This window comes from Cuculus canorus, chromosome 1 (assembly GCF_017976375.1).
Source record: "Cuculus canorus isolate bCucCan1 chromosome 1, bCucCan1.pri, whole genome shotgun sequence".
In the NCBI taxonomy this organism is placed as follows: Eukaryota; Metazoa; Chordata; class Aves; order Cuculiformes; family Cuculidae; genus Cuculus; species Cuculus canorus.
The window spans coordinates 204,748,371-205,036,728 of record NC_071401.1 but is presented as its reverse complement, the minus strand read 5'-3'; the positions used below and the strand labels follow the sequence as shown (position 1 = coordinate 205,036,728).

Below are 288,358 nucleotides of genomic sequence, written 5' to 3'. Positions count from 1 at the left end.
GAAAGCAACAGAAATTTCTCCTATAGTTGCTACAAGCCCTTCTAGAGATTTAACATACCCCAGTCACCCACTCCAAGGTTTTATAAGACCCTTGGCAATTCTTTATCAATGCTTCTGCAGCATTTCGGTGACCTTTTAGAAAGATCTTGTGGTTAGGGAAATAGCCTTGGTAGCAAAACACTTGGGTTCACACCATGACTCTGCTGAAGAGACCCTGTGCCTGACCTTGGTCAATTCATTTCATCTTGGTGGCAGCACCTAAATTGTGGGAAGCTTCTCCAAATTTCCCGCTCTGCATTTTTTTCTGGTCCTGCTCTGGCTTTGTGTTCAGACTGAAGCAGATACAAGTATTCCTCAGCCTATCATGAGAAGGTAGCAGATAGCACAATCTGCAGGGAAGCTGCAGTGGTCTTCAAGATCCCGGACTGCAGATTAAGACCTCCTTGCTTCAGTTCTACCCTGTAAAGGTCTCGATCCAGCCTCCTCAGATCTATATCCATGATTAATGCAGCAAAGAAGCAATGGGCGGGCACACAAGGCAGCTGAACAGGGCTGCAGGTGCTGATGAGTCCTAAGGAACTGCATCCAGACCAAGTCTCAGCCTACACTAGCATTTGTGATGGTGCTACCTGTACCCGGGCAAGTACAGATGTATGTACACACACATACATCCCTCTATAGAGCCAGAAAGGATTTATTCCATCCCCCTCTCTGCCCACAGCCTTGGAGGAAGGGAAAGGACCTGAAAAGGTCATGTAGTCCATTACATCCCCGCAAGGCAGGATCAGTTCTCCTATGGCCCCCGCTGACAGATGTTTGTGTAACCTGCCCTTAAAGACCTCCAGTAAAGGAAGGCTCATATCCTCCCCCCCCCAGCTATCTAATTCTCCTCTCTCTGGGGTAACTCAGAGGATTTTCCCACGCTGTCCAAATTACATTGTGTTACCCCAAGCTACAGAGAACTGCTCTACTCTCAGGGAGGGCAGTTGCTGCAGCACTTTTCCCAGACTGAGCAAGTAAAACCAATTTGCTAATACCTTTGCAGTATGGAAAAATCTATTCTAGCCTGTCTTTGCTTCACATTAACACACAGGCCTTAATTCACAACCCTGTCAGCACCTACGAGAGGATATGGCTCTGCCAGGGTGTGTTTGGCAGCAGAATTTATCCCAGCTCTTGCTCTATCAAAGTTCAGAGCCCTGATCCCTGCAATCTGATTGTGAGACATGAGAATAAAATGTTATTTCTTTTCTGTCCCTACCTCAGGCTAATGTGGGATGCCCCTTATTCAGTTGCCTGACTCAGTACATTTTGCCCTACAGTGGTCTCCCTAAATATTCTGTTTCAATAAGCTTTGCTCTCAGCAAGGTTTGCTGAAAGCATTCTAATTTCTCTGCCTCTTGGTCCAACAAGGAATAGCCTTCAGGTTGGATGTTGCACAGAGGAAAACAGACAGCAGAAAGTCCAGCTTCCCAAACACCTTGAAGTTCTCTATCCTCTCTCCTTCCACCACGGCTCTGGCTTTCCTCTAAGATTAAAGAGGCTGGCAAATGGCAAGCAAATCTGCATGCCCAGACTGATGGCTGATGGAAAATCTTCTGGCCAGGGTTTGAGACAACACTTGGTTATCTTGATGCTCATCCCTATTTACAGTGTTTCCCACCTCAGGGACAGCATTGCCTCAACTCCAAATTTAAGTTTTGCCCCTGCCTATTTTAAGGAACTGCTGAGATCATTCCCAGGACATTTATTTGCCCTCTGATGTTGGAGAAGCTGTCGCATTTTGTTGTTTTTCTCTGTAATCGAGAGTGCTATGACTGCAATGTAATTCTAGGAATCCGGCAACACACTATTATTGCAGCAGCTGGGACTTTACCTCAAAAACACACACTCATGATCAAATTGAAAGACTTAGCAACAGCAATTCTTCTGTTTCTTGCAGTAGTACATTGACTTTCTTGCTGAAACAATTTTCACCTCAATATTCTCCAAATGAAACTACTCCCAGATGCCTGAGCTTAGACTACAGATTTGACTATGAAGCCAGGTTTCACACGTTCTCTCATGCGATTTTCTTCAGAGCTTGGAAATCCTATGGGGGTTTTTCTGTGTCAAGTTCACTTTATTTGATTTAGTGGGCTGAAAAGCAAAAGCCAGATCTCTCTGTGGCCCTATTTTGACCATGTTATTTAAATGTACTCTTGCATTGTCCTTAAGTACTGCTTCAGAGATACACATCTGCGACCTCGGAAAGTTGTGGTTTCCAGGGACTGCAGGCAGAATGATTTCTTGTTGCAATGCACCGAAGGGTTTAAATGCAATGTGCTCTTTTAGTTCTAAGGCACCTCTTAACTGGGGACTGATTAAAATTTGGGAACTGTTTTGTGTTATAACCATTGTTTTGCATTGACTAGTGCTCTGCCAGAACTGGCTACACCTGGGCATTTAGAGACAACAGGCATCTGAGACCAGGTTCTTTGAAATGTAGATATATTTCATTTGCAGAAGGAATTTTGAACCTTTTCTTCATCTCTCAGCCATGCGGTAAAGTTTGCATCTCAGGTACACTAGGCCGGCTTCAATGAGATCCGGTTGCTCAGAGACCTCTACAACCTGACCTTGAATGTTTCCAGGGATGGGGCATCTACCAACTCTCTGGGCAACCTGTGCCAGTGTTTCCACACCCTCGTTGTAGAAAAATTTTTCCTTATAGCTAGCCTAAATCCATGTTCTTTAGTTTAAACCATTACTCCTTATCCTGTTGCTATAAATACTACTAAAATGTTTGTCCTCGTCTTTCTGATAGGCCCTCTTTAAGTATTAAAAAGCCATAATAAGGTCTCCCCAGAGCCTTCTCTTCTCCCGGTTGAACAATCCAAACACTCTCAGTCTTTCTTCATAGCAAAGTTGTTCCATTCCCCTGATTATTTTTGTGGCCCTCCTCTGGACATGTTCCAACAGGTTTATGTCTTTCCTGTGTTGAGTACCCCAGAGCTGGATGCAGGACTCCATGTATGGTTTCGCTAGAGCAGGGTAGAGGGGCAGAATCACCTCCCTCAACCTGCTGGCCACAGTCCTTTTGACGCAGCCCAGGATATGGGGTCGGTGGGTGTAAGGAGCAAACCAAGTCGTGCTCTCAGAAAACACACAAAAAGCAAAGGAACAATTCCTTCCTTTCACTGGCTACTCCCATCTGATTTCAGGTCAGCCTGCCACCAGCACACCATCTAGGAATGTTCCACATACGTAAGTTGTCCATGTTAAATGGACAACAGACACAGGGCCTCTGAATAATTTATAACCTCCACAGTGGCCTGAAATCATCTCCTAACCTGCAGCAAATGTTTTTCTCTGCCTGGACTCATCCGTCTCATTGAACGGTATCTCTCTCACATTGTGGTGTTTACATTCTTCAAAGAACCGAAAGCCGTTATCCTATCTTCGCCTTAGTCATTGTTTGGCCAGGACATACATTTTTTTTTTCTCCTTTTATTTTCTAATCTGCCCTCTCAAGTCTCTCCCTTCAGGAGATTTGTCTCATAGGCCGCTTGGGTTGCTTTGTTTATCTTGGAACAGGAACAACTTTTTGAAATCCTAATAATGTAGATTTTTCAAAGCTAGCTGTGAAGCAAGAACTTTCACACTCAAAAAGCTCATGGGTGGCAAAGTGCCACTGGACAGCTGTTCAGCTGAAATGGGATTAACAGAGCTAAGGGGATGCCCTTGAGCCATAAAACCCTGGTCCCTTGGGTATCTCTTCTCCACACGAGGGACTGATGTGAGCTAGGCTGTCCCACTCTGATCCAAATTAACCTGCAGGATCATAGCACAGATCTTGGCAAGAAGCTCCTGTGAAAGCTGCTTGAAGAGCGCGTCACAAAGCTGCATAACAGAGGCAGTGTCTGGTCTCTAGACCCCAGGCTGCAGGACTGGCTTGAGCCTGAGAAATGTGTCTTTTCCTGGGATTACATGAAATTAGGATCTACTCAGGCGGCACACCAGCTGAAGGCATGCTATAGTCTTGCTCCTTCTCAGTCATCATCACCATAATATCCAAAAATGGCTGGAAATCATGGCTCATTGCAGCCTTCTGGATTTGCCTTATGGGCTGTTGAAGGGAAAGGCGTGCAATAACACTAGTGGAGAAGAAGGGAATCAGTTCTGCAAGTCCACCACCCCATGTGTGAGAGGCGACAGGTCCGAACAATGATTGAAGGGAATAACATGGGAAAAAGGCTCTTCTCACTTTGGGATAAGGCTAGATTAGACCCCAGGGGAGTTAATGAATTTAAACTGCTGCCAGAAAGCAATGAACCACTACAGCCTCTGGGGCTTTAACTACAGTTTTTCGATGCCTGTAATGTTATTGGTATTTTCTGTCCACGCAGACTGAAACCTCTTGATATTCATTGCAACCTCCATCAGGTTTGGAATGGATGAGAAGCTGAAACAGGAGTGAATGGTACCTGGAGGTCCCTTCTCTTACCCTGCGGATCAACGCCTTTTGGTGACGTTAGCACTGGGAAGAGGTTGTGTAATCTTGGCATGGTTGTGCCATTCAGTCAGGCCACGAAGAGCAACTATGTGCTTTCTATTTAAGCTAATTCTGGCTGAAAGACAGATTAAAAACCAACATTCCTGTAGACACTCTTTGTGTCCTAACCCTTCTGAAAATAACAGCAGGCAGAAGGGAACTACAGCCCCAAGGGAACCGCTAGGACAGGGTCATGGGATACCAGGAATCCTGCTCTTGGCTCAGCACAGGCTTTTCTTGAGACTTTGGCGAGCTCCACTGCTCTTCTCCGTTTTTCCTCACTGCCTTTTGTGTCATGACATTGGAAGTTCACAGGAGGTTTTCTCTGTGGGTGGGTGGGTGGGTACCTGCCTGTGTGTACAACACACTGAGGTCTCTCAGTACAACAGCAATACAAATTAGACTGTGTCAAATTTTTTGGAGTGGTGGTATTGTAAGAGTTTCCTCCCTCTGAGACTTCACAAAATAGCTACCTGTGAAATTAAATTAAACATTGCTTCTCCAGAGGTTTAAACAATACACTCCTTCCAGCTTGGGCTAAGAGATTCTTTTTATTATATTACTTTACAGATTAATACAGCACAGGAAATTAATGACTTTTTTTTTTTTTCCCATTTAGACTCTTTTTTATTTTCCTTGCAGATTTTAGATTTCCAATTTACAAAGAAACTTAGGGGAGACCACAGGAAATCCCACGTATGTAAGGAATGTAACCTTAAGATGTGGTTCCTGGTACCTGCTCTGCTCGGCTCCTTGGATCTGCTCTGCCTCCCCGAGCTGATAAGAGCGCTGCTGGGTCTGCCTGCCTTGCTCATTCAATTACTCTTGACTCTGTCTTTTGTCTCTGGTGGGCCCTGGACAGGCACAAATCAAAGTTGTCACATATTGCAGAGCTCTGGTTTGGCCTGGAGTGCAGAGATCTCTGAACTCCACCTTGTGGTAACCATTTGTTACGTGCAGGAAAGGTATGGGTTAGATATTCGGATGCCTCTTTTGCCTCATCCCCCAGCCTCAAACACTAATCTTCAAGGTTTTGCATCACTGCTTTGGCCGGAGCTCTTCTGGTGGTCCAGGGAGCGCTGCTGGGAGGGAAAGACTAAAGCACAATTAAGATCTGGTGATAGCAGTGATTTGAAGGACCTAAAATCTTCATGAATATCCTTTTTGTCTTCCTGATGATCAAAATTCAGGTAAAGACCCCAGAAGAGGGTGTACATGTACCCACACACACATGAATAAACACCCAAAAACATATCCCTTCAGGAATAAATAAAAATCTCTCTGTCTCACTTTGCCATAACCTTTTTTTTTGACTGGTATCAGCCAAGGCTCAAAGTCCTTTTGGGAGCAGTTTTCTCAGTGAGCTTGGTGCCTGGCTCTATTGCCCCCACGACACCGCTCTCCATGAACCCTGCATCCCAGTGAGATGCAAGAGCTGGCAGAAAGGAGCCCTGCTGCAAAGCTTGCCAGGACTGTGTTTGGCTGGCAATTGGCAGGCAGGTACCATCCTGTCCTGGAGGTCACTACGCCATTACCAATGTTTTCCATGCAGAGCTGGCTCAGGGAGGACCTTTCTGAAGTGCAGAGGGCAGCAGTTTTATATGTTGCAGCTGGCTATCTTTAGACAATTTTAATAAATCAATAGGATTAAAAACATTCCTCCCTGCACCCTCCTTGGAGGTGTTTAACCCTGTCAGACTGTGGGATGAGGAGGAGAGCCTTTGAAAACCAGCTGCATTAAAAAGGGAAACCTGGAGGAGTCTGCAGTCATCTCCTCTTGAGCAAGTCCTGTGTTAAAGGAATGATTCCAGCTTCCAAACCTTCCTTTGTGCGTAGTGCTACTTGTATGAGTCTTGAAAAAAAATACAGACTCCTAAAGCCATGCACAAAACAAAACCAGCGCATCTGTCCTGCATTAGCTCCACTGGGTGTTATCCCCATTGCATGGTATCAGAGATCTTCCTGTGATTTATGAATGGTGAGAATCACTAGATAACATGGCACATGCATTTGTCCCTTGATTATAGCATTTGGGGAAGTCTGGTTGGGAATCTGGAGAGAAACAAGGCCATGAACTTCTAATGAGCAAAGAAGCAACAACAGTCTCATCAGTGGTCTCTGCCCTTCTTTCCAAGGAAGTCTTTGCTAGATGGTCTTCCTGTTCCTATCCTTCTGCACACCTGACATGTAAGATATAACAGCCCCACAAGACCCATAGTGCCCTGCACAGCAGGTCTGGTTCTGCAAAATAACCTGCAAGGAAAAATCCTCATTAATTGTCACTGCAGTGACAGCCTGCAAGCCCCTCAAATCCAAGAATTTGCACCTAGTAGACCATGACAGAGGTCCTAAGCTTGCTCCACGTTGCTCCTCAGGGAATGCTGTCATTGAAGTGACTCTCTGTCATGACTTTCTGCCATCAGTGTATCTGCAGTCTGGATCCATCCCAGGGACCTCCACAAACCATGACTCTGACCTTGCCCACCTGCCTGTAGGCATTATCTAATCATCCTTTGAGATTGTTCCCTAAGGAAATGTCTTCCCTTCCCAGTAAAGCCTTTTCCACTGGCAGAGATGGAGTACTGGCAAACTGAGAGGTGCAGAGCTGGTTGTTGAGACTACCACCTTCCTGCTCAGGTCTTTACAGAGAAAAGCTGCTCAATTTAACACTTTCTTGGCTGTGTGGAAATTCAGACGATTACTGTCTGTTTTCAGCTTTAAAGCACAGTTTCCACTGACCAGTTTTCTAAAGCAGTCAAGTGTTTCTTCACATAAGGAAAATAATGGGCTCCATGTTTCTAAAACCAATATATTTTTTCATAATGGGAACAATTTTCAGAGGCACAGTAACTAAAAGTACAGCTAAAATCTGCCAGTTTCAAAAGGCCATGTGCACATGGGAAAGAAAGAGTACAGGAACATGAACTGGGGGCATCACTATGTCACACAACTGGAAATAGACCTCCTGGACTAGCTATTGCTGGTGGGGGACCACAACATGAAGGCAAATATGAACCCCAGCAATGAATGCCCTGAAGGACAGTGAAGCTCTAGATGAACAAGAGCACCAGAAACACAAGTATGTCCAAAAGAAAGGTGGGGTGTGTGCTATGCCATAGATGCTATATAAAGACAGATTTGTGTCCTCTTTTCCCACACGGGCTTCATCTTTGTTCTCAGCACAGTTAGAAGACAGTGGGAAAAGTACTGGGTGGTTCTGAAACCATTGACTGTGAAGATTCATCAATGTTTTCTGATCAGAACAGTCAGCATTTAAAATAAGTAAAGATTTGATGTCACTAGGCTTTAGAAATTAATGTTGTGTTTGCTCCAATATTTGGTTTTTTTTGCTAGAAATTCTCAATTCTTTAAAAACAAAACCCAAGAACCTCATAGAAGAGTCCCAGTGGCTGAGAATGAACAACAAGTACTAACAAAGTGCATCAGAATTTGCTGGAAATATCATCTATGGGGTTCCTACATTAATTCACCCTGCAACATGTTGCCCAGAGGAGTCATGGATTCTCCATCCTTGGAAGTATTCAAGGCCAGGCTGGATGGGACTTTGCACAACATGGTCTAGGGAAAAGTGTACTTGCATATGGCAGGGGGATTGGAAGTGGATGATCTTTAAGGTCTCTTCCAACCTAAACCATTCTATGATTCTATAATTTTTCAGTTTTCATGATACATCATCTAAAGACCTGCGACTATCAGGTGGCATGGAATATGTTCTGCTCCTGCTTGCCCCAATGGCCAACATAAGGTGAATTCTTCCTTAAGCTCAGGGTACATTTTGAGATTTAAATATGGTCCAGACTTTGCCCCTGCCTCAGCAATATGCTTGTATTTTTCAGCTGACTCTAAAAGGGGATACAGTCTTAATAGCATAGATTTCCTTGTTACTGCTGTCACTGTTCTTCTACAAAAGAGCTCCTAAGGAGTCCAGCAAGATCTAAAGAGCTACAGAACCACAAGAGCTAATGCAGAAGACAATAGGAAGAGTTTACATGTCCTTAAAATGGAGGAAGAATCTCAACTCATATCTTTATTTGTCTGGATTTATTGTCCATTGCTCCAGGTTCATGCGGTGGGATTGGTTAGATCCAGCTCTTGGTTTGGGTTCTCACCTCCATGGATGGCAAGTGACCAAGCCAACCTCATAGTATCCTCTTTGAATGTATATAAAATGGCAAATAACACACGTCTCTGTGTGTAATAAACTGCAGCAATATCCAAGAAAAACCAGCTGGCTGCACCATGCAAACTTTGACTCTTGAGTAGGATCTAAGCATCACTTGTTTTCCTTCTAGACCTCTAATTCAGGTGACTCCTCAACACAGAGAGCCCAGTGTGACTTCTGACGTCTTTTGTATAAGAAGATCACATCCTAATTAAGTGAACGAATGAGAAAATACAGCTGCCTTCCTGAAAAGAGTCCCTCCTTATGAAGCTCACGTTAACAGGAGGAGCAGGAAGATGCCAACAGCTGCATGAAATCATTATAATTAAAAAAAAAAAAAAGAAAAAGAATATGAAAACTTTCCAGTAAGCAGATAGCTGTGTGTGTCCTGCAGCGGGGAAAGGTTAATTCCAGACTCATCTCCCAGCTGGCTCCATGAGGACAGAGGTTAAAGTTGAATCCATAACATACACATGTCAACACAGCTCAGATCTCTGATTAAGAGTCATCCTTCTGGAGTCTGCCTGGACTAAACCTCTCCTTCTCTGTTTAGTAAAGAGAATCCATCTTCGAGCATGCTTAATGGAGTTAAAAAATAATTATTATTAAATACGAATGCTTAAAGGTTGTGTCTCCACTTGAGACAGCTGGTCTCGTACCTTAGAAGACAAACATTGAAGAGAGGTCCCTTGCAGACTACTAGGTAGACAAAACACTGAAAATAAATGAAAGTTGGAGAATATCTGCAATGGGGTACTACATGGGCTTGCCCTGCATGGACTCCTCCCTTGAGATTTGCTTGCAGCCACTCTTTTATTGACTTTCCTTTTAAAGACGACATCAGGCTGCCCTACTAAAGCCAAATAGACCTCTTCAAGAAGGGAAAAAGATAGAGGGAGAGGGGAAAAATCAGGAAGAAAAAAAAAAATTAAAACCCAGGTGCTTTTTTAAGGTGTCCAAGGCTGCCAAATGATCCTCTGGGTGGAATCCTAGGAGGACAAGGGAATAGAAGCCATTCCTGTCATCTCTGGGATTTCCCATCTAGTTTTGCTGCCTTGCCAAGGCTGAGGTTGACAAGTAGATTCTGTGATTTGCTGAGTCCTTGGAGGAGGAAGATATCAATAAAAAGGTGAAGGAAAAGAGCAACCAGGACCTCAACAAGAAGCTCTGGAAGTGTTTGCTGCCTGTCTCCTTTGGTGCTCTGCAGAAAAGACACGGGTCAGAGGATGCTGCAGGATGCCTTGAAAGATGCCCACACAGTCTGCAGTAGTTTCTTCCCAATATAAGCACCCTCCAGGGTGCTATCTGGCTGGCTGTGGTCTAACATACTTAGGTGATTAAATATAACTTTATGTCCACTTACACAGCTCAGTGATAGCTAAAACAATCCAGGCTGTGACTAAACATTTCTGGCTCTGAGGGCACCCTCTGAAGTGTTTTAGAAAGACTACTCTCTCCTATTTTGCTAGTAATTCCTTCTCTCAGGCCCTATCCTGAACTTCTCTGCTTCTTACAAACCTTGAGTCTTATCAGGGCTCCAGGATTTACCCCCACCTATATTTTCCTCCATGTAACCCCTACTGAACTTGCTCTTCTGCCGTGCTGCATACACCAAGCCAGAAGGCTACTGTGTTAAAACAGTGATATATTAAAGCATCGTTGCTCATTCTGAGGTACCAGAAGGCCACTGCTGCTCTGTCGGAGATCAGAAATCTGTCCATAAAATGATTACAAGGAAAGCAAATTAAATAGCCCTTACACATGCATTCCTCCAAGGTGAGCAGATATGAGTTGGTGCTGGTTCACTGTTACCAAGGTGTCCATAAGCAGATCCTGAGCTCATCCTCTGCAGAACCTTTTCCCCAGTAGAATTAAGTGATTCCTTCATTATCAGTCTAAATGCTACTCAACACTTGAGTTTGGAAATTGCATGGGAGCGTATGGTATAAAAACACACATAGTCTGCAGAGAAAAGCGTAAGCTATGGAGCAGAGTTAGAAAGACATTTACTAAATCCTTGCTAATCTGCAGAGCACCATAAAAATTCTAACTACTTGAAACTTGATTCCCTTCATGGGAGGTCTGGGTAACCTTTATCTGTGAAGGTTTCCTGTGGGTTTTGAACCTCTTTTACTCTGAGCTTTTGACAACACTAGTCAGGGAGTTGATTCTTTCTCCTATCTACAACTTCACGATAAATAAAACCTGTGTTTTAAGTGATGTTTTCCTTGCAATATGTGTGGATGTTTATTTAAGTGACCAGATTCTGGTTGGTTGGCTAGGAAGAGGAGGGGGGAAAGTGTTTTTCACCCAAAAGGCTGAATCCTCTAATTGAAAGATTTAGAGAGGCAATGCCTGGGGGCAGGGGGGGGAGGAAATGTAGGGAAAAAAATAAAAATAAAATTTAAAAAAAAATATAAAAAAATTAAAATGTAAAAAATGAAAAATTGGAAAGCTGTGGCTGTGGTGAAGTTTGTGTGAAAAGACAGAAGCAGATTTTTTAGCAGGACCTGTAGCAGTAGGACAAGTAGTAATGGTTTTAAACTGAAAAAGGGTAGATTTAGACTAGGTATGGGGAAGAAGATTTTTTGATTGAGAGAGGTGAAACACTGGCACACGTTGCCCAGAGAGGTGGTAGATGTCACATCCCTGGAAACATTCAAGGTCAGGTTGGACAGGACTGTAAGCAACCTGACTGAATTGAAGGTGTACCTGCTTATTGCAGAGCGGGTAGACTAGAAGACCTTTAAAGATCTCTTCTAACTCAAAGTATTCTATGATTCAATAAAATACGTGTATTAATCTGAGTGCGTATATACGCATAAGCATGTGTGTATATGAGTGAGCTTCCACCATAGCAACAACTCAACCGAACATTGCACAAGCCTGTTTGGTGGCCAGCAGACAGGGTGAGGCACTATCCAAAATATTAAGTTCCTTTGCTGGCCCTGCGACTGGTCAGTTTTACAGCCTGTGAAGTAGGTTACTGTACATAACTTCACAAGTCTTAATGTCCCAACAGCCAGTGGAAATTTGAGTGGTAATTCTGTGTTTCAGAAACCGCAGCTTCCAAGTCTATCCTGGTCATGTTCAAAGAGATCTTGGTCCTTGCAGTACAAGGCAGGTGACCACAGATACAGTACTGCCTTCTGACACACTGGCTGAACCATGTGCTAGGTGGAACACCATAATTTGGAGACATGTTCTTCTTTTCTTGTCTCACCAAGAGAAGAAATACTAATTTTTATACTGCTTACAATTCAAACTAGTGCAAATACTTTGACCAAGTGCGATTAAGCCCTCCTGGTTCGTGAGGAGAGAAGAATTATTCTGAACATGTGCATTGTGTCCATCCAGGTGAAGCAGTGCTGTCTTCAGATATGTGTCTTCACAAGGATGGTTCATATGCCCATTTAGGGAGCAAGGACAGCTCACTTATCCAACAATAAAACTCAAGATATGTTCTTGGAGGGTTCCTTTCTCCATCAACTCAGCTGGACAAAGGACTTCCGCGTGCGGTTTCTGAGCCTCATCTGGGTTCTCTCTTTCATCCCCAGGCTGGAGGAAAGCACAAAATCCAAAGAAGAGCAGCCCACCTTAACAGCTTCACCGGCATAGTTGATCCTGGAGGAAGAAAATATTGGGAAAGACTGCGGGATGAAGCTGATGATAAGGAATGGGAAATATTCTTTTCTGTGGCACTTTGTTCCACCACTCTGAAGGCTTGTTATCACTACAGTGCCATTTGCAGAGTTGGTTGACCCAGAAAGCTAAGGCAAAGACTAAGACACAGTAACTCTTCTGGTCAGTTGAGATTGATCAAATCTCCATACATAGCAATCTGATTTAGGATAAATGGTAAAAAGCCAGAAAAGTTATTCCTTTGGGAACCAACAATATGAGGGAAGGGCAGTGATAAGAGAAGAAGAAGCCCTCTGCATCTTCTTCAGGAAATGGAAGACCTTGAATACTCAGAGATGCTGAAAAGCTGTTGTTTCATCAGAGGTATTTCTAGCACGTCCCTTTTTATTCCCTGTTTCCTCCTCTCTTTTCAGTCCTTCACTACTCATATTTGTCTAGTTTGTTGTCTCATCTATTATGCAGTTCTTTTAGTGTATGGACAGTCTGATTTGGTTGGCAGGTCTTAAATATGCAGAAACTCATACAAATGTCTTGGTGTGCAACCAATGTCTCTTAGAGAATGAAGCCAGTCTCCAATACCAACATTCTTCAGGGCTTGCTTATCTGCCGTGAGGTGATGAAGAGCCATGTACTCACACATGCCAGCTGCATTTCTCTTTTCCTATGTAACACCCCCTTAGTTAGTCCAGCAAGGGGATCTGGCCTCCCACCCCTCCGTCTTCACCTGGATGCAGCTGGTCCTTTGGTCAGAAGGGACATGTCAGTGAAGCAACCTTTTCCCCAAGATTTGGCAAGAAGCATGTGCTATTAACAGAGGACAGAAGGGCTGTGTTTATCTGTCCCTTCCTTCCCCTGTAAAAACTCATTCTACCCTTCCTTAGCCCACTCATTGTGACCCGCTCCGAAGAACAGTTGTAGCACCAAGAGAGGGATTGGAGCCATCAAGTTCAAGACATCTCCACTGTCTCTCTGAGGTGCAGATCTAGGCAAGAAGGATGTGTAGAGTCTTATCTTCTACCAGTCTCATCCAACCCTCTCTGCAAAGACAATGAGGCAGCTAGGCTGAACTGAAGTTTGCCACAATATAGGGGGGTATTGGAGTGACAATATTCCTACAACACCTCTCTTGCAACACAACACAGTCATGAGTTCAGATACACACCCCTCCAGGTAAAACCTACCCTGTTATATGACAACCATTCTCAGTTGTCTCTTCACTCCTGAGTCAGCAAAGAGACATTTTTTCTTCAAAATAGCAAATACAGGAGGTGGGTTTTCTTTTTTCTTTTATTTTTGTTTTGTTCAATTGAACATCCATTTGCAGCAAAGCGAGAAATGAGAACTCACATCAGACAAGGACACTAATGCAGAACAATAGCAAAGATCAATAAGCAGTTCAATCCTTTCTGAGAAAACAAGACTGAGGCAACCTCTGGGAATCAAATGTGCACCAAAGTGCACATACATATGAACAGCAAAAAACAACACATTGCATATTAATTCAAGCCAACTGCTTTTCCAGAGTAGAACTTGAAAAACATAAACAAGTTATTACAAAAACAGAGGAAATTGGCTGGCATTTCCCAGTCTTCCTTTCACAGCTTTTGAAGATATTTGATAAGAGATCCTCTCAGTCTTTTGAAGTCAGGGACAATCAATTTCCAATGCCAGCTGAAAGACAGAGTCATCGTTTTCAACGGAAATAATGGATTCCATCCCTGCTACATAGAGACCGAACTCCACCTTATGGATCACAGCTCCTCCTCCGGTGGGACAAAACAGATCAGAAGATGCCTGAGAGCTCCCAGGCCAAGTATTTCTGATCAAGGGTACTGGTAAAAGAACAAATGCCCAGAGGAAATGGAGCCAGGCTTTGAGAAAGTGGCCTCTTCAGAAGACAGAACTTTTATCACAAGCATGACACATTCAATACTTAAAGCCTTTTTCAGTCTCAAGTCCCAGTGGCAAAAACCCATTTCAGGCAGAAGTCTGGCTCCACCACTTGGCTGTTTCCATTGATTTTCCTTGGCAGCTGCATGGATATTCCAGGGACTGGGGCCACTGAAAGGGCTTAGCTCAGCAGTTCCCAAGATGTAGAAAACCTTAAGGTCATTCAGAGTCATCTACATACATACACACATCACATGCAAGCTGAACCCAATGCAGATATTTAAATCTGTCTTGGCATCTTTTCCTGGGGCAAGCAGGCAGCCGTATGGGCAGCAAGCACAGCCTAAATATCTCAGCTCCTTCTGCCTCTGCTCACAACTCAATGCTGACCCAGGTGTCACTGCTAGGATGACACATTTTTCTCCTCCTGGAGGATGGTACCCCCGCAAAACAGTTTAACTGGCAGATAAATTTACTTTTGGGTTGGATAAATACCCTCCTAAATACCTCTCTGTGGCTCATAGCAGTATAGAAGAGCTCGGCAGAGATATTAACACTTGCTGTGACGAGCACATCACTCTGCCCAGAGTGTGTGTACTCTTGCTAGGCTAGAGCTGGGCTGAGTTGGGAGACCTCCACTCCCCCACTCTGTCCCTAAGAGAACATTTGAATCTGAACATCCACCAGGCCAACAATAGCGGTTGCGGACAGAAAGCAGAGACTGTAGCATTTCACATGTTTAACCCTATTTCCATGGCTGTGTAGGCAAAACTGTCAGCATCTACTCTTGAAAAGCACCTGTGTTAGGCTGAACTGCCAGTAGTGTCCGGGAAAGTCCAGGGAGAAAGCTTATATAAATTTCCTAATATCTTCCCAGGGACATCAGGCTCTTAGATCCTGTTGCCTCCAGTAAGAACACGCCTCAGAAAATGCTGATTAAAACATGCCAGTGGCCCTCCACTTTGTATTCTCAGCAAGTGATGTGTTGTCCTTTCTTCTAAAGTCATTAGTTTGTGGTGGAATGAGTGTTTCTCCTACTTGCCATTGGTAAACATCAAGAACACATTCAAAAAAAGTGGTAACCTTGCATGCCAGTCTTTGCTGCCTTTGTACTTAACACACTAATTCAAGATGTTCTTTTCACAGGAAACTCAGCCCATTGGCCGTGCTTCTATTTTCTAAGCAACCTCTGGAGTTAATCATGCCACAAGGAACAGAGAGACTCCATAAGGTCATTTTACTGTGTGACCCTGTGAGCTGACTCCTACCAAAGCTCAAACCAAGAACAAACTGTCTTATACCTCACAGATCTGCTTCTCCTGATACTGTCCCAAAGACTGTTTATAACCTGACATGGGATTTCACCTGGCCAATAAGACAATCATCTAAGTTCCCTGCAAAATGGGCGACTCCAGACTGCAATTCATCTCATACTAGAACAGACAGCCAAACCTATGATGGTGAATTGATCTCTAAGTGTCTGTTCCTGTCCTCTAAATATTAAGGCATCAGAGATGACAAGATGGTTGACAAGACTTCAGGCTCTGAAGTTAGTGAAAATAAACCCCTTACCATTGTCATGCTAAGACTAAAAGATTATTTGCCTCCTAAGAAGAACCTTCAAGTTCCTTGCAGTGCAGCCTTTTGGAGATACCGCTCAGGGAGAACAAGCCAGAATATTTATTCAGTTTTAAATATTTTCCATTTTCTAGAAAACAAAATTTATTCCAGTTGGTGTTACAAATGTGCCTGCTCAGCAGGTTTGATGGGGAGGTCAAGCCACAAGTCCATGGGCATAAATTACTCTCACTCTCAGATGATGTCTTGTTAGAAGCTAGTTAGAAGTATTCTTAAGGCTAAGAAAAATCTATATAGAGGACAAAGAGCCTTCACTAAGGTGAATCATCGTGTCCTTTAATAAGGACACATCCTTCCCAGGGCTTACTGGGAGGACCTGTTGTTCAGGAATGCTTTATTCTTGGAGGAAGTGATTTCCAAAAAAAAAAAAAAATGCCAGGAAGGGTGGGGTCATTATTACAAGCTCTGATGTTATAAATGAGTGAAAAGTTTTTCATTAACCCATCATCTGATCTGCAGTAACTAGTTGCCCATATTTGTGATCTTAACACTTATGGATTGCCAAAGTGCATCAGTCTGTGCTATATCTCTGGCGTAGCTGGCTCAGACCTCTCGTAAAAATTTACAAGGGGATAAGGAGATGGATTTTAGATTTCTAAGCCATGGTCCTTCAGTCACTTTCGACTCTGAGTGTACCTGTCAGCCTAACACATATGGAGGATTCCTTTGAGTGAGAAAGCTCATCTGGGATGTGCAGGTATATTTACTGTCCACACCTGATCAATAGGATATACAGCACTGGGCATAAAGGCACTCTCAATTTTAACTGCGGTCTGCACTTCCTGGGTTAACACCAGTGCTAATATGCACAGAGGGATGGTCTGGATTAAAGTATCACAACAGACTGCTGAGAGCTTGGCTACTTGAGGTCTAACTAGTGTCAACACAGCTGCACATACAAAACCGTAATTGCTAATCTTGATCAATAAACTCTCAGCGCTGTGGGTATGTGGGCATGGAAGACATTGAGATGGTGAAGACTACTAGGTTAGCACGCCTTCTGTTGCTGCTGCATTGATAAAAGACTGCTGAGCTCCGACTTACAGAAACTAATGATCTCCTGCATGACCCAGATACACGGGAGGTAAAAGAGCGGCTCTGGGAAAAGAAGATTTAGATTTCAGGATGAGAAACTTTGAGGAAGAAAGCTCTGGGAGCCATCTGAGCTGGGCTTTGCTAGTTTATTGTGCATTTCTTGTCTAACTAATACTGTTCATAAGGCTGGAGTGTGTAGCAGCCCAAGAAAGAATATGTTTTTGTTGTATATGAAAGCACAGTAAAAGCAAAATTTCCTCCCAGAAAGCCTCAGGGACTTAAAAAAAAAATAATACTGTTCATATCTGAGAAGACAGAAGAAGGATTAAAACGGAAATAATGACACACCCAGGGGATATTCAACCCAAGCATAGACAGCAGATCATTGGTAGAGGCAGGAGATGAACTTAGGTTTCCTGGCAGCCTATTGCTTTGTTCTCTTGCCTACTTTGGCTGACAGGATCAAAAGCTGGAGGAAAGGAAGGACTGGCACATGACGAAAATAGGCAGATGGGATTTTTAGGAAGGACACCTGTTTGCACAAGTACCAGGTTTCCTTATCTCATTGACACTTCTGTTCTAGGATCATAATTATTCACCTTCCCTTCTACTACCAATATCAAAAGCAGCAGAAAACCACTTTCCCATCTCCATCCATTTTCTCTTGACATTTGCCGTGAGTACGGAGTGTGCAATCTGATCAGAAGAGCAATGGCCTTCCTTGATGTACAGCATTTCATTCTGTTACAAGTATGCATTTTCTCTGCCAGAGATACAGCCCTGAATTGGGCAAGGAGCAACAAAGGGCCCAAAAAGGAGATAATTTATCCTTTTCCCAGACATCCATGAAAGCAACTTATCTTCTCCTTCATCCACCCAGAGTCAGGATGTGGCTTTTATCTGCCTGTAAAGCAGACAGTGTAGAGCATGTTGCCCTTTAAGGTCAACCTGGCAGCAAAAAAAAGAAGTAGCAGCATTTTTAAGCTTTGTTTTTTTCCTAGCAGCTTGGGGGTGTTGGGCACACCCATCATCATGGTAATCACTGGAGAATGGGACTTCTGCCTGCCTTTTATCTTCCTCTTGGAGCACATATCCCAAGTGTCTGAGCTCCATTTGCAGACAAAACCACTCAGCTGCAGTGCCAGCACAACACTTGCTGCAGTTCAGTTGTCTAAAGACTGATGCTCACAGCAAGTCTACAACCCAATGAGCCACAGTAGGGTCCTTTTGTCCCCTACAAAGAAGGATTAGGGGGTATTGGTGGCAGAATAGTTGACTGACCCAGCAATGTGCTCTTGCATCCAGAAAGAAAATTGCATTCTGGGCTGCATAAAAAGAAGCGTGGCCAGCAGGTCGAGGGAGGTGATTCTGCCCCTCTGTTTCATTCTCATGGGACCTCACTCCAAGTTCTGTGTCCAGCTCTGAGGCCTCAGCATAAGAAGGACAGGGACTCATTAAAGCAAATCCAGAGGAGGGCCACAAATATGATCAGAGAGCTGGAAAACCTCTCCTTTGAATAAAAGCTGAAAGCACTGGGGATATTCAACCTGGAGAAGAGAAGGCTCTGGGGACATCTTATTGCAGGCTTTACAAATACAAGGGGGGCTTACAAGAAAGATGGAGAAAGAATTTTTATCAAAGCCTGTAGTGACAGGAAGAGGGACAATAGTTTTAAGCGGAAGGGTAGATTTAGATTGAATATGAGGAAGATATTTTTTAAAATGAAGGTGGTGAGACACTGGCACAGGTTGCCCAGAGAAGCTGTGAATGCCCTATGTCTGGAAGTATTCAAGGTCAGGTTGGATGGGGCTTTAAGCAACCTGACCTAATGAATAATGTCCTTGCCTATGGCAGTGTGAGTGGACTAGACTATCTTTAAATGTCCGTTCCAACCGAAATCATTCTATGATTCCATGGTTCTATGTACACACTAGGGAGCTGGCCAACACAGTCAGTGGGCAATGAGGTATAATGCATTCTTTGCTAATACAAATAGTGGACAAGATGAATCACGTATCTATCACTCCTCACTATCTGTTGACTACTACTGGAGCCTCAGTGCCCAGCTGAGAAGTGGCCTCCAGGACAAAAGGTGCCTACTTCAAGGCAGTGAATGCACTCTTAAAGCTAGGTCAGATGAATCCCACCCTAGTGACTCAGAGAGAAGGAATTGCATTAATATGAGAGTGCATGATAAAGTATTTCCTTTCATTTGTCTTCCAGTCTGACTCCTGGTCATTTTACTTGATGCTTCATAGTTCCTGTGTTATGAATAATAGTGAGCAACAATTTCCTACTCACCTTCTCCATTCTTCATCTACTGTTCATAGTTCTAAAACATGAGTTCAGAAAAGAAACCAGAATGATGCCATACAAAAGATAAGGATACACTGTGCATTTAAGCAGCTCTATATTGTTAATTTCTCTTTTGTTTATTTAAGCAGCTCTATATTGTTAGTTTCTCTTTTGTTCATTATTCCCTTCCAGTAATCCCTAACACTCAGGTCCTCTGAGCTCTGATGCTAAATTCTCTTTTCTGAGTAGAAAGAGCTACTCTAGAGACCATCACTGTGCATAAATGTTTAGGGCTGCATTTCTGACGTGCATTACCTCGCATTTACTAACAGTTTCACTTGTCTCTTTATTGCCCGATGTCTCAAGAGTTTGAGAGGCTCCTGCAACCCCTGATGAGAATATTAGTTTCAATAATCATGAATAATTCTATGTCATCAGCAAATTTAATCATTCTTTTATTGTTGGTCTTTCCCAAATCATTTTCAAGTGCATTTAAGAACACAGCTCTCAGCGGAAGACCTTGTAGGACCCTCCTGGCAATGCTTTCAGTTATCAAAACCAAACAATTCTTTGGGTTTTTACCTTTTAATCAATTAATAATCCACGGGAGTAATCCACCCCACAACAATTTCATTTTCTTGAGTCTTCCATTGAAAGTTCTTGCTGAGAAATTTTCCATTTCCACTAGCTTAGCTAGATGATCCTACCACACAGAATCATTGAATCGTAGAATGGTTTGGGTCAGAAGGGACCTTAAAGATCATCCAGTTCAAGCCCCCCTGCCATGAATAGAGATATCTCCCACTAGATCAGGTTGCTCAAAGCTTCATCCAGCCTGGCCTTGAACACTTCCAGGGATGAGGCATCCACTACTTCTCCAAACAACCTGTGCCAGTGCCTCACCAGCCTCACAGGAAAAAAATTCTTCTTTAATATCTAATCTAAATCTCCCCTCTTTTGGCTTAAAACAATTGTCCACTCTATAAGGTCACCCCGGAGTCTTCTCTTCTCTAGTCTGAACAACTCAAACTCTCTCAGCCTGTATTCACGGCGGAGGTGCTCCAGACCTTTGATCATCTTTATGGCCTCCTCTGGATTCAATCTAACAGATACATGTCCTTCCTTTGCTGACGAAGGACTCCTGAACTGAACACAAGATTCCAGATGGGGTCCCATGAAAGAGGAGTAGAGGGGCAGAATTGCCTCTTTCGACCTGCTTGTCACTGTTCTTTGAATACAGCCTAGGATACAGTTGGCTTTCTGGGGTGCAAGTGCACATTACTGTCTCCTGTTGAGCCTCTCATCCACCAACACCCTCAAGACATCTCTCCAGGGCTGCTCCCAATCCATCGTCTGCCCAGCCTGTAATTGTGCTTGGGGTTGCCCTGAGCCAGCAGGACCTTGCACTTGGTCTTGCCGAACTTCATGAGATTCGCACAGGTCTAGCTCTTGAGCCTGTCAAGGTCCCTGTGAATATTCATGAAGTGCTTCAAAACAGTTTGATTTGTGGGGAATAATTTCTCTAAAAGTAGTCTTGCCTCTTCCTCAATACGTTGCATTTAGCCCTGAGACTATGGATGCCATTCCTCCTTGTAGACCCTACCAGTAACTTTGCTACAGACGTCAGCATTACTGAATCACAGTTTCACAGATCCTTCATGACACCTTTCTCAAAAATTCTCAACACGATTGCTATTTTATATTCCCCTACAGCTAAGTCTGAGGTGGCGAGTTGAATACCACAATTAATCATACAGTAGTTTCATATCTCCATTCCCCTAGAATTCTTGAATCCTATCTTCTCATTGAATTTTTAGATTTTATTTTACTAACCCTCCTGTTAGGAATCATTCCTTTGATTGACCCTCTCCTTCTTCATCCCTAAGATGAACGCTGATGTAGGAACCACCTTAAACTACTCCATAGTCATCATGGTTGGAAGAATTCATCAAGTCTTTCTGTCGTGTTTTCCTTGCACATCTCTTTTAATCCAGCTAATGTCTAAATCGCATGAGTCCCTGGCAGTTTCTTGCACCAAAATGTTTGAGGAAAGTTTTATTACTATTTCATTCCTTCAGTAGAATGATTCTCAAAATATTTTCAGCATACTTTATTGATGTTTTATGTTAAACTTGCAGACATTAAACTCTTTTCTGTTCCTCATTTCTCATTTAAATATTTCTAAGGATTGTCTTTTTACGTCAATAACTTTTTGTGTTTTTCTAACTATTTGACTTACTCATCTAGTTCTAGTCTTTTTCAAAATCCTTTTAGTACATGTTATATATATTTTCCCCTGAATCTCCAGTTTGTTACCTTCAAAGTATTTTGTGTTCCATCTACAGATATTTTGCACATTTTGCCATGTCTTATAGTTTTCTATTTGAAAGTTTCACCCTTCAGGCTAGGATAAACCCCTTTGGACATAAAATTTCATTAGTGGGCTCTTTAATTTTTTCTCTCTTTTAAGTATTTGAGCTTATGTACATTATATTCACTATCATAGTACAGTGTACATTGTCTTTGGAGGCTGCTAGAATTCACCGACATCAGGAACAGAAAAATAAAATCCTGTGATTCCTCCTACACTCCACCATTCTTATTTAGTTTTTTTTAACCATTCTTATACCTCTGTTAGGGAGCAGAAAAAGCACTGGACTCTGACAGTCATTGCTAAGAGTACATTGAGGCATACCTGTGGACCATCATTCTCTCATAGCCTGGAAAGAAGCTCTGAAGGTCTCTGGTCCAACTTTCTGCTGCAGTTAGATTTGGTTGTGCAAGATGTCATCTAGTCAAACTTTGAATATCTCTAAGGAGGAGATTCAGCAGCTGTGACAATAGTCAGTCATGCCCATGGTTAAAAATTGCATCTTAAATCATAGAATTATAGAATCATAGAATAGTTTGGGTTGGAAAAGACCTTAAAGATCACCTAGTTCCAACCACCCTGCCATGGGCAGGGACATCTCCCACTGGATCAGGCTGCCCAAGGCCCCATCCAACCTGGCCTTGAACACCTCCAGGGATAGGGCAGCCACAACTTCCCTGGGCAACCTGTTCCAGTGCCTCACCACTCTCATGGTGAAGAAATTCCTGCTTAAATCCAATCAGAATTTCCTTTTCTGCAAAGTTTTACTTGTCTCTTGCCATCTCACTGTTCATCTCTGAAGTCTTGTCTGAGAAAACAACACTGAAGTGTTGTCTCTGAGTGTTTTCTCTGAGAAAAGCCACTCTCTATCTTCTGCATAAACCTTATAATCTAGCCATCCAGTTCACATTACTCCGATTTGTTTATCAAGTCATTATGTGAGACCATGTTAAAAGTCTTGCCTGAGTAGAGGTAAATGGCATCAGCTTGTCTCGCTCATCCATAGGGCCAACTAGCTCATCACAGAAGTAAAAGTTGTCCAAACACAGTCTATTTGCTGTAAATCATGCTGTATGTTCATTGCCAACTTCTTGTCCTTCACATATCTGGAAATGCCTTGCATTATTTTCTCAATGACCAAAGAAAAGTTGAACAGATTTAAGCTCATTGGGTCATTTCATGTGCTCATTTGAAGCTGAGTGTGAAGTTTACCTTTTTCCACTAGGAATCTCCTGGAGTTGCCACAGTCATTCAAGAACCTCACAATGACATTGGCCAGCTCCCTCATCCCCTTGTAGATGTTTTCTCCTGTCTCATGTATCTGTACATGCCTAGCTTACCACCATAGTCCCTAACCTAATCCTCCTCTACTCTGGGTAGTATCTTTCTTCTGCTGCTATAGGGCAGGTAGGTTTGAGAAGTCTGAGAGAAGAACTTGCCGGTAAATACTAAGGCATTTCTTTGCCTTAGTATTTACTGCTGTTCTTGCTCTACGTACCTCAGTTATTTCCATGTAAGTAGTCCTACACGGTTTTGTGGCAATGGATAAAGCAGCTGCCTCTATGACCTTTTCCTGGAGCAGTTTCAATCAGAGACATTCACTTTTGAGTGTAGGATTTCTGTGCAATATCCTTATTAGAACAGTGTTAAGGAATGCCTAATGACGATATCAGCTGCTTGGTTTGGAGCTAAAGCTGTTTTTCTCAACATATTGTGCAAGGCCACATGCGCAGTAAATACTAACCTTTCCCACAGATGCCAGGGAGTTAGCAGAGCTGCATCTATCTAGAGTCCTACCAACAGGCCAGCCAGCACTGATATTGTTGATTAGGGGGCAAGAAGAAGAGTAACCTCTTCATCACTGCTACAGGACAAGGAGTCTCATTCTTCAGTTACTTATTAATCTGTGCTTCAAGATTAAAATTTGATGTGTCATAGCCATATTCTGCCTGGAAAGCTGAGCTGGAAAACTGGAGGAAAGAATATTACTGCAGTCATCAAATCATAGAATCATTAAGGTTTGAAAAGACCTCTGAGGTCATCCAGTCCAACTATCAGCCCAACACCACCATGCCTACCAAACCATACCACAAAGTGCCACATCTACATGTTTTTTTGAACAATTTCAGGGAAGGAGACTCCACAACTTCCCTGGGCAGCCTCTTCACCTCTTTCAGTAAAGAAATCTTTCCTAATATCTAATCTAAACCTCCCCTGGTGCAACGTGAGGCCATTTCCTTCCATCTTATCACTTGTCACTTGGGGGAAGAGACCAGCACCCACCTCTCTACACCCTTCTTTCAGGTAGTTGTAGAGAGCGATGAGGCCTCCCCTCAGCCTTCTTTCTCTTCTCTAGGCTAAAAAATCCCAGTTTCCTCAGCTGCTCCTCATAGGTCATGTTCTCCAGTTCCTTCACCATCTTCGTTGCCCTTCTCTGGACATGCTCCAGAAGCTCAATGTGTTTCCTGTACTGAGTCTACCCTGTTTGTCGTTTGTCGCAGGATGAGATTCTTACTTTGATGTAACTGAGTCCTTGCTCCTGTTTTATCTTGTACCCTAAAGCAGAATCTGTCTCTGTGTCTGCATGGGGTTGGGTTGGGAGGAAGGTTAGGACTGAACCATGTTTGCTCAGAGAACCACATCTGGAGCTCCTGGACTCCGCTACTAATATGGGCCAATACTAACAAGAATATAAGGATATTTTTAATATTTTCACAGTACTGAGCCCCTTCCTTTCCCCCAGTCCCACTGCTCCTGCCTTAAATTCAGCCCTCTCCTGTTTGTAGCCTGGTCTGAATTCAAAACAAAATCTGCCTTTCATTTCTCTGTCTTCCGACACGCCAGTCTCGCTCCCCTCCCTCTACTCCCCTTAATTTATGTTCTCCTGCTCCATTGACATAAATGGGATTTTACGTTTAAACAAAGTTCCACCGTGTACCAGTTCTCCCTGATAAGTAAGCTCAGTCCCAGAATGACTCAACTCCTTGGCATGCAGGTAATTTCTCCAGCTCCCTTCCATGACATTCCTCCTTAGTGCCTGCATCTGGGAGATTCCTAAGGCAAACAGTCAAATGTCAATATGTGGTTTAGGTGGCTGGATAGTCTGTTTGCAGTGCACTTAACCTGCGAAGATGTCATGTGCATGTGTAATAGAAGAATTGACAGCAGCTCTGTCTTGAAAATTTCTTATTGACTTGATTAAAAGAAAAGAGGCTCAGTGTTCAGGAACCAAAAGGGACCAAACACCTGCCAGTAGGCCCATATTGGTGCTGCTCTGAATGTAACATATGTGGACAGTGTGACCCTTCTTCAGTTACTCACAACTGCCTGACAGACACCCTCTTTGACAACACCAGGACACTGGCTACCACACATGAATCACTGGAGCTTGAGTAATAGTTGAGGCAAGGCTGGATGCTCAACAAGTACTGTAGACCTATCTACTGCCTTCTTCTAGCAGAGAGTGAGCTCCTTGTTTTTCCCTCATCGTTGACCCATAGATCTACTCATCCGTTTATGCTGATGCAGTTTGAAGATTTCTCTGTGGCTGTTTTTGAGACTTCTCAACCCTCAAATGAGTGCTTGAGAAGAGTTGGAATTACGCTGTGAAGCACACAAATAGACATCATAACACAGAGATCTGTAGAACAAGAGAACATGTGTTCCTCTCATACCCATAACTAGAATCAGCTTGTGGAAGGAGAGCCAAGAAAAGTGTCCCAATTAAAGTAATTATTTACTCCACAGACTTGATGGGTTTGTTCCAGGATTATGAGGGTAAATCTAAGACACATCTACAGAGTAATAGTGTGCTGATAAAAAGAAATAGGGAGGAGGATCACGTTCAGGGTAGCTAGGTGGGCTGACAGTGCAAAAGAAACAAGTACACTTAGTACTCTGTTCAGATATGTGCACTAAGTCCTGCGCCTGGCAAAGTGCGTGAGCCTTATCAACGAAGTGGAGTCTTCGTACCTCCTTGAGAATTTCACTGAGCCAGGTCATGCTATGAGGTATGATCCCCATTCTGGGTTTGGTTTTACTTTGCAGCCCCTGGGAAACTATTTCTCCACCTTCTCTGGCTCTCTTTGCAGTAGTACTGGTCTCTCATTGCTGGCCATAAAGGTCAGTATTTCTCAGCTGATCACTTGCCCATCCCAAAAAAGAAAACATTAGATGGGCTATATTAACATTTTTTCCTTCCAAAGAGAACACTTCTAGATTTGTCAACAAGTGACAGGAAATCTGAGTGTCTGTTTTCCTTGTCCCTTTTATCTCTGCTGCTACAATGACCAAAAAAAATTGTCTTTTTTTCTTTTTTATTTGAAATGGCAATGGCAGCTCATTGGCACAAATCCTGGAGCTTGGGCTTCGAATACTGACTTCGAATTTTCCCAGTTGCTTAAGTCAACCTGTATGTCGAGAGGAGTCAAAAAATGTGCTCTTGTTATAAGTTTACCTGAAGGCAGGAGGATCTAAATAGTCCAATCAAACCCTAGGAAGACTCTTCTCCAAACTGAGTTGTGCTGTCGAGGGTACTGTTGGAGAACACTGCAGATCTGCTCAGAGAAACACTCTCAAAGAGAAAATAAAGAGGCATTTCAAACAAACAAATTAATAAATAAGTTGGAAGTGTTTAAGCAGACCTCTCTTAAGAGTTTGCAGGGATAAGCAAAAAGCCACCTGATTCCTATATGAAGTGTTTAATTTTGAGACGAAATCAAAGTGAAGACTCAATCTGACACAATTTTTTGCTTCCTTTACTAATTCTGTGAAGGAAAAAGGAAAAAGAAAACATTTCATTTTGGTTCACCTGCTACGAGTATCTTGAATTTGACTGATTATATTTTCTGAGTATAGCTTCTGAGCCAAAAAATCTCTCCAGAGAAGATATATTGACCTATTTTGATACTATGGTTTTCCACTATTCAATACAGACTCTCAGCTGATAACTATTGGACACCATTTCTCTGTTTTCCTTCAGAGTTCTTCCACATTTAGGTAGGTATTTTTGGCATATATCTATGAAAGTGGGAGACTTCATTGTCCTACATCAATAGCAAAATCAGATATCCCTCCTAAGTTCCAGGGACACATCCCCGTGCTCAGCTGTTGTGAATGACCCTCTATTGGCGCACCTGCATGTAGGACACCTCCAAAGTCTGTCAGGGAAGGACCCTGTAAACAAAGACAAGCCTTTGATCCACTAGAGAGACTGATTGATCTCCCAAGCAGCACATATCTTGCTTTCTTTCAAATTTCTTTCTAATTTCACTCTACTTAGTGACTTTGCTTCTAATCAGCAAATCCCATAGGCTGACTCCCTTCACGCACTTAAGATGCACTGGAAATTGTGAGTGCTTAAGAGCTGTTGTTTGAGTCTGCTTCATATATAAGAGAGACCTTAGTCTAATTTTCACATCCCAATTCAGTCTGGTCCAGCTGCAAAGATGAAGTGATTTTCAGGTAATGCTTCAGGAAGAGAATGAGATGCACCAAAAGGAGTTTGTGTCTGGCCTGGTCACCTCCACACTCACTTTTAAGTAAATAAGCCTAAGTTCTAGGACCCAAATTATAAATTTCTGTTCAAATTTTACATCGTGAGTCCATCTGGAGAGCAGGAATGTCATGCTAAGGCCACCAGACTATTTCCCTGACCCTTGAATCACCACAACAAAACCAGAAGACTGGCAAGTCTTCCTCAGAATCTTTTCAAAACAGAAGAATCATAGAATCATAACATCATAGAATCATAGAATGTTTTGGGTTGGAAGGGACCTTAAAGCTCATCCACCTCCGACCCCCCTGCCATGGGCAGGACACCTCCCACTGGATCAGGTTGCTCACGGCCCCATCCAGCCTGGCCTTGAACACTTCTAGGGATGGGGCATCCACAACTTTCCTGGGCAACCTGAACTAGTGTTGCACTATCTTTATTGTGAAGAAGTAATCTGAATACATACTTAGTATTTGAGTTATCTTAAGACATTAATCTCTTGTAGAATAAAGACAGAATCTGCAGGACCACTGGAGAAGAAATGGTCAGCTGTTTGGGAAAAAATAGTGTCTGCAAGCACTTTCACTCCCTGCCTTGACTGATACAGGGCTCTGTGGAAAAGACACGGAAGCAGTATGGTATTTGCCTGGAAGGAGCACAACATGAGTGACTATTTGCTTTACCTTTGTTCAAACAAGGTGCAGATTCTTGCTCTGAATCTGACCCCTGGTCACTTTTAGCATCCACCTTGCATTCAGTATAGCCCCAATCCCTGCCTCATGCATTAGCAAAGAGATAATAAGGCGGTACGTGCTTTTTGACTAGTCACAAAGAAATATCAAGGCTCTTGGGTTCAGCTTTATATATCTGGTGGCTCACAGCCTGTTCCAGAAAAAGGCAATGCTTGGCGACAATGCTTGGCACAGCAACACAATGCTGGATCACACCCCGACGGCTTCCTGCAGCCACTGGCACAAAGCTAGGTCCCCCCATACCAGAGAAACACAGCAGCTCCATTAGCCAGGCTTGAAATTTTGCCCTCAAATCCACTATTTCTCCCACTCCTGGTGGGGCTTCTAGGTGTGAAACAGCAGAAGGATTTTCCTTCTGTCCCCCAGTATAGCAGTGTTGCTACTCCATTCCTATGCGAAGAGGCAGGAGAGGATAGATGTAGGTGGGTGAGGCTGCTGCACAACATCCACTCCATTGCCTACTGCTTTGTTCTTCTGGTTACCTAGGCTTTGTCCTCCTCCTTAGAACCTCTCCATCCAACGAGTCTAGCACATCCCACATCTCTTAACACATCATTTTGAGTGACATGGGCATCCCCAATTTCCCAAGCTGCTTCCACAAAGCCTTTTTAGTCATATGGTGAATGAGGACAGGTAACAACTACACGTGGTAGTTCTGCTGTGCTTTTCCAGTTCCAGGTCAGCAAACTGAGTAGTATTCTACTCACCTTAAGACTAAACATCACTGTTCCAAATTTACAGACAAGGAAAGGCCAGAGTGAACATGGACCTCACCAGATCCCACAACAGGAGGAGAATCCAGCCTATCTATCTTCTTGGTTCCATGTTAAACCACAGCTATCCCTTGCAAGACCCTCACCATTAGAAATTCTAAATACTCACCTAACAGATTGCCCAGGGAGGTGGTTGAGTCACCTTTCCTGGAGGTGTTTAAGGGATGGGTGGATGAGGTGCTGAGGGGTATGGTTTAGGGGTTGTTCGGAATGGTTGGACTCGAAGATCCAGTGGGTCCTTTCCAACCTAGTGATTCTATGATTCTATGTCTTGGGCACAGCTTGATCACACTATTTTTAAGCCCCATGTCATCTATATGATGTGCACCCAGAAGAACCAGGGAAGCATAGTGGCTTCCCTCCAGCCATCACTTTTTTGTGGTCCTTCTTCGATATGTGGTCAACATGAGAAAAAGGAACATATGCAGAAAGCCCTCAGGCAGCATGAAGAGCTCTTTGTGGTTCCTTCTGATGTCTTCCTCAACCATTTGAATACCTCCTTCTCTAGACACATTCAAAACCCACCTGGACATGTTTCTGTGCAACCTGCTTAAGGTGAACCTGCTTTAGCAGGGGAATTAGACTAGATGGTCTCCAGAGTTCCCTTCCAACCTCTACCATTCTGTGATTCTATGATTTATGCAGTGTTGAATCATGGGAGTATATGTATGTGTGGAAAACATAATATCTTGATTCCTCTGAACTTTGAGTTCACTTGGCCGTATTTGTCATGCTACTGTGGTTGTTATTTCATCAACCTACCCCCAAAACTCTTCTCCTGAGTCCCCTTTTCAGCCATGTTGACTATATAAAGCTCATTCTAGTTTTGCTTCCTTGCCTCTGAGTATCTCAAAAAGTTCCTCTTGCAAAGAGGAGGGGTATAAATGAGTATAAAATATTTCCTCCACATGAAGCAAATTTTCTTTGATTTCTTTAATAAAAATTAGTGAAATTTTACACCCAGTGTCAGTGATAAATAAGTTCCTTTTATTTTTACAAACTCTCACACTAGGAAAGCATCTTTTAAATTTATCCAGAAAGAAAACTCAACTGACTGCCTTTTAATTTTAAACTTCTTTCAAGTAGCTCGTATCCACTAATTTTCACTAAAACAAAGGTTTCATTTAACAATGCATTTCATTATGTTCTTCAGCTCTCAAGAGGATGTGAGTGTATAATGAAAAGCCTAACTAAACAAAAGTTTATTTTTAATGGAATATCAATAGAAATCATCAAGGAGGATATGTCTTCAAACGTCACTGTTCTAGTCAAAAATATATCCCAACCGGCATTGTATGATGGTCTCAAGCCCATGGAAAGCTCTGCTTTTGAGGACAAACAATGCACTTCACTGTGCTTCCAGGCTGCAGGGCAGATATTAACCTAGAAGCTGTTACTATGTATGATTAGAAAAATCAAAGGTCCTGAGAACTCATGACAATTAAGATATTTTGGAACTCATTATACGATAAAATATCTAAATTCTAATGTTTTACCAGAATTATGCATGAATTTACCCATAATTTCATGTTTAATAGGCTGCATGCTGTAGTATTTTGTTAGTAGACTACTGTACACATAGCAAGACGTCTGGAGGTGGAATCTTTCAGAAGATGTCTGCAATGGGTCTGGTTATCTCAGTAATCCCATTGTGCAACTAATACAGCCTCAACTCTAAAATGGGAAATTCCTCCTAAGCAGGCCTAGGGAATTTACTATCCAAGGTTTTTGATTTATAATTCCCTAGTGCTATGGGATGAGATTGGTTTAGTTTGAAGTTTTCAGGGTCGTAGTTTTGCTGGCAAACATCTCAGTATTCAAAATTTGATACTGCAGATGTTTCGTTTGTCCATGAAAGCCACACGATGTCATTTAGGTATTCAGATGGAGAAGCACAACCCTTAAAAGAAGTGTCCAGTCCATGTGCATAGGTACATAGATACACGTGACTATATTCTACATTTTTATCCATGTGGTTGGAATTTTCTTTCTGTTAATAAATAGGCATCACATTACCATTGAACAAAACACATACTGAATAACTTGTAAGCACATTGCAGTTCTGATCTAATCAGTTGTGTCAAAGTTCCCAACCCAGGCATCTTTTATTTTAGAACCCACAGTGATATGTCACTGTAACTGGGAGACATTAGCTTAACTCTAGCAGAAAGGTTTGAGAAATAGACTTATTTGTAGTAACTCACCTCTATCACTCAAGATGACTTCTAGTGCCACAAATACTCTAGGAATATTAAGTTCCTTATCTGACATTCATGAATTTCAATGATGTTTCTAATTTAAGCCTATAGAGAGGGTCCTAGATGATAGTAAGTTCCCCAACAACAAGCAGATGATTTAAGAGCAGATGTAAAGAACTTGTTCTCAGAGGTTTCCTCTCTGACCTCCCCGGTTGGTGAGCTCAAGATATCCTACAGGATGCTGGTAGATCAAGTGCTTCCTGTGGCCGGAATAAGAAACAGGCCCCGGAAACAGTTTTCAAGAGACCATTCACTCTAGTTGCTTAAATCTTGGAAAAATAGGGAATCGGTTATTTCCAGCTGCAGGAATAGACACTTGTCCTTCCCTGTCCTCCCCTCTACTCATTGCTTGCTTCTCACTCTTTCCCAGTGTTAATCCAGCCATGACAAAATGATGCTGCAACAACAGATGAGAGTAGATTAAGCAATTTCTCTGGAAGTAGTTCTCCAGAAAGCACGAGAGCGTCTGACTGCTGGATGCCTCCAACCACAGGCACAGTGGAGCTCTGCACAGTCTCACAGCCAGAAGTTTCCAGGAGCATGGACAAAGTCAGATGCAAAAAGTAGATGAGTTAAGGTGGGCAGAGCACACAGCAATCTGCAGGAAGAGGCAGGACAGAGACACAAAATTCTGTAGATTAGGAGCATGCCAGCAATAAACCAAAAGACTACAAGAATCTAAGCAACACTCTGGAGGCCTTCAAGATCCTTCTGGAACATCTGTGACTCACTCCTGAATCAGAGTGCTTCCAGTTAGACATATTTGCTCCAGCCATCATCTCCAATAACAAAATCATCTCACTTTCTCCCTTTACCTGTTCGACACTTCTTGAAAGTCCTTGTGATTTGTCCTTTTTTCTCTCCTTGTTTTCCACTTCCGACCCTTCCTTCTAGTACCTAGGTTTCCTGCTTCATCAATTTTGTACTGCTTGAAATGGTAACATTTGTAGGCAGTATTATTTAGACTTCTGCATTTCTTTTGTCTTAAATGATTTCCACTACGTTTGAGATTTATCGAAACAACATTGCCCTTGATCTGTGAAGGATTAAACAGAGAGTTTGACCACAGGGTATGGACACATACCCCAAAATTTTCAGGAAGCAGTAATTGTGGTAAGAATGATCTTATGATGTCCACCAGAATCTAAAATACCACTTTAGCTACATCCCACATCACCTCCAGGGATGTGCAGGAAGTATCACCCAGGAACAAAGTCATTAGCAACTCAAAACATAGGTGCTATTTCAGGAAGAGGTATAGAGGATGTTGCATGTCTGCCTAGGGTGTCTTTTGACCTTACCAAGTGGGTAAGCACATGATAGGTTCAGACACAGCAGTGTCTTCTGGATAATATCCAAAGAAAGAAAATTGTGTCTTAGAGAAGACTTTTTGGGGAATATCCAGGCCTCAGAAAGCAAGTACTTAGTGTCTTTTCAGGTATTATGATCAGCGTTCTTCTGCCTGTCCAAAAAGGCATGGGTCATCTTTAAATCCTGCATCATGCTGGTCAGCCCCATGTCGATGGCAGATGTTGAAAAACACAAGGTGGATCTTATGGCTGTGGGCATCTCTGTTTGGAAAATAAAATCCCGACTTTCACATCAAAGTTAAGGCATTTGGGTGTCTCATTGTGAGCAGGATATCTAAACTCCCATGACAGTCAATGGAGGATTAGGGCTCCATTCATTTGAGCTCTAGTGCCAGCTGAGATGCTCTAGGGTATGTGAGTTATAGAGAGCTTACAGATGTATCAGATACCCTACAGAGACAACTCAGATGGCCAAAAAAAAATCTGTGATTAGGCAGCTGAATCCCACCTACTGCAGGTAGCATGGGCAGTAGTCCAAAGAAAAGACTGTTTTGAGGAACAAGTGGCATGGAAGGTGGAGGATTACCTACACTGGCTAAGAGCTTCTTCACAAAGGGAGCAGAGACGGGTCAGGAATACCAGACATCATACAGGATTAGTTTGCATAGCCAGAGACAGCTCCCAAAACATAGTTGGTCTGGATCTCATAGCTTTGTAGGGGGCTATTCTCAAGAAGAGTGGCTAATAGCATGATGAGATGCATGCTTACAACATATCGTTGGCCTTCCTTGTCCCCATCCTGCCACTGTTCCCATCCTTCATGCCATACCTTTTGCCACCACATAGGTAGCTCCTAAATCTTAGGGTCTGGACACCACCTGTGGTGTTTTGCTGCTGTTTGTCAGGCACCAGCAGACCCCTGCCAGCAGCGGGGGAAACTAAATATAAACTGGCTCTGGCTCACGGATTTCATTATCGAGCTCAAAAAAGGAAACACCTGGAGCGAGAGGAGGAGGGGCTGAGCACAGGCAGCTCTGGTGCTTGCAGGGAATATTGGCCCCAGAGGCACTGGTGTTCCCATCACAAACTCATAACAAACAACAAATAGATAGTGTTTTCCATTCCAGTAGCACGTCCCTTTGGAGTCACTGTCCAGCCTCAAGCTGTAATTACTGCAGCCAGAGCCAGCTCTTCCGCCAGCACCAGGCTGCCTGCAGACTTCTTATACCACTCATGACACCAAGCTCTGCAGATGCCATCTCTCATAGAGGGACTTGGAGATGGTGAGCGAAAAAGATGCTGTCTACCTGCCAGCCCTTCATCTTCCACTAGCCAAGATATCTCTCACTGAGGACAACGATGGCTTGCAAAGGATGATTCTCCCACCCTGCTGTCCCCACCATCACCCAACTTGTGGTGGTTGCCTCTTCTCCCCTCCCAGTCTCCAGCTGAAGCCACCTCCTCTATCCCCAGTCGTGTCTCATCAAAGGGCTCTGTGTTGTGCCTCCTGCTCCTATTGAGGTCGGCAGTACAAATTATCCTTTCATTCCTGCTGTCGTTCCCTCAGCACAGCACAGAAGTCTCTGGTCCCTGCTACGCACTCCAATTTCAATGCCAAAAATACTTTTTAACCCCCCTCCCCATCATGAAAAACAGTCCACCTGCTCCGACCTTCATCCCTATTCCGTTTTCTGCCCTTCCTTGCTGTTTTGTGTTTTCTTACAGGAAAGCATTCCCAATGAAAGAGTGGCAGGGAGAATAACACAGGAGCCAGCATCCATCCAGACAGCTGCTCCTGTTCCATAAACCACCAATAAAGATTTTGTTTTCCCCTCTCCCTTCACATGCTAATCACCCAGCAGCGATTAGACTTGCAGCTTGACTCCAAGTGAAAGAAACAGAGGCGAGGGGCCACGAGAATTTTTTTTTTAGTGCTGAGTAGCAAGGGGGGAGAAACTGGGGAAAGGGAAAACAAAACAAAGCAGCAAGAAGAAATGCGAGGACTTGAAGAAGCCTCATTCCTTATGGTTTGTCACGTCCAGCCATTTCAGCATTCAATCTCAAAGTGACCAGGCAAGGGCCCACTAAACATCCTTGTTTTCTTATTAGTATTCCTCCTTCCCAGTCGGAGGAGGTGAAGAAGGGGGAGAAAGTGAGATGGGAGAGGGTTTGGGGAGGGCGCTGGGAAATTCCTGGCATTTTTCTGCCTTTGTGTCTGGGGGCTGAACTGAAAAGAAGGGATGCAGAGCTGTATTAAGCCTCCTGCCCCCTCCAGCAGAGAAGGCATGGCACTGGCAGAACTGAAAGCCTTTTTATCCCCTTCCTAGTCAGCTTCCAAGAAAAAAATACCCTGCAAATTTGGTGGTTTCTTGAGGGTGACACAGCTCTCAAGGGAGCTCTGAGGTCTCCCTGCTATTTCTTGATAACACAGAATCCTTTTGACGCCCAAGGGAAAGCCCTGTTCAGATGTCTCCCTACATCGCTGGGTGCTCAATCCTTTCAGGTTTTCGCCTGGTTTCTTCGCTTTATGACTGCCTTCTGGCAGGGCTCCCCTGCTCCTCTTCTGACATGATGCTACATCGCTTCATTTCACTGTCAGATCCCAGCAACGGTCACATTCCTCAGGGCATAATGCCAAACACCATAGGTCAGAGCAAAGCCTGGTCTAAGCCACCACCATGTCCCCAGAATCTCTAGAAGTGGATAAACAGGGAGAGTAGGCAGGGAGGAATATTCCTAGGGAAGAGTAGGAGATAGATGATCATCCTAAGGGCTCTGACGTGAGGATGTCTATCCAGAGCATCGTGTTTATCATCCAGTGATAGACTTTCCCTCCACAAATGGTGGTCTTGGCAATGTTAGGTTTGCAGTTGGACTTGGTGATCTTAAGAGTCTTTTCAAACCTAAATATTTCTGTGATCCTGTGAATTAATATTTTTTCAGCTTTCTTATAATAACAGAATGGGTTGGGTTGGAAGGGACCTTAAAGCCCATCCAGTTCCAAACCCCTGCCATGGGCAAGGACACCTTCTGCTGGATCAGGTTCTTCAAAGCCTCATCCTGCCTGCCCTTGAACACTTCCAGGGATGGGACAGCCACAGCCTCTCTGCGCAACCTGTGCCAGTGCCTCAACACTCTCACAGTGAAAAAAATTCTTCCTAATACTTCATCTGAATCTCCTTTTTTTGGCTTAAAACTATTACCATCACTACACTCCCTGGCAAAGAGCCCCTCCCCAGCTTCCTTGTAGGCCCCCTTTAAGTAATGGAAGGCTGCTATAAGGTCTCTCTGGAGCCAAAGGAAATTTTATCCAAGCTTCTGGTCTCCACAGTATCCTGAGGCAGCGAGAGCCACGATTGAGCTCTACCCAACTTTTGTTTGGCCGTGGGATGCCACCGAGCTGCTGAGTTATGGGAAGAAGCAAATTTTCCTGCCTCCTCCCACTCACCACCGTATCACTCCGGATGTTGTGACCCAGGGGCTGTTCTCCTGCTCGGCTTTCTCTTCTGCAGACAATGGAGTCCCAGTTTATTCCCTAGGTAGTGCTTACACAGAAGTCATTCAGGTCCTACAATTGTTCCTGGTGCTTTTACCTTTTGCAGTCCCATTGTATCCTGTTGAGGTGGGGGATGAGCACTGTATATACCATGCAAGAGTTCAATGCCCCAGGGGGTCACTCAATGCCATGGGTGGGGTTTTTGAGCATTATTCCCTTCTTGAAAACTCTAAACTTCTATTTGACCTTTTTGACTCTGGCTTAGTGCAGTGATGACATTTCTCTCAGCTCTTTCCAGAGACACAAAGGTGTCACCCTGGGAATGGTTAATTTGGGGCCTATGTAAGGTTAGGCTGCTTTTTTTCCATGTGCAGTCTTACATTTTCAACATCAAACATGGACTGTCCCCTTTCCTGCTCACTTCCTGAAAATCCTTCTAGAAAACTAGAAAATCCTTCTGCAGTTTTTCGTGCTGAGCTTTCTGTTGCATAAATCTCTACTGATTTCATCATTCATCCGTCTTTGCCACACCACCCCTGAAAAGACCGAGCAGAACAAGCCTAGAAAAGGCCAGGACCTACCAGCATCAGATCTCTACTGGGAAAATCAGCCATGCATTCCTCTTCTTTGTTACCCAGCTTTGAACATTTAATTAATCCACGGCAGATTGTGAATAACAACTATAGGATATTCTTCCTAGGAACTACATCAACCCGATTAGATTGGATATGACCCATGTACTGTCTCATCCATATTTTTGGCAGATTCCAGCAAAAGAGGCAAGAAAGCCCACAGTAGCAGGATGGTCTCATTCTTGATGTTCAGCCTACATCTTACTGGTGACCACAAGAAAGCATTCCAACAAGAGGCTTCCCTGTAATCCATATGATCTCATGAGAAGATGAACATGCTTAACAGTGTAAGACCTGATCACTGAGATAGTGCCCCGAGCTCTGCCCTGACTGATTCTCCTTGAAGGAGTCATCTCTCCTTATCCCACCCACTGTACCTGAAGAACACAGCTTCTAGTTCTACTCCTTTCCTCCATGCACCCGGCACCAGGAGTGGAAAATCTGAGGGATTTTTCATCATGGAGAACTATAAATTGCATCCACGTCTGTTGCATGGAAAGAATTACAATGAGCCAACGTATCCAAACACCAGTTAATAGCTAAAAATAGGGAACATCCATCCGAAATCATCGAGCCCTGCCCTAGTGCATCCATGGAACACCCAGCAGGACGTGTGTTTGCAGCAACACAATGGAAAATAGTCAATGCTAAATATAGGGAGAGCTGTTCCTAAGCACGGGTAGGTGGGGTGGGATATGTGCCGTGACAGTAGCTCAGCTTTTGGCTAGTAAATAAGAGATGACAGCAACCAAGGAACTGAGGCAGGAAGAACTTAATTTGTTCCTGAATACATGCTGTCTTCTGCTTTTCTCTCCTGCCAAAAGTGACCTCAAGGAAATAAGGAGCTCCTCATCACCTCCTACATCTTTCCTTCCCTACTCTTCTTTCTGCTTTTGACTGGTTTGCAAGGACCAGCTGGCCCTTCTGTTGACCATGCCCAGAAGATGTATAAGGACTGTGTAGCGAGATCCACAGAGAATCTCTCTCATTCATTGATAAATCAGTATCTCATATCAAAATTAGAGCTCAGTGGAGAGGAAAAGCTCTCTGTGATGAATACACCAGCAGAGGTTTCAGACTTCCAGTAACTTTCTCATTATTTCCTGTGATTATTCCATATTCTATGTAACAAGGAATGGTCGATCCAACTCTACCTAGTGCCATATATGCCAAGGAAGGAGATGGTTCAGACTCAGTGACATCACATCGAAACAGATAAAGAGGGATCACAGCCTTGACTAGTCATCACTGCAGCTTGGTTCTCTGGTTCTCACTCATTTGAGGTTAAGCGCTCGAAAAAGACAACTCAGTTGGAAATCTAGTCTCCTAAGTTTGAAGGCAACTTCAGGCATCCCATATTTTGCTTTCCCAACTGCAGAAAATGGTTAATAATGTTTCCTTGCCTGTTTTCCACGCTTGCCTTCCAAGACAATGTGTAGGTTGGGCAATTTGCAGAACTAAATGTTGTTCTGTGATGTCGTCACATGCAGACATGTCCAAGAGACAAAGAAAGCAGAGTTTGAAGTAGACAAGCAGACTCTTTCCAACATAACAGAGAAAATAGTTATCTGTGATTCACCGTGTGGACTATAATGTTACAGCATCAACTACTTCTTTAATCCAGCATCTTGAAAAGCAACATTAAGAGTCAACATCTGGGGTTGTCATGTACCCTGTGACTTCGCTTTTGTCGAAGGAGCTGAGGCTCTTCCTCCAGGGAAGATTCTCACAGGACAGCCGTTGTTTTCACATTCTTTGTTTCAGAAAGATTTTTCCCCGATATATAGCTGGCAGGTTGAATTGATCCATATAGAACTTAATAGATTAACTGAAGGAGTTCCTGGCATCTGGGTAGGCATAAATTTTATTCTCAAGATCTTTGAGCTGAAAGGACTGCAAGCACTGGCAATGTTATCTGATTCTTCCCAGTTCCGCAATACCCTTCTCACCGATGTGAATCTGTTCTGCTCCTGCCTCTGTTCCTGCCAAGTCCAGAGTATGGATATCTTCAATGTGGTCACTACACATGGATGGGCAGCGCTGCCTTTGCTGGATCTGTTATCTCAATGCTTGAGTTCATTGTCCAGGGGCTTAGAAATATAGAAATAGAACAGATGCACATTTTTTACTTCTATGATTTATGATTCTATGATGCTATTTGTTGACTTAGGATCTCCATTATCCACAAATACCAAGGAAGTCAGCATTCATACCTTCTGGGGTATGAGAGAAGAACCATGTCTCATCCAACATTGGCCACAGAAAAAAGCAACTATTCATGCTAATCTCTCTCTGTTCATCTTACCGAGTGCAATGTAGCCTTCTAAGACTGGTGACACGAATCATAGAGAAGAGATCTCCTCTGACTGGAGAAACCCACGTGGAAATGGCCAATTGCTGGTGAACTAAGACCTATAGGGACTTTACAGTAGGACACACAGCAGTTACTAGTTGTGTGTTGACCAAGACTAAGCCTTCCCTTTGGTTGAGACCAAAAGAGTGTAATATAAATCCCAGCTACACCCTGCTCTTGGCAAGATTGGGATATAGTTCTGATCATGAAGCAGGTCAGTCATCCAAACCATAGAAATTATTCCATCTTCCTCCCCTTCTGATTGATTTGCCAGACCCATAAACTTGATCAATCTTCAGAACCGTGAGTTCTCTCCAGCACAGTCACTGCTGCTGGTGGGCTTAGCTCTGGCTGTTTGCAGCCTCTTAGGGAGGAACTGCAGGCTTTCTTTGAGTGGATTTGTCATTTGTTAGCTGGAGAATCAATCACTCTCAAACAGCTAAAGAGTATCTGGTCTTGCATGTCCTTTTGTATCTTTTGCAGATGTGGACCATAGCTCACTCACATACAGGATGTAGCGACATAATGAGAACTTCCTTTGGTCCAGAGATTTCAGCAAAGTGGTCCCCATGATGGGGGCATTCCCACCATGGTCGTTACAGAGCTAGTGAGCACCTTGGAGCAAGTCCAGCCCAGCCCCCTGTTCTTCCTGGAATTTCCTTTTATTGTTAATCTCAACAGTATGAAACATAGACTTCAGCTGGAGTGTTCTCTGGGACGGTTGACTTTCTAACCAGCAATCCTTTTAGATTATACTTATTTCGTTTTCTGGAAGGAGAGGTTCAAACTGCCTCCCTGGTTAACTGTTATTTTAACTGACTCAGGGAAAATAGCTGTGCTTTGCTGTGTCCTACTTGCACTTGGCACAGAGCTGAATCCTACAAAACCTTCCATGTCTCTCTGCAGTGTCTTCAGATCTCCTTTCCTTCTGCATCATGCACCATTGCACAGATTGCTTTGCATATATGTAACTCTCAAATGCAGAAATACTGGAAAAAAAGTCACACCTTTCACCTTCAGGAGCACAGAATGTCTTTCTGGTCCCCTCAAGAAATATAGCTCCCATTTGAGGTATAATAGAGAATCTTCCATGGCTTCCAGCTGCTGCTTAAAAAGGGCAAGTACCTCCTCTGGTTACTGAGAGACATCTGCCAGGGTGAGTGAACATCCAAAAAACCTGGCAACTTCAATCACTCTCCACCAGTGAGTTCTGCTACCGAAGTAGTTGCATTTCAACAGGGCAAAAGTGGGGGATTCAATGTGATGTGCACCCTTCCAGGTTGCTAGATCTACATCGTAAGCCTCATACCAGTGCAAGGACTTTGCAGCAAGTGGACAGCACGTGTTCTCCCCCAGAGAGAGGAGACAAGGCTACTTGTCATGGATTATTGTTCAGTTGTTGCCTTATTCATTTTCTTCCTTTTCTCTCCACCCTGGCTATTAACGTAGAACCATAGAATGGTTTGGATTGGAAGGGACCTTAAAGATCATCCAGTTTGAACCCCCTGCCATGGGCAGGGACACTTCCCACTGGCGCGGACCACTCAAAACCCCATTCAGCCTGGCCTTGAACACCTCCAGGGAGAGGGCATCCTTAACTTCCTTGGGCAACTTGTGCCAGTGTTTCCCAACCCTCATCGTGAAGAATTTCTTCATAAGGTCTAATCCAAATCTTCCCTCCTCCAATTTAAAGCCATTCTCCCTCATCCTATCACTACACACTCTTGTAAAAAGTCCCTTCCCAACTTTCTTATAGGCTCCTTTCAGATACAGGAAGGCACCTATAAGGTCTCCCTGGAACCTTCTCTTCTTCAGGCTGAACAACCCCAACTTTCTCAGCCAGTCCTTATATGGGAGGTTGTCCATTAGTTAAGGAGTGCTGGTGCTTAATTCTCCTCCATTTATTATCTTAGCGCAGCTGCAGTCCATTGCACTGCAGAGCAGAGGGTAAGTGGGTGTGTGAATGTGGTTGGTGCAAATGTAGGGATGCATTTGCAGAGCTCTCTCCTTCAGGCTTCTCAGTCTCAGAGGCAAAAATGATATTTTTAGGAGAAAGCAACCCCCCCAACACAGCAGGCTGCATCTGTGATGTGTGAATCCCTCCTCTTACAGGTAGCAGAGAGCTTAGAGGTACCTGCTGTAAAAAGCAAGGTTGTACTTGGTATTAAATATCAAGGTGAAGAGTTGTGAATGCTAACTCCCCTTTGCGCTGCCTGGGAACAATCACAGAATGCCAGCTCCCCAGGTAGCTAATTAGTATCCTTAACACAGCCAAGAGGATTTGGGTTTATCCTGTGCTAGGACAGGGATACTCTCCAATGTTTGCTTGCACAGCATCTAGCAAAAGACAGCTTTAAATGCATTTGAGTTTCCTTAGATCAATCCATAGTACAAGAATTAATACTCATGTTCCTTAGCTCCAGTATGTTTTGTTCCATTGCTAATGCCCCAAGCTAAAAGAAGAATCTCTTTTTACTGGTACAAGGCTGCAGGCAGATTCCCTTCAGGCTGGCTTGATCTCATGTGGGTGAAATGTTTGCACAAGGTCTCCTGGCAACAATTTCCCATCGTCTAGGTGGTAGATTTGGAACTGGATTAAGCTGAATCAGCAGTGACTCCATGCTTGGAATGATGTGGGTTGATAACTCCTGCCTAATCTGTCCTAAATCTGAGCACCAGAGAGAAAGTTAAACCAAATCACCAGATCACCGGAACCCATCTTCAGCAGGGAAACACCATAAACCTTTCCTGAAGTGACCCCTGACCACAACAGTATAAAAGTAAAACAAGACCCTATTTCCTCTGTTCTAACAAGCAAGGTAAATCCAGTGAATCTCTGGCTAATTATTGTGATGGATTCTTTTGTAACTAGAGAGCTAGAGAGCTTCAGATCTCTTCTACTGTAGAGTTAAGTATTGTGGCCATATGCTGTGGTAAGAAAAGGAATTTTCCTGTCTTCTCTGCACTTGTCCAGCAGGAAAATAAAGGGCATGTATCTCCATCATTATCAATCTTTTGGTGGTGCTGCATTCATCTAAGACAGACTTAATTTCTTCTACTGCCTCAGAAAGATGCAGCTCCAGTCACAAGTCACCAGCTATTGTCTAATTGCACTGCAAGCAGTGAGCCAGCATGTCTTACTGATGCAGTTTAGCTTTGTTGTCCATTAACCATGCCAAATAATGCTGAAATGTGCTGTGATTTGTACTTATATTTCTTGGGCTGCAGAGATTTAAGAGGGCTTTTTGTGCAACCGATGTCCTTCTGTAATTGCCATTACTGTTGATGAGAATGACGCATTTCCACTAACTGGATAAATGCCCCTTAAATTAACCTTCACTAAAATATAGAGCAGGGAAATAAAAAGAAAGCAGTGTTTCAATCAGTTCCAGTTTCTATTTAGTCTCGTCTTTAAATTCAGGAGCGCTCCATATAAAATATAAAGAAACCCCACTATTTAGTAAGTAGAAGAACAAATGAGTTTATCTGTAAAAAGCTTTAGTTCTTGGAAATAACATTTATTATATCTACCGCATGTTCTTTCTGTAGATCTCAAGACCTTTCATAGACCCAGTTCACTACTGTCCTGTTAATCTTGTTGAGACACAGGATGCAATGTACAGCTTGCACTGGGAAACCAACGTAGTGGAAGAGAAAAACACAGGTTGAAAGCTAAACCAGCATCAGCATTAGAACTGAGACTAAACTGGGAGAAAATGTCGATCTACTAGAGGGTAGGGAGGCTCTACAGAGAGATCTGAACAGGCTGGATCGGTGGGCTGAGGCCAGTGGGATGAGGTTTAATAAGGCCAAGTGCAGAGTCCTGCACTTGCGACACAAAACCCCCATGCAGGCTTGTGGAAGAATGCCTGGAAAGCTGCCTGACAAGAAAGGAACCTGGGGGTGTTGGTTGACCGCTGACTGAACATGAGTCAGCAGTGTGCCCAGGTGGCCAAGAAAGCCAATAGCATCTTGGCTTGGATCAGAAACGGTGTGGCCAGCAGGTCCAGGGAAGAGATTCTCCCCCCTATATTCAGCACCGGTGAGGCCGCACCTCGAATCTTGTGTTCAGTTTTGGGCCCCTCGTTAAAAGAAAGACATTGAGGTCCTGGAGTGTGTCCAGAGAAGAGCAATGCAACTGGTGAAGGGGCTGGAAAACAAGTCTTATGAGGAGCAGCTGAGGGAGCTGGGGTTGTTTAGCGTGGAGAAGTGGAGGCTGAGGGGAGACCTTATTGCTGTCTACAACTACCTAAAAGGGTGTTGCAGAGAGGTGGGTGTTGGTCTCTTTTCACATGTGATAGGTGATAGGACAAGAGGGAATGGCCTTGAGCAGCATCAGAGGAAGTTTAGATTGGACTTCAGGAAAAATTTCTTCACAGAAAGGGTTATCAAGCATTAGAAGAGGCTGCCCAGGGAGGTGGTTGAGTCACCATCCCTGGGGGTGTTTAAAAGGTAGGTAGATGAGTGGCTTGGGGACGTGATTTAGTAGTGGACTGGTACAGTTGGAGCTGATGATCTCTAAGGTCTCTTCCAACATAATGATTCTATGAAATGCCAGAGTAAAGTTAGGAGGTGCTGGAATGACACAGGATTTACACCAGCTCTGCCATGCTGATTTTGGGGGAGGAAGGATGCCAACTGTGGCGATTCACATCTCAGCAACACCTAGTTTACACCAGACATAAGGGAAACTGCTCACAAGATGAGCTGGGATCATCAACCCCATAGTCAACAATGGACAGAGTCTGTAAGGGCAGAGACTTTGAGTTATTTCATGGCACTGAAGAAGATGGAGGGATCAGCCACTATTCTGTGATGTAATGTTTCCTTTTGACCCCCTCTTTACCCTTTATTTTTCCATGATGTCTAAAAGAGCACAAGGGAAAGTATGAACTGAAATGCTTGCCATCCAGAACAGCACTAGAGATGCAAGCACAAAAGGACTTGTCCATGACTACCTGACTCTACCTGACCATCATCCCTCCTGTCCTGACTCCCAGCTCATTGCAACACTCAACAATCTTCACTGTCCCCCATGCACTCAAAGCTGTAACCACATCCTAAGTCCACCATGCTACCAATGGATGCTTCATGGAGGGGGTCCACAAAGAAAAATCATGTACAACAAGCTCTCCTTCATCTCTTTCCCCAGTTAAAGCTTCAAATTATTCATCTCATCTCTAATTATTCTATGAGCTTTGCTATGATAGGGCAATGCAGCTAATGGAGAGTGAAATTGGAGAAGAATGTGTGGAAGTTGCAGCTTTTATCTCTAAAACAAATAGAGAATTCCTCAGGGCGGCTGCAGCTCCATACAATGATCCAGGCTGCTGAAACTTTGTGGGTTGCCCTGGTAACTCCCAGACTGTTTCAGGTCAAATCCTTGTCAAAGAGAGCAGAGAAAGTGGCAAAACATATAGGAAGAGATGTGGAGCTCTTACTTGCACAGCAGCGTGCACCAAGTGAGAGGCTTGGAGGACATTTGGGTTGGAAGGACGTATTGCACCCAATGCCAAAGCCCAAAGGATCAACTTGGGAAATTCTCACCGAATTCAGGACTCTTGGGAACCCAAGGAGTTCCCCTGCTCTATCCAATAGGAAATAATGCTGGCCCATTGTCCAGTAAAAGGGAAAAAAACAACCCCAAAACGATTTTAGAGGTCTCCTACTGGTCCTTTCTTGCCCACAGACCTCTGTAGAACTTTATGGGGAGGATGAACAGCAGGGACTTTTGAGCAGGAGTGCTATAATTCTCTATCCTCTCTGGGCTTGAAAAAAGAGATGTCTATTTATCTGGAGACATGCAGAGCAACATGTTTTCACCAGTGCCTATTTCTAGCAGCGGAAAATGTGTCTAGCTTCTTGCCTGTCCCTCCTAAAAGGCGGTTTGTTTTTCTTTCCTGCATCCCTCTGCCTTCTCTTTTAATACAAACCATTAGGTGAACTTTATGTGAAGGACAATGCAAGACAGAAGCACAATGAAGTTTCCAGATCTACCTATAAAAGCTCCTTAGCCTAAACAGGAAGACTTTTGCACCTCTGCAGTGCCATTTCCAATGCATGTGCCATACAACAGTCACTAAGATCCAATGTTGCAGCTTCACGTTTCTCCTTTGGGATCATGCTTCCCGCCATGAGGACATCTCTACTTGCCATGAAGACATCTTCAGTACACGAGTTGCCTCCAAGCACCTATGGCTAATCCATCCCAACCCTACTGCATCAATAGCTGAACCAGAGCTGCTGTGCACTTGCAGGGCAGAAAAGAAAGGCAATTTGAACGGAGTTCATCAAAATGATTTCTCTTGCCCAACAAAGTCATAGTGATATGCAGGCAGAGCTTGGTGCCTTCCAAGCACAGAAGGAGCCCTGCCCTGGGAGATGGATGGATTTGATGTCTTTGTACAGGACTCACTGAAGGGTTTGGAAGGGATTCAAGGAGGAGTCACTAAGCCAATGTATTTACATGATCTGGTGTGGAACATGGTCTTCTGCTGAGATGAGGTTGGTTCTGAAAGCAGTGCTTCTCCATACACTGTATGTGGGGCTCAGCCCCAGATTCAGGTGCCTGATAAAACCATCTGCAGCCACCTGAGGTGCTCTAGGTGGTCTGAAACGTGGCCCTACGGCTTGTGGATATGACATGGGACATGTGAGAAAACTATGCAACCCTGGACTGCCAGATGGAGGTTGGGCAGGACCCCTTACCAAGCATGTTACCTATTTTTAGGCAATTGAAATTAACCCCAAGTCAAGGCAGTGAGCGGGGTTAAGAGAGTGATTCAGGTCATCAGATGCCTCTGTCTATTTAAGGCTGATAATTCCTCTCCAGGTTCTTCAGAGTAGGGACAGGATTCAGCCACTTAAAAAGAGGCTGTGTGGTGCGATTTTGCGCAATATTGTGTAACGCTAAATGCAGCAGAGATGCTGCTCCACAGGGCTTGAGTTTCACAGAAGACTTGTTCATCCTCACAAAGACATCTCTAGCACAAGTGTAGGTGTTGGTCCAGTCCCAAAGCCACCCACCGGCATGAATTGTGTGCATTTCCTGGAGCATGTGTGTTGAAGAAGGGTCAGCATCTCACTGAAAATGAAGTTTCTCGCTTTCTTCTCTTAAGAAATTGAATCCAATAATTATCTTTGTTTTAGCAGCTGAAGCAAAGTGGAGGAAGATGACTTCTTCAACAAAGGATCATAGTTGAGATAAAGAGCTTATTTTGGAGCTGAGGGCTGAATCCAGATTTTATATGATGTCTTTATATTTGATGTCTTTGCCTAATACATCAGTTCCAGAAAGGTGTTTACCTCTTCACTCTTAGGAGTTTGGGAAACCACAGCTAGCCTTGCGAGCGGTATCCCCTGCTGTTCTTAGCTTCCTTGAAAATATTCTTGCTCCCAAGGCAAGCTGTGTTTCATTTGCTCCTGCTGGATCAGGTCCAACCCAAGGAACAGTCCCCTCCATGACACATCTGACTCCTCATCTTTTGAAATAGATGGAAATTGCCTCAATTCCCCATTCTTTGCACACCACAAACTTCCCCTCTGCTTTCTTTTTTCTCCTGAATAGCCATTCCTCCTCACTTCAGACCCATCTGCAAACCTCACTCCACCAATGTCCCCATTTCCTTGAGGCTATCTGTCATGCAGAGATCAGACCTTAGGTATTTTTGTCTCTTGCTGAAGGGAGGGTTGTTTGGAGGGTTTTCTTTGCTTTCCTTCCTGAAATAGTCACTGGTGATCTTCACCCCAGGAGCTCACGTGCTGTCATTCATGCACAGCATGAACTCACCCCGGAGGTATCAGCCCCATGCGCTGCCATTCATCTTCCTATCTTAACCCTAGATTTGAATTCCAAACTTTATCACTTTGTGTCCCATTGCACAAGGAAGATAAGTGATGATATTCAGAAAAATTGGATTACTGGCAAGTTAAATGATCCTAAGCTGGATCTCAGCCCAAGGATTTTCATGCTGCGTGGGCTAAATATTGCAAGGATGCCTGGAGATGCCAGTCAAATGTTATGAGGAATCTGAATACAGCTGAGAAGGAATTACATGGTGCAGAGAAGAAGATACTTTCTTTGGGAATTTATCCCAGTGCTGCAAGGCACAAGAGAATCTTCTACATCATAATTTCTTCTTTTTTGTCCGGTTTGCTTGTAAATGGCAGAAGGAATAGGGTTTCCATAGCCTTTGTGGAACTATGAAAGCAGCTTATGGTTTCCCCAACAAAGAAATCTTGCGTCATGTGAAGCCTTCCTCCTCCTGAGACAGTTTCATCTCAGCTGAGTTACATACCTTGAAACTCCTGACTCCCTGTTCTGCTCTTTCGCAATCTTAGATAAATATTTAGCTAGGACACAAGGAACTAGGCATACGTGAGTCTGTGTGCATTATCACAGCAATATCAAGCTTTAAAAAGACACCTGCCTGACCTAAGCCCAGGAGACTTTAAATAATAATAATGTTGATAAATTTTGGAGTAATTTCTTATCTTTTTGTTCCTGTTTTCCAGGCAGATGCAGAGACCATTCTCCCAAAGGTTTCTCTGCACCTCTAAAGCATGCTTTTTCATCTTTGAATTTGAAAGTAACAAGCTTTTACAGAATTTCCTGACCCTGTGATGCTGGTATTTAGGAAAACCTCCAGAGCTGGGACACTCGTGATAAAGCTTCCAGTTGGAAATGTTGCACGTTTTTGGGTGCAAAAGACAGTTTCTTTGAAACTGTTGCCTTTCTGACACCCCCAGAAGCACAGAGTTTCCCTAATTTAGGGCTTTTTCTGACCCTCTCACCCAGATGATGTTTAGGCATTGGAGCAGGATACACTTTAACAGAAACCCAGCTTTTGAAGCAGTCATGCTAAATATCCCTTTTTTTTTTTTTTCCTTCAGCTGCTCATGATTCATAGTCTTGATTTGACGCTCTCTTAGTAATTATCCTCTTCACAGCAGAGACAAAAGGCAGATTCCAAACTGATGCAAATGGGAAGGTATCGGGACCCTGCAAAACAGCAGAATAATTTGAGCCCTTTCTGTTACCGTCTTGGAAAAAGAGGTTGAACACCACACCTCTGGATTAAGCTGTTATCCCAAGAAGCGGGTGCTGTGCTGTTATTTAGCAACCATGGCAATTGCTAGCAGCCAAAGCTTGCAACAAGGGAGGACCTGCATGACCATGCAGCAGAGAGCAGTCAGAGCAGAGGTTGGAGACCCTCTGGAGTTAGTCCTGCTGACTGAAAAGCAATACCCAGCACAGATGGCAGAGCCCTTACGATCTGAGTATATGATGACAACCACAGACCCCCCCAAAGGAAGCTTTCTGCATAGCATCCATTCTCTCCCTGCGGTGGCTGTGGTCTCCTCCTTGCCTCTTAAGGTCCAGCTGAGAGGAAACCCCTGCTGAGAACTGACAAAACTCCCTGCCTAAGTGGCAGAGTGCCTGTACTGGCAATTTAAGAGAAAACTTACAGCTCAATCAGCTATCTAAAAAGACTTATGCATGTAGTGTTCAGGAGGTGAGGTTCCCTTCTCCTTGCACAAGGCCAAAAGACCAGTACAGTCCGGATCTGCTGATGAGGCCAGGCAGATGATTTTCTTCTCCTCCTAACTCTCTGTACAATCATTACACCATAAATTCAATGGTCATGGAAGCCAGCCTGATTTTTAAGTGGATTTCTGGCCATTTTATTTTCTTTAGGTCTATTTTAGTTGCTGCCAAGGGAGCTCTGATCTTGTCTGCTCTTGCCTGCTCTTCCCACAGCACTCACCCACCAAGGAGACACAAGACACCTTGTGGGAATCCATCTCCCAGATAGTGTTACCGCAGAGTAACGTGCCACGGGGTTATTTTGCAGCATATTATGGATCCTGGTGCAGTAAACAGAGAGTCTGAGGATCTCAGTATCACTTGTCTCCTCTCCATCCCAGGAACACTGATGCAGCCCAAGTTTTTCCTTAGGCTGTCTTGACTTGACAGTTAAAGCCAAAATATGCTGATTGGGACAGTATGTGTGTGGCGGGGAGGAATTCATCTGTTGTTAAAAGTACTGCAAAAAGGAAGAAGAAACCGCCTCTCTCATAATCTCTAACGGCAAGATTAATAATGTGCATCAACTCATTCATTCATTTATTGCAAGATGGCTTTTAGGTACTGTGTAATGCAGAGTCGCAGCAAGAGGAGGTGAGGCTGGGCTGAGGGACACAAAAAGTCTCACTCTGGCACTGACCCAGAAGCTAAAATAAGGATAAGAAGCCTTTCTGAGGACAACATGCAAAGCAGGTAGGGAGGGCTGAGCAAGCTAACCCAAGCCTCCCCTCAAGTCTTTTCAAGGTGACCTTGCAAAGAGAAGAAAGTCCACCTTCAACTGAAGGCATCAAGAAACCCATATTTGAAAAGTCATTTTTGGAATAAAGGTTATTTTTACCACCTCTGGATCCAAGCTGGGGAAGTTTCATGGTTTTGTTGGATTCCTGTGCCAGGCGGATTCAGTGCAAAGCTCTCAGCTCATTTTCAGTCACCTCCTAACTGCAGTGAATGCTCTTTGCCCGAACGCCAGATAAAAAACTTCCAGCGCCTTTCCCTCTCCTCATAAAAAAAATGCGAAGATTTAATAATACTTTTATTCTTAGTATTTGGGGATGTTTCTTCCTTTGAGACATTTTCAAACTGCTGCAAACCTTCTACAAGAACATCTTATGCAAACATACATTAATTTATTTACAAAGTATTTGAAAGCACAGCTTAGTTTCAAGGGGGATACTGGGGGACTCTGTGGGTCTGAAGCTTGGATGTGAGCACCATAGTGAGTCTCTAGGATGTGGGGCTGTGACCACTGTAGATGTCATGGTGATGAGGTGCTGCCCCCCTCACCCAGGCAATGACCCTCCCTAAAAAGTCCCCACACTGTGCATTCCTGTGCACCTCCCACTCCAGGGAATTACCAGGGAAGAAGAGGGATCGAGGGAAATTTGTACCATCAGAACATAGTGGTGGGGAGGTGTGTGCCTGAAGAAAGCAATCTCAAATTATTCCCCCCTTCCTTATAGGAGCCCCAAATCAATCCAGCCATGGTGAGAATCCCAAATTAAGCCCTATTGAGATGACAATCCCAAGTAACTCTCACCCAGGTAGGAATCAAAAATCAACCCCCAAGTCCCCATCCAGATAAAAATACCAAACCTAGTCCTAGAATCATAGAATCATAGAATCACAGAATGGTTTGGTTTGGAAGGGACCATAAAGACCACGCAGTTCCAACCCCCTGCCATGGGCAGGGACACCTCCTACTGGATCAGGTTGCTCAAGATCCCATCCGGCCTGGCCTTGAACACCACCAGGGGATGGGGCAGCCACAACCTCCCTGGGCAACCTGGGCCAGTTTCTCACCACCCTCATTGTGAACAACTTCTTCCTAATGTCTAATCTAATCTTTCCTCTTCCAATTTAAAGCCATTCCCCCTCATCCTGTCACTCCACGCCCTTGTAAAAAGTCCCTCCCCAGCTTTCTCGTAGCCCCTGCAAGTTCTGGAAGCTGCTCTAAGTTCTCCCCAGGACTTCTCTTCTCCAGGCGGAACAACCCCAACTTTCTCAGCCTGTCCTCATATAAGAGGAGCTCCAGCCCTCTGATCATCTTTGTAGCTCATTCCTAAATGCCCATGCTGATAAAAATCCCGTTTTCCCCCCATGCAGGTGGGAATCCTAGACTGATATCCAGGTTGTCATCCAGACGAAAATCCCAAATCCTTACCCATGTGGGTGAGAATCTGAAATCAATCTGAAAAACCCCAGGGCAGATGACAGTCCAAATCCCTCACCAAGCCCCCGTCATCATGAATACCCCAAATACCCCCCAACACGTAGGTGGGAATCCCACCTCCTCCCAAAGTCCCCGTCACTCAAACCCCCATTCTGATGATAACCTCAAATCCCCTCCATGCAGGTGGGAACACCTAAATCTCCCCCAAACTCCCAATTCCAATGAATCCCCCAAACCTCCCCACGCAGAAAGGGGAATCCCAAATCCTCCACAATCCCCTCATCCCAGTCGCAACTCCAAATCCGCTCCATGCAGGTGGGAACCCAAAATCCTCCCCAATCCCCTCATCCCAGTCACAACTCCAAATCCCCTCTATGCAGGTGGGAACCCCAAATCCTCCCCTTGCAGGCAGGAGTCCCAAACCCTCCACAAGTCTCCATCCCAATGAAATCCCAAAGCCCTTCCAAGCCCTCATCTTGATGAATACCCCGATTCCCCTCCATGCAGGTGGGAACCCCAAATCCTCTCCACTGCCTCCCACCCCGACAAAACTCCCAAGCGTCCCCCAAGCATGTGGGAACCCCAAATCCCCTCCACTTCTCCCACCCCAACAAATCTCCCCCATGCAGGTGGGACTCCCAAACCCCCTCCAACACCCCTCACCCCATCAAATCTCACCCAGGTAGGTGGGACCCCCAAATCTCTTCCAGCCCTGACAAAACCCCCAACTCTCCCACATGCAGGTGAGACCCCCAAATCCCCTCCAACCTCTCCCACTCTGACAAACCCCCAAATTTCCCCAACGCATATGGGACCCCCACATCCCTTAAATCCCCTCCAACCCCAACAAACCCCCCAAAACTTCCCCATGTATGCCGGACCCCTAAATCCCCCAAATCTCCTGCAGACCCCCTCACCCCTCCAAACCTCCCCCATGCAGGTGAGACCCCCAAGTCCCCCAAATCCCCTCCAAGCCTGAAAGAAACCCCAAATCTCCACCATGCAGGCAGGACCCCCAAATCCCCTCCCACCCTGACAACCCCCCAAATCATTCCCATGCAGGTGGGACCCCAAAATCCTCTCCAACACCAATGAAATCCCCAAATCTCCACCATGCAGGTGGGACCTGCAAGTCTCTCAAATCACCTCCAATCCCAATGAAACCCCCAAATCTCCACCATGCAGGTGGGACCCCCAAATCTCCTCTAACTCCTCTCACCCTGACATAACTCCCAAATCTCCCCCATGCACGCGAGATGCATAAATCCACCAAATCCCCTCAACTCCGCCCTCACTGACAAATCCTCCAAATATCCCCCAAGCATGTGGGAGCCCAAGTTCCCCAAATCTCTTTCAACCACTCCCACCCTGATGAATCCCCAAATCTCTCCCATGCAGGTGAGACCCTCAAATCTTCTCCAACCCTGAGAAAACCCCCAAAATCTCCACCACACAGGTGGGACCCCTATTTCCCCCAAATCCCCTCCAACCCCCCTCACCCCATGAACTCTCCCCCATGCAGGTGGGATCCGCAAATTCACCAAATCTCCTCCAACCCTGACAAAAACCCCAAATCTTCCCCATGTAGGTGTGACCCCTAAATGTCCTCCAACCCCTCCCACCCTGACTAACCCCCAAATCTCCCTCATGCTGGTAGGACCCACAAATCCACCAAATCTCCTCCAACCTTGACAAAACCCCCAAATATTCCCAATGCAGGTGGGACCCCTAGATCCCCCAAATCCCCTCCAACTCCCCTCACTCCACTGAATCTCCTCCGTGCAGGTGGGACCCCTAAGTCCCCCAATTCCCCTCCAATCCCTCCCATGCCGAAAAACCCTCAAATCTTCCCCGTGGAAGTGGGACTACCAAATCCTTTCAAACCCTGACAAAACCCTCAAATCTCCCCCATGCAGGTGGGATCCCCAAATCTCCTCCAACTCCTCCCACCCTGACAAAACCCCCAAATCTCCCCCATGCTGGTGGGACCCCTAAATCCTCAAATCCCCTCCAACCCCAACAAACTCCCAAATCTTTCCCATACAAGTGGGACCCCCAAATCCACCAATTCCCTAATTCCCTTCCAACTCCTCCACCCCAAAAAATCCCTAAATCTCCCACATGCCGGTGAGACTCCTAAGTCCTCCAAATCCCCTCCACCCTGACAAACCCCCAAATCTTCCCCACGCAGTGGGACCCCCAAATCCCCTCCAACCTGGACAAAACTCCCAAATCTCCCCCATGCAGATGGGACCTTCAAATCTCCTCCAACCCCAAAAAACCCCAAATACCCCCCATGCAGATGGGACCCCCAAATCGTCTCCAACCCAGACAAAACCCCCAAACCTTCCCCATGCAGGGGAGACCCCTAAAATCCCCCAAATCCCCTCCAAGCAGGTGGGACCCCCAGATCTCCTCCAACCAGGACAAAACTCCCAAATCTCCCCCATGCAGATGGGACCTTCAAATCTCCTCCAACCCAACAAAACCCCCAAATCTCCCCCAAGCAGATAGGACCCCCAAATCCTCTCCAACTCGGACAAAACCCCTAAACCTTCCCCATGCGAGGGAAATCCCTAAAATCCCCCAAATCCTCTCCAAGTAGGTGGGACCCCCAGATCCCCTCCAAGACGGACAAAACTCCCAAAACTCCCCCATGCAGATGGGACCCCCAAATCCTCTCCAACCCCGACAAACCCCCCAAACCTTCCCCACGCAGAGGAGACCTCTAAAATCCCCCAAATCTCCTCCATGCAGGTGGGACCTCCAAATCCCCTCCAACCACACCAAAAACTCCCAAATCTCCCCCATGCCGATGGGACCTCAAAATCCTCTCCAACCTGGACAAAACCCCCAAACCTTCCCCATGCAGGGGAGACCCCTAAATCCCCCAAATCCCCTGCAAGCAGGTGGGACCCACAGATCCCCTCCAACCCAGACAAATCTCCCCCATGCAGATAGGACCCCCAAATCCTCTCCAACCCCGACAAAACCCCTAAACCTTCCCCATGCGGGGGAACCCCTAAAATCCCCCAAATCCCCTCCAAGCAGGTGGGACCCCAAAATCCCCTCCAACCCAGACAAAACTCCCAAATCTCCCCCATGCAGATGGGACCTCCAAAGCTCCTCTAATCCGACAAAACCCCCAAACCTTCCCCACGCAGAGGAGACCCCTAAAATCCCCCAAATCCCCTCCAAGCAGGTGGGACCTCAAAATCCCCTCCAACACAGACAAAACTCCCAAATCTCCCCCATGCAGATGGGACCTCCAAAGCTTCTCTAATCCGACAAAACCCCCAAACCTTCCCCTTGCAGGGGAGACCCCTAAATCCCCCACATCCCCTCCACACCCCCTCACCTCACCAACACCCCCCCCTCCAGCAGGTGGACACCCACCTCCCCCCTTGCAGCCCCCCCTCATCCCCATCCCTCCCGGTGCAGGGGCGGAGGCGGGGGCGGTCCAGGACCGCAGTGTCCCCTCCCCCGGTGGCAGGAGATGCCGGGGGGGAAGGGGGGGGGGGTTGGGACCGGGGTTGGGACCAGTGGAGAGCGCTGGGAGCCGCTGCGGGGACGGCAGGGCTGAGGCACCATGCGGGCATCCCTTCTGCTGCCGCTGCTGCTGCTCGGTAAGTGCAAACCCCCCTCCATACTCCTCTGTTTGCCTTCGCTTTCCTTTTCCCTCCCCTCAAGCATCCTCTTCCTCCCTATTTTTTTCCCTTTGCTGTTGGGGAGTTTGAAGCAAATTGGACAGAAAGGCGGAAAAATCAAGTAGGGGACGCTGAGTGTCCACTCGCTTTTCCCAATCCAGGAGGATTAACCTTCTTATTTAGAAACTAAGAGCATCCAACCACCCCCCAGCAGCTCAACTTGAGGCTCCCAGAGCCGCAGTGCTTGTTTCTTTATGCAATGGGATGAGCTAAACACAACTCTTCTTCCCTCCCTCACCCGGCTGCACAAAGGTCCAGGGGTTTGGGCTCTTGGAGACTGATGTGTAAAAGCACTGAGCCTCACAGCTCTCTTTTAGGGTCCCAAAAGCAAAGAGGGGACCTTTCGCTTTGGGTTGGTACAGTGGTTCTTGCAGTGGTTCAGGTGCTGCAGGGATTGGACGTGAGCCCTCAGCCCTAGTTGATGACATGAGCAAAAAGGGGGAAAAAGCTGGTGGGAGACAGCAATTATCCAGTGGAAGTTGGTGGAGTTGGGAAAAAGGTAAACTTCTAGAGAGCTTTTGCTGTGGGGGATCATAGAATCACCAGGTTGGAAAAGACCCTTGAGATCATCGAGCCCAACCGTACCTGTCCACTCCTAAATCACATTCCCAAGCATTTCACTTACCCATATTGGGTTGGCACTCTCCTTTTAGCCTTCTTCATGGAAGCAAGAATCATAGAATCAGTAGATTGGAAAAGACCTTTAAGATCATCAAGCTCAACTGTACCTGTCCACTCCTAAATCATATCCCTAAGCACTTAATTTACCCATATTTTAAACACCTCCAGGGATGGAGACTCAACCACCTCCCTGGGCATCCTCTGGCAGTGCCTGATAATCCATTTAGTGAAAAAAATTCTTCCCAATGTCCCATGCATCGAGCTGGATGGGGAGTAGAAACGATGTCTCCAGCCCTGCTGTAATGCTGGGGTTAAAGGTGCTGTGGAAACGGCTGTGGGTGATGCAGCCGAAAGTCTGGCTCGTTGGCAGGGTGTTTTGTTGGAGAGGTGGTCGTAAATTGCACCAAAAAGTAGTGGGTAAAGGAAATGCACTGATTATTTCAGAAGTGAAGAAGATCAAGGAGGAGTAGGGTATTTATTGTCTGTATTCAGGGAAAATGAAAGAGGGGAAAGTAGAATAAAATGGAAAGGAGTAAAATAGAACAGAAAGAAATGCAATAGACTGGAATAGAATGGAATAGAATGGAATAGAATGGAATGGAATAAAATAAAATAAAATAAAATAAAATAAAATAAAATAAAATAAAATAAAATAAAATAAAATAAAATAAAATAAAATAAAACAGGAGAAAGTGAAAACTTACTCTGTGTCATGTCTCCCAGCGGAGCCTTTGCTGAACTCTTATTGAAGGTAACAAAAGCTGAGGGACGCTCCGGAGGTAAAAGCACAAGTGGAGGCAGGGCCCTGGGGTGAATTCACAGAGGTCTGGCTGAAATCTCTGCCTGCCTGTTTTTTTCCTACTATCTCCAGACTTGCAAGTGCCGTGGCTTGGCGGGCGAGCAGGTGTGAAGCCCCCATCTTTCTCTGATGCCAACACGGGCTTTAAAAGATAGGATTCCTCTTCCCTTTAAAACTCAAAAAACCCTCAGCCTCATTAATACTGGCATAAAATAGGAGCTGTTAATGCAATTTTTCTTGTGCTGGCCAGAATTTAGCTGAGTTTAGCTGACTTTGCCTTCTCGGCAGGTTTTGTTCTGTTTCTTCCAAACGGAGCAGTAAATATGCTGGGATTGGTACAAAACAGGCTTTTAGCGGGAGGATGGTGGAGGAACCTGTTTCTATAAGGCTCTCAAGTCATCCTATTACATTTTTCTCAGCGATTATTTGATTAAATCCTTCAAAATAGTATTTCCTGCCATTAGTGCTGCTCTTAAGTTCTGAAATAAGCTACTTAGACACACTTTTATGTTGTTCCCAGAGTATTTGCACCAGGAATTTCTTCATTAGGAGCCAAACTAGGTATCCCTCCTTGCTGGGTGTTTAGGCTTGGAGTCTCAGCAGTGCCTACCTGTAGGGCTGGTGTTGGCTGCAATCATCTGAGTTACTCAAAGCCTAAAATTTGTCTTTTTTCCTCCCCAAAATGGGAGGAAATTGCGTTTGTTAGTGAAATGTAAGATTTTTGGTGTCTTAAAAAATTGTGATTGAGATGGAGCTCTCGTGCTTTTCTCTGTGGAGATGTGAATGGGGTGGGTGAGCAGGGAATTGAGATTTCGGAGCATGGTTTTGGGTGTCATGAGGAAGAAGGTAACAACATCGTCTGTGTGGCAGAGCAGAGTCAGCCCAAGGTGGCTGAAGTTGTTAAAAGCAGCTATTTCTGGTACAGCTGTTTTGCTGAAAATAGTGGCTTCCAGATTCATATCATCCCAACCCCCTGATTCTGCAGAGATCCCCTCTAATTTCCCCTGCTGTAAATCACAGTAAAATCAGCCTCAGACAAGGCACAGCCAGTGTGTTCAAGAGATGCAGCAAATGTGACATCGGCTGAAAAACATCTTCAAATTCAAGCAGGCTGCAAGGAACTTGTAGTTACCCATCACAGCATATTCACAGGACATTTTGTTTTATTCGTTCTTTCCCCATATTAGGTTTTCTGTCCCAGAGGGGGGTATGATAGCAAAATTGCATGAGGAAGAGAGAAACAATACTTTTTATTCCCAGGGGATTAAAAAGAACTACAGCTCAAACCTGTCCTGGGGGCAGGAAGGGATTTTACCTGAGATGAGCCCTTTTTCCCCAGCTCAAAGCAAACCTAAGATTGATGGTTTTTAAATCCTTGTTGCCAAAACACCACTTTTCATTCCCAAAGCCGCCTGGCTCCTGGTACTGGGAGTTCCGTGTTTGTCCAGGACAGGCTGTCAAAGATATGCAGTTTTTTTAGAATCCATTTTATCCATTGAATACTAATCTTGATATGGGCAGGAGCAGGTAATTAAAGCCACGTCTACTGGAGAAGAAAAGCATTTTTAACCAGAGACTTTTAAATCAGCCTTGAAGTGGAATGGATCTCCTTATATATTTGCTACTGGATGAACTTTGAATTTTGCAGCCTTTCTGCAAGCCCTTTCAGCAGTGCAATGCCTTTGATTCCCCAGTGGCAAAGCAGATATGGTAATGATACCCCATGGGTCTGTTTAGGTAGCTTAATTAAAGTATTGTTTGTAAAGCACTTGAAGATCCTTGGATGAAAGGAGCTGGAAACATGCAATACACCGATTTAATTCCAGAAAGTTGTTTTAAAAGCTTATGATGAGGAGGTTGGTGATCTTTCATGTTGGCGGAGATGGGAGACTGGCTGGAAATATCTGCTCTCAGCATTTGCAGGGAGGCTGGGGTTGCACTTTGGTTATTATTTTCCCTATAAATCATGAGTTTTCTCTCCCTGTCTGCATGCTTTAAAAGACTTAGGCCTGCCAACACGAGCTCTGGGGTGTTTGGGGACCCAGGGCGTGGGAACTGATAGAAGTTAATTATAGTCAAGCAAGAATCCCTCAGGCTGTGCGATAGCCCCTGTGTCACAGCGGTGTCACAGCGGTGTCACAGCGGTGTCACAGCGCTATACGAGGGTGGAGAGGAGCTGTTGGGGTTTAGGTCCAGGACCGCATCCATGCCACCTGCTTCCACTTGCCCTGAATATCGTCCCCTTATCCTTGATGCTGGACTGGGTTTTCCCTGTCCCCAGGGACCCATGCCAGCACCCAGAGCCCCTTGATGCTTTGCAAGGCCAGGGAGGACAGGATGAGTGGGGTTTCATCCTTACAGGGCTGATGCCCTGGGGAAGTAAGATCCCATCACAACACCCAGCTGAGCTGCTCTGTGCTACAGCAGCTCAAGCCCTAAGCCCATCTGCCTTCAATAGCTACATCTCCGTGGGGTCCAAGCAGTAGAAGGATGGAGTATGTTGCAAACAACCCACCCAAGGGTGTGCAGAAATTCCTGCTTTCCAGCTGCTGAGCTGATGGGGAGTGACACGCGGGCAGAAAAATGCATCCCCCTCACCTTCAGTCCTGCTCCTAGCACGACACCACACTTAACATGACTGACGGCCACACTCAGCTCTGCTGAGAGCCGAACGTTACAGAGGGTTTGAACTTTGCAGGAATCCGGGTGGCCCAGTTTGGTCCATTCCCCATGTGCAAGCATGTGAAATCTTGCAAACTTTCCCAAGCGTTTTCACATGCTTCTGCCAACTTCCTCGTCCAAAGCCTGTTTACATGCATGGCTTCTTCTATAACTGCCCGATCTCCACCTAAGGATGTTGTTTCTGAATTCCTGCAATGCCTGCCCTTCACAGAAAGCTCCTGACCCAACTTAGCTTTTTTTTTTTAATTCTAAACGATGCGTACAATCATCTGGCATTTGTTGTTCTCCAGCTACCTCTGCGCAGTTCACTGCAACCCCCAGGGATTTGCCAAATAGTCTACATTGCAGAAAGCAGTACCTTTGGTTTTGGGATTATTATGCAAATCCACCGAATCCTTCTCTTGCTGCTTGGGAGGCAACCAGGCTCGAATTTTATTCTGCATGAGAGTGTTGCAGGTCCTACTGCATTGGAGATGCACGACCCATTTCCCCCAAATCCCTCTCTATGTGCCATTAGGGCTTAACCAAATCAAATTCCTTTATAAAACCATTTTTTTTCCTCCAGACTGCCTGGTGTGATGTGTCCCACACGCCGGGGTAGGGTGCTTTCTCCTGTTGCTTCTTTGTTATTTGGAAAAGTCTGAGACTGTTAGTCTGAACTTCATCAGGTTTTAACAGCTCTAATTGCCTATTTGTCTGTTGTAGCGGTGTTTTGCTCTGAATGTCCTTGAGGAATACATAGATCCACTTACTTAAAGCTGGGTGAGACAAGAGGGATGTGCTCTGCATGTGCTCTGCCCGTATCACAGCTCTAGTTTTGAGGTGCCTAAGCAGAGGGACTAGTCTATATCTAAAACTGTTTAACTTTTGAGCCCTGCCCAAGAAGGTAGGCTGAGCTGGGGGAGAAAAGAAGATCTAACTTGTTATTGTACAAACCCCATATCTGATATTCTATCAACCGGAGAGCTGAAGTGCTGTTTAAAGAACTGTCTGTGCCACAGTCTATCTCTGTTTTGCATGTGTTTGCTTAGACTGCACACTGTTTGGTGGAGAGACCATGCAATGAGTGTTAAGGGATGGAGAAATGCTCTCTTTTAGGGTCTCCAGGATTGCTGCAGTACAAATAGCATCACTGAAGGCCTGGCGAGCAATGGTCTCCAAAGCAGCAACAGCTTTCCATGGCCAGAAGCAACCTTGCAGCACTTCAAGGGGAGGGTGGGGAAGTCACAAGTCCCATTTAGAGGGCTTTTATCATGACGTCTAGTAAATTTGGAGCTCCTGCTGCGATTCAGGAGGAGTTGCTGACTTTGCACTGCTGCTTTCTACCCCTTTACAATGTGACCACCTGGGGCCATGCTGACACAGTGGTATTTTTCTTCTAGCTAAACTTCTAGGTGATGGATATCAGTGTCCTCACTTCCTTCCATAGCCAAGGGTGAGGGACAGGTTCTTTCAAGGATGACTTATCCAGCTTTGAGTTAGCTGCCTGCTGTATAGTGTAAATAGTGCTATAATAGCTCTGCTGGAGACTTGGAAAGTGCCAACAGTAGTAACGTTATTGACTTCTGGGAGTTACAAAAGTGTGGTGGATTATTTAGGGTGACCTTCTTGGGGGTTGCGTGCACATATTCATTTGACTTAAGCCATAGGGTGTTTTAAAGTCAGCTATGGGTAACGAATAATGCTGAGCACCATTGGGAACCAGCAAATGTCAGGATATACCATCAATCCTAAAGAGGAAAACCACCCTCTCTCATTTAAGATATGGAATGAAGTTCCTCCTGACCCTGAAGCCACCCATATCCTCCATTGATCGTTTGCTTATTGGGTCCCAGGTACTCTCCCTGAAGTTCTTCTCATCACTAAATTTGGCTGCCTTGCAAATCTTTGCAGCGCACGCTGCTCTGCATGTGGCAGGCACCTTTCCCATCCCATAAATAACATACGTCTCACAGCTTGCTTGGCTACATGCCAGGAGCACTCGGCAGACGCCGGTGACAATTTGGTGACAAAGTATTTCAAGGAGACCAGGAGAATGCAAACGACTTATTAAAATTAACTCAGTGTAAAGCCTCAATGCCCAGCATAAAACAGAAGGGATAACGAAGGGAAATGAGCCTTTATTTAGGGCGATGGGAATTCAAAGATTCTGAAGCACCTGCTTTTGGATGTACGTGTACAATTAAATCAGCTGCAGGAAGGCAACATACCACGTTGATATTTGGCTTTCAGCGTGGCTCACCTTGTGTGTAATGTCCAAGGTGTCCTGCATCTCAGCATAGCGCGAGGCTGAGTGGCAACAGAAAAGGAACTGGTCCCTGGGATGAGGGGTCTTGTGGAGGAAGGGAAAATCGTGAGTCCTGGTGTTGCCAGCTCTCCTGTAGTTCTGAACAAGCTGCTTTTTCCTCCTAGTGAAGAACCCAAGTTGATGCCATGTAGGTTCATCTTAACCAAGATACTTAGAGTTGGAGCAGAGTTGTCTCTGAATCCAGTTGCTGTTAGGAAAGGACATCTTCTGAAGACAATTCAGATGTGTCTTGGGAGGACTTGGGCCCTAGAGGCACTTGTCTCCATACATGCTTCTCTTCAGAGTCTGATGCTACACCAAATATGTCCAGGATCTGACCCTGGATACTCTTATGTTGCGTAACAGTATCTGCATTTGCTTAAAAAAAACATCAAAAAAAATGTATATTTCAGGATTTGGAAGAATTTCTGGGGATGGGTCAGGAGTACACCCTAAAGCCTGCAAAATGGAAAGGCAGATAAGAAGAACAGAGTCTTTGGGTTTTAAAACAAAGTCTATGTTTGAAGCCAGGTGCAGGACAGATGCCTTAGAAATAGGCAGCCAAGACCTGCGTTAAAATCTCCTCCAAAATGGAAAAGATATTTTTTATTTCTGAGTTAGTCCCATTTTAGATGTTGATTCGAGGTCTGGCTTATATTCTTAGCGTCCTTAATAAAAATTGGATTAATCCAGCATTTTTTTCTCTCTCTCACAAACTCTGTGTGTAGGATTTGGTCTTCTAGCACATGGCTCACAAGACTGGTGAAAGGGAGGAGGAAGGTCATTTTGCAGTGGAAGAAAAAGGCCGTAGTTATTAATGGCAAAGGTTGAAACTTTCTCTCTCAGGCTTAATTGATTTTAGTAATTTTGACTGGAGAAGGAGGTAGAAATTGGCTTAGAGTTATTAAGCTGTAGTACTTAAAGACATATTAAATCTTTTGTGGAGAAATAAAGAGACAACTTTATCAGGTATTTATTCTAAGTGGCTTCTGCTAAATACAGACAAACAGAAAATGCCAGATTTCTGACTTTGACAAAGAGGACTTGAAAGACTCTGCTGAAGAGTTTAGAGAAACTGTGTTTGAGAAACTCTTGCTTTGAAACCTAATAGCAAAGGCCACTTTTTTTCCTCCTCCCCAGACACTTCAGGCAGGAGGGTGAGATAAGACATTCCACCACGTACGCAAATGGGGAAAAAAGGGAAAAGTTTCAATGATACTGCCACAGCCCGTGGAAAATGGATAGCTCTCAGAGTGACTGTTACATGCTGCTTATCAAGATACTGTATGCCTTGACAATGAGAAAAAGCAGAGGAGTTAAAGCAGTGCTCTGTGTTCCCCAGCACGGATCCGGTTAGCAGTGGTTATACTGGAATAACATCAAGTAACCAAGATCCTCGAGATAGATATAGATATATAGATTACTAAATAAGCAATTAAAATTGCCCTTGTTGGACGTTTCTAGTTTATTTAGCAACAGAAGAAATGTTTGAAGCGCAGGCAAGCAAAGTTTTCAACCAGGTGCTATGCAGCTATTAAGAAAGACCCTCAAACCAAGTTGAGACTGCACAACTTCAAACCCAGCATTCTCATTCATCCATTTTTTTTCAATCATCTCCCCACTCTCTAGCTGCTGGTGACCTGGACCCTAAATAAATAGAAATAACAAATAAATAAATAAAAATTTATGCTCATACGTTTCTGTTGACAAAGCAGAGAAAGTAGCAAAGTGCTATAAATGCATGAAATAACCCCCTCTTGTTTCATTTTCCTTTTTAAATTTTTTTTTTCTCCTAATATTGGTTTCATTTTTGAGATGGATCAACCCTCTGATATGGTTTGACATAATGCTGTGAAGTGTTTGTGCTTTCTACTGCCTCTTTCAAAGAGCACATGAACTTTCCAGCGCTAAATGGGGGCCTACAGGAAAGCTGGGGAGGGGCTCTTTGTCAGGAAGTGCAGGGATAGGACAAAGGGGAAGAGTTTCAAGCTGAAAGAGGGGAGATTTTAGATGAGACACTAGGAAGAAATTTGTCACTGTGAGAGTGGTGAGGCACTGGAAGAGGTTGCCCAGAGAAGTCATTAATGCCCCATCCCTGGAGGTGTTCAAGGCCAGGTTGGATGGGGCTTCCAGCAACTTGATCCAGTGGGAGGTGTCCCTGCCCATGGCAGAGGGTTGAAACTGGATAGGCTTTGAGGTCCCTTCCAACTCAAACCATTCTATGATTCTATGAATTTATGGTGAATCAAAGCGATGCTTTAAGCACACCAAAATCACCTGTGGCAACGAAAACCTGGGAAGCAGCGATGCATGTGCTGCAAATGGGATGAACTAGCAATTGCTGTGTGGCTCCTAGCTAAGCCTCATCCAGCCAAGTGACAACCAGGGTAAAACACGATCGAAATGGGATGCAGCACCACATCGGCTGTGAGGCCGGCAAGCTAAAATCCAACCCTTGACCTCATTTTTCAAACATGCAAGAGTTAATCTCAGCCCACCTCAGTGGCTCTTGAGATCATCACCTCCATACTCACCCGAGCCTCACAGTAATTCACACGCCAAAAAAGCAATGAGAGATCCTGACCTCTGACACAACTGATAAATTTTCCTGCCCTGAATGGTCCTGTGGAATAATGCGGAAAAGTAAGTTTTGAGCTTATTACAACACCCTGGTACAGAAAATGGTTTTGTTTCCTTATGCTTTTCCCAAATAGTTAAAGAAAAACTCAGGACTCGCAGTCTATGCAATTGTGAAAGCCTCTCAGATAGTTATGTTCTATAAATGGTACAAATAAATTCCCATTAACTGCATTTAAAGGGAGAACATCCTTTTTTTTCTCATTAAAGCCTCACAAAGAGTTCAAAACCTCATCTTACGGCAGGGTGCTTTGATTGAAATTGATGTGGCTTAAATTATGAATTTTAATCGCTATTTAAAATAAGCAAGGAGAAGGTCTTAATTTGAATTATTTGATTTTAATCATGTTTTTCATTTACAATTCATAGCTATATCCCTTAAGCAGGGCTGATTCTCCTTGGCTGCTCGTTGTAAAACTTGGAGATTTACCGCTGACTCTTGCCTTTCAGCTGTGTTTTCTAACCAGGTGGACACACTGTGAACATATTTGCTTAAGCGGTTACATTGTCTGCCACTGCTCTATTTCCATTTCTAATTTATGCATCTTTTAAGCCTTCCTAGGTAATGATGAATAATACTAATTTGGGGCTTATTGGTGGCAATAACTCTTTATTTGCAGAGGAAATTTCTGTAAACTGACAGACGCAAACCAGCATTTAAATTTAAATGCAAACCACCATTTAAAAGTCCTTTATGATACATCAAGTAACCGAGGTCTTGGATACCCAGCACGTAAACTTTTCAACATACTTTTGAGTTTAATGCTAAACAATTCATTGAGCAAATCTCAAGCGCCAATCTTACATGGAATTAGTGACTAAAATTAATTTTTTCATGTCCCTTGAGAGTTTTGAATAAACAGAAGTCGTTCTCTTAAAACTCACTTCTACTGTTAAAAATGGGAGAGGAAGCAATTTTATTTTCAAGCTGCAAGTTTCCAGTTGATTTTGCAGGTTTGAATTAACTATTGGTGGAGCAGTAGAGCATGTATCTCTCTTTGATCTGCAATGAGGGTATAAATGGCTATTTATATGCCTAACTTCTAACTGTCTAACTGAAGGCAGAAGAACTCCATGCTTAGTGTCTGGCTACCCTGGATATTTGCCCATACTGTGGGCAGAGAGTGATTAAAGGAAAGAAAAGCAAGAATTAATCAGGCTTCCTTTAACTAGCTGCCCCAGTTTTGTCTCACATCCAAATCCACTCCCATTTAGTTTCAGAAAATCCAAGTTCCCCAAGTACCATGGGCGTCCTGGTTGAGTTTAGTCCTGCTGCAATAAATTCAATCTTCTCTTTGGTTCTAGATGACAAAATCTGGCCTTTCACAAATTAGAGGAAGATTTGGCCTGGATGGATTGTGGCCCATGGCAGTGCACACACCCTTTCCCAATGGGACAAGGCCAGCTTGAAGCAGTTATTTTTGTGCCCAGGAAAGCAATATAGCCTAATGGATCCCAGTGGACCTCCATCCATCCACACTGCATGCCTGTCATGGGAGGATGGAAGCGATAGACTCAATTTCCCCTCTTCTTTCCAAAGTAAAACATTATTAATAGACAATTCTCAAGAGCCCAGTGGAGCCTTGAGCCCCTCATCAAGTCTGTTTAGGTGTATCTCCTTGCTGATCCTACATAACAGTATTTCCTCCCATAAGCTTAGCAATTAAAACTTTACAGCAACAATCACAGTGGGGAAAAAAAAAAAAAAAAAAAAAAAAAAAAGAAGGGAGGATAGATCCTGACAGTCGAAACATCTTTGGTGCATGGGAATTGCTTTTCAAAGGATGTCTTTATTAGGCAGGAAGCTGCCAAGAGCAATTGTTGCCACCAAGATGATGGCAGCTGCCACTCCTGCCATCACTGCTCTGCACATAGCCATTACAGTTATTGGGGTCTCACCTCTATGGTGAGGACACATCTGCTTCTGCTATGACTAGTTAGTTCAGGCTGATAAAGTTGTCTGATATGCTGAAGTTAGACCCAGCTCAAGTTGGAGGATAAACCCTGGGCCAGACCCTGCAGCCCTCACTCTGTGTTTCATCAGGCCAAGTCCCTCTCAGGCTGTTGAGAGGGAGCAATATCCCATGATGGACATGCTCCAGAGAAGCTCTGCCATGGTGACTTGTTCTCAAAGTCTGGCCTATAATTTACCATCTTGCCCAAACCCCTGGTTTCTGCAGGGCTTTCCAAGAAGGAGAAGGTCAATACCAGATTGGGTGGTGTAAAGCAATTCCTCATGAGAGCAAGGATGACCAATACAACCACCACTGTGGGCTGCAGTACCAAGCCACAGAGCTTGTTATCCATCACCATCCACATTCTCTATGTTGGTATTCCTGCAATTCATGGCTTCAGCTGCTGGGGTTGCTTTAGGGCAGCTGAGATGGGGGGAAAAAAAGCTGTTCTTTTGGCAAAGGAAGTGACACAACCAGAGGAAAGGTGGACTGTTGGAAGGGGAGGGGTGAAAAGTGGACATGTGAAGTTGGGTTAGCAGCACAAGAAGTAGGGGACCTCAGAGTCAACCTATAATGTGTACAACCTGTAATGTATATAGTCCTTTACAAATGCCCTTTACAAGTGGTTATAAGGGAAGTCCAAAATTATGGGTTGATAAAGGAAAGAGATGGGTTTTCGTTTGGAAGAAACAGAGCTGGTTTTCTGTTTGTTGTGGTCTTCTTATGATATCTGGCCATGGGTAGCTGACAGATGCGCAGGGTAAAGTTTTGGGGGCTGTAAAGTGCTTTTGGCAGCAGAGCCAGCTCCCAAGGGAGCAAGGCTTTCCTTCTGCTGATAACATTAGAAACAGAGATTGTGGACTCTCATCAGCATCTTTGATGGAAGCGAAGGGACTCATCCCTGCCAACAGCTCGTGCTCCTGCAGGACCCTCTACATACCCTGCCTGGTGGGTGTGGAAGCGTCTGTCATTGCAGAACATGACAAAAGCCATTGGATAGGCATGAGGATGGGTACAGACCCTCAGCACGATGCTTACTGGTGAGAAGGTCGGGGGAAACGATGGAGAGCCAACGCATTTTGAACAAGACCCAAAGCCAAACTCTGGTGCGATAGTTGCTGAGGTCCTGCTGCGTATGCAGAGAAATCCCACTCACATTCCTGATAAAAACCTGCAAAAAGCCCCTTGGAAAAAATATCAGGAAACCACCAAAAGAAACAACCACGTGTGCCTTGCAGATTTGATGAGAAATACTTGGGGGACAGCCATGTCAAAGGAATGCTGGCTATTTCGGGGCTGTATTTATGTTTGAGCTGGCAGATGAGGGTTGCAGCTCTTCGCTTTGTCTTCAGTGAGACTGTTTTTCACGTCTGGCGGGACTGCACAACCTGATTAGGAGGGGGGCTCGCCCTGTGAGGGTGGCAGCAGTGCAGGGATGTAAGCTGCTTTCCCTGGAAGCAGGCATTGGGGTGTGCCCAGAGCTGGTGAACACAGCCCAGCTGGCCTTTTAGGAAAGGTTTCCTTATAATCCTGCTCAGAAGCAATTTTGGGGCAGGGATTTACCTCCGCCATGGCTGGGAAAATTGTTACCCTGAGGCACTGGAAGAAAGGGGCTGATAAAGGGGATGGGCGAGTGGGGTGGGGACTAGGAAACCTCTGCAGACAAATTGGCTTTGAAGTTGGGTTTTGGAGAGGCTTTCAGGATTGCACTTTATTTATTTATTTACTCCCATCCTGAAGGCTGACGCTCATCACAGCAGGAGCCTTGGGGAAGGGAAGGGTAAGAGAAGTGCAGCCTGCAAGCTGTTATTGCAAGGATTTTTCGCTTACTCTGAGCAGAGGCGTGCACCTTGTCAAGGGACAGGAGAAAGCAAGGGGTAAAAAGATTTTGCCTCTGCCCCAATCTAACAAGAGCTAATGCTCGCAGCCTACTTCTGAAGTAGGTAAAGGTATTCCTGCCACAGGAATTTATTTCCTAGAGGCAGACAAAGGCCCTCAGATCTCTCAGCTCCTATTTTAAGCAACAAAACTGTTCTTTGCCGAGATGGACAGATGTGTCCGAGGTACCTGTGGGCACATTTCCCGTATTTCTTCCTCAAGAAGGTAGGAAATGGCTTGTTATAGCACCTTGGTGCCACCTGCCACCTTTGTAGGACTTCCCAAAGTCAAAGAGTTAGAAACTGTTCCAGCCCTGTTCAATCCACGGCTGCTACCACAAAAATACCAAGAGTGAAGAAAGAAGAAGGGAGCCATCGCCTTGTTAATATAAATTAGAAATAGTGCAGCTGTTTTATAGTAATAAATAGCAGCTTTTGGATCTGGATCTGGATGGATCAAAATTTGAGACAGCTTCCCAAGGGTGAGAGTGTGTGTGTGTGTGTGTGTGTGTGTGCAGCAACGTGGTGCCAAACGTCCTGCTGCTGTAACTCACCTTCCTCTCAGGTGCACTCCGCACATCTGGGCTGTTTGCAGGATAGGGGGTTTCTACACATCTTGCTTTTCTCCAACCCAATTCTGTTCCCATTTCAAAGACCCGGTTCAAACCCTGCAGCAGCAAAGGACTTTGCCATCTGCTGCGTCCACACTCTCAAAACGCAGTTCCTGCCTTCCAGTATGCGTGTCCTATTTATTTGGCCACTGTGTCATGCAGATATCTGCTGGGCAAAGGACCTGGCTCTGTTGTTTCGCATCATTTGAGCATTTCAGCCTCTCATCCATGACAACGTGGCCCACATAGAGAGGTCTAGGGACTGGAAGGATCTGGTGATGGACAGGCAGAGATGATGCTCATGTGCTAAGCAACCTCAGCTGACAGGGCCAGGAGCACATTTGCACCAGAGAGCAGTGTCCGGAGTAGATAGGTTTGCTAGTTATTAATTATTTAAAGCAATAATTGAACAATCAATTACAGGAGTTATCAATAAGCCTTGCTAAAAGTTGTTGTTTCCTTTTGATGCCTCAGCTTCCTCGCCTCCATGGTCAGCAGGCTCAGCACTTGCTTTCTGAGGAGAGTCAAGGAGCATTTTCCTCAACAAATAATTTCCAGAGATATCTGGGTGAGATGAGGCTCTGAGTAACAAAAGGGTCTTTTTGCACGTCTGATTGTGCTTTTCCAGATGTGGTTTTGAAGGCCGTGTGTGGATTTTTCAAGTTGTATCTTCTGACTTTCTGTAATGAGGGGCACTGATTTTCTCGTATCTCATAAGATAGGGTAGTTTTTGCATCAAAGCCATGCTTTGATTTGGCAGTGAGCACTTGCAAACATGACAGGGCTGTTCCCCAGCATAGCACGTCCTCAGCGTGGGGCTGCACTCACCCTCCCCACCCTTATTCCCCCAGCTCCAGGATTACAACCAGTAGCATCCATTGAATCCCAGTTCAATTTCCTCTCCCTCACTCTGCTCTGCTCATGGCTTTCTGCTGGTCCCGTCACAGACCCAACCTGCAGTCCCAGCCCCTCTCCTCCAGTCCCCAACCCCACTGCCACTCCAGCTTGATTTTCTAAAGGAAATGCCTGAACAGACGTGTCAGACTTTCACTGCTGAGCCGACAGCAGGATCCAGTCTCAATTATCACAGGAGCAGATTAATTTGGTTACTTTCATGAAACCCAGCCCTTCATCCACCTCCTACACCCGGAGCTCTGCTGGTCACCTCTCTGGGTCCCCTCCTGTGTGGGAGACCAGCATGAAGTTTGCAGACCTGCTGGCTTCTTTTAGGAGAAAGAGGAGGATGATTAACGGCAGGGAGGGGATGCAGCTCCTTCTTCCTTCCTGCTTCCTTTGCTCCCTTCCCCTGCCCTGCTATGGCCTGCCCTGTGGCACAACCTCCAGATACTGCCCTGGAGAGAAGGATTTTGGTGGCAAGAAGATGTCAGTGAAGCTCTGAGGTCAAAAGGTGACAAAGAAGGGTTTTTTTTCCAACCAGACCCCCAGACGTGTAAATGCTGCAAGCTTACTAGGCAACATTTAGCATTTTCCTTCCTAACCAGTTAGTATCTCCATGCTCAAACCCTCTAGTTGGACCTACCTGTCCAGGGAACAGATGCTGAGTTTTTGAGGAGCTGAGTATAATGACCATTGCATGACATTTTCATATATGTTTATTTTTTGCTGGAATTTCTCAGCACACAGCCATGCTATTAAAACCTACTCCAGCCCGCTTGCACTGAGTGCAAAGCGCTGCATCCCCGACCCGGCACCAACTTCCCATGCTCTTCTGCTCAGCTGTAACTGTGCAAGAATCCCACTCCTTGCTGGGCTGCTGGGTGGACAACATTGTTCCCCTATTGAGTCATAACAATGAGGTCATTGGGCTGGAAAGACAATATCATTCAGCAGCCAAGAACCCAGCTGGCTGGTCCTGGTTTTGTCTCATCTCCTATGACAAAGCCACATTTAATTGACTAATTAAAGCTCTTGCAGGCTCCATCTTGGAAAGAGTGACCAAAATGTACATTGTTCTTTGTCAGCATTAAGTCAAGCCAGTTGGCCGACTAAAAAGCGAGATCCTTCTTCCTTCTGCACCTTTTTATTTGTTGCGTAGGCCTAAATAACAATTTCTAGCAATAGAAAAAGCACCTTGGAGGTATGCTACCATATGTTTCTGAGGAAGGTAACTGCTTCAATGAGGATCCAAGGACCTCAAGAGAGCCCACTCAAAGCCCACTCTGCTCTAACCTGACCTAGCCCAAACCACTTTGGGATGGCCTCTCTGCATTGCCAGCACACCTGTTGTCCAACACTCAATATTTTCTTAGAATCATAGAATGGTTCGGGTCAGAAGGGACTATAAAGATCACCTAGTTCCAGACCTTCTGCCATGGGCAGGGACACCTTCCACTGGGTGAAGTTGCTCAAACCTCATCCAACCCCGTCTTGAACACCTCCAGGAAAGGGATATTTGGGGTTCCCAGCTCCCATAGAAGTATGATATTATACCTAAACCTATGGAGTTGGGATGCTCCTTTGCTCTGTATAACTGACCAGGATGATTTACCTGACTCACACACCCACTGAATGGGCCAACTTCAGCCTATGACTGTGTACCAGAGGCATTTTTCTGCCCACTTATGGGTCATCCTTCCCTTTAGGCACCTTTTGGGTGGCACAGGAACGGTGCTTAGAGCATAGGCAGAAAGCAGGGAGATGTACAGGTGCTGGCAAGCTTTATTCCCACAATAGAACTCTGCTTCCCTCAACCGAGTGCTCCTGCAGTGTCAGAACCTTCACTGCTTTCTGAATGAAGATGTTTTGAGCTCTGAGACCAGTGAGCACTTCTGCTCTCAACATTTCTTGCTCTTATGGCATTCTGAATAAGATCAACCTGCAAATAGTGAATAAATGTGCCCTAAGGGTCTTCTCAGGATAAATGCTATTTAGTGCTGCTAGGTTGCCATTTCCATTAAACCCTCAATTTTTTTCCTGCCCACAATATGATTGTCTTAAATCAGATTTATCTTCTTTTTGCTGCCCGGGCCCAGCTGAGCAGAAACACTGGGTGTATGTTTACTGCGTCGATGTCCCAGCCCTAAAGCACAGCAGCCGCTTCTTTTGAAGAACATACAAAGCAAGGAAGAGGAGCAATTGTTTGGGAGGAAGTTGAACCATAATGTAATAGAGTCCCATGAGGATTACTATTAGTAATTATTTGTATTGCTCTGGCACCTAACCAGGACTGGGGCCCCGGTTAGAAAGGCGCTGGACCAGCCTGTGAATGGTGACGGCTTCTCCAGCTAAAATCTCTCCACTTTTGCTGGTAGAGACGGGGGAAACTGAGGCAGGGAGAGGTTAAGAAATAAAACCAGGGGGTTCTATTTATGTATTACTCAGAGGGTTGTGGCTGAGCCAGGGTGTGAGCCAGTGCATAGTGCTTACAAGAGCATCCTTCCTCTCTGGGGGTAAAGAGTTAAGGCTCTTCTACCTGTGCTGCTTACAGCTACTGGGTAATACAGTATGCAGTGCTGGAGAATCGTGTGCTAGAAAAGCACTGGAAAAGGTCATTTCTCACTGTTTGCGCCTTTGATCAATGATTCCTGTGATCTTGTGTATTATATTAAGGAAAAGAAGAGCAGGAGTTGTTGAAGAATAGAAGTTCTTCGAATGGAAACTGAGTGTTAGTGCTCTTGAAAAGCAAAATAAAACAAAAAGAAAGAGCTAAAATAGATAATTTTTTTTCTGTAGAACTGACTGTTTCGGGAGAGTTAAGTAATGAGGCAATTATGAATTTGCCAACAATAGAAGTTGATCAGATTACACAGCCTGTAAAGCCAGATCGTCACTGGAGCCATTTGGTGGGAAAGAAACTCTGTGCCAGACAGTCTTTAAATAGTTTTGAATAGGAGGGAGGGTTAGCTGTGTCCTTCCCTTCCTAGGCTCTCCCCACCTAAAGAATAGCACTGAGCGTCCTGCCAAGTCCACCGTGTCCAGTCAATGCCCGCAGGCTCAACTCGCATGCTCAGCTATATAAATATATGTAGGTGCATATGTATGTGCGTGTGTATATATAGAGCTCCAAATTATCCAGGAAGACCCCACCCTGACGGAGGTGTGGGTGGGAAGTCGAAGAAAAAAAGGTGGGACCTGAAATAGCACCGACACACAAAGAATCCCAAGGAAATGTGGAGCCCTCCTCACGGTATTCACAGGAAATCTCCAGGCTGCTGGCTTGGTAACCTTGGCTGGCCAAGATCATGGGGATCACAGCTGAGGGATGGATCTTGCCATCCAGCTTGGCTTTTCTGCAAAAGCGCATGGTGAGAAGTGTGCGCTGGCAGCTTTATGTCAGTGGAGGTTTGCAGGTGTCTCATGTGCCTGTTCCAGTGCCTTACTACCCTCAAATAAAAAGATGGAACAGGTTGTCAAGGGAAATTGTGGCTGCCCCATCCCTGGAGGTGTTCAAGACCAGGTTGGATGGGGCCTTGGGCAGCCTGATCTAGTGGGAGGTGTCCCTGCCCATGGCAGGGGGGTTGGAACTGGGTGATCTTTGAGGTCCCTTCCAACCCAAACTATTCTATGATTCTACATGATGTGCCTGCAGAGGAATCTGTCTCCAGCGTAGTCTAATGAACACCAAAGCAAATGTCACTGGAGAGTGGGTATTTAACTAGGAATCACCCAAAATATTACTTAGAGAAGCTGGGGTGCTTGAGGAGGTCAAAGTGCTTCTTGAAAGTGGCTCCTATATCACTTGTGTCTTTGTCTACTTCACATCACAGCACCTTTGAGCTTCAATGAACCAAAGGTCATAGAATCGTAGAATATCTCAAGCTCAAAGGGACCATTAGGATCATAGAATGAAAGACGTGTTCAGTCATCTTTGGGTCTTTCCTTGCTCAGTGGTGGGTGATGTATGGATGGGTTGGGGGAGGCAACATGACTTGTGACCCTGAAAAGATTAAAAATAAAGTCGCTCGCTGGAGGGTGTAAATTTGAGCTGACTCGTGTGACTCATGAAGGGCACTGGGTGCACAAAGGAGGGTGAGGCTTTGGGTCTTATCACCTCCCCGCCATCACTTTTCCGCTGGCTCTTTCTGCCTTTGGGGTGGGCAAGCGTCCTCCAAGTCCTGCCCTCGGCCTCAGCCTCCCCACCAAAAGCTTCAGTGGCAGGAGAAGGCAGAAGACAATTCCTGCCGTAAATCTTCAGGGGAGGCAGGGAGGAAAGAGAGGTGCAAGAAGCAGAGGACGACGCTTTGCAGCGCTGTGGTGGTGATGTGTGCCAGCACTAGCTGACCTTCCAATCACCCACATCCATTTTATTTGCCCTTGCACTGGAGCAAGCGTGTGACCAGGATGGAACCTTCTTATTCCTTTAGGTTACAAGCCTAAAATCTCTCCTCTTGTTTTCTGCCCCTTAGGGCTGCAGCTTGGACTTCCTCCATGCTTAGCCTCCAGCTGTGGCTGCTGTACTCATTTTGATGCCATAAGCTTGGGTGTTTTATCCCTGCTGGCAATGCCACCTTTAATACCCCTCTGTAGTTTGACTTTCTTGGACTGCGAGGTCCCAAAGAAGAAAATAGTCCCTATTTCCTATACTCCCCTTCCTCATTGCAAGACTTACTTCCAAAAAGTGGAGACTTTTTGACTGCAAAAGCTACCCCCGGGAGATCTGCACATTTGTTGCTTTGTGAGACTCTTGTGGCCCTCATCTCATGGACAGAGTCTAGACACATCGCTGATGGCACGGCGCCTAGCTTGAGTGACATTAGCTGTGACAACTCTTCCCTGGTGCTGGCCAGCTGGCAGAGGTTCAGCTGGCAGGATGAGTAGCTCAGGGCAAACGTCTTCCCCGCGTTGCTCAACACGAACTCAAATATGAAGCAAATCAGCTGAAGAGGAGGGCAAGGCAATGAATTTTGTCTCCCTGTGCCGCCAGTGAGACTACTTCTCTCTGTAGATAGACAAGCCCACCTTGCTTCACTGTCCACTTGCCTGTCCTGTCCTAGAAGACCCCGCATTGCCTGCTGCATCATGAACACACTCTCCAGTCCTGTGGTGGGATCTGTCCACTGTCTTCTAGGACAGGAGAGGAATGTGGACAGAGAGGCAAAGTGTCCTTGCCTACATTTCTCCACATCCTGCATTTCTGCATGACAGAACCTGAGCAAACGGCAAGAGTTGATTGTGTGACATCAGATATGATGTTAATCAGAGTTTTTCATGCCCAGGAATGAGGAAAGGCCACCTCAGCTAGGGAGGCAGATTGCCCCGTCCCAGATGTTTGGTCAGTGTCAGTGCCAATGCAGCATTTGTGGACTTGTTTGTGTGGGCATCATCACCAGATTTCTTCTGAATTAACTTTCTTAAACTGCATCAGCTCTGCATTGTCAGCATCAGAGCTAAGGAATCTTTAATTGCATTTAAACTACTTCATTTTGGCTGAATTAAATGACGGCTGAACAAGAGTGGCCACCTGGTGGGTTGTGTACACTTTGACTAATCCACTCTGCAATCATACCTTCTTTTAAGTTTAGATTAATTTTATTGAGTACCTCTATGTAGATGGGGCATTAGGCTGAATAAAAATCCTTCCTGTCTCAGGGCTCATGTCTTCACTCCTTCTCAAGTGATCTGGAGCAGTCCTCCAGGAAAAGCCAGCAAGGGATGATTCATTTTCTGGGGTGAAAAGCATAAGGAGGAACTTCTGCTCTGTCTTGATGAATAAATCTGTCCCTGCAGCCATCCCCATGCACCCTGCAGCTGCTCTGGGCTGGAGAATGGAGGTGGGGTCTCTAGGAGGAGCTGCTGTGATGTGACAGTTCAGCCCTCAAGAGCAAACCAGTGGCTTTGGCCAAGCAGCTCTTAGCATTGGCTTATCTAAAAGTTTCCTTCCCACCACCTTACTGCAAGCTTCATAGCTCCTTAATGCAGAAGTCAATTTGTGGGCCAGCTTTCAACCCTCGCTGGAGAGAGATGGTAAAGCCGGGGTAGGTCTTCTCATGGAGTCAAGGTGGCATTGCCCCTCTGGTAGTCTTAGTCTCTCAGTCCTTCCTGTGGACCTGAGATTCCTCTCCAATTACAGATAGGTCTATGCTTTTAATTTATTTACTTTTTTGGTACACATATTCACAGATAAAAGCCTCAAAGAGTGTCTTAAAGACTTAAAACATTGAAGTTATATAAGAACCCCCCCCCCAATGTTCAGTCTGTAACAAAGTCATGAGGTCTTATGGCGTTCTTGTGATTTTTTCAGATCATTTTGTTTCATGGCTACTGTTTAGGGCTTTACCTTGCTGTAGGGTGGCTTTTCTTAGAATCACAGAATGATTTGGTTTAGAAGAGTCCTTAAAGATCATCCAGTTCCAGCCCACCTGCCACGGACAGGGACCTCTTCCTCTGGATCAGGCTGCTCAAAGCCCCATCCAGCCTGGCCTTGAACACTTTCAAGGATGGGGAATCCATAGCTTCTCTGGGCAACTTCTGCCAGTGCTTCATCGCACTCATAGTAAAGAATTTCTTCCTGATATCTAATCTAAATCTGCCTTTTTTCAGTTTAAGGCCATTATTCCCCATCTGACCACTATATACCCTAGTGAAAGTCCCTCCCCAGCTTTCTTGTACACCCCCTTCAGGTACTGGAAGACCACTATAAGGTCTCCCTGGAGACTTCTCTTCTCCAGAATGAACAAGCCCAACTCTCTCAGCCTGTCCTCATAGGAGGGTTGCTCCAGCCCCTGATCATCTTTGTGGCCTACTCTGGACTCACTGTAACAGATCCATGTCCTTCCTGTAATGAGGACTCTAGAACTGAAGGCAGGACTCCAGGTGGATTCTCACAAGAGCAGAGCAGCAGAATCCCCTCCCCTGACCTGCTATTCACACTTCTTCTGATGAAGCCCAGGATATGGTTGGTTCACGTTGAGCTTTTCATCAACCAACATCCTCAAGTCCTCCTCCTCAGGGCTGCATTCAATCCATTCTCTGACCAGCCTGTAACTGTACTCAGGATTGCCCCGACCCAGGTGCAGAACCTTGCACTTGACCTTGTTGAATTTCATGAAGTTCACATAGATCCACTGCTCAAGCCTGTCAAGGTCTCTCTGGATGGCATCCCTTCCATCCAGTGTGTTGACCACACCACACAGCTTGGTGTTGTCGACAAACTTGCTGAGGTTGGACTCAATCTTACTGTCTGTTACCGACAAAGATGTTAAACAGCAGCAATCCCAATACCAACCCCTGAGGAACACCACTCCCCACTGGGTCCAAGTGTTCCTCACTTGGACATTGAGCTGTTGAGCACAACTCTCTGAGTTTTTGTGGCCCATTACTCAGTAAAAACTTGACTTTCTTCCAAAGTCCCTGGGTGAATTTTGCTGAAATAGAGGGGTTTCAGTGCTAAATGTACCAGACATTGTGTCCTTCAGCCAAAGGATTGATGCTGGTTTGATAGCTGTACTGTCACAAATCTTGCTTTGAAGCAGCAAGGTCATCACATGGTAACTCCATGCCAATGGCATAACGGGCACAGGAAAAGGACAGGAGCGTGGCTACATTCTATGCTTTGGAGGGTCTAGTCTGGCTGGGACATGCAGCAGTTTTGGCTCATGCTCCCCACGTTTCCGCTGTAGCAGCTCTGCTGCTGTTTTCTGCACGATGGGGCGTTTCTGTTCAGCTGCAAAGAGTCCCTGGTTCATTACCTGGAAAAGGTGCAGGGCTGGAGCTGGGGCCCTGACAAATTCCATCAGCCCATGATGGAAAGAAGACTTTGCCAGGCTTGGTGATGAAAGATATCTGGGAATGGCATGGGTAGAGGTGTGCACGTGTCCGTGTTTGTTTGCCTCCTTGACAACCTCATGAGAAGGATTTTGGAGCCTTCGATTTCCACATTGATCTTCCTGTCTTCTTTTTTATTTTTGCCTTTTTCCCTTCACTTCTTTGATAGCTACATAGATTTTCCATGGGAAGAGATGTGAAGACACAATCCTAAATAGGATTTCCTATCTTTATGCATACGAGAGGTTGGACTGGCACTTCCTCCCTCCACTGGAATCCCTTACCTCTGCCTGAAGATGTCCATGCAGATGGCACAACCTGGAATGGACCAGTTGGGTGCCTTTAGGGTGAAAGATGCCTGTAATCACAATTTTATAGCAATAACCAGTCCTCAAGGAGAAATTCGAGAGAGGTCCAAGCGTGGACAAGATAATTAAATGGTAATGGTTTTGAAAAGATGGGAGTGAGGAGGGAGGAAATACTTTTGCTCCCTCAAAACCACTGAGTGATCACTAATAAGTGCAGCAAATAAACTCTTTTCTGCCTATCCAAATGTGATGTTTAGAGGGACTAAAGGAACAAGGAGGAGATGTGTCAGGGCTGCAAGGGAAGAGGAGTGTGTCCAACTGGAGAGATGTACCCTGGGATGATTATTTTTAATATTTGTCATACTTCCAAATGAAACAGCAGACAAGCTGAGCTGGCTCAAATACTTGCAGAAAGAGCTGATGGGGAATTTGTTAATGAAGCAAGTTTCTCATCAGTAAATGCCAATTCATCAGAACTTGGAGTTTGGGGACATCTGTTGCAGTCCTGGCAGGAAAGGTGTCTCGGACTGCAGATGGGTTTCTTGGTCAAAAGCAAGGAGGTTTAAAGGCTATTGTGTGAATCAAATAATGTGAGGTATATCCAACAGGAACAGATAAACTCACATGAGGTTTGGTTCAAGTCCTGCTCCCTGAGCTTCAGGGTTACTTCCACTGAGTATAATAGGGACAACTTAAAATTTTCCCAGATTTGAATTAAAGCAGAGCAGCTTTTGGCTGCTGTAGGGATGTGAGTGGCTGCAAAATCCTGCAGACTGATAAGAATCCTCATGATGATGCTAAGGTGCTGTGGGGACATGCCTCAAATCTCCAGCCGAGGTGTATCTCCAGGCTGGCAGTGCAGCTGTGCAAGAGGAAACTCTGGATGCTCCTCTCTGTCTGGAGATGGAGCAAAATCCCTCAGGGCTTGAAGCACATCCATTTTTACCCCGCCGTGCCCAGCCACTAAGGGCTTATTGTGTAAGTCTGTCAAGACAGAGGCTGTGGCTGCTGGTTCATTTCATTTGACAGCAGAGAAGAGGACACTTTTCAGTATTATTACTTTGATTTCGCTGTCACTTGCATTCAAGGTCTAAACAGCACGGATCTGAAGGGTGTTTTCAATAGAGCCTTTTCACAGCAGGGTAAAGGAGGTTCGCTGCTAAAAACAAGCCTGATGGCTTTAAATCAGAGTCCAGACATACTCATTTCCTTCCTGAGTGATACTGTAGCACTAATTAGATGCAGCCATTAGATCTCATCTTTAATATTTTGCAGTGCAATTCCATTAAGAATGTTCTGCAGCAGTTTTTATTCCAGAAGCCTCTCGCAGAGGGCAGACGTCCCTGCACTGGATAATTGGAGTGATGCTAAGAGTCTGAAAATGCTCTGGCAGCAGCTGTTGGACCTTTCCCATCTTCCCACCTAGGAAGCCAAGTTGGTCTTCAGCCTGGGAGAAATCATTTCATAATGTTGATGGTGAGACTGGTAGCAAAGGGGTTGAGTAATGCTAGGTTGGAAGTTTATCTTCTGATGTGGGGAGTGCCAGTTTGCAAGGACAAAGGGTGGTGTACATGCTAACAATATCCTTGTGCCATATGCTTCACTGAAATCTCGGCAGGTAGGTAGGGAGATGGTGCCCATCTTTCGCTTAGCAATTGGAAAGGGTGGAACTTCTACACAGGCAAAATTTTAAAACCCAGTGAGGTAACCAGTTGCTCTGGTAGCCCAGCTTAACTCTAGCATAAATAATGCTGTTCTGTGATATTCTGCCAATCTGATCACTCTCACAGTTTTAAAAGGAGGTGACAAATTTCCTGTCCTCTGCAGCCACTGGTCTCTGCTCCACCTCAGACACTGCTGCATTGCAGCTGGTGGATAAAACCTTCTGTTTTGCCCAGGAGCCCCTTGCAATGCAAAGAAAAGATCAGGAGCCTACTCACTCCCTTTGGCACACGCTTTCCCCCTGCAAAGGCCACCCCTGGAGCCTCAGCCCCCGCTTTTCCTTTGACAAACTCAACCTGTTGCCCCTGTTTAATCAGGAAAGGCTGCAAAAAAGGAGAGGCAAATAGGAACTTCCTCAGGCTTGGCTCACATCCCTTCCTCTTCCCTGGGTTGCTTGAGCTCCTTAGCTTTCTCATCCCACCTTGGGAGGAGCAGAAGCCGGCTGGCCTAAAGCTCAGAGCTGGGCTCAGCCCGCCGGCGTGGGGTGTGTCACCCACCATTTCCTAAGTTATTCTTTTGGGTTTCCTTTTCTCACTATTAATAGATTTTCAGCCAATCTGAGCTGTTTCAATGAGGTGGACAGCGGGGGGAGGCATTACCAAAATAGGAAGCGGGAAGCTGTTGGGCAGGGAATTAATCAGAGCTGCACGGAGAGGTGATGGCTTTGAGTGGGCTGATGGGGAGAGGGATGGGACATGTCCTTTCGTTTTGTGTTTTGTGCTAGTTTGCTCCTGGTTTTGTACTCCAAGCCATAACATTTCTGAACAAGCTACTCCCCCCAAGCATCTTCTCCTACCTGCAAAATACCATGCACCCACTGCAAAGGATACAACCAGAGCATCACTTCATGGCCTGGGTAGTGGTGGTGCGCAGGAACTGAAAATTGTGGACTGATATTGCAAGGAGCTGCGTTGGCACAAACCAGCACGCCATTCCTCTTCCATTTTGGATGGCTTTTCACTTCCCAGCAGCTCCTGACCAGAGCAATCCCACACCAGCCCTGTCCAGGAATGCCCACAGCACTGAAGACCAACAGAGGCACTTTCAGCCTCCCAGATGTTACTCACTGGGGGCTGAAGAAGCCCATCTTGATAGCTAGCAATAAGGGAATGTTCTCTCCTCTCTGGGGCTGTCCCTGTCATGGAGACACCATATCACAGATTTGGTCATGGGATACACATATACGGAAATGAAATCATGTTTTTGCTGCAGACTCATTTCCTCTGGGCTGTTTGGCTGCCATGCACACAGCTGCATACGAGGAGGGCTTGCACCCTTCTCCTGCGGGTCTGCCCCACAACCAGCACAGAAGTGCAAGGGTTTGGGGGTTTCTGGGTGATACATGCAAGAAAAGAGCTGCAGAAGAAAGCATTAAATTCGTTGAAACCAATGCTGTCAAAATACACCAGTAGCTACAGTATTACTCTCATTTTCCTTAAAACGAGGAATTAATGACCATCTAAAAAGTGAAATCAAATAAGTGGCCTTGCTCTGCCAAAAATGCAGCCATTAAGGTCAGGGACAGGTAGATTTTTTTTCTGCTTTCTGGAAAACAAGAGACTCTGGCTGAAATTGAAGTGAACTTGCTTTTGGAAAGGATCTCCTTGGGGTAAGGAGAGCGATAGCTTAGAGAACCTCTCCTCCATCCTCCTTCTCTCTCATAGCATGTGTTAAATCCTTTTATCTCCAGGGCTCACAGCACATAAAAGTCATGTGTTTCTTGCAAAAGGATGTACTGTATCTTTTGTGAGTGATTTTCATGCTAAAGGAGCACCGGACCTAATCCTGTCCTGTCTGGCTGTTATTACCACCAGTCTGTGGTTACAGGGGTTTCTCCTCCTTCAACCAAATCCCTTTCACTTCTTCTGTTGAGGACAGTCATCAGGCATTGCTGGCTACCAGCCCAGGCAAATGGGGGCTTATTACCAGTTATTACCCCTGGGTCCACCACTGGGATTTGGCACAGGTGGACAGTTGGGGAGGAAGAGGAAAAAAAAAGGGTTCTCTGGCGTTTGAAAGAGATTTAGCACATGTGAAAGGAAAATGGTGACTCCTGGGCTTGTGGTACTCCCATTGCTTGTTCTGTATTTGTTCCTTCTTTGGAATTAAGTACTAACTGGGATTCTGAAAATGAGAGCAATGAGCTCGCATAAGCCAGGTCTTCTGCAAAAAAGAGAGAGGCTTATGAGGAGCAACTGAGGGAACTGGGATTGTTTAGCCTGGAGAAGAGGAGGATGAAAGGAGTTTGTAGCAGGATGGGTGTTGGTCTCTTTTTCCAAGTTGCAAGTGACAGGACAAGAGGAAATGGCCTCAGGTTGCACCAAGGAAGGTTTAGGTTGCATATTGGGAAAAAATTCTTTACTGAAAGAGTGCTGAAACATTGGAACAGGCTGTCCAGGAAAATTATGGAGTCACCATCCATGAAGGCGTTCAAAAAACTTGTAGATCTGGCACTTCGGGACATTGTTTAGTAGGCGGGGCAGTGTGTTGATGGTTGGATTTGATGATCTTAGAGGTCTTTTCCAACCTTAGTGATTCTATAAATGCACTTTGTTTTCCCTCAGTATGAATAAAATACATTTTTTTCCCAATGCTGCAGTAAGACAGAGTAAGAGCAGGAACAGGTTTGTAGGGAGTGCGTGGTATGGTAGAGTGCTTTCTGGTTCAAACAGAATTTGTGTTGCCACTTGTCAAAGGGATGCAGGTCATCACCCAGCCATGGATAATGATGTCTACTTCTGTGGCCCTTAGCATCACCTAACCTCAGGCAGGGCCAAGTAGTAAGATGGATAATGTCCTAGCTGGCCATGTGGTCAGCACCCATTTAATGTATCCATCCGTTCATCCATGAGTGCATCTGTCCATTCATCCATGAGTGCGTCTGTCCATCCACCCCTCTCTCTGCATGGTGCCTCACCACTTCATAGGAGGAGTGTGTTGGCTCCTCAGGTTGCTTTGAGCCCACATAAATCATTGGGCCTGGCTTAATGATGAAGAATAAAGCGATCTTTTTACATCTCTTGACCTTAGCAGCAGAAGTGGATGCGCAAATATGGGAAGATAAAATGCTAGTAACCTTTGTGGGCATCAACTTAAGTCTTGATTCTTCTTCCAGTTGCTCTTTTGTGTGGTATCACCCTGTGTCCCTTGAAAGAGATCTCACTACCACTCCAGCCAGGTCAAGCCTGGAGGATCCCACCAGATTTCTCCATCAGCAGAATAAATCCTTGCTTTGGGCTTTGCCCCACCAGTTTTTGAGCCCCACCAGTGATAAAAACATATCTGCAGTTCCCCAAGGTGGGATGGGGAAGTACTGAGACAGGGACACTGGTTTCTTGGCTCATGAGGTCCCAGTGGCCACCGAGGCTGGCCCAGAGCCAAAGAACAGGACTGACCCTTTCTCTTTTAGACCGAGTTGAATTTAATTGTCTTTTCTACCTCTCCTTCAGTGCATGTTTGCTTCCTGCATCTCTGAGATGGGGATGGGGCATGAAAAGGAAGTGAGAACAGTGGGGAATTTCCTCCACCTTCCTTCCAACCTTTTCTTTATTTGTGTCTCCATTATATTGTCTCTAACTTTAGAAGATTCTTTTTTCCTACCTCCCTTGTCAAAAGTCCTTTTGAACTTTCACAGCTCTATTTATGGGATAGACCCATTTCTGGCTAACTGGATGAAAATTCCCACCTGTTTTTCATGCCTGAGTTTCATCTGCTAGGTGCCCGTGACTGTGTTTTGTTTCCTTACCTCTTTTTCTCCTGCAGATAGTGGTCGATCTATAGGAAATAGCACTTGTATCCACAAAAGCTCTTTTCCTGCAGATGTGTTGCAGCCTCCCCATCTCAAATACGATGCCACAGGTCCCATCTCAAACATACATCCACACACCACTAGGGTCCTGATGTGGTGGAGTTAGATTTCCCGGGCGGAATGTATCACAGAAGCTCAGGCTTTCATCAGATCTTTGAAGCACAACTAATAAACAGGTTCTGTAAGAGAAAATACTTTGCCAATATATTAGCATGGAGGAATGAAACAGATCTCTGGAAAGCAGCATTAGGATATGGCTAAAAAAACACACCTTGAATGTGTGAGTTCTGTTTTGGAAGGTTGGATATAATATACAACTGCCTCATAGGGCAGAAAAATATCCCTCTTCTGCACAGTCATCAAATGGAAGAACATCCCAAAATCAGGTTGTTGTCTTGACTCCAAACAGATCCACAGATGAAGTGACCCAGTGCAGGCCATCATTTCTGGAAAAATTCGTAGAATCATATAATGATGTGGATTGGAAGGATCCTTATAGATCATCCATTTCCAGACCCCCTGTGATGGTCAGGGACACCTCCCACTGGATCACTTTGCTCAAAGCCTCATCCAACCTGGCCTGGAACATCTCCAGGGGTGGAACATCTATGACTTCCCTGGTCAACCTGTGTCAGTGCCTCACCACCCATGGTGAGGTGAAAATTTTTCAACCCTTTCCTGGGGCAAATTTGAGCAGAAGCCCAGAGTGGGTGGTTTCCATGTGCAGTGGGGGGAAATTGGCTCTGTGACAACTGATGGAGCTCAAACAATGATTAGAAACAGAAAAATGGACCCAAATTTTTATATCCAGTCTAGTAGTGAATATAGCATGTTTTAGCATCGCCGAATGTTGGAATCTCTTGGCAGGCAAGCTGTCCTTCAGCTGCATCCCTCACTGAGGAACAGCTCCATAATTTGAAGAATTAAAGTATGCAGATCACCTTGTGTACGATAGCTGAGAAATGGACAACCCTCTTTGCTTAGAGAACAGGCTTTTTCCCACTTAGGTAGTATCAACTCTCAGTGAAATACTGAATGGATTTCCTCCAAAACAAATGAGCTATGATTGCACTTCTATGTGATGTAGAAACGCAGGGTAAAGACCATGGGAATTTCATAGCATCATTCCTTGAGTTGGAAGGGACCGTAAAATCCATCCGGTTCCAACCCCTCTGTCATGGGTACAAACACCTCCCACTGGACCAGGCTGCTCAAAGCCCCATTCATGGTTCAGGTGGTGGCGTTAAGGATTAGTGTGGTACGTGTAGATGGAGCCCTTTGTTTTTCTGGCTTGCTTCCCCTTTGCCTCTGCTTTTCCTAAATGCGTCCTTTGATATTCTTTTTTAGACTTTGAAAGTGAATGCTGACTTTAAACAATTTGATGTGACTTCCTCAGGCTTTTCAGAATAGTAAAATGATTACCTAAAAAAGCATATGATTGTAGATTGGTGAAAATACATTCATCACGGCACTTCATCATCCTTAACATTAAAATAAAGCAGCTCCAAGTAAATGTTTTGGGTTTTTTTTTATTTACTTGAAAACTCTGTCCAGTGCTGACCAGCAAGTAGAATAAATATTATTTCCGTGCTTCACCCAACTGGGAATTTCAGTCTGTACAAAGTTTCATAGAATCATAGAATGGTTTGGGTTGGAAAGGACCTTTAAAGATCATCTAGTTCAATCTACCATGCCATGGGCAGGGCCACCTTCCACTGGATCAGGTTGGTTAAAGCCTCATACAACATGACCTTGAACTCTTCCAATTAATGTGTGTCCACAACTTCCTTGGGCCTCTGTCTTACCACCCTCAATGGTTTGACTCTGTAGATTTAACTGAGTGCCTATTTTATGATGGTTTTATAGTAATCATATAATTTTAGGAGGGAAAGAAAACCCTAAGATGAACATAAGCAAAAAAAAAAAAAAAAGAAAGAAAAAAACCAGTGGTTCTAAGTGTCACGGTTTTTATCTGAGGCTCCTCAACACTTCAGGGATGTGAGAGATGCTCGTAGCAACGTTGGACAAACAGCTCTTGGCATGTCCCTTGGCCGATCCCTTAAAATGACTGGGTGTACTTTATTCTGGGAATGACTTCCAATGCTCTGCAGCGGAGCTGGTGCATCTCCCACCTGAGGAAGACCTGCCTTCTGCAAATCAGCAGGTCTTGCCCTCCTGCTCACCTCAAACTCCTTTGAAGTCCTGTGAGTTTGACTACATTTGTCATGGAGGTTGCTCTGACTTCCTCCTCCTTCTCCTCTTCCTCCTCCTCTGCTTTCTGCTGGACACGGTGATACTAGAACATGTCATTTGGTATGGATTTAGAGCATAAGACAAACCCTGAGTGAATGACTCATTGCTTCTGGTCAGCATTTATTTCTCCAAATACCTGTTGTGGGTGGAAACGAAGGGTAGTTTCCTTAGTTTAAAGTTTGTCTTGGTGTTTTTACTTTTCCCTAGGTGTTAGTTCTCAGGATGATACAAAGCAAAGTACTGCAAGCCCATCAGAAAATGTGCAGAAAACCACGGCTACAAGCACCAGCAATACACAAAGGACCACCTCTACAAGCAGTCCAGCAAACCCACAATCCACCGCTAAGGTTTCACCTACCACAGCTCCAGGGACCAACTCACTGACCACCCCTGCGATATCACCCCTAGCTGTTCAAAGAACCACCCCTACAAGCAAGACGCCACCCAACCCTGCGACATCATCTGCCGCAGTTCAAAGGACCAGTCCCACACCAACCACCTCCACAATGTCATCACAACTGTCAAGCGGCTCTGGAGCCTCAGCAGCCAACCCTGCTGCAACCTCCAGCACAAATCAGACCAGTTCTGCAGCCAGCTTGGGAAGCTTGGCAGCCACCACAGCTGCAAGTCCTGCTGCCACTCGTGTGATCAGCCCTACAGCCGCCCCAGGAAGTTTAGGGCCTGCTGTCACATCCTCTTCCAGCATGCAAGCTCAGGGAAGCCAGCCTTCAAACCAGTCGACCAGCACCACTGTGAGCACCGGGGTCTCAACGAGCAGCCTTTCTCCTGGGCTCAAGAACTATGGTGTCTTTTCTCCCACATCTATCACCAAGCAGCCTCAACCTTCTCCTAGTTCTCCAGTCCATGGACTGGTCTCTTCCACCAAACCTGGAAGCATTAATACTTCTGTTACCCCTTTTGCTGGATCCGTCTCCTCCACCACTAGTAAAGCCACTCTGACTCTATCACCTGGAAGCGTTGATAAGGTCTCAAAGGCAGCCACCACGCAGACTACTGGAGCAGGTAGAGGAAGATGAGAACCTTGATTTCTTGGGTTGGAAGGCTTTTTTGTGTTTTTTTTCCTTTGGCTACCCTAAATACCTCCTGTCAGTATAGAGTGTCATCATCTTGTCTCCCTTAAAGACTTTCCAGCACAGTTGTCTGACATTGGGGTGTTTAGGTCCATGTTGTTATCAGTGGGGATCGAGTCAATGCAGTTTGTGAAATTCAAGGCATGGTTCAACTGGCAAAGAGGAGACACAGGCTTTTGGTTGGACCAAACCATGCCTGAAGTGTCATCAACTGCAATGACTCGATCTTCAGCGACTGCAAAAGGCAGCTAGCAGCGATGAGTTCAGAGGTGGTGACCCTCACTGTAGAGTTGGTGAAACACAACGACAGCACCGTGAATGCTGACTGCAGAAGACCCCTAGTATGGCTGACAGCTTAGTGAAGGCTGTCTGGGTGTGCATAGAAAGTAAGATTTAGATGAATAAGGAGATTTTGTGGTTAAACTCTTAAGTCTACAACCTCTAAAGAGCCTAAGCAGTTAGGCAGGATTTTTATCATTGCTTCAGGGAAGGAGTGGCTTGCTGACCTCTGACTAAGCGGCACTATGAGTGTCCATGTGATGTCTAGGATCTTGCTGAACACCATTAATAAGTTTTCTTTACGCCTCTGGAGCTTCAAAGAGTCGTGTTAGTTCATAATTGTCCTGGTGAGGCACTCCAAGGTCCCCTTTGGCATTTTGTCTGGTAATTTTTACAGGGAAGCGGTCACAAAGTGGGAATGAGAGGGCTCCGTGAAGCCTTCCAGACTTAGGTGGGGATGTGTGCTCAGCTCACATCTGGCTCTGAATAAAAGCTGTAATGACTCTGAAGCCCTTCCTTATTTTCCTCTGGAGGGGGTTGTTCTTGACCCAGTTTCCAGCTACCTACAATACAGAAGCCAGGCAGAAAATCATCTCCTTCCCTCTCAGCCTCCCAGTTCCTTCTTGCTTTCAGAACCACTAAATGGGCTGAGGTCTTAATGCAAGACCGTCTTCACTGGCTTCATCCAAGTCATGTTTTGAGTATGTTATCAGGCTTTAGGAGGTGAAATGGGTGTCTTCATGAAGGATGTTTCTATTGCTCCACGGGACAGTTCTCCATTAAAGGCTGATATATGAAATTACGTTAATTCAAATTTGACTTCAAGCATCGAATATGAAGGGGTTTTAAAAAAAGCTTTACATTTAACAAACAGGTGAGAGAATGGAAGAAAAACAGATGGCTTTGAAATTAATTCTTTCCTGCAGCCGTCAGAATGTATCTGGGAGAGAAACATCCCTCACCTTTTCTGTGGAGGAGTCCCAAAAGCAAAAATCTGCGAACAGGATGTGGTGTTTTAATTCTCTTTGTTACCATTTAAGAGTCAATTAGGAAGTCAGGGGTGGAGATCCATCTCTTCAAAAGGATTTGGGGAGGCAGGAGGCTGCTATTCTTCTTGCACTACTCCCATTGCAGAAGAAACTTTAAGATGCTATGGACCTTAGCAAAGCTGTCTGAGATGATCTCAGGGATCTGGTTGGACGTGATAATCTTAGACTTTTCTAACCTTTAATGATTCTGTGACCTGAGACACCTGCATGGGGCTGCTAGACATGGGGGGTGTGCCCTTCTGGAGTAGCAGGCAGACAGGACACCCCAGGCTGTCTCACATAGTACCAGGCACTAATTCTAACCATGTCACCCTGGGCTTCCCCCATAGTTGATGGAGATGCACTCAACAGAGGTGATGGCATTTATCCTCTCCAAATGGGGACAGCCGCAGTTGTCAGTGATATTGCAGAATGAGCTTCATTCACTGAGAGGTCCTGGGAAGCCAGCTAAGATAGAATCATAGAATCATTAAGGTTGGAAAAGACTTTGAAGATCATCAAGTCCAAATGTCAGTCCAGCACTACCATGCCTACTAAACCATGTCCAGAAGAGCCACGTCTACCCATTTTTTTAACACCTCCAGGGACAGTAACTCCACCGCTGCCCTGGGCAGCCTGTTCCAGTGTTTCACTTTTCTTTCAGCAAAAAAAATTTTCATAATGTCCAATCTAAACCTTCCCAATGCAACTTGAGTCCGTTTATTCTTGTTCTGTTGCTAGTTACTTGGGAGAAGAGTAACTTGGGAGAAGAGTAACTCCAGCACCCACTTCACTGCAACCTCCTTTCAGGGAGTTGCAGAGAGTGATGAGGTCTCCCCTGAGCCTTCTCTTCTTCAGACTAAAGAACCTCAGTCTCCTCGGCCGCTCCTCATAAGACTTTTTTCCCCAGACCCTTCCCCAGCATCATGGCCATTCTCTGGACATGCTCCAACACCTCAATGTCTTTTTGTACTGAGGGGCACAAAACTGGAGTAGTATACCTCTGTTTTAGAAAACTCCTTGGGTGGCTCCCTAAATAAAGTGAAATGAGGGCCATCCCATTTATTCAGCAGTGCTCCTTTTTTTGTTTGTTTTTGTTTTTTTTTTAAGTGATTGCCCAGCTATCATAGAATCGTAGAATTGCTAGGTTGGAAAAGACCTCTTGAATCATTGAGTCCAAGTATTCCTATCTACCACTAAACCATGTCCCTGAGCATCTCTTCTACCCATCTTTTAAATACCTCCAGGGATGGTGACCCAACCACCCCCCTGGGCAGCCTCTGCCAGTGCCCGATGACCCTTTCTGTGAAATGTTTTCATGATATCCAGTCTGACCCTCCCCTGGTGCAGCTTGAGGCCATTCCCCATTGTCCTGTCACTTGGGAGAAGAGGTCAGCACCCTCCTGTCCACAACCTCCTTTCAGGTATTTGTAAAGAGCAATAAAGTCTCCCCTCAGCCTCCTCTTCTCCAGGATAAACAACCCCAGTTCCCTCAGCCTCTCCTCATAAGACTTGTTCTCCAGCTGCTTCACCAGCTTCGCTGCTCTTCTCTGGACACACTCCAGAGCCTCAACATCCTTCTTGTGGTGAGGGGCCCAGAACAGAACATGGGATTTGAGGTGCGGTCTCACCAGTGCCGAGTACAGGGGGCACACGCAGCCTTTGGGTTCATCTCTCTGATGGGTTTCAGCAGTAGAAAATAAAATCTGCACTAATCCTTTTTTTAAATAAAACCTTCTCCAAGCCTTGACACAGTGAGCTTAAACGCAGGGCTAGACGTGAAAACTTATTTTCAGCTGCTCATAAACGGACTCATTTCAGCCACATTCTCTCTAATGCATCATTGTCTCTCTGGTTGTTGTTTTTATTTTTGCTGTACATTGGGGACCAAGACCAGAGAAGCCAAACCCCTGGATCTGTGCCAACCAAACCTGCAAGTGCCGACCAGAGCCCTGCCAGTGCACAGCCATCAGCTCCAGTCCCGGGGGACCAGACAGCGAGCAGCTGTCCTGGCCACCAGCACCTTAACGCTTCTTTCCAAAATGAGGTAATGATGCCTATGGGAAGGTGAGCGCTCAGTAGTGATGTCTGTTATTATTTAGGTGTCATCCCATGGGCATGCGAAGCCTGCATCTGTTCTTGCTGCGGATGACTGTATCGGAGAGATCTGCCTTAGGGAAATACAAGGCAGCAACATAATTCTAGTTTAACCTCTTTCTCCCATAGCTTGCCAGTGAAGAGACATGGAGGATGGAGGTGAAGGGGATTATGGTCTGCATGCTGAGCATGGAAGAAGTGAAATTTGGGAAGAGAGGGGGAAGCTTTATAGAATCATAGAATAGTTTTTGTTGGAAAGGACTTTAAAGATCATCCAGTTCCAACCCCACTGCCATGGGCAGGGACATCCCATTAGATCAGGCTGCCCAAGGCCGCATCCTCTTGGACTTGGCCTTGAACACCTCTAGGGATGGTCCACAGAGATGGAGTGCAGAAGCTGCCTTGGTGTGGACTTGAACATGATGAAAAGGTAAAGACCGCACTTTAGTGTCAATCGTTGATGGACAATATTAGCAGAAGGCCTTCCAGTACCTGAAGGGTGTAGTGATAGGATGAGGGGGAATGGCTTTAAACTGGAACGGACAAGATTTAGACTAGGCATCAGGAAGAAATTCTTCATGGTGTGGGTGGTGAGACACTGGCATAGGTTGCCCAGAGAAGCCATGGATCCTCGTCCTTGGAGGTGTTTGAGGCCAGCTTGGATGGGGCCTTGAGCAGCCTGGTCTTGTGGGATGTCCCTGCCCACACCAGGGTGTTGGAACTGGCTGATCTTTAAGGTCCCTTCCAATCCAAACCATTCTATGATTCTATAAAATGGTTTGGGAGCATAGGGGCGTGTCAAAACACAAGCCAGAATTACTAAAGTGCTGGGAAGGAGCGAAGGGGATCACATCTCTAGATGCTGATGTTTTGTAGGGCAGGACTGCATCATGGCCCAGTGGAATGGATCTTCCTACTGCCTGAGTCAATTCCTGCTTTATCCCAAATGGCAAATCCTAAGCCTCGTTTGGAAAGTGCATTAGCAAATATCCTGCAGACAACCGTGTCAGTTATCTATGAAAACTCTTTCCACGTATAAAAGGTTGAGTGAAGGGCTCCCAGACCTGTCTCATTTCCATAAAGTGGATTAAAACTTTGGTTGGGATGTGTCTTGGCTTAGAGCAGTCTATTGTTTTTGTGAACAGCTGTCCTTCCAAACTATGTCAATGATTTGGGAGTACAAGAAAGCTGGAGAGGGACTTTTTTCTAAAGGCATGTAATGATAGGACGAGGGGGAATGGCTTTAAATTGGAAGGGGCAGGTTTAGACTAGACATAAGGAGGAAATTCTTCACAGTGAGGGTAGTGAAGCACTAACACAAGTTGCCCTGGGGAAGTTGTGGATGCCCATCCCTGGAGGTATTCAAGGCCAGGTTGGATGAGGCTTTGAGCAGCCTGATCCAGTGGGAGATGTCCCTGTCCATGGCAGGGGGGTTGGAACAAGATGATCTTTAAGTTCCCCTCTGACTGAAGCCATTCTATGATTCTATGATTTGAGAGTTGCTTTTTGTTTGTCTTTCCAGGTCATCTGTAAAGACCAGGTGCAAAATAACTGGCCCACCATGTACCTGAAAGAAGCCAGAACCTGTGTGAGTACCACCCTCTTGGACTTCTATGTAGGATTGACAGCTGTGTTGCTGTTGGAGATCAGCTATTACCCTGTGGTTATCTGAGCATGTGAGCCTATGGACATGAGGGTAATCTAATCCAAATAAGATGCAACCACTTTTGAGGAGAAGAGGCCTGTGTGGTCTTCTTCGAGTAGAAGACCCAGCTGAGCCCACCCAGGTCTCGTAACAAGTGATGGGAAATTTTAGAGGATGAAACTTCTTCTTTTAGAGGATGAAACTTCTTCCCTTTGCAGAGGGGCCAGAAGTTCATCCCAAAGCCCAAGCAAAAAAACTGTGGAGCTCCTCCACAGTTGTTGTATACTTAGTGAGATTTTGCAGGGTCACAGCTGGGGTAGGGGTGCATCCAACTGCAGAACACCTGGGAAGCACAGCAGCCTGGAATTTGGGATTCACTATGCTCTTTGATGCTATATCACCTCACATAGAACCCTCAAGTGAAAGCAAAAAATCTCCATTTCATCTTTTTCAGACCGTCTTTAAGACCAGGGAGTCATAGAATGTAGTGCCACAATTGGGGGAAAGCAAGCCCAACCCAAGACTATACTCCCCTTCTTCTGTAGCGTGGGTACTGGCTTTTCTGAGGGAAGTCCTCCTACAAAATGATTCTTGTGGAAACCATGCATTTCCAGTCATAGGGAAGAAGCAATATATTGATAAATTCTAAATAGGCTGAAGTTTTAAGTTTATGACAAAAAAGAAGAGACACCACCACGTGGCTGGTGAGGTCTTGACAGAGTGTATCTATCTGTGCTGTGAGTGGGGTGCAGGGATGATTTTTAGTGTTATAATGCTCCTGTTTCAGGATTTCAGTACTGCCAAGGCAGTGTAAACATTGGGAAATCGGCACTTCAGGGACCTTCTTGCACCTTGTAGTGCACAGTGTCAGAAAGAAGTAGCTGCTCAGGTTCAAGAACCTCTGCCATCCCATTTGTAAAATGAGATGGCTCTTGACTTCACCGTACACTGGCTAGAAGGAAGGTGAAGCCACACTGTGTTCATAAAACTCCTTGAGATACATACTTAGATGAGCACAAGCACTCCTACTGACCACAGCTTCTCCTGAAATTCCCTGAGGCTTTATGGTGGCCCTGTCTGGCAGCCCTGGAGAGGGCTTAGACCTCCTGATAGCACCCACCATTCTTGTGGAGGAAGGAATGTGCCTGGCTGCTGCCATCTCATGGTCATCACCTTCCTACTTTGGCTGCTGCTGTGTGTAAATGCTCCTTGCCCAGATATCTGCGGAAATGATGATATTCTTAGCTGTGCTGCATGTAATGTGAAGGATTACTCCAAGAAGGGACCTTATTACTATGATGCCTGTGGCCTATAGGCAGGACAGCCTCTCCTGAGGGCAATCCCCAAAGTCCAAACTTGCAGCTGTGTCCATGCTGGAAAAGCTTTTCATCACATTTTATATTGAATATATATAAATATTTCATCAGTTTGACAAAAATCTAGTTTCAGAGCACTCAGGTGACTTATGACCATGCTCGTGTTCAGTGCTTCCCTCCTCCTTCTGGGTGCAGTCATACAATCCTTACAGTTGGAAAAGACCTCTAAGATCATCAATTCCAACCATCAGCCCAACACCATGGTGCCTACCAAACTGTGTCCCGAAGTGCAACGGCTGCACATTACGTTTTTTTTACACCTCCAGGGATGGAGACTCCACAGCTGCCCTGGGCAGCCTCTGCCAGTGCTTTACCTCTCCTTCAGTAAAGAATTTTTTCCTAGTATCCAACCTAAACCTCCCCTGGCACAACTTGAGGCCATTTCCTCTCACCCTATCACTTGTTATTTGGGAAAAGACACCAACACAGCCTTTGTAAAGCCTTTGACACAGTTTCTCACAGCATTCTGCTGCAGAAACTGTCAGCCTCTGGCCTGGACAGGCGCACACTCTCCTGGGTTGAAAACTGGTTGGATGGCTGGGCCCAGAGAGTGGTGGTCAATGGAGTTAACTCCAGCTGGAGGCCAGTCACAAGTGGAGTTCCTCAGGGCTCAGTGCTGGGTCCAGCTCTGTTCAATGTCTTTATCAATGACCTGGATGAAGGCATCGAGTGCACCCTTAGCAAGTTTGCAGATGACACTAAGCTGGGAGGAAGTGTCGACCTGCTGGAGGGTAGGGAGGCTCTGCAAAGGGATCTGAACAGGCTGGACTGCTGGGCCGAGACCAATGGGATGAGGTTTAACAAGGCCAAATGCCATTCCTGCACTTGGGGCACAACAACCCTATGCAGCGCTACAGACTGGGGGAAGTATGGCTGGAGAGCTGCACGGAAGAGAAGGACCTGGGGGTGCTGGTTGGCAGCCGACTGAACATGAGCCAGCAGTGTGCCCAGGTGGCCAAGAAGGCCAATGGCATCTTGGCTTGTATCAGAAATGGGGTCACCAGCAGGTCCAGAGAGGTTATTCTCCCTCTGTACTCAGCACTGGTGAGACCGCACCTCGAGTACTGTGTTCAGTTCTGGGCCCCTCACCACAAGAAGGATGTTGAGGCTCTGGAGCGTGTCCAGAGAAGAGCAACGAAGCTGGTGAGGGGGCTGGAGAACAAGTCTTATGAGGAGCGGCTGAGAGAGCTGGGGTTGTTTAGCCTGGAGAAGAGGAGGCTGAGGGGAGACCTTATTACTCTCTACAACTACCTGAAAGGAGGTTGTGGAGAGGAGGGAGCTGGCCTCTTCTCCCGAGTGACAGGGGACAGGACTAGAGGGAATGGCCTGAAGCTCCGTCAGGGGAGGTTCAGGTTGGATATCAGAAAAAAATTCTTCACAGTAAGAGTCATTGGGTACTGGAACAGGCTGCCCAGGGAGGTGGTCGAGTCGCCTTCCCTGGAGGTGTTTAAGGAACGGGTGGATGAAGTACTTAGGGACATGGTTTAGGGAGTGTTAGGAATGGTTGGACTCGATGATCCAGTGGGTCCTTTCCAGCCTTGTGATTCTGTGATTCTGTGAACACCCACTTCACCACAACCTTCTTTTAGGGAGTTGGAGAGAGCAATAAGGTTTCCCCACAGCCTCCTCTTCTCCAGACTAAACAACATCATTTCCCTCAGCTGCCCTTGTCCTCCCTGTGGCTTTGCTGAAGCTTTCATAGAATCATAGAATAGTTTGGGTTGGAAGGGACCTTAAAAGATCATCCAGTTCCAGCCCCTCTGCCACGGGCAGGGACATCCCACTGGATCAGGCTGCCAAAGGCCCATCCAACCTGGCCTTGAACCCCTCCAGGGATGGGGCAGCCACAACTTCCCTGGGCAACCTGTGCCAGTGTCTCAACACTCTCATGGTGAAGAAATTCTTTCTAATGTCCAGTTTAAATCTGCCCCTCTCCAGTTTATACCCATTGCCCCTCATCACCACAAGCCTTTATGAATAGACCCTCTCCAGCTTTCTTGTAGCCCCTTCAGGTACTGGAAGGTTTCTTTAAGATCTCTTCGGAGCTTCTCTTCTCCAGGCTGAACAAGCCCAACTCTCTCAGCCTGTCCTCGTATGGGAGGTGCTCCAGCCCTCTGATCATCTTTGTGGCCTCCTCTGGCCTCTTTGTCAGGATGTTTTTCGAAAACACGGATGTTAAGGCCAGAGAGTGCCATTGAACCAAGGGGTGGGTGGGCATCATGGTTCGGCATCATCCATCACTCGTTTCTGCCCACTCCGCTGGGCGATGGTGTGCTGGAGCTGGTGAGCCAGCAAGTCTGCCGCCTTGTTTCCCTTAGATTCCTCTGGGCATAATAACGAGCCAAAGCATTGTGAATACAAAATGCCTATTACACCTCAAAACAGCTGCAGAAAGACTGCAAGGGTGAATCCTCCCATAGCATCGCTCTCCTCGGCTGCCAAAACACCTCCTACCCACTTGCTGCTAATTTTCCACTCAGCGTGTTCCTGAAAACTGCAACAAATTTTATGCCTCCCAAGCCGAGCAGATAACAGAGAAATGGCATTATCTGGTTTCCCTGCTTTGTAGGCCTGGTAAACAAGTCTTTGGCCAAATCTTGACAGCAAAGTGAAAAAAAAATCCTTTGCATTTTGCAACCCGTGGGAAAACAGGAAAGTGCGCGCTATAAGGAGAAGTGTTCCAGAAACGGCTCCAACCCTGGTCTGCAAGAACAAGCCAGAGTCGGGGTGGCATTGTGCTAAAAGCTCAGCTCTAGAGAGAAGCTGGGGAAGTGTTGAGAGCATCGTGGGGGCTTAGAGATGGGGGACATGTCCGGGTCACGTGTGGCAGGGGAGGAGGTAATGCAGACCAGATCCTCATGCATAGCTGAGCTCATGGGGCAGTGCTGGTGATGCAGGGACCCCAGCAAAACAGTTGGGACTGAACCCAGGAACTGTGGGCGTTGCATCCCACTGCACCCCAGTTTCTCTATCTGTAATCAATTTTAAAAAAAATAAAAAAAAACACTCGAGCTGTAAGTCCTGAAAAAAAAAAGTCAAATATGTGGTTGGTAGCACTTTGTGAACTGAAGGTACTTTATGGGCTGCTTGATTCCTAGCATCCTTCTTCTTTAGGTGATGCTTTTTAACAGTGCTGAACAGTTTGGTCCAGGCTCACCCACCCTCCCTGATGCCCTTCCTCCTTCCTTTGAGAAGTGGGATCTTAATGAGTTTCTGAATGAGACTTATTAGCTCGATGCTTTGTGATATGTAGGATGACTTTCCGAAGGTCCAGCTCACAAGGGTGTGTTCAGTTGGGCTTTCATTGGCTGCTTGGGGGGCTCCAGCCTTGGGATGGATTGATGGATGGATGGCTGCTCCGTTCCTCATCCCGACTTCAAAATGCATTAGGTGAAAGGAGAAGTGATAATGTCAGAGGTGGATGGTGTTTCCTGAGTTGTGCTTGAGCCACACAACCCTGTGGCTACCTTCAACGGGCCAGCATGGTTCATCCATCGTGTCCCCAGCAAGGCAAGTCAGAGGATGCTGGGGAGGACTAGAGCTTGCTCCAGCCACGGGATGCAAAAGTAATAGCAGGACCACCTGGATGCGCACCCAGATGCCCAAGAGAATTTGCCCCACGGATCTGGAGACAGTAGGACAGTCCTGTAGCAGCTGGAGGGACCCCTACGCTAGGGGTAGGGTTTTGGTTCCCGTTGTCCCATCCAGCTGGAGGTGACGGTTTGTTGACTCAAGTGCTGTTACCTCATTCAGGGATGTTAGTTTTAGGTCCCTGCCAGTGTGGGAACCGGATTTGAGCTTCTCGGCAGCGCCTGTCAACTCCAGCCAAGGAATGCAAGTGGCTCCGGCAGCGGGAGAGGAGAACTGTGGGGCTGTGGCACCACCACCGGGGCATCCCTGTGGCTGCAATGGGCCTTACCATGTCCTTCTCCAAGGCTGGAAAATGTAAATCTCCAAAGCTCAGCCTCAAAAGGGGTTTAGACACCACTCACCATCCACCAACAAAGCGTTTCGTTGCTCAGCTGGATTTTAGCCTCTAATTTCCCTTCCCACCAAAAAAAAAGCATTTGTAAGGTTACTCTTTATCCTCCCCTGGGGTGGTAGAAGGAGAAGTGGGTTATTTAGGGCTGAGGGAAGGCAAAGCTTCTGCAAAACCCCGGGAAGGAGGATGCAGGGAAGGACGATGCAGGGAGGCAGCAGAGAAGCTTTTTCTGCCTCTAAGAGCAGAAAATGCTGTACAGGCTGGGCCTGAGGAACTGCAGGACATTTAAAGCGTAGGAGCACAACCCAGCGTCTGAAAATGATAAAAACACCACCCTGACCACGCTGCGACCCTCTCCTCCCTATCACACTGGGAATGAACTTTCTGGAGGATGTTGCCTTGCCACGATCTCATCTCACTGCCCTGTCGCAGAGCTGGGGCAGGTTTCCTATCCAGCTCTTTTCCAGTGACGCTGCCGGGATGGTGCAGGCACGACAGAGGCCTGGGGGAATTTTCTCTCCACGCAAAGTGAAAGGACAGGCAAAGGCCGGTGACAGGACGGCCGGGGCCTCACGATGCTGAGCTCACCCTTGCGCTGTGCCTGGGACCGGTCTTCCGTCCTGGCAAGTGCATCCTGTCCCGATTGCCGCTTCCCAAATATTTAGATAAGATGGGGTGAGATTAGAATCAGAATGGCTTGGTTGGACAAGACCTTTGAGATCATCAACTCCAACTGTACCTGTCCACTACTAAATCATATAACTAAAAACCTCATCTAACTGTCTTTTGAACATCTCCAGGGGTGGGGACTCAACCATCTCCGGGCAGTCTCTATCAGTGCCCAATAACCCTTTCGGTGAAGAAATTTTTTCCTGATGTCCAATCTGAACCTCCCCTGGTGCAACTTCAGACCATTCGCACACATCCTATCACCTATCACTTGGGAGAAGAGACCAACACCCATCTCACTAAAACCTCTTTTCAGGGAGTTGTAGACAGTGATAAGGACTCCCCTCAGCTTCCTTTGCTCTAAGCTAAACAGCCACAGTTCCCTCAGCTGCTCCTCATAACACTTGTTCTCCCGCTCCTTCATCGGCTCCATTCCCCTTGTCTGGATGCACCTCAGCCCCTCAATGTCCTTCTTGTAATGAGGGGCCCAAAACTGAACCCAGGATTTGAGGTATAGCCTCACCAATGCTGAGAACAGGGACACAAGCACATCCCTGGTCCTACTGGCCACGCTGTTTCTGATACAAGCCAAGATGCCATTGGCCTTCTTGGCCACTTGAGGTGCCTTCCTCAGCCAGGCAGATCCCATTCTTGTGGTGGAGCAAGCAGGATGCGATGGTCCATCAGCACGAGCAACACCTGGCACAGATGGTGGTGTAGAAGGACAGGAAGTTTTAAAGTATTGGAGCAGGCAGGAGCAGAGCCTTTCCCAGCCTGTGCGCCTCATTTCAGTGTGCGTGAAGGACTTGTGCACACAGGACCTGTGCAAGCATGACCTGCACATGTAGAATCTGTACCTACAGCATCTTTGTGTATAGGACCTGTGCTCGCAGCTCCTGTGCATGTAGAAAATGTGCAGGCAACATCTGTGCATGCAGTAGGGCAACCACCTCTATTTAGCGAGCTCCCAGCTGCTGCAAACATCCCCACATCTCAGAGGGGATGTGGGCTCCATCCATCCCTCTAACGCTGTCCAGGCTAACTCCTCCTTAGTGATGCTCCAGTTTATCCAAAAGCAACGCACTTTCCCTCACCTCTGCAGAGCCACAGAGCCGTGGGGAATCCCTAGGAAGAATGAAGTGGGGGACGGAGGGTACAAAAGCAGGTGGTGGAAAGGCTGCAGATGCCTGTGGAGTCACAGGGAGACTGCAAAGCTCCATCCTACTCCTGCTGTGGCCTTTTGGCCTCCCTCAGCCTCCCCAACCCACTTCCCTCCAGAACCTGCTATTCCTGTAACACCAAAATCTGCGACTCTCAGATAAGGCCGTCACAGGGCCCCAGTGATGAACGGCAGCCAAGTGCTCGGCTTCTCATAAAGAAACTACTTTTAAACTTTTCCTGTTCCCTGGGAGGGTCGGGAGTGGCCGAATAGCGCAAAGGGAAGGGGAAGGATGGGTATGGCCACAGCATCCCTGGCAATGGGGGAGGAGGATGCTCCTCAGCAGTCCCCAGGCTGGGGGGACAAGTGCTAAGCCCTTGTTGTCACCGCAGGCTGAGTGGAGGACCGCCAGTGTCAACATCTCCTTCTTTGAGAGCTTCTGCTCCACGGGCCAGCATGTTTTCAACGCCAGCAGGGAATCGTGCACGGTGATGCTGACCTCCCGCGAGCCCCGCTCCCAGCACTGGGCTGTGCAGGCAGTTGTTCATCGTGAGTATGATCCCATCAGCCTGCCCTACAGGGGATGGGATGGAACCGGAGTCGGGGACCCCGCTGTGGGGATGCAGTCTGAGCTGCTGAGGTCTGCTCAAGCTCAGGCCAGAGGTTCCTTTCTTTGGCCTGTCCCTTTTCGGCAGCTTGGGAGAGAGACCCCAGAAATGAGCTTTGCTGCCTCATAAATGCACCAAATCCCTCTCCCATCTAGGAAGAGATAAGGCAGGAACTTGTTTCCAGAAGGAAAAATTCCTTCCAAGTGGTTAAAACCCAGTGCCCAGCTCAAATCCTTCCCCAAGAGATGACAGAAGGGAGTTTCTTGCCCACACTGGAGCTGCTTGGGGAAATCCTGCTCAGTCTGAGCTCAAACGTTGCTTTAGCACCAGGGTAACAGGAGAATGAAGGACCACACCACCTTAGTGGCAAGGGGAGGAGGGTCTGAGCCCCTTTCTCCTCCTCATCATCATCAGGGCAGGGGCTGAGTGAGGGTTGAGACTCCAGCACCCAGCCATGGGCAGGGCAGCTTGACCACTCAGGCATGGCCTGGAGTAGCCAGTTAAAGTCTCTTGCTGGTCCCACTCACAAATGCTCACCCAAATGGATCGCCACCAAGGTGTGCATGGCTCAGGGCTGGGGAATGGTGGGAACTGGGGTTTCTCTAGGGCTGTCACTACCAGAAGAAGAGTTCCCAGCTCCTTGTCTGGGCCTGGAAACATCTACAAGGGTTAGCTCCATGCCTGCACATCTCTATCCACCTCCTCCAGAAAGGTGATGGCACAACCTGCTCCCCACCCCTGTGCTCATTGCAGACTTTTTCTTCCCCTAGTACCTTTGGATCCTGAAAAAGTCCTTGAGGAGCTGAAGGAGAAGGACAAGTTAGAAGAGGTAAGCAGGTCCCTGGGCACAGCACAGCTTCCCCACCGATTTCCGTAGAGTTGGGTGGCACAGGAAGTCTTCCTTGGTCCCTGACCCATTCCTTCTGTGGCAGCTTGGCATCGTCAACGTCACCTATGACAAAATGGAAAGGGAGATGATCATCAATGATGAGTTCAGCACACCCCTGATCATCACCATTGTCACCTTGGCTGGTTCCCTGCTGCTGATTGCAGCCATTTACGGCTGCTGCCACCAGCGCTTCTCCCAAAAGAAGGACCAGGTAAGGTGGGAGAGGGATGGGGAAGGTACCCCAGTACCTATTTGTCCCAGAGGCACCTTCAGGAGACAAAGAGCATTAACATTGCCACCTCTGCTGGTGGATACATCCTGTCTCACCCAGTGGTCACCACGTTCACTTGTTGCTCCAGAGTGCCCATAGGCTACGGATGTTTCAGAGGGACAGAAGCTGCCCTTTGGGAGTATTGGGGTGGGATCAGGCAGGATGAAAACCAGGGAAACAAGAGGCTGGTGTGGGGGTACAAAAATAAGCAGCATCCATCTCTGCTATCACCCAAGGCACAGGGACTGAGCAACCTCCTTGGCTGATAATCTCGACAAGAAAGTCTTCTATAACGCAACCTTCTCCTCCAAATCCACCCAACCCCTGCTCCCTCCCTGTGAAAAAAAACCATCAGAAAATACCTTCATGAGCAGGGGAGCAAGGCTGGGTGCCCAGCACCACCCCGATGTTTTCCCAGGGGTGCCAGGAGCTGCAGGGAGCCCCCGGCTGTGTTTGCAGGATGGGAGGAGAGCAGGAGGGTGGCAGGAGAATGTCTGCAGGATGGCATCGACACTGAACACTGCATAACTCAACCTGGGCTGGGAGAGCTGGGCCAGGGCCAGCTTTCGGAGCAGCAGCAGCAGAATTTAAGGAAGAGCAGAAATGGAAAAAAAAATACCATTTTTATCTCGGGAAATAATTCTAGGTGATTTTAGTGTAGCATCCACCTGTGAGGACTGGCCATTCCCACGCCCTGGGGCACTCGGGGGGGACAGCTCTGCCATGTACCTGAGGTTTGCATCAGCTCCCGCTGCTCTTGCTGAGAATTTGGCTCCGTAGGAGACATAATACAACAGCACTTGATAAAGCAATTCAACATTTGGGGTGAGAAACCAAGGCAGCATCACCACGCTTGGCCCAACGGAGTGTGCCAGGGATCACCAGCCTTCCCTGCAACCCCATCCATGCCCATGGGATCCCTGGGAACCCCCTGCCCAGGCAGCAAGAGAAAAGGGAAAAATAAATGAGGTTAAATGATGCAGTTGCTGATTGATGAGAAGTTTGACATGAGCCAGCAATGTGCGCTCACAGCCCAGAAGGCCAACTGTGTCCTGGGCTGCATCAGAAGAAGTGTGGCCAGCAGGGTGAGGGAGGGGATTCTGCTCCTCTATTCCTCTCGGGAGACCTTATCTTGAGTTTTGTGTCCCATTCTGGAATCCTCAGCATAAGAAGGAGATGGAACTGTTGGAATGGGTCCAGAGAAGGGCTACAAAGATGATCAGAGGGCTGGAGCATCTCTGCTATGAGGACAGGCTGAGAGAATTAGGGTTGTTCAGCCTGGAAAAGAGAGTCTCCAAGGAGACTTTATAGTAACCTTCCAGTACCCGAAGTGGCTACAAGAAAGCTGGGGAGGGACTTTTTACAAAGGCTTGTGGCGATAGGATGAGGGGCAATGGCTTTAAATTAGAAAGGGGCAGATTTAGGCTAGACATAAGGAGGAATTTCTTCATGATGGGAGAGCGGTGAGGCACTGGCACAGGTTGCCCAGGGAAGTTGTGGCTGCCCCATCCCTGGAGGTGTTCAAGGCCAGGTTGGATGGGGTCTTGGGCAGCCTGATCCAGTGGCACAACCCTGCCCACAGCAGGGGGTTGGAATTAGATGATCTTTATAATCCCTTCCATCTCAAACCATTCTAATTAGGGCAAACTACACTTCCAATGGAGAAATAATCCCCTGTGGACCTCAAGTTGTTTTCTCCCAAACTGGCTCATCCTTCCAGGGGTCCCAGCATCTGCCTCACAAGAAGATGAGGGAGAGGGCAGCCTTTGCTTTAAATGCCTGCCATCTAACAGACATGAACACAAGAGGCAGGGATGAGCGAAGCAATTCCATGCTTGGTTTTGCAAGGTTTGATTTTCCAGGAGAGAATGGGAGAAAATCAAGGCAGGAACTCAATAGATATTTGATTTCCACTGTGGTCCCCTTTGTGCTTAGAGTGTTTTGCGGCCAAAATCTTCCTGGTCAGGGTGAAAAACATCCGAGCGGGGACAGGGAGAAGGGTGAACATTCTTGCCCAGCACTGTTCAGAAAACAAATAGGGGATCTTTAGCAATGGGAATGTGTGTCCTTCCAGTAACACACAGCAGAGGAGCAGGTAACAGCCCTGGCTGGATGCTCTGGAGATAAATATCCACCAGCCCCAGGCTAAGGTACTAGAAAACAGGAAAAAAATCTTCACCAAAAGGATCATCAAGCACTGGCAGAGGCTGCCCAGGGAGATGGTGGAGTCCCCATACCTGGGGGGGTTTAGAAGACGGGTAGATGAGGTGCTCAGGGATCTGGTTTAGAAGTGGACAGATATGGTTGAACTTGATGATCTCAAAGGTCCTTTCCAACTTAGTGATCCTATGATTCTATGAAACCAAAGCAAGGGATGCCAGTTCCTCAGTACAGCTCTTGCTCGGAGCACAGGGAAAGATCTTTTTTTCAAGCAGTTGCAATAGGTTTTTAGAAAAATCAAACATATTTCTCCTTTCTGGATTTCTTTTTGGGTGGTTTCTTTTGTTGTCCTCCAGCTTCTTTTCAAAAAATGACTTGAAAGTTGTTTTTTGTTTTTTGTTTTTTTTTTTTTATTTTCATTTTTCTCCAACCCTCCCTCCCCCCTTTCAAATCCTGCTGTTGTTTTACCTTGGAAATAACCAGCACATCCACCCTGATGTCCCCGGGTTTGATGATGGACATGTGGCCCTGATCTTTAATGTGAGTTCCAACACAGGGATCGGAGGGGCGCGCGCCGCATACGTAACACCCCAGCTCTCACCCTCGGTGCTTGGTAGGGTTCCGTAGCTTTTAACAGGACTAAAGCCCAGCTTTAAAGACCCCTTTCCCCTTGCTGCACGGCCGGGGGGTGCCTTGCTGCGCCAGGGAGAAAGCGCTGCCTGAACATCCAACCATTAATGGGCCGAACCAGCGACCCCATGGGGCAAAACAGCCCCTGGGAGACCCCAGGTGCCTCCTTTGCTTTCAAGCATCCTGCCCTGGCACTTCCACCCTCCCTGCCCGCACCCACCCCACCATGTGCAACCCAAGGGACCCCCGGTAGCGCCTGTGCAGCCCCACCTGCTAGCTCCAAACCTTGCGGTTTTGCTTCTCCATCCCTTTCCTTCTCCGTGGATTCCCTCCCACGCCTGTCTCCTGACATTTATTAGGAGCACTGTATTAAATCCAGCTGTAAATCCAGGCAGATTTTAACAGGGATACCTCTTGAGAGCATTGCACTGCCCCAAAAAGGGGCTGACAGAGGACTGCAGCTCTTCGGTGAATCCTTCCGGGGTGGGATGGGAATGAAGGAGCTGCTGTGGTGAAGGCAGAACTGGGATGAGGGTCTGCCAGGCACTGAAGGGCTGGGTCAGAGCCTGGAGCACAGCATACCAAAGGACCGGGGTGATGCAGTGATTCATCCATGAATCAGTCAAAACCACATGTGGCCAAAGGGAGAGGAGCAGAAGGGGCTGTTCTTTCCCTGCTTGGTTTCCACTGAGAGCTCCAGAACATGGCTCTAGGATGAGGCTTCGGAATGGAGTGGCAAATAGGCTGGCAGCATCCACAAGGTAGGAGCTTTCCTGGGTGGAAAGGTAAAATAACAATAAAACAGCCAAAATGGGACAGAGGTGCAGAAAGGGAAGGGGAAGAATGGAGTTGAGTTGGTGAGGCAGGAGTTGGGATGCAGAGTTGGGGTATGGCAATGATGCTCAGCCTCTTCCCAAGGTCCAAAGAGACCAAGCCATGGCCACACGGCCAGGCTGAAGCTGGCAGCTGCTCCTGGAGGTTTTCTGCACATCTCTGGCTGCTCTTTCCTCCCTGCCACCATTAGCAGAGTCTCTCTTTTGCCAGTTCCATGCTACCCCTCGCTGTGCTGGCTGCAGCCCCCAGCCTCAACCTCACTGTGAGAGTCGCTCTATATAGTTTTATACATCTATATGGGGCAACAGCCGTGGCTGGTTGGAAGGTGACAGCCCCAAGGTGGCACGCACGGCACAGCCAAGCTGTTTTTCACTGGGGTTTCTGGGTTTTCTTTCCTGGCAGCAGCGCCTGACTGAGGAGCTGCAGACAATGGAAAACGGCTACCACGATAACCCCACGCTGGAGGTGATGGAGACCTCCTCTGAGATGCAGGAGAAGAAGGTGAACCTCAACGGTGAGCTTGGGGACAGCTGGATCGTTCCTCTCGACACGCTTATGAAGGAAGACCTGGAGGAAGAGGAGGACACGCATTTATAGGATACAGAACTCGATCAAGCAAAAAAATGACCACCGCCACCCCCACCCAAAAAAAACCCCTCATAATCCCTACACACAGACAATTCCAAAAGAAGGCAGAATTCCCAACAAACCCCAGAAAAAATCCCTTAATAAACTAATCACACCCCCTTGTGCCACCACATGGGGTGCAGGAGGGAAGGAAGAGGGACACAAGAAGACACCTCCAGGGCATGTCATCGACACAGACCACATGGTTGTCACATCCAGACGAGCATTCTCCGTCATCCGCAGGTGCTTAGCAGGACCTACCACGCTAGACCTGAGCAGACGCGGTCAAACAGGGTGGCTTTGCTCCCAAACAGCTACTGGTGTCTCCTCCAAGCATGTCCCTTCCTGTCCCACATCCGAATGCAGCCTCCAGCTATCGAGTGACTCGAAAAAATAAATAAGTGTAAATAGGATGGGAGAGGGAGCACAACTCCCAACAGCAAACCAGCACCTGGCAATTAGAGCTAGAAAAGTCCTCTGGCCCACACGGTTTAGTCATCACTCTGCCCTCCCTGACATGAAACGCCCAGGTATCAAGCGGAAAAAGCTGGAACAGCCTGTTCCTTTTTAATCCAGTTTCCACCCTCTTCCCATTAGCTGCTGGCTAAAACCTACAAGAGCCCTGCATTGTGCCACAGGCAAATGAAAGCATCCGAGTCCCGGCTCCACGGGAAGGATGCAGCAGTGCCAAGTGATGCTCAGCCATGTGCCACCAAGGGCTGCGGGACAGATCCTGCACCTGGTTGGAGACCAGGAGAGGTGCAGCAGCTTCTTGTATTGATGCAAAGGGGAGGGAAAGGGAAAGGAAAAGGAGTCATTCCTTGAGTTCAACCCTCCTAGGAAGGGTTTAATGAGACAAAGAGCCATGCCTGGTCGCCAGCCCAGGCTCAAGGTTGGAGGTTTCATGGTGCAGTTGCCCAGCTCCAGCTTAGACCAGCTCTGTCGCTGCATTTCCCTACAGAAGTGTTGATTGCCTTCCAGTAATTATGCAGCTGCATCTTACAGCCCATGTCCATCCTCCCCTGAGATGGCAGATTATGAGCATTGTTATTTTTGTGGTCATCTTTTCCTGCATGAGCAGCAGAAAGACGAGCATGAGCCAGGTAGCTTGGTGGTATTCAGGGTTTTCCATCGGTACAGCCCTCAATTTTTCCTTCCCAGGAGGTTTAGAAGCTCAGTCCACAACCTCATGATTTTCTTCAAAAGCAGGTAAAATAGCAGAGACCTGCAAAGAAAATTCCATTTCAGCAGCAAAGCTGGGACTGAGCTTCATCCTGTAGCCCTCGATCTTTTGCCCAGGTCTCCCTTCGCTATTAGTGGCTGGACTGAGGCAATTTCTGATTTTCTACTCCCCGTCACAGCTCCTAAATGGCTCTCAAAGCATAGGGAGAGTTTCCCACCTTTGTTCTGGTTTCGGTGAAGCAGCTCAGCCCCAGCAGAGGCAGGAACTGGAGCAGGGCTCCATCCTCCAACACACAGGGAAGAGGACCAGGTCGCTTGAGGGATTGCATCTCCGAACGCATGAGGGTGGTGGTGGCCCTGAGCCCTCTGTAAGGCAGAGGGGCTGCAGATGGACCTCCGAGATCTTATAGCAATCTTCCAGTACCTGAAGGGGCTACAGGAAAGCTGGGGAGGGACTGTTCACGAAGGCTTGTAGTGATAAGACGAGGGGGAATGGGTATAAACTGGAGAGGGGCAGATTTAGACCAGACATAAGGAAGAATTTCTTCACCACAAGAGTAGTGAGGCACTGGAACAGGTTGCCCAGGGAGGTTGTGGCTGTCCCATACCTGGAGGTCTTCAAGGCCGGGTTGGATGGGGCTTTGAGCAGCCTGATCCAGTGGGAGGTGTCCCTGCCTATGGCAGGGGCTTGGAACTGGATGATCTTTAGGGTCACTTCCAACCCAAACTATTCTATGATTTTATGAGGAGCGATCCCACTGCACAGCCCTTCCTCTCCCCTGCTCGCCATAAACCCTGCATTCAGCAACCCATGATGGGTTGATTTCCTTCGGGCTCCACCACCAGGTCATACACAAAGGGGATCTGCTCCCATAGCCACGCTGAAAGAGGGGAAAAGTGGAGCTGAGCAACAGAAACCTTGGAGAAACCCAGATTGAGTGGGTCCTCAGGAATACTCATGAAGGAGAGAGTCAGGGTGGCCCCAGGACAGAAGGTGGTGGAAGAGACGTCTTCTCCAAGGGACTGGCTCTTCTCCCCTCTCTCCTGCACCGAAGGGCAGAGTTTGAAGTGTTCAAACCTATATATTTTTGTATGTAAATACTCCTGCTAGTCATTAGTGATGTATTCAGCACACTTCACTTACCTGTGCACTGCACGGCGGGGGAGGAATTTCGGAGGGGAGGGCATTAAGAGGAAAAAAAAAGGAAGAAAAAGCTTAAGGCCAGTCTTGGTAGGAATCCAAATTCGACACAAAGCAGAAAACACCTCCCACCCAGATAACTCCATACGCCACAGCTTTGTTCCTGCTCCAGCAGCATTGTGTTCAGCTCCAACATTGCAGCGAGGCTCAAAGAACCCATGTGGGTGCTTGCAGTTGCTTTCGTGAGGATGTTTGTGTCTCAGCTGCCCCAAGAGCCAAGCGGCTGGCTGGTGACCTCGTGTTTGTCCTGTGCAGAAAAAAAATGTGGTGAAACCACAGGGCAGCAGCGAGGCTTTGGGGCTGGCGTTGCCGTAAGGGTGACCCTGGCAGAGCAGCTCCAGGTTTCGGGTTTTGGCATGTGCCTAAGATCCCCCTTCCCAGTGAAGAGCTGCCAAAGTGCTTTAATGAATCAGGTCCAAAGACTTTCCAAAAGAACCCTACAAAGGCTTGAGATCAAGCAACCTTAAATCTTTCCGAGCAGAGACCAGTGAAGATCTGAAATGCTCAGCAAGTGCTTATAGTGATTTATATTTGAATAGGAATTGTACATTTATTTATTTTTCCAGACACCATATTTTTAAACAACTAATATTTTATAGCAGATTTTCCTTCCCCTATTTAAGGAACTATTTCCATGGAAAAAAAGAAAAAAACAAAAAACCACAGTACGTTTTTTGTGTTGAGAACATTCTTTTTGCAAAAAAAAAGAAAAAAAATAGATCAGGTAGGAAATGCAGTGAAGAGCATCTTTGGCCTTAATCCTTCCCATCGTAGATGTAGCCATAACTATTAGACCAAAAATAAACTAAAAAATACCCCCCTACCCAGGCACTCCCTCCCTCCCTGCCCCTCCTCCCTTCCCCGCGCGCCTCTTCTCTCCCCTAAACCAACTTTAACATTGGACACGTTGTACAAAAGAGGTTCTTGCTCTTACCTTTGGGTGAGCGTTCTACAAGCAGCTCAGGAGGCCTTGCAAGAGACTTTCCTGTTTTCAGGTTCACAAGGAATGTGTAAATATTTTAGGACCATTTATCTCCCGCTCGCAGCGCCGTGATCCAGCTGACAAGGTTGATACTGTGACTGTTGCCTACAGAAGACATAATCCATGAGGGACTTCCGAAGGTGGCTTCTCGTTGGACGTTGCACACATATACTAGAGCTCTTACGTACTGTATAGCAGCATCTCTCACGGGGACAGGAGTCTGATTTACACTGGAATTTACTGAGGAACTGGATTGTAGAGATTATTCTTGCATTTTCCTACAAATATATTTTGAAAGCATCATTTATTTCTGTCAATAAACATTCTTATGTAAAAGATTGGTTTCTTGGCTGAGGAAAAAGGGATTGGGGGGGGGGGGGGGGGGGGGCACAACCAGGCATTATGTAGCTAGAATCCTAGGATCATTAAGGTTGGAAAAGACCTCTAACATTGCTACATGAAGGATATTGAGACGCTGGAGTGCATCCAGAGAAAGGCAACAAAGCTGGTGAAGGGTTTGTAGCATAAGCCTTGTGAGGAGCGGCTGAGGGAACTGGGGTTATTTAGTCCGGAGAAAAGGAGATTGAGGGGACACCTTATCACTGCCTGCAACTGCCTGAAAGGAGGTTGTAGCGAGGTGGATGTTGGTCTCTTCTGGCTGGTAACTAGTGACAGGAGAAGGGGAAATGGCCTCAAGATGCATCAGGAGAGATTTAGGTTGGATATTAGGAAGAATTTCTTTACAGAAAGCGTTGCCAAGCATTGGAATGTGCTGCCCAGGCTGGTGATTGAGTCGTCACCCCTGGAAGTGTTTAAAAGATCAGTAGATGTCGTACCTGGGGACACGGTCTAGTGCTGGGCTTGGCAGGGCTGGATCGATGGCTGGACTCAATGATCTTATCTCAAAACCCAGCATGGACTCTGCACGGTCCTGCTAGCAAGAACATGCAAAACTACTGTGAAAGTGGGAGTAAAACTAGCCCAGAGCTTCAGAGTTCACCAGCCATGGAGAAGCCTGTGTTTTTCCCACGCAGAAGGAAATATGATAGGGGTGAAAACCTTCCCTTAATCAAAAAAGCAGAAAATCCAGAGGGGTGGGATGCTCAGTGGATGTGGGTGAGGGCAGCCCCACCATCGCCAGAGCACCAGTTTGAACTGTTAGTGGCTTTAGGCTCATGTTAGCAGGAAAGGAGAGGGAGCTTTCCCTTATTTCTGTCCCATCTCGCTCCTAGCCTGCACCCTCTCCTCGTGCTTGGGTCAGGCTGCGGAGGAGGGAATCAAACCTCACCCCCTAAGCCAAAGCAGCCTAACAAAGAAGGGCCCTGACACAAGGGCAGCGTGGGCAGTTCAGCATCTCTGTTTGCCTTCAAGTGCCCAAAATAAAACATTTGGTGCCAGGTTCGGTTTCCAAAGTAGGAAAAAAAGTGGAATTTGGTTTGATTCAAACATTAAAAGCAAGCAGTTTGCATCAGTGTGTGTTTGAACTCCATGTTCCTCCCCAGTAAAAGTTCTTGAGTGCTAAGCACATGCTGGATTTATGGGATACCGACTCACCCCAACACTGATTTCAGGGAACAGGGTATTTGCTCTGCTGTTCCGCAGTGCGGAAGGACAGGACAGGCTCCTCCAGCAGGAGCAGTGTCTGCTGCCCAGATATAACGCACCACCAGTTTCACAATTTCTGCACCACTCCAAGACCTCCACAGGTATTTTTCCATTCTCAGATGTTAGAATGAACGGATCTGAAACAAACACCCTGCTAGCATATACATTTTTATTAAGAAAAAAAAAATGAACAAAATACATTCTCTCCTTATGTACATTACATACAGCGTAACTACATTTGTAGATATTCCTCTTATCACTCATTCATTTATGTACAGCATGGGGTTTACATTTTCTCAACCCAGAAATTATCAAAGATGATTTATGCCAAGGAAGAAAATTAGCACTCCAGGCCGAACAGAGATCATCCATTTATCTGTAAAGAAAAGGGCAGGATGGAGAACCACCAGAGTCCAAGAACAATGCCTGTAACCACCATGGGCTCAACATGGGACCAGTCAATATCCGACTGGATTATTAAAACACATGTGTATTTGACAGCATTCATCACCCAACAGACGCTGCATTCCAGCCCAGGGCTGTCTGCACCTCTCCGTTCAGCTCTCCTGTGGTCAGTTATTCGAGACAACAACTGCAGGACAGACACCAAAGGGAATTCAGACTGACAACAGAGTCTGCGGGATTGCTGTAGAGATGCAAATGCTTCACGTTGGATGCCAAAACACAAAAAAAGGGCCAAATTCTGGACAAGGAGGGAACACTCACAACTCCAACCACTACACAGGGAATAACCAGCTTTTAGGAACCACACAAGGGTGCAGAGGATGAGGTAACAAACATTGAAGCTCCAGACGAACAAACCACCACACTGTATACTGCTACAATAGGAGCAGAGGCAACAGCTCTAAAGCAGCTTGAAAAAGCAATTCTAACCAGGTTATAGTGTCCAGCCAGCCAGCTTAGCTGTGTTTAACCCCAGGCTACCTAGATCCTGCCTATGGCATCAATGCGTCCAGGAAAGACAGGTTGTTTCAGCAATTTCAGAGTACAAGGTTCACAGGAGAAATGTTTTTCGAGGCTTGACATTCCTAAAATGAGGCACCTTGCATCTCAGCATCTAAATATCACAAGATACACACAACCACCAGCTCAGGAGGACAGGAACCCTGCCTCTCATTAACTCATAACGAGCCAAGAGGTTAAATTTTCTGCCCCTAGGCAAAGTGGCCTGCAAGGTTCAGGGGCCTCCAAGACTCCCATGAATGGGTTTGTTTGTATAATTAAATTCTCTTCTCTTGCTTTTGGTCTCCCCAGCATCCTCATTTCCTGCTGCGGAGGAGGGTACGCTGGAACTCATAGCAGAAAATATCGCTTTGGTAAATAGTAACGGCTACTAATAACTAGGGGTTTGTTTTCTTTTCCACTACCCAGTACAGCAGCTTCTGAAAAGTGTTTAGCACATAAAAAGATCAATGGGAGGCAGAGGGGAGGAAGGATAGGAATGATGAGGAAGAGATGAAGGAAATACTCGGCCTCCACTGCTAGTTTGCCTTCCTTGCAGACAAGAGAGAAAAATAAGTCAGCAGCACAATAGTTCTCTCCTCCATGGTTAGATAAGTCTTCTCCAGGACAGGAGTTCTCCGCACTGCCTGGGGAAGGAAATCAGGCTGTCACATTCAGAACAGTGCGTGTTACTGCAGGGTAAGAAGAGGCAGAAGGATCAGCTGATGTTCAGACTGGACAACTTGCAGTGAAGTCACTGACTTGCATCTGAGAAAGTTGAGGTTGATAAAAATCTTTTTCGTCTTAAGAGCTGAGGTTTTTGTCAAGACTTCAAAATAAGAAGTAAACCACTTTTCACAGGCTGCAGCACTTTTCTATTTAGTGAAACAGAAAGTAATTGATTGAATCCCTTGGGCAGCTGGTTACAAAGACAGGATATTTATAGTGTATTTTCTCATCACGGGAGAGAAAAACCTGTATTTGGGACGTGGAGAAGACCGCAACCACTGGAGCCACTGCTGTGGTCTACCCTTCCCACCATCATATTAATTAAAAAGCAGTTCATCTCCCTTAATCTTACTAACAGTTTTCAACAAAAAGCTCAGAATGCTTTGAGGTATTAGCAGTCTCTTTAAGACTGTCAGATCTGCTCTGATAGCCGATTCTGCTGCACAACCTCCAGTATGCCTGCATAATTTTAAGCCCAGCTGGCTGCCTTGCAATCGCTGCAGAGGGACTGGGGAGAAAAAAATTGTACCAGTACTTCTGATGTCTTGGGGGATGGGGAGAGGGCCAAAGCTCAAGGTGCAACTCCAAGGGCTAGAAGATCCTGGTCTTAGATCACTTCAATTTAAAAAAAAGAGCCAGAGAATCCCGCTTGAGTAGGGGGAAAAAAAAAAATTAAAATTCAGCTTTAAATAGCAGACCTACTTGTGAAGTCTTCAAAGCCCTCTCATGAAGACAGACCACATCTTAAACACACTCAAATAAGCGACCGCTACATTATCCTCAAAGCTATTTCTCTTCCCGTTCCCTCTGTCAAGCTACACTGCAGAAATAAGCTGAACACCCCAATTACTGGCGGCTTGGTTCCACTGGTGAAAGATCTGGGATTATGAAAGCAGGTGGCAAAAATCTAGGGCTATTATTCAAATGAATTTGAGAATTGGTACAATCATCTTTGAAACAGCTACCACACGCCTGCTGCCATGCAAAACAAACCCTGCTGAGGGAGGAGGGAAGGTTTATCACAGCCCCGAACGTTGGGTCACAGAGAAGCACAAGTAAATAGGTGTGTGTGCTGCAGTTGTATGCTGACAGCACACCCTGCTGCTGGAAATCCAGCTCCTACCTCCCCCTCCTTATCCCTCAGGAGGAACAGCCCCTGGAGAGAACAATATAGATCACATAGATTTGTTTCAGAGACAGCAGTAAGGAGTTTTGCAAAGGAAATAACTGGAATCTGATGATACGACATGGAGAAACTAATGCCTGGATGCCTTCAGTTCTTCAGTAGGGACTCCAATAAACTTCAGGAAGTCTGAAGGATTTAGCAGTCAGATAGGGAGAAAAACAAGTCAGAATAAACGGGAGAACTTCCAAGGGACCATGTGTTGACCATCATGCTGGACGGTAGTGATGGATTTTCCTTTCAAATTAGTAACACAAAAATCTAACATGGCAGAGCCAGTTTTGAGCTATTCACTCAACTTCTCCCAGGAATGAACTGTGAGGCTATGCTAGAGCTGAACAGAGTCGATTGATTTTTGCCTACACTCAAATAATTCCAGCCTTCAGGTGTCAGTAAAAGCTGTGCTGACTTACAGCAAACAGCTGGAAGCCAAGACAAAATGTACCTTTGTCTGCACCAAGTATAAATTAAGACTTCAGGGTACCGAAGTGGTATGCGGACAGCAGCTTAAGCATGTCTGTTGCTGTAGATATTCGGAAGCAGAGCGCTAGATTTAGGTCACAGCAAGTATTGGGAGTTCATAACTAAAAAATCGAGTCCAAACATATGAAAGCAAAGGAGATTGCAGCAACATTACCTTTAGGATCTGTGTTTGGGGAAGATGCTGCCTGGTAGACGTCTACACCTAAGCCATACAAGCTGGCGTTATACAGACCACTCACAACCGTTACCTTCTTCAGAGGTTTACGTACATAACCAAAGCGTATGTGGATAATCCAGAACTCCATCCAGTTCTTTGACCTCTGCCAGGAACGCTAAAAGCATACCTGCTGGTATCAACTGCGACGTTCTCTTGTTCAACTCTAAACCACAATAAGCAAGTCCGTAACTGGCTTCCACTCTAAAACCACGTTTGGACCCACTGCCTACAGGTAAAAAAGCATCTGGAGTCAATTTATCCAAGTGCTGAGCCATGTACTACTATAATGTTTCCAGTACAATAAACCTACTTTTTCCACTCAAACTCTTCATTATAATAAAGGCTTTCAGTAAAGCAGGGATTTTGCTTATAAGTTATAAGTTTGCTTATAAGTTATTACCACAACTTGATTAATTTCCAGCATAACCTTTTCCAAGACAAGATATGATCAGCTCTACATCCCCACAGACACAATAATGGCCTTCTGACAGTACATTTACATTTCAACAAGATTTACAGCTTATAAACTATCCATCTATATCAAGAACAAGTCATATAGTTGTTCTTAAACTCTCCCTTCACCAAATAAGACCCATCTCCAAATTATCACGTGTACTTATTAAAATCAGTCAAGCTCACTCAGAGCTTCTATACTCTTCCCCCTAATCAGAACAGCAATAATATTGATTTTTTTTTAACTGGGCCCACCTCTGTTTCTGTAATAACCACAGCTATAAAACAACACAACTGCTTCCAAAGACGTACATGAATTGCTTTTACTGTCAGGACTTCACTTGACAATAGCCAAACATCCCTTAATCAACTAATAAGCTAAAATCCAAAACATACACCGGGACTCAAGGTTTCACAAGGCATTATTCCACTTCTAAAAACAAAGGTGCCGAATGGAAACATATCTGATAATTCTTCCCCAGAAGGAGCACAGCATTACATCAACATAATCACGGCATTTATGAGAGGTAGGAGCATTCAAGTTTAAGGTTGCACTAATCCATACTAAAGTTCTCAATCAATAAGCTCTACAAAAGTATTTCCTTCTCAATTCTGAACTACAGAAGGCAGCAAGAAAATTAGTAGTATTAGCGTTACAGGTACCTCCGACATTTGGAATAAGCGGCATTAACACTAATCTTTCTTACAAACGAGTTTCAAGTGTTTCTCTGAACACGGCACTGAATTTGTCACTCTTTGCCTGCAGCACTCACAAGTGCAAGTTTGCACAGCGGAGCAGGAGCCATGGACGTTTTTGTGACAAAGAAAACTCCCTTCTACAAATTTGCATGCATCTGGAAAATGATTCAGAAAGCAGCTGTTCCGCAAAGCCCTATGGAAAACACTCTTCCAGAGTGATTGCTCTGTTTTAGGAGCCTTTTCAGGAAGAAATAAAACCAGCAAATGGAGACCCTGATGCTTGTGGCTGGTGGTTAAAGGAAAACACAGATGAAGTTGTCACGGTCCCTTGCCACCAGCCCCCCAACCTCTGCAAAAAGCCCACTCTCCCCCAGACAGGGAGTTCAATTCATTCACCAATTCTTCAACCATTACATTTTTAGGCTAGGTTATTACCATCAGCAATCAAAAACTTCCAGCAATTTAATTCAATCCTGTCACTGCATCCTTACTCCAGTACAAGCTTCATACAGGTACGTTTCAACTACGATCCTTGGGAAACTTTTCCAAATTCACTCTAGTTTCCACTTCACAAAGCAAATATCTTAGAAAAACCTTTCCAATTGGGGCTTCACAGACTGATTTTCTAAAATAAGAGCATGATTTTGCTAACTGATCTTCTGGTAGGAACCTCCAGTTTGACCCTTGAGCTACCACATACCTGGGTGCACACAGAGCCATCCTGGGCCAACAGAACCAAACCCCAGTTCCTTATTTATGCAACTAAACTGCACATGAGAAGCTGTCTAGAGAAAGTGCAAACTAAACCTTGCACAGACAAAGTTCTCCTTCATTATACTCTGGAAAAGGAAGAGATGCTTAAGAATAAATACATCACAAATATTACCTTTAAAAGGGCCAGAAGAGAAAAATTACAACTGATTAATTAATAACTGAAAGTTATTACCACTTTGCACCACTCTTCTGGTCTCTCCCAGATCAAGATTAATTAATGCGCTCCTCAAAAAAAAAAAGGGTAAAGTGGCTATAGTCTCCTCATATTTAACAACGTCTAAGTAGGTCCTTCTGCCACATGAAAACGTATTGGGTCACACTGTGAGAGCAGTGCTTGCTTGAAGAAAGAATTTTGGAAGGACTCTTAAGGACTTCTGCTTCATGACTACTATGAAGGGTTGTATAAGACAAAGAAACGCACTTAATTCTGCTTAATTCAAGTGACCAAAAATCAAACCTGAAGGGCTTTATTTCTCTAGGAAAATGTATCACTTGATAGGAACAACTGTGCACGAAGAATACTTTCATGCTTTCCAAAGAGATGATCTATTGAATAATACTGCAAGAGTAACTATGCTGAAGGCCAGTGTCAACGAAGAACCAAACTCGCATATCTCAATAGAAATCTTTTAATAAAAAAGGTAAATTGCGATTGAAGTCTTGATGTCCGTATCGAATTTATCCCACCCTGACTTCCACAGCTTTAAAAGTCATACCAGAACCTTGTAACTTTGGCTTTGAAGACCCCAGTCATCACAAATGAGTCCCTATCTGACAATTAACAACACTTTCTTTCACAATAACTTATTTCTAAGTTAACATATAATTTAGAGATCAAGTACTGCAGTGCAAAGATTATGCAGTGCTAAATCCATGCACAAAGTCACCTCATCGTATAAGGTAAAGGCAAATATAGTGCATTACTCTCGTCTAAGCTAAAAAGCCATCTCTGCTACAGACTGCAAGCACTAAGGGCGAGGTTCAAAGACTTCTCACGCACAGTTTGTATATTTATAACATCACATGCACTGCGCTGTGAAACACTTTTAGTTGCCGTTTTCAGATCAAGTGGGTCCCCTTCTGTTTGTACTGCAGTATTGCTGTAATGCTCACATCGAACACCTGCCTGGAATACCACCAGTAGCCTTAAAGAACTGCATGTAATTAAATTCAAACTCTCCCTGTAACGGCTTGTCAATAACCAGCTTATTTTGAAAGGAAATTTATACTTCACTGCTCAGAATCTTTAACTAGTTGTTAAATCAGGTAGTGTAGCGTACACCAATGCAAAGAAATCATTTAATCCTGACTCCTAGCTTTAAGGACACAGAACCAGGAACGACTACTGGCAAAGCCACAAGAAACATTCACTCTGGATTAACCTCTCTGGCCACAGGGTGCCTCTGCTGCTCCACAAATACTCTGAAGCCGAGCAAATAGTTTGTGCTGGTTAATCACCAGCTGTAATCCATAAACTGTGCTCGTGTGAGCTGAAATCGATACGCTTGGCATAACGGTAGGTCAATACTTGCTCATCCAGAAGCGTTCTCATTAGCTGGGATTGTCAGTCCTGCAGAAGCAACGTTCACCTTGCTCAAGCAAATCATTCATTTACGCTACGCTACCGAAAAACTGAGCCAGGCAGTCAGGCTTTGCATGCCCCCCTGATGCAGAGGATGACTTCTCATGGAAGTTTTAACACAAATCAAGCCTTACGCAATGCGCTGCTCAGCACCACCACGATCCACAAAGCTTTTGGCATCCCTAAACCTCCACCATACGCTCGCCGGGGCTCCTCAGTCTGGTTTTGTCTTTTGGGTTCAGCCTCACACATAAGTCCTCAAAGACCTAAGCATAAAAGTTTATGAAGAGCTTGGCTGATTAGAAAACTGTCAAAAAAGGCCATTTATCACCTGACTGAAGGTCGAGAACGCACAGACAATGAGACTGAGTGATAAGGGAGCACAACAACACTAAGATTTTAAGTACCAGAGGGCCGCGGCATTTTGGCTGGTTGTATTAAAAGTGCTAAGTTCAACCTCAGTGGAAACAAAGCTTTCATTGGAGTATTCTCCCCGTACAGCACCACCCGTATCTACATTCGTACCACACAAGCTCTACTTGAACTAGTTAAAGTGTCAAAGGTAGCACACTGGAAAGCCTAGCAGTGACGTAAAACTTTCCATGTCACTGGAAAAATAAAATGCAATGTTTCAAAGAAACAATTGAATCAGATTTCATCTACTGTGCTATGTACGGAGTGGATTCTTCTACAGCCCTGCGATTTGCCATCCACTGAAGTATATGGTATCGAAACAGTCTCAAGTTACAGGTTACTTAAAAACACTGTATTTGTATAGTCCTCTCTGAAGACAAAGCAAAGCCCAGCCTCTCACATATTGTTCCTTTCCAAGTGATTAAACACTAATATGAGGTTTTAAAGTTTTTTCTAACGTACCAGGACTACAAAAGTCACACAAAGAACATGATAAAGAGGCAATACAATGCAATCAATGCAAGCAGACACTTGAGCTCTGAAAAAGACACTTCACTAACTCTTTATTTCAAGAGTCCAAATCATCTTTGCACACACAAGACTTCCATCAAGTTCAACAGGAGTTGTGTAGCCACAGTGGGTGCAGCCCAGATCCCTACTGGCACAAACATTGCTGAACATAAAGCTTTGCATCTCATATAAATATTTACATCTGCCAGTTTGTACTGAATGCTCACTGACACCAAATGCAAAAAGTTTCTAACGCTGGGTACAAGTATCCTTTGTTCCACTTTAGTGCAGCACCAAGCCCCTATCTTGTTTATAAAGAAGGCTTTCAGCGAGGAAGAATTTTATATATATTATATACATATATATATAATATATATAAAATATATATATGCATCAGCTTGCTTTCAAAAAGATTTATGCTGAAAAGGCCTCCCTCACATTCAGATCTAGGTCTAAAATGCATTTAAAAGGAAATGAGCTGCACTACATAGGAAGGAGACAAGCTGTTTGGAGCAATCCTCTTTACATTTACACATTGACAACTGCACACAGAAGCATTAGGTGCATGTAAACGAAGACAATCTGCTTCAGAAATTCTACACCCAACCCCTGGGTCAGGTTGCAGAGGCTGGGTGTGCGTGTGGTGGAAGACCCAGTTCTGCTGGACTCTGCGAGGACCAACACGGTTTCTCGTAAGAGCACAGCAGTGAAAACAGAACAAACCCTGAAATGGGGCCTGTGCAGACGATGACTGCACTCCTGTTTTCCAGTGGTTTCTCTGAGGTTCCCACTTGCCCGCAAGGTCAAAGTGGAAGGCTCCAGAGAACAGAACATAGCCATTTAGGTATTCACGTTTTAACCAGATATCAGATGGAATTAGACACTACTGTCAGCCCAGTTCTGGGAGAAGGAGACAGATAATTCGTAACACGTGCTCCCCTTCACATGACACACCGCGATTACAAGACTGAAGACACATACATTACTATCACCTCAATGCGTGCCAGTGTCCTGCTGCCAAGTTATTGAGCTGCTGAGGATGGAGTTGTAGGATAAAGCAATATATCATGACTAGTTACAAATGAGCAAAGAACAACCTTCCCCCTCTTTCTCCCGAAACACAAAATAAAACCCATCATCTTCAATTCCAGACAACCCACAAATCTCAATTTTCCCCTGCAGGCAAAAGTGATCACAGCATGATTGGGTTTTATTTTTTCTTTCCCCCACCTTTTCATCTTACATCTGCTAACTCAAAATCCAAAGTCAGAAAATATATATATATTTAGTCAGTTACAGTTTATTAACCTACTCCAAGGGAAAAGCTTCAGGGATTCACCATACAAGTATAAAACCCCTTGCAAACACCTAGGGGTTACTATATTACTTCATCCCAGCAGTCAATCAATGCAGTAAAAAAATTAGAATACTGAAAATGGATGCTTTTTCCCTCTTCCACATGTCCAGTGATTGCTCCGTTACAGCGTGATGAGGTCGACCAGGTTGCCTTTAGGAGGGGTCATGTTGTCTGGAAAGAAGTTGACTAGCGTATCAAAGAGCTGAGTTCTCTGTGCGTAAGTGTGGTCAACATCTGAAAATCCTGGGGGAGGAAGAAGAGGGGAAAGCAAGTCAGTGCTCACTGCTTATAATGCTCAGTTGAGCTGTGGAATATGTCAGTTGTTCGTTTTGGACACATATTAATTATTTGCTACTTCTGCCTCAACTAACAGGGTTGCAGGCTCTCCATCCCACTCCTGTGTGCATACACACACAGAGAGCGCATCACCCCAAGAGCCAACACCACAATCAAAATGCCATAAAAAGTAATAAGCAAACAACTGTCAAACTCATTGACGGCCCTGAAGAAACAGGGTAAGCAAGAATCCTCAGGGGACCGCTCTGCTGTCCCAGAAAACAAAATCTGTGCAGCTATTTACATTTGGTGCCTCATTTCTTCTGTCCTCAGGGTTTCCTCATCATCTTCACTACTGTCTTAACCAGAACTTGTACTTGTAGCGCTTGCAGTTTTTCTGGAGACAGGTTGCACTGATGGTAGGAGTCTCAAATCAGAGTTGCTGTTTAATCACAGGATTTGTAGGGAGTACTCAGGCTGCATTTTGGCACACGGGTGCTTGGCAAACCAGTTTTGTGAAGTGCTGCCTCCCAACAGGGGAGGGTTTAGTCTCCAGCAGAAGCATTGTTTATCCAAATCCCCATACTTAAACCATCAACAGCAAGAACAATAGAGCGGGCATACAATGATTTCCTCTGCTTTGTATTACTTCCATCATTGGTATCTCAAAGGAATGCTTTTTAATTCAGTGAACTCGCTCTTCAGTTCATCAAAGTCAACCAAGTTAATCAAATCAAGGAGGGCTTGGGGTTTTTGTTTTCTTTTAGAAGCACCGCTTAATGTATGTATCCTCCTATCTGTAAAGTCAACTTCTGAGTGAAGTACTGCAGTCAAAACCTAACTCATCTTTCAGAACACTTCAAACCAGGGAAAAAAGTCCTCAATTTTCTGAAACTTGTTTTTTTCCCCTTTAAAAAGTTCACCTTAGAACATCAACTAGATAACACCTTCCAAACCACGCAAGTTCAGCAGAGCTCCCTTATCCAGCAGGGCAGATAACACAGTGGGCTTTTTCCTTCCCTCGGTTCCTCAGTCTGTGAATTATGTGCTCCACAAAAACCGAGGTCACGCATGCTCCAAGCAAGAGCACAGTAACGCAAGGACAACACATCATTACAAGAACGTCAGTTATGCCTACAGCCTTCCTATAGCTTGCCCAGGATTAATATCTCAACTGTTTAAAAGAGTTAACTGGACAGAATAGTGAAACAAATTATGGCTTTGGCTCAGACCCCCTGTTTCCACCCCTCCACACCACTGTTTTCTTCCCTCTTGACATGCTGCCCAAAGAACTAGTTCTGCAAAGAACAGAGCGAACCAAACTACTCCAGGAATTGCAGTTATCACAGCAAACAGAGCCGTAGCTATGCTGTGAGATTCCAAAGTGACATGACAGGAGGTGCTTTATTCTGACCAAAGCTTCTGTTTATTTGGGTAACGGTGAAGCATCAGATGTAATAAGAGACGCAAAATGATCCCAGGAGGCACTGGTTTAAAACCGCTTATGATGGATGTTTTAAATACAGGCTTGAGGCATTGGACACTGGTCATTATAAATAATCTCTCAAATGTCTATCTAGTGGCCCTTCATATTCAAACTGAAAAAGGAATCACAGAAAAAATAACACTTGATATAAAAAACAGTTAAGAACTAACAGTAATTATTGGAAGGAACATACTTAGTACAATTCTTCTGATGCACAGTACTCACCGAGAGTGGTGAAATCCGAGCCAGACTTAAATAATGCTGAGGCAAGAAGCTGAAACTGCAGAAGAGAGGAAGGGACAAAGAAAGAAAATAACAAATGTTAATAACTGCACAGGAAAAAATGCAAAAGACTCATAGAAGTCCAAGTGGCTTTAGAGTTGCTGGCTTTTCTTTGTACAATCCTTACAATTATTGAGCCATACATATGAATAACAGCAGCAATTTCATAGGAACAATACAATTCATCACCTCAGCAGAGCAAGTTTTTCCCTAGAATTAGAGCAGCATTAACACAATGAAAAGCACTTGACTGGGAGCTCTAAAACCTGCTTTTTGATACGTACTTTCTTGCCTCTCCCGCATATATGATGGTTCAGAAGTAAGGCAGAGCCTCTTCCACGTAACATTCCTAGTGGCACAGTCTCAGCGAGCAGGGATTAGACGGCACAGAAAACAGGTTAACTGCTACAGCACAGCATGAACTTCTTCAACACAGAGAAGGCTTTAAATGGCAACAACCTTTCTGAACTGCCAGAGAAGCTCATATCACAAGTTTAAGGCAATTGTCTTTTCAACTTAAAAAAGTTCTTTGCTTAGGAAAATCAGAATCAAGAGTAAAAACGTTTTAAGTAACACATCCATGGTTTTATTCTCCTTGAAGGTCTTACTGATAGACAGCGAACGCAGCCTCTTCCACTGCCCCAGCAGCTGCTTTGCTGCTTTCCATTACCCACGTTGTAGCAAATCTTAGTGCTTTGTCATGCTTCCTTAAAGAATCAGCAGATCCCTTAAAGGCTTGTAATCTTTTCTCTCCTGTCTGTGTGTCTCTACAGCATGCTGTCCAAAGGAAAGAAGGCGGGGGTGGGGGGGCAAACCCAGAAGAGAAGCAAATATGTTCGGGGGATGAGTGGAAAGAACAGCCAGGAATTGCATATCCATCAGTTCATTTCAACTGCAAACTAAATTGGGAACACAGACAATTGGGAGACATCTAGGAGTGGAGGAGAAGGTGATGAGTAGCTGCCAACATGGATTTGGCAACATCAAGTTGTATCACATCAATCTGATTTCTTCTAACACAAGGCAGCAGGCCCTATGGATGGGACTTGGCAATAGACACCGTCCATTTCGACTTTCACAGGACTTCGGATGATTTTATAGGATATTTAAGGCAAATTATTGAGGCATCACCTAGATTAAGCTAACAGGGAGTGGCAAATACGTCAAATAACTTTACTGTAGAGAGCCATCAATGATTTGACATCAAAATAGAGCCATGAATCAGCAGCGATTAGTCTGTGCCCCAAGGTCAGCATCATTCTGGGTTTTCAGCAATAACCTGCTTGACAGAACAGGACATGTTTGCTGAGTCCACAGACCTTACAGAACACTCAGACAGACTGGCAGTGTGGTAGCAGACAGGCTTCAGGCTGTTTTCCCATTTTATCCGGCTTATAATGATGGATCTAGATGCAATACACTAAGGCCAAGCGCAAATCAACATGAACAGGATAATCAGCTATAGCAAACAGGTTGGGGACTACAGGCTCTGTGAAAATGCATTTAAGAGTTAGAATAAAACGGTATTGTCGCAAAAATGACAAATGCATAGAAAAAGCATGAAAAGGAATAGGATCTGTAAATAAATCAAGTACTCTTGCTGTTATCAAGGCTCATAAGTCTCATTTACGGTAAGGTAACCACTTTTGGATGCCCTGCATCAATTAGCAACATAAGAGGAAAGCACTACGAAAAAAATCAAGCGATCTGAAAGTTAAGCTCTATAAAGGGAATTCAAAGAAGTCAGCATGGCAGAGCCTCCAAAGAGAATGAGCAAGGGATTACAAAGAAAAGGCCACTATAAAACAGTAAATCTACAATGAAGTGCAAGAAGGCACAAAAACACTTCAGTAAGATCAGTTTCAACATAACATTGTTACCCAAGGGGATAAGGAGAGTGTATTTTGCATCTCATTTACCTCCTTGATTTACTACAAACATCCTGATCCTAGAGAGAAGACACTTGGTATCTTCTACAAACATCCTAGTATCTGCCCAGGGATGTAGACACTTAGTCTTAAGAAAACAACCAACTCAGTAGTTAATAGACTCAAGGTTAAAAACGTGTGATAAAACAAGGAAACGGATAGCAGATATGGAGAATTCATGACTGTTTAAGGATTACCTGAAGGATATCCACATCCTCACTAAGGACGTGGAAAGGAAATAAGCAATTTAGTGTTAAAGCAGAATTGTGTAACCTAATGAATATCTGTATTAGATAGGTGTAATAACTGTATTTTGAGCATTGGTTTTGTATAAATAGGCCTTCGGGGTCTTCAATAGGTTGCAAGTTTTGTGTAAGATCTTCCACCTATCACCCTGCCCAGAATAAAAGCAATGCCTCCTTCTCTAAACAAAATACTTTGTTCCGTGAGTTTCTTTTTATTCATTTCTGGTAACAACATCAAGAAAAAACAGTCTAAATTAAGGACCAGAGTGTGCTGGAATAAGCGTGCAACTTTTGGGGAGGCTGTCGCATAAAGCTGGCACTGGGGGTACTGAAGAACGGGTTAGAAAGGTGCAGGAGTGACAAACTGCAGAACAGGGGGAAGTGGTTGATTAAGTACCCTCTTGAGTGCGAGGTCTGGTTAGATTGAATCAAAAGGGATTGCAATGCTACACGTGTATTTCAGTGCTAGCATTAGCTTGGAAGAGTTGCTTGGCTTCAAATCAGCAACGTACTTAAACAAATGCCCAGCACAAATAGCTCCAAAAGTTCCAATAAAACCAGTGGTTAAATCTGTGCTGTTTCTGATAGCAAATGCCACGTCCTGGTCATCTTTCCTTTCTACACAAGTGCTTTATGGGCCTGCTGCCAACCGCCTGGTAGCACGTGAAGCCAGCTATGCTGGGACAAAGTGGATGCCACCTGCAATCCCTTGCCTCCCCCAGCAAGACCAGCAGCCACCCAGCTGTAAACAGAAAGCAAGCCACGCTTGAGGCTGGGTCTCAGGATGCCCAACTAAGAATGCAGAAGCAGGTTCCAGTCAGTAACACGGTGAATGGAGACCAAAAATGCATTGAAAGAACCCTCTGCCAAGTGTTCCAGCCTCATGTGCACTATAGATGATGGATTTTCATGGCTACAAGTTTCTTTGCAGCTTTACAGGAAGGAGCATCTTGTCTCCTCCTTCACTGATGACACCGCAATTCGGTTAATCTTGAGGGTTTTTGTATGTTTTGCAATTCCTCAGCATAGGAAGGGCATGGATCTGTTAAGAGCGAGTCCAGAGGAGGCCACGAAGAAGACCAGAAGGCTGGAGCACCTCCGATATGAGGACAGGCTAAGAGAGTTGGGCTGGTTCAGCCTAGAGAAGAGAAGGCTCTGTGGAGGCCTTAGAGCAGCCTTCCAGTACTTGAAGGCAGCGTACAAGAAAGCTGGGAAGGGACTTTTTACAAGGGCTTATAGTGACAGGACGAGAGGGAATGGCTTTAAATTTAGATTAGACATTAGGAAGAAATTCTTCATGATGAAGGTGGTGAGACACTGGTACAGGTTGCCCAGAGAAGTCATGGACGCACCCTCCCTGGAGGTGTTCAAGGCCAGGTTGGACGTGGCTTTGAGTGACCTGATCCAGTGGAAACCATCTGTGCGCATGGCAGGGGGCTTGGAACTGGATGATCTTTAAGGTCCCTTCCAACCCAAGTCATTCTATGATCCTATGAAATTAAATTTAAAGTATCGTCTCACATTTAAAGAGCCCTTTCTGATAAAAAAATCAAGTACATCAGTTACGGGCAGCACTGAGTCTAAGCTGGTTTGCTCTGCATTTATTTGCGTTACTCCAGCCAAGAGCATGATGTTGTCCTAAAGGGCCCCTACTTCTTTCACAGGGCACAGGACAGTTACTTCTCACACAAGGCCAGACTCCCATGCACTGTTCTCAGCAACGAGTGAATGCAGTATTTTCTTCATGAAGTTCAAAATCTACTCTGAAGAAGGAATTAGATTCTTCATCAGATTTTCTATCACATGAATTGTTATTATGACACATAATACTTCAAATTTTGATTAATTTTTGGGTCCTCTATTTGAAACTACCAAAATTTGATTTTTCAAAATACTTGTGTTACGCAGCTTCTTCTGACTTCACTTGCAGCCACAAGAGCAAAGTCCTCGAGCAAATCACACCTCAGATCTCTCCCATCAAGCACCAGAGTGAATGATCCAATTAATGACCATCTAGGAAAAACAATTTGCTTAACGCATCACCCAGCAACTCAGTTACAGAGGCAGGACCAAAATTCAATTACCCAGCAAAGCACCCAACTGCTTTTATCGCACCACCCCTCATTTTCTTCTGACAATCCTTCTGGCTCACTGGCTCCATCCACTCCTCCAAATTAAGCCTCCATTCAGAAGACAAGAGCCCCCTTTGTTATAGAATTAACTTCTCCCTTGGAGATCCAATTCACTTCTTGAACAGGAACAGGGGTTCCTTAGGGATAAATACATCTGGTTAATGTAAGGCTATATTAGTTAAATATCTAGGGTGTTAGATATTGATGTCTGACATTAGTTACATCTGCCTGGCTAACTAATAGAATCACAGAATCCTAGAATGGTTCAGGTTAGAAGAGACCTTAAAGATCATCCATTTCCAAGCCTCCTTCCATGGGCAGGGACACCTCCCACAGGATCAGGATGCTCAGTCTCATTCAGCCCAGCCTTGAACACCTCCAGGAATGGGGCATCCACAATTTCTCTAGACAACCTGTGCCAGTGCCTCACTGTCTTCACAGGAAAACATTTCTTCCTAGTATCTAAGCCAAATCTCCCATCTTTCAGCATAAAACCGTTCCCCTTTGTCCTATCACTACACTCCCTAATAAAGAGCCCCTCTTCAGCTTTCTTGTAGCCCCCTGTAAGTACTGGAAGGCTGCTATAAGGTCTCCCTGGAGCCTTCTCTTCTCCAAGTTGAACTACCCCAAGGTTATATGAGGTTAATATAACGTTAACTAATCTGAATCAACCACATTCAGAGAGAGGCCAAATTAAGACTACATGGGTAATCTTAATTTTGGAAATTCCCAACTCATAACCTTCATGTTTGCAACATTATTGTTCTTTTATCGGTTGTGTGTACTTTATCTAGGTTTCTAGCAACAGCAAAAAGCAATTCTGTCATGTCGCAACCCATGCAAGTTTTAATATATTTGCTGCTGCTTCTCCCTTTTGCATAAATAAAACTGTTAACTCTAAGGGGGAACGAGTAACTCCTGTTTGGGATACCCGGAAGGTTGTATGAATCAGACATAATTCCTCATCCGTAATATCTGAAGAGCAAGGGCTCTGATCACAGAGTAAAACAGTTTCTCAGCTATGACCAGTTCTGTTGGGATGGTGCCTCACAGCGTAAACTCAAAGAAGAAATGACAGGCTCAAATTCTTTGAGGATGGAGCCAGCACCAGCTGAAGTAGGGAAGGCTGAACAGTGTTTTTTGTAAAGGCTCCTTGGCTCCAAAGCCTCTGCTCCTGCAGCACTCTGACTCTGAGGCTTTACAAAGAATCACAGCAGGACACAGAGCAGCACGCTTTTCTTAGCTCCTTCCTAGAACTATTTTTCCCATTTGGGCTTCAATTTTCCCAGAAATGTAAGTCTAATGCAGACTTAAACAATACCTCAGGGCCCCACTGGCTTTATCTGGCAAATTTATTAAAGACAAGATCTTAAGAATGGAAAGTATGTAGCAGCCTTGAACAGGGGCCTCCAGCCTCAGTCTATAAGCTACTCGGGCCTCAAATTGGCCTCCAGGTCCTTGCTCTTTCTCCTACTACACTCCAAGAAAAACATACTGCAAGTTTTACTTGATCGTTTTATCTGTTTTACAGCAGTCACGGAATAGAGCTTCACCAGTAGTTGAGTCTCAATCTCGGTGTGCAAAATGATCTTGTTCTCCTTCACTTGGACAGCACTGGCCATTTTTTGGATCATCTTGATTTCCTCTACAGCCCACTAAGCAGCAGCAAAGTTCTGGGTATGATTACTCCAGTTTTTACGGAACAACACCTTCAGCCTTGTACATGACCTACTGACAGCTTTGCGCATTAATAGCACCAGTTTCATCCTTGACATGAGTACAAAATTTTGAATTTATTTTGATTTTCTGTTTTGACCATCCTTTTATCTTTAAAAAGCCCTTAGCTGTGAACTGTCACCACACGCACATCTCTGTGTGTATGAAATAGAAGAATATCCATGTCACCAGCAATTGTTACACTAACAAATGCTGGTCTTGTAGACAACTTTAATCCCTCTGTGAACTATAATATGCAGACGTGAGGGAGTTTGGGTTGCTTCGAGAAGAGAAGACTGTAGGGAGACCTTAGAGCAGCCTTCCAGTACCTGAAGGGGGCTTACAAGAAAGCTGGGGAAGGACTTTTTACAAAGGCCTGGAGTGATAGGACAAAGATGGGAAGGGGGATATTTAAACTAAACATTACGAAGAAATTATTCACACTGACGGTGGTGAGGCACTGGCAGAGGTTGCCCAGGGAAGCTGTAGATGCCTCATCCCTGGAGGTGTTCAAGGTCAGCTTTGATGGGGCCTTGAGCAATCTTGCCTGGTGGAAAGTGTCCCTGCCCATGGCAGTAGGGTTGGAACTGGATGGTCTTCATGGTCCCTTGCAACCCAAGCCATTCTATGAGTCTGTGATACTGTATTCTCTGGGGATCCACCATTCTTTATATTCAGTGTCAGAGCTCTTAATCTGCAGCCAGTAAAAGAAGATTCTCTGAGATGAAAGTGCTGAACTAACTGAAGAGTTTTAAGTGATTTCAAGCAGAATCCTGTTAGAGAGAACTACCTCTGCATTTGTGGGCAACAGCAGAGACTGTGCTGGCATATAGCCTGTGGCTACTAAAACAGGCAACCCATACGATTTGCCCAGGGAGGTGGTTGAGTCACCATCCACGGAGATATTTAAAAGATGGGTGGATGAGATGCTCAGGGGCATGGTTTAGTGGTTGATAGGAATGCTTGGACTCGATGATCCTGGAGTTCTTTTCCAACCTAGTGATTCTGTGATTCTGTGTTACTTGCAGGCATTTACTTAAATTTAAAATAATAAAGAAAAGGAAATACAACTATGATCCTATTAACATCCCTAACATTCATAATAAAGGAATGAAACTCTGGGGGTATGTTCCTACTATCAATCATTCACGCTACTATAAACAAAATTGGTTACTAACGCCAAAGTCAGTTTTAAGAACAGCTTGTTTATTTTCTTTGGCATCCAACTCAAAACAGCTGAACAGACTTGCCTAACTAAGTTAGAAGAAATTACTTCTGTCATAAAGAAAGTCAGCCTTACCTCAGAGTGAAATTCTGCTAATAATAGTATAGAACACTACTTGTATCTCAATCAATAACATAAAGCCCTCTAGACCGGTCCCCAAGAGAACTGCAGCACCAAGTTGGGGATAAACCTACTCAGTTTGGTCCTTCTGAAATGTAACAGTTGCCCTAAAGGGAGGGGAAAAAAACAGGCAAAACCCAATTCCCTTAATATTTGCCACACTACAAAACCTTAGAACATTCAATGGCTGTAGCCAGCACAGAGCAAGCCAATCAGATATACAGCCTCTGGTATTAATTAAGACGATCTCAACTACAAATAAAGACAGAGTATGTAGGTGTCTGGGCTGATACACACAATCGAATTGGTGCTTGAAATTTGATTTAGAATCCAAAAAGCCTGCGTCAATCCTTTGGAAAGCACAAGAGCTATTTGACGATGTAATGCCAGAGCAAAAAGCCAACTCAATGTGATAACTGGAAGGTAAATTGACGTCAACTGGAAATCCACCCATCGGTACCAGCACAGTAGCTGGCTCTGTGTCACAATACCTGGCAGATCTGTTCCAGTGTACAAAGCCTTGGAGGCTAAAGCTTTTGGACCAGGACAATTTAAAAAAAAAAAGAGAAAAGAAAAGCTAAACCCCAAACAAAAAAGCCTCCCAGAAACTGTTAAATGATTTTCGGACACCACTGGAATGGAAGCTTTCATCCTCTCGAATGGTACGCATTGATCTGACAGATCAGCGTGACAGACAGAGCAGCTGAATTTTGTTCGGATCAGGCGCTAGGCCTGCAAAGAAAGGATTCACAATATAATAACTCTGCTGGATGGAGTTACCTAAGCTCTTATGTTCGATCATTAATGTGCAGAACACTGGTACGAAAAGGGATATCTTTTTTTAAGCATTTTATTTCATTTCTACCTTGTATAATAAAGCTACTACTCTTCCCCAAAATCTCAGAGAAGCCCATGCAGTCAGGTAAATTCTTCATTCTTACAAGATGGACAAGTTAAATACTACACCCTGAACTGGGAAAGTCAAATGTAGAATATTAGAGGATTTCCTAAGCCAGACGTGCACAACGTGCAGCCTTTATGGCAGTTCCTTTGGTCTGCTGGTGACAGGAAGAAGCTTGAGCTAAAAGGAGAGGAACTTGCTGATGACACCACAAATGTTTTCTGTTCAAGCAATAAAAAGTCAGAGCCAGCCATGAGTGTAAGATCCCTTTAGGTGTAACCAGCCAAAGAGAGACATGGCCTTCGCAGGCAAGATGGGGCTACCAGCACATGGGTATTACATGGAGAAAAAGAGAGATCAGAAAACACAGGGCATGGCCTTACAGTGGGTGGAAGAGAGGAAGAGGGGAGAGGAGAGCATCGGAATGGTGTTTATATGTTGTAGGTTATTACAGGTTCAACTAGGAAGAGGAAAGTGCTACCACACTGGGAAGATGAGGCGTAGCCTCCTTGAAGCATAAATAAATCTTCTTTTCTACCTGAAGAAAAGCAGGATTATCTGTTGTCTTTCCCATGCTAGAAAAGGCTAGACAGGACATGAAACTACTCCATGTGGGACAATTTAAATGAGAAACCATTTAACAAAAATAACTTACAAACACTTATTAAATGTTTCATTGGCTCAGATGTTTATAAAGGCTAACCAGAATTTATGACAAATGTGATCAGTTCCAAGATCCTGACACAAGTAAAGACTTTTTCTTAATTCTTCTAATCCTACAGTTCTATACTGTGCATATGCAAGAAGCATGTTCTCCTCCAAAAGCTTTTAGTGCCTGTATAATGATCTTTTCTTTACCTGCAGTAACAAGTTAAAACCAACAGATTAAGTGATTTAATCCAGAGACTCGGCATGGAATAACAGTGCCCATTCTCCTACCACAGTTTTATGAAAGGAGCTTTGGAATCGCTTCCAAAGTCACTAACACAAGAAGAGGGTAAGAACCATGCTCATCTCTTCCTCATCAATATGTAAGGAGTTAAATGTTTATACAATCAGCTGCCTGTCCCATGTTCCATGTCGAAATTAATTAATAAATCAACCACCTTATCTGATACTTTTCCCTACTTCTTCAATCCTTTCTGGACAGTGACATGAGCTGCGGTAATGGATTCAAAACAGGAAATGGGAACAAATTCCTGGAACAAATAAAAGACCATGCCCACTGGATAATATTCAAAAGGCAGAGGAAATAAGAGTTTATGTTAGCAGGCAATGTATATATACAATCTACTTCCAGAAACGCTTATCATCTAGAGAAAAGCATCTTTCTCCTCCAGAGCTATTTAATATTGACAAGCCAAAAGGCAGCACAAATACAAGTCTCTATTCCCTTTCTACCACACAACCAATTACAGATGTTTCAGAGAGTTTACATTTCAATCAAAGCTCCCCAAATATGCACCAGCTCGTTGAAAATAAAACAAAGGCCTAGGCTTCACTGCTACGAGTACAAAAGCTATTTTATCTGGAACTGCAGCTGCAAAACAACTGTTTCTGAACAGTATGATCGTTAGTGTCGAGAAATATATGATAGAGCCAAGTGTTGTGCACCTGTAGAGCTTTTTCAACTGAATAAAAACAAGGTTTAAGAAACTTAAAGCTCCCATGCAAGAAGACAGTTTACATTTCTTTCCAAGTAAGACAAAGATCGTTCATCACTACCTCTTTTGTCTCCTCAGGGTCTGAGTGATCCACAGTCACGTACAGATCATTCTGCAGGTACTTCAGTGCGCTAAGAGGGTCAGTCTGAGCTTTCTCTTCAAACCTGCAGAGGAGAGACAGAAATGAATGCAATCATTTCCTTCAGGACTAAGTCCTACTCCAGTACCTGAAGGGGGACTACAAGAAAGCTGGGGAGGGACGTTTTACAAAGGCATGTAGTGATAGGACTAGGCAGAACGGCTTTAAATTGGAAGAGGGGCAGATTTAGACTAGACATAAGGAGGAAATTCTTCACGATGAGGGTGGTGAGGCACTGGAACAGGTTGCCCAGGGAAGTCTTGAATGCTGCATCCCTGGAGGTGTTCAAGGCCAGGCTGGATAGGGCTTTGAGGAGCCTCATCTAGTGAGATGTCCCTGCCCATGGCAGGAGGTTGGAATTAGATGATCTTTAAGGTCCCTTCCAACTCAAACCATTCTATGATGATATGATTTGCACAAAGAGTAAAACCTGCTTAAGAAAACTTTCAGCCCAATGTTTCCAAACAAAACAATGTTAATTACAGCTCAGCCATATTTGCTGGAGTAGATGCTTTCAATTCAGATTGAAACATAGAGGAGAGGTTTGTGTGGGTATAGGGATTTACAAGGGCAAAGCAGTATACACATAGTAAAAATATTCAGAAGCAGATGTACAGCAACTTCTTAATACATAAATATAAACCGTTTAGTACAGTTTGTTTTCCACAAATAAAGTAAGGTATGAGTAGCACCTCACGTGAGGAGCACAGTTCAGGCAAGCCTTGAGTGCTTCAGTCCCAGGGATATTTACATTCCTGACAGCGCAGAAGCATAACTGAAAGGACAGGGATGTAAAATGCTCCCCGCTTCTTCTAGACAACAGAAGGGGGGGGAAACGCCCAGATTCAATGAATACAGCACCTTAATATAGCACATTTCGAAAACGTATATGCCTGTAAAAGTCTCGTGCACCATCACCATTATTTTCTCATTTACTTTTAATGAACAGAAACTGTAACTTCTGTGAATTCCCTGAAGATGTTAACAGAGCCCTCAGAAAATTACATTGGTCTCAGAGATACTTCCCCGTAGCACTGAGCTGTGTGCACAAGTCTAGAAGGGATGAGGTTTAAAATCCCCTATCTTTTTCTCCTATCACCTGACCGCCAAGAGCATTATTGTACACTGTCACCTTCTGAATCACCAACACACAGTACTAAATCTTTCCAGGAAAACAGCTCAGAGAATTTCAGAGATGAGGACCCTAAAAGTCATGTATGGGAGGTGCTCCAGCTTTTTGTAATATATAATGTTTACAACATTCTGGTAATTAAGCATTATTTCTTCCAAACATACATATAGATTTTCTTAGATACCACATCACCGTGGTCTGTAGAGCTGAAGTACCTTAAATAAGCGGAACCACTGACACCTTGCTCTTATACACCCAGCTAGTTTGACTCCACTACGATTGACTGCTACTAAACAAATTAATATGCAAAACAGAAATCCAGCTGATGTAGTGGATTTGCTGTCTGTACAAGCCAAGAACCATTCTCTACCCAGAGCCTGAGAGAATGCAGACAATGGGCAACCAAGTGATTCTGCAAAGCCTCCATCGTACCAGTCCCTGGCTGACCATGTTCGCCTCCCTCATATGGCCTAATAAATGGAAGCACGGTGCCTAAAGGCCAGACTCCTGCCAGACAATACACAGCAATATTTCCTTTGAGTGCAATTTAAACAAGTGAAAACAAGCAATCCAGAGCTGTGTCTCTGGAGGCTGTGCAGCTGCATTTGCATACAACCACACATAGGTTTAATAAGCCTCCCAGAATACTGAGCAAGACCTTTACTCCTTCTTGTAAGCATTCACGTCTATTGCGTGGCTCATCTGCAAAAGGCCTCATCCAGCCACAGTGACTAGGAGTCAAGTACAGCAATTTGCTTGCTGCTTCGGAAGTAAAATGCCATCAGTAAAAACCGACCTCCAACTCTTGGCAGAACTCGATAACAAAGTATTCTCACCAAGAATGCAGAAAGAGCTATTTATTGGACTCAAATAATCTGCTACGTCTTGAAAGGCTGTTTTGCTGCTGCAATTTCTTGCCCGAGGCAACACCATAGGCTTAGTTTCGAAAAGCCCTTGCCCTAAATAGCTAATATAAGGCAGCTCTGAAACATGCAGAGTGCAAGAAGCATCACAGTGCAGCTAAATTCTGCATAAGTGAGATCTTTCAAGTGATTCTGACTGAGAAACTCCGACCTCGCCACAGCTGAGTCTCAGATGTGCAAAGGAATCCAGCCTCCAGACTTCATTAGCATCCTTGCGAGCTGTTACTATCTCTCAGCACAGTGTTTCAGAAACATACTCTGCTTCTTTGGGAGGCGACAGCACCAAAACACATACTGATGAGCAGCAGAGTGAAGAGGGAATCTAAAAATTCCCCCATGACTCCCCACACAGTAGCTCGATTTCACTAGTTTTGGAATAACAGACTAGTTAACAGAAGGAAGTTAATTTTGTAGGTTCACCCTGCCCCACTGCTTTTCATTATTAAAATAACTTTTAAAGAATTAATCAAGAAACCAAGGAAGCAATGTTTCCCAAAACAGTTTGCAAGATATTTTAAGTTTTGGCAACTTAAAAAAAGACACTTTGGATAAGAAAAAAGCAAATCTTTTGTTTCTATACCTGTGCTTTCTTATGAGGTATTTGCAGTGTCTTAGCAGGTATTCCTTTGAAGGTCGACAGAGCTTCAGAGACCAGAAATCATCTAATCTCATCTTTGGAGAGCACGACTTACCAGGATTTCCACCAAATAAGTAATGGACCTAGGCAAATGAGAAACAGATCAAAAAGTTGATTGTTTGTGTACAGATGTTTAACAAAGACTATTTACTACGTCAACATCTTGGGAGAGATTTACTCTTTTAGACAAGCTGCTCCATTTTATTATCAGCCTCACTTTGTCCCTTAGGAGAAAAGAAAGCTCTTTTAGACTGCTTATATTTTAAGATAATAAAAAGCTGCACTGTCAGCTAGCAGACTCCTGAGATATTTACAAACAAACATCCACAAACTATGTCATCACTTTCTTTAGGAAAACCCTGTAAGCATGATAAATCCTTAAGCATGTAAGATATGAGCAGAAAAGAAGGCTCTGAGCCAACTGTTGCTGGTCTGTTCAGAATACTTGACGGAAACAACACTTAAATTGATGGATTACCCAGCTCTTCTCCAGTCCTGTCCTCAAAAGACTCCAAATTCTTGTTGTCATGACAGTAACTAAATTAAGACAGTCGTAATAAAGCCTTTGCTAATTTCAGGATGAGCAGATTATACCCTTCTAATTGTGAGATGACTCCAGTGATCGCACATTTTCTTTGAAGAAGAAATATTTATGGTCATAAGGAAGACTCAGAAAAAGGAGACTTTGTATAAAGACTAATGCTTTAGCTCCAGTCAGCATTGTTGGTGGAGCTGCACTATTAATGCAGCCTTTTCCTTAAGTCAGCAAAAACCATCATCTTCCCCATACACAAGGGCCACTGGCAAAGTGAGTGAGAAGCTCCAAAGATGCTCACAGTAAGCGACAGTAAGGTCAGCCCATCACAACCCCGGGTGATGACCAACAGGCCTGTCCCCCTCCATGTCTCATAAGCTCTAGAGAGTCTTACTTTGACCTGATTGTGCCCCTGGACTCGGCATTGGTGAGGCTGCATCTCGACCTGTGTTCAGATTTGGGCCTCTCGTTACAAGAAAGACATTGAGGTCCTGGAGCATGTCCAGAGAAGAGCAATGAAGTTGATAAAGGGGCTGGAGAATAAGCATTACGAGGAACGGCTGAGGGAACTGAGGTTGTTTAACCTAGAGAAAAGGAGGCTGAGGGGAGACCTTATCATTGTCCACAACTCCCTGAAAGGAGGCTGTAGCGAGGTGGGTGTTGGTCTCTTCTCCCAATTGACAGGATGAGAGGGAATGGCCTCAGGTTGTGCCAGAAGAGGTTCAGATTGGACATTAGGAAAAATTTCTTCACCAAAAGGGTTCTCAGGCACCGGCAGAGGCTGCCCAGAGAGGTGGTTGAGTCCCCATCCCTGGAGGTATTTAAAAGACGGGTGGATGAAATGCTTGGGGATATGGTTTAGCAGTGGACAGGTACAGTTGGACTTGATGACCTCAAAAGTCTTCTCCAGCCTAGTGATTCTAAGATTGTATGCCTTGCAGAGAAAATTTCCACAGTCTCTAGAAGACCAGATTTGCCTCACCTCAAGACAGCAGCACAGCTGCACGACACTCAATACTCTACCTGGGCACAAAGGAAAGGAGTAACTGAATTAAGAGTAAAAACAAAAAGACAAAACTATACTGCTAAGAAAAAACGAGGAAAACCCGACCAATCTTATCTCAAATTGGAACTCACAACCATCACTGTCATTGCCTTCAACAAAAGTTCTAGCAATCCTGAGGTGCCAATCATGGAAGTATTAAATGTATCTGTAGCTAAAATTCATTTTTTTTTTTGTTCAAGGTAACTCAAATGAGGTAATCTAACAGATGTTTAGCAATGCACGCTCGCAGCCCAAAGGCCAACCACAACCTGGGCGGCATCAAAAGACGCATGGCCAGCAGGGTGAGGGAAGGGATTCTCCTTCCCTACTCTGCTCCTATGAAATCCCAACTCGAGTCCTGCATCCATTTCTGGAATCCCCAACACAAGAAGGACATGGAACTGTTAGAACAGGTCCAAAGGAGACCATGAAGATGACCAGAGGGCTGGAGTACCTCTTCTATGAGGACAGGCTGAGAGAGTTGTGCTTTTTTAGCCTGGAGAAGAAAAGGCCCCAAGGTGACTTTACAGTGGTTTTCCAGTACCTGAAGGGGCTACAAGAAAGCTGGGGAGGGACTTTATACAAGGGCCTGGAGTGATAGGATGTGGGGGAATGGTTTAAAACCGGAAGGGGGAAGATTCGGATTAGATATTAGGAAGAAATTCTTCACGAGGAGGGTGGTAATACACTGGCAGAGATTGCACAGAGAAGTTCTGGATGCCTCCTCCCTGAAAGAGTTCAAGGTCAGCATGGATGGGGCCTTGAGCAGCCTGGTCCAGTGGGAGGTGTCCCTGCTCATGGCAGAGGGGTTGGAACTGGATGATTTTTAAGGTCCTTCCAACCCAAACTCTTCTATGATTCTATTTTCTGACAGGTTTGGGATACACCACCTTTGAAATGCAAGGCTAGACTTACAGATAGACAAATCAACAGAAGAGCAAGTGTTAAAAAAGGATTGCTTATTTCTTCCTTTTTTTTTTGCCCAACATTATTTGGTATTTCAGACTCTGACCTGTTGATATTATACATGCCACAAAACGTCTTCAAATACTGAGGTTCAAGAAGTCCAACAGGCTACCTTTCTCCACAGCTTTAAAAATAATCACTCAAAACAATGTATTCTGCATCCCACTGATGCAGGCTCTTCTTATTTATATCAGAGAAGTTTAGAAAGGTCATTTGAACAGAGGTTTCTAAAAATAAGACTCTTCAAAACAAGCACATCAAACAGCTCTTCAGATAAAGCTGGGCAACTGCCACGATTTAGCAACCTTCACAGTAACTTATAAAACACTACTCTCAGTTTCATGGTACCTTATGCCTAGAAGTAAGCCACTAAAGGCAAAATGGGATTTACTGTCCAACATTAATTGTCCGTAATGAAGACAAACCATACAATTCCTCCATACAGCAGTTACACCTATTCTCCCTTAAAATCTCCCTCTTATTCCCAGACTTTCAGGCCGGTTGGGTTTCCCAAATTTGATTAACATCCCATGAAATTATACCACTAAAGTATATTCGTCTTTCTCAGTTCAGACTAACAACAATTTTAGAAAGTTTATTTTAATTGCAAAATATCCATGAAAGGTTAAGTGTGTCACAGTAATCTCAGTTCAGTAGTTTCATGAAGATACAGTGACCTAACCCATGGGTTTGTGTTTTATTGCTTAATACAGACAAAGCACTAAGTTTATGGAGCAGTCATGTACATTATAAGCAATTTTAAGTCTATTTAAGCATGAACAGGTCCATTAAAGTGAGGTAGCACTAACAAATGACAATTGCTTCTGATAGGCAGGGGAAAGCAGGGCACCTCTGTTAGAGCAGATCCTTAACAGAGATTAGTTCATTCAAACACCTTTTCCCCTAGAAATGTTCATCTGTGACCATTTAATCTCACAACCTGTTAGTGACTAAGTCCCTGAAGACAAGGAACAAATCTTCAAGTGTTCTCAGGTAGGATAACAGCTGGGAGGTAGCTGCTGGACAACTTCAAAGAGATTTAGTATATCCCATTGTCTGCATTTCTGTTTCACCTAGGAGCTATCATGTCTACTTCACATTGACATAAACAGTGGCTTATCACCTTATTTCAAAAGATAACTAAGTTAAATGAAAGTTACCCACCACATTAACAATATACAAAAAGCTATATTCATTGTCCCATCTACAAAGAAGCAACTACACCAGAAGAGCAGTAAGACTGAAATCAAAACCACATGTGTCTTGACCGTCATACCTTATGCAACTCATCATACACCAGCTGATGAGCAAACCTTGGGCAGGGTTCCTCTTCCTGAAGGCTTTTACCTGGATTCTCTTTTGCTGCTTGATCATTCTTATAGACACAAGACCTGAAACACAAGGCAGTAAATAATGATTGGTAGCACCTACAGGAAGCAGAACAAGTTACTGAAAGTCTATAAGGTACAAGTGATGTCAAATTGAACTGCTTGGCATACAACACTGAAGGCTTTCTTACTCCTGTTTATATTATCCTCTATTACCCCTTTCCCGACTCTACAAAGAAACTCATCCAAGAACCAGAGAAGGTCATCCTGGCTGAACATTGTCCTCAAACACAAACCACAGGGAAAAATTCTAGATAATTTTACATCATGAGCTACGGAGGAATCTTAAGATACTGCACTATTTGCTAGAAAAATTGTCTGCATGGACTATTTTTCATTATAGAGACCAACTTGAACACAGTAGAGCTCTAGGTCAGACACTTCAAAGCTAGCATTTCAGTCACTGATTTTCAAGCAGACTTAGGTTGTTTCGTCCAACCAAAACCCCATTTTTAAAAAACAGCATTCACAGCATTCAAAGTGATTTGCCTCACATTACAAGAGACCTTGAACACAGAAACGCTGCCAGCTCTGGAAAGGGGCAATGGCAACCAACTACCAAACACCATACAGCAAAGAGACGAGGAGCTATTATCTAGGAATACTGGCTCTAGCAGCTACCTGAAATACCACTGCACGCAGCCTGGAAAGAGCCGATAGCTCTAACACAAACACTTCTGCATCACTGCTCATACAGCAGAGCAGTTTCCTTAGTTTCGAATAACTAGTGTCACATATGCTGCTATTAACAACTTACTTGACTGAATTTGCTGCACTGATAATGAATCCTGGCCTTTAACACTTCCTACAGGAAAAACTTATAACAGCTTGCTTTCCCTCACCCCTTCCACCTGCTTCCAATAGAGAAGATCACAGGATTTCTCTCCCTCACTTGGCTTATTGCCACGGTGTCCCTAAACACTACGGGGAAAAAATGATCTGCCTCACAGGAACCCGGTTGCCTTCAACCTTACCATTTCACGGTTCTAGGAGGTTAGAGAGTTACCTGGGAGACAGGATCGTGTAGGAGTGCTTTCTAAAGAAAGTCAGTGCAGACATTAGAAATAGCAGCCCTTCCATCGACTTACCAGCTGTTCCTTACAATGTCATAAATCCAGAAGGAATTCCTTACATTCTCTTCACGCTTCTCCTTGTCTTTACTGAGCCCTGACAAGACATGGATTTCATTCAGTTCAGGATCGATGGTGGCCCTTTGAGTGAAACCTGTCATTGGAACTGACAAAAAACACAAATAAAAAGAGTTACACACTGAGAACAACAGAGGACAGAGGAGGAGGTCCAAGAATAAGACAGATGTGCTTCTCTCCCCATGAAATTCAGTACATCTTCTCCTATCCATGGTACAAGCATGAGATTTCACATAACTACCTTTTCGGCATCCTGGGCTAAAGAGCATCTTAGGTTAAACCTCGCTATCTAGTTTCTCAATTTTCTTCTTTTAGATTACTTTCAGCTCTTCATTTCTCATACAAAACCAAACCCAATGGACTGAGTGATTCCAAGCTGGTATTTTCTACCACCTCTCCTCCACAGCGATCTTGTTATTTACCACGACTTAAAACTGAAATGGCACATCACAGAATAGGAGAAATTGGTAAGCAAACAGTTTGCTTTTTGCATATGCACGTCCCAGGCAGGGTGAGAAGGAGAAGAAACATCACCCAGAGGCTGACTTCTTCCCTGCTAAGGATAAGTCCAATGCAGATTTTCTGATTCCCTTCTACATGTGACACCAGGAAAGTACAAAAAGCCTTCTGAGAGCTGCCGCTCCCTAGGGAAACGCACGGGCAGAGCTATATGGGAAACTACTAGCTCAGAAATGAGTATTAAACTGCCTCAGGATAGACCTAGATGATCCTTGTAGATATGTGTGGAATGATTTTGTTATCTCATCCGTAAAAGGAAGCACTGATTCCAGAAAGCTTAATTGCAAAAGATGGGAAACTCAGACAACTCCAAGATGAACTCAAGATTACATAGCTGCCAAACGCATTGCTTCTTTTTAGGACAAAAATATAAAGGAAGTTTATTTTTATTTTCTAAATAGCTGTAGTATAATTACCAAGCTCTTCTTCTCTCCCACCTTTGGATTTAGAAATATGGTGAAATAGTGAGAATTCCAGCAGTTTTCATCATAATTCTCCGAAAAAAAAGGTCAGCAAATTCGTTTGGCAGTTCTTTTTGTTTGTTGTATAATTCCCCATTTCCTGTTTCCCTAGGCAACCATCCTTCCAAAATGTATTTGTGACCAGCACGTGATCTTTGTTTACAGATCCTGTTTGTCTCATTTCTCTTTCTGGGTCAGTTTACAAAGGCTGGTAAAGGTTCCTGGCCTTCGATCAAGATTTTGGCATGAAAAATTCTCAGAACTCTTCTATTTTGCAAATTCTTCCCTGCAATTAACTGTGAACAGCACACAAAGCCTAGAAAACAAGCCCTACACTAATAAACCATTTAATATTGCTGTTTCAGACCACACAAAACAGTATTTTGCAAGCCCTTTCTATACTAGGTTTCAGTCTCATACTTGAATATTCTCATCTGAATTAAAAAATTCTGAGAAGCATTTGGTTTTCTACAGTTTCAGCCCCTACCAAAATGTTTAGCAAAGGCAAAACCCCCAAATAGTTCTAAAAACAATAAATAAATGCTTAATTCTTACATAAATTCAAGTGGAAACTGAAATATATTCAGATAATTCATTCTCAGAATCCTCTTGACAAAATCCTTTCAGAAAAAAGCTGGAGGCAGAGCATATTTCAACCTATAATCTTGCCACAAAGTTTCAATCAAAGGAAAATTAATCCAGTTTATAAGCAAATGGGTGGCAGAGCAGAGAGAAAGAAAGCAGGGAACAATGCTGGCACATTGTTCCAGCCATGTGCCATCACATACCTTGTTTTAGCTGCAAGCCACAAGGAAGTTTTTAAATCAGAATAGTGAGCACCGTGAAAGTCCTCCAATAAGGAAACTGGGAATAGGACAATTACAGACTAAATATGATTAATTTTCAGAAACCATAATGTAATATAGGATCATAGAATCGTTTGGGTTGGAAGGGAACTTAAAGATCATCCAGTTCCAAGCCCTCTGCCATGGGCAGGGACATCCCACTAGATCAGGCTGCCCAAGGCCCCATCCAACCTGGCCTTGAACATTTCCAGGGATGGGACAGCCACGACTTCTCTTGGCAACCTGTGCCAGTGTCTCACCACTCTCATGATGAAGAAATTCTTCCTGATGCGTAGCCTAAATCTGCCCCTCTCCAGTTTATAACCATTGCCCCTAGTCTTATCACTACAAGCCTTTGTGAACAGTCCCTCTCCAGCCTTCCTGCAGCCCCTTTCAGACACTGAAGGTCGCTATAAGATCTCCTCAGAGCCTTCTCCTCCAGGCTGAACAAGCCTAACTCTCTCAGCCTGTCCTCATAGGAGAGGTGCTCCAGCCCTCTGATCATCTTTGTAGTCCTCCTCTGGACCCGTTCCAACAACGCCATATCATTCTTATGTTGAGGATTCCAGAGCTGGACACAGTACTCCAGATGAGGTCTCACAACAGAGGACCTGCTGGCTACAACGTTTGCTCGCATAGTCAGGAACTAAATTATTGCTCCCAAAACATTAAATTCAAGGCATATTTGAGATATTTCTGGCAGGACAGCCATCTACATTTGATCAGCAATGCTAATGCACATTGAAAATGTCTTTGCAACCCTATCTGCTGCTTTGAAAAAACTATGCCAGGTTTTGAGAAAATAAAAGCATGCAAATCTTCAGAGCATTAATACCTCTGCCTCGTTGAAATGAAAACGATTATAATCATGAGGCATATGGTTGCTATATCACCATTGGTACAGAAAGCGTATCAAACTTGTCCATAGAAGTCCCATCCCTCCTCCTGATATGTTAAATAAATGAATTTTCTATCTAGTTTATCTTCGATTTCCTGATGCCAAAATTATTATTATTTAAATAATGAAGGAGGGGAAAGCCACCAAAGCTCAGCGCCTCTGTTTTTTTACTCTTGATAGTACAAATAGGATTTATCTGCAATAACTGCAATCAAAACCAAATTCAAATCATGTCATTTCAGGCTTCTCTCAGCTGTACATCAATCTCTTCTGGAGAAAAATGCAGTTCAATAAGGCCAAGTGCAAGGTCCTACACCTGGGTTGGAGTAATCCATGGTTTCAATACAGGCTGGGAGACAACGTGATTGAGAGCAGCCCTACGAAGAAGGACTTGTGCTGATTGATGAGAAGCTTGACATGAGCCAGCAATGTGTGCTCACAGCCCAGAAGGCCAACCATCTCCTGGGCTGCATCAAAAGAAGCATGGCCAGCAGGGCGAGGGAGGAGATTACCCTCCTCTACTCCACTCCTGTAAAACCCCACGTGTGTCCAGTGTCCAGTTCTGGAATCCCCAACATAAGAAGAACATGGAACTGTTGGAACGGGTCCAGAGAAGGCCACAAAGATGACCAGAAGGCTGGAGCATCTCTGCTATGACGACAGGCTGAGAGAGTTGGGCTTTTTCAGCCTAGAGAAGTGAAGGCTTTGAAGAGACCTTATAGCAGTCTTCCAGTACTGGAAGGCAGCGTACAAGAAAGCTGGGGAGGGACTTTATACAAGGGCTAATAGTGACAGGACGAGGGGGAATGGCTTTAAATTTAGATTAGACATGAGGAAGAAATTTTTCACAATGAGGGTGGTGAGACACTGGCACAGGTTGCCCAGAGAAGTTGTGGCTGCCACACCCCTGAAAGTGTTCAAGACCAGGTCGGATGAGGCCTTGAGCAGCCTGATCCAGTGGAAGGTGTCCCTGCCCATGACAGCAGAGCTGGAACTGGATGATCTTTAAGGTACTTTCCAACCCAGCCATTCTATGATTCTAGGATTAAAAATAATATATCCAAAAAAACATATCTCTACAATCCATAGGGGCCCAAGATGAGGAGTAACTTATATAAGCTCTTTGACCTATCCAAGCAACTGTATAAAAAAACATGTTTAAGTAGATAAAGTTGACATTTTGTCTTTTGCAGAGGAAGATCGAACAGAAACTTAGATATAATATGATTAAAATAAAACACAAGACAACAAAAATCTGGTAAACAAGACCCTGAAAATAAAACAATGAGGAAATAAGGGAAGCTACTACACAGTAAGAGGAAGATGCTGTGATATTAAACATACCAGAAATGTCTAATAGATGTTTACCAAGGACATCTGATCCTTGACAGAGCAAAAGAGCTACATAAAATCCTCGCGACTGACAAACACTTCCACTAGGGGGTAAGAGAGCTTCATAATCTGCAAGTGCAGCGGATTTCCAGTAAACACTGGATACAATTCAAATGATTGTGGTCAGCGTATTTGAGGGGGACACTGGCTGTAAACTCGTGAAAAGTACTTGTGGCATTTAGCTAACGAAATGTATGTTAGGAAGGAAATTAAATAATGCATAAGAGACAAAACTGAACCTGTGGCAGTAACCAATCCCCTGGGCTCTATTTTTTTAACGTTAAGACTCTGTAAAAAAATCATAAACCACAAGGGGGGAGAATCAGACATGGTAATGCAAGAACTATTATTTGCAGATCTAAGCAGTGCATAAAGTGGTAAGAATAGCTCCATAGAAGTCCCCTCGCTTTTCCCCTGATGTAAGTCAGCTTTGGAGCAAATCTCCACTGATTTCACAATGTTCAGAGCTCCTCTTGGGCCCTACGATCACTTAGATCAGCCGTGGACCAACAGCTCGAAGGACGTAAAGCAGCAACTGAGGACTTAGCCCTGGTAGTTTAGAACAGGACACTGGCCTGTCGCTACACGATATTAACTTGGCTCCTATTACTCACTGAAGAGGAGAAGCTGGAGAGTGAAACTCCTAAACACGACACAATTCTAAAAAATGGTGAATGCTTGGTGAATACTTTCCTTGTGCCACTGTTTCCTCCGTCCCGTGATCTCATTAACTGGCCCAGAGTAGAAGGACAGTAACAAATTGAAAATATGAGGTCAAATTCTCTCTCTCTCGAACTTAAAATTTCCATTTACTTTTATATAACAAAAATTAAAAACTCGCAGCTTCTGTATTTCAAAACAATATTCAGCTACGCAGACCTTAAGTTAGCAGACAGTTACATAAACAAATAATGATTCCCGGGAAGGCTTCGTTAAGATGCTGCGTAACCCTGTACAGTATAATTTCCACTTACATATAATGCAAGGGAAAAACTTTTCTACAAAAGTAAGCCTAATCGTAAAAGAAACATCTTCCCACTATCACAGTCCCTACTTACAGGCATTTATTTGATCGTAGCGATCATTCGGCAAGCTGAATATTTGTTGGATTCTATTTGCAAACAGCTACAGTTGTTTTAAGCACAATGTTGGCTGCTGGCAGAGTCCAAACCAGTAAACAGAGCTTTTACAACACAGAGGCAGGGTTTGCAAAGCAGTAAAGCGGAGTTCACACAGATGTGGTTCTCTCAGGACTAGACAGTACTTTGGAAATGAATTCTCATCTCTCATTTAAGGGGATATTATGGCATGGTTTTAAATGTGCTTTGAAACACAGCATTGGCAAAACAAGGATAAAAAACTTGTAGTCTACAGACTCCTTGTGAAGGATTCATGAAGGATAATTAAGGGAAGCAAGTTCACTGACAGCCTTTCAGTGCCACTTAAGTTACGAAACCCTCAGAACACGTTACTGCTAATCCCACTACAAGTGACTTGCAAGTATCCTCCCTCCTTCTGATGCCTCGTGATTTAAAAAATAGGAGAAAGCTACATCACGTGGATATTGCTGTTCCCCAGAACCCGGCACCTCCCTGACGGATTAATTTAAAAGAAGTGGTAGGTCAGCAAGTTGCTCCATTACGCTATTTGTAATCCATATAAAACTGAAGCGGCACCTCCCCTGAACTTTAACGTAGCAAACCTTGATGAGTGATTGAGATAGCACACAGGCCAGCTGTTGACACAGCAAGATAATGATTATCCGCTGGGATTTTTCCTGATGAGACTGCGTTTGGCAGCCAGCCAAGGAGCAGCTAAGGAGACCATTTCAACAGTTTGGTTGTCATGTTGAAAAAGCAACAACTTGATGTCCAACAGTTAATTCTCTTCCAAACAATGTGAGATTTTGGAAAAAACAGGTCAGTTAGTAAATCTGAATGGAATTCTGCTGCTCTGCCATGTCTGTAGAGCATCCTTAGGATTTGGGGACTGACTGCACTCCTCACCACCAAACAGCTAGAAGAAAGTATTTTGAGACTGGTTCAGAGAAGCATCTCACAAGATGAAGAGCACACAAGGTCCCTCATAAAACAAAGTTCTCCCATGTCAAGAGACATGCTGGCCTTTGTCAAGGTAGACCTTAAACTGAAGAACAGCAAAACACGTCAGGTGCCACAAAGACAATCAAAATAGGATATTCAGACTGCTTGTCTGAGTGGGGTCCTGGCTATGCTGGGCTAGGTATGCTCCGTATTCTGATTACTGTTTTCCTAACATCATCTTGTTTGAAATGTGGATTTCCTGCCTGGGCTGTGCCGCCTCTGTCCGTGGTCCTTATCCATGAAATCGCCTGTCTGTCAAGTCCCCAGTTCTGCACCGGGAATGAGGACGCATCCCAATAAAAGATCTCAGAACTTTACTGGTAGCTTAAAAAAAATAATAAATTGCATTTTGCACATAAGAACTACTTCACCATTAAAAGGAAAAACATTTCAAGCTTGTTCTCGTTTGACTTTGGAAGTTACTCGATGATATGAAATGATCCTGATTCTCTTGGAGAAGGAAATTCTCCTTCCGACCAACAGCTCTGACACCACCTGAGTCAGGGCCAATGAGGATTATCACAGTAACCTTGACCACAACTGTTCCCATTAGCTCCCTGAGACCTGAAATGACTGCCCATGATTAGTCATGAACTGTGTGCTAAGGAAGTCGGACAAGCTGTCAGTACAGCCTTTGGAAGACATTTGATACTGGTGGCACCTCTAGACCATGAGTAAGCTGCAGAGATACACTCTAGCATACGCATGTTGGGTTTTGTTGTTGTTGTTTGTGTATTGTTCTGGTGTTAAAGTAATCAAAGGTATATGACTGCTGTAAGAGGGTATGTGCATCAACATAATCACATACACATTTCTGCCTCTCTTCCAGTCACAGGCTCTTCAACTGCATTACGCTTCCTCCAGTCTGTACCACTACTGCCCTTCTTCACATCCAACTCATTAGCTGCTGAATATGAGTCAGCAGTGTACCCAGACAGCCAAGAAGGCCAATGGCATCTTGGCCTGTATCAGAAACAGTGTGGCCAGCAGGACCAGGGAAGTGATTGTGCACCTGGACTCGGCACTGGTGAGGCCACACCTCAAATTCTGTGTTCAGTTCTGGGCCCGTCATTACAAGAAGGACATTGAAGCATGTCCAGAAAAGAGCAACAAAACTGGTGAAGGGGCTGGAGAAAAGTGTTATGAGGAGCAGCTGAAGGACCTGGGGTTGTTTAGCCTAGAGAAAAGGAGGCTGAGGATAGACCTTATCACTGTCTACAACTATATGAAAGGAGGTTGTAGAGAGGTGGGTTTTGGTCTCTTCTCCCCAGTGATAGGTGATAAGACAAGAGGGAATGGCCTCAAGTCATGCCAGAGGAGGTTCAGATTAGATATTCGGAAAAAGTTCTTCACCAAGAGTCTCAGGCACTGGCAGAGGCTGCCCAGGGAGCTGGCAGAGTCCCCATCCCTGGAGGTGTTTAAAAGGCAGGTAGATGAGGTGCTCAGGGATCTGGTTTAGTAGTGGACAGGTAAGGTCGGACTTGATCTCAAAGGTCTTTTCCAACCTAGTGATTCTATCATTCTATGATCCTAGCTGCATTCTTTTTTCCTCAATCCCATTTCATCCATTCTTCGAGCTGAACTAACAAATTCCTTGCTCCTAACAAGTTATCGTGCAGCAGAAAGATAACCACCCCTAATGGCTTAATTTCACTGTAGTGCCATCCCTCGACAGCAAAGAGAAAGCACCAGTTTTTTTGATGCAGTGAGCTGGAGACACTACCCCTGCTCACGAGCAAATGGCACTCATGACATGAATTGCTGCAGAGGTTACCTATGTTTTAAAGCAGATCCTGTCAGGAGGCATTTTCAGAAGGCAAAGCTGTACGCAAACCCACCTTTTAGAAATTGTACCTTGAGCACATTTGAACCTCTCCCGGGAATGAAGAAGGCAAATCTAAACTTGCTGAAATCACTGTCCTTTACCCCCAGTTAAGAACATTTCAGCGATGCTCATCACTCAATATTCTTGCAATCACCTACACAAGGAACTGTTCCAGGATCAACGTCAAAAGCACAACCAAGAGCGAAGAAATGCTAAACAGCAAAAACTTCTCACCCAGAGAGGAGAGCAGCAAAACCAACATCTCATTACCATCATTTTCCAGCATTGCAACAGCCCCGCATTACTGATATTCCTTAACTATCTACTTAACTGCTTTTTTTTGAAGTCTTATCACTACTCTAACTGAAATTTTAAACAAATGCATAATTAAGTTCTTTTAGAAAGGGTAAAAATCAAAATAGCACAACTAAGAATAGAACTGAATGCCACACACGAGCCAGGAACAAAATGTAATCATGGGACTTTATAGGAACATTTAGGTCAGGCATCTTCAACTTGACTCATCACACTGAGCAGCTTAAAACTTCACAGCAGCCAGACAGGGAATCACTTTGTTCATACAGATCAAAATGGTATATCACCACCTAATAAGAGCACAATAAAAACTAGCTTTTTTGGGTTAAAATAGTGCTGTCAGCATTTGCTGTCTGAACGTAACAAGAGTTTTGCACTCTTCCTATTAAAATGCAAACAATCCTAGCATTTTCTTTCAAAAGCAAGGGAAACGTTCAAATCTTTGTTTACTTTCTACACGCAGGAGAACAGTAAACTGAAAATCGACTCATGAATTATTTCCAATGAGTCATTTTCTTACAAAGTCTACTATTCACCACATCAGGGCCTGTGGGAATGGGGAGGAGGGCTTAATATTACAGTCTCATTTGCTTAACTGAACCCTGCAGTTAATGTACTTGCAGAAGAGCAGAGCTCAGTGTCTTCTTCCATAAAGCAAGCTTGGTATCTTTAAATCTGAAGTAGACACAGGCGTCAGCTTAAAGCCACATTTTAAAGCTTCAGGCTATAAAGAAACATCATTTTAAAAGAGCAAAAATGGTGGAATGCTAGCAATTTAATGGAAAAAATCACCATTCTTTAAAATCTCTAAGGACAACAAACGGTGTGTGGGCGTGTGTAGAGCAGCCTCAGGAACAGGCAGGCACCTTAATAAAGGAGACCGTCAACAATACAAGCTGGTTCTTCCTTGGAAGCACTCAAGTAAATAAGTGACTCCAGAGAATAAGAGCTTGGGTACTCTTCTCCCTCACTGGCATAACTAAATTAATGAGCAAACAATAACTCACAGCCATCAATAATTCACTTCAGAAGTTCAGCAAAATTGCTTGCTAAAAATTAAGCTTGATCAAATTAAGGAGGGAAGCCTAAACTCAAGATAAATTAGCTTCTAGGGATTTTGGTAACTAGAAGAAGAAATAACAAGATTGGGACTAAATATACAGAATACAAGAAATATTCATGACTTCTGTAGTAGAAGATACTGGAACACAAATTTCCACTTCTGAGCTGTATGCTGAAAATCAGGGTATTTGACAACAAGGAAAATTATGTGGTTATATAAACAGGGACCCTTCCTGGAAAAAAAAAGAACATTCTTCTGTATCCTGGGCTGCACCAAAAGAAGCATGGCCAGCAGGGCGAGGGAGGGGGCTCTCCTCCTCTACTCTGTACTTCTGAGACCCCAGCTGGAGTCCTGTGTCCAGTTCTGGAATCCCTTACACAAGAGCGATATCGAAGTGTTGGAATAGGTCCAGAGGAGGCCACAAAGATGATCAGAGGGCTGGAGTATCTCTGCGATGAGGACAGGCTGAGAGAGTTGAGTTTTTTGAGCCTGGAGAAGAGAAGGCTCTGAGGAGACCTTAGAGCAGCCTTCCAGTCAGTACCTGAAGCAACTACACAAAAGCTGGGGAGGGACTTTTTACAAGGGTCTGGAGTGATAGAATGAGGGAGAATGGCTTTATATTGGAAGGGGAACGGTTTAGATTAGACTTTAGAAAGAAATACTTCACAATGAGGGTGGTGAGACACTGGCACAGGTTGTCAAGAGAAGTCATGGCTGCCCCAGCCCGGGAGGTGTTCAAGGCCAGGTTGGATGAGTCTTTGAGCAGCCTGGTCCTCTGGGAGGTGTCCCTGCTCATGGCAGGGGGTTGGAACTGGATGATCACTACAGTACCTTCCAACCCAAACCATTCTATGATTCTCTATGTTGTCTGAGGAGAAGAGATATAAAATCAGTTCTTTATGTTGTGTTACAACGACTTTGGGGTGTTTTTAAAGGGTTTTGGTATACAGAACCCTGCCTGGTGTGCACAGCTCCAGCACTATGAACCAACCAGGACTGAAGCCTTGCTCCCTGATCCTACCTTTTCTTTTGCTCATCCTGATAATTTAGTACAACAATAACAGGGCAACAGGACTTACCTGTCAGCTCCTGCCAGACAAAATATCCTCCGTCCTTCTACTCCAGTTCTCTATCTCTGAGCTTCTTACCTGCCTTTCCACATCTCAAACCAAGCAGATTATTTCTATCTTTTGGCATCTTTCACCTGGGGAAAACTAGGAAAAAAACGCTTTTCCTTTCCTTCTTTAAAGATGGGGTTTTTTTTCTTTGCTGGAGTTTCAAGGAGATATTTTTAGTTCTTACTTTGCTGATTTTTTTTTTTTTTTCTTTCGAGGGGCTATGAGGTTTCAGGCATTAATTATTTGTGTTGTGTTGAAGGTGGCAAGTGTCAAATAACGGGAAGGACAAAAGAGCTGGCATAAGTTTAACCTATATACTGTGGAGTTTACTTGGGTACGTGAGGCTAGTGAAGGATGCTAACCTGATACCACAGGGCACTGCAGCTGGCCTTTCACCTACTTAACAATATATTTGTCATTTGTACCAACAGGAAGAAAAGAGTATGTAGTTATATTCTTACCCATCCCTGAATCCTTCTTAGTGCCGTCTGATATGATATCCACGTGGTCGCTGTCTACGTCATAACTGAAGAAGTCATTCAAGTAAGTCTTCGATCTCTGGCCACCAAAGACATACAAGCAGCGATTTTTCTAAAATGGGAAACATACGTGTCATTACCAAGCTGAAGAAAATATGTTGGCCACTGAGACCATTAAAAAAACTCACAAATGAATCAAAGGGTCCTCAGGCACTGGCAGGGGCTGCCCAGGGAGGTGGTTGAGTCACCATCCCTGTAGACGTTTAAAAGGTGGGTAGATGAGGTGTTGTTTGAGGATATGATTTTGTAGAGGACATGATTTAGTAGTGGACAGGTACGGTTGGAGTTGATGATCTCAAAGATCTTTTCCAACCTAATGATTCTATGATTCTAAATCTATTTTACCTTCATCTCTGCAAAGATTCACAGTTTGTTATTCTCAAACTCAAAAATTCGAGAATTGTCAATTGAAGTCTTGATCTTATTCTTTTTTGAATTTGTGATTCGTCAGTTTCAAGCATTAAACCATTAAGGTCTCTCAGAGTCTTCACCTCGAAAAGCCTCTCACAAATGCTATTTTAAAGACCTCATTTTCACAATCCATACGAAACCACAAACTTGGATCCAACACAGAGGTTCAGTTCAAGAGTGACCTGGCAAATTTTATATAGTGAACTCCTGCAGCCTTGCTATAACTTTTGAACATTAAATCAGCAATTCATTTTTGAAGTTTAATATTAAAGAATTAACAGTTTCCATGTCTAAAACCCATTTGACCATAACTTCACTGTTAAAAAAACCCCACAGAAACAAAAGACGGATTATAAGAGAAACCAGCCAGGTACGAGCACTTTACTAAACTCAGAACAGGCTAGTGGCAAGCAGCAAGCCAAGAATAACAGGTTTATTACTTCTTCAAGTTTGCCAAGTGGAAAGTCCACTAAGAGGCAGATTATTTTTCTTTCAAATGGTTGAGAAAACAGCAAAGGATCTAAACTTCCACGAACTGTGCTTACAAAAAACCTGTGTTCTTACTTTTACCACAGACATATACTTGAGAAATCCTCTGGTACCTGTGCAGAATTTTGTGGGGCAATTATGGTTTAGATCCAGATTTTAGAGAGCTGTTCTTAAGAGAGCCATTCAAAACAAAAATGAAATGGAAAGCTCTGAAAGCACAGCACTCGCTATAAAAATTCTGATCTTTCATTTAAAAGGGAAAGAAAAACACTCAGTGAATTGTTCAAACAGGTCAGTTTTCAGCTGGTGGCATCAATACATGCTTGAATGCTACAATATTAATTAACCGTCTTCCTCCCCACTCCCAAGTCAGAGTTTGGGAGCCATGGCAGCCAAAACCACACAGTTCCCATGTTCTTTGCTTAAGCAAACGTATAGTCGATAAGCACAACTGGAAAGGCAATGGAAGATTTTTCTTCAATACTCAACACTAAATAAAGCACTACACAGTCCCGTCTCCTACCATCCCAACAGGCTCTGGATGAAGTGCCCGTAATGCCATCTGTGCCCAGCTGCTCAGGACAATAAACAGCCACAGCAGCAGCTCCACACAGAAGATACAAGGCCTGCTCATCTCAGCGTACACCCAGTAAGTCCCGGCACCACCCAAGTTTACCATTCCATTAACCACATATAGTATTTACTAGACCAGAAGCTTCCAAGTTGCTCTACCAACTTTAAAAGAAAAACAGTTTAGATAGAATTGAACAATAGCCTTCGGGCCTGCTCACCATTATTCAATTAAAGTCAACTATTTGAAATTCACTTTGCTTTTTAGCTGAAATTTTATCCAGTTGAAATCATGAAAGCTCCCAGACCGAATTAATACCACCTGCACTTAGCAAAGAAGCATCAGAATGTCAGTGAACATAAAATCAAGTGAGATACCACCCAGCTTGGGAGATTAAAGAGCTCCAAACTTCCAAGAAAAATCCAGACTTTTAAGAAAAATCCAAACCAGGTGTTCTCCTTAAAATCATGAATCAAAGTATGGCATGGATACTTACAGAATGGAACAACATACAGTGTCCTATTCGGGATTGGATATCCTCAGGTCCAGCATTACAGGAATCCTCTCTTAAAAGTTTCCATGTCTGACACTGGCAGTCAAAAGCAAACAATCCACTGAACTGCGGTTCGCTGGCTCTGCTGTCATCGACGCTGCCATTGCAGGTCAGAATTCTGCCTCCAAAGGTATAGATCATGTGTTTTTCTGAATCCATACACATCTGTAAGAATAAGAGTAGTTTTAAGGTAGCACATTAAGATTTGAACATGCCAAGATTTAAGATTAAACATCCCTCCCCTGTGAGTGATACCAAGTAAGACAGTACTCAACACACCTTCTGAACCTCTAATGAACAGAAAAGAATACCTGTGTCTTCACAGTTGACAGGTATTAATCTCAGAAAGCAGTCCTTTATTTGAAATGCGAGTCTAATTTTAACTTGCTTATTTAACAAGGGTAAAAAAAAAAAGAGGCTACACGCACTCTTCATCAAAACTTGTCTCTAGGTGATGAATTTAGGGAAAAATATTTTGGAGTTTTTCACCAGGATCCACAGCCAATTCTGTCAGAAAGTTAACACAATATCGCCTTTGGCAATGGCTACAAAACGGAAAAACTCAAAATCACTGCTAATTCACTGACCACCACTCAATCAATCCAAAACCAGCCTGCATTACTCAAGGTTCCATCCCAAGCATATTTTATTTACTGTTACCCCCATGACTAAAAGATAAAGCAGGGCCGTAACCTGGCCAAGGATTTTTGAGGGTGCAGCAGAAATATGTTTATCCCTTAGGCCTGAATTCAGGTTACAGCACAAGAGATGCATCGTGGTACAAATGAAATAAAACTCCCTGACTCCAGGTGATGTTTTTAGACACAGTGCAACGCAGAGGGTTACAAAACACCAGGGGAAAAAAAAAAACCACCCGCACAAGATTACAGTAAGATAGAGATGCTACTCAGCAAAACCTCTACAAAACACTTCTAGGGCAGCACATTTTTGTGAAGGTTAAACAAAACCCACTATCACAGTAGGTACTGAGGGAGAGAAAAGAGAGCTACAGCATGATAAAGAATTCAGGGAAGACATTCTTCCCTATGAGACAGCAGGGAGAAAAAAAAAAAAGAATATTTCAGAAGCAGGGAAACAGGGCACCCAGAGTAGCCTTGCCTTGCCAGTTGACAATCTACTTTTGCCTTTTCTCCAACACCTGGGAGACTGGTATTCGTTATTAATAGAACAGAAAGACTGTTTGGCTTTTGTTCTGCAGACGCCACGTATCTTTAATTTTCAGCGTCAGCAGAACCACATATTGTGCTGGCAAACAACAGCTTTAGTTACAAAACAGCCAGTACCAATAAAAGCAGTTCTCGGTCTGCTTTAAGACTGAGTACTGAGGTGCCGTTTCTTGGCCACACTTTATAAAAACCAATTAAGAACAAAATACCTTTTTAAGTACACAAAAACCATTAAGCACACAAGATCAGTAAAGAAAGTATCCCTTTTAAACACATGGACAGGTGTGGTTTTGTAAAAGATCAGCAGCCACTCCTCTAAGGTGTTTAAAGCAAGTGCATTCTACAAATTTTATAAGATAAGCAATTTGGAAAGAACCCTGATCCTGCTGGCCTCATGTCAGCCACTTGCTTGTGGTTTTCTTCCGAAGGTACCACACTCAGCTTTGTAAGTTGTTCCCCAACGCCCTCTGAGCAGGCAAATCTGCAAACTCAGCTCAACAAGACTGATTAAAACCCGACGAACTGTGCTTTGAACATTAATAAAATGTGTCTTAATAAAGTGAATGAGTTTGCAAGGGTTTTTATGATTCTTCTGGCTCGATTTGATTAGAATACCAGTAGTCACTGGCGTGAGACAACAACGCTCTTAGAATTTAACTGAGTGCAGATCACAGCCTTCCCCACCACTGGTGTTACCTGCGCTTCTAAATCGCAAGAGCCTACAATCAAAAACAATTCGCCAACATTGAGAACTTGTACTAATAGTATCAGCGTGGCTGACCTGATGATCGAACACCAGCTTTGGGCCTCCATCTGCCGCAGTGTCTTCACTGAGTAACATCCATGTGTTGGTGTCAATGTCGTAGCGATAGAAGTCGCTTTTCAGAGACTTGCTGTTCCTCACGGAGGAATCCAGATAGCGTCCCAACGTGTAGATTTGCCTTCGTTGAATGTCAATGCACATTTTGTGACATGATCTGGCACTGGGACCACTCTGATAAAAAAAAAGCCACAAAATAAAGAGAAGAATATATTAAATATTACTCCAGGCAGGTCACTGCACACTCACTAAGGGCAAGTAAGTTCTATCACCAACTGGAAACCCTTTGAGAATATCAGAATGAAATCAAATACAGGATCAATATATAAGTATCTATATAATAGGACATTCCATAACTTCTGTGTCCGTTAGAAAGACACCAGGAAAAGTCTTAAATTTGTTGTAAAAAATGTGTTATGACTTGAAGCGTTTTTGTAAGATTCCTTAGAAAACAGCCTGGTTCCTCCACAAGTGATTCTCAGAGGCATGTGAAAGCTACTTGATCTTTTGAAACAACAGAAGTTGATGCACATGAGAGGTAAATTAAGATGTCACAGCCTATAAATAACTACATAGGACTAAGATTAAGAAGTGCTCTACTACAAGAGCCTCTATTTTATTAATAGGCTATTTACTACCAGATCATAACCAGACATTCCCACAAGCAATCACATTCCGTAACGTGTCTTTGAAGGTAACAAAAGCACGCCCTGTCCTTCTCAAATAGATACGGCTATTCCTGCTTCAACAACAAGGAAGTTTCCCACGGTAAGCGATATTGCCGTGAGTTATGATCTTCAAGAGAAATAAAGGGATGTTGGCAAATTATTACGTGCTTATCCATCCAGGAGTGCTCAACTTAAATTGTATTAGAGTAATTTATTCAATGACATTATAACGATGCTACGCAGCACTGGGCAGTATCCCTTCTGCTTCCCAAATATAACTTTGTGAGCCTTCGTGCACTCATCTTGAACCACAAGAGCAACATCCCCATACTCCAAAGTACTAGAAATCAACATATGAGAAGTCCTATTTGCAAAAGATCTCATAAAGGGAAAAAAAAACCATCTTGCCATCATGCTTACAGATAAATTATAGAGCTGTTTATTGATCTAAGTCTGTGTCTTTTGTCCATGAAGGGAGGGCTGGAACATCTCTGCTATGAGGACAGGCTAAGGGAGCTGGGCTTGTTCAGCCTGGAGAAGAGCAGGCTCAGACGAGACCTTATAGCGGCCTTCCAGTACCTGAAGGGGCTACAGAAAAGCTGGGGAGAGACTTTTTACAAGGGCATGGAGTGACAGGATGAGGGGGAATTGCTTTAAATCAGAAGGTGAAAGATTTAGATTAGACATCAGGAAGAAATTCTTCACCATGAGGGTGGTGAGGCACCAGCACAGATTGTCCAGGGAAGTTGTGGGTGCCCACTCCCTGGAGGTGTTCAAGGCCAGGTTGTACGGAGCCTTCAGCATCCAGTGGGATGAGAAGGAATGGCCTCAAGTTGCACCAGGAGAGGTTCAGATTAGACACTGGGAAAAAATTCTCCACCGAAAGGGTTACTGGGCACTGGCAAAGGCTGCCCAGGGAGGTGGCTGAGTCTCCATCCCTGGAGGTGTTTAAAAGACAGGTACATGAGGTGCTCAGGGATATGATCTAGTAGTGAGCAGAAACAGTTGGATTTGATAATCTCAAAGGCCTTTTTAAACCAAACAATTCTATGATTAAGTTTTTGTAGTCAAATCTTTACTGCTGATGTTATAGAATTCAATTTGAGTAAAGAACAGTTACAGGAAACTTTACCGTAACTCAAACTGAGAAGGTGAACTGAACTGTTCATATGCTGCAAAGATGAAGCATTCTATCAGCAGTGACTGCAGCTTTGAGGACTGGTTACTCCAGGGTAATTAAGATCATTTTCTTTTCTCAAAAAAAAAAAAAACCACTGATAAAAGGGAAACTTTAGCATAAAATCCTGAAATGCAGCAAAGCCGATTCATTGCCTTCAGCCACATGGAAGTTAACTGACAAAGACAAAGGCAGCTTACTTTACCTTGCTCCTAGGAAACATAAATCAGTACCTTCCAGAGGACCCTGTTCCAAACACAAAGCAAAGTTTCTTCGCATGAAAAGTATCGATTTGAGTATTCAGGCAGGTTGCTCCTGATTCATAAGAAAATAATCCCAGCAGACAGAGTCCATCTCTAGTTATGCAACTGGGACACTTAAAGATATACCACTGCTCCCTTGCCAAAGACCACATTTGCTTTGGCGCAGCTGCTGTATAGATGAAACATTTAATACCTACCTGTGCTCCCTGGCTTTCCCCTCTTTGTAAGGTCACTGCAGCTTTTTAATCGAACCCACTGATTTAAGTATCTTCTTGCACTTGCTCACCTCTGGGTGCTTTATGGGCTAAAGTAAACCATACCACATTTGCTCAAATAATGTCTTGATTTCTGAAAGCACCAAACATCCAATTTAGTGCTCTCCCGACCTGCCTTACCTTGAAGAGCTGCATTGTCAACTGAAATTTGGCTGAGTATAGACACAAGGCTGAAACACTTAGCACCTAAAATACCAGTTTCAAGCCGTTGGCACCAGCAGCACAGTTGCTTCACTGGATAAGTCCACAACACACAAATTTCAACTCCTAAGACTACGTTAAAAGGAGAAAAGAAGTCAGAAAGAACATCTTCTTTCTTGAATTATGTTTTGGTCACATCTTACACAGTAATATCTGCCTTTTAAAGATTCAGTAAACCTACTGAAGGTTTTAAGTTTGACTATTTCATCCATACAGGCACAGAACTTCATCATCTCAAGTTCACTTAAGAACTCCAACCCCATCAACTCGCAGAGTCCACAACAGCACAAACTCTCTCTTGTGATAAAGAAAACTTCATGTAATTCGTAATATTTTCTCAAAGAAAACTGGATTTACTCCTGCACACTATGAGATCAGACAGAACCTGCTGAAAGTCTCCTATTTAGTCTACATGTCTGCCGATAGGAGTAAGTAACTCCATTAAACAGTGGTACATGATGGTTTGTCATTAGAGGCAGAAGAGGGGAAGGCCTCTGTTCACTTCAGATCTACTCAGTTTGACTATGGAAGTCCTTGTAGTCCTCTTTGAGGACTCTTTTACTCAAATCTGGGCCTTATCACCAAAATGAAGACACACAAAAGTATCTCCTCTCAACAGATTAACTGCTGTTTCCAAACAGATCTGCAACTAATAAAGCCAGTTTCACCCGCATAGTGATAACCACAAGAGAAGGTTAAGAAAGTCCAAGTCTTCTTGGGTGGTGAGACACTGGAATAGGTTTCCCAGAAAAGTCATGGAAGCCCCATCCCTGGAAGTGCTCAAGGCCAGGCTGGATGAGGCTTTGAGCAACCCAATCAAGTGGAGGGTGTCCCTACCAAGGCTGAGTTGGAACTGGGTGATCTTTAAGGTCCGTTTTGACCCAAATCATTCTATGATTTTTGAGCAGCGCAGAAGACAAACAGCAGTTTTGACCAGTTTGCATGTGTCTTCTCCTGTGGTCATATGAACTCTTAACAAATCAGTACAAGACTTCTCATTACGTTCTTGTACTGTAGATCTAATTTCATTGAACTGTATTCAAATTGTTTAGTGTGTGGGACCAGCATTTTTGCAGATGAAGCTCCAAGAACAGACTGATTTAGGAGTGATATTACTTCTTAAACAAAGTACACCTTACTAGAGTCTGTTTTAAGTAAGTCACATTCAACAATTGCCCAAACAACGTGAGCAAACACCAGCTTTGGGGACTCTTTCCAATTCTCATCAGGAATCTCCTGGCACACACACTGCAGAAACCACACATGAAAGAAGCTTGTGACCAGGGTAAGTTCTTATTCAGATGGCAAGTGATGTGTTACGCTGCTTTGGCCAGTCCCTCCGCTTGTGCCAAGGCTGCAATGGCAATAGTAAAGCATTAGCATATCACATTTCCAACCTACAGGACACCAAACAATACCACACACTACTAAGCATGGGCACTGTTCGGCTTCCACGGAACTCAATAAGTGCCCACACGGAGCTAAGACTAACCTGAACAAAATGGCTCTCTGCCACCCCACACCACAGTACAATTAGCACAGCATAATAATGGCTAAGACAGATTAAACAGTACGCGCCATTGTACCACTTTAAAACAGGACCAAGTACCAAGCTATGCTCTACTGAAACAGCCCTGCTCAAACAGGTTGGTCTTGATTGCAACTCCTCAGGTCTCTAACATACAGATAAATGCCCTGGGACGGTAGTGAAAGGAAGGGTATGGAGAGCTAGGAGTACCTAAGACAGGCTTTCAATCCTTTAAGCACCCAGGAGTGACCAAGGCCAAATAAGATTTTTTTGGTTTCGTCAGTGCGATACGAAATTCAATTGTGCAATGCCAAGTGAATACACAGTATACTTTATGAAAAGCCTTCTCAACATGCTAAGCCACTTTATAAAATCTAATTAGAACTTTCTTCATTTAACTTGCAAATGCTGAAAGCAATTATCCCACTTAAGGACTAACTTACAAAACGTTTTCAAAAAGCAACACAACAGCACCGAGAGACAACACTGCCTCCTTCGAATAATTGATTTGTTCCTATACAGGAGCGAAAAGATTGGGACTCAACTCCTCAGGGTAGGGTCTGCTCAAATAACTGTTTATGCCAGAATCAGCATGCATCATCTTAGCAACAGCATCCTGGCATGCTCTGCTAGGGCACAAACATGATAGCTTTCATTTTTTGTTTAGTTTTTAAATAAACGTCCTACAAATCAGCTTTAACGTGGACAGGACTGCGGGATGCCAGTTCCACTCCTCATCCCATCTCCCAAAAGAAACCTGGGGGAGCTTGGCTTCTTTTGGTTATCATAACCTTTTGCGAATAAAGGGTTTTCAGTTGCAAGAAAATCTGTTTTATTCAGACTGATCCAGATGAAAAACTTCAGGAGCAAGTCTGGACCCTGTTCAAGAGTCAGGGAAATAAAAACAAAGAACAGCTGACTAATACTCCCTTCTTGGTGCTGTAAAAGACTGAATGGAATGTGAACACTGCCTCCAGTTTAAAGTTCAAAAATAAGCGTCATGAGGTAAATGCTCTTGTCCTAAAGCAAACTAGGACGAGGACATAAAAAGACACAAACAACCTACTTTGTTTCCAGTCCTGAGAGCAGGCTGTCATGCAACAAATAGTCTCTCCTGCCTACACACAACTGCAGAGATTAATTGCCTTCATTTCCCAGTTTCAGAGTATAATTCATTTCCTCCTCCACCCCTCACAAAAAAAAAAAAAGGGAAACTTCTCCACAATCTTGAAAATGAAAGGAAATGCACATTATTCTTGGTCTTCATTCAAGTCTATATGCTTTTCCAGAATAGAACTTGTTAGTGCTTCATCAATGCCAGTCTTCAGCTAATGTGTGCTCCCAAAATGTTTCATCTAATCTGTAGCTCAAAATGATTTGCTTCACTGGAGACGAGTGAAAACTAAATTCAGCAACAGAAACAGCTACTGACAGACACAGAATAAAACACCTTCATCCCATACAAGCTGCTCACAGGAAGCATTTTAGGTTTCTCATAACATAAGGCAGCAGAAGAACTGAACTGAAGGACAACTAGAATACGGTAATGGAGCTGGAGAAGGGTCTGGAGCACAAGCCTTATCAGGAGCAGCTGAGGGACCTGGGGCTGCTTAGTGTGGAGAACAGGAGGCTGAGGGGAGAGATCTCATTGCTCTCTCCAGCTCCATGAAAGGAGGTTGTAGTGAAGTGGGTGCGGGTTTCCCAAGTAACAAGGGATGAGAGGCAACAGCCTCAAGTTGCACCAGGGGAGGTTTAGATCAGATATTAGGAAAAAATTCTTTACTGAAAGAGTGGTGAAGCACTGAAGAGGCTGCGCAGGGAAGTGGTGGAGACAACATCCCTGGAGATGTTAAAAACCCATGTAGCTGTAGCACGTAGGGACACAGGTTTAGCAAGCAAGATCATGTTGGGCTGATGGTTGGATTTGACGATCTTAGAGGTCTTGTCCAACCTTAATGATTCTATGAATCTGTTGTTTTTTAGGGTAGTATAGGGCTTTTGTATCGCCTAAACCACAAAGCAATATGAGTGAAGGCTGACAGATCGCTTATGCATGCAATCACTGACCACATTTCAGGAGCGCCAAGTCATGAGGGGAAGCAGGATCTTGCTCAGGCACACAACAGGAGCATCACAACAGCACTCACAGAATCATAGAATACTTTGGGTTGGAAGGGACCTTAAAGATCATCTAGTTCCAACCCCCTGCCATGGGCAGGCATACGTCCCACTAGATCAAGGTGCCCAAGGCCCCATCCAACCCAGCCCTGAACACCTCCAGGGAACACCTCCACTCATGGCCTGAGCAGCCCAGCCCAGGCGCACAGCTGGGCTAAGAACCACTAAAAGTGCCATTAAAAGACAGGTATAAGGTGCTCAGGGATATGATTTAGTACTGGACAGGTACACTTGGACTTGATCTCAAAGGTCTTTCCCAACCAAGCAATTCTATGATTTGTAAGGGCTTCTCAAGCATGCAAGACCCTCCCATAAACAGCATATCTCAGCTACATTTTCCTACTCTGTATGACAGTAAAAATCAACGCTATGTGTGTCATTTCATGTCCCAGGCTTGACAGCTCCAGCACTAGATTTAAAAACATCTGGACATCAGACAGGGTAGATGCAGCAGAGGGTTAAACTGGGACTCAAATGTTTCTAAGAACACAAGATGGGAGTCTAGCTCCAAGAAACATTCTGGATGCTGAATGTACACTCCATTCATTCAATTACTCTGCAAGTCTGCCTTAAGTAAAAGCTTAAACAGTTGCACTAGGTCAGCAGTCACATATTTCCACTCAAAGATATTCTTGCCGCTGTTTGTGAAAGATAACAGATATTCTAACTTACTTTATAGATGGTACAGCAGCTGTAAAAGAATATTATTTGAGATCATGCACATCAAATATGTTTTGGCAGTAAATATTTTGGGAAGCCAATTAAATAGATCAGAACCTGGCTAAGAATCATGATGCTTGCAGCTCCTCAGGGCCAGAACTGGAAAGCCATGGGTCTACAGGCTACATGGGTGAGGGAAAATGTCTTCACCAAAAGGGTTATTGGGCACTGGCACAGGCTGCCCAGGGAGGTGGGCTGAGTCCTCATCCCTGAAGATGTTTAAAAGACAGGTAGATGAGGTCCTCAGGGATTTGGTTTAGTAGTGGACAGGCACTTGATGATATCAAAGGTCTTTTCCAACCTAAGCATCCTATGATTCAACACAAAACAGTTAAATGTCTTAACAAAAAATAGTAGGTTTGGATATCAAAAAGTTTCTGACTTGCAAATAAATGACTACTAACAAGCCCAGCCACAGCTAAGGCAAGGAAGATATCCCTTGGTCAGGCAGCTGACAGTATTTGAGCTATGGGTAATCTGCTTACAGGCACCTTCCTACCGCAATGCAAATAGATTTAGTTGCAAAGTCCTTTCTGGGCTTCTAACTCAGACGTGATGGAGCAGATTAAAGTCAGAGGCAGCTTTTAGCACACAGTTTTGATTCATCTGTTTCAAGGTGAAAAAATTATATAGGATGAAGCTTTGTCTGTCTTCCTAAAAGCATGCACATACTTGGGATAGCCCTAATTTCTCACTGTTGATAGTTCATGGCCTCATGCTGAGCCTTCCCTAAAGAGACTTCCCTTGCTTATACCAGAAGTAAAAAATAAATGGCCCGGTGTTCTATTTTTAAGACGGTTCAATGAGCTTATAAGTCAAATGATTAAGCTCAGAGACCGTACAATATGATCCTTATGATAGCAATGGATTAGATGTGATGACCCATGAGGGGCCCATCCCTTTCAGTCTCACATAAGACTTTATGCAGACTGTGTGCTCCACCCTGAAGGGATCAGAGCAGATTCAGCGCAGACGAGCACAGACTGAGGGCAGCATGTGAACACTGCTATGAAAGCAAACAGATGCTTAATGTCCTGTTCCCAGGAGAGTACCTGTTAAAAATTAGTCTCCCAGCAGGCCTGCTTGCAGAAACAACTAATTCCAGATTAGGTTCATAAAGGAATGAACAGATACATGATTTATTGGCTTCTGATGAACCCTGATTAATGCACCGCTGAAGAAATAAAGTGCTCCCTATGAACTGACTCATGAACTTCCCAAAGCACCAATATCCTGCTTTTGACAGTTGCATTGCGTGAGGTTACCTGCAGAAAGAACTCTGGAAAATGATGTCTGCGTTAATGCCAGTGCAGGGACACATTCCTGGGCCATTTCTGAGCTATGCACTCTCGCACCAAAGCATCACAAAGGCCTCCTGGCAATGCTTAACATCATGCAGTAAACCAAGACATCCTACAATCAAGAAAATTCCTAGGCAAGCAAGCAGAATAGTGGAAAGGGAGGGGCGGGGGGGGGGGGGGGGGGGAACCTCCCAGAGCTTCAAGCATACAAACAGCATGGAATAATTCTTTCATTTACATGAAGAAGGTTGCAGGAAGGCATATGAAGGTCTTGTCTTAGGCTTCAGTTTCCAGGCAAAAATAAGTCATACAGCCTACATGATTCAGCTTCCAAATGCAAACAAGAGAAGCACTAAAGTAGTAGTACCCTAGAACAAGACAACCTTGCAACAAAGGGACATCAATACTGTGCTTTCTCTAACAAAGGGCACAATTCATCTGCAAATTCAGTGCTGCTCACACCCTCAGCAAATCTGAGGATGACACCAAACTGGATGGTGCAGTTGTCACACCAGAAGGATGGGATGTCATCCAGAGAGACCTGGACAAGCTGGAGAAGTGGGCCTGTGTGAACCTCATGAGGTTCAACAAGGCCAAGTGCAAGGTCCTACACTTGGGTTGGGTCAATCCACGGTTTCAACACAGGGTGGGGGATGACGTGGTTGAGAGCAGCCCTGCGGAGAAAGACTTGGAGATGCTGATTGATGAGAGGCTCAACATGAGTCAGTAATGTTAACTTGCAGATCAGAAAGCCAATCATATTCCCCATTTGCCCAGGAAAGTTGTGGCTGCCCCATCTCTGGAGGTGTACAAGGCCAGGTTGGATGGGGCCTTGAGCAGCCTGATCCAGCGGGAGGTGCCCCTGTCCATGGCATGGAGGTTGGAACTGGATGATTGTTAAGGTCTTTAAGGGTTCTATGAAACATGAATTAAATCACAGCTTCTAAAACTTTTAACAAATAATTTGTTGCTTTGATACACATCAACTGCTCAGCTTTGCTTTCAGTAACACTGAAGAAATACAACAGACAATCCACCACAGAACCAGAGCTTTCACCAGCTCTGAGAGATGGGCCCTCAGGACAACATCCCTCGTGTGCCGAATTTAACTAACCCCATTAACAATTGCAGGATGTTGAATGAGGTCATTTTTGCACGCATCATAAGTTCACGCCGTCCTCTCATTACCAGTAACAATGGCTAGCGAAGGTCCAGCCAAGAGAGATTTTTCCACAGATGCAAACTATTTGGCTTAGCTACAGTCCCGCTTGCAGACCAACAGGCGAGCAGGCTGAACAAAATTTAACCAGTCATTTCTGGACTGCTCGGCCACAAAGATGAGGATGCAGCAAGGCCAGAGTTCGTGAAGATTCGTTTTTATTTTAATTAATTTAATTTGTCCTTGAAAAGATGGTGATGGATAAACGTGAAATTACAAGTCTAAATATTCCGAGAGCCTGTGGCTCAGATGTTTCTGAGAAAGCGCAGACAGTCTTAAACTGATGACAAAGGGGTAGTTCGTACCCAGAGGTGTTAAAAGGGCATAAAAGTGGCTGTATGATTTTTTTCCCCTCGGGCTAATCCATGGCTATGAGATTGCCATCTCAGGGACACAGATACTAAGTACAGTTTAATGTAGGCTTCCTCTGTCAGCTGTTACAGCAACACAGAAGAGGAAAAAAAGAAATATATGTATCAGAGCAGAATAATTTCAACATTGAAAAACCAAGAAGTGTGGAGTCTGCCATTTCTGCTTTTGAACAACGTAACAGACGAGGAAAAATGTAGCTTCTGAAATTTTACCTTATATAGCTTATCACAGAATGGTTTGGGTTGGATGGGACCTTAAAGATCATCTAGTTCCAACCCCCCTGCCACGGGCAGGGACACCTTCCACTAATCAGGTTGCTCAAAGCCTTATACAAACTGACTTTGAACACTGCCAGGGATAGGACATCCATGACTTCTCTGGGCAACCTCTGCCAGTGCCTCAACACTCTCACAGGAACAAAGTTCTTCCCAATATCTAATCTAAATCTCCACTTCTTCACCTTAAAACCATTACCCCTCATTCTATCCCTGTACTCCCTGATAAAGAGCCTCTCCTCAGCTTTCCTGTAGCCCCCCTTTAAGTACTGGAAAGCTGCTCTAAGGTCTCCCTGGAGCCTTCTCTTGTCTAGGCTCAACAACCCAACTCTCTCAGCTTGTCCTCGTACAGGAGGTGCTCCAGCCCTCAGATCATCTTCATGGCCTCCTCTGGACTTGCTCGAACAGATCCATGTTGTTCCTGTGCTGAGGACTCCAGAACTGAATGCAGGACTCCAGGTGAGGTCTCAGGAGGGGCAGAATTACTTCCCTTGACCCGCTGGTCACACTTCATTGAATACAGCCCAGGATACAGTTGTCTTTCTGGGCTGCAGCTATTTAAACATAATTTAGCTAACCAGCTGCAGGAACCGTCTCATTTACCACTGAAGTGCAGCACTCCGCTAGACTCTGCTGTGTCAGTTTCAGAAACAAGGCATCTTCCATTTTGCCAATAGTCTACACAGAGAAAAATCGGCCAAGAAACAGTGCAAGTATTTTCACTGGAGGTCTGTGAAGCATCATACTAAATCCCTCTGTTTATGTAGTAAGAGGAATAAGCATAAAGCATGGCAACACACACTTGTGGAGGAGCTTTTAAAGACAGCACTGAAAAGAAATCATGCATGGGGCAGTGAAAGGACTAGAACCCAACTGTTCCTGAATCTCAGTATTAGTAAAATCTCCACCTCATACATACCCTGGAAAATTCATGCTTTAAGTTCTATTAAATATAACATGCTCTTTCAGGCCTGAAAACTCAACATACCAACGCTCTATTCATTCTTCCAGTACGTGCTCTCAAGACGATTCAAAAAGCTTAAGTCCCAATTACCTCCAAAACACAGTGGCAGAAACACATTCGTTATTAGCAGTAAGGTCCACAAAACCTTACTACATTTTCAAGCATGCAATTATCCAGACAATTTAGCTAAGGATTTGTCTACGATACCACTTGAGAATGCTTTCCCTATGCCACCATACTGGAATAACTGATATTTCTTTAGGGATTTCTCTATTTGTACAGCTTGAGGAGTGTTAATATAGCATAAGCCTTTCACAGCCTAGCTGACATAAGAGACTACTCTACTCCCCAGGCAAAGTTGACGGGTGTGTGAAGCTACTTTCACTTTGTTGGCAAGATAACAAGCTTTCCTCCCATGTTCTACCTGTACATACACTCCCATGTCTTTAAAATCCTTTCCCCCATGCATTCAGTGTGAAATGCAAGGTTCCAGGGATTCCAGCTGCCTCTTGCCTTACAGGTGCGTATTTCTGCATCTTTAAAACCCAAAAGGATATAAATCACATTTCCTTATACCAATACCCATTGCTTCACTAAATCCTTACCTGAAAATTCAGTAATACTTTAGGCAGCTGAATAATGTGTCATCTTCCCAAGACGCAGTCACAGCCACCCTAGCGTGTCTCTATACTGCCTCATCTGCAATTTACAGGGAAATGGATGATGCAATAACATCCTAATAAAGCCATATAAGTAAAATAAAGCTGCATTTCAGACCAGAGCTCCGAGCAGCAAGCCCATTGTAAGTTAGAGCTGAAGTGGTGATTTTTATTGGAACACAAATGCCACCAATCAACTACCCACGATGCATTCCTTCAAGGTGGCGAAGTCATTTACAAGCTGAACCCTCTGCTGCTCAAAGGTTTATCCATACAATGATGTGGGTCGGAAAGGACCTTAAAGATCATCCAGTTCCAACGCCCCTGCCATGGACAGGGACACCTTCCACTGGATCAGGCTGCTCAAGGTCCTGTCCAACCCAGCCTTGAACACCTCCAGGGAGAGGGTAGCCACAGCTTCTCTGGGCAACGTGTGCCAGTGCCTCACAAACCTCATTGTGAAGAATTTCTTCCTAATGTCTAATCTAAATTTAAAGCCATTCCCCCTCGTCCTGTCACTATTAGCCCTTGTATAAAGTCCCTCCCCAGCTTTCTTGTACGCTGCCTTCCAGTACTGGAAGACTGCTATAAGGTCTCTTCAAAGCCTGCACTTCTTCAGGCTGAACAAGCCGAACTCTCTCAGCCTGTCCCCATAGTAGAGATGCTCCAGCCCTTAGATCACCTTCATGGCCTCCTCTGGACCTGTTCCAACAGTTCCATATCCTTCTCGTGTTGGGGATTCCAGAACTGGACACAGGATTCCAGTTAGGGTCTCGGGAGAGCAGAATAGAGGGGCAGAATTCCTTCCCTCAACCTGCTGGCCACCCTTCTTTTGATGCAGCCCAGGATACATTTGGCCTTTTGGGCTGCAAATGCAGACTGCTGGCTCACATCAAGCTTCTCATCAACCAGCATCAAACTCCTTATCAATTAGCATGGTTGAAAATCCATGGTTTGGAAATCAATGTATAATGTAAAGACTGGCAAACACACACTCCAGGACTGCCAAAGTTTTGCAGCCTTGAGAACACTATGCATAATGCATCTATTTAACTACTCCCTTCTCTGTGAGACCGACTTCAACATTGACCTGTGGAAGAAAGGGACCTCTACACATTGAAAAGTGCTGTAAAGAGTAACTGAAGTTTGGCTAGTTTTCTGTTCTTTGTCATGCTGCGAGCAAGACACATAGTGACAGAACTGAGTAACTTCAGATCCAGAGCTGTTTTAAAATATGGATGATCTGCTCTTTATAAAAAAGTCAAAGTTAAAAAAAAAAAGCAAGTAAACAAGGGTTAAGAGGACAGAGCTTCAGGTACACAAGGTCACATAAGGAAATTAGAAATTAGCTTTAAAAGCTGAAAATCTTTTCTAAAAAAAGTGTTTATTATAAAATCCCACCATGGTATTCTTCCCTCAATTCAGTCCATTTTGGTTTAGGCTGCCAATATGGAAATCACTGAACAAGTCAGTCAGGTTTATCTAAAAGTCTAACATTCGGGAGAAAGACTGGCTAGTACATTTTAAAACCATCATGCTGTTAAGCAGGGAGCAGAATAAATAATTAGCACACGATATTTAGGATCAACATAGAATACTTCTCATCTGGTTCACTTCAGCATCTGCCGCCTTTGTCCCTGCTTTTGTGGGCATTTACATGACTTAGGAAGTTGGCTCTCAGGTGTATCTGCAGTATCCAAGTTCCTACTGCAGGCTTCGGGGCATAGCTGCTTTCTCCCCAGGTGATTTTGTGGCACCAGGCATTTCCTGCAACCAAGCAACTGTACAACTGGAACCATTCAGAGTAGGACATGGCAGAATCAGTGTATTAGATCTCAAGTAGAAAAACATCCCAGTATTTGAAACAAAAACTCCACAAGTAACTTTAAGCGTCTTCCAAACTACATCACCATCTGTGGTAAGGAGTCAGTATTTGGGACTAGTTCAGTTCCTACACTCAAAATAGCACTGGGTACAAGCTTTACATAGACACACTTACATATTTCTGCATCACACCCAAAAAAATCCAGTCATAGGTGTCACAAACACGTCCAAAGGCATAAAATGCTTGTGTCGTTCTGTGACATCGGAAGCCTTGGGTAAATTCATCCATGTCAACAAATGTAAAGAAACACAAGCAGACACAGTAGAAAATTTAACTGGAAATACAATAGCAGATGAAATTCATCCAGGCTCTTGCTATTATGAGATCTTTCTACCCTTGTCAGCTTTTACTTCCAGTATCCTGGAAAAGCACTTCGTGTCAGCAGCAAACTGTCACCTTACAATAGAGCCATTTAGTAGAGCATTTTCAGCCTACTGAAGAGTAGGCACTTGTTGACCTACACTAGCCTTCATTGTGAGGAATGATTTAAACTCTCAACCAGTTAACCCATGACAAGACCTTCACTCCTACCCAAGAGACTTTGGCAAGAAACAAGAGTGTCACCTAAACCTAATCCATTTATCCAGCTTCCATGTCATTCACAGAGCTGATTTGCAAGCAGGATTTTCCTCTAAAAAAGCCAGAATAAGGATGTCATATCATATTTACAAATATGCACTACAGAAAGTAACAGTTCATGCTGTAACACACTATTTGAAAGGAGATTCTCCATCTTTCCTCATGTATCTAGGAAATACTGGACCAACGTACATGACGTACAAAATATGCTGCTTTACTCCCATTTATCTGATCTCCAGAGGCAGCAACATCCCTTAGCGCTTTGATCCTATTAAAAAACCCAAGTAACTATCAATTTACACCAAGCAAAGCCTTTCCTACAGTTAACTTAAACTGTCTTCCTGAACTGAATTTCACTAAATTAGCCTTCAAAAGAGAAAGCTGCTGCTTGGAAACTAGATATATTAGACATTAAAACATACCTATTAGATTTCTCTGTTAATTGACACTGGCCTAGGATCAAAATGCCCAAGGAATGACGAAGTTTGTTTTTTCGAAACTATTTACTTCCAAATCCTGGTAAGGTCTACTGCTCTACAACCACAAATAAACCCTGGAGGCAACAGCATTTGTCAGAACATTCCACTTGGTTCGGGGTAAAAGCCCTTAAAGGCTCTTAAACTTCACATTTGTGCCTCAGACCAACTGATTTGTAGAGCTGTTGCATGTTCAAGTGCTCCACAGAGAAGACAGGACAGAAGTTGCGGGCCCAGCTGAGAAATCATGAGTTGGTCCATGGTGCATCTCCTTGGGAAAGGAGAAAGAGGATTTGGCAAACCCTGCAGGAGCCGTGCTGGCTCCATATAGTGTGGGGATGGTGGGAAAGTTCTAGTTCAGGTCTGTTTGTCAATCAGCAACTGGAGTATGTATGCTGGAGGTTCAGCCCAACACCGCAAGTAGGTCCTCTAGACCCCCTTTTAAAGACTGTCATCAGCTATTCCAGCAGTGCTGTGAGCACTCTTTCCTGATGTAAAAAAGCCTATGGAAAATGTGCTTTGGTCATCTACCTGTTAACAATCGCCAATGCAACTTCAGGTGACAAAGAGACATTTCTCCAGCTCACTGGCAAGTTTTAAAAACCAGCAGCGAAAGAGTTTACCAAAACGGTCACACAACCCTTTCATATCACACCACAACACAAGCTGCCAGCACCTTTATCCCAAAAGCGTGACTGTGCGTTGCCCTTGCGATAACAATGGGTAAGAGCAACTTTAACTGTATTTTGCTCTTGTCCAAGCCTGATTGAGTGGCTGATTTAACCACTGTCCTGATTAATTAGAACAAAAAAGGCAGAAACAGAACCAGCACAATACAACACAAAACCAAGACTAAGATCTACTGGCATCTATTCTGAATATTTTTTATATTTCCATGTCAACAGCAATTTCGTTTTTGCAGATTTGTTTGTGAATAGTTTATGTCCCTATTAGAGAAACATCTGGAGTCTTTGTTTTTGAATTTACTTCTCAACATTTGAGACTGACCTTTTAATTTCTACATCAGGTTTTATCCAGTTCTCCTTAGAAAAAGAAACAACAACACTCTTGTTTTGCAAGTACAGCAGCTGCCAGTTCCCTGCACCTTAGTTGGTCACCAGAACCCTGGATTGTGCCTCAGCAGGCCACTTTCAGAACTCCATTGCAGACTATCGCCCCAAAGAGTCCTTCCAGAGATCCATTTCTAAAGCCACACACATTTCTTTGCACTTTTCCCTATTAAGAGCATCTACTCTTCAAAATTCCCCATACATTCAACTCATTCTCTCTTTTATTTTTTCCAAATTCACTCTACCTTTAATCACAGAATGGTTCAGGTTGGAAGGTACATCAAAGCCTATCGAGTTCCAACCCCCCTGCCATGGACAGGGACACCTTCCACTGGATCAGGTGGCTCAGAGCCTCATCCAACCTGGCCTTGAACAATTCCAGGAAACGGGCAGCCAAGACTTCTCTGGGCAACGCATGCCAGTGTCTCAACATTTCTTTCCTAATATCTAATCTAAATCCACTCTCTTTCAGCTTAAAATGATTCCCCCGCATCCTACTCCTGCACTCCCTGATAGAGAGCCCCTCCCCAGCTTTCCTGTAGCCCCCTTTAAGTACTGTGAGGCTGCTCTAAGGTCTCCCTGGTGCCTTCTATTCTCCAGGTTGAATAACCCCAACTCCTTCAGCCTGTCCTTATACGGGAGAGGCTCCAGCCCCCAGATCATCTTCATGGCCTCCTCTGGACTTGCTCTAACAGATCCAAGAAGTCTTGCTTCTTCTAAGCCAAATACCCTTCCCACCGTTCATTTCACCTTCCAGGGCACCCTGTAATTTTTTTTCTCCAAAATCCCTTTATAGCCACTTTGTATCAACTCACAACTCTTTTACTGTCTCTTCTCTGCAGTCCTCCTTTGCACATCTCGCCTTTCTCCCACCTCAGCATCACGCTGTTATAGTCAGGCATGAGGAACTTGAAGAGAAAACACACACTGCTCCTGGCACTGCTGATGCCTTCCATGTCAGCCAGGCCTCCTAAGCTCTACAGAAGCGCTACTGGATGAGGCAGGATCCCAGCAAGAAAAGAAATCAAACGCTTAAACACCAGAACTACCCACACTGGTTTGTGCAGGAAGAAACCACAGTAACTTCTTTTTTGACAGGAAGGTCCTATTTCACTGCATCCTGAGCTAGACAAAAGTACACACTGAGCAACAATAAAGCAAAAAGAAAAGCATGGCTAGCAGGTTGAGGGAGGCGATTCTCCCTCTCTGCTCTCATCACACCTCATCAGGAGTCCAGTGTTCAGTTCTGGAATCCTCAGCACTAGAAGGACATGGATCTGTTGGAGCAAGTCCAGAGGAGACCATGAAGATGATCAGAGGGCTGGAGCACTTCCAATATGAGGACAGACAGAAACAGTTGGGATCGTTCAGCCTGGAGAACAGAAGGCACCAGGGAGATGTTAGAGCAGCCTCCCAGTACTTAAAGGGGGCTACAGGAAAGCTGGGGAGGGGCTCTATATCAGTGAGCACAGGGATAGGATGAGGGGGAATCAAAGCTGAAAAAGGGGAGATTTAGATAACATTCTTTACAATTAGAGTAGTGAGGCACTGGCACAGGTTATCCAGAGAAGTCATGGATGCTCAAGGTCAGGTTGGATGAGCAACCTGATCCAGTGGGAGGTGTCCCTGCCCACAGCAGGGAGATGGAACTGCATGGACTTCAATGTCCCTTCCAAATCAAACCATTCTATGATTTTTATGAACAGTGAAGGAAACAGAATCATAGAATGGTTTGGGTTGGAAGGGACCTTAAAGATCAAATTCCAACCCCACTGCCATGGGCAGGGACATCCCACTAGATCAGGCTGCCCAATCCAGGCCCATCCAGCCTGCCCTTGAACAACACCTCCAGGGATGGAGCAGCCACAACTTCCCTTGGCAACCTGTTCCAGTGGCTCACCACTGTCATTGTGAAGAAATCCTTCCTTACATCTAGCCTAAATCTGCCCCTCTCCAGTTTATAAACCCACTCCCTCTCATCCTATCACTACAAGGCTTGGTGAACAGTTCCTCCCCAGCTTTCTTGTAGCTCCTTTCAGGTACTGGAAGGTCACTATAAGATCTCCTCAGAGCCTTCTCTCCTCCAGGCTGAACAAGCCCAACTCTCTCCGCCTGTCCTTGTACGGGAGGTGCTCTGGCCCTCCTTCGTAGCCCTCCTCTGGACCCATTCCAACAGCTTCATATCCTTCTTATGTTGAGGATTCCAGAACTGGATGTTCTCCACTTTCCCCACGTCCTTATAAAGGGAGAAAAAGGGAAGTCTAGCTGTTTATCTTTACTGTATAGTTGATAAAAGAGATAAGAACCAATTTCCCCTTGATATTACTTCACACCCCCATTCTTTATCCTAAAGAGTTTAACTGTTGAGTAAACAGTGGGAAGAACTGTCTTGAACCTTGAGTTTTACCACTGGAAGCAACAGTAACCTAGCTTACAGGACAGGACCCTGGAAGATTAAATTCAGCTTCAGCATCATATCAGTAAACAGAAGAGTGTCCCCGAGCAGAGATGAAAGGACTAAGAGTAAAAAAAGCTATTTATAAGGACATAAAATGTAAGGACAATTTTACCTTTATGCAGCTCTATTATGACAGAAACCAGAACATCACTTTCAGTTTTATTATTGCCCATTTTGTAAACAATGTTGGAAACAGTAAGTGCATGACACACACGGACATTTGAAGGCTACGGGAAGTGCCTTACTGTGAGGGGGGTTTTCAGCTCAGGCAGTTTGTCCTACTTGATTACAACCTCTAAACACCTTTGCCAGGAAAAAATGGCAATATTAAAGTGTTATTTAATCTGGTATGGAAGTTCACAAAACAAGTGGTGAGAAGAAACTGGAAAAATACCAATAGGAAATAATGTTTTTTTACACATTTTTCAAATAATTGAGGAAATCGACTCCTAAATTTGTCAAAGAGTGGATGAATCTCAAATTTTTCATACTTTCAAGAAGAGGCTGCATGAAATTTCTGAAATTATGGTCTCACAAAGAAGTAATGACCTCAAAACACAATAAACACATGGACCTTCAATGTTTCACAGTTTACAGTAAAATTAATTACATGAGCCAAAAGTCTTGGACTTTTTTTTGCTACCTCCAATAACCCAAGCTACACTCATTTCAGAGGTTTCATACGTCAAATACTGAGCACAATCGGCCAAGGAAAATGGCTCAAATGAATCCCAAAAAGCCCCCGGGATTTTGTGGCCTCTGGCAGTTACTCCCATCCTCTAGATTTCTGATTGTGAGCTGCCCATTTCTACTCATTTTTGACAGGAGCCAAATTGTTTCTGAAGCTCAATACTAGCATCAGGTCTGAAATGTTTATTAGCAAGTCTGGTTGTACAATCCTACCAAATGATTTACCTCATGTTCTACTCGTTGAACTGATTTTTTAGCCGATCATTCTGCTCTTGAGAAATAAACCTTTCCCCTCCAGTAATCTGAACACTTCTAATTCACATCCATCTCACATTTTCCCGTCGTAAGCATTTCAAAAGGCTTCAGGACTTGAAGGTCTGAATTTTGTAGCTTTCACTGCTCGCCATACATCAACATAAGCACTTCAGAAGCAGGGAATTTTTCTGTGCAACAATTCATACATGAACAACAATACAGACATTTGCAGAACTACCTCTTTCTCAGTATCCCGGGATATACAGGTCCACTGGTTTTCCTTCACACTGTATGCCCAGAAGTCAGCCAGATCCTGAGTTCCATCCCAGCCACCAAACAAATAAACGGTTTCTATTAAAAAAAGAAAGAATGTGTTAATTTTATTTTAAGAACATAATGACTTCAAACAGGGTAATACCTCCAACACCTGTGCCAAACACACAGAGTATCAGAGGGAAACTGAAACCATCTTTTTCTTCAGGCACCGCTCCTCTTTGAATGGAACCAGTCACCAGGATAAAGAAATGTGGTTTGGTTTAGTAATGGAAATTTTTACGATTGATAAAGAGCCAGTTCTCAAGGAGTCATTTCTATTTCTTACATACACATAAGAGGCAATCAAATCCACAACTTTCTGATTACAATTTAAGACTAATAAATAATACTTCACACTTTGGATACTGTGCATTTTAGTCTATCAACACCTTCACTTGTACCCTATTTGGTGCAAGATCTATAGCTTAGAAAGGCTTCCAAGATAGGAGCAGCACAGCTTTTCTGTTTAGTTCATCCCTTAACAAAGGAAAATGTATTTGAACTATGAAATCCTCTTCAAGGGAGAGGTCTTGCATCAAGTAACTTACCTAGTGCAGCAAAAGCAAGTAAGTAAGAGTTAGAGATTTAAGTGAAGTGTTTCAGGCCCATTTAGAGTCTGTTACCTTAAACTTGCAACCATCTCATGCACAGCAAGTTCAAAGGCTTCTCAGACTTGCTGACTAGATGAAGCCTCTGAACACGGGAAGCATTTAAGGAAGAAGTCTCTGCTCTGACATGGAGAGATAAATGAGCTGCTCCCATTATAGAAACTTCGCTATCTGTTCTCAAATGCTAAGACTACTTCATTTTTAGACTGCATAAAAACACAAACAAAGCCAAGTCCAAGAAGAACAAGCTCCTGAAGACTTGCAGAGCTTTGAAAAACTCCTTTAAAAATCCACAAACCAGTTCCATCATGGAGGTAATGTCCAATTTTTAATCCAAAGCCAACAAAGGAACAGAGCTAGAAGTGCGATTATAAAACGGGAATAGTCCATGACCCTTACCTACCATCAGGATAGTGGTCATCACCATGGAAAGGTTACCCTGGTTCATTAACTTTAATTACCCTTCCTCCTGGACTCAGGGCTCCCAGTGTTCCCTGCAAAGAGCAGGTCCCTTTGTGCGCATAAATTCTCACAGCTCACAAAACCCACATCACCACAACAGCTTCATTGATAGCCGAGAAAAATAAAAGATTTGGCACCAGCTACGTATCCTATTGGGGCCTCGCCAAAATGTCATGCCTGCCTGTAAAGGCTTTGTTGTCTCTGATGAAATTTAATAGCAAACTTGAATGAATCCGATGAAAACTCAGATTTTGAGAGTTACCTAAATCAAGCTGATGGATTTAAATGGCATGTAAGCACTGAAAGAGGAGTATGATTGCACAGCTTAGGGCAAACTGTGAGCATCCCTAGAGTCCAACAGCAACAGTGATAACAGAAGTGCACCCGAACAGCATGCCAAACTTACTTCTCATCTTGATGTAAAACTGTAGCTCGGATGAAAGAAAGGCTCTATCACTATCTGGACTCAGAATGACTGACAGTTATAGTCTTATGGCTTATTACAGAGCTAGATACATATTTTTAAAGGAACATTTCTTAATAAACGCATCTGTTGCTGGTAGTTTCAAGAAATAGTATTTCACAATTCTTCCAGAGTTTGCAATTGTTCTCCCATGGTATAAGGAAAATTAGTTGTTTGTTTGGGTTTTGTTTTGTTTGTTTGTTTTCAAAAAAAGGTCAAAGTTCATTCTATTCCCCAACCAGTATCACAGCTGCCACTTTATTTGTCAATTGAGATTTTATGGCAAGGGTTATTTTTTTTTCACCCTGCATGTAGAGATCGAAGCAGGACAGACCCAGGACGCACACCCAGCACTTCCAGGCATGGTCATACCACCTAAAGAACACATCAATGAACCCTCAAAGAAGCAGGCAGACACAGGGAGAAGAGCACAAACTTCCAGGCAGCAGGTGTGGGAAGCTTGAGGGGAGCACAGAAGTCTCACATCAATATAACTATTCCTATTTTATTAACACTAGGGAACTCAAGATGCAAGCACGGCACCTTGCTCTGGCAGAGGAAGGATTCTTCCTTCGTATCTGAGCAATATGTAACACTTTAATATCGATGCTGCTTTATTAAAGCGAGTCTCTATTCTGCTCTAGGGACAGAGTACAAGAATTTTCAAACCTACCTGCAAGGCAACAAGAAAAACATGAAAGCAGTTATATTTACCCAAAGCTTTTACCAACTACATTTAGGAAGTCAAATTTTTCCTCCAGCATCTTAACCTTATCTCCTCTACATTTATTTCTGAACACAAATTCAACACTTTGAATTAAATATGCTCATGTTCTGTGAATGCTTCTAAGCTGCTTGCTGAGATAAAAATGTTTCTACAATGTCCAAATGCTTCTTCCCTTACTATCTGGAAGACTGGAAGGTGCCAGAGCATTCCACAAACTATTAAAGAACAAAACGCTCCCAAAAACTAACATTTCCTGTCAACCTCTCCTTAAATTCTAATTTTCACAAGAGTATAGAAATAACCTTTCTATTAAATACCCAAGATCCTGGGGTAGTTTTAGTCTAGGTTCAAATATGTTCTCAAAGTCAGCTTTTCTAGCTTCTCTTAACTCCACCTTCTCCGTGTGGCAAAAATCCTTGTCGAGATTGTGGGACAACGTGTCTTCCTCATCCAATCACGATGTCATGCACCAAATCACTAAAGCCAGGCTCACTAAAGATGCTCGATACACTTGATCATCCCTGCTTTTACCTTCTAATAAATAAGCACAATGAATACATTGCAATCCTGGTGACATACTTGAATACACACTTTGGTCAAATGATACTTCCATGTCTCTGATAGAACAGTTCATAATAAAATACAAAGGAATTATGGACTTAACACACCTTCGCAAGTCATTCAGTCCATCAGTTCTCAACCAAAACCATCAGAACAGGGTTAACTTCAGCAACAGACCAGGTTGCACAGGGCAGTATTCAGTTACACTGAATTTAGATACGAGCATCTATGAAGATGGGCATTTCTGAGTGTCTGGAGCCCCACTTCAAAGACCGATCATCTTCATTACATTTTTTTCCCTAATATCCAGCTAGAATTTCCATTGCTGCAATTTGTCCCTTGCCCTTCACTCCATCCCTTCGCACCCTCCAAAATGAGCCTGGCTATTTGCACCATGCTCTTCCACTAGCTAGCTGAAAACAGCTCCAAGACCTTCCTTTTCTTCACCAAGCTGAACAAAAGCAGCTCCCTAAGCATCTTCTCATACTTCATATGCTCCAGTCCCGTGAACATCCTGGTGGCCCCTCACTGGGCTCACTTTCAGATTGTCACCATCCTTATTGCACCCAAGAGCCCAAACTGGGTATGACACTCCAGATGTGGCCCCAAGTACCCAACAGATGGAAATCTTTGCTCCTCATAGCCCTCTGGTCATACTCCTGCGACTACATTCTAGCAGGAGGTTGGCATTCATTCACTGATGCACATCCAGCTGTCTACCACCTTACAAGTCTTCTTTCCACACAGTCAGTCTCTGGCCTATATTATCACGTACAGCTGTTACATCCCAGGTTCAGGATTCTGCATTTGCCCCGGCTGAACCTCACAAGGCTCCCCCTGCAGCCCGTCAAGGTCCCTTTGACTCACAGCCCTACTCTCCAATTTATCAGCCACTTCCCTCCCAATCTGCTACCACCCCAAACTTGCTGAGGGTGTATCTGAGAATCAGCATCCCTAGAACTAAGAAGGACTCACCTCAGAAGTCAAAAAATCTAGATGTAAGGTATCATAGAATCATAGAGTAATGGGTAGGAAGGGACCTTAAAGATCACCCAGTTCCAACTCCCCTGCCATGGGCAGGGACACCTCCCACTAGATCAGGCTGCCCAAGGCCCCGTCCAACAAGGTCTTGAACACCTCCAGGGATGGGGCAGCCACAACCTCCTTGGGCAACCTGTTCCAGTGCCTCACCACTGTCATTGTGAAGAAATTCTTCCTTATGCCTAAATCTGCCCCTCTCCAGTTTATACCCATTGCCCTCATCCTATCACTACAAGCCTTTGTGAACAACCCCTCCCCAGCTTTCCTGTAGGCCAAAGAAAAAAATCAACTCGAAAGCCTTCTACGAAAGGACACCACTTCCCTATGTAGTAACCATTGGTTCAGTTACCTGTAAGCAGCATTGTCCACTTTGTAAGGAGCACTTAGAGCACAACTACAATGCCAGACCTTCTCTTGAAGTATCACAACATGCAGTTTCTGAATCACAGTACAGTGTAGACAGTGGCTGGATGTCAGTGTCTTCAGGACAGAACTGGTCTGGGTAGGCACACAGTCTTCCTTTCAAATGTGAAAGCACCACAAAGTTGAGTATTCAAGATTCAGCAGCTATTTGTATTTCAGAGCTTAGAAGTCATCTGTGTTTCATTTCAGAGATCTCTTCATCTTGTTCATAAGCCCTGTCTTTTAAATATCCCATGGACAGCAGTGTTTTCCTCAGGCAAAACAACATCCTTCATGTCTGCTGCTCTCACTTCATCATTTTTATCTTTCCACGCTGCTTTTGAACCAGCCTCATCATTTCCACTGTGTTGCCCACACCTACCACTAAGCCCACCGCTCCGCATCTCCCACTGTTCCCAACCTACAGATTTCTTCTTGCCTATCTAATAGAATGAAAAGTAAGCAGAATTCCTTCCTACAAAAGGAAAAGTAAAATAATATACAACCAAAGTCACAAAGTAGTTTCACTTCAGGGAATGAACACAGGTAACACATCAATAAAGATCATTTAACTAATAATTTGCTTCAAAAAAAAATGACTCACTTGCCAAAGAGAAGAGAAACACAGACAAAAATAAAAATTAAGCTGGTTGTTTGGCTATTATTTCTTAACAACCTCATATGAAAACTTCACAAAGCTTTATCTAAATCAAATAGAAGGTGAACATTTAAAAAAAACAGGACATATCACAAAAGACTTTTTGTTTTAATAGAATTATTTCTATAAAGTCTATAATTCTGTTACCAAAATAGATTACACAGCTTTGTGGGCTACACTGTGATTCACATAAAACTAGGTCTGCCCAACAAGAGTAGGGGTGATCAATTCCACCTCTAGCTATGGACTTATAAACCAAGTCTCCAAAAATACAGTACGCATTCCTCTAAAGTACCAACAATATTCCCTAAAACTTGGATATGGCAATCCACTTATGAGGTCCGACAAAAAAAAAAACCCCGAGACTATGCCTGTAACACTTTTTATTTAACAAACTAAGAAAGTCAGCTATGATCACCTTCAAAACAGTTCCCTTCTGAGTTACACACAGCTGCATACGATGCTGCCAACGTTCAAACCAGTTCCACAGATCATTTTATGATAGGCTGTTGAGGATCTCTGTCATTTTTGCTTTCACATCTTCTACCAGCAAAAAATGGGTTCCTTTAAGCACCAACTGGACCTTTGGGATCTCTTGACCGTAAGCCTCAGTCAATAACAGAAAAGTTTCCATCACAGATTTCTTCAGTTTCACAAGAAATGTGGTATGAACAATGTGCACATGCAGCCCAGAAAGCCAACCACATCCTGGGCTGCATCAGGAGAAGTGTAACTAGCAGGTCGACGGAGGCAATTCTTTGGTCTTGTGAATCCTCACCTGGAGTTCTGTGTTCGGTTCTGGAGTCCTCAGCACAGGGAAGAGCTAGATCTGTTGGAGCAAGTCCAGAGGAGGCCATGAACATGATCTGAGGGCTGGAGCACCTCGCATAAAAGGCTGAGAGAGTTGGGATTGTTCAGCCTGGAGATGAGAAGGCTCTGGGGAAACCTTATAGCAGATTTCCAGTACCGAAAGGGACTCCAGGAAAGAGTCCTGGAGAGCCCTGGAGAGGGGCTCTTATCAGTGAGTGCAGGCATAAGACAAGGGAGAATGGTTCTAAGCTGAAAGATGGGAGATTTAGATGAGATCTTAGAAAGAACCGTTTCCCTGTGAGGGCAGTGAGGCACTGCCACAGGTTGTCCAGAGAAGTCGTGGATGCCCCTTTCGTGGAATTGTTCAAGGCCAGGCTGGATGAGGCTTTGAGCAACCTGATCCGGTGGGAGGTGTCCCTGCTCATGGCAAGGGGATTGGAACTGGATGGACTTCGAGGTTCCCTTCACCCCAAACTACTCTATGATTCTATAACTCTCTGTTCACTCATGCACACCAACATTTTCCAACTGAGAGTAAGAAAACAATTTGAACACATGTCCACTTGTACTGAGTGAAGCAACTGAGTTGAACCTTGTCTCTCTGACAGGTTAGAACATGTTCTACAACCACCTCTTTGTCTCTCCCCTGCCACTCTTGGTTCCCGAGCCACAGGGTTAGTCAGGGTTTTATTTTGTGTTCGACTTCGTACCAAATCCCACTTCCTTCTGAAAAAAAAAGCACTGGTATTTCAAAATGCGTGCCATAGCTGAATTATAAAAAGGTCTAAGAGGGCACAATCAAGGTACAAGTGTCAGATGCCTACTTGTCCTAAACTGCATTAGGGCTTAACACATCCAGGAACATGGCACTATAGAGAGAGCACTTGTATACAAGTCTGCATGTTACTGCTCAAGTATTTCACCAGGGCCTACATAAACAGCAGTGCAGCTTGTCACGACTGACATTAAGCACACTTAACACAGTTCTTGTGAACTTTTAAGGTCATTTTCACTCTATGTTTTGGGGATTATTTTTTTTTAACCTATGCACCTGAGTTGTGACTACTCTAACCCTTCCCTCTCCTAGTAGAAAAGTGCACAAAACTCTCCAGAACTATATAAGACACTTACCTTGCAGGAAAAAAAGCAGAAAAGCCCTCTCTTTTCATTTACAGACTAAAGCTATAGAGCAAGCAACAGTGTTTTCCAACTATAACTGGGAATGCTTCTTAGTAAATGTTTCCACATTTGCAACCAAAACCAACTTCCTAATTCTGCCATCCAGTTATCCCAGTCCAAGTGTTAATATGATTAAAAGCATGGCAGACGTTGTGAGAATACATAACTCCCAAATATAAAAATGTAGGAAGATACCACGCTGCTTTCTCAGTTCTATATCCCAAAATACCTACACTTTCATTTCAAACGGCTTTAAGAATTTTTCAAACCACCAATAATGCTATACTTACTCTAAGACAGCTGCAGCAGGTATTAAAAGAACATCAGATGAAAATGAGCTACAGCAAAAGCTACTGGTTGCCAGCAGAGATCCCAGAACTGCTCTTTCAGTCACTTTCAGCCTACCCTAAGCAGAAGACAAAACATGCTAAAAGGCAGCTTAGAGCAAGCTAAACTATATTCTGCCTGAAACTTAAGAGCATAAACAGTCTCAGGGACTCTGGACATGTTTAAGTCCAGGTTGGTTGGGGCTTGAGCAGCCTGATCCAGTGGGAGGTGTCCCTGCCCATGGCAGGGAAGTTGGAACTGGATTACCTTTAAGGTCCCTTCCAACACAAACCATTCTATGATATTTCCTTGAGGTTAATCAAAAGGCAGAACCATTTATAGTTCAGTCATAGCAACAACAGGTCTGGACATCAGAGACTAAAATTTGCTTCCAAAGCCTATTCTACACGATATAAAACTTCAGAACCTCCCTATATGCATGGTTTTGGTGTTTCACGTCATTTCTGAAAGATTGAAGTTGAAGAAAATACTCATTTTTTAAAAGGACCTTCCCTCTCTAAAAAGGAGTGCAAAGTAAGCGTATTTTTCTTCAAAGACTTCTGAAACAAACATGTCAACAAGTGTGGGTAAGGAAGGGAGGATGTCTTTGAAGGAAAGAGTATAACACTGCTCCTTCTTCATTAACATTAGATTTGCTCAAGGTTAGCCAGGGAGCTTCACAGCTCCAGTCCATAAAACACATCCTGACATAACTGGCTGAATTCCCACAGGCTCATTAAACACTACCTATACTCAAAAGGAAAACTCAAGCAATCTGCAACAGTTGGTTTTAAGCATAACAGCACCAAGACCTTCCCCCAGGCCTGTTCACGAGCCAAATCAAATGACAAAACTAATAACCTCAAAAAACCTTTAGCCTTTTACAAGCCTCGGTGGGCCTGTAAGCAAAAGTAAAGGCAACTTTCCAAATATTCCAGAGAGAAACTTCCCAGAGGTGTTCCACCATAGCTGGGTAAAGCTGCAGCAAGAAAAGGACTGGCACAACAGAGGGAGATCCAGTTTTCCCACATGGGGACTCTGCCTCTACAGGTGTTCCCCAGTCCATTTTGTGCAAGTAAAAAGAGACATCAATGCTTTTTCTTGCCTTGTTAAAGCAGAGTGAAAACTTAAGTCAAAGACAGAGCTTACTAGGACTTAAGAAACCAACAGGAATGGAGACAAAGTCTCACACTACCACGAACACGTTATTTTCACGAGGTCTAAACGACTACCCTTTCCAAGTTGACAAGACTCAGGTTTCTTTGGCACACTTCTGAAACAGCCACCATCTACTTATTCACTGAGGCCACTAGGGAGCGTTCACAGCTCCTTTTGTAGGCGAACACCAGCAATCCTTCAGCAGCATTTTATTCAAATGAATCTCAAACTTCTTTGACAGAAAAAAAAAAAGTTTGTTGTCATATACAAAATAAGTCGAGTGTTTTCTCTAAAGCAGTAACTACAGCAAGTAAAAGCCAAACACTGCAGTTACTGCTGAATTTTTGCTTGTTCACAATGACTTAGCAAATTGCTCTTGAAGGTGCTGTCCTGTCACATGCTCCAGTCCCCATCCGTATGACCACAACAGATATGGCCACAGTAATTTTTTGCCAACTCCGTCAATGCCACCCTATATTCCTCGCTGCTACTCATGCCCTGACCTTGTTTCTCCTTTCCTTTTTCACTCATACAAATCATTTACTTAGCGAAGAGGCAGGCAGATACGTTCTATATTTCAGTAAGGAATGACATACCACAGAAATGTGATTTAATAAAAGCAAGATAGAGATCCAGAGAATTATAGAGAACAACAATCACCAGAACTGGAATTTATAACCCTCCCCTTTCTTTTCTCTGTGGGCTCTTTCAAAGGGAGGCTGAACCATTCTTTAAACTGCTAATGGAAACGTTTATGTAAAAAATGCCTGATAAATTATCTTTAACAGGAGTTGTTTGCACACTGTGGCAATCAGAAGCCATTCCAACCAAAAGACAAGGAATGTTTCAATGCATTGGATCCACTGGTTGGGCACTATTCTAAAGAATATAGTATGTAGCAGATAAGGGAAATAATCATCCCTAATTTCTCTTCTCTCACTTAAGCTCCTGCTCTAAGATGGTAAATGGACCAAAAAAAAAGGAAAATCATTGCTCTCTGTTTCTTAGTTAAGACAAGAAAACAATTAAGTCCTAACAGAGAACTAATAGGGAAGAAGAGGGGTGGGAAGGGCACTTGGAGTACAGTTCCAGAGCGAAAGCAGAGTATTCAATCCAGCTATTAGAAAGTGCCATTTTTCCTCAAAACCTGAAGTTAAGACTGTCTCTAAAGAAAAAGACATCCGCGTTTTTAACTGAAAAATATCTGATTAAGCCATTTAGTTAAGAAATTTAGCAACTACTCACCTGTCTGAACATCTATAACCATCTGATGGCCACCCCTCATCCCTGGTCGGCTGTCCTCCCCATCACCTTTAAAAAAGGGAGGGAGGAGAGTTTTCCGTTAGATTTTTAAACCAAAGAAAAACGCAATCTCATGTATAGCCTAAATACTATACAGAAGCAGAGTAACTTAGTAACTCATCATTCTTTAAACATCAGCACAATACTTTTTGCAGGTAGCATTCTTCTGTGCATTATAAAACTACACGGTTTTATATTGAATTATCTGGTGACCGATAACACAAACAGCCAAAGCGAATACAGTATCGCAATTCTGAGAGCCTTGGAAAAGAGTCTGAGAGTTCTGGAAGCAGGCAGGTCTGCACAAGAGGTTGGAGCTGTCTTTGCAGCTCTCCAACAGTGAGGACAGGAACAACCTTCTGCTTTCCTTCCATCTTTCCCCACCTGAGAGCTGCCTGCAGGCTGAGTAGTGAGAACAGATACTCAAATGACAGGGCAACAAACCCATGGGATGGAAACAAATAGGTAATGGTAGAAATAGAACATAGTAAGCTTTGCACCAATTACTCATCCTCACATATACGGGAATTTCAACTGCCCAATTAAAGCAGCTTTTCAACCACTACAGATTTTTTTATGAGTTCAGGACAGATGTCATCTATAGGAAGCAATATTAGAAAGACAACTCCCATTCCGCTGGAAGAGAGAGATGCTTGTATTCACAGATAACCCTTCCCAAGAGGTTTAGGCACAGTGCTCCACGTTTGGCAACTGCCACCTTGAATTCTATTGTTGCTGCATGACAGTGATTTTTGTACTCCGCAGTAAAGTACTGAAAAACCAAAGAAGACTGAAAAAGGTGTATCTCAAATTTGAACCGGTCCCTGTTAAGAGAATGTATTTATTTGCTACCTTTTTCTGTACGTTTGACCCTATGCGTTAAATCTTGTCATGCAGCGAACCACTCTCATGCTTAACCTGTATCCTTGACATTACAGCTAGCATTCCTCACTCAACCAGAAACCAGGTTGCATTTCACTGACTCTGCAGACAAACGCAAATTTTTTAGAGACGAAATCCTTCCCTAGAACAACTGCCCTAGAGAAGGTTTTCTTGCACCAGTTTCTTGCTGAATATGCTCAAAGGAACAAGAGAATGGCAGTACATGGGTTATATCTTAAGCAATGTCCTTACCTTTGGTGCTTTTGGGAATGATCTGCCCCCAGCGAGGTTTGTATTCTTGCTGACTGATATACTGATTGAATAAGCCATCTGCAAAACAAACATTTTGCTGTATAAAATGCTTAAATTTCCATTAAAGCAAAATCACTTTTAACGCTGGTAACTTCAGCCTAGTCGAATCCAGTAGACTACTCCAAAGCTTCCATTTGAAACACATTCTTTAAATATATCAGTCAGTTTGTTAAACTTGTTAATGAACTAAATGTGTAAGCACTAAAATAAAAAGAATACTCATTACTAGATCAATCAAGAATTACCCTGTTTGCCTGCCAGGTCATGCCAATCGTCTACAAATCTCCAGTGTGGTGTATTTAATTAAGAACAGAATCCCTCCCTCTTATTTAAGCAAAAGGAAAGTTGCCAATGCATGTAAACTTCAACCATTTCAGTAGATGTTAAGCTAAAACTAGGTCAGGCGGCATCTCTGGAGCTTCATCTAAAAAGAAAAAAGGATGAAAAGCAGATAGTTTAAATGCCATGATATGGGACAACCAAGTACTGGGTAGAAAACAAAATAACAGTTTACATTCTCTTTAGAGAGTTAAGCAAGAGAAACAGAAGACGCATTAGGTCACTGGCCAGATATGACAACCGCAAAATTTCTCGAAGAAGCATTAACTCCAACACTCTAAGTTCCCTTTGTGCCTCTCTCTCTTGCTCTGTACACCTACCACACTTCACCTCTTCAGCATCAAGGGGCCAGTTCCTAATTCTGAATGTGTTATCAGTCTATCACACATGCTAATGTTTTTGAGAAGGAGATTCATAACACCCACACTCTCCTGGACTGCTCTTCGGGTTGGGAAGGGCTTAGCAAGCGTCCAGAATGCTCACTGATAATGTTCTTCAAGTGTTTCCTCTAAAAAAATTTACCTTACCTTCTACAGACAAACTATTCGATCACTACTGGCCAGCTTCTTGAACACCACTCACCTAGCTACATCCCACCCATCACAAGACACAAACTCTTCATCATGACAAGCATTTGTTCCACATTTATGCAAAACCTGAAAAAAATGGGAGCTCAGACACCCAAGTTTACCCCACTAGCACAGTGGTAAGTACCACAGGCGGGTTGAATGTGTTGCATTGAACTAGTGCACTGCACATTCATCACTCAAACTCAGGACACATTCAGAGGTCCTTAATCATGTCATACCCAACAGCCACGCTCTTCAGTAGAACAGTACCCAGCAAACAGACACAGGAATCAGTTTTATATTCCCCAGCAGAGAATAGAAAAATGAAATTACTAAGTTGCATCGAATGCTTTAAAGTTCTTCCGAATCCTGTAATTGTGCCTTTGAGGTAAGAATTTAAAGATTATGAATGTGTCTGTTTGTTTATAGAAAATCCCTTGGTAGGCACACAGACAAAGCACGAATAATTCTTACTGTACATAACCTTATCTATTTACAAAAAGGTAAAGATCTTTGTTAAGCATGACATAATGTTCAGACTATTTTAAGGTGTTTCCTGACATCCAGTAGTTTCTCGTGACTGAAATCCAGGTTTTGATTAAAACCCAAGCCAGCAAGTACTTCCTGGGAGATGAATTCTCTGTTTAGAGACCACCTAATAGGGAAATAAGGGCACTCAAGAGCTCCAAAAGGTGCTGAATTTGGTCTTACTATAAAAAATTGCTTTCGGCTTTCATAAACTCAGTTCTGCAAGTTTTTCAAATCAAATAATCTGTGAAAGCAAGGCAGATTTTACTCCCTGTCTTGAAGCCAAAAACATCAGCTCTCTCCTAGCATTAAGCAACTGAGGAAAGCCAAAAGCTTGTTCAAGTTATGTAGAAAATTGATTTATTTAAGTTTCAAGAGTCGGGTTCCTAACTCCCACTTCTTCAGCACTTACAAACTTGGGACGAGATGTGAAAGGCCTTAAGGCCGAGTTTTCATGAATTCTGATTCAGAAAAACCAGCTTCCAATAAAACAAATGCATGTGCTGTGAGGAATCCCTCACTGACTCAGGCAGATTTTTCTAGCCACAAGCGTAGACAGAAATCCAGCCTTTTGGTTACCATTAGAGCGTTCGGTCAGACAGAATGCAGAAGCGTTATCTATCCCTATGGCAGCCAATAGATAATTGGACACAAATAGCTACACCACATCTGATCTGAAAGGGTGATTTAACCTCTCTCCCATGCTCAACACCCACAGGCTGCACTTGTCAAGATATGACTCTTCTCCCCTACTGCGCCTTCAGCCTCTTTTAATATTGCATCTTGTCTTCCATGGGATATTGGTTTGGAAATACTCCAGCTTGCTTCCCAGAAATCTTTCCTTCTGCTGGGAGGAGTTCTACATTCATTCTACTTGTACTGCAAACCAGCAGCAGCTTGTTTTGGAAGCTGAATCACCACCTGTCTGACACCACCAGGGGAAAAAAGGAGGATTTCTAGGTGGATTCTATATGTGATGCCAGATCTATTCTGGCAAACTCCTTCTGTTTCTTGTCAGGATAGCACTGCTGACCAAAAATCTCCAAAGCTTCCACAAGGCACTGAGGATGACATCTAGGCCTGCTCAGGTTTGTCAGCCATTTCCAATGAATCGGTAGTTTAAAATTAAAGAACCCTATAGAAAAAAAAGCACCTTAAGGGCAAGCTTTTAAAGGAAGACTTTTCCTTCGCCCCAGAGACCTCTCATTTCAGTGTCCATGTTTGCTCTCTAAACTTACAGCCAAACCTGGTATGTTTATTTTGTACTATTTTCAAGCCCTTCACAGCAAGCTGTGATGCATTTTGGATGTAACAACATGAAGTTTGCAGTGGTTAAAGCTTAGTAAATTCTACCTCCCTGATAACCAAAGCCTTTATTTTGTCAGCCGATTACAGGTTACCTAGAAAAGATTAGGACAAACATTGTAGACAACAATATTTAACTTCTTAAAGTCAATCAGGAACAAGTAAAAGTGGTACAAAGTTTCCAACACACATCTCTACATAAGATTACTGACATCTATTCACTTCATTTCCAGTGGCCAAAGAGATTTCAGAGAGGCATTTACTGTGAGGATGATACAGCAATGCCACAGGTTGCCCAGAGAAGTCACAAATGCCCCATCCCTGGAGGTGTTTAAGGCCAGGCTGGATGGGGATTTGAGCAGCCTGGTCTGGTGGGAGGTGTCTCTGCTTGTGGCAGGGAGGGTTGGAACTGGATGGGCTTTGAGGTCCCTTCCAACCCAAACTATTCTATGATTCTATGTGGGATCAACAAGGAAACACGTTAATTTTTCCATCCTCAAAACTTTAATATCCTATGTGGTTTCTTCTTAAGAGAAATAAAACAAGGTTTGCTTTCAGATCTCTACAAGATATGCTGCTTCTACACAAACCCTGCCATCTGCTTACAACAAGTCCTGGAGCCATAGCAAGCCTCTCCCATCTGTATATCCCAGTACTACAGAGCAGCAAGCCAGTGTCCATACTTCCTCATAGAATCATAGGATGGTTTGGGGTGGAAGGAACCTTAAAGATCATTCAGTTCCAATTCCCCTGCCATGGGCAGTGACACTTCCCAGGGGCTGTTTAAAACCCCATCCAATCTGGCCTTGAACACCTCCAGGAATGGGACACTTAGAATCATAGAATAGTTAGGGTTGGAAGGGACCTTAAAGATCTTCTAGTTCCAATCTCCCTGCCATGGGCAAGGACTCCTCCCACTGGATCAGGCTGCCCGAGGCCCCATCCAACCTGGCCTTGAACACCTCCAGAGACGGGGCAGCCACAACTTCCCTGGGCAACCTGTGCCACTGTCTCACCACTCTCATGGTGAAGAAATTCTTCCTAATGTCAAGTCTAAATCTGCCCCTCTCCAGTTTATACCTGTTCCTCCTCGTCCTATCACCACAAGCCTTTATGAATAGCCCCTCTCCAGCTTTCCTGTAGGCCCTCTTCAGGTACTGGAAGGACACTTCTCTGAACAACCTATGTCAGTGTCTCTCCACCCTCAGAGTAAAGAATCCCTTCCTAATATCTAATCTAAATCTCCCCTCTTTCGGCTTAAAACCATGCTCTCTTGTCCTATCCCTGCACTCCCTATAAAGAGCCCCTCCCTGGCTTTCTCAGAATTGAATCCAAACATATTTGACAGTAAAGTTAAGGTATACGTGTCTGTCTAGAACTTCCCACAGAATACAAGCATTCCTGTGCATCCCAAGTTTTAGGGGACAACTGAGCCTGCAGGCTGTGCATCTTGTTTGGCATACGAGGCTGACTTGTCAACAGATAAACACATATCACATACTGACACAAGAACTGCCAGAATAAACGTCTCCAGAATACTAATAGGAAACCAGCAGATCTTCAATCCGTTTCAAGCAGCTTTCTAAGTCTACAGTAGCTGCAAAGAGTTCAACTAAGTAATTTGCACCGAGCTTACTCTCTGTAGGAATATTAAACAGATGTTTTTTCTTCAATAATATAGGCGGTCTGAAAGCTATAGGAATGAATCCAAATGTGAAGCATTTGAACCAAGTCTGTGAACCAGCTGAGATTTAGGGAACCTTTTATTTTTGAGAGGAAGTCAGGCAGCTGCCAGAGTTACCATTTGCCCGTTTTCAAAGTGTAATGCACAAGTCAAAAGAATCTGCGGGAAAAGTGTGGCTGCCTGCCACTGAGCTCTCAAAAGAAATCATCTGGTGATGTGAGGTGGAAGACGGCGTTCATCATTAGCAATGCAAAAGAACAAGAGTTTAGCTCTGCTAGCACTAATTCTTGACCACCTACACTTTTTCTACATGACTAAGCCTATGGAAATAGCCTGCAAGAGATGCACTGCATTTCACTCTTCAAATACCTACAACTGCAAATATTGGCCTCTACAGAAGAGATCTTAGGCTGAACTGAGTGTGCAGGATCTCTGTAAACCTCACTGCACTTCTGTTTGTTCCTGTAAGGCTATGAACTCTCAGAACAGTGAGAGATCAGAAGTTCACACAGTTATGTCCAGCCTATTACAGAACAGTTCATTCTTTGAATGATTTCAGGGATAATTTAAGGATCTGTATATCTCAATCTTACACCTCACAGACCATATACAGGCCTGAAGTTAATCCACATTTATCTGTAAAAACATCACATCAGAGAGGAGTTCGGTCGTAAGAACACCCACACCTTAGAGACTAAGCAGCAGGCAATGGAGACTTCACAGCAAAGCTGCCAAGAAACTGAAAGAGTAAAATGCCGGGTGCTAACAAGCCTCTTTCAAACAGAGGAGCTTGAAGGATGCAGAATTGAGCAAGGACAGGTAACTGTGGAGAACCAAAGGTAGCAGATGGTAGCAATACCATAAGAGATAGAATGTGTTGAAGGCTGAAAACGTATTCCCATCCTAGATCCAGCTGTTAACTATCAGTAATATTCAACACCTTAACTTGACTGTTGCCTTGTATAACTCCAGACAAACTATTCCAGCTGCAATTTCAGGGGCGGGTTTGTGACTATCAGAAGAGGTTTGTCCTTTCTTCCTCACTGCAGCTTTATCAGCTCCCTGAGCTGGTTCGCAACATGACATCACAAGGATCAGTACCAGAAGTGAGGGGCCATGAGACACACTGACCAGAGCAAGGGCAGGATTGACCCAGTTAGTATAAACTAGTGGTTGTGTCAGGTTAAACCAAATACAGGATACAGCCTCAGTGTCTTGGGATAGATAGCACTTCTCTCTGAAGGCTGCTGGGAGGCGACAGAGCTTCAAATGGGTACAAAAGCTGAAGACAGCATAAAGAACTGCAGAAGGATGGGGGAAGGAAGGTTAATGTATTCAAAGACAAGCAAGATCATTAAGGATGAGCAACAGAGCGATAGGAGATGTGTACACTGACATTTAACTGCAGCTAGCTAGGTGCTGGATTAAAGGAAAGTAATATCAACATCCTCATGCATATTATTCTGTCCCTCAGAAGCACTGACAAAACTTAACGAATCTACTTGAAGACTCTCCTGCTAAGTTAACCACCATCTCTTACTAGAAATGCTTCCTTTTGTACTTGCTGACGAAGAAAAGGACTTATAAAACAAATTACAGCATTCCTCTAGTTTGCTTAAGCGATGCTGAGTTCCCCAACCTCCAATAAGGGACATGATTACAGGAACCAGGATTATTCACACCAAATCTGACAGGAATAAAGTGTCCATTTGTTAGACGGTACAACACAAGACCTACCATTTTCTACCAGGTAAGTCCTTTGCCAGTGCCTCCACACCTGGAGAAGGTGAGCACTGCAGGCAACAACCCCACCCGCAACGTACAAAGGGAAACAGAAGTACCACCACAGCTCAAGTGCTAGCGGAAAACTGCTATATAGGATAAATGCAGTGTGTTAAATATTAAGTAGTAGAAGAAATGAACGTGTAACAGCTCAAAATACGAGGCCACAAACTTTGATTTCATTAGTACCCAGGGAAACAAGTCCATTCTTGAGGGAACTTTTTCAGCACATTCTAGACTTCTTGTGAAATTCCATTCAAGAAATAATTTCTACTACAGCTTGCAATGAAGTGGAAAGAGGACGGCCTCTAGGCACTGACAAGATTAAGCCACAGCCAAGGCAGCAGACCAGTGCACTGATAAAATCATCACCATCAGCACACAGCAGCACCCCTCTGGCTCTCAGCAGATCCTGCCTCATATCGGTGGGCTCATCAGCTCTCCTCAGGCACTTGAGAAACACTGCAAAGACAGTAAAAGCCAGCCACAGCTCCCTGCTGCGTTCTCATCCTGCAACCCTCACTTCTTCTTAAGATTCAGGAAGAAGCTGCCAGTTGCAAAATGCCCCTGCATTGCAGGAAGCTGCTCACACTCCCATCCCAGCCAACAACACTACATTGTCTCAGGAGGGCAGGCAGCACTCAGGTAGGTGAGAACGAACACTGGCAAATCTCAGTCTCAATGCTTGTAAGCTGCTCAGAGAGCTCAGCGCAGGGCAGAGCCCAGCTGTTCCACCCATTTAGTTGAGAAACCTTGAGCCAAAACCTGCAGAAAGCCGTTTACTGCAGTTTTTGACAACCTGTTGCAGCAAACTCCCAAACACTGTGCTTAGTGGAACAGCTTCTTTATTCACAAAAACATAGTGGACACACTTTGACTCTAAAGCTATCATTTCTATCATAGCACCACACTGATGGAGTCAGGCAGATATGCTGGCATCTATCTAAAAGGTATTATAAATGACAGATTAGTCCAGAATTAGAAAACATCTCTAGTGCCAGACAGCCACGAAATTGGTGCACTAAGCCCCTAACGCTATTGGCATCAGACAGTATACTGGCCTCCTATGCCAGCACAATTTCCCATGAAGAGCAACAGCATGTAATCAAAAAGCACTACACCCGCAGCCAAGAGTGCCTCTGTTTTATCAGACTGATCCATAACTATCGCACAGGTCTTGGTAGACACTTCAGTACAACAGTCAACTCTTTTTGTAACCCATTCTATCAACACAAAGTACATCTCTCCCATTTTAGGAGCTAGAAGCACTTGTGTGAACAGCTCTCAAGTTGAAAGCTTCCAAGTAAAAAATTAATAGTAGTTACAATGAAACGAGTTGCCAATGTCCTGCTCTTCAAGGGAAAACAGACTCTTGCCTCCAGTCACTGTGACTTCTTCACCATTCTCCAAGGACTATCTACCCCATAAGTAAAGACAGTGCTCTCGTTCAAACATAACCAAAAGCTTTTGCTGAAACATCAGCTTCATGGTAAGCGCTAACTAGAAACCATGATACAGATCACTACAGAGAACTTGAGTTTTATGCTTCCCTGCTCACAATTCCAGTGACTTCTATGACAGTTAAGCCCACCTTCAACTTGCCAGCCACTGACCTGAAGAACTTTACCCATTCAAGTGCACCACATTTTCGTATCTGGGAGAAAGAGACTCCAAAAGTAGCAGTGATAAGAGGTTTCATAGCCGAACTTGCAGCCGTCATTTCACATTTACATAGAAGTCCAAAAGCCAACAGTACACCACTCTAGATATGAAACAGCATATGGACCAACTAGTCCTACCACTGAGCGCATTAAAAGTCAAAGTAGTAACACTTCAATGTTTCTTTTTGTAAAATATACAAGATCTCTCTGATTCTCTTACCGTTCACAGCTTTTTCTATCAGTTCTTCACAAGCATCGAAGTCTCCCTTCAACACCAGCTTGTCATGCAGGTCTGTCAACATCGGGTGCTCCAGAGCAATCTTGGTTTTCTTCTGCAGCGACTCAAAAGCTTCAGTGTAGTTGTGCTGCCGAAAATGCTTTAGGCAAAGGCGAATGGCTTCCTGTTCACGGTACTACTGGAACACAAGAAAGCCTATGAGACGTGTAGATTTTTCTCATACTAGCACTGCTGGAAGTTACCTATGAACCTGCTTGGAGGATCTCTTGCACATGCTGCACACAAATTGCTCACGAGCTTACAGACAAACACTATATATAAGACACTACAAGCTATGAAGGCGTTTACTTTCTCACGTTATGGAAATTATACAGCTTGGCATCATCCAATTTAATAAGTGTATACAAGAGTGTGCACAGCGTCCCAGATCTCCGGAGTGACCATTATTTCCCCCCCGCATCTGCCTGGCCCTGCTGTTCTGAGGCCTACATGAAGCACAGAGCAGGAAAAAGCCTTGGTGATCAGTGTTACGTAATTTTGATTGTATGACTCGTTATATAACAAAATAATTTAGAAGCGTAAGTAGGGCACGGCTTCTCTGGAAGAGAAGGGAAAAAAGAGCCATGAGAAAAGGAATACTTGCAGTGACCACTGCTACTACAACAGAAAGGCAGAAGGCAGAGCTGACCCTACAATCCTGTGGGTTCATAAGGGTGTTGGATCAAAGGCAGCAAGGATTTACGTGCACGCTGAAGATTTACCTTCAAACTGTTCCTACACATCTTGAAATAGAAGCCCTGCTTTCATATCGCAGATGAGCTAAAGCTGCCCAGTTCCCACTCAGCTGTGGGATGGGGCGAGGAAAGGCTTAGAGAAACCCAGGCTGGGGCAAACATTCCAACACAGAAACCGTGAGGAAATAGTAAATTCTGAGTAAGAGCTACAGCTTGTGCTGTTAACCTACCAAATTATCCACTGCATTTTCAAAGCTGTTACTTATGCATAAGTCACATAGATTTTTAAGTTGATAAGTAGCAGAACCACTGATTTTAAATAGACTCTTCACATCTATATTCTAAGGCATTAAAGAAAAAAAACTGAACTCCACTTCCATCCTTACTACACAAAAAGCAAATGTAACTTAAACATCTGCAAGACTGATCAAATTAGAGAAAAAAGATTTTACTCCTAAGTGGAAAAGACTGCTAGAACTGAAGTTTATGGTATTTAAATGATTAGAATCTTTCTAAAAACCTGGAACTAACACTAACATTCAACAAAAATTAATGCTCTCGAAATAATGGCTCTACAACAAGAATCTTGTAAACTGAAGCCGCTAAAAAGAAACACGGCCATGCGCTATATTTTTAGTTCTTAATCCATCAGTATTTCACAGCTGCAAATAGCCAGAACGATGCATTTTTAGAAAATCAGTTCCCAGCCCACATGAAAAAGGCCAAGGACACGCACCGATAAAAATGCAAGACTGTGGCAGGGTAATAATAAAGCAGTTTTACAGCACAGCTGGAAAAAACACTTTTTTTTTGTCCTTCCTAAGAGATACCTAAAACACCATCTTTAAGCAAACGTCCACTTACACCAGTCAAGGCCAAACCACATGAAATTTTGTTGCTCAAAAGGACAGGGAGCAAAAGGATGGTGGCAGCTTCTGCACATTCAGACAGATAAAATTCTGACTTGGCATATTTCCATTGAGCCTCTCATGACTTATAGACTTAGGTTACAAGAAAGAAGCGACTTTGATACAGGCTGACTACACCACACAATATAAAAGTTGTAGGTAAGTGACACCTTAGTAGGAGTTCAGAAGTTAAATGTAAAGATTAGTCTATGTAAAACGTTGTATACAAAGTACATAAAATGTTCTTTTTTAAATTATGTCATACAGGTTTAAAGACACGACAACCCAAATAATAGCTTTGATCTGAAGCTGTAAATAATTTGTATGGTTAAAAACATAGCAATAGCATGAGACTAAGACATTTAACACTGTTAAATCCACTAGCAGAATTAAACATAGTTCACTATCAAAGCTAAAAGTGACCACCATCGATAAACTGCCGCTTCTCAGCTGCTGCAGCAAGCCCACTCTTCAGTAAAAGCAAAGGCTTCCCAAGGCAGCAGGCTGAGCTGGACAGCAAGGAGAAAGCAGAAGGAAGGCAACTGTGGAGCACGCCTGCTGCTTTGAGTCCTTATTTGTTACCCCAGAGAGTTTTTGTTGGTTGAAGCCCACACAACTAAAAGGATAGGTGACTTCATGTAGAACCTTCTTCTCATCGGATGTCTCAGGCAGTAAGGAATTATTAGATTTCAAAGACTTTGAGACTTCTAAGAACATGCATGAAAATATTCATTCCATCTCAAAGAACTGGAATAAACTGGTCAGCCTTTCTGCCTTTCCCCCTTATATCGGTCAGTACATTTATGCTCCTCCGTGGATCCAGCAACAGTGGCCTCTCAGGACAGAGAGAGAAGAATACCAGTGACACATACACTCATCACCAAAAACTTGGCAAATGATCCTAGCAGAGCCCAAATAATCATGACTAAGTCACTGCCTTGCTGCTTTAGGGCTCTAAGCTTTAGAAGAACAATGCTGGCGCCCCTTGAAGAAGCTGTGACTACATACATGCTGACCATGAAAAGTGTTGATTCCATCGGATAAAATGGAATAAAACAGATGTTGACATCATCATCAGATGACTCCAGACCAAGAAAAATAAAAATCAGAGCTTCCTCATGGCAGCAACTGGTCACAAATGCCAAAGACATCACCATGTGCACAGGCAGTAGAAGGAAGTACAGCAAACCATCAGCAGCCTCTGCCAACTGGACTTTTCAGAAACAGACACCAGTAATCAGCAGACCAACGACCACAAAACCGCTTAAATCATAAAGCAGCTACAGTCAACCTCCAATGTGACTGTAAGCATTGGTTTTAGATGCTCCATGAAGAAGCTTGCGATGTTGGTATAAACACATGAGCCAGACCGCACGGCCACATGGTTTCTTTATCGTACTGGCAGCACCATAAACCGGTGAGGGAGCCTCATTGCTACAACACACAACCTTTATCTGCTTTGAAGCTTTCCTTTCTGGAAGCAGAGACATGCTGCTCCATTACTCAGTCTTATTCAGCTGAGAAGGATGTCTTCTCTGTAACACAATATGAATTTCATGAACTGTTCCAGAAGATCTATGCATAAAAAGCAGCAACAAAATGAATTCTGGTTGTCAAAGTGCGCTGCCCTTGCAACAGGAGAGGAATCTGCAGTACTCAATTAAATCCAATTTTTACAAATAATGTTTAAAACTCCTTGAACTTTCTGTCTATCAAAAGTGACAAATGATATAAATCATCTCATGTCACAGTTCAGTGGCATCAGTTCCCCTCTGTTCCAGAGTATTCAGCAAAAAGACAGTAAGAGGGAAACGCCAAAAATACAAGAAGCTGCAACAGGAAAGACAACGTGGATTCTCTTTAAAACAACACTGCACATGTAATCCATAAGGCTCACATAGAGCTCTACAGATGGACTGCTATGTTAAGAGAACCACTGTTCAAAAGGCAAGAAGAGGGAGACATGGAATCTAGTTTTGTTAAGACTCATTTCCCTTCCAATACAAATCCTATTTTACTAATATTGTCCCCTTTAACACAATATTCCTTTACTTTATGTTTTTCTTGTGATGTCTACCTATTACGGGTTTTCTCCTTGGGGTTTTTTTTGGTGGTGGTAATAGTTTGGGGATTTTGCAGGGTGTTTTGTCGTGTTTTTTTTAAAGAGAACAAGCAGATACAACTCAAAGACTCACTTGGAATCAGTCAGCCATGTGGTTTGAGTTTTAACTACGCATGTTTGTTGTTTTAATAGCTGATATTCGAGGAATGAAAAGGTCACATAATTCCAGAATGAAGTTTCACAAGATTCTGAGACAACAAATCTTCAAACAAACAAGCACCTAAAATGCAGGCCTACCTTGCTGTACCAGTTGAGGCACGGTTGGACCACATCTGGATCATCAATGCCATTAAGTTCAACATACCAGATACTAAAATTGAAGCTAGGTCCCCAGGATAAGAGTGGAACTGGAGAAGAAAGCAAAAGGAGAAAAAGGATGCGTAAATTTCAAACAACCACTGCGTTAATCTTATCAGGCTACACATTGTCCTATTTCAACAGAATGCTTTTGAACATTAAACAAAACTCAGTATTTCTGGTTTGACATAAGCTCTAGTTCATTTAAGTAAGCTAAGGAAAATTACCCAAAACGTCATCTTGAAGTTGTCATTTAAAGCAACCTGTGCCGAGCAACATTAGCACAGCAGATCATTACAAAGCAGAAGCTTGCTTTAAGCAAAAGAGCAAAAATACTATCATTTAAAACAGCTCAAAGAGGCAAGAAGCTTTGACATGGATGGGAATCACAAGCACACTAGTCACAGTATTTGCTCCTCATAGAACATGTATTTCCAGATTTGTCAGTAACAATTATTTTCCCTAACGGTGAAGAGAAGAAGCTTGAGTATCTTAAATTTTACAAAATTAGTAATGTCTGCAAGTTGTGGAGAAGGAAGGGAGGGAAAACTGTCAGCTTCCCATTTACAAAACTGTGTTTTCTTGGTTTGCTTTTTTTTTATTAAAGCTTAAACCTGTGCAGCTTTTTGGCCAATATGGTTTTAGCTGCATATTTGAACACCTACACTTAAAATACTTAATGACCCATGAAATACACTGCAGCCTCTCAGCTAAAGCTTCTCCACCGTTCTGTGTTAACATTTATGATCTTGAACTGATCTATTGATTAACCTGCAGGTTAAGGCTTAGGTTTGCTTTTCAGAGCAACTCCAGTCCCCAGAAAACTTGTGTGAACTCTGACTCCTTAAAACTGCAGTGAAATCAAGTGGTTTCAGTTCAAATACTTTTGTTTCCTTCTTATTTGACCGTAAGTGATAAACAGGAAAAGACAGTACTAGAGGTGAATGAGTAGTTACCGGCAACAGCATGGACTGCACTACTTCCTCCCTTCCACAGAAACTATTTTTGCCACAGAGAAATCACTTGGTGTCTTTCAAACCACTAGAAAAATACCACTGAGATTAACTTGTTGAACTAAGGGCTTTCTGACCTACTCCTTGAGGAAATCAAAACTAAAGTTTGTCTTAAAGCTGTTCCTGAGCTCCTAAAGGTTCGTAAGTATTTACCCTTCAAACAAGCTAGATTTATAATTTCCTGCAATGTGTTTGGGCATAAAGCACATAGTCAAACACATGATTTTCTGTTTCAAAGGGTGTTTCTATGAACATGTTGGTAAATACTTATGACAACTTCTGCAAACAGTCATCAGGAGAAAATATCTTTAGAACTAAAGATGCAAAGCAACTTTGAATATGCAATTTGTAACTGATTTTAATATCCATAAGTAGGTACTTCATGCATTACATCTCTCCAGTCCTCCTGTTCAAATATTTTCTTTCTACTTGATTGTTCAGCATACAAAGCAAGACAGTTTCAGAGCAGCTCCTAGTAAATACATGTTTGCAGAGACAGGAAAGAAGTGAAACGGTCAGGAAAACCAGGAGTCACCTGTCTTCCTTCCACATGGCACATACTCCACCCAAGAAACTTCTTTCTTGTTTAATTTTGTCCTCTGCACAAGATGAGTGCTACCATAAAACATTAGTATTTTTATAGCTAGGAACATAGAAAAAAATTAACCCTGGGTATCCCACCCAGGAAGGCAGCAGACTGACAAAATACCACATGTAAGAGCAAAATGTAACAAACCATCTTTGCTTTTTCCTCAGACCCAAACACAGACCAAGACCAAACCGAAGCTAAAGTCAGTATTTCCTCAGCTATAAAGAATCAAACACTATCCATCAGCTTCTTGTACTGAAACCCTCAACTAAACCACAGACCATAATGGAGTGAGACCATAAATTGATCGATGGTCAACCTGAGGCCAATTTCATAACACTGAGTTTACTGGGTGAAAAACCAAGCCCACATATTACCACTTTCCCATCTCATTCCAGAAGAAAAGCAGAGGTGTCCACGTCTATTTCTTTTCGGTAAACTTATAGCAACTTCTCCCAGAAAAAAATAACAATTTACCCTCTTATCTCGTAGCCAACTACAGCCTGAAAGACACATCAGGATGGGTATAAGAATCCTAGGTAGCTATCTACACAAAAACACTGCAAAGCCATCAACTTGCTCACTCCCTCAGTTCACCCCGAGCTTTCAACAGCCTTGTTTACAAAAAGGAAATACTAGAAGTGGCAATTTAAACATTGAGATTCTCGTGGTGCACTCATCTACTTGAAGGAAAAAACGCTAAATTGTACAGGGATCACAGTCTTGAACAGGCAGAGAAAACTGAATTTCACCTCTTTAAACTATTCTATATGAGCAGGAAAAGAAAGCAAACGTAAGAGTTGAAATACAACAGCATTTCTATACCCTGGGCAAAGAGCAAGTGTTCTGCTGGATCATCTCCCCCCATTCCTGAGCCTCTTCCCTGGTTCCCAGTCTACACTAAGGAGATGCCTCTCATCCTTTCATGTGCCCTCTCCTTTTTGAAGCCTCCACAAGTGTACTTAGCTCTTCAGACAAACCTCCTTTTAGAACAGCCACAATCTAAGTTAGGCCCAGAAGAAGCAGACACTACGTGCAGCACAGAAGCAGCAACAGTCACACAAACAGCAATGAGTCAGTGTGACACACCGGTCTCATTTTTATTTCCGCACATGGCTTGGAGGTACCAGAACTCTAGGACACTGGGTGTGGATATAAGCCCTCCTAGGTTCAACTCTTTCTTTTCTCACATCTCCCAATGGCCGGTTTCCATTTGTTCTCCCCTTAACTCATTTTAGACTTTTACAGCCCAGCTACACAAACCTACCAGAGCTTCTGCAACAGCTAAGAAACATCCTCCTCTAAAAATTCAACAGATACGCTACCTCCCGATACAGCTGCAACAGCCAGGTCTTAAGCTGTTCACCATTTGCCACATTGCTCTTTTCCCCTCACACACATACCTTTGAGGTGGAAACACTCTACAATCAAACTTGTTGAGCCTGAAGCCTAAAGCTCCAGTTTTTAGTCACTTCAGCACCACTTTTCGCTGCAGGTACTGCAGCAACCCACCCTGAAATACCTAGAACTGTTCAGCCCAGCTGAGTTGCTGCTGCACAGTGAGGTGCCCCGCAAAGAAGAAAAATAATAAAGATATCCCTTCCAACAGAAGGGGAAGGCATTTAGGCCACTTAAAGAGTTCTTTACCCACACAAGGATGATTTTAGTAAAGCAGTATTTCTCAATAGGAGGAAGCTATGCCTAGACAAGGACTGCAGCCCTGAATCCTGGAGAGGACAGTAGCAGAGGCATTAAACGCGGTCCAATAATTTCAAATACCTCTCAAACTAATTTCTGTGCCCCTCAACAGCAGGCAGCAGACACACACAGCACATGTTTGGAAAACTGCAGATTAAGTTGTAATCAATAAATTTAACATGGGGAGACACCCATAAAAAACGTATTGCTCTTTTCTGTTACACTCAGGTTTAAAAATATTGAAGCCTGGGTTAGTAACTCCCACCCTAGTAACAAACTGGCATGAGAACTACACCCAGCATTTCTTCAGGCTCTTTCACAGCAATCAGTCTTTACAACACTTTCTGCTTTCAAGGACACAGTGCAAAAAAAAAAAAATCTCTGCTTGGAGTAACCACAAAAACAGAGCACAAAACAAAAGCCCACAGACTAAAAAGATTGTTCTTAGATATTTTCTCCATAAGAATATATTCTTCCCTCTCCCAAGTTATTTAATGAGGTGCTACATGATATGTAAAAATTACTTGTCAAGTAGGTCAAAAGCCTGCTCAACTGGGCATTTCAGCACTAAGGAACTGAAGTTGAACTAATTAAAACAAAAAGAAGTGCAAGGCTTTTCTTGACAAAAGGAGAAAAGCTATTTTTTCTCCCATCTATGAGTCTAAGACTTCCTCTAACATGTGAGCAATGGAAATTGCATGAAGTATTTTCCCCTCTCACAGATCTACTCATGTCACGTTCCCCCTGCCCTGTCCTTCCATATAAATGCCACTGTTGTGTATAGGTCAGCACATAATCACAGGCTTATCTGCAGAATTATAAAGCAAATGCCTGATGCAAGTCACTGCCCAACTCACTCCTGCCTTCCCCAAATATGCAAACCTCACTGATAAAAGTAACTTCTGCAGTGTCAGTCTCGAAGAGTCCAAAAGGGCAGATTTGGGCCTCATGTTTACTGGCAGCATTACAAGGAACACAGCACAGTATTTCAAATTTTGAGTTGCTTTGGCTAGCAGCTTGGAAATTTTAACAAACTGAAAACATCTTCAAGCTGTGAATCTGAAAAATAACAGAATTTCATAACATCATTTTACAGTTGTTTCACAGCAAAAAAAACACTCACAACTTCATAAACAAAATGACACTCGCCATCAACTAGAGGGTTTAGTAGGTTTTGTTGAAAAGAGTATTTTCCTTCCTATCCTACCAGAGGAATTTCTTCATAGAAGTTGGCTTCAAGAAAACTCATCTCAAACGTAACTAGTGAGCAAGTGACAGTTAAATATAAATCTAATATTAAAGTAAATAACACATAATGCTTATTGCTACTTGAGGAACCCATCCCAACAAAACAAGCCATGTAGCTATTAATACCACTCATGTCATGTCAGAGAAAACATCCCGGTAGTAGAAATCAACCAGCACTTCACTTTCCTAATGCATTTCAACTTACTGCTAACACTTCCTAACACCAGAACCCATATTGCTAGTATAAATTTGCACATCCAGAGAAGTAGCTAGTAACCTTTCCGTTCCTCCCCGTAGCCCTCCAATAACAACTTGCTGGTTTTCAGCCACTGAAAAATAATGTTTCCCAAAAACCTAATGCGAGAAGCCTCATAAATACATTAAAAAAAAAATAAATTTAACTTTCCCTACACAGTCACCATTTAATTATTCCTCTGCTCCTCCTGAGGTTTCTGAAAGACACTTCCAAAAGCAGCAGCCAAAAACCAAACCCAATGAACAACCAGTTTCTTGACTTCTCTAAGAACAGGAAACACCACCATTTATGGCACACAAATGATTACTGGATTCCCAGCCAGAAGCTTTCAATTCTTCAATTAGAGGTCTTTTCCAACCTTAATGAGTCTATGATTCCAATTCCACAGACCAACATAAAGGCAGATTAAGAAAGCTATGTAGAGCAAAGGTCTCCAAGAGGAGCCCCTACACAGCCACTATCATCCAAGTCTGGGCAAAAGAATTACCCAGCACTTCAAAACATTCCTAAATTCATCTAAATTAGTCAACAGGATCTTATCTCATTTTTCAACAACTACTTCCTTGCTCTAATTTTAACCTTAAACATCTAGTTTAAAACCCATCATTCTTTTACTATCTCAGTAGGTAGAAGGGGAAGATAACTTTTCTGAGCTATGAAAAGCTGAAAGGCTCTAAATTATTGAACTAAATCCAACCAGTATCACTGATGGCCACTTTAAGACCCTCTGGCCTGCATGAAGCAAGGAAGAGAGATCCTCACCTGCTCCCATCACAAGTCACAGCCACTGGCCTTCGTCAGCAGCAACTTTAGCAAGCTTTAGAGAAACAAGGTTAGACATCATGGAGTAGAGATCTCCTCTGCCCCTGGATGTCATCTTCAGCCAGAGATGAGACTTCATGATTAGAACAGCAGGAAGAGAACAACGAAGGCTTCTGCTGTTGCTCTGTGTTGCAAGCGTGTTTGAGAACAAAAGACTCGAACCTTTTGCAAACTCTAGGGTTATCAATGCGGAAATTTCACTGGTATTTAGCTTAATGTTTTTTGGTTTTTTTTTTTCAGAGCTCTATAAAGCAATGTATAATAGGACAGTAAGCAGCTTCTCCAGAAATTAGTTGACTCAACAACTGTACTCTGAAAATTATTGTATTTCACTTTCATTCCCCAGGATTTCAATTATGAGGCTAGTATTTCTTAGTAACAGGACTTCACTGTGTTCCAATCTAACCACTCTAAAAGATCATGAAATGGAACAGCTATTGTGGATACTTTGCCTGAGTACAATGAAGTCACAAGTGCCAAGACTGGCACAAGTATAAGAAGAGATTATTTTCTACTCAGAATGCTGAAAAAATGCATTTACCTATCTTAATGAATCGACAGGGGAACATCTGTTCATCAATTTTATGCTTCAAGGTGAATGTTTCTTTGTTATAATCATTCTTTAAGCCACTGTGGGAAAAAATAAATAAGGTTACTAAATCTTACCTTGCGTTTATTAGCTAGTCCTAAAATACAATCTAGGTCATGCCTGAAATGCGAAGCGTGTTTTATATTACTATGAATCATAAGTACGCATGCTGGACCAATGCCTGGACTGCTATCCACCATCTTATCTCCCTGGAAGGCAGCACTGGCAAGTGGTTTCAGGAGGGCACTGACAAGGGATCAGTGCTGCTCCTCTGTGTCTGCAACCCTGTGACTTCACCGAATGATCTGACCGGACTGCGCTTTTCTGTTTTCAAGAGGGAGATGGAGCAGCTCTCAGAAACATTACACTGCCAAAGTGCTTTCTGATCCATTCGCTGATGTTACTTTATAAAAATATTGAATATTTAGTATAATGGATCAAAACTCTTAAGGCCGTTTTTACTAAAGATGCAAGTACAGGTCCCAAAATAAGGATTTTTATTAAACTTCAGAACAACTGAAATGACATTAAATATCAATAATTACTATGCTACTAAGACCTCTTCCCCCACAATTCTAGAGCAATAAAGTCAAAATTACAAGACTTCTCTATCTAAAGAGGGCAGAAGAGTTGTGCCTAGTTTCTATAAGGTCCTGAAGGATACCTGCAACAAGAACTTCCCATGTTTCTCCATGGCTATTCTGCTTGACTACAGATGATGCACATCCAGACGTTCTCTGGAGGTGGAATTTCCTTCTGTAGGTCTCCAAAAATAGACTAGTTCTTGCTACATATTCCTCTTGTATTCCTAGATATTTAAATACCATTTTTTTTTTCTGAGACAGAAGACTCCTTAAAGGGCCCTTGCAAATTTACATTAGCAACTACTCAGAAGCTCAGGATAGCCTGAATAGCCAAAACCCTCTTTTCTTTAGTCCCTATCAGTACAACTACCAAACAAATCAAATTAAACAAAGGAAAACATGGGTTTTCCATTTGGCTATTTGACTTATTTACCTATTTGAAGAAAGGCAGAGCAGCTGACTGGTTCAGACTTTTACAGCTGCAACGTGACATAGGCAGGTTATTCGGGCCTTTAAAAGTTACTTTAAGTTACCCACACCTGGGGAATGATTTCTCTTGTGCCTCAAGCTCAAAGAAGAAAGAATCGCAATCCAGGAACATTGCACCCTGCTCTCAGCTCTTCCAAATCTCAGCGTTTGCTCTCCACAAATCCTCTGTGGTTAGAGCAGAATAAGGAAGGCTTCCTGGAGCAAGTGTTGGGATTGCTGCTCTCTGACCTGACCATAAACACAAGGGCAGCTTATTGCAAGATCACAACCACAGCTCTATTACACTGTAGCCACGTGTCTGTTTGGGAGTGAAGGGGAAGAGTATTTTGGTCCAGCCTTTATCATTGCCATAGCTGAAATCACATCTTACCTGGATAAGAGATCTGTCATGTTTTCCTCATTCATCCCACCAAAGACTTTAAACTTCTTTAAATTGCAGACATGCGTTTTCTCGTATTTACCAAAAGTGATACTCTGGACTATGGCAGGTCTTTCAAGTTTCAGAATCAAATACTGTGGAAGAGAGAAGAGTGAATTGTAATATTAAAGCCAAGGCTGCAAAACACAAAGGGATAAGCATTACAGCCTTCAAAAACTCAATTTACAAAGCCAGAGGATGAAAGCCAGGATGATTCTTCCCCATTATTGTACTATGCCTTTTTGTTCCTGGAATGAAGCAAAGTTTTTTTAGGAATATTACTTGAAAAGCAGCTTATCCGAGAAAAGAATTGGTTGAACTACCTATTCCTAGCATTTCTATTCGGAACTTATATACACTTCTCCAAGCTGGATGCAAGACTTCCTGAAACCTGGCAAATAGGCTCAAACTACAGAGAGTGATGATTCAAACACCCACCACAGAGTGAAATGAAACCTAAACTGAATACACAATTAGATAAATACAGTATGTTCCACATGCTAAGAGAACATCAAATTACTTCTCTCTGGGCTGACAGTATTTAACTACTGAACACAGACTAGGTTTGATGTGTGGCTAACATAGGAACCAACTGCTTATTAACCATAACCAAATAACACCAAGCCATTTAACTGACAATAAAGAGGCTTTACACAGAAAACGATGAAAACCTCCCTTGCGAGCATTTGCTCCCCCCCTACACAGAAATCCTCTTCAGAGTGTATTACTCAGATTATTTATATTCAAGTGCCAGCTACCAGCTTCACCAGTGCTGCTGCAGGAAAAGATCTGTTCCATTTGAGAAGCATATGCAGAGAAGCGCTTGTACCTTTCACCGTGGACCACTGAGCACCAAGTTCATTTAACCTTCCCCTACAAACAGGTCTTGAAGGGAGCCTGGAGACATTCTGTCTTGCAGAATACATCAGGTTTTATACCTGAAAATGACGTGTTTCATTCTCTTCCCTAACTTCTCAGAAATAAGCAGTACATGGAGAAACAAGACTAAGCGCAGAATCAAAATTAGTCATCATGATAGATTTCGTTACAAAACCTTGTGATCGAGACTACAGTACAAGCTGATCTGTAAGGCGTTGTAGCACTTCTCCCACTGCAGGCGCTGCTGGTGGCCCTTTCCTTCAAGAACAGCACTGCCAAGCCAAACATGATGCAGTATTTTGAGGTTTTTATTGACATCAAATAGAGTATTTATATGCGTGTGGCTGCTTTCTATGGTTCCTGAGTACAGACCAGTGCCATGGGTGTCACTGTTCTGCTAAAGAGCTCCTTCAATCAGAAGTATTATCTTACCCTATAAGTGTATCTTTTTGGTGAGAAGCAGAACATGGCCTCTCCACTCATGGCCATGGCAGGGAGGTTGGACTGGATGATCTTTAAGGTCCCTTCCAACCCAAACCATTCTATGATTCTATGATTTAGACCTTAGTCTGTCATGGCCCTATAGAGCAACTAATTTTGAATCTATAAGCAGCAGCAATGTTGTTCTAGAGAGTGTCAGGATAAACGTGATCTCAACAGCTGGTTTTCACTACACTTAGAAAAAGCTTAGCTTAAAAGAAATAAGGTCCCTGAGGGGACCTTAAAGCACCTTTCCAGTACTTACAAGGGGTCTACAGGAAAGATGGGTAAGGGCTCTTTATCAGGAAGTGCAGAGACAGGAAGAGGTGGAATGGTTTTAAGCCGAAAGACCAGAGAATTAGATTAGATATTAAGAGCTGGATGATATTTACAGTTCCTTCCAGCACAAACCGTTCTATGATTCTAGGAAATACTCGTGTCTGTAGCGGTTACAGTTTATAATCCATGCTTTTGTCTCAAAGTACTTCCCAAACTTCAGAAAAAAACAAAGTTCCATACAGAAAACTGTTTTTCTAAAGCAGAGAAAATGAAAGGATGAGCAAAAGAACAGTTCTGTAATGAACAAGGCAGTACTTGATACATGGCACAGCCCACTGCCAAAATTCCCGTGTGGAACAGACAATACACAACAACGTCTAAGAACTCCTCCTACACTGTCATATCTTCCCTGCAGACTTCTCCCTCAGCTGAAAAGTGAAGCTAGCCCTACCAGCATCAGCAACTGCAACTCTTAATCTTGCTGGAATCACAAAGCTAATTCCTGGGTCACAAAGACATACTTTCTCAAGTAGTACACAAGAGCTGCAAGAGCTTGGCATAAACATCATCCTGCATTATTCAATTCTAACCCTAAATTAAGGGAGAGAAAAACAGGACTGCAGTTAAATCCTTTATCTTGGCACACAGGCCTAGAAGGGAGCAAGACACGGCAATTACTCCACACAGCTAGCAGCGATTTCTTAAACCTGCAGACAGAGAAGGAACTCTGCAGCCCTGCTTCCTGCTGAGTCAGGCGGAGGTTACAGAAAATATAAGCACAGGTTGTGAATTTATCAGTTGACTGACAGGGAAACAAACGACAGGTTTGCTTTAAAGCCCAGGGCCCAATACCTATACCTGTGTATGCACTTTATACACACACATATATACATATAAAGACATACAGAGATACACTTTTTTGGTTTTATATACAAACAAACACTGCTGCTACTGTGGGTTCTGGCTACAAATCTCACTGGTGCTGAAAAAAACACATTGCCTCAAGAGCTGCAAACAGCTGGCAGCACGGATATTTTTGGACTGCTACCAAGACCCTAGAGGTGACAGACTACTCTCTATAGCTTTGAAGGAAGGGATAGAAGTGTAGATAAGATCAAGTGATTTATTCAACCGGAGAGAACATGTCTAGGAGATTTCAGACAAATACATAATACCAATATATTCTGACACCTTTCTGTCCTGTTGCTGTAAGTAACATCAGTATGTTCTACAACCAAGTACTCACAAAGTATTTAAAAAATCCAAATTACAACAGAAATGTTTTCTCATCACAGGCATGCCACACAGACACTATTTGGAGTAACTGTGCAACAACCTTAGCCTAATTGTTAAACCGCAATACAACACTTAAAGATGCTACAAAATATTACAACTTCTGGTTTGTGATTAAATGCATTTGTAAGTGAAGATGCACAAAGAGCAGAGTAAGTCACGTACAGCACTTCAGCACCTCAACAGCTTGTTACTGTTTTGTTACCCAAAAAGGCAGATCCAGTCCCATCACACTGGGAGCTACAGCAAAATTCCAATTTTTTTTTAAGCTTTCGTCTGTGCTACCATTTGACGACAACCATATGCACGCTTCTGCATCACACAACTGAGTGTAAACTTTATTAATGTACTATGTACTTTAAATGATCTACACAGCAAGATGGAAATCAAGGGAAGAAAACTGGTCTTTCTCACATGAAGAACTGAAACCAACTGTTCGGGTAGTGCCACTAACTTTATCCATATGCTCTTTAACTGTTCAAAATCTACATTTCCACATCAAATATCACTGGACTAGATTCAAGACTGCAGCACACAGGCTGTCCGTGCATTAGAGTCACAAGGTACCTTATTAGTTTCTTTCTTTTCAATCATTTCTGCTCAAGCATTTTTTATTAGGGAGCGGTAAAGCTTGTATTGCATATGAAAATAAAATAACAGGGGCTGCCGTTGTCTTCTACACAAACCTACCCATAGCTTTTGCAATTAAGCTTGTGGCTAAATAAAAATCTATCCTTTTGTTCTACGCATGATTAATCAAGCCACTCAGGGGAATTAAATGTTCTTCTGCACATACTCTAAGTCAGATCATCACTGGAGCCATCAGGGCGAGAATTTACAACGGGGCTGCGCTCTTCAGCGTTACCAGTCTTACTGCTTCACACTTCCTATGTAAGCCTAGAACCAGTTTAAAAATAAAATGATCAGCCCTCTTCTGCCTGAATAGGTTACTAAATAACAGGTTTGTTATTGAATATATAATTTCTGGGTCATTCTATTTCAAGACTCAAGGAAGATATCTAGTTTAATAAACAGAAAAACAGCTGTCTCATGTATTTCCTTTCACTGGCACTCATTAATAACCAACTGCTGGCTTTCATGGCCACAAGAATTATTTTACTCTACCATACTCATAAAGCTAGGAAAACTCGGTACCAAATGCAGTCACGAGACAGCATTTCAAACATCTAGATTTTCATTTCCTTTCCCTTTTCAAAAAGGTTTGATACCGATGCCAGCTCATTTACTGCAAAGCATGGATCTTTGTTGAGCTCCTGAATACATCCTAAGATTTTTACCTATGTTCTTCAGATTCGTGCTCATCCTAGCAAGAGAAACGTTCTTAAAGCGAAGCTTCCTGGAGAGGTTTTGTTTCACTCAACAAGGGAAGATGATAAACCAAGTTTTAGGAACTCACTCACATTTTTGGCTCTCAGCCAGCACAGCACTACCACCTCAGCAGGGAATTGCTAAACCCTTACATAAAGGTGAGACACTGATGAGACAAACACAGCGATTAGGCTGCTTATTGAAATATCTCAAGGCACGTTCCAGTGAGCATGAGTGACAGTAGCCCTCGTGCTGCGTCAGCCCTAGTTTCAGCCATCTGAAAGTCTGAAACAAGGAAAGCTTTATTTTGTCAAGTTTTAGTTCACTTCCTGTCCTGGGCTATTATGGCCACCCACACATTTGAACAAGTGCGTCACTACCAAAGTGACCAATTTTTAAATGAAGTGATGTTAACACACAAGCTACAAAATGCTTTGCAATTTCACCTTCCATTGGATACACAATGTTTATTCTGAGGATTAAAATTCACGTATATATCATCATTTTTTGGAATATGAAATACTCAACTTCTAAGATCAAGCAACTCATTTTCCCCCAGCTTCTCTTCTCACCACACTTACCATTCAGTCAGCCACTATTTCAACTGAAGTTTTCCAAGCTCAGAATCTGCCTTAAGAACATCAACCATCTGCACAAATGAGGAAGCAGAAAACCTGTGCAACAGTTCTACCTGCAGAAAATGTGGCAGCCTTACAAGAACTCGCTGTTTTGAGCAAAATGCAACCAAGTCTGAAGTTCTTTTGCCAAGTGTGAGACACCACCATTGGAACTGTTTCTCTCTATATACACAGAAATAAAACGTGCGTTCTTTGCATGCAGGCCTCTTCTGCAACTTTTAATTCCCCATTCTCTCTTACCAGTTAATTTTTCAACAGAGAAGTTACAGTGTAAAAAATGCTTTATATGAATAATTTAACTCCAGTTAGAAGGATGAGAATTAGCTAATGTACATATTAGAAATACTGCTAATAGATCATCTCTCACACACAGCGCTCAGGATTGGGCTTGCTGAGCACACAAGCCACCGCACAGCATTTTACAGTCTCACTGCTGGATACAGAAATGCAAGTGAGAGGAATCCAGCAGGATGGCCTTCTCCACTTAGGCAGTCAGGTTTTCTGTTGGCTTTGTGTTTAAATAATACAGAATAAAACTCACATACCGCCTTGCCAATTTCAGTTGCCACTACAAAGACTAACTTTTCGCAAGTCAGATCAAAGTATCTCAAATCTGGATACCACATATATATCAATATATGTGAGATAAGTGTATATATATGTATAAGTATAGGGTAACATTAATTCACCTCTCTCCTATCAAAAATTTGGTTTAAATGATTTGCTTACATGGGGCACTGCCCAGTTCTCCAGAGTTAGATGCAGTAATTCCACAACAGCATCTTAAAATCATAGAATCATTAGGGTTGGAAACGACCTCTAAGATCATCCAGTCCAACTGTCAGCCCAACACCACTGTGCCTAAACCATGTCCCAAAGCACCACATACACTTTTTTTTTAACACCTGCTGAGACAGTGACTCCACCACATCCCTGGAGAGTCTGTTCCAGTGCTTCACCACTCTTTTGGTAAAGAATTTTTTTCTAATATTCATTTTAAATCTCCCCTGGCACAATTTGAGGCCATTTCCTCCGTCCTATCACTTGTTACTTGGAAAAAGAGACCAACACCAATCTTGCTACAAGCTCCTTTCAGGTAGCTATAGACAGCGATAAGGTCTCCCCTCAGCCTCCTCTTCTCCAGGCTAAACAATCTCAGCTCCCTCAGCCACTCCCCATAAGACTTGTTCTCTAGACCCTTTTCCAGCTTCACTGCCCTTCTCTGGACACGCTTCAGCAGCTCAACGTCTTTCCTGCACTGAGGGGCCCAAAATCGAACACAGGATTCAAGGTGCAGCTTCACCAACGCCAAGTACAGAGGCACAACCATTTCTCTAGTCCTGCTGACCATACTATTTTTGATACAAGCCAGGATGCTGTTGGCCTTCTTAGTCACCTGAGCGCATTGCTGGCTCATCTTCATTCAGGCGATGATCAACACACATAACATCATTGGAAGACAATTCTTTAACAAGCTCACATGGTTTGTACGTAAGTTACTCTATCTATTCTCTGTTTGATCGACATGCTTAAATATAACTTCTATCCTTAAAGCTGACAAGCTGTGATACGTTGGGAATATTCTAAAGCAACCAGCTACATGAGATGTATTCCCATCCCAGAATAAGGGTTTTAAAAGCACAAAATATTCAGGATGGCTGAGAAAAATGAAAGAGCAGCTTTCAGCAACAACTAAGAGCACCTCTGGTGAAAAATACAGTCCAAAGCTAAACGAAAAACCAAACTTGCTGTGTAACAAGAGCCCAAAGAAAAACGTGGTTCCTGAACAGACAGCACCATCTGCAATACAATACATGCTCAATGCTCACTACCCTGCTATCAATAATTCCTAGATAGACTAAAATCGCTTCAGGCTGTGGATTAAATTCCTATGCTGTTTATCAAAATGTATATATGTAAAAAAAAAAATTACAAGAGCAGGATGGGCACAGAGGCATAGAGAGGATCAAAATCATTAGTCTTCACAAGCAGGTTTATGAAACATGTTAATGGAATAAACAGAATAGTTTCCCCTCTCCTCCTAAAAGCCTCCACAGCACTATGGAACACTAGTAAAAATCCAGATGAAAGCCTTTCCGCCGGATGAGATGACCTGCTGGTACAGGGAGCCACCTGTCTAGACAACAGATTTTTAACTTAACTTCAAAGCAAAGTAGCAAGATTTACCTAGAGAAAAATTCTGTGTGGATTAACTCGCGCGGAACAGTTGGATCAAATGATCTTATAGGTAGATAAACAGACAGAACTGTGCATGAGCGAGATACCGCCCAACACACGCTGCTGTAAAACAGTATTTTAAAAAAAAAAAGAATTTAAACCAATTAGTTTAAGAGATACAGAACCCGAACAAACAGTATTGGAATAATAAGGTACGGATCTAGCATAAAGAGAAGGACCACACATTTATTGGAGAAAAAAAATTAATTATAAAGATAAGCAGACTTTTTTTCTGGATAATCTAACAATCTAATTAACAGTGAAAAAGCAAATTAGATGCTAAAATGAATACAAATCTTATTTTAATAAGGTGATTAAGCAGCAGAAAAGGTGACATTCATGTCTCTTTAAACAGAGTCTACATTTCTAAATGTGCTATTAGGGGAAACAAATAGAAGCTCCTTAGATCTAGGATTCAAGGCCAGCAATCTACAACAGTTTCCAGTAGTGCTGACAAAGGGGGACCTGCATGCCTCATTAGCAGCTTAATCTAACCATAAGGTTAGATTATTTCCAGTACAACTGCAACTGTCAGGGATGAAAAGCAAAATTTCCCCTGCAAAAAAGCATTTCTTGAAAGATCACAAATAAACTGCAGGAAATGTAAATACTTAATGTACCAACAAACTACATTTTACTGAGAGAAGGTAGGCTACAAAGGCCATCTATATAAACATAAATAAATAATAAATAATTAATAATAATAATAATAATAGTAAATAAATAAATGGTGGCAGCCTACACTTAAAACACAAACTCAGCATACACTAAGTTGTACAACACAGCTATGCAGTTGGAGAGATTCAGATGCTTACCTGGGGAGGATAATTGCTTTCTGAAGACCATCTCGAGGACTGATCGTTGGGCTTATCCACCAATATATTCCTATAAAATGAGGAGACAGAAGTAATTTAAATAACAGCCACATTGTTTACAGCTACAGAAAGTTCTAGCATACATCCAGATCAGCGACATTCTCATGCAACTACCTAAGTCGCTAGGCAGAGACCAAGGTTCTCCCCCTCTTTTATTACAAATGTTCTACATCCCTACTTCACAGGATCCCTCCAGCCTTTGTGGTTGTGAAATGGAGCTCCACGTTGCAAAACAAAAAAAAAAAAATCCAAATTGTGAAATAAATGTAAAACAGATTAATTTATGAAGGCTTGAGTCCACAATGAAGTGGAAAAAATGGTCTCATCCACCTCAACTGCAATGTAAGAATTTTTCAATAAGATTAAAATGATCAGCAGTAGAACAGTTGAAAAGCCAAGAACTGTCCTTAACTAGACAGGCAATACAGGAACAAAGAGAGAGAACTGCTAACCTACTTAAGCCTTCTCAAAGCATGGAAGAACACCATCTATCTCATGCCAAATCGTAACAAGTATTTTTCATATGAGCTACAAGCCCAGAACACCACACAGGAAAGCAGAAGTTCAGCTCTAGCTGGCAAAATTACCTCTGCACTGCTTTCTTATGGTTTCGAAAAGCACAGCATTTAGGTAATGAACGAATTCAGAATAGTTTTCTGCTAAAATGAAATAGATTCATCATGAAATCACACGAAGGATTTACCTTTCCCTCTCCCATCACCACATGGTGAAGCTCATTTCCCAGATTAAATTAAAACCTAAAAAATCCTCCCTAAAATACATGAAACTTTTGGGGAGGCAAGGCTGCACCAGCTGCTGGGCAGGGCTTATGAGCTCTACCATGTCCAGCTCATGAACTCGCCACCTCATAAAACTTATGTAAAAAGAATGAAGCAGTCATCAAAAGGCTTATGCCATCTCCATCTGCTGTGTAGGAGGAAAAGAACACGAGCATCTGGATTACTACAAAGGACTGGAAGAAAAAGTGCTCATATAAAAGCTCCAAAGGGAAAGAGGTTAAGTCAGAGGTTGAGCATTAACAGAGAAATTAGCTCGCTCTTTCCACATCAGGCAGACCAAAATCAACACACTAGCAACGGTATCCAAGCAGTCCCACGCCGTGACATGGGAGACAGCAAGGAGCAAGACCAGGGTGGCCTTTAAAATACATATATTTTAGAGAGCTGGACTAGCGGCTGTCCATCCACAGGCTTTGCAAGAAGCGTGTCAAGGTTTTTACATGGATAGGAACAAAACTGAAGTTCCCTCTACCTTAAAGCTAGTTTCCACCACAGCATGGTATTTATTAACAGTGATGCCAGCGCTGGCCCAAGCCTGCAGCTGGTTTATTCACACATGCTTTGTGGGGAAAACGCATTTGAACAGCACAGGGACACGCAGTACCCTTGTGCTCCAACCGCGTCAAAATACGAAAGGTGAAGCCACTTGGCTGCATAATTAAACATCCGACTAAGTACATCTAGTTTGCAGCATGAAGAGGCTCAACTCTGAGAGAAAACCCAGCCCCTGTCTTTAATTACAACAAGGACAAAATGAACCAAACAAATCAAATGGGAGAATTTCGGAACTAATGAGACACAGATTTCTAATAAAAGTTGCCAGTCTCAAAGCTAAGTCACCATTCGAAACCAAACCACACTTGTTATGAGAAAAATCGTACCTGCAGCCTCCTATACCACGCCACAGGCAAGGTAAAAGGATATTTAGGAATTTCTTAATAGCTTTTACTATCTGGAGAGAAAGAATAAAATGCTAAACTTGAAGGAGAAACGTATCTTATATTAAATACTTCAGGGACACGAAGGCAGATAAAACCACATAACACTGTATGGCTTTTCTCCTTTAAGGAACTTCATTCCAGCACACAAGAAGACAATTTACCCTACAGAATACATTTTATTTATGATGCTATTACATTTGTTTAAACATTAGACAATCACCTCCTCATACATTGAGCAACATTTGCAGGAATTGGCACTGTTGCATGGTCAGATAATGCCCTGCTGGAAAGAGGCATTTTATAACTGGGACAGATCCCAAAGATTGTATTTTTAGAAGTAGATTTGTTTGCTTCTCCAGGTTAAAGATCAGTTTGCCACAATAAAAGAGGACCTCAATCAGTACAGCTAGACAAGATAAAAATCCTTCTGCAGAGAGAAAGAAGGGACAGGCAGCTCACACAATTAAAGCTTAAGAGAATTTTAAAAGATAAAGATAGTGTCAATGGAGTTATAAATATGTTTGAAAATACATGGGTTCTTAATTTATTAAGATTAAACAAACATTGAAGACAACAGTCCATATGTAGAAAGTCAATTTACCCATAATGGTTTAGGAAAATTTATAGGCTTGGAGGAATTCAAGCATTCCAGCAGTCATGAGACAGTAAGAAACAAATGCATATCCTAATGACAGGCAACTTTTTCCATGTAAAGCCCTTCTTCTGGACATCACAACACTCTCACACAGTACATGTAAGCAGGCTTTTCAGATATGACTTCTAGATTAAAATCTGAGAAACTTTAGAAGTGAAAAGTCCATTAACTCGATGACTTTCCATATAATTTTCAGAAGGCATTAAAAAAAGTTACTTTTAAGCCCTTGAGCCACTGCAAGTGCCAGAGTTTTACGCAAGCTTTTCCTGTGAAAAGAGCAACCCACTAAACGCAGTTTGAGATAACTCAATCATAAACTGTACATAGAAGATCTAGTCTAGCATAATTCTACAATGCTGCCAAGAGGGACCATTCCACCCATTCACGTCTGATCCTTCCCCTCCGCCACACTAGCAGCTATAATAAAGATTAGCATAAATAACTCCTTTAGTCAGATCAGTACTCCAGTTCTGAGTACTGCTCGTGCCAGCACAAACAGAGAAAAGGAGATGAGCATCTGGATTTGGACTCAGGGTTCACGCTGGACTGAACTCCTAAAACAACTCTCTCACTGGCAAGTAACTCTAGAAAAAATGAGATGTCCTGGTAACTCTGCCATTTTGTGGGCGATCCTACCCCACACTAAAAGCTAGGCAGAAGGAGCCTTTTTATTTGTGATGCAAACAGTAATATATCCAGAGGCACTTCTGCTGTGCCTTAAATTCATAACCTAGCTTCCCCCACAGCTATCAGCATCTAAGCCTTACCATAAGCATTCCCACTGCTAAATAAGAGAAGCCGATCATTGCAGCTGCTCTGTGTAGAAAGCCCTCTTGGCAGAACACAGTCGAAGTTTCTTTTTATTATCCATGCAGACGCTGGTCCTGCAACTGCTGGAAGTAGATAATTTTTCCTTTTACCAACACAGAAACGATCATATCTGTTGTACCAACCGCTGGCTGATCTCTGCTGGAATTACAGAGATGTCCCCACACTCGGTATTACCAGAGCACTCCTCTGTGCAAAGAGCTCTGTGGTTCAGGCATGACAGTCACCAAGGGAGAGTTTTTCTTTCCTCTGGGAGGGGAGGAAGGGAGAAACAAGATGACTTCGCAGAATATGCTGCAAATTAGGTTTAAGGCTGCTATAATTTGCATCTAACCTAAATATTTTCATGAGACTGCTATTAAAGAAATCCATGATTTTAGGAATGAGTCCTTAAGAATAAACAAATCCAAAACACTAGCTTTGCTTGGCACATTCAAAAGGCTCTTCAGAAAGCAGCTGTGCAGAAAAGGGCACACGCGACTCCAAGAAGACTTGGAACTCGGACACAGCTCTTCTCAAAAATCACCAAGGTACCACGCTATTAAACTGAAAAAAGCATTTGGAGCGCTACGAAAACAGAGTGTGACCAAAAACGGACAAAGCGCTTTCTTCAGGGTCGTCCACGTGAGGATTCTCTCATCTTTTTGCTACAACCATCCCAAACCAGCCTGTCAGGAATGCAGCCACTAGAACACACTGACTAAAATTTCCACGTTATAGAAGACTGTAAGATGTGATGGGCCAACTATTTCAAACATGCGGAACCATCACAGCAGTCGGTGCAAAGCATCAGTGTGGATACTCTTGCCCAGCCTGGACACTAGAATGTACACACAGCCTTCACCAAGAAAAACAGCAAAAAAAAAAGTCACAACAAAAAAAAACTCTATTCCATGGATCTGGAAAGAACTAGAGACCTTTTTCTCCTGCAACTCCCAGAAACTCGGTGCACTAATGCTGGTTTCAAACCACCCAGCTGCAATGTTTAAAAAGCTAGAGGCACCTATGGCTCTACCCAAAAGCAGTTCAAAAAAGCTTTTTAGATTTTGTTATAAAGTTTTTCCCCTTTCTGTTGAAAAAGTTTTCTGCCTAGAATGGCATAAGGACATGAAGTCATGAAAATGTCTTGGTTGAAATAGTAAAACATGCAGAGTAATTATGCAGAATGCAGACACATTCAGGAAACAAGGTTTGGGGCTTTAGGTGTTGCTTCTTAGTTTTGCATTTTTTAAAACATAGCCCTTCTTAAACTTACTGCTAAGAAGTACAGGAGGACCTCCTGCATGGTACAACAAAGTCTGAGTTAAACACGAACACAAATGTGCAACTTTAAATACTATACTGTTATCATAGAATCACTGGGTTGGAAAAGCGATCTGAGATCATCAAGTCCAACTGTACTTATTTGCCACTAAACCATATCTTTAAGTACGTCATCTATCAGTCTTTTAAATACCTCTAGGGATGGTGACTCAACCACCTCCCCTGGGCAGCTTCTGCGAGTGCCTGATGACCCTTTTGGTGAAAAATCTTTTCCTAATGTTAATCTGAACCTCCCCGGGCACAGCTTGAGGCCATTTCCCCTTGTCCTATACATCTGTCACTTGAGAGAAGAAGCCAGCACCCTCCCCTCTACAAACACCTTTCAGGTAGTTGTAGACAGCGACAAGGTCTCCCCTCAGCCTCCTCTTCTCCAGGCTAAACAACCAAAGTCTCCTCAGCTGTTCCTCACAAGACTTGTTCTCCAGCCCCTTCACCAGCTTTGTTGCTCTTCTCTGGACGTGCTCCAGAACCTCAACATTCTCTTGCAGGGAAGGGCCCAGAACTGAACACAGTATTCGAGGTGCAGCCTCACCAGTGCCAAGTCCAGGGGCAGAATAACCTTCCTGGCCCTTCTGGTCATGCTGTTTCTGATACAGTCCAAGATGTGAAATGTGTTAAGTTAGCAAGTGTCACAACGTTTACTGCTCAAATTTGCTTTCACCTCCTCAGCATCAGAGTTTCACAAAAACTTCCAGTTCACTAGAGATTTGCTTCTACCAGAAGTAAAATTGCTAAGCAGGTACACCATACAAAAATAAACCAATTCATTTAGCAATCACTTGACAAATGTACTTGTCACATCACAGCTACCTATACAGGACAACAAAACAGGTGTCACTTAGTCTTGACCCAGAAATAGTTCCATTAAAACCAGTTTCCCAATTATTTCTTTCAATTAACAGGGTTTTTTTCTTTAAGCTGCCTCTCATCACTGTCAGCCCAAAGGTGCGCAAAGGTCTTCGCTAAAAAATAAACTGCTTCTTAAACACAAAATGTTGCAGATGTCTCTAGTAACGCAAGTTAAAAATTAACTCTCCCCATCTAATCAAGAGTTATTAAACAAGATATTTCCGATTCATCATTGCTTCCTCCAGACACAACAGGAATTAAATGTTACCCATAGTGACTAAAACTGCAGTAGGATAGTGAATTCCTAGCAAGTTATCAGAGCCTGGTAAATAACTTCTATTCTGGTGACATTCAACATCCTTAAATCACGGATTAAACTTTTGACTGTATCACAGCAGTGAGTAACTCAAGTCCTTAGCAGCAAGAGCTCTCAGCTCCAACTTCAGCGTCAGCACAGCAGAAGAAAAAAGGGGAGAAAAAATAGAATAAAGCCAAACTTATTTGCTTAAACAGGTAACCACAGTAATTTCGTACATCCCAGTTGATTACCAGACTAATTGTTCCAATGTTCAGAGATTATAGTTTAGATGCAATTTAACTGGTAAGTGATGCTGAACATTCAAGCTTAAAGATTATTGCTGTTTGTTCTCTCCCCGCACTAGCTTTGGTTTTAACTTCAAGATTTGCTAGATCATTGAAACAACAGATCTTTTCCATGTACTTAAAGTCTATCTACTTTTTGAAAAGAAAATAACTTAAGACGCTGACAAAATCAGCAAATATACAGACTGTTTCACCTGATCATCTTCATGAATTTATAATAGTGAATATAAGATTATCTGGAACCTTTTCTTCTGCCCGTTTCTTCTTACACTCAGTGTTCACTTCTACACATCTAAACCACAAGAATATTTGTAATCCAGCCTGAAGTAGTAACTCAAGACCGTAGCGTGCATGCAGCTTAGCCTATGAGAGGTTCCAGGAGGTCCATGAGCAGAAATAAACCCCTGCCTTAATCATAGAATGGTTTGGGCTGGAAGGGAGCTTAGAGATCACCCAGTTCCACCCCCCTGCAATGGGCAGGGACACCTCCCATCAGACCAGGCTGCTCAGGGCCCCATCCAACCTGGGCTTGATCACTTCCAGGGATGGGGCATCCACAGCTTCCCTGGGAAACCTAAGCGAGTGCCTCATCACCCTCATCACGAAGAATTTCTTCCTAATCTCTAAACTAAATCTTCCCCCTTCCAATTTAAAGACAGTCCCCCTTGCCCTACCACTAGACGGCCTTGTCCAAAAGACCCAGAATAGGCTGAATTCTACCCTGCAATATTCAAGGAAAAAGATGAAGATATTAGACTCCAGCTCACTGGATTTGTAGCCAACAAACAAAAAACTGTAGTAGAACCTGCCAGAGTTTAAGACATCACCAGCTGCTGCCACTTTCTAACAAAGTTCAGTTTATATTTTTAAAAAAATCTCACGTCTTGGTGGGAAAATAGTTTAGACAGCGTGTGAAAACAGGGATTTCTACTGTCAGCAATCACCAGAACAGCTACTGAACTGACGTTTCCCAAACCTTCCACAATACTGGTGATGTAGCTCACTTCAGTACCACGTTGCTCTTAGTTCTCATTTCCAAAAGCATCTCCTTGGAAAGGGACAGACGCTTCACAAGAAGAGCAGAGGAAAGCCATGTCTAGCACACATCTCTGTAAATCCCCTATGCTATTTTGGAAGCATCACAAACTTAGTGGAGTCATTTTGTTTGATTTACACACATACGGAAAAATTTTACGAAGGCAAGAAGGTAGATTTAGGTCTTCCATGATTTCACAGCATTGCGACAATGCTCTTACAAGGTAAAATACTATTAATATTTCCACTTGAAGGACGATTCACAAAACAGATCAAGTGCTTACATGTAAAGATATAAATTCCTACTGTAAGCCATAAACAGATCCTTAATATTCAACACCATTGTAACTTCACACCTAGTAAAAAGTTCACCCAAAACATGAGGCTTGTAAAAGAATTTAAAGCAGACTATGTTCCATGGAACAGGCTGAAGCCCCTCACACTCAAACTAATATCAGTTTTTCCACCAAAGCTATACAGAAAACGCTTTCTGGTTCCAGGTGGGACCACCTTCACTATAATAGTTTTCCTTTCAGAGTCATGGTTCTCTTGCTAACAATGCAGCTCTGCTTAGGGAACCCAGAAGACAAAATACTGACCTGGGAAAACAAAGAAACATCAACCTGTCATTAAGTACTGGTTATGTAGGGAATTGTGTTACAAATCAGAAACATTTGGCCCAGAGCTACGTTAGGGAATAATTCCTTATTTTGGGGTAATATAAAGAATTCCTCCTAAAGGGTACAGGAGTTCCCAAGTCAACATTACTTTCACATTTGACAATTCCCAAACTCTGTCACCAGAAAGCACTTTTTTTAGAAGACAAAATGTTTAAGTTGGCAATAGCACATCATCATGAAAGATCAGAGTGGGAACTCGTTCTGCAATTCCTTACTCACAGGTCAATTTACCTAATCCAAATTTTTTTTCTTCCATTTTCACACTGTGTTAAGAGCATCTCTTCACCAATACAACTTTCAAATGTAGACTAGGCTAGTAAATCAGTGTTTAAATAGTTATAAGAGCCAAATGTTGCTTTAAGTACGGAAAAGCACACAAGAAAAATACAGATAATCTCCTAGGCAGAGTTTCAGCATTTTTCAGGCACCTTCGCAGAGCCTGTTAAGGACATTGTGAACTCGGCAGTCAGCTGGAGGGAAGGAAGGCAGAGAGGACAGAGGAAAACATCACTGAACTCAAAATTACCAACGTGCAGTTCTTCTCCATTATCAAGACTCTGTCATTTTCCAGGAATTGCGGAACACACCAGCAGAGGAGAAGCAAGCGCAATCAACCAGTCTGCTTCTGCAGTTTAAATTCAGACAGCAGGCTGCTATCCTCAACTTAAATACATGGTTGCGATCCTTGATTCAAATTCGTCCAGGTAGTAATTTCTCAAAGATTATGTATCCTAAGTGTCAAGTAATGACTAAAATAACAAAACTAAGGTAACAAACACCTGTACATCTTCAGTGCTCCTTCCTCCCCTTCTAATAACTAGCATATTACTGAATTCAGACCCAGGTGAACCTACAGTCCACTGGTCCTATGAAATTGAGCAGGCTGTAGTCAAAAATAAAACTACATTTGGTTTTGGAGGTTTATATTAACTTGTAAGTAAAAGTCAGTCAAGGCCTGACTTGTTTTGGAAGTTTAGAACATGTTGACCTCTAGATAACTTGACTGAATCAATGCTGCACACATCACTTAATCTCAACAGGAAAATCCTGATCGCATAAAATCAACAACAGTGATAAACCTAATCATGCATTTTAACAGCGATCTGCTAAAAAGATGAATGTACAGAATAAGAAACTATATTCTTTGCCATGTAAAAAAAAAAAATCAAACAGACTGTACATGCTGTCTCAGCAATAACAACAGTTATACAAGGAAAATGTGCTCAGTTTGAAACAGTGTTTTACTCTTCAAGCAAGTAATTAGTAATCAGGAGCTAGAAAATTTTTATTAAGCTTGCAGGATATAAAGCCACATACAGAACAAATGATCCATAATCTGATCATGTTAACAACTCCTATGAAAATTTTACATTCTTAATGTTCCCCAAAAATGCCATCCCAGAAAAGGTTGAACGCTGTAGTAATACAGGCTCCACCAGGTTAGTCACACCAGGGAACCAGAGCAATTAGCATTTCACCTTCAAGCTTCTGCCAGTGAATAAAATGCTGTCTAATCACTTAAATAATGGCTATATTTTAACTGGCGCTTAAAGACATTTATTCTCCTCCAGCATTTATGCTTTTACCTGAGAAGCAAGAGCTAAGAGACCTTAATAATTTGGGGTTTTTCCACTCCCTCCACCTCTCCAACATTTTTCTTTCTCACCACTTCACCTTACTGGATACTAGAGAAGCACCTCATACTTACAGAGTTAATCTGTAGGCAACTTTATTTTCTACAGAAATATTTTGCTTTTAAATATTGAATTCCAGCTTTCAGAGAAAATTTCCAGGCTACAGAAATGATGTAAGCAAGGGGAAAAACGCCTGTCAGGCCATGAGATTGTCTAGAAACATCCAGAAAATCTACACAAATACGTGAGGAGGGGGGGAAAAAAACAACCAAAAAAACATTTTCCACTGGACACTGCAAAGGACGAGAAACAAAACTGAGAACATTTCCATACACAGGGTTCACCAGAGGGGAACAGAGTCCGTCAGCTCGCTTCATTTGCCAGTGTTTGCATTCCAGCTCTTTTCAGTAAATGTTGAAAGTATCGATCAATATCACAAAGACATCACAAGCACGTAATAACAGACAGCCAGCAGCAATGACTGTTCATCTTCCCATGTCTAAAGGCAAAGCAATTAGAACAAGGAAAGTGAATTGGCTACACCAAAATACACAAGTAAAGCTGTAAATGCTGCCAATTAAAGCTGAAAAAAACCCTACATTTATGCTTGTATGTGCAAAAAAAAACAGAGTTGCAGTTCTACAACTAGAATTCAAATCACCACTGCTACAATACTGAAGTTAAGAAACCACAAGACAGTATCATAAGATTTCTAGTGTATGGGGGACAAGCACAGCTCACCCTGCCAAAACAGCTCAAAGCACACTGCTAGTCCACAGTTTTGGACGGGTTAAGGTAGCTTTAAACCGCTGAAACCTCAACTGAAAGGATCTTCAGCTCATCAGGGAAAGAGAGCTCGGTATCAGAAAAGAGAACAGAAAAAGCAACCCTTTTCACTACTCACGACTGATCTCAACTCGAACGTGAGATTCTTCAAGACGTGGATGCATCTTTAACAAGCTGTATGAACCTCTAAGGTACAGATCTGAATCATCGGTTTCACATGGCAGGAGGAGGAACAGTGAATCATGTTTCACTAGCCACAAATACATCTGTTTTCCTCTCACAGAAATCTCAGAGAACAGAGTAGTTGGAATGCAGGTTATTTTCTGGCTGGCTTGGGGTTGTTTTGCTTTGTTTTTTTTAATCCTGTGGACTTTACCCTAGAAAGTTTGTGTACATGTTCTCAGCATCTTCTTGCTAATGCTTTGCAATACGTTAGATTTGAAAACACAGTAGAGTAGATCTCTGTTTCAGAGTAAACACAACGCAGCAGCAGATGTTTGGTTAGGCTGGGCAGGAACTCACATTCACATCCTCTTCACTAAAAAGCAAAAACAATTTGCATTCTCACACTGGAAATCTACAAGTCACCAATGCTTCACTATCAAAGTATCTTTTGCTTAGTTTACTTCTTCTGGTTTGATGGAAATACAGAAACCTGGCAAAAACGCACACAATTATTTTAAGTGTAAGAAATCTGCTGGATCTTCCTCTCTTGCAGCATGCTTTCCAGGAAAGAGACAGAGCCATTCAGCCTTCAACTTTTGAAGCAGAATCTCATAAAGTGTCAAACTGGAAAAGACTGGAATCATCAGAATAATTGAGATTGAAAGAGAAACACATACACACACAAAAAAAAAGGACAGCAATGAAAAAGTGACTACCGATTAGGAGGAGGTTGCTAATGACATTTAATTGTCAGCTAAGAAGCCAATGTTATTTTATATTCTTAATAATAACCTTAGAACAAGAAATAATTGAGCAAAATACTCATAAAAGTCCTGAAGTCAAATCCAGGAAATACACTGTTCTTTCTCTACAGAGATGCCATCCAGGAAAATCTGAATGACTCTAAAGATCTGAGCAACAGAAAACGGACAAAACTTACCCATAAAGGTACATGACTAGCATACCCCAGTAAAAAGCACTTGTGAGTCTCTGAAGTGGGATTTCAGCCATATAAAACAGTGACAGAAGAACCTGAGTGCATCAGCCAACCACAAGAACACATCAGTCACGGGTCTGATGCAACCACTAGAAGCCATGGTCCTAAGATAGAGTAATTTATCATTTAGCAACAGAAGAGGGTATATGACTGCCATCACACCGAGCACAATACTTCACCTCTTATTCACCCCAGCAGGCAGCTGGAACCGGAGCACGTATTAAAAAAAAAATCAGGATATGAAGTGCTTCTCTCAGAATGCAGAGCAATAGTTTTCCATTCTGTCCTTACAAAAAGAAACCAAGTTCAAAAAGGGTTACATTACCTTCTACAGATTGTTCATTGCCTCCTCATCAAAAAAAAGCCTAGAGAAGTGACTGAGCTCATCACTTCCTGCAGAAGGCCAGAGAGAGGGGAATAAAGTTCAGGTCTCTCTAAGTGTCTGTCAAGAGACACCAGGACTTATTTGTGCATCTCATCTGAAGCAACTGGTGGTGGTGGGGAAACCCCTAGGACGGTCCCTCACGAGACATCAGAGAGGGGCTTCTCATATCGCTCTGCTCCTTGGTGAAGGAACCACAGAGAGGCAAGGAATGGGTGCAATGGAAGGTTCTTGGGCAACTGGTTGGGTTGATTATTTTCCAAGTTGGACAAGCTGAAGCCTCTGAACGCACTATTGCGTTTGCATGGCAGAGCGTCTCTGGAAACACTAGATGTTTCAAGAACAAGTTTCCTCTTGGATCAATTTTCTTCCCAAAGGCACAATTTCCCCTACAACGCAGGCTCAACTAGCCACTATTTCTAGACTAACTCTTTCACTTCTATCCATAGAGTTTTCAAAACAAACATCCAAGCCAGCCTTCCTGCTAGCACCTGCAAGCCAAGAGAGTGAACAACTCCAGCAGTTTGAAAAACAGCTGAGCTATTATTTGGCAGACTCAAGAAGGATGATATTCATATAGTCTTTGAAAAGATCTTTGCAGACCTGCAGGTAGCTGCAGCACTGGTAGAACAGCCAGAAACTGGATCCAGCACTAACTAATCCCCTAGTACCACCACCAAACACAGCAGGAAAGATGCTGGCATTCACCACAAAATACTTCTGTCATTGAAAGGAAACTGGTGTTTTTCAACATATTATTGATCCTAAACAAGACCAGAAAGGTCTTTGATAAACAATTTTGGGGTTTTTTTAACTGAAAAGAAAAGTTATCAGGTGATTTCAGTGTTCTGAAAAGTTTCAGTATCAGTTCAGCACCACATCAGCAGATGCAATGTTAGTTACCAAACATCTAATTTCTTCCCTGCACAACAGCAATGAAAGCTTTCTAGTTCAAAGCTTCGATTTTCTTTTAAACCCATGCAACTACTGAAGAAGTGAGTTTATATCATACTTAGTTGACATAGAACACAGGTAATCGACTCTGATCCTCTTCCACAAGCACTTTGGACTCGATGGTTGGACTCTATGATCCCATGGGTCCTTTCCAACCTGGTGATTCTATGATTATTAAACCAAGTATTCCTACAAGTATTATGGCACAGCCCCTCCTCTAAGTCAAGGTTGAAGTGGTTTCTTCCCAATTACGCTAACAAACTTAAACTGCCATATAACTAGAATTCCCAATACCCTTCGAGAAAAGCATAATTCTGTTCTGCATACCAAGAAAACTTTAAGCTCTATCCTCGTGTTCATCCCACAGCATGCTATGTTCCTGTCCCAGTGGTTCTGAAGTTTTCCATCTTCACTGCATCCCCAAAACCTACCCTCCCATAAGTTTCTTCATAATTTTTCTCCTTTCAAGAATCTAATCTAATCTTAATCACAGGTCAAAGCCTTCCCTTTCCATTTCAGATCACATTTAAGCTCTCTGGCAGAACATAGGAATCAAAAGTTAGCACACAGCACATAGAAACCAAAACTCTCACATGAGACAGCACAAAAGCTTTAGGGCCAGCATCCCTCAGACCAAGGTCAGCATTCCAAAGAGTAACCCCATCGCTGAGATTATTGAACACTGCTTATGAGCCGTTAAAATTGGTTTTACTGATAATAAGCACATTTAAACATCTTTAAAAACATCTGAATGCAAGGTCATGCTTTTGTGAAACATCAACTCTACTATAGGAAAGGTATTTTTATCACAGAAGGTAATGACATTAAGGCCTTTGGGCAGCACTGCAGATACCATGTAAACATTAATTCCTACAGGCACTAGTCTGTAGCAAAAAGGACTAACGGGGGCCTTGGAAAGGAATATCAAGGAGAAAGAAGGTATTATCTTTTTATGTAGCATTAGTGAGATCAATAACGGACTGTCACCCTTCTATTCAGGGATCTGCACTTAATACCATGTTAGAAGCCAGAAATGCTAGCAGAAACAACAACAAGCATGATCACAGACCTGGAAGAAACACCTTAAAGTCAAGTCTTTTCAACAAGAAAGATAAAGGGATTACGTATCACCAAAGAGCGTCAATTAGAAAAGAACTCGTTTCTTTTTAATATCTAAGAAAGATATGACTAGGAACTTAGTGTAGAAAAACTTCGTTTTTAAAGGTTTGCTTCATTTTAGAAAGTGGAAATGATTAATGACTTTAATAACCAACAAATAAGGCAACCCTGTCATGAGGTGTAACAGTTTTAAGCTGAAAGAGGGGAGAATACATCAGATATTAGGAAGAAATTACTTATTGAGAAGGTGAGGAGGCACTGAAACAGGTTGCCCAGAGAAGTTGTGGATGCCCCATCCCTGGAGGTGTTCAAGGCCAAGTTGGATGAGGCTTTGAGCAACGTGATCCAGTGGGAGGTGTCCCTGCCCATGGCAGGGGGGTTGGAACTAGATGATCTTTAAGGTCCCTTCCAACCCAAACTGTTCTATGATTACACTCAGCACAACCAATGACGAGACAGGACTACAACCTGCAATGACTCAGTTGTCCAAGTGCTGTAAATCCTAACAGTCCTCCTGACCTCCAGCACCAAAGAGAATTTCCCAAAAAAAGGACTGTCAAAAATAGCACCCAGACCACATTACAGTCACTCCAAATTTGACTTTTGGTAACTAGAGGAATTTAACGGACCATAGCTCATATAACCACACAGCCAAGACTTCTATTCAAGACAGGTTCACAGTAGTAAGGCAGCACAAACTGATGACTGTAAAAACACAGCTTCAGCTTCGTTTTGCCAAACCAAAAGTCAAGCTTTTCAGTTAAAAAGTTAAGGGGGTTTAGTTAAAATGTGAGGGGTTTTTAGTTAAAATCAGAACACAAGGGCAGCAGATGACTTCCTTTCCCCAAAGCCACACATAGCAGGTGACAGTTGCCCAGCAGCCTCCAGCATTTCAGAGGTCAGGGGCAGGAGTGGAAGGCTGCCTGCCAAAACCCACACTGCCCACAGACACCTGACAAGCCCAAGCCTGCAGGGCACTGCCAGGGGCAGGTTTACTTACCCTTCTCCCCACTTAACCTGACCATCAGCCTCTCCTACAAACAGTGCCCACTTTTCCCCTAAATCTGGGGCCAGTTTCTCCTTATTACCTGGTGATCACACACACAGAAACTGCCCTCCACGCCACACCTGGCACTTAAGCTTCCCATCTGATCTGCCTCTTACCCCTCTTGCATCCCAGACCATCCATCCCACATGAAGCCCTCCCTAAATCTGTTCATCAACCGCTTCCCCAAACAACCCCCTACTGCTGGTGTTCAAACCCACCCCCCAAACATCCTCCCAGCCGTGGTCACCACTCCATTCCCTATACAGCCCCCCTGAATCCTTCTGATCACCCTGTCCCACACAAACAGCCCCCCAAATCCCACCGACCTCTACTTCCCCCACATATAGCCCCCCAAATCCTGCTGACCTTTACACACAAGACCACCCCAAACTCTGCTATACAGACCTACACTCACACACAAATCCCACTCCAGAGACCTTTTCCCACAGAGTCCCCCAAAATCCTTCTGTGCAGACTCTCCCCATTATATACACCCCCTCAAACCCTTCTGTTGTTCAGACCCTTTCCCACTGGCCCCCAAATCTCACTGATCCCTTCTTCCCCCACATACAGCCCCCCAAATCCTGCTGACCTTTACACACAAGACCACCGAAAACTCTGCTATACAGACTTTGACACACACAAACCCCTAAATCCCACTTTACAGACTTTTCCCCACACTGAGCCCACCAAAATCCTGCTGTACAGACCCTCCCAAATACACACAGCCCCCCCAAACTCTCTTGTACAGATCATGTCTCATATCCCTCCAAAATCCCACTGATCCCTCACACAGTTCCCCAAACCTCATGGACCCCCCCCCCCTTTACACACAAGGCCACCTCAAACCCTGCTATACAGACCTACACACACACAAGCCCCCCAAACCCTACTTTACAGACCCTTCTCCAATGCAGCCCCCCAAACCTTGCTGTGCAGACTCTCCCAAACACACACAGCCCCCTAAGACCCTGTTGTACAGACCCTTTCTCACAGCTCCCCAAATCCCACTGATCCCTCACACCACTCCCACTTAAAAGGCTGTACCCCACTCCCAGCCCCCCAAATCCCATTTTACAGACTGTTACCCACACAGAGCCCCCAAACCCTGCTGTACAGACCCTTTCTCACCGCCCCTCAAATCCCACTGAACCCTCGCACCACCCCCACTTTAAAGATCCTACCCCACTCACATCCCCCAAATCCCACTGATCCCCCCTATTTACACACAGCCCCCCAAATCCTGTTGATCCCCCCTCCTTTACACACAAGGCCATCCCAAACCCTGTTATACAGCCCTCCACACACACAGCCCCCCAAATCCTACTTTAGACCTTCACTCACACAGAGCGCCCCAAAATCCTGCTGTACAGACTCTCCCAAACACACACAGCCCCCCAAACAGTGTTGTACAGACCTTTCCTCATAGCCCTCCCAAACCCCAGAGCCCTCACACACAGCTCCCCAACCCCCACTTTAAAGATGCTACCCCACACACAGATGCCCCCAAATCCCACTAATCCCTCCTTCCTCCAAATATAACTCCCCAAATCTCACTGACCTTTACACACACCACCATTCCAAACTCTGCTATACAGATCTTCATGCACACACAGCCCCCCAAAACCCTGCTGTGCAGACTCTTCCCAAATACACGCAGCTCCCTCAAATCCTGGAGGTACAACAACCTGTTGTAGAGACCCTTTCTCATAGCCCCCCAAATCCTACTGACCCCCTTTCCTTCAGACACAAGGCCACCCCAAACTCTGTTATACAGACCTACACACACAGAGCCCCCCAAACCCTGCTGTACAGATGCTCCCAAACACACACAGCCCCTTCCAATCCTGTCGTACAGACCCTTTCTCACTGCCCCCAGAACCCACTGACCCCTTACACCACCCCCATTTTAAAGACTCTATCCCACACACAGCCCTCCCCAAATCCCTCTGATGCCCTCTCCTTTACACACAGCCCCCCCAAATCCCACTTCACAAACCTTTCCCCACACACAGCCTCCCCCAAATCCCACTGTGCTCTCTCCCAATTACACACAGACCCCTCCAACCCTGCTGTACAGATCTTTTCTCATTGCCTCCCAGATCCCACTGATCCCTCACACTACCCCCACTTTAAGATGCTACCCCACACACAGACCCCCCCCAAATCCCTCTGATCGCCTCGCCTTTGCATACAGCCCCCTAAATCCCAGAGATCCCCCCTCCCCACACATACAGGCCCTGAAAACCTGCTGTACAAAGCCTCCTGAATACACACAGCCCCCTCAAGCCCTGCTGTACCAATCTTTTCTCACTACTCCCCAAATCTCACTGATTCCTCACCCCACACGCACTTTAAAGACTCCACCCCAAGCAGATCCCTCATGTCACACTGCTTCCCCCTCCTTTACACACAGGCCCCAAAATCCTGCTGTAGAAAGTCTCCTGAATACACACATCCTTCCCTAAACTCTGTTGTACAGACTCTTTCTCACAGCCCCCCCATCCCTGGCCTGGCCTCCCTGCCCCCCCACTCCTCAGCGCGCGGCCTTCCCGCGCAGGCCCAATCCCGGCCCCCACGCAGGCCCCGGCGCGGCGCGGGGGGCGCCCGGATGCGGTCTGAGGGCCGGGCCCGGCACTCACTCGGGCAGGTAGGTAGAAGAGAAACTGCTCCAGCGATGCAGGGTGTAGCCCAGCACCCGGCTCTCGACGCCTGTCGGCCCCGGTCCCGCCGCCGCCATCTTGTTGTGAATGGCGGCCTCGAGGGGCGGGGCGGGGGGCGGGGCCAGGGCTTAAAGGAGCCGCGCACTTCAACGGTGAGCGAGGGGCGGGGCCAAAGCACGCGAGGGGCGGGGCCAGAGGACACGAGAGGTGGGGCACGGGGTGCGGTGGGCGTGGTCAAATGGGGCGGGGGCAAAGGCCTGTGATGGGCGGGGCTAAGGGGCAGGTCCAGGTTCGTAAAGGGCAGTGAGGAGCAGGTGCAATTGAGGGCCATTGACATTGGCCAAATGATACGAGGGGCGGAGCCAAGGGCGTAAAAGGCCTGCAGTGGGTAGTGCCAAGAGAGGGGCGTTGCCAGGCGACACGAGGAGCGGGGTCAAACGCGGCCTGATAAAAAGGCTGTGATGGGCGGGACCAACCATGTAGAGGCTCTTTGGGGCGGGGCCTTAGGGGCGTGGCCAAATGTCTCAAGGGGCGGGGTCAAAGGGGCGAGCCCCAGCGTGTAGAGGACTGAGATGGGAGTGGTCATTTGGGGGCGTGGTCAAAGGGCTGTGAGGGGCGGAGGCGGAGCCACATGTGTAGCTAGGTGTGATGGGCGGGGCCGAGGGGGTCAGGACCAACTGTGTAGAGGGCAGTGATAGGCCTGGCAAATAGGGGTGTGGCAATTGGGCTGTGGTAGGTGTAGCCAAGCATGTAGAGGATGGGTAGGGGCGGGGCTAGGAGAGGGGCGGGCAAATGGGGCGGAGCCAATAGAATAAATGGTAGCAAGGGGCGGGGTCAAAGTAGGCAGGAACCAAAGGGGCGGGAACAAGCATGTAGCTGGGTGAGGTGGGCGTGGCCAAATGGGGTGTGGTCAAAGGAGTGTGATGGGCGGGGCCAAGCACATAAAGGACTGCAAGGGTCGAGGCCAAGGGGTGGGGGCCAAGCGTGTAGAGGGCTGTGGTGGGTGTGGCCAATGGGCTGTGAAGGGCCAAACCTGAAGCGGCTGAAGGGTGGGGCCAAGAGAGGAGAGGGGGCAAACTGTAGGGGACTAAGAGGGGTGGGGCCTATCAGGGAGGGGCCAAAGCACGTGAGGGCTGGGGCCAAGCAGGGAAAGGCCTAAGAGGGGTGGGGACACATGGTTAAAAGGTTGAAGGGGTGGGGCCAGGAGAGGGTGGGTGCATTGGGGGCGGGGGAATGAGGGGTGTGGAGGGGAGGGGCCATACGGATGAGGCCAATAGGCTGAAGTGGGCCTCTGAGAACCTGTGAGAGCAAGGTCCTACACCTGGGTCAGAGCAATCCCTGATCTCAGTACAGGATGGGGGATGATGTAATTGAGAGCAGCCCCACAGAGAAGGACCTGGGGGTGCTGGTCAATGAGAAGCTCGACGTGAGCCGGCAATGTGCACTCACAGCCCAGAAGACCAACCATGTCCTGGGCTGCATCCAAAGCAGCGTGGCCGGCAGGGTGAGGGAAGGGATTCTGACCCTCTATTCCTCTCCTGTGAGACCTCATCTGGAATACTGTGTTCGGTTCTGGAATCCTCAACGTAAGAAGGATACAGAGCTGTTGGAATGGGTCCAGAGGAGGCTACAAAGATGATTCGAGGGCCGGAGCACCTGCCATACAAGGACAGGCTGAGAGAGTTGGGCTTGTTCAGCCTGGAGAAGAGAAGGCTCCAAGGAGACTTTATAGCGACCTTCCAGTACCTGAAAGGGCTACAAGAAAGCTGAGGAGAGACTGTTTGCAAAGGCTTATGGCGATTGGACGAGGGGCAATGGTTATGAACTGGAGAGGGGCAGATTTAGGCTAGACATAAGGAAGAATTTCTTCACCATGAGAGTGGTGAGGCACTGGAATAGGTTGCCCAGGGATGTTGTGGCTGCCCCATCCCTGGAGGTGTTCAAGGCCAGGTTGGATGGGGCCTTGGGCAGCCTGATCCAGTGGGAGATGTCCCTGCCCATGGCAGAGTGGTTGGAACTAGGTGATCTTTAAGATCTTTTCCAGCCCAAACTATTCTATGATTCTGTAATTCTATGATTTAAGATGCAATTTTTAACCATGGGCATGACTGACTATTGTCACAGCTGCTGAATCTCCTCCTTAGAGATATTCAAAGTTTGACTAGATGACATCTTGCACAACCAAATCTAACTTCAGCAGAAAGTTGGACCAGAGACCTTCAGAGCTTCTTTCCAGGCTATGAGTGAATGATGGTCCGCAGTATGCCTCAATGTACTCTTAGCAATGACTGTCGGAGTCCAGTGCTTTTTCTGCTCCCTAACAGAGGTATAAGAATGGTTAAAAAAAACTACATAAAGAATGGTGGGGTGTAGGAGGAATCACAGGATTTTATTTTTCTGTTCCTGGTGTCGGTGAATTCTAGCAGCCTCCAAAGGCAATGTACACTGTGCTATGATAGTGAATATAATGTACATAAGCTCAGGGAGATGCCCCACAGAGCTGCTGTGGAGGTGAGGGAGATGCTTCATAGAGCTGAGGTGGCTGTGGGGCTCGTGGAAAGCCTCATGAAGCTGCTGTGAGGATCAAGGGGATTACTCATGGGACTGAGGTTGCTGTGGGGCTCAGGAGGATGTTCTGTGGAGGTGCTGTGGGGCTGAGGTAGCTCTGGGGCTCAAGAGAAAGCACTGTGGGACTGGAGTTATGTGTTGATCACCAAAGGGGACATCTTTCTCCTTTCACAGTGGCCATAGGTGAGTGCTTCAAAGAGTCTAGGAAAACCCAGTGGGATTTGATTCCAGCCTGGCTCCTCCACCAAGCCCCATCATGGGTAGCACAGTTATCCTCTCTTGCTCCATTTTATCGGCTGAATATTTGACCGTATATTCTTACACTTCCTAAGAAGCTTGTTTTGACACTTCTGCCAATTTTTAAATGCTTGGGTAGGTTGTGGTTTGTTTTTTTTTCCAAGTAGGAGTTAAAGCTATTAATGTCACTGTAAATAACAGTAAATAGATAAATAAAAGTAAACAGCAAGTAAAATGAAAATGTGGATGATCGAGTGGTGCCCAGATTTAGCATTTGATCAACAGTCCTGTTTGAAAGCCATTGCAAATTGAGCGCTGAGTGCCAGAATTAATGAGGTTTTTTTTTGCCTTGGGTCATTTTTGCAGCCCATACAACAGTCATCCTGGTGCTTCATTGAGAGGCAACCCAGAAGTCTGGGCTGTGGAAAGGAACACAAGTGGTTCCCCATATCTTGTGCACTGTTATAAGTAGTGACTTTTTTTTTTTTCTTTAGCTGTGGATTTTAGGAAATACCTTGTATTTAATCATTTCCTCTTTTGCAGTGGATGCTGCTGAAGAATTTGCCGGCAGCACTGGTACCTCTCTCACTCTGTGGTGCTGTGCTCAGTTAGGAGAGAAGCTCCTCTCTGGATCACCAGACCTGCACCAGGTTCTCCAGACCTGCACCAGGTTATTTTTCAGTGCTTTGGCCTGCTGTGGAGCTCTGTGCCGGGAGGCTGACTCTGAATCATAGAATCATAGAATCATAGAATCGCTAGGTTGGAAAAGACCTTTGAGATCATCAAGTCCAACCGTACTTGCCCACTATTAAACTATATCCCTGAGCACCTCATCTACCTGTTTTTTTAATACCTCCAGGGATGGGGACTCAACCACCTCCCTGGGCAGCCTCTTCCGGTGCTTGAGAACCCTTTTGGTGAAGAAATTTTTCCTGATGTTGAATCTTAACCTTCCTTGGCACAACTTGAGGCTGTTTCCTCTCATCCTGTCACCTGTCACTTGGGAGAAGAGACCAACACCCACCTCACTACAACCTCCTTTCAGGTAGTTGCAGACAGCAATAAAGTCTCCCCTCAGCCTCATTTTCTCAAGGCTAAACAACCCCAGTTCCCTCAGCAGCTCTTCGTAAGACATTCTCCATCCCCTTGACCAGCTTCTCTGGACACGCTCCAGGACCTCAATGTCCTTCTTGTAGTGAGGGGCCTGAAACTGGACACAGGATTTGAGATACGACCTCACCAATGCCAAGTACAGGTGCAGAATCACTTCCCTGATCCTGCTGGCCACGCTGTTTCCAATACAGGCCAAGATGCTATTGGTCTTGGCCAAACACCTATACCTACAGGAAACCCCAAACACCTACAGGAAACCCCAAACACCTACAGTACCAGCGCGTAAACTGAGTATTCTTGGACATGTTTCTCTCTCTGAGGCTGTTGTAGGCTTTTTCCTGGAGAAAGGAGATGTTTTCCCCCAGAGCTACAACCAAAGCAAGGAGGAGGCTTGGGACATCCTTGGGGCATCTCTGGGCTGCTTGAGAAAGCAGAAGAGGTATTTCAAGACCGGGGGGGGAGAAAAATCCAAACTAATAAACAGCTGTCTGTTGGAAATGACAGATTGGAAAGATATTATCAGGCAGGACAGCAAGATGCCTGGCTAGATTAAATTAGCACAAGGATTTTTTTTTTCTCCTTTATTTTAGGAAAGTGAGTGAGAATGTGGCAGCAAAATCTGCCTGTGGATGAAAAACTCGTTCAGCAGCCTTGAAGACTGAACATCAACCGGGTATTTCAAAAGCAAGGGAGGGCAGCAAGTATTTCATCTCAAGATGCCTTCCCAGGAGGGGGATTCACAGTGTTTTCACTGGTATCAAAGCCACACGGCTCTGCAACAGCGCAAAAAAAGTCCATGTGTGAGGTGCAAACATCCACACCTCCCTCTGCTAACGAAGCTTTTTGAAGTTTGTGGCCTTCCCGTGGTGTTTCATACTTCACTTTTCCCAACTTGTGCCTGCAGGCATCCCTCTCCCAAAATTACTGCAGGATTATTAAAAGAAATAGTTTACTAAGGATCTCTGTAATAATACCCTCTCAACCCCAGAGGATGAGACGCTACCTTGGCATTTGGAGCCTCACTAATAACCAGCCCAAGAGGAGCGATACCACGTAAAACCTGTGACCTTTGAATATGAAATTTAGGGAATTACACACAAGCAATGGGCAACAGCCCCACAGCAACCCAGAGGAGGAGGAAGAGAGAGAGACAGCAACACCCTGCTCGCCGCTGCACAGCGCAAACCACCCCAGGAGTTTCTCAGCCCGGTATCCTGTTACCACTTGAATCAAGACCTGGATGCCAAGCCAGCTTATTTTTAGCACATTTTGGACTTAAAGTGAAGTAAATGCTGGTGAAATACGCAGTACTGACAGCCCTGGAAAATCTTTATTCATCTGCAGCGCAGGCAGCAGGAAAGGCTGCAAGGAAGCAAAGCAATCCCAGGCTGCAAACCGAGTCCCTCAGTTTCTTGGGCTTAGCCTGCCCAACACTATGCAATTGCCCACAGTCACTGGAGAGGTTTTTTTCCCCCACTGAGGAGACTGAGCACCGTGGGGAGGAGCGCAGCATGCAGGGGAGCAATGTGCTGCAGATTTGGACAGGCTGCAAGCATCCAGCTCAGCTCTGCGCATCCCAATCAGGGCAGCTGCTGGAGCTCAGCTCTGGTGGTGGGGGGGCCATAAAACTAGGAGAGACTCGGAAAACATGAATACTCTGCTCTACTGTTCCAGGGCCATGCTGTGTTTGCTGCGCCAATGCAACACCGGATCCATGCAACCGGGGGGGGGTCCGATGGCACTGACTCTGCTCTGTGCTTCCTCCAACAGCTACTCAAATCCACTGCTCTAGGGAAAAAAAACCCAAAAGGGCAGTTATGAAGCAAACAAACTATTTCTTACCCTTTGCTTGGTATCTTGATGAAACCCTCCAGCACAACTTGGTGCCTACGGGATCTGAGCTGGCTGGATAGATCTGTGCTGCCTGTGGCTGCCTGCTTTGTGACGATGGGGCCACAGAGGGGAAGCAAGAGATTTCCTAGCAGCAAAAATGGGTCCCTTTGGTATTCAGGGCACAGCTTGCCAGAGGGCCAGGAGGTCACTGGACGGGTGCCTTGGACAGTAGCTGGAGTTGCTGGGAGAGACTAGGGTGACCACGAGAGATGACCTCTGCATCTCTTTGCCAGGAGGATGCGCGCATGGCGTTCACATGCTTGTCGTCAGTAGGCTTGAAATCCAACCACGGGCAGCTCAGGGATTTGACAATTGTTTGTGTTTGCCTCGAGACAAATATCTCATTCCACCACCAGCAACCCCCCCGTCACAAACTTGCTCCTCTACTGCGCGTGTGTTTCGAGTTTCCTCATGCAAAACCTGCGTGGGTGTTTAGATATGTAATGAGCACATAGTTCAGGATGAAAACAAGTTGCGTGGAAGAGCCAAGTAACGCCAAAAAAATGAAAGCAATACAAACAACAACATGGCACACAGCCATACCAGCTAGATCGTGGGCCAGCCGGATCTCACGTACTCCCCGGAGCTGCAGAGCCGATCAGCTGTTGGAAAAAGAGACCTTTAAAGACAAGTGAGAGGAAATAGCATTGGCAGCTTGGGCCGCAGCATGTTTTCTTCCAAAGGAGGACAGAGCCAAGGACATTAGGCAGAGCTGTTACATTTGGGGTCTCGTTGCTCAGCCGTGAAGTAAGGCGAAAACCTCAAGTGGGATGCAGTTGTGTAAACTCCTATTGTTTTCCAAGCGGAAGCGGAGCACTGGCCTCATGGGGTGTTGTCATACCAGATTTTGGCGATGCTCGCTCACCTAACCGAGCTCCCTCTGCAAAGCCAGGGATTCAGTTTAACTCAGCCTGTCATGCAGGGCGAATAAAGTCGCCTGCCTGCGCTGGACCTGAGCTTGAGAGCATCTTCCCAAGTCAAACATGTGCTTGCTCCCATAGCATCCTCAAAGGAAATTACCTCTAACCTGTGGGCAAGGCTGGAGGGGGACCAGGGCAATTCCAAAAAAACTCCTTAAACTGGCCTCACTCACCATTTTGAGGACATGATGGGAAAAAAAGTGGCAACGCTGATTAAAACCCATTTTCTGCAGAGCCTCAATGCATTTCCACACTGAAAAGATGTAGGACCAGTCCTCATAGACGGGCTATTTCATTTTTCCCCCGTTTGGAGAGAGTGATCATCTGTGCCTCCTTACAACGTAGTAAAACAATATGTCCTTCAAGGTAATAAAATTCCTCTCCTGATCTAGGCCCTGATCCAAGCATCTGCTCCTAGGCCACATGTTTAAATACCTGCTTGAGTCCTCTTCACCACCTCTTACAACATCCGCCCTTTGGTTAAAGGCTTAAATAGATGAAAGAGCTCACTGGCAGCACAGAAGATTGAAAGGGGCCTGAAATACTAGTGTCTCCATACACACATTGGTGTAATTCTTTGCATAAAACCCAGCTTTAAAAGGCTTGTTTTACAAAGCCCGAGTGTGCATTTTTTCCAAATCAAGGTCAGTAACTCAGCTTCATTCACCAATCTCCAGCTGCAAAACAACATGCCCCAGACAATGGAGGAGAGTGTATCTGAGTCAGAAGATGCCTTTTAAGGGATGCAAGTGGCTCCCAGCCATGCTGAGGAAAGAAGATCTCCTTGGTACCCTTGTGTGCTAGGCCTCATCTGAACTGAAACGGGGCAGCCGAGAGCAGGAAAAGTTAGTGAGATGGGAACGGCAGCACAAATCGTACTCGCACCCTCCATGCTTTGGTAAAATGCGCTTTTCCAATGTCACTCCCATGCCACCTTCTCCGTGCCCACCAGTGTGATTCACCCCCGCACTCGGCTCCGCTCCACGTTTCAGTGAGCACTCGTAGGAAGCAGACAAGATGCTCACAGCTGTGCCGCGGGCTAAAAATATTTGCTCATCTCTTCTCCTCAGGCAGGTGCACTCATCCTGGGCAGGGCTGCTCCCACGGGGACAGCACTCGCACACCAGGCGCAGGATGCTCATGGCGCGCTACAGTTCAGCGCTTCTCCCTTTTCTATGTTGAGCACTTGGGTGTTGTCATTATTTCTCTGAATCACCCGAAGAGGATGCTCTGTCCTGTATTTCAGACGCAAAATGTGCTTTGGAATTCAATAGTTGCTATAGTGCCATAATTACGCATTTTATGGAGTACTTAGTTACAATGGCTAGAGCTCTTGTTATTAGGTTTAGACTCCTTCTGTTGCTTTATTTTAAAGACCTTCCTGCTAAATGGTTTCTCTCTGTATTAAAAATAGTTTATTTCAACATTTTCTCCATCCACAGATAGCCTAAATTCATGGTTGTGTTGCAACACTGGTCACCAAATTGATGGTGGGAAGGACAGGTCTTGTAGTCTGCCTTCTGTCTCCAAAATGCACGTCAAAGTTGGCTTAAATAGTGCCAGCAAAACATTTCCCAGGATCCAGGAGCTCTTGAGCACTGATCCTGGCAACATTGCTGTCTGCAGTTTGGAGACAATTCACACTGTCTTCTTGTGGCATCCTCCCCTTCCCTTCAGCAAAATGGAAAAAGTGGACTTCTTGGGTGCTTTTCCTAGAGAATGAATCAGCCCACCTCAGTGAAACATGTCTTGGGCAAGGATGAATCACTTTCCCAAGGTTCTGGTCATTTATGCAACTCTAGAAGAAGCTCAGCTTTAGTGGAGAGAGGTGAGATGGACAAGACAAGCCCCATCTTCCACAATGCTCCTCCAAACATCGGGGATGCTCTCCACCCTACACAGTAGGATTGTCCTTTCCCCTGTTAACCTCTTTTTCTGCCTGGATTTCCCCATCTGGAGAATGGAGCTAAATACTTAATTGCCTACTTTCTAAGGAGCCAGGCAGGATAATTAGCTAATGTTTGGGTAATGCATCATAGGGTAGGAGTACTAAGTAGTATTGCTGTCAGCAGCACAGTGGGAAGTGAAGGACTCAATCTTGTTTTTCAATCAGGAATGTCACGGTCTCCATAAGTTCATTGTTCCCATTGACTGCTGAGGGCAGAGGACTTGTGCAAAGTCTTTAAAGGAAGAGGATGCCAGGGACAGGGGAGAGCTGTTTGCCATCCAGAAGAGCTGTGAGAATAACTGGATGGATTTCAGGCAGAGAAAACTGCCAATGAAGACAAAAGCAGGGAATATGCCCAGGTCTATGCAAAAATGGCTTACGTCTATGACCTTAGTGTAGATATTCAATAGGAAAACCCTCCGAGTCACATCGGGGAAACTTTTCTTGCATTGCACATATTGCATGCACGCAGCACAGTGGGAAGCATGACACAGAGACCCATCCAACTCACCCCAGGGACTGAAGTAGACTCAACCTAAAAAAGATTTCACATCTTTAAATTTTATTATCTTGCAAATTACGTTATGGATGAACTTCAAGTCCATCTCATGTTCACTCATCATAATTGATGAGATTTCAATCGTGCTTTCTTGAAGTTAAACATCTGAGAGACACTTTGCTTAATAGTTTGCCTTTCAGAGCCGTGCATTAGCTCTCTTGTGCTCCTGTCTGCTTAATTTAGAGCAAGTGTCCAAGTGGTGCAATTAAGGAAAAAATCTTGGGCTGGAGTTCTCGAGGCTTTCAATTGACCAGCAGACCCTTCAGCGCCAGCTTGTTTTTGCAGTAGCTGGAACACTTTCCATGACTCACTACTAATTATGCTCTGGATTTGCAAACAAATGTTTTTAACCTCTTTTTGTTGCATATGGAAGTTACTAAAGCATCAGTGCTGTCCCAGTGCCCTCCTGGTAGCGCTGCTGTGATCTGCAAGCCTGGCTTTCCAGCCATACCAGGGAAGGATATTTCTCCTTGTGCCTCTTTTATAAATGAGCTGACGTTTCTCACGCTCTTTAGTTACTTTCTCATCCTGGAGACAGTCTCATGCTTTGATCTCTGCGAAAGATGATTTTTCCAGTGAGGTTGCTGGGTTCTCCCTGTTTCCTGTTGAGTGTCCAGCCACAGGCCATATGGAGACGATGCCAGGTCCTGCCTTTTTTCCCCAGCAGTGGTTAGACAACCACAGACCTTCTCAGCAATTCCTGCCAGCTAAGTGCTCTGCACCCTGTATGGATGTTTCACTTGGGATCTCCACAGTCAGGAGCAGAGAAACACGGATAAAGTGGAACTGATCCTCTCCACCACTTGCACTCCTTGGTCTTTGCAGAGGAGGAGTGATGCCTGACCTCCGGAAAAGGAGAGCATCCTTTTACTTGCCAGGCCTGATGAAATGGAAATCTGTGGACATGCTGTTGTGGTGCATTGCCAGCTGAAAGACGGAGTATGCCAAACTCACCGCCCCATCCCAGTGCTCCCCAGGGAGGGGTTGTGCCCAGTCTCTGAAATCTCAGAAAGGCAGCTTTATTCTAGAGAATTGCTTCCTGTTGTGTCTATTCCTGGGTTTGTACTAAGTAGGTGGAAATACTGGGAGCAGTTCTGGGAAGGGCAGGGCTTGGGGAAGGATATAACTATTCATCAAGATCACCCTCCCAGGACATGGTTAGATGTTCCACTTAAGACCCTCATTGGCACTCAGGCTTAAGTGGAAAATAAATGGGACACTGCTCCCATGAAGAGGGATGAATTTTCCCTTTACCTAAGGAAAAAACCAATAGTGTTATGTGACAGAAAAAGTATCTTCTCTCATTGAAGATCATTTGGTGGATCTCAAGTTGCATTTTTTTTTTTCTCCAGAGGTTATCCTAAAAGCAAATACACCCAAATGGACTCCTCTGTACTATTCGGTCCTCAGCTCTAAGGGCTCCCCACTCTGAAAGGCTGTTGGGGGAGGGCTAAGGAGGCTGACACATCAGACAGGGCTGTTTTTTCCTACAGAGCCAAGAGTTTTCAGTCCATTGCAGGGCAGTGTTTCCATTTTCTGGGGACAGGAGAGCCACATACCCAGCAGGAAGCTTTGTTTCTTATGAGTTCCTTCTCCAGCCCCATAGGAAGCAATTTCCCAGGAAATGTAGATGGGCATGGATTGTTGCCTGAGCCCATCCAGATACTTCTTGTCTCTGTGGTTGCATGGTTTTGCAGTCTGCTTCCTGGGAAGAGGAGGGAGACAATGGTCCTGTGACTGCTGATGGCTTGGGATGGACTTGTGCTCTTGGGCAGTCATCTCTGTGGGCCTAACAGACAGAGCTCAGAGGTTTGTGGGCTGTGTGAATGTAATATGTGCTTCTTTCCTAGCATGCTTCCATATCCATGGGTTGGCTCTGGGGCTCAGGAGCCGCCCCACATAGCTGAGAATGAAGGGTCTGACTCTAGAGGTGCCAGAGGAGGAGATGCCCTGCTTAAAGGCAGAGGAGAAGGGAGACAGTAGAATGAGTCAAGTCACTGTGTTCTTCAACAAAGGGTACCTAGAAAAGCCTGGTCTATAGAGCATCAACTCAACACATGCTAGAAAGAAACAAACCTCCTCTTTACCAAAAGAAGCATCCTAGCCCCATCCAGAATGGATTTCCCCTTGGTGATCTAGACTAGGAGACAGAACAACATTCAAATTGTGCCATGAAGTGGTGCTGCCTTGCTACAAGCCAGGCAATCCCAGTTTTCCCTGCTCTTGGGTATAAAAAAATGGACATCCCAAAAGGCAGTTTGCTCTCCTGTAGTTTGGACACCTTGTAAGGGACTTTGCTTCCAGCACAGGTCATCCCTCAAAGGTCTTTTCCAACTTAGTGATTCTGTGATTCTATGATCTATGACTCTATGATGATAGAATCATAGAATCACCAGGTTGGAAAAAATCTCTTGGATCATCGAGTCCAAGCATTCCTATCACATTACCTGCTGATCCCACATTAACTGCTGATGTATTCATGTTCCTCCAGACCTACATGCAGGAAATTCAAGGTCCTCGGTCCCTGCAGGGAGAGGAGGAGTTTACTTTGCATAAGCCCCAGGGTAAGAGCTTTTATGCAAGCATTTTTTTCCTGGGATTTTTCTCAATTAGGCCTAAGGCTGTCTGTACCCTTTGTGCAAACTGAGGCTCCCAGCATGTGAGAGACCTCCAGCTCACGCTCTTATCTCCCCCAAGACCATTATTTCTAGCCTTTGCCATGAGTCTTTGTCATCTTTGTCAAAGATGGGGAATATAGCTCCATGCAAAACTGGAAGAAGCTTGAAGGTGTGCCATAACCTCACCCTACATGTGCCCCAAAGCTGTAGCTTTACTCACAACTCCTGACTCCCTGCTTGCGGTGGGTGTCTGGTGAGCACCTGCGACCTGTGCCTGCTGCAAAGGCCTAAAAATGAGCCCAGGGGAGGCAGAACAGCCCTGCCTCTTCCGGCAGCACAGCAGCAGTAGACATGGCTCCCCCGGGAATACACAGCTCCAAGGATAAAAATAACTTGTTCTGGAAATGGAAAAGGGCAAAGCAAGCGGAGAAGAAAGCATGAGTCAAGGCAGGTTTGCATGGGAAGAGGGAAGGTGAGGGGAAGAGCAACAACAAAATACTGAGCTGGTGAATCGATGGAACAGTTAGAGGGAAGTGAAGGTCTTGCAAAAATGCCAGCCCAAGAAGTACCAGAGAGACAGGTCTATCAGTGGAGGATGAGAGCCAGAAGATGTATACATGCCCTTCCTGACATTGTCTGGGTGATGCTGGAGGGGGTGGCCACAAGAAGCACATCCCCAGGGCTGCTCTGAGCCCAGTGCAAGGCTTCTCATTGCCCTTCTCATTTTCCTTCTCCCCAGCAGACCCACTGAGCTCCTCTGACCCCAGCACCTTCCCCAGCTCCCTATAGGCTCCTTCACTGCCTACCCCAAGGCTATGAAGAATGATTTCCTTTTTCTAAGCCGGCTGAGTTACCAATGTCCAGCTAGCAGAGAAAGTAGCTGGGTAATGTCAGGAACCGATGGAGATTACAGCCCTAGACAGACTGGAGGTGCCAAATGTGCCCATGGTGACTGCTGAGGTGTCTCATGTCAGGAGTGATTCAAGCCACCCACAGCTCCTGCCCGCTTAGACCTTGGCTTCCCCTGCTGCCAGCAAGAAGCAGTCACGTCGCGCTGTGTAGGCATCTGGAGTACATGACTGAATGCAAAACCAGCTAGCGATTAAAAAGAAGGTAATTCTAAGAAAATGCTTGCATGTATTAGGCAAGGACAGCAAGTACTCCTGTCTACTGGGAGAGAAAAAGAAACAACAGTCATGGCCATTTTTAAGTGATGGAAAACCAAGGAGATAGATGGGATCTTGGAGAACAGGTCAGGAAATGTAAAGAAGAGCAATCTTGGAAGTTTTTACCTAATTGTGACTTTGGTCCCAAAGACAGCAAGGGGCAAGACAAGGTGCGACGTAAATCTCTGATGTCTAAAGGATGATGGAATAGCAAAAGTTAAGCCATGAGGCTTTCAAGAATATTTGTAGAGATTTCTTATCAGTCTACAAAATGAGTGGATGTGGGAACACCATACGGCAACATTCAAGTCATTTGTGAAGAATTTGATGCAGCATCTAACAAAGCCCTTTTTAAAAGTAATTAATTTCTCTTGGCTTGGATCTGAGCATCGTCACACAGGCTGAACGCTGCAATTTAAAGGTTTCTCAGATGGTCATGGAGTGTCTTGATTGCTCCTGGTTAAGATTTAAGTGTTAATGACCCCATCCCTCCATCGAAGTCATGGCTCTGCAGACATGAAACCACTGCATTCATCTGCCTCCTCCTATCTTAGTGCAGATAAGACTCGGCAAAACACCGCATCCTCCAGGACGGAGGCGGGGAAGTGAGAAAGCCAGCAAATGAGTCATCTGAGCCTTACGGGCAAGATTTGCCTGCGATCTGCGCTGTGCAGGAGAAGAGCCACACAAGGGACATGCAGGAAGGTGATGCTGGTCTTGTGAGGGCCTTGAACCCTGCTGAAGGACCATCTTGTGTTACATCACTTGTTATCGACACCTTAATGAAAGTCTACACCAGCCCCCATCATGTCTTTGTCTCCCTCTTTTGTCCTGCAGATCCAGAAGCCACCTCTGCTGGCTTCCTGTCAGTGGAGAAGTGCCTTCTTCTGGGAGGATGCAGCAGTGGTTTGTGGCCAAAAGCCTAAGGGATATGTATGTAGACCACAATGCAAGAGAAACTGGCTTTCCAACTGTGTGTGGCAAGAATGGCCCCTCATTAACAAACTGAAATGAGATCCATCGAGGCCATCTCTTGCAACATGCCCAAGACGTGATTATGGTCATTTTCCTCCCTGCTTCCACTGCATGCCTGGGAAAGGGACGCAGTAATTAAAGTCTGAATCTCATTAAAACCCAGATAGTGCTTGGCTTTCTGAGAATCCAATTATCACAAATGCTACGTAATGCCAGTCAGGGCACGGCTTGTGTTTGGTGTTTGGAATTATTTTTGTTAAATATACAAATACGGTGTGAAATCAAATTTTCCAGAAGATGCTGAAAATCCAAAGAGGGCACAGTTAAAAAAGCAATTCAAGGCTTGGAGAAAATGCCTCCGAGAGAGAGGCTGCAAGGACTTCACTCACCAGAAAGAGGAAGGGAGGAAACATAGCGATGCTTCAAAAAGGAGGCAAAGTAGGGATGCCCGGGCAGTGAGGATGACGTGCATTTGCCCAATGCCTCCAGGGCCCATCTGTCTGGGTCTGGACCAGTATAACTACCAAAGTGGCAAGTCCCAGCTCCTGACTGGTGACCTTAGGCACAGAGCATAGCAAAGTGGTGGCCTGCTCTGGCTCAACTGTCTCTTGACCTGTGCTAGCTCACTCCATGGCTGCTTGGGTTCTGTAGGAGGATATTCATCACTTAACGAGCAGCTTGATCCAGTGTGTATCCATGGGGTGGACATGAGATGGAATATTATGTGATCATGGCAGCAAGAGGTGAAGCTTCTCTTCCTCTCCCTTCTCAATGCAGCAAAAGCTACAAAAATGGGTAACTGGAAGGAGAAGACTGACACCTTCAAAGGAAATTGGTCTTTCTAACAAGCAGTTGACCATGGAGGGGGAAGAGGTGGGGTCTCCATCTTTCTCTAAGATCGGGAACATGTCTGAGGACACAAACCACTCATCTCAGCATATTCACAACCAACCTCCACAGCTGCACACAAACCCAGTGGTTCTTTCTTCATGGACTGGCAGGCTACGATGGGTCTAGGGCAACTCTCCATGGCCAGCTCTCTGCCAAACAACTCTCCATAGCCAACCCTCCATGGGGACATCCAAGCCCTAACCCTCTCTGCTCAGCATTGTCCCCGTGGAGACTAGGCCATGGAGAGTTGTCCACTATGGAGAGCTGGCCAGGGACAGTTATCCCTTTCCAGGCTATGATGCCTGCAGAGCCCATCCAAAACATCCTTCTGTTCTGGATTTGCTCCTAGTTTGTCCCCAGGCTGTGACCTCAGGGTTTTGCTGTCAGCAAAAGCCATGCAGCCAGGAGCTGAGGAGCATCACCCCTAACAAGACCTGATGGTGGGACTAAGGATGCCTGGCTTTGCTGCATCGCTCAGGCTGCTGACTCACCAAGGGAATGGGGACAAGGCTCTTGACTGCTCTGTGCCTCAGTTTTCTGAGCTGTAAACGCGTATTAAAACAATAACCTAATTTGCCACGGTGCTGACAGCTTCCAGCGGCGATAGTGAGGCGCTCTGCCAACCTGGGGTAGAAGGTGCTAGTTAAGTGCAAAATAGTATTATGCTTTTTGTGGCACAGTGCGTCTGCCATACATTACGCTTATGTAACATTACTTAGCACTTAGTCAGCACTTCACATCTTTAACTAATTACACACAACCGAGCCATTTACCAGCGCGAACAGAAAAAACATCCAATAATGACTGATCTGGAAGCATTGCACTGATTTCCAAGCTCCTCTAAGAGTCAGGATTGCGGAAGATGGGAAACAGGATTTTGAAAAAGAAAGGCCAAGCAAACAAACAGATGCATTAAACGAGGGGGGCAAAAAATATCAAACCACATGTTTGCAGCGAAAGATTTGCCGGGTGAAACTGCTTACTGCATTTTCTCATGGAGACAACCAGCTGGAGCTCAGACTGCAGCATCTCCGAAGTACGTTTAAAATTCACCTCCTCCTTTTTGCAATTAAACACATATTCTTATGCACCTCGACTTTTAAAATAAATAATGACAATTTTTAGCGCTAGCAATTAAAAGCGATGCTGTTTACATTTTAATTAGCTCCTTCAATGTGACTAGATCGGCTTTTTTCAATCAGAAATGGATGTATTTAGAAACAAGACAGCTTTAAATGCTCTTTGGTTTTCTCTAAACAGTAGCCCTGATCTGCTTTCAGGTTCTTAGGGTGGAAGGAACAGAGAGGCAATCTGCTGGATAGAAAACTCAGCACAGCTTTTCTTCCCGGTGGCGAATCTCTGTGGGAGTGCAGAAAAGGAAGTTTATTTTGGAAGTGAGAAAAATAAAGTAAGGTTTTGTTCCAGGAGAACACAAAGATAAGTAGCATCTGTGCAGCTGGAAGTGCTGTATGGAGCTGTGAAGACCGTATTTACAGCTGCAAAATGCCAGGTACGTTTTCACATCCTGGTAGGACTTCAGAAGGCATCAAAGTGCTACTGAGCCAGCTTCCAAGATGCATTTTCCACCCACATTTTGGCTTGCTTGCAAAATCATCGATCATATCTTGGCTCAGTGCCTTCTGTAGGCCTTGATTCAGCATAACGAGAGCTGATAAAAACTTTACCACTGATTTCAGTACAAATAACGGGTGTTACAGCCTGGAGAATACAGGTGGGGTACATTGGGCCCTATGGCTCTACATATCCAAACTGTTTCATCTGAACCTCCCTTGAGACTTCACCATCAGCAGGCTGCAGCCGGCACATCTGCATCTTGGATGAGAACCTCCTAGGGAAGAGGCAGGTGTCAAAACACAACAAGGAAAGTTTTTGCTGTTCAATAATTCCTTTAAATAAACAATTGTGAATGTGTTGATAAAAACGCATGAAGGAGAAGCAGGTTCAGAAATCCGTGGTTAATAGGAGCGTGGTAGGGTTTTAGCGCTGCTAAGCAATATTCTCCTTTCTGCACCCTCATGCTGCTAAGCAAAGAGGTGTCGTTATTTCTGACTTACAAATAAACTCAGTGGCTTGCCCAGGGCAGTGAGGGAAAGTCTGGAGTAGGATGAGGATTTAACGCTTCTTTGGGGAAAGCTCTGTCCCAGTATCTCTGTTTTAGGGGAACAGAAGCTGGTGAAAGGGCTGGAGAACAAGTTGTATGAGGAGTGGCTGAGGGAACTGGGGTTGTTTAGCCTGGAGAAGAGGAGGGTGAGGGGAGACTTTATCGCTGTCTACAACTCCCTGAAAGGAGGTTGTAGAGAGGTGGGTGTTGGTCTCTTCTCCCAAGTGACAGGTGATAGGATGAGAGGGAATGGCATCAAGCTGTGCCAGAGAAGGTTTAGATTGGACATTAGGAAAAATTTCTTCATCAAAAGGATTCTCAGGCTCTCAGGCACTGGCAGAGGCTGCCCAGGGAGGTGATTGAGTCCCCATACCTGGTGGTATTTAAAAGAAGAGTAGATGAAGTGCTGAGAGATATGATTGAGTAGTGGACAGGTATGATTTGGCTTGATGATCTCAAAGGTCTTTTCCAACCAAGTGATTCTATGATTCTATGATTCTCTTTCACAGAGATTTCAGCCCTGGGAGTCTGCTGGGGCAGAGGGTCCAGAGGAGTCACAACTGCTAGAGCTCTGTCACTCAAAAGTATGTTTACCTTGTCTCTGCTTCTGATTTGCTCTGTGTCAACCACTATAAACAGAGCTCCCTGGTATGTGGTAAATACAGGGAAAATGCCCTCGAAGGATGAACTGTAGATATGAAGTTAGGAGAGGAAAGGTAAATTGCTGTGATTTGAAAGATAACAGAGCATCCCTTCCATGACTGGGTTTGTAAGGAGAATTGATTATGTATTTGGGGTTTGTCTGGGGTATTTCATAGAATCATAAAATTGTTTGCCTGGAAAAGACCTCTGAGATCATTGAGTCAAACCATACCTGTCCACTACTAAACATCTTCCATGGCAAATTACTCGCTTGTTCAGGAGAAGATGTCTGTAGAAATGCTGTCTTGGATGATTCCTGCCCCAGGAATGGTGGGGGAAGTGAACTTTCAGGCTTGTCACTTCCAGCCCCAGGAACCGCTAAGCCTATCACCATCCCTCACTGCTTAGTCTCCTCTAGCTACAGAATAAGCAGATTAAATAGTAAGACCTTCATGGGCTTTGCATTACCTCATGTGAATCATACACCAGGATCTGCTGGGTGCACACAGTCAAAATCATAGAATCATAGAGTCATAAAATCGTAGAATCATAGAATGGTTTGTGTTGGAAGGGACCTCAAAGCCCATCCAGTTCCAACATCCCTGTTATGGGCAGGGACACGTCCCACTAGATCGGGCCACCCAAGGCCCCATTCAGCCTGGCCTTTAGCACCTCCAGAGACTGGGCAGCCACAACTTCCCTAGGAAACATGTGCCAGTGCCTCACCACTCTCATTGTGAAGAATTTCTTCCTAACGTCTAGTCTAAATCTGCCCCTCTCCAGTTTATACCCATCACCCCTAGTCCTATCACTACAAGCCATTTAGAAAAAGTCCCTCCCCAGCTTTCTTGTAGACCCCTTCATGTACTGGAAGGCCACCGTAAGGTCCCCTCTGAGCCTTCTCTTCTCCAGGCAGAGATTTCTGAGTTACCTTCAGAGAAATCGATTCACAGCCTAGGGAGAAAGAGAAGAAAGATCTGAAAGCTAAAATACACAACAACCATCTATACAGGAACACAGCTTTGCATGGTGACATCGCCACTCCTGTTTGCCCCATGAGGTGATGACCATTGAGTCCATGTGATTTAGTGATTATTCCCCATGGCTGGGCTGGGCTGCAGTCCTATACTAAATCACTGTGGGTTCTCAATTTAATCACAATACTTATTAAAGTGGGATCGTTTTTCCATTTTTTTGTGCTTTCGGAGTAATGGAGGTGGTGATTTGGCCAGGAGACAGCCCCACAGAATGCTTCTGCACTTGAAACACTCATCCTTTCCTCCTTCCACAGCCACACATAGAATCATAGAATGGTTTGAGTTGGATGGGACCCTAAAGGTCATCCAGTTCCACTCCCACTGGATCAGGTTTCTCAAGGCCCCATTGAACCTGGCTTCAAACACCTCCAGGGAATGGTGGCATCTGGATGTGAGTGCAGAAAGACCGGCACAAACAGCATCCCCCACCACAAGGCCGGCACAGGAGACATCTGACCCAAAGCCAGGAGCCTCCCTGCTATGCTTTGCGGGCAGCCCTCACCAGTGTCTCTCATTGGGCCACCAAGCTGCGGTCTATTGGCTGATTCCTCCAGATCTTGTAGCAGAGCCAGAAGGCGGCACAGCAAGCACAGGCAAAATCAAAGCTGTCACAGCTGGTTAAGGCTGCATCCGAGTGAGGCTGAATCACCAGATCCTTGGAGCCAGAGGATGGCATGATGCTTTGAAAAGGAGACCGTGGCTATTCAGCACTATCCATTTCAGCATCCATGCGCTAGGCAGCTCCCACTGTAAGGCTGAAGGACCACCCCAGCCTTCCTAAAACTACTGAGTCGTGCTGTCTTGTTGCTTTGAGACTACACTGAGCTTTTATAATTCTCCAGCCAAGCCTCCACCCCCTCTCTGCTTCTCCAAGTCAGCTGATCATCCAAATGCAAGAGTCTGCTGCATGCGTTCGTGTAATGAGTTACATTTTGGAAGACCTTCCTAAACCTGCTTCTTACACACTGTGAATGAATGGGAAACCTTGGACCTGCAGCTTGCGAATAGAGCTCAGCAGGGCCATAAAGAGGATTGCGTAAGAAGAAAAACAGGGATTTGGAGATTTTTAAACCTATGCTTGAAGGCACAGTAAAAGCCAGTAGTGAGAGAGAAAGCTGGAAAATCACAGGGAAGGCTCTACCCAGGGCTGAAGGCCAGGAGATTGTCCAGTGTAAAAGCTGGCCAAGGCTGAGCCTCAAGAGGCTCCTCAAGGATGGGGAGCTATGGACAGATGTGCACTCCTGGATCCAGCTGTGCCACTGGACATGCTCCCCTTCGAGCCTCTTCTCCCCGCCCATCAGCTGCTCCAGCCCATTTAGCACGAGGCAGCGTCACTCATCGAAGCGGATGTGGTGGGTTTGGGGTCAGGATGATACTTGCCATTGACAGAGTGGTGCAGACTGTCCTTCCCAGCTGAGGACGGTAACAATTAGCTGGGGCACAGTGACATTTCCAGCTGGCACAGTCCTCTGCAGGGTGAACAGCTGCCTGTGGCTGGAGAATAGAGGGAGGTAACCAAGCTGGAGCCTTTTGAGACAATTAAGGATTGCTGGGAGAAGGACAGCAAGCCAGGCAGCAAAACTAGTCGGACTTCCTCGAAGGCTTAAGAAGTGCTTTTACACCCTAAAATGTAGCAAGAAGGTGAGTGAGGAGGGAAATGATGCTACTGACAAGCCAAAAGGGTCAATAATCTGAGCCCTCCTTGAAATCCTGTTCTCTGAGTGCAGGGAGAAAGGAGAAAAATAAAGAGGGAAAACGGGTTCTTGAGAAAAGTTATACTGAAGAAATCAGTCCGTGTAGGGTGCCAACATCATCTGGTTTTCATTCTCAGCTGCTAATAATGGGATTAGTTGATGAACATATTGTTTCTTGGGTGGCTGTGTTTTAAAGTCTTTAGACGATGTGATCCTGAGAGGCAGAAGAAAGGAAATGCAGTGGCAATATAAAACAAAAAAGGAGAGAATATAATTCTGTCAATCACCAGTCTATAAAAATAATAGTATGAATATTTAAGAAAAAAACATGATGAAATATTTAGAGCTTGGTTCTGTCCACATGATAGTATCAACGGGGAGAAATTTTGCAGAAGCCAGATGCTGAATACAATTAACACTAGGGAAGAATCAGACGGCTTTTCTTCTTTTCCAGCCTTTTTTGATGCGAAGAGGAATGCTGTTAGAGAATAGCACGGCCAGAGGATAGAGACAGCACAGCCTTTATGAACATGTGTTTTTATTTTGACTGATGTATTTTGCTGCTTTGTCTTAGGAAATAAAAAAAAATCAGGGAAAAAAAGGCACTGGTCTGAAATGTGGTTTGTACAAACTGAAAACACATTGAAATGCAGTAAGTAATCCTAAACAAGAGAGTGCTACATTGAGCAAGGCACGTTTATCAGGGTAGAACAAGAACTAAAGATCGAGTTTCATTAATATCTCTGCTAATGATCTAGAAGGACGATGTCTTCCAGTACAAAAAGAGATACACAGATGATGATAAATTTGAAGCAGTTTGGTAAACAGTAAAGAGTTTTCTCTGGTTTAGATCCACTTTTGTTCCAAACACCTGGAAATTTCCATCCAACTGAAAGTGGCATTGAATACACTGAAAGATCTCATCTTGTTGAGTGACATCTTCATTACTCACCGCTTAGCCCACTCAGTGTCTCTTTTTAACCCTCCAAATATACTTACAGACATCTTTCACAGGTGTCTCTGCAAACCCGGTGCTCTTGGGTTGATATTTAGAGATATGTTTCTGGTGCAAAGACGGCAGTGCAGTACACACTGCCGCCTTCTTCAGAGTTTCTCCATGCCTACTTTCCCCACCTGCAATGAAAACCCCTTGAAAGACTGGTGATGAGCAGCCCAGAAGACCAACCAAGAACAGCGTTGTGCTTTCAAACGTGTGTCCCATCTCTGCGTCACCTTCAGTGCTCTGACACACTAGTGTGTGTCAAACTGGTTCCATTAGAAACCTCCTAGGTCTGTGCTTGCCTACATGTTCCTCTGGCATCTAAAATGCTCCCTGACCTCCTTCTCTTTACGCTACTTGGGCGATTCACAGCTCTTGCTCAAGACCTTTCCATCCGTGAGGTCTTGAGCAACAGCCGTGAATTGCTCGAGCAGCATAAATCTCATCCCCGGAGCACTGAGCCGAGCACTCCTGGCCATCAGGAGAGGGAGCAGTGGAGGACAGAGACCTGCGAGTGTTCGTGTCTTCTCTCAGCAGGCTGGAAGGACACAGACAGTTGCTGGGGCTGATTTCATGACTTTTTGTCTTTCCTCAAATGTAAAGGTGAGTGGTGCAAGGAAATCAAGCTGGAGATGGGAAAAGCATTACCCTTAATGAGGGCAATGGGAAGCAGAGACCCTCCATCAGCCTTCTCAGGATATGCTGGGGATGGAAAGAAGAGGTAAAGGAGGAAGAGGTGGAGATGGCAGGAGATGTACTCTTTTCACCTACGGTTTCTACAGCAGGTGCCAGCACCCTGCCCTCTCTCCTGACTGTGTCTGCCCAGAGCAGATGACCCGCTTGGAGCATCACTACTTATCTTGGGGCTTCAGCCCCATGGTGATCGTGTCTGAGAAACACAGGAAAAGGAGGCATGAAGAGGAGTGGTGAATACGGTGGCAACACCCAAGAGGTCTAGAGGTGTCATGGAATTCTGTCCTCAAATGGTGCATTGTACAATTCCCAGAGCACTTGTGAAGCCTTAACAGGGGAGTGAGGGTCAGAAACCATAGAACCCTGCATCATCACCCAGATGAAGTCCTTCCCAAGAGGTCTAGAATGACCTTGAAATGTTTGCTGGAGCAGGAAAAAAGCTGGAGAGAGTAGCAAGCATAGATGCAGTGACTGATAAGGGGACAAGAAGCAAAATGACAGGGGACAGGGTCTACATGGGTCAACCATGGAAGCTGTACTCCGCAAGAGGCAGGAGCAGGCTGCGCAGGGTAAACGTTTCTGGAGAGACAATATTTACGTCCCTCGTTTTGTGGCTGCTTGAAGCCTGCTGGAGAATTTGCTCCCAAACAACCAAACAAACAGAGGAAAAAGAAATGCATGCAAATGGATCCAAATGTCTCCTTATGGCATGGGGTTTTTTTCTTAATGAAATGTGTTGGGTTTGCGTTTGCAACACGTCAGGGTTAATTTTAGGAACATGCAATTATTTTCTTTTTAAAAAACCCAAGGATTTGCAAAATCCCTGCAAAAGATAACACATAATGTTCAGCCTTCTGCTTTCCTGCCAGAGAAGCAGTGATACCCGGAGTGGAAGGGCAGGCTGTCTGCAAGGCCTTTCAACCAAACCATGAACCTTGAGCAGGGGAGAAGACCAAAGAAAACTGCTGCATCCCAGCATGGGAAGCAAACACAGGGTGACCTGTCCAGAAAAAAACAGCTCTGGGACTGCTGGGAGCCAGCAGGACCTGCTGGCTGATACCTCCTCATCCCTCCTCGCCTCCAAGGGACCTCCTAGATTGGAGAGGCACAGCATAAGCCACAGCTGACCCTGTTCCTTCCCTTTAAGCTGCTCTTCCAGGCCACGTTGGAATTGGCAGCGGCCACTTCGTTCTCTGACTCAGCCGTTATATCTGGGGAATTTATGGCCTTTCCTTCCTGCCAGCCTTAGTAAATAACCCTGTCATCTGACTGGGGTTTGGGAACAGATCAGGAGCCTTGCACGCGGGCTGAGATGAGGACCTTCATCCACGCTGCAGGCACTATTGCCAGGGCTGGGGAAGTCCTCAGTGGGACCCTCACCTGCAGCATCTCCCTTCCCAGTTGGACCCTCACCTGCAGCATCCCCCTCAAAGACCCTTGACCCACAACATCACCATCTCCAGCAAAGACCCTCACCCATGGCATCACTGTCACCAGTGGGACCCTTGCCTGCAGCATCACCATCCCCAGTGAAGACCATTGCCTGTGACATCAACCATCCCCAACAGGACTTAGAGCCATAACCAAGGGACTCTGACATAAAGTGTGTCCCTACTCAGGAAAGCGAACGCTAGGCACAGCAGTGCTCCCACGCCTTGTCCAGTTCTGGAATCCTCAATGTAAGAAGGAGATGGAGCTGTACAGAGGAGGCTATAAAGATGATCAGAGGGCTGGAGCACCTTCCATATGAGGACAGGCTGAGAGAGTTGGGCTTGTTCAGCCTGGAGAAGACAAAGCTCAGAGGAGATCTTACAGGGACCTTCCAGTACCTGAAAGGGGCCTGCAGGAAAGCTGGAGAGGGGGTATGCATAAAGGCTTGTGGTGATAAGACAAAGGGGAATGGGTATAAGCTGGAGAGGGGCAGATTTAGACTAGACATTAGGAAGAATTTCTTCACCATGAGAGTGGTGAGGCAGTGGAACAGGTTGCCCAGGGAAGTTCTGGCTGTCCCATCCCTGGAGGGGTTCAAGGCCAGCTTGGACGGAGCCTTGGGCAGCCTGATCCAGTGGGAGGTGTCCCTGTCCATGGCAGGGGGGTTGGAACTGAATGACCTTTTAAGATCCCTTCCAACCTGAACTATTCTATGGTGCTATAATTCTTTGATTCTATGATTCTGTGATTCTATGACACATGGCCAGGATCTGACTTTTGCTTTCCTTTTTTTTGGAAGAGCATCTGTGAAACCAGAGGGAGGAAGGGAGGGAAGAAGCAAAGGAATCAAGGCCACCAAAACCCCTGGTGTCCATCAGCAACATGCTTCAGTGCTGCTGGTACCTTCTCTACTTGCTTATTTACCCAGTACGAGATGCCCAGATAGTGAGATGCTTTCACCTAGGACACATCATAGAGCCAGGGGCTCCAACAGACTTGGCAGAGAGAGAGGAGACTCCATCTCTGCTGGGGATACCTGGCTGCTCCTGAACAGACTGAAGTTACCTAGACGGGTTCCCTATGGCTAATTTAGGCATCCTGGCTTGCCCCCTGGAGGCAGCCCCACGCGCCGTTGATGGAGGTAATAAAAATGACACTATTGGTAAGAAGGGTGAGGATGAGTTGATGGAGAATTTTAAGCAGATCTGTAATGGCTGCAGGGAGAAATCTACCCTTTCAGGATGTTGAAGGAGCATTTTCAGGTAGATGGGACTGTGCTGGATTGGGGATGGGATGAGACATAGTGTAAAGGCTAAGGAACATCCCAGTCCTCCTGTCCTCATCCATCCTGGAAGTGCTTTCTCCTGTTAGGCATCACTTGGGTACTGCAAGGATAATGGGCTTTATGAGTAGGTAGATTAGAGAGGTATTTTAGTTTCTATTGGTTAGGGAGGTCAGGCTGAGCCTCAGGGACTGTTGTGGAAACTGCGACCTCTGTGCCAGGAATTATGCTCTGCATCCTCCCAGTGAGGGTGTGGGGAAGTGCCTTTTCCTTCCTGGCTGTCCGCTTCCCCGCCATCACCTCTGCAGGCTTCGAGGACTGCTCTGAGACAGGATATCCTCTCACCATGGCATTTATGAAGCCCAGATGTCCAAGAAATGCCATCAGGTGATGGGTGCTGTCTTTGTGCCCCCCTACAGGATCTTACCCTTATGGAGGGTCATCCAAGCAGCCCCTCTTCACAAAAACAATTTTCCCTGATGTCTCCTGACCCAACCAGTGGCCCCAATCCCCATCCTCATATTAATTGTCTCTAAGGCCTCTCTTCCTTATTTAATAGTCCCAAATCCCTGACCTTCACGCCAAGGAGCTGTGCAATGATCTGAGCTGGGGAACTGATCCAGCACAGAATAATCTTGCAAATAAAAGCCCTCCCCAGGCCATGCTTTGACAACACAGCTGCTGGAGAAACGCTCCTGGAGCTGCTAAGTGTGAAGGTGGTTTTGTGACCGGGCACATCCCTAAGTCCACAGGTCGGTCCTAGAAGGCTTCAGCATGTGGTAAATAAAAGAAGCGCTGAGGAATCAGCCATTGGAATAATCATACATTCATGGAATCATAGAATGGATTGGGTTGGAAGGGATCTTAAAGATCATTCAGTTCCAACCCACTGCCATGAGCAGGGACACCTCCTGCTAGACCAGACTGCTTCCTTAGATCAGGGAAGTGGTGGATTCCCCAACACTGGTTGTTTTTAAGATTCAACTGGACAGAGAGCTGGACCATCTTGTCTAGGCTGTGCTTTTACCAAGAAAAGTTGGACCCAATGATCTGATCTTTGAGGTTCCTTCCAACCTGTATTCTATGATTCTATCAATAGCATTAAACCACGTGAGAGCTGATCTCCAGATTTAAAGCACCTGAGCGTGCACGTACTCTTGGGAGCCAGGCTGCAAAAGGTGTAAAGTACCCTCTGCCTGGTGGCCAAGCATTAATTTACCTTCTTGTGAATGACTGGCTGCAGTTAGTATGTAATTAGTTTCATGTCCAGTGTGCACTTATCTTGTCTGTGTGTTCGGCACATTTGGTGGTGAGTTCATAAATCAAAAGCTCTCAAGAAGTCTTCAGTCCCAAAACGTTTTTGTGGGCAAGCAATCCCAAAGCGGCCCCATCGCAGTGATTAATAACACCTATCTCTCTGTTTAGGCTGGTTTAGGGCAGTGTGAATTATCGTTCTCGCTGGATCCCCAAGAAATTTGTAGTTCGGCACAACTTCTCATCCCCAGAAAGCTCAAGGCAGCAAATCCAAACCCTGTGAAGTGCTAGAGCAAAAAATAAATGAATAAATAAAAAAAGGGCTGCTGGAAGCCTGGCAAAGACCCTACAAGACAGAAATCATAAAGATAATCAGTAAATTGCCACTCTGGACAAAGGTGTGGAGACAGTCTCTAATCACCATCCTGATGGAGGGCTGCCTTAGTCATGCTTTATTGATTCCTTTTTCTAGGGACGTGAATCATCCGCTCCTCGTGGGGAAGAGCTCTCCATCTCCCTGGCTTGGAGAGACACAAATTACCAGTGTGCACGTAAGCAGGCAAAGGAGAGCTGAGATGCTGGAGGAGATGCTCTCGATCACGTGCCCAGCAATTTGGAAAGGTGATTAGCACTACCAACTGATGAGACCAGAAAAAAAGTAAGCGGTGGCAAAATCAGGCAGCTGAAAGACAGCAGGGACACAGAGGAGGCTGCTGGTCTTCTCCAGGAGATAAAATCTCCTGTTCACCTTCAACAGAGCAGCAGGGAAGGGGTTTCTCCCTCTGGCTGAGAGTCCTCCGCTCTTATTTGATCAGGTGAGAGGCTCCTGAAGTCTTCACCCACACTGAAGCAGCCGGGAGCATGTCAAGAGGAGTGGCTTGAGGTCACCCACATAGTTCCAACTTGCATTAAACCCCTTTCAGCCACTTGTGTCCTTTCACCTGTACCCTTTCCTGCTCTTCCCCTAAGATTGTCCATTCAGCCACGAGAACCAGAAGTTGCTCTCCTCACCATGTGGCCATCCCTGCTCTCACTGCGAGATCCGCATGGAGTAAAGGGGGGAAGTAGAGAAAGTAACTAATGAAGGACTTAAGCCTCCTGGAGAGGATCACAAGGAGACCGGTACTCAAGGCAACAGCCAGCAATGAACACAACCAGCTTCAAGAGCAGCTGCAGAGCATCCTTGTCACTTTGTAAACACAAACTACAGCAATAACAGAGGTGGTGGGTGGAAGAACAGGGTTCGAGCACCATCCAAAATCCTTGGAGGTCATCCTAAATGGTCAGGGCTGCCTCCTAGCAATTAATCCCCAGGTCATGGGAAGGCATACGCAGGCTGAAAGCCATCCCTGCTCCTCTCTGATGTTATTAAGTGTGCCTTAGCTGGGGAGACAGATGCTGCTGCAAGAGCAATGCAGGCGGTTCTTCTGCAATCCAGAGCAGAGCGAAGGCAAGCAGGCGCTTCCGCTGCCAGGGAACGAGCTTGAAAGGGATCCAGTGGATAAAGAGATATTCAAAGTTCAGCTAATGAGCGAGATGACTCACTGGCTCAACGAGACAAAGGTTAGGCTGAAAAATGAAAATCCTCACTGAAAGGAGCAGGATTGGTGGGATGCAAAAAGCAGAGGATGAGGCGTAACCAAAGGCAGCCAGTGCTGCTGGGGCAGAGAGGCAAAGAAATGTCTGTGGCTCAGATGTGACCCCAGGTTTGCCCTGGCTTTGTCCCAGGCTGGGTACGTGGAGGTTGCAGCAGTGGCTGTGAATGTTTTAGCAGGCGGCAGCTGTACCTGTCTGCTCCCTCTGGGAGCCCTAACAGCCCCTCTCTTGGTCATTTATCTGATGACCCAAGTAAAATGCCACTTGCAGACAAAGAAAAACGGCCCTTCCTTTACATCCTTCACCAACCAGAACTGCTGAAAAGGGACAGAGGATGGTCAGATCTCAAAAATTGTACTAATTAGTTACTAGGAGACATCGTTCTATTGCCAATGTTCTTGTTACCATTTTGCCCAAGGAAGAGAAATACTGTGAAAACGTGAGCCCTACTCCAAAACATCCTGAAAATGAGGGCTAGAAATCTATCACCTTCCTTCTCATCAGGAATGCTGTCTGGCATGTCGGGTGCCCAAATCTTCTGCTAGAGCATCCCTGTGTCAGGGGTGAGCAAAACAGAGGAAAAGATCTTCTCTTGCCCTGATGTATATAGTCCAGAAGCAGAAGGAGCTCCAGCTTGGGAGTCTATAGACAGCACAGCATGGGCGCACGTGGCACAGAGCTGGTGTGGAGTTGTTAGGGTTTTGCTAGTGATCTTGGCACTTCAATTTTGGATGTGCTCTTCTTTCCTTCGCTACTGGGTTCAGCCTGGGCTAGCCAAGATTCCACCCGGACCACTAAACTGAAAGAAACATTCCCCGAGAATCTGAGAAAAAGAAAGACGTGGAGGGATGGAGGAGCTTAAAGAGAAAGCAGAGCAGGAGGTCATAAAGGAAAGGGAGGGACTGTTCACAAAGGCTTGTAGTGATAGGATGAAGGGGAATGGGTGTAAACTGGAGAGGGGCAGATTTAGACTGGACATAAGGAAGAATTTCTTCACTGAGAGTGGTGAAGAGTGGAGCAGGTTGCCCAAGGAAGTTGTGGCTGCCCCATCCCTGGAGGGGTTCAAGGCCAGGTTGGATGGAGCCTTGGGCAGCCTGATCTGGTGTGAGGTATCCCTGCCCATGGCAGGGGTTTGGAACTGGATGATCTTTAAGGTCCTTTCCAACCCAAGATATTCTATGAGTCTATGATTTTAAACCAGGTTGGACTTGCAAAAGGACAGCTTTCAGTGAAAGCAAGAGAAGTTCCATGGCTGAATTTGTTTTAGCGCTGAAGAATTTAATTTCAGAGGTAAATGTGCAGCGGTGGAATGAATTTTGGGCTTCCCAAAATGCCACGCCTGTGCTGGCCAGGTAAGAAAAGCCACTTCAGAGAAATGTACAGCCTCATTCAGCCCCTGATGCTGTCATTGCCAGGAGCTGGACCTGCTGTTCTCACCAGAGCTGATGGAAATGTCTCACAAGACGTGAGGGAAGGGGTGGGTCAAATAGAGAGGCAAATGGATCGAGTCATCAGCAAGTTCAGAGAAAACGGTGACAAGTCAAATTGTTTTTCAAAATGATTTCCATTTTAGTGGTTGAAGTCTGCCATGGATTTCTTTCAGAAGCCCTACTGAAGGAAAGTGACTCAAAATAATGCTTTCTGATAATAAAAGCATCAGCATTTCTAAGGCAGCACAAAGATGTCCTACCTGCCATGGAAAGGTTTTGATTCAAATGAGATAAGCCCACAACTGATGGATATTTTCAAAACAGAAAGACGGCTGAAAGGGAGAATTAGGCTCCTCGCACCAAAAATCCTCTGAGAATCCCTTGAACGTCGACGAGCCATGCAGAGGGGAAGCCAGCCTACAGCATGGAGCAAGCCGTGTTAAACCAAGCTCAAACCCACCACCTCCTCTGGTCCTGTGCCCCCCATGACTGCGATCAAAGCCCATCTGACAGCTGCAGATTGCAATGTTTAGGTTATTTTGGTAACTACCCTACCCAGGGCTTAAACAAAGTAGTAACAGACAGAAACACATGCACAGGTGGGGCTTGGAGAAAGGTCTCCTTGCAATGAGAAGTCTGGTCTCTGTGTATATTCTTGTGCATCTTGAGCTGATACCTTCCCAGGGCAGTGCTGAGGAGCTGATAAATTTTACAAGAGTGAAAAGCTACCGAAACATCCTGTTTGCTTTCATCTATCGGCCTGAGATGCACATCATTAAAGTGAAAGCAAAGGATCTTCTGCCAAACAAGCAATGCAGCAAAGTCCTCGGCAGCTCGCGGTGCTGGAAGAGCATCATCTCAGCTGCCAAAGCCAGAAGGCCCCCAGGGACACCACGAACAAAAAACACCTTATGAAAGCTTTGAATAAAACACCACTTGTAAAGACGTGAAATACAAATGGGTTTGTGTCTGTACGGTCAGAGTAAAAATGAGATGAGAAGGCAAATGAGAATAAACACGTTAAGAGCGATTTACGCCCAAGGGACCCAGCTGAGGTGAGGGCTCAACTTTTAGAAGCGTTTTCACCATGGGCTCCCAGGCAATGAGAATTTCAACAAACATTTACCCTTTGCATGCTTTTATCACACTTTTCCCACCTTCAAGCCTAACCCAGAGGAGATTGGCTTTGTCCAATGACGGATGAAAACCCTACATGCATGCTGTAGCCAAGCAGAGATGTGAGGAAGAAGACCTCACGCAGGGAACTCATTCTGCACCAGCTCCGGCACCTGGGAGTATTTAATTTATCCAGGCGATGCTCCCAGGCCAAACAGAGGTATTAGCAGAGTCATCCCTTTAACGTGACATTATCTCCTTGCAGCTGTAACTCCCCTGTTATTAACTTGGAAACAAGCTTTGTGATGGATCGCCATGGGGATAAATGGGAATAAAGGGGCGAAATGAAGAAAGCAAGTGTTTAGGTTAAACGCTGAATGTCCTCCTGAGGAAACTACTGGAAGTTTCTCCCAGCACGTACACTTTGACAAGGCTGAAGACCAGTAAATGCACAGAACAGCCTGACGCTGGCAGCGAAGAGAGCTGGGTGACCTGTTACATTTTTCCTATATCTATGTTCAGAGCAAAGATTTTGCTTTAATTTGCTTTAAACCATCCATTTAAGTCACTTCAATGGCTTCCAAGTACTCTAGGACCTGAACGACATCCAAGCCTTTAATGCTCTTATCCTCACGCTGCTCTGCAAGGATAAGAAAATGCCGAGACCTGTTTTGCACATGGAAAACCAAGGCAAGGAGAGACAAATGGCCTAAGCCATAGCTCACAAAGTGGGAGTGCTTCAGCATCAGGTGGGATACAGCGTTCCCTCCAGAGAAACGGCTCTGAGAGATGGGGGAAGTGGGCAGAGGACAGCACGTTGTGGTTGGCATAAGGGAGGTGCTGGACCACTGGGTAGCAAGGAGGAGGGGCAAGTAGTGGAGAGTGTTACACCGTCAACTATCCTTGGAACAGAAAACAAGCTACCCTGGTGCGTTATGAAGTTAAACTATGAGGGCACCTAACTCTGCAGGAGGACTGGGACTGTAAGCATGGGTTAAGTGGAGCCCAAAGATCTCCTTCAAGCTAAGCGGATTGCACCCTTCTGAGATACTTTGCTCTTCCCTGTTATCATAGTGGGTTCGAAAGCATATTTGTCAGGCTTGAAGGATCTACTGTGGGCCCAACAGCCATGATGAAGCTCAACTTCACAGCAGTGCTTCCCAGAGGGCAGCCAGGCAGCCTGTAGCAGAGGAGGGAACTAAACCTGCATGTTCCCAAAGTACGGACCAACTCCCTCTGACCATGACTCAGCCCCGAAACAATCTTCTAAACTAAGGCTATGGGCATTGTTGCTTAAGTTGTCTCCACCTCAGGGTCTTTATCTGTTGATTAACTTAGCTACGTACAGGGCCAGGTTGGATGGGGCCTTGGGCAGCTTGATCTAGAGTGGGAAGTTCCTGCCCATGGCAGGAGGATTGGAACTGGATGATCTTTAAGGTACCTTCTAACCCAAACTATTCTGTGATTCTATGTACACCTTCATCACTGAGATCTGCCTGTGGTGGCCAGATCCATGAGACCATGGTGCAGTCTCCATGCATGGCCTTGTCTCAGGTCTCTAACCGGCAAAGGTGATGGCTTGGTGACCTCTCTTTTTTGGGAATTCAGTACATGCAGGGATGAGCACAGTTTCTCGACTATGGTGGGTCTGGCCCGGCCAGATGTCAGTGATGAATTTTAAGGTGTTAACTACTGTGTGGGTTCACCCAAACATGCCACGTGTGCGAGAGTGTGAATCATTGCTTCAACGCGTGCATAATGCTGCCTTCTTTCAAATCTTGAAATGTGCTTGACTTCACACAATTAACCAATCATCTTCCAGCACAGTAGAAAAACGATGTTGGTGACTGACATGAAATACCTGGAGCACCTGTGAGTCACGTCAGTAGCATCCCTCTCTTGGAGGTATGTAGCAGCACAGTTGGATGCAGGTCTGTTACTGCTGGATTTCATGTCAAGTTACAGCTTGTGTTATCCCCATATCCTCCTCGGGAAGCCCATCAAGGACGTTGCTCTACAGCACATCCAGCAAACACCTGTCTGGAGAGCTGAGCTGCGATAAATACATTCTTCAACTCCCTCAACAGAGCAGCTATTCACTTGGATATTCTGCATGACTTGTCCCGCTGCCAGATTTTCAGCTTTGGTTTTCATCCAGGAGAAACAGAGACCAAGTTTGTCGGCTTTTGCCTCAAAGCATCCAAGCAGAGATTCCAGGTGTTGTGCTGACTAACCAATGGGAGCCACACCATCCGCAGAGCCAAGGTCAGTGAAGGTCACTCTGCCACCAACAGTGGCTCCAGAGTGATGTGTCAGCTCTTCTCGAGCCAATGGCACAGCACAGCGAATGCCAGATTTCCCGATGCCTCCTGTATTGCGGAGCCACTGCCCCTCGCCCCTGGTGGCCTCTTCCCTTGTTGTCTATTGAAGGCAACTTCTCAGTGAGATCTCAAGGCAATAGAGTCACACCAAGGGGGAGGACTTTACTCCTGCCCTGTCTTTGCAACTAGTCCAGGACAAGGTTCAGTGTCCAGACCTGACCCAACTGGCAAAGAAACGATCGTTCTGGGCAGTCTTTGCAAGTCAGCAGTGTCTGAGTTTTGGCAAAGACAAGAGGGGCGAAGCCTGGCACAGGACCAGTCAGTGACGTGGTTGGTCAGCATCCACTGCAGCCCGACGGTTGACCTTTTCCTTTGCGCAATGAGGAAAAAATGTCCTTCCTCCACCCCAAGAGAACTACACAAGACCCCAGGCAAAGGGGCAGCACTCATCTCCCCTAACTGTGGTGTGAACAACAGGCATCTATTGTGCTCAGCACCCTCAGATACCTTTAGATCCCTTTGAACAGCGAGACACAGGTGCATCCGGAGATGGGTCTCTCATTTTTGATGCCAACCTTAAAACTAAGCAAATCAAGCCTTGCTACTGTGATTGGCATTTATAATGCTACAATCTTTGCTTCTTCTGAATTATAAAAGTTCTTCAGGGAGATACTCCACAGCCAACTCATTGAACCCAGCCTGGTCAGCAGTGTGTCCAGGTGGCCAAGAAGGCCAATGGCATCTTGGCCTGTACAGGAAACAGCGCAGCCAGCAGGGAAGAGATTGTGTCCCTGTATTCCGCATTGGTGAGGCTGCACCTTTAATCCTGTGTTCAGATTTGTGCTCCTCACTACAAGAAAGACATTGAGGTACTGGAGCGTGTCCAGAGAGGGGCAATAAAGCTGGTGAAGGGGCTGGAGAACAAGGATTATGAGGGAAGGCTGAGGGAACAGGGGTTGTTCAGCCTAGAGAGGAAGAGGCTGAGGGAAGGAGACCTTATCGCTGTCTACAACTGCCTGAAAAGAAGTTGTAGCAAGGTGGGTGTTGGTCTCTTCTCCCAGGTGACAATTGATAGGACAAGAGGAAATGACCTCAAGTTGTGCTGGGGAGGTTCAGATTAGACATCAGGAAAAAATTCTTCACCGAAAGGGTTCTCATGCACTGGAAGAATCTGCCCAGGGAGGTGGTGGAGCCACCATCCCTCGAGGTGCTTAACAGGTAGATTAAATGCTCAAGGATATGGTTTAGTAGTGGAACAGGTACGGTTGGACTCAATGATCTCAAAGGTCTCTTCCAACCAAGCGATTCTATCATTTTTGCAAGGTCCTACTTGTCCAGGTCCTTTAACTTGTCAAAGCCTGGCATCCATTTAAGAGGTACCATGTGCTCAGTTTGTTCAGAGATGATAGTACCAAGCTGATCTCTACAACAACCTTTTGTTGCTTGGCGAACTACCTCCGCTTATATATTATCACAATGTCCAATTTAAACATCTGTTGGAATGGTACCATAAAACAGAAAGTCCACGAGCCAGTTCTACCCTGGCTCATAGCTCATGGCCTCATTTATGTTTTGCCCCAAATACTTCTTAAGGATCTTGAATATCCTTCAGGTCTTCATGACCTTCATGGCACGGTGATCATGATCACAGAATTACTAGGTTGGAAAAGACATTAGAGGTCACCAAAACCAACCGTTCCTGTACCCCACTAAATTATATCCCTAACCACTTCATCTACCCATCTTTTAAATACCTCCAGGGATGGGGACTCAACCACCTCCTCAGGTGGAAGATCACAAAAAAGATTGTTTTGTTGGCAGATATTCTACTGGCATCTCTAAAGTAGACCAAGGGACCTTCTGTATTGCAGTGATGTTGGTTCTGCATTTCCACATCACATCTGGGAGGAACGGGGTTGTGTTGAGTGAGGGACCCCAGCAGTTCTCTGATGTGTGGGGAAGTATGCAAAGATGGTGGTTTGTATTATCAAGTCATCGATGACAAGACAGGATCTAGTGGCTTTACTCAGACAGAATATAATACATCAGTTGCCTTTTTTATTCCGTTTTCTTTTTCTTAGCTAATGTCTTAATGAAAACCTCACCCTCTGAACTCTGCACTGATGGGATTGTAAGGGGTACAGAAAGACACAAAGCATTTCTGTACTCATAGTAGACATTTCTAATTTCAGCATTTCCTCGTTATACTTCACCTCATCAGGCTGAAGTCATGATTTATTGGTATTTCTGCAGTTATTTTCATTTCCTGAACTCTTCAGAGATCCTAAAAAAATCCTGAATGCTATGATTTTCTGGTAACTTTGATGAGTTGTTTGTTTAAAAGAGCTTTTGGGGAAGAATAAGGGAAACATCCTTGAGTCTAATCTGGAAATTGGATCTTTTGAAGTGTTCCCCACACTTTTTGGCAGTAAGCTGGGCTAAGGGACTTTCTGCTTTGGAGCAGTTGATGCTATTGAGTGATGGAGATGTATGGGTTTTCACTTCTAGGCAGAACCTCAGGGTGGGTTAGTAAATCATGCAAAGCTTCCCGTTAGAAGATGCATCATCTTGCTTTTAACGTTGTGAACTCTGAAAAATTCAGGCAGAAGAGTTCTACGCTGTTTTGTACCACTTCTGCTTAACCTTCAGCCAAAATCCTTCAGCTGTTTCTAAAAGCAGGGGTTGGAAAATGTAAGATGTGTTTCCCTTTTAAGAAAATACCTGTGGATCCGAGCTTTGGAATAGGATTGTCCTTCGAATTTCTGTGAATATCTGCCTGAATGCAATCATTTTCAAACATGGCCATTGGCCAGCATTCAGATGAATGGGTCTGCTGAACTCCCAGCAGACTTAAAGCACACCAGGTGCCCTCCCTCCACCTGGAGACAGAACAGGGCTATCCCTACGCTGTGGGAGCTGTCAGGTTCATCGTCCAGCTCTGCAGGGTTTGGCAGCAAGCAGCCAAAGAACAACACTGATGATTAGCTGCTCGTTAACTGAGCAGGGCACATCCTGAGCACTGAAAGAAGCAGCAGCTCAGTGCAAAAAATAGCCTGGGACTGCTTAATTAAGGGCTATCAGGACTCACCCACAGAAGGTGGATTGCTGCATGTTGCATAGATATTTCAAGCCAGGGTCTTCCCAGCGTGTGTTTGATCATCTGTGCTTGTCTAGGGTGCTCCAATACAAATATACCTAGGTGTGAGCTTCTGAGTTTATATCTGCTGAGCTTTTCATATTGCTTCTGGGAAAAAAAAAGTACTAAAATTAAGGGAATATAGGGGTCATTATCAAGTATCAACACCAGTGATTTCTTCTTCCCCATGCCTGGAAAGGACTTCACATCACTCAGACACAACATACAGAGCATGGTAGGGCACAGCTTTTGTGCTGTCCACCCAAGAACAAACCCATTCCTTACTCCCAGTCTGTGTCAAGACAGAGCAAATGTCCCCTCAAGCACCTGCCCTATCCCACCAAATATTTGTCACAGGTTGATCTGCGGTGCCAGGACTACTGTGACCCTGCCACCACTCTCCAGGGCTTCTTGTGCCATCCTATGCCAAGCCACTGCTCCAGTTTCAGGGTGGCCGCACAGCGCTTACTCAGAGGGAATGAGGTAACGTCCCTGTCAGCAGTGACGCCATCGCCTTCCCTGCAAAGCGCCTTCTTATCACCCTCTCAGTCATGTTTTCCTGGCAGGCAGCCCAGCCAAGGGATATGGTAATCTCCCACATGGTATCAGACAGGGCAATCAGCTGAGGCTGGAATGTCTCCCTGCAACATTTAGGGTGATAGCATCCATCTGCATGGACAGATGAAGGCCAGCAAGACAAGGCAGAGATTTGAAGGTCAAAGAAATCTTGCCCTCCTTGATGAACAAGACTGGAAAACTGATAACAATGGATGAGGAGAAGGTTGAGGTAGCCAACAGCCTTTTTTTGACTGGCAGTCTCTCTCCCCAAACCTCCTGAATGGATGGACCACAAGGCAGGGACTAGAGGAGTAAAGTCCCTCCTACTGTAAATGGAAATCAGCTTCATGACCACCTGAGGAACCTGAACATACGCCATTCTGTGGGACATGATAAAGTGCATCCCAGAGTCCTGAAGGGGTTGGCTGATGTAGTTTCCAAGCCACTTTCCATGACATTTGAGAGGTCACGACAGTCAAGTGAAGTCCCTGGTGACTGGAAAAATGGAAACATTGCACCAGTATTTAAAAAGGGTAGAAAGAAAGACACTGACAACTACCAGCCTGTCAGCCTCATATCTGTGCTTGGGAAGATCAAGGAACAGTTCCTCCTAGAAGCTATGCAAAGGTGCATGGAGGACAGGGAGGTGATTTGAGACAGCCAGCATGGCTTCACCAGGGGCAAGTCTTGCCTGACCAACCTAATGACCTTCTATGATGGAGTGACTACACCAATGGGCAAGGGAAGAGCTATGGGTGCTGTCTATATGGACTTCTTTTGATGCAGTGCCCCCAACAACCTTCTCTCTAAATTGGAGAGGTATAGGTTTTATGAGTGGGCTGTTCAGTGGAAAAGGAATTGGTTAGGTGGTTGCAGCTGGAGGGGAGCGGTCAATGGCTCAATGGAGACAACTGTTATCTCTCCAGGGTCCGTACTGGGACCAGCACTGCTTAATGTCTTCATCAGTGATGCAGACAGCAGGAACAAGTGCACCTTCAGCAAGTCTGCAGACAAAAGTGAGGGGCACGAATAACGCTCTTGAGAGACTGGATGTCATCCAGAGGGACCTGGACAAGCTGGAGAAGTGGGGCCATGTGAACCTTGAGGTTCCACAAGGCCAGTGCAAGGTCCTGCACCTGGGTTGGGCAACCCTCAGTATCAATATAGGCTGTGGGGCAAAGAATTGAGACCAGCCCCATGGAGAAGGACTTAGGGGTACTGGTGGATGAGAAGCTGAACATGAGGGAGTGTTTACAAAGGCTTGTAGTGATAGGACTGGGGGCAATGGGTATAAACCGGAGAGAGGCAGATTTAGACTAGACATAAGGAAGAATTTCTTCACTATGAGAGTGAAGAGGCACTGGCACAGGATGCCTGGGGAAGTTGTGGCTGCCTCATCCCTGGAGGTGTTCAAGGCCAGGTTGGGTGGGGCCTTGGGCAGCCTCATTTAGTGGGAAGTGTCCCTGACCATGGCAGAGGGTTTGGAACTAGCTGATCTTTATGGTCCTTTCCAACCCAAACTATTCTATGATTCTATGAGCCAACAATGTGTGCTCACAGCCCAGACAGCCAACCATATCCCAGGCTGCAGCAAAAGCTGCATGACCAGCAGGCTGAGGGAGGAGATTTCTTGCTCAGCCTAGAGAAGAGAAGGCTCTGGGAAGACCTTCTAGTACTTGGAGGAGGCCTAGAAGAAAGATGGGGGCACACGTTTTAGCCTGTTATGATAGGACAAGAGGTAATGGTTTTAAACTGAAAGAGAGGAGTTTTAGACTGGATATAAGGAAGAATTTTTTTACAATGAGGGTGGTGTGACACAAACAGATTGCCCAGATTGATGGTAGATGCCCCGTTCCTGGAAACATTCAAGGTCAGATTGGATGGGGCTCTGAGCAACCTGATCTAGTTGAAGATGTCGCTCTTCATTGCAGGGGCAGTGTGCTAGATGACTTCTAAATGTCCCTTCGAACCCAAACTATTATATGATTATATGAATAGATTCATATAGGATCAATTAGAATGCTATGATTTCTGTCTCCCTTTCCTCTCCTCCACCTATTCCCTGTCTGCCATTCCCATGGCTCTGTCCCTGGCCAGAAGGCTCTCTCCATTCCTGGTCTTTGGTCCCTGCCATGAGTGGAGCCCTGCAAGGGATGAAATCTCTCCTGAGGTCCTTCTGCTCCTGTGGACCTGTAAAAATGCTGAGTCTCTTTTTGGATTCCGGTTTTGTAGTACTTAAAAGGAATAAAAAATTGTCCAGCAGTAGGAGAAAGCTTTGGGTTTGTCTTGAGCAAGCCTGCATTTGATGTGTTTCCCATTGCCCAGAGTAACAGCAGGGCATGGAGAATCTTTGATCTTTGCTTTTAGACATTTCAGAGTTAATGTGATCATCCTGGTGCTCTTTGCTGGCATTTATAGGATGATACCACATAAAGGTAGTTTCCATGGGGTCTTTCATCTAGAAAGGGATTGTGATCCTACATACCAAGCGTGGAGGCAGTGTGGCAACACTGGGAGAACAAAAAAATCATCCCACAAGTCCTCTCAAGAGACCAGAGAGATCAGCAGGTCTTGCTGGACGTCTCGATCTTCTTTAGCCCCATTTGTGGGACGCAGAAGACACTAGCTCCTCTTCACCAGAGATCACTGACACACTGTGGACATCTCTGTAATGTGATCACACTTTGAGCGAAATCACTTCCCAAAAAGCAGCCAGTTGTGCTGAGGCAGCACCCACCCACACCACTGGCAGATTGGCCCCATCCTCCGAACGCAACAGCTGGAGAGAGGAGAAGGTGTGGTCTGTAGATCACTGCACTGCTATGGCACAGACCCCTCCTTTCTTGGGTGGGAAGGATGCGGAGAGCAGACGCTCTGCAGATGAGCACCTTTGCTTCCAATACAGAGCAGCACAACACTTGTTCAACCTGGAGAAGAGAAGGCTTCAGGGAGACCTTATGGCAGCCTTCCAGTATTTTAGCGGGCTACAGGAAAGCTGGGGAGGGGCTCTTTGTCAGGGAGTGCAGGGATAGGATGAGGGGGAATGGGTTTAAGCATAAAGAAGGGAGATTTAGATTAGCTATTAGGAAGAAATTTTTTACTATAAGGGTGTTGAGGCACTGGCCCAAGTTGCTCAGAGAAGTCATGGATGCCCCATCCCTGGAGGTGTTCAAGGCCAGGTTGGATGGGGCTTTGAGCAACCTGATCCACTGGGAGATGTCCCTGCTCATGGCAGGGGGTTGGAACTGGATGGGTTTAAGTTCCCTTCCAACCTAAACCATTCTATGATTCTGTCATTCTACGAGTCTGTGAATACTGGGTTGTCCTAACGCGCAGCTCAGCACAGCTTTTAAAAACCAGGCCTGCTTATTTCTTTGAGTTTTGTGCTTGTTTCACGTGGTAAGTTTTGGCGTTGGTAACTCGTGTAATTTAATTAGAAATCTTGCCACCTTTGATGCGAGGGTGCCCGGAGTCACGTCGCTCTGCAACAAGGAGCTTTTATTGAGGGCAACAATATTTGCGCTCCTTACAGTACAAGGAAAGCAGGAAAATGGGTCCCTTACAGGTTCTGAAAGTAGGCACAAAAGGAAAAAAAAACCTAAAAAGCAGCAGCCAAATCTGTGTGATCATTTCATGAAGTCCCATGATTTTTAACCTGCTGTGATTCCTCCTGATGTTCCCATCTCCTGCTCTCCCAGAGGCAGCTGCTGTGTCAGCTTCCAAGCTATTCCCTGAACTGTGGAAATCCCCCTTACACAAACAATGGCCCCGTCAGTCTTGCTGATTTTCTGGAAGCACAAAAACATGTTTGTTTTTGTCCATGATCCACTGAGGGAATTTCCTCATTGATTCGGAGTTTGGGAATTTTTTTTTCTTCCTCTGAAAGCCATTTTGCCAGTTTCCAAGAACCTTAATAAACTACAAGTACCGAGATTAAGAGCATCACATGGTTGGCATCCAACACAGAAACAAATCCTGAATTGTGGTCACTGTGGTGGAATGGGCTGAATGAAATGACCTCTTTTTCTGCACAGGCTGAGAGCGGGAAGCCAATGTGCTCCTATTCAGGAGAACAGGTTGCTTTTGGCAGGAGCTTGATGTCAATGAAAGTGCAGGCAGCTGCATGGTGGCTGATGGGCAGGAGAGACCTGCTTGCACCACGGGTAGAGTGGCTGAGCCTTCAAGGGTCCAGCATCACATTTATCAATCACAGAATCATAGAATAGTTTGGATTGGAAGGGACCGTAAAGATCATCCAGTTCCAACCCCCCCTGCCATGGGCAGGGACACCTCCCACTGGATCAGGCTGCTCAAGGCCCCATCCAACCTGGTCTTGAACACCTCCAGGGATGGGGCAGCCACAACTTCCCTGGGCAACCTGTGCCAGTGCCTCATCACTCTCATGGTGAAGAAATTCTTCCTTATGTCAAGAGGGATTTCTTATCAAGGGGATAAGCACACTAGAGTCCCTGTTTCCATGCAATGTGCTCCAGATGTTGCTTTTGGTCATCATGGCCTACGTGTCCCCTCCCCACTGCAATACTGTGCGTGGCTCTCAGTGAGAAGTTGATGGTGAGATGGGTGAAGAGGAGAGCAAAGGACTCAGGTCACTGCCTGGCTGAGTGTCAGGGAAGAACATGTGGTCCTCACGAGAAGCATGGGAGCATCACTTCTGGAGCTGGTGATGGATTTGAGGGCGCAGAGTTTGTGACTCTTCTGAAAGACGATCTGCTCTGGCATGGGGCTGAAGGAAGAGCTGCATCCCAGGAAAAATATCTCCAACCATATCACTGGCAAATGGTGTTGCGGTTCCTGGAGTTTCCTTGCTGTTCTTTCTTCAGCTGCTTATGTGCCCCTGTCTGGAGGAATACGGGCAATATTGAATCACACCCAGACCTAGCAGGGATGGCGGTGTGCCACCAACAGATGACAAATACTGGCCCATCTCACTGAGACTTTTTGGAGCCAGAGGTGCTTTAGCACTTATTGCTCCCAGTGCCGCCCTTCCTGCCTTTTGTGTTTCACTGGTGATCCTGGCCATCCTTTCTCTGTGCTCTGAGTCTCCATGGCACATCAAAACTTTTGATGTCTGCGACACAACTGAACAGAAGCAGCGTGCAGAGAGTGTCATCCTCGTCATGTAGACACAGAGAACCTATTGAGTTGGCTTTGGGAGAGCATTGGGTACCTTAGCAGAGAGATCTTTGCTGTGTGGAACGTCTGAAGGGAAGTCTGATCCTCCAAAGAGTTTCAGAGGTGGGGAGTACCGTGAGGGCTCCACACACATTCCTCCCATGGGAGGAAGAAGCTCCTGTGCAAGTTGTGTATACGGATCTTTCCAGTATAGATAGAGAAGGGAGCTATTCAAGAAGGAAGTCTTTGAAACGTTACTCTGCTGTAAATCGGAATCATCCTGAATGACCCCAGAATCAATACATAATGAGGTTTTTTTCCTAGAATAAGTTAAAGGATACAGGGAATTTCTTATAATCATCTGCAAGGGGCACATTCATATTCATTTTTGTGACCACAGAGCTTTGATCCCTAAGCTGCCAGGCACATTAGCAGCTCAGCACATCTGCTGGAGGATGGTAAATGCTGCTGAGCATGGTGGGTCTTTCCACCCTAGATGCTCAGTGAAGATCCAGGAGATGCATAAAATTCACCAACATCCATTCTTGTTCACGCACTCATAACCGTGCAACTTCACGAAAACATCCATATGCGCCCTCAAAATTGTCCCAAGGGCAGTGCTCTCCCCTGGTTCCTGAGCTGCAGTCACGCCAGCATCTCAACTGTGGGATTGCAGCTGGTGCATGAGGATGAGGAGCCCTCACCCCCTTTCTGGCTGTCTGGGTTCACCCCAAGATGTCCAGCACACAAATACATCCTGATGGGCTCAGAAGAGCACCCTGCAGTCTGATGTCTAGCACCCAACTACATCTGATGGGCTCAGAAGAGCATCCCGCAGATGGACACACTGCTTTTCCCACAGCGGGCTTCCTGCAACGCTCCACCAGCATGAGAACTGCGAGGGAGGCAGGCGTTAATTAGAGGAAGAATCTGGAGAAAGGCAGATTTTGTCATGTAAATGATTCCTGTCATAGGACACATTCTAAATTTGGATTCTGAAGCTGGGGCTGAGCAGAACAATCTCTGCTGTAGCATGGCAGCTGTCAGAGGTAGGGAGAAGCTTTGAATGCCTACAGGAGTGATGGCTGGTGCCTTTTATTTCACTGTGGGGTACATTTCATCCCCTGAGCACATCGAGTGATTATATATTGCTGGACAGGAATGATCCTGTGAGACAGGCTCTATTATCCCCTCTTCTTTAAGCTAAGGTAGGCAAAACCCCAAAGTGCCTGTAGGCAATAAAAAGAATTGTTATCAGGGACATGATTTGATCCTGGGATTTCCAAACTCCCAGGCCTGTGCTCAGGCCACGAGCCAATCACAGCCTCTCTCAGTTTAATATTTTCTTTCTCTGTTGCCCAGTACTGCACAGCATCACAACAGGAGGCAGTGCTTTCTGCTCAGCTCCACCTGGTAATTGTGTCTCTCGCTGTGTTTTTCTTCTGATGCTGCACAACAAGAAACCTATTCCTTTAAAATAACAACTTCTAAATAAAAAAATCCAGTAGTTCTTAAAGCAACAAATAAAGTTCCTGGTAAGGATGCATTTTGTGTGTTGATGTGCTGGTGCCTTGAAGGGTGGAGGTTCACAGGTAAAGGTCTTGCGTGGCCTCAAGTTGCACCGGGGCATGTTCAGATTGGACATTAGGAAATGTTTCTTCGCCAAAAGGGTTTTCAGGCACTGGAGATGGTTGAGTCCCCATCCCTGGGGATATTTAAAAAACAGGTAGATGAAGTGATTAGGGATATGGTTTAGTAGTGGACAAGTACAGTTGGACTTCATGATCTTGAAGGTCTTTTCCAACCTAGTGATTCAACGATTCTATGGTTCTATAAGATTTTATTTCTATCTGGATTCCTAGCGGACTTGTGGTCAATTTGCAATTTTTCTCTTTCTTTCTGCTCCCTTTTGACTGCTTGCTTGCTTTCACTAAACTTCCAGCAATTCTGCACTTCTGATTTCTCCATCTCTCTATCAAATCCGGCCGAGGACGCCCGACACGTTCACCAGCTGCAAGAGGTGTTGGAAAGGCAGGTACATGAGCATGAACTCAAACATGCAGTCGTGCATAAGCTTTGCTTCCTTGGGAAGCCAAGCTAAGAGGGAATAGTGAACATTTATTTTGGAAAACGGCTGGAACAAATCCTGCCAAATGCATAAGGGTGGGTAATCTTCCAGTGGTTGGGAGAAGTGCTAAGATAACCAGAGCGGAGCAATAAAGTGCATCATTCATAAGCGCTAGCTTCTTTAACAAATGTAGCTCCTTATTATGCTCATGAAATATACATGAAGAAATCACATTTTCTGATGGTGTTCAGCATACGCAATCACTCAGTTCAATGGCTTAACTCTGCATGAACCAGGCACCACCACCACCACTCTGGAGCTGATCCCAGTTGGATGGGTTTGTTTTGGCTGGTTGGAAAGAATGGCAGCTCCTTGACTGACTGATTATTTAAACAGCTTCAGACTTGATGTAAAACCCTTGGCTGTGAGTATTCTGGTTGTAAATTTGACGTATAGTTTCTATATGCCAGTAAAACTTGACCTAGACCAGTAAAACTCTTAATGAACTGAAAAAAAAACCCACTCGAACCTAACAAATCTCTTGGAACATGGAGAGGAATACGGGCAAAATACTGTTGGCAGCTTTTGCTGAAGGTCTTTCATTAGCTCTTACTTTTGTGACCCATAGAGCACTTCCATGGTGTATTAAATAAAACAGATCATCCTAATAAATCATTTTCAGGAATAAAACCACCGAGGAAGGGGTCCAAAAGTCAAACCGCTTGCTATGCCCTATATAGCAACAATCTACCATCCCCCTGCCCTCTCCATCTGCAGTGTACGAGGAGGAGCAATTAAGCAGTCTGGGGGATTGTTCCCTGTCTAGATTGAAAGACACCCCAAGCCTAAAAGGTTCAGGTGTGAGCCCCGTTTCATAGGAAACCTGGCTTGGGTTCAGCCAGCCAGCAGCGAATTGAACCCTAAGGTCAGGCTGAGTTTGCAAAGTGGAGAAACCACTGAAATCATGCCCCGAGTGTCCCGATCCTGTGGCGGTGGCTGAGCCACGTGCCGGGCGCCAGGACACCAGGTCCTGGGCTCTGGCCCATCTCCCACTCAAAGTCATGGTCCTGATTTTGGAGATGTGATCCTGAGCTTGGCTCGCCTCCAGGATGGAGGAAATGACTCAAGTGACTCTGGCAGCAGCGGTGAAGAGGAAATAATAAAGAAATCCTTGAAAATAAAAGGCACTATCATTAGCAGAGAACTGAAAGCCCAGCAGAGTTTTTATGGCTTTTTTTCTGTAAGGTCCCTATCTCAGCTGAATAATCAAACCCAGGGGGAAGCAGCGCATTGTTCGTATTCTTCCTGTACCTAGGGACTGTACGTATGGACCAGGATTCGGCTCTGCAAGGACCTGTACAAATCATAGAATCATAGAATTATAGAATAGTTTGGGTTGGAAGGGACTTTAAAGATCATCCAGTTCCAACCCTCCTGCCATGGGCAGGGACATCCCACTAGATCAGGCTGCCCAAGGCCCCATCCAACCCGAATCCGGAGCAAAAGGACTGACTTTACCCCAAGAGAGGCTTTTCCCCTCTGCGTTTAGCACAGAAGACACCAGATGGACTCAGATTTAAGGACAGATAAATGAATATGAGATTTCAGTGACAAAGCCATCTGTCTAGCCAAAGTCACCCACTTCTGGAGTCTGTGAGGCTTGGATCCACCCACTTGTGTTGTACAGCCAGACTTTAAGCTTAGTAACTCTACTTATGGTTGGTTAGGTGTGATGTCTGCTTTACAAGGAGATGAATTGTGTCCTAGAGGTATGTACTTCTGTGTAATAACTGCAAATATAGGTCAGGGTATAGCTCTGATTTTGTCGTCTATAGTCAACACGTCCCAGGCAGATGCTCAGCAATTCAGCTCTTTCCCCCATTAGATGTAACTTGGGTTGGTGCCTTGGTTAATTTGTAGTTAGGGCTTAAGTGATGGACAAGCAAAGTGGATCATCAGGATACCCTCATGTGTCGACACAATGGCAAAAGGATTGGTCTTTCTCAGGACCTGCTGAGGTCTTCTCTCTTCTTGACCACAGCCACCTGACCAGTACCTTGTCCTAGCTTACAAGGCCTTGTGGGAGCACAGTTAAATGAGGCCTTTTATACTTTGGTGTGACATGCTGTTCCAGCTGGAAGAGAGGTGAAGTTCCCTGCTGTGCTGTGAGTCTGCTTTTTGGTTTTGCGTGCTTGGACATGAAGAACAGATTGGTCCCCTGCCCATTCATCCCAGTACAGCATCTCCTTTCAGCTCCTACACACTGGGAACTGGATGAGTCGTCTTGAATGCACTTGGGGACACATGGCCAAAAGTAGGAAACATCTTCTGATCTAGTGGGACGTGTCCCTGCCCATGGTAGGGGGTTGGAACTGTATGATCTTTAAGGTCCCTTCCAACTCAAACCATTCCATGATTCTAAGGCTCTATGATTAGAAAAAAGCCAGCCAAGAAGGTCCCATTGCCTTTGGGTTAGGCTGGCTTTGTGCTTCTGTCTATGTGTCAACTGCATAAGTAAATTCTAGACCAAAGACAGAGCCCCTGGTGCAAGTCAGGCTGTCTCCCTTCCTCCTCATCCCTGCCACTCCCAAGCAGCTGGTGGACAAAATGAAGCTGCAACTACTCCATCTCCGTAAGTCCCTGATTTCTGCTTATTTAAACAAGTCTGCATCCTGCAGCCTGGTCCAAGTGGGTGATAAGGGATAAAATCAACCACTTCTGCTCTTTTTTCCCGCTGGATGGAGGGGGCTTCGCATGCCAAAGGATCTTAGGTTTTGGCAGGGTTTTGTTTTCATATTGTTGATTTGAAACGTTAAGGCCACGTTGAATTTTGATGCTAGACATTGGCAGAAGCAGGTTCACCATCTGCCTGTGAGAGCACAAGGCACATGCAGGGAGCTGGGTCCAATTCTGGCAGAGCCTTAGAGGCTGCAGCCCAGGACAGGTTTGCAGAAGCCAACCAGGAGCCTGTGCAGTGTCTCAGTGGCACATTCAGGAAAGGCGGTAGCTCTGCTTCCAATGCGTTTCCTTTGCTGTCCTCCCACCCTCATTCCTACAAGCTCCTCATCATACTTTTTACAGCACAGCTGACAATTCCCTCCTATATTTTCTGTCCATGAGAGATCTCTGTTCAAAGCACCAGCAAGAACTGCCAGGGATTTAGACCAAAGGCTCACACAGGCACCTCTTAAGAGCTGTTTCTACACTATTTACCTGCTTTTTGTGTGGTCTGCAAAGTATTTGAATTGGCAAAGGCATATTCACCCTCTGGGCTCCTGGGCTTTTTATGGAAAGTGCATCAAAAGCTCCAAGCTTTCAAAGCTGCGCTGCAGAGCTTCTTGCGGAGTCATTGCTGTCCTCTACCACATCGCTGGCAGCTATCATCTCATTAAAATACAGGTTCCCGTTATCTCTGCCTCGGCCAGGAGTGTTACAGGTGCCTTGCTAGTCCTGCACGTGTTTCTCCTGCAAATGCATCACTTTCCTTTGGTCTGGATGATTTTCCAACCCTTCCCACAGCCATTCATCGATTCTTTTAAGCAAATTGCAAAGCAAATGAACAAACAGAAACAAATCAAACCACAACCCCCAAACACAAGAGAAAACACAAAATAAAAACCCCAAGCCTCATCAACCTGAATAGTTTAAAGCCGGAGAATGTATTAAAAATTTCCATCATGGAAATTTCCTAGCTCAGCATGGAGATTTCCCAGTACATTAGACTCTTCTGTTTTTCAAGGCTGCAAGCAAAGAATGGAAATTTCCAATTACTGCATCAAAGGCTGCTGCTCTCCTGACAGTCTGCTTAGCAGGGGTCATCTGCTCCTGTAGGACATTAAATAATTTAAGGGAGGCACAAGGGAGGATTTGCTTAGCTGCATCGTTTCCTGCATGAGGCACGAGCATTTCCTCTGGTGCTTGGTGGAAGGAAAGGAGCCTGGTGGCCCGAGCAGGAACTCAGGGGTCAGGACTTGGTTGGATGCTTCTCACCCATCCCAGTGGGCTTGGTGTGCAGAGGTGGAACCCAGAGGAGCATGAGCACTTTTGCCTTCAATGGAGATGTCCAGCACGGTTAACTTCCTACAAGCAAGACGCGCATGTAGAAAGCGCCTCTCTACCCACGGATCATCATGTTTTATTCTTCCCAGTGCACTAGAGTGTGAGGAGACAGGAAGAAGGAATTTGCCAGAGAAAGAAGGAATCATACTGTCCCCGCTCCCCCAACCCCGACTTCGTAGCTGCTTCCCACCAGTATCTTCTACAAGAAAGCCGGAGAGGGACGGTTGACAAAGGCTTGTAGTGATAGGATGAGGGGGAACAGATAGAAACTGGAGAGGGGCAGATTTAGGCTTGATATAAGGAAGAATTTCTTCACCATGAGAGTGGTGAGGCCCTGGAGCATGTTGCCCAGGGAAGTTGTGGCTGCCCCATCCCTGGAGGTGTTCAAGCCCGGGTTGGATGGAGCCTTCAGCAGCCTGTTCTGGTGGGATGTCCCTGCCCATGGCAGGGAGGTTGGAACTAAATGATCTGTAAGGCCCCTTCCGACCCTAACTATTCTATGATCTTATGATTCTATGATCCTCCAACTGAACATTAAAGCTCTGTTGGCCACTTCCAGTCAGGTTGTGTGAAGGAGACAGAAAGGCAAGAGAACCAGTCCCTGCTTTCATCTCCTGGCTTTGCCATAGGTTTGCAGCATGGAGTGAGCTGAGCAGACTGAGCTTCTGCGTAGCAGTTGGTAAAGGTGGGTGATAGCTCCTACCAGCAAGTGGGCTGTGGGGCTTAATTGATCTGTGTTTGTAGATAGTTGTGGAGTTCCCAGCTGAAAGGTACTGTATAAAAGTGCAAAGTAATGCCATTACACAGTGATTTTCTTTAACAAGTCTCAGTGTCGCTAAATGAAAAATGTTCAGGACAATGCCATTAACAGTAGCCAGCTCATCTACTTTGGCAAAAGCAGTGGGGAAGGAGGACAGGGAGAGAAGGAGGAGAAAAGAATACATATGAGTCCTGGAAGAATTCAGATTTGGACCTGATGTCTGATTTTTTATGGGCCAGGTCTTATCTGTGTTTGTAAATCTGCTTCAGGGCATTTATGGAAGCTCTCTTGTACCAATGCTTCTTCTGAACTCTGGTAGTTACAGCTTGTTTTTTGTGGGTCCCAGCTCATTACAGAGGTAGTCATGTGAGACACTTTATTTAAAGGGGGAACTAGATCTGAATGTTCTCCAAGCTGAAAGCATCTCTTCTGAGCGTGACTCTGCAGCAGTAACTGTCTGTACTTTTGCAACTTCTTGCGTCCAAGAAACTCAGAACTTTGTGCGAAACAGAGTTCATGTTTCCCTTATAGCTACGGGGATGCAGAGGGAGAAAAACTGGTTTGTCTCAAGTCGTCTCTGTGAGTAACTGTTGAAAACATGACTAGGGGCTTCGTCTTGAGGCATGTTGGCCCATACACCTTCTATATCCTTGTGTAGGGTCTGGCTAAGACAGTTCGTTTTCCCCATAGCAGCCCTCATTGTGCCGCACTCTTTATTGACAGCTAGAAAGGTGTTGATAACACATTGGTGTTTTGCCACTGCTGAGGAGTGCTCCACAGCATCAAGGATGTCTCTCCAACATTCTTTCCACTCCAGTAGGCTGAAGGTGGGCAAGATCTTGGGAGCAGACATAGCTAAGACAGCTGACCCAGACTGACCAAAAATATTTCACAACCGATGATATCTGCCCAGCAATAAAAGTTAAGAGAAAAGAGGAGGAGGAGGGCATTCATTATTATGATGATCATCTTCTGAAGCAACCCCTAGGTGTACAGAAGCCCTACTTCCTCGGAAGCGGCTTGACGTCACCTGCTGATGGGAAGTAGAGAATAAATCATGGAATAGTTTGGCTTGGAAGGGACCTTAAAGATCATCTAGTTCCAACCTCCCTGCCATGGGCAGGGACATCCCACTAGATCAGGTTACCTAAGGCCCCATCCAGCCTGGCCTTGAACACCTCCAGGGATGGGGCAGCCACAACTTCTCTGGGCAACCTGTGCCAGTGTCTCACTACCCTCATGGTGAAGAAATTCTTCCTTATATTAAGCCTAAATCTGCCCCTCTCCAGTTTCTATCTGTTCCCCCTCATCCTATCACTACAAGCCTTTGTCAACAGTCCCTCTCCGGCTTTCTTGTAGACCTCTTTCAGGTACTGGAAGATCGCTATAAGATCTCCTCCAAGCCTTCTCTTTTCCCCTTTGCTAGCGTACGGTCTCACCTTTTGCTTTATTAAACTGCCTTCATCTTGACCCATGGGGTTTTTTCCATCTTATTTTCTCTCCTCCCTGTCCTGCTGAGGAGGTGAGTATTACAGCAGCTTGGTGGGCACCAGGCATCCAGCCAAGGTCAACCCGTCACAATCCTCTAGGTTTTAAAAACAAGCCAGGCTGATTGTAATCAAGCCCAAGAGCAAGTATTTGTAGCATCTGAGAATCACCATGGGTCATGGAGTTACAGAACAGAGTATGTTTCAGAAAACACAGCTGTTGTTAAGGGGAACGTCAGCATGAGTCAGGTATGTGACAAGTTTCAGGCAGCCAGCAGAAAAAAACACCCGCAAGCCTTCTAAAAAATTAAAGGAGATCATTTTTGACACAAATGGTCTTGCACCAAATATGAGCCAACCGATTCAAACCTGATTATGACAGATAAAATTATATTTATCAGTGGACTGGAAGCTGGTGGCTGTTCACAGACTTGTGAATATCACCTGCGACAGCATTTGGTACGAGAGAACAGACTCCAAGAGAGATGCGGCAGCTGGTAGCACAGGAGGTTTCCCAAAGCTGTAGAGAGAAATGAGATAAAACATTGAAATGAAACCCCCTTGAATGGAAATGGGAAGGTTCCAAAGAAGATGGTTTTTGGGATGCCCCAAAACGTACAGTGTTCAGTGTGGTGCTCATCTTGGGTGAACAGCAAGATTAAAGCAGCAAGAAGAAATTAAAAGCAGTACATAATGAAGAAAAAGCAATATATAATGAACAAAAAACAGGGGAAAGAAGGGATACAGGTACCAGGTAGAAGGTGCCACATAGTGAATAATTAGAGAAACTGTAGCCGTGAGAAGAAATATAGTGGTGGTTGGGCTGAGTAGGATCAGGAATATAGGAAGTATTTAAGGTATATAAGGAGCAAAGGAGTCCTTACAATGGAGATGTTAAATCACTGAAAAGGAAGAAGGCTATCAAGCATTAGAGCCTGATCCCGCAAGCTATTTTGCCTTTCTAAGCAGCTGATGGGAAGAGACAGCTCTTCTGGAGGGTGATTCAGTCGCTCCAGAGATGGGTGGGATGAGTTGCTTTCTAAAAGTGCTTCCCTCCATTGACTAGAGAGGGGGAGGCTAGACACTTGGCTTACACCAAACACCTGACTTTTCAGCAGCTAAAATTAGGTAAGATGAATCTCGACTGTTGGTAGAACCAAGGAGGATATTGGATATCTACTACAGACAAATATTTTTAGATCAGTAAGCCAGGAAATTTGCATCAAAGGGTCCTTAAGACCTTACTCCATAGGTTTCTGGACTGCTCGTGTTAATAATACTGCAAACCTTGGCATATGGAGGAGCTCCTGAAGGCCAAGAGAAGAACAAAGCACGGATAAAAAGGTAAGCAGGACAGCACAGGTAACCACAGGAAGGACAACTGATCCTATACAAAACCGTGGAAGCACTGACATACAATTCAATCCATATGGAATTAAATTACAAGAATGTAATCAACGTCAGTCAAGCTGGTTTTGATAGAACAGTATTTTCAAATGAGCCTGGCTTATCGTTCTTGAATAAGATTACAGACTTGTTTAATAGAGGCAATTACGACCAGACAATATGCTCAGACTTCTGTCCTCACACCCCATACTCCATACATACTTGTTGGTGATGCATTTCCATTAAAAAACTGGCACTCTAAGTTATCAAAGGACAGTTTGTAAAATACATTAAAAACTGACTGCCTGGCAGACCTCAAAGACCAACCTCGGCTGGGGATTAGCACCAAATGCAGCTCTGAAGGTGAGGTGTCACAGGGATCACAAGGAGATCTGATGGTAAACAAACGTGCACTGCCAGTGATGTGCCACTTTCAGATGACACAAGGGTGGATGAATGGTCGGGCTCAGGCTCCCCATGCAAACTGTGCTCATTCAAACACTTGCCAACGGAAAGCTCCCTACCTAGGGAGAACGACAGCAGGTCATCCCTGCCTACTGCAGGATTATACTCTGAAAAGATTAACTGTGTAAATCATTCAGAAGATATGAAACTCAATATAATCTCCCAGTGTGAGATCAGTGTCCTGGTTTTGGTGGGGATAGAGTTAATTTTCTTCCTAGTAGCCGGCACAGTGCTGCGTTTTGGATTTAGTATGAGAATAAAGTTGATAACACACCAATGTTTCAGTTCCTGCTAAGTACTTCTTATATTAAGTCAAGGACTTTTCAGTTTCCCATACTCTGCTAGTGAGCAGGTGAACAACAAGCTAAGAGGGAACATAGTGAGGACAGCTGCCCCAAACTGGCCACAGAGATATTTCATACAGTATAACATATATAAATGTTATATATATAATGCTCACTATATAAACCAGAGGGAGGTGGCTGGAGTGCTGCAATCGCTGCTCGAAGATGGATGGGGCATTGGTAGTATAGTTTGGGTTGGAAGGGACCTTAAAGATCATCCAGTTCCAACCCCCATGCCATGGGCAGGGACACCTCCCACTGGATCAGGCTGCCCAAGGCCCCATCCAACCTGGCCTTGAACACCTCCAGGGATGGGGCAGCCACAACTTCCCTGGGCAACATGTGCTACTGCTTCACCACTCTCATGGTGAAAAAATTCTTCCTAATGTCTAGTCTAAATCTGCCCCTCTCCAGTTTATACCCATTCCCCCTTGTCTTATCACCACAAACCTTTACGAATAGCCCCTCCTCCAGCTTTCCTGTAGGCCCCTTCAGGTACCAGAAGGTCGCTATAAGATCTCCTCTGAGCTTTGTCTTCTCCAGGCTGAAAAAGCCCAACTCTCTCAGCCTGTCCTTGTAAGGAAGGTGCTCCAGCCCTCTGATCATCTTTGTAGCACTTCTCTGGACCCGTTCCAACAGCTCCATCTCCTTTTTATGTTGAGGATTCCAGAACTGGACACAGTATTCCAGGTGAGGTCTCACAAGAGAGCAACAGAGGGGCCGAATCACCTCCCTCATCCTGCTGGCCATGCTTCTTTTGATGTAGCCAAGGATACTATTGGCCTCCTGGGCTGTGAGCACACATTGCTGGCTCATGTCCGGCTTCTCATCGAGCAGCACCCTCATGTCCTTCTCTGCAGGGCTGCTCTCAAGCACGTCATCTCCCATCGTGTACTGAAAACAGGGACTGCCCTGACCCAGGTGCAGGACCTTACACTTGGCCTTGTTGAACCTCATGAGGTCCTCAGAGGCCCACTTTTCCAGCCTGTCCAGGTCCCTCTGGATGACATCCCATCCTTCTGGTTGGCACCTACACCACTCAGCTTGATGTCATCTGCAAACTCACTGAGGGTGCACTCAATCTCGCTGTCAGTATCATTGATAAAGTTATTAAACAGCATCAGTCCCAGTATGGACCCCTGAGGGACACCACTTGTCATGGATCTCCATCTGGACTTTGAGCCATTGACCACTACTCTCTGAATACGACCATCCAACCAGTTTCTTATCCACCATACCGTCCACCCACCAAATCCATATCTCTCCAACTTAGAGAGAAGGGTGTCCACTGCTGCGATTATCCCATCATAGAAAGCCACTAAGTTGGTCAGGCAGGACTTGCCCCTTGTGAAGCCACACTGGCTGCCATTAACCACCTCCCTGTCCTCCATGTGCTTTAGCATAGCTTCTAGGAGGATCTGTTCCATGATATTCCCAGGCACAGAGGTGAGGCTGACAGGTCGGTAGTTCTCAGGTTCGTCTTTTCTATCCTTTTTAAAAATGGGCACAACATTACCTTTCTTCCTGTCACCAGGGACTTCTCCTGACTGCCATGACTTTTCAAATATCATGAGAGTGGCTTGGCAACCACATCTGCCAATTTCCTCAGGACTCTGGGATGCATCTCATCAGGCCCCATGGACTTATATATGTTCAGGTTCCTCAGGCGATCATGAGCTTCATCCTCCTCTACTGTGGGAGGGGGTCTACCCCCCTGGTCACCATCTTGCTGTCCCGTGACCCAGGAGGGGCAATGAGAGCAGTTCTCAGTGAAGGCTGAGGCAAAAAAGTTGTTGAGTACCTCATCCTTCTCCTCATCTGTTGATACGTGATCCCCATTTCGAGTCATCAATGGGGGTAGGTTCTCTTTGATCTTCCTCTTTCAATTGATTGGTCAGCCAGAGATGAGCAAATGCACTGTGCATCATTCATTTTGTTGTTGTAGCTGTTGTTATCATCATTATCATCATCATCATCACCATCATTATTTTATCTTCCTTTGCCATCCTATTAAACTACCTTTACCTAACCCACGAGCTTTACTTTTTCCAGTTTTCCACCCAGGCAGGGAGTCAGGCAGGAATAAGTGAGCAAGCAGCTGCACATGCTTAGTTGCTGGCTGGGGTTAAACTACAACAATCAGTTAAAATAGCTAATGTAAGCCTTCTATAAGAAGCACTTACTCCTCTGTGCATGGTGGGCAGCTCTTTAATGGCCTTAAGTTGCACCAGGAAAGGTTCAGATCGGATATTGGGAAAAATTTCTTCACCAAAAGGGATCTCAGGCACTGGAATGAGCTGCCCAGAGAGGTGGTTGATTCTGCATTCCTGGAGGTGTTTGAAAGATGGGTAGATTAAGTGCTTAGGAATATGGTTTAGCAGTGGAGAGATACAGTAGATCTTGATGACCTCAAAGCTCTTTTCCTAGTGGTTCTATGATTCTATGATTCTGTCCAGCCTGTAATTGTGACAGGATCACTGAATCACAGAGTAAAAGGAAAAGAAGGGAAACGTCACATCCAGAGAAGAATAACTAAGTTGGTGAAAGGTCTGGAGAATGAATCTTAAGGAGGAGTGGCTGAGTGAGCTGGATTTTTAAGCCTGGTGAAAAGGAGGCTTGGGGGAGACCTCATCAGTCTCTACAACTACCTGGAAAGAGGTTGTAGCAAGGCAGATGTCAGTCTTTTCTCCCAAGTAACGAGTGATAGCGTCATAGAATTGTTTAGGTTGGAAAAGAACTTTAAGATCATCAAGTTCAACCACAAACCTAACACTTCCAAGTTCATTACTAAACCATGTCCCTAGGTGACACATTTACACATCTTTTAAACATCCCCAGGGACAGTGACTCAACCACTTCCCTGGGTAGCTTCTTCCAATGCTTAATAACCCTTCTGATGAAGTAATTTTTCCTAATATCCAATCTAAATGTCTCTGGGACAACTTGAGGCTATTTCTTCTTGTCCTATCACTTGTTATGTGGGAGAAGAGACCAACACCTGCCTCCCTGTAAACTCCTTTCAGGAAGCTGTAGAGAGCGATAAGATCTTCCCTGATCCTCCTCCAGACTAAACAGCCCCACTTGACTGGGATGAGGGGGAAGTGCAGAAAACTCTGGCTTTTTAGCTGGTCAGAAGCAAGGCAGAAGATTGCTCTTTATGTTTACTTCCAGAGGACATGGAATACTAGGCTTTCATGGGCTCTTTAAACATCAAACCAGTCACAGCAAGAATTGATGACTCAAAGTCAAGCTCAAATCAGAGCAGAGATTCAAGAATGTAGTGAGAAACCTGATGGAATGAGCAGCAAAGACAACAGTGTGTCCTTCCTCGTGTGATGCTTTCATGGGCTGAAGAACATGCTTCTGCTGGACAGGTCTGTGGGCCTCCATGCCAGGTAAAGCAGGGAAATGCATCAGATTGTCATCTCAGAGAGGTCCAACCTGATGATCTCATGCACCACGCTCCAACTTTGAACTCTCTGCATCCCTCCCCAGGCTGGGACACCTGCCTGTCAGTCTCCCCCGAAAATGGCTGTTCTGCATCAGAAGAACGAGCCACATGGAGCCAGCAGTGCCTCCTCCGAGCCAACTGTGAACCATTCACTTTTGGGATTTGCTCCAACACTTTGAGCTTTTTAGCATTTTCCTGCTCCTGGTCACACGCCTCTGACAAGGACCTGACTCACGAAGGGATGCGCCTCATGTGCAGGACTCCATCTGTCTCCCTGACCCATCTTTCATGTGCATCTAATGACTGCTGGGAGATTTCAGGGTTTGGATGTTTTTCTTTGCACCAGCTCCTGCTCCTATGACTTCAGCCATTATATTTCCCGGAATCCTGCCAGCTGCTTTTGCCAGCGGCTGCTGCAGACATTTCATTGCCAGCAGCTGTTTGGCAACACGTTGCGCTGCTGCGGTTGGGATGAAGGATGCCGACCACACCAGCAGCTACCTTTGGGGTTTGTAGCCTGTGGTTGGAGTGGTGACATCCCAACCGGTTCTGCCAGCCCCAGTCTTGCTGCCAGCCAGATGACGCCTCGTGACTGCTCAGCTCAGCAGGGGATGAGCTGTGCCATCTCCAGGCTGAGCACAGACTGCCCTTCAAAATGATCTGCCTCAAAAAGCACCTTCCCCTCAGAACTCTCCCACTGCGTGAAGAACTGGATAGCTCAGAAGGCGGTGGCATCAGCAGGTACATCTTACAAAGTGGACTTTAGCCTCCTCACAACTTGGAAAGGAGACTTGCAAGGAGAAGGCAGGTGCTTTAGGAGTGCAAAGGTGATCCTTCTTGCCTGGTGTGAGAGGGAACTTGTGGAGTTGGGGTGGGGGAGGGAGAAAGTACGAGGTATCACAGCCAAGTGGAGGGGACATGCTCTGTTCTTCCTATGTCCAACATGTTGAACAGTAGCAAATCCGCACAACTGTGTCCCTGTGTGAGCCTTAGTTTCCTTTTCTATAAAATCTGGTGCCATAACCTGAGCAGCACAGTGATTCACTGGGATGTTAGATGTAACAGCAGCATCTTACAGGTGAGGTAGGAAAGGAACGTGCTGCCCGTGGACTTCAGAAGGTCATGTTCTCTCAAATCTTCTTGGCTGGACCTGCTCCTTTCTTCAGGCGTGCTTTGGATATGTGGCTACTCAGGTGCAATTTCACTGCAGCCTTCAGGAGGAAGGTAAGGGGGCTTTCTCCTTGCCCCATACAGGCAGATTGTGCGTTGCCTTATTGGAGGCACCATCCAGCACAGTGGAGGCTGCCAGTGCATCAGACTAATCCTTTAATTAACTTTAAAATAATGAAGAGATAGCTGGGTAATTCAGTCTAACATTTCACATCGGAAGGGCAGTGTTTTATGGGCTGTAATACATTTTCCAGATGGGTCCTACTGCTCTCATGGTACCACTTTGCACATCCAGGGACTGATATGATATGATATGTTATGATATGATACGATATGATATGATATGATATGATATGATATGATATGATATGATATGATATAAAATGCCTTAATGCCAGCCAGTTATACTTTTAAAGCAAACTAGAAGATGTGCCACACAAGATGGCAAAAATTATTCCAGTAGCACAGGAGATGCATGGCACGAGGCTCCTTTTCATGTGATGCTCAAACAATGATGCAATCTGATGCCTCTTAGAGCTTCGCATTATCATGCAGAGACAGCAAGAAAAGTGTGCAGAAAGCCTCCAAAGGTCCTGGGCTGAGATCCCAGTAAAGCTGGTGGCAGGATTTCCATCCATTTCAGTAGAGCAGGATGTCTCCTCTGGGAATCCATGCTGGCTCTGCTAGGTTGTGTGTCTGTCTCTATGTTATCCATAAAAAAAGACACAGGAACACCTGGTTTACTCACAGGGCTGTTGATCAGTTTAACTCACTCCTACTTGCATGGTTGAAAGAGTCAAAATAACCTCATTATTGGCTTTATTGGCTGAATATCTGCCCATGCTTTGAAGGCTAGAAGCAGATTCATGCTTCCAGCCTGTGCCCCCATCAGGTGTGAAGCTTGTTGATGGTGTCCTGTATATCTCTCTCTCCATCTTTGTGCCTCATCTTTCACTACAGTATCTAAACGCCTTTTGAGGTCATTGAATATCAATAGTGAATGGGCAATGCTTTTTCCTGGAGGCTCTGGAGTTTCTTCTTTCCTGCCTCAGGCATAGGTGTAGTTTAGCCTAGTGGAGATGTCTGGGCTGAAAGGGGTGCCAACCTTGTGGCATTTTCACATGGGGGTCCATCTGTGTGTGTGTGTGTGTGTCCCCTCAGCCTTCTGGACAACTCAGAGGTTCTGCCATTCAAAATTTTGTGGTCCAAGAGCGGTGGGGTTTAGACCCTTTCACCATGCAAGTCACTATGTTCCTTCTGGAACTCAGTTTCATATCCTTATAAAAGTAATGAAACCAGGACTCAGACTGTTCTGGAGGTTTTTTTGCTGAGGAAGCTTCACAGGTCATAGAACCACAGAATCATGGAATTATAGAATAGTTTGGGTTGGAAGGGACCTTAAAGTTCATCCAGTCCCACTAGATCAGGCTGCCCAAGGCCCCATCCAACCTGACCTTGAACACCTCCAGGGATGGGGCAGCCACAACTTCCCTGGACAACCCTTCACTGCCAATGGGCTGAGTTGAACTGTATATGAAAAAAAAAAACATTTCCAGATGGTTCCCCATTGAAACTCAAGGTGGTTGAAAATCCCCTCAAGCCAAAGGATGCTGGGGGTGCCCTGCACCCTCTCAGCTGGACAAGGAAGGGAGAGCCATTATCTGAACAGTGTGTTGTGCCCATGTTTTCTTGAAAAGGCAGGAGACATTTGCATTTAAAGCCCCAAATAACTTTTCCTAAGTGAAAGAGAACTGCCGACCCAGTGCTGCTGAGATACAAAGACTATGAAAGACAGCTCAAAACTAAAAGAGACAGAAGCAACTGAGAGATTTTTGCCATCGGATGTGTCATGGACACCCGGCTGGATGGTTGAAGCCAAGAAGAAGATGGCATCAGAAGTGCATCATCCTGCAAATATAAGTCATGGCTAGGAGGGAAAACCAAGGGATGAGTCACAGCCAGCTGCTGGGGAAGGAGACAACACTAGTGTCCTTTGTGCTGGGTCTGCACCCTCGTTTGTATCTCAGGCAGAGGATTTCCTTGCTTTGATTTATAGCTAGCTCAGCGTAATCACTTACTGAGGTCCTGAAATCTTCTCTTAGGATGTGGGCTCACGTTTTTGGAGCAGAAGCATGGAATCCAGCCCTGGTGGGTTCTGTCCCAGCCTTAACTCTGGCATCCCGAGTGTCCTCTGTGGTCCCAAGTATGAGATTCATTGCCTCAGGCAAAACGGTGGTGTTACTCTCCATCCTCAGTTCACGCTGGAGAAACATCCTGGAAGTCACGCTGCGATTCTGGAGGACATCACAAGGGTTCTGCATGGACACAGCAAACAAAGGGTGACTCCAGTGTTATTTCCAGAGACGTTTCCAAGAGAACATTTGAAGGCTTCATTAACAGCCACGTGCCAGGCAAATCCTGGGCTAGGAAGCACTCAGGTAGGATGCTGCAACTCTGCCCGATGGCTTTTTGCATGTAGTAATTCAAATCCCATGCCTGACCACTCCATCTCTGTGCCACATGGAGGTAAATGCTGCCAGGATTTTGTAAGTTTGAATATTACTGTCCAACAGGAGCCAAGATTTTAGCAGTTCAGCATTCAGGAGTGTTAGAAGAGCCCTAAATGGCCAAATTGTTACTTGCGCTGAAAGAAGCAGGTATGGTGTTTCCAATTATTCTTCATTTCAGACAACAGCAAGCTGTTTTGGTTTATTGGAGCAGTAGCTGGGTAGAAGAACAATATTGAGTAGATGGTGCTGAAAAAGGCTCACTGTAAGGCAACAAATTTTATTTGACGTTGACCCAACCTTAGTTTGGAATATTGCTGGGAAGTCAGTAATAGGTAGAGCAGAAACCAATCGGTAATAATGTTGCAAATGAGGCAAGGAGCACAAAAAAGTCCTTTCAACACCGTAAATAAATCTGTTTGTTCAAACAAGTAGCGTTTATGACATGATATGGGGCTCCCTAAAGCAGGCATTTGGGCAAATA

General features: G+C 44.7%; 2 protein-coding genes across 7 annotated transcripts; one reads left to right on the top strand and one right to left on the bottom strand.

The window, feature by feature from the left end:
- The first annotated feature begins 53,929 nt into the window (after positions 1-53,929).
- On the top strand, positions 53,930-107,441 carry PODXL (podocalyxin like). Of its 4 annotated transcripts, none has more exons than XM_054078403.1 (9): positions 53,930-54,038; positions 84,611-85,426; positions 88,694-88,848; positions 90,421-90,486; positions 98,122-98,278; positions 99,108-99,166; positions 99,270-99,437; positions 102,141-102,197; positions 103,527-107,441. In XM_054078403.1, the coding sequence occupies exons 1-9, from the start codon at positions 54,002-54,004 to the stop codon at positions 103,716-103,718; spliced, it is 1,707 nt and encodes a 568-aa protein (XP_053934378.1). In that variant the 5' UTR covers positions 53,930-54,001; the 3' UTR covers positions 103,719-107,441. The 4 variants fall into 4 exon arrangements, with proteins under 4 accessions (XP_053934378.1, XP_009565738.2, XP_053934397.1 ...); XM_009567443.2 differs by having other exon boundaries at positions 103,524-107,441; XM_054078422.1 differs by lacking the exon at positions 102,141-102,197.
- A 1,435-nt stretch (positions 107,442-108,876) lies between these two features.
- Positions 108,877-228,950, bottom strand: MKLN1 (muskelin 1). 3 transcript variants are annotated; one of them, XM_054064953.1, is made up of 18 exons: positions 228,824-228,950; positions 211,323-211,392; positions 203,324-203,466; positions 201,833-201,921; positions 195,606-195,715; positions 191,587-191,779; positions 183,439-183,516; positions 182,248-182,313; positions 172,530-172,642; positions 153,040-153,252; positions 151,015-151,236; positions 148,970-149,099; positions 137,911-138,058; positions 136,711-136,825; positions 132,832-132,971; positions 130,119-130,221; positions 120,070-120,124; positions 108,877-118,325 (listed from the first exon to the last, which is right to left on the bottom strand). In XM_054064953.1, exons 1-18 carry the CDS (start codon positions 228,919-228,921, stop codon positions 118,204-118,206), a joined length of 2,208 nt encoding a protein of 735 aa, XP_053920928.1. In that variant the 5' UTR covers positions 228,922-228,950; the 3' UTR covers positions 108,877-118,203. The 3 variants fall into 3 exon arrangements, with proteins under 3 accessions (XP_053920928.1, XP_053920943.1, XP_053920936.1); XM_054064968.1 differs by lacking the exons at positions 201,833-201,921; positions 211,323-211,392; positions 228,824-228,950 and having other exon boundaries at positions 191,587-191,782; positions 203,324-203,462; XM_054064961.1 differs by lacking the exons at positions 201,833-201,921; positions 211,323-211,392; positions 228,824-228,950 and having other exon boundaries at positions 203,324-203,462.
- Between the last annotated feature and the right edge of the window lie 59,408 nt (positions 228,951-288,358).

Coding starts and splice junctions, on each gene's coding strand:
- PODXL (XM_009567443.2), top strand. CDS start 54,002: ATGCGGGCATCCCTTCTGCTGCCGCTGCTGCTGCTCG. Junction 54,039..84,610: donor GCTGCCGCTGCTGCTGCTCG/GTAAGTGCAAAC, acceptor ACTTTTCCCTAG/GTGTTAGTTCTCAGGATGAT. Junction 99,167..99,269: donor AGAAGGACAAGTTAGAAGAG/GTAAGCAGGTCC, acceptor CTTCTGTGGCAG/CTTGGCATCGTCAACGTCAC.
- MKLN1 (XM_054064953.1), bottom strand. CDS start 228,921: ATGGCGGCGGCGGGACCGGGGCCGACAGGCGTCGAGAGCCGGGTGCTG. Junction 153,253..172,529: donor CCCGGGATACTGAGAAAGAG/GTAGTTCTGCAA, acceptor TTTTTTTATCAG/AGTGGTCCCAGTGCCAGATC. Junction 118,326..120,069: donor CTCGGATTTCACCACTCTCG/GTGAGTACTGTG, acceptor TTCCTCCCCCAG/GATTTTCAGATGTTGACCAC.